Source organism: Bradysia coprophila, unplaced genomic scaffold (assembly GCF_014529535.1).
Source record: "Bradysia coprophila strain Holo2 unplaced genomic scaffold, BU_Bcop_v1 contig_151, whole genome shotgun sequence".
Taxonomy (NCBI): Eukaryota; Metazoa; Arthropoda; class Insecta; order Diptera; family Sciaridae; genus Bradysia; species Bradysia coprophila.
Genome location: NW_023503423.1, coordinates 4,441,205 through 4,729,562, shown reverse-complemented (window position 1 = coordinate 4,729,562; position 288,358 = coordinate 4,441,205). Strand labels below are relative to the sequence as shown.

Below are 288,358 nucleotides of genomic sequence, written 5' to 3'. Positions count from 1 at the left end.
AAGGACGCGTTCTGTGGCGTTGCAGATGAAGAGATCAATAAGAGAGAAGCACAAAGTTTATGGCATCAACGTCTTTGTCATTTGAATGTGTTCGACATGAAGAAGTTGATCTCTCAGAACATGGTTACTGGCATGGAGAAAATCAAAACGGACAGAGGTGAAAAGTTCTGTGAACCTTGCATAATGGACAAGGAGTCGAATCAACCGTTTTCAAAGAAGGAAGTCATTCGATCTGGTCGAGTGCTAGAACTTATTCACTCCGATGTGTATGGTCCAGTATCCGAAGCAGCATGGGACGGCTCAAGATATTTCGTCATATTCACGGACGATTACTCAAGAGCGTCGATGGTCTATTGCATGGAATCGAAAAACCAAGTTCTTGAAAAGTTTCAAGAATTCGTTGCGATGGCTGAGGCGTTACATTGCAAGCAGGTGAAACAATTGGATTGCAGCTCGATCACAAAACTGAAGGCTGACAATCGTGGCGAAGGGGAATATATATCGAACGAATTGAAGACGTTTTGCAAGAAACGTGGAATTCAAATTATTCAAACGTACGATCCGGAAACAAATGGCGTTGCAAAAATGCTTAACCGAACGTTAGCTGAAAAAGCACGGGCAATGCTGTTGGCCAGTAATTTGGGGAAGCATTTCTGGAATGAGGCTGTCATCACAGCGAACTACATAAAGAATCGAAGTCCAATCAATGCGTACGATGAACAATTCAAGAATAAAACACCGGTGGAAATTTGGTACAGGTCAAAACCGGACTTATCACACATCAAAGTATTTGGGTCAATTTGCTACAATTACGCATCGGCAGAGAAACGATCAAAGGCAACAAAGTGCATCATGCTTGGGTATGCATCGTCCAAATTCAGTTATCGTTTATGGGACATTGAAAACGATAGGCTAGTCATTGGTCGTCATATTACATTTAATGAGCGAGAAATTCAAGATCTTCCAAGTACTGTTGAGATAAGTGATTCAGAAATGGAAAACGACGGCAAAGAAATTGGGCGTAGCACCGAAGGTAATCATAATGCAAGCGTTGTAAACTTCCAACAGGAAGATGTGGAGGACAATCGCACACTGAGAAGGAATCGAAACCGACATCAACCTGATCGATATGTTGCATGGGCAACGAGACCGATACATTCATCGATGACTGCACAAGAGTACGTTCAGAAAGATTCGGTTTCAGTAGACAATGAAAATGATCGTAGTGACTGGTTCAAATGGAAAAGGGCGATGGAGTCGAACAATTCGCAAACACAAACGGAAGTAAAACGGTCTATGATGCATTCACCAACGAATATCGACAGTCCGGGCGAAAATCTAGTGGCGAGAAGCTTGCGTAGCACTCTCTTCACTAATCATCGAAACAATCTCTGCCTTAACAATTAATGGTCAAATGCGGATATCAAATTAAGAGGGGCTGTTGGTTTACTAATTTGATCATAGTATTCGTGTTAATGAATTAATGTAAAATTGATCAAAGGATTCACTCTGTACAAGTTCGTCATACAATAAAGACATCTTTTATAAAAGCTCCGCTTTCTCTATCCACAACTATTCCAAAACTAAGAAAATTTACTTCAGCAACAAATATCTTCTTGAGAAGAACTTCGCTCTTGTTCTTTTTAGTTAACCATTCTAACACACTCAAAATCTCAATATTGTTTTACAACTACAGTTACAGTCGTTTTATATCGTCGGTTGCACTCTTTTGTAATCTTATGAGTACTGGCTATTCGTACGCGGAAAGGACTGCTTATGGAAAAAACGAATATGATTTTCGCGCGGCACTGAGTTGTTGAGTTGTTAGCTTAATCGTCTTTAAATTTGCTTGATCGTCGCTACCAGTTTTCTTTTTCACCGTTTTTTAATTTCCGAAGTTTTTTTTCCGTCGAAGTCATTCTTTTGCTAACGATCATTTGCTATGCTTTAGAATGAAGTGGTTCAACATAAAGCAGTAGGATTTTGTCTGTTATCATCGTTTTAAGATTTTACTGTATTTGTTCTTTTAAATTTTTTTTTTTTTTATTATTGATTTTTGAAAATTTTAAGTGTACATGAGACATTGTTTTACAAATCAAAAATTTCTGTAAGTTTTTCATTTGTAGGGTGTGTTCCAAGAATGCTTGCTGCATTCCCACGTTGTATGGCTAATGAAATTCTATTGCATAGGAATTTCTTAGCTCGTATATCACCCGATTCTTCTATTAGCATTTTTCCGATTGTGTCAACGAAAGACTTTGTTTCTTTGCACCAAGGTCCTAGGGTTTCGACGGCCAAGCCAACGAAAATAAAATTTGCAGCCTTAATTTTTGTGTAGTGACTGTGCTTCCGGCTACATGCTAGTTCCGCCGCCGAGCCAGCTTTTTTCATTGAGGAATTTAAATATGTTGGCGCCAATGTGTCTACGCAGGTAACATCCCAGACCAAACGTTTTCCCTTTGACCAGGGAGATAGAGTTGTTCCATCTGGCCGTTTTCCGTCATCTCGTGATAGACCGATCGGTTCAAGAGTAGAACTACGATGTGCTGACGTTAGAGCTCGGTGATATGTGTGATTGAGGTCTAAATGACGAGGCCATGTGCCCTTTGCGTTTGGGCAACTAAGTCCATGAGTACCGCTTTCGTCGACCATCGATCCGCAGATGCATTTGTGTTTAGTGAAATGGTTGATACCGAGACGAAGAGCCACACAGATTTGAAAATCTTGATTACTTAAAGTTGTTCCGATGTTGTTTGATGGAATGACCTGCAGCCAACCTCCAGATTCTGGCTCTTGAAGCGCTTTAAAACGGGCAATGTCTTTTGAAGATTATAAAAGAATTTCATCGGAAACAATTCTTTCTAAATTAATTCTGTCCCATTCTTTCTGCATTGATCGATTTGATGGCATATTCTCGTTTATAGTGTTCCATTGTTCCAAAGATTCATTCCATAAGTGTAAAGTACTTTCGCAGTCCGTGTTTGATAATATGAGAGACGCGAGGTTACTTGTACCATGTAATGAACTTAGAAAAGCTGGAAGTGCTATATCGGATATTCTTCGGATACCCAGACCACCCACCATTCTTTTAAACAAATAAAAAAGCTTTAAAAAAAATAATTAGAACCTCCACCAATTACAAACCCAATCCTCCTAGTACACCGAATGGTGCAATCGAAAATTAATAATACCCAAAAAATCAAGAGTAAATTTCAATTTAATTACAGCTAAATTCAACCGCACTGTCAGTCTGACAGTGTCAGACAGGGCATATTTTATTCGGATTTATCGGTAGACAATTTTCAGTAATTTCACCAAATCAAATTCCACTGTCACTACGCCAGTCAGGAACCTGCAATCCAAGGATTAATCTTTAGAAAATCCAACCAGTTTTGAGTGGGTCGGGTTGGTTAGGCTCTACCTAAAATAAATTGATTTGGTCCGATATGGACTGGACTTTTGTTTTTAGGTATGGGTAGAAAAACGTATAACTGTTGAACAACTAGAATGTCCATTTGGTTAGGGTAGATTATTCTTGGACTACATTCAACATAGCCCAGTCCACCAAAATGAATTCGGTTTGGATTGGATATGATCGGGTACATAATTCATTTTCGGTTGGTTATTTTTGGACTGGATAGGATTGGTCTGTTCGGACCTAATTTAATAGGTTTTAATGTCACAATTTAAACTTATTAAGTCGATATTTTGCTTTATTTAAATAAATTGATTTCTAGAATACATGTGTGAAATTCAAAATTGAAAAAAAACCGTGGTGGCAGTCGGTTTTGAGTTCAATTTATATAGCCTTTACTGTGCAAACTCAAATTATATTACAGAAGATTGATTAGAACAATGCTATTGTATGGATACAGATTTCGTGCACATATGTGACACAAAGAAGAGCTGAAACTGGTTTTTTTGCTAATGATTGTGTGAGACCAATGTTAATGTGAATTTTGAATGTTTATTTGAATCTATAGATTTTGCGATAGCGATTTTTGCATGATGGTAATGTAATGTTATCGTTTGAAGTTATAGAACTGACCGATTGAGGTTTTTATATAAATTGGACTCTCAACTCCAGACATTTATTTATTTATTGAAATGTGTCTCTAACGAGTAAAAGCTCATTCAACACATTTTGCTTGAAAGATAAAATGTGTCTCTAACAAGTAAAAGCGCATACCTGGCTCTACAAACTAATACCATCCAGTTTAAACATAACCAACCGAAAATGAATTATATACCCGATCATATCCAATCCAAACCGAATTCATTTCGGTGGACTGGGCTATGTTAAATGAAGTCCAAGAATAATCTACCCTAACCAAATGGACATTCTAGTTGTTCAACCATTACACGTTTTTCTACCCATACCTAAAAACAAAAGTCCAGTCCATATTGGACTAAATCAATTCATTTTTGGTAGAACCTAACCAACCCAACCCACTCAGAACTGGTTGAATTTTTTAAGGTTTAATTAGTGGATTGCAGGTTCCTGACGCCAGTAGGTCCAGAAAAATCTCCAACACCGAAGAAATTACGTTTGGCGATCTAGTGAGTTAGTAAATTTTCGATTGATTTTCAATTGATGACATTTTTATTTTGCTTCACTTAACACTTTACAATGGTGCGACTAACATTATTACTATAAATCATCTTCAAGGACGTTTGAAATGGCATCCACGTTAAGAATAATTCGTACAAATGAGTGAATGAACAACGCATTTAACGAAGCTTAAGTGAGGTCACTTCTGAAAGTACCGCAAAGATGATCTATTGCGTAAGTGAAATCTTATTTCTACAATCAAATCGAACAGCAAAGTGATGTGCTGAGCTCAAGTTATATTTTACGTGCGACGGGGCCGCAAATGAGAGAATTTTTATTTTTTTCTCGGATTTTCGGCACGTTGCATGTAAAGTTGAATACATATGTAAAAGTACCTGTTTGGGACGGTCGATCTGAGGCATTTTCGCTTGTACCTCAAATGAAGTTAAATTTTCACAAATCAATCGTTCAAAACGTAAATAACTATGGTTTCTTGCAGAGCCTAATATTTGGGAATCATTTTTGAGAATTTTTGGGAATTTAGGGAATTTTTGGTATTTAGGGAATTTTTGGGAATTTATGGAATTTTTGGGAATTTATGGAATTTTTGGGAATTTAGGGAATTTTTGGGAATTTAGAGAATTTTTGGGAATTTTGAGAATTAATTCCCAAAAATTCCTTAAAATTCCCAAAAAATTTCTTTTCTTTGCATTTTTATAATTAAATGCTCGTAAAAGATCAGGAAAAGTTCAAAAACCTTTAAAAACTATGAACAAGCAAAGAAAAAAAATGGGATTTTTTTTGGAATTTTAGTGAACTTTTGAAAATTGGTTCCCAAATATTATGCTCTGAAGGATATAATTCTCGTCGATGTACTCGCACCAGCCAGGGCGTATACTCTACTTGTAGGTCTCTCCAAAGCCGACATTAGTACAACACCACAATAATTTAAGAGCAATCTACACTCCGACCCCCTATGAAATACATTTTTGATGATAACTTTTTATTCGAATTATTTTTGAAAAAAGTGGCCTCATCGTTTGGTGCCAGAGAACATATAAGGTTTCGATAGCCACTGGAATTGTCCAGATTGATGCGAAAAAACTCAAAACTCCTAAAATTTGTGTTTTTATGATATTTTTTTGGACTTTTGAGTTTTCTCGGCGTAGACTGCATCAATCTTGACAATAAACGGCGAGCCTTTGTCCATATTATTTTTATTTCAATGGACACATCAAAAACACACTGAAAATGTATATTGATATTGGAAAAGTGGAATTTGAAATTTTTAATTTCAGTTTAAAAAGCCGCTCCAATTTTCAAAAAATCACTCGCTTGAAAAAAAAAACAATTTCGTGACTTAACAAATTGGGATGTTTTATTTGTTGACAGTTTGTTTTAATTGTGATCACCGAGATAACCAAAAAACCAACACTAACAAACAAAATATTCCCATCAGCTGACAGATACCTAATATCCCATTTCGATTCTTTAGAGTTTCCGTACGTGAGTTCATCATGGCAGTGATTTTTTTAATTAATTTCTATAAAAAAATATAAAAAGTTTTTATAACAAAAATAAACTTTTATCAAAAAAGGCTCGCGGTTTATTCTGGTGGCTATCGAAACTTTATATGTTGTACCAAACGATGAAACCAATTTTTTCAAAAAATATTCTAATAAGAAGTTATCATCGAAAATGTTTTTCATAGAAGGTCGGAATGTAGATTGCTCTTAAAATAATTATTTTTGAGTTATAGCCGAAATAGTATTTTTCGTACCAAGACAGGAAATGACGATTTTTCAGCACCAGTCCTAAGTTTTCGGAGTTTCCTAAGGAAAATTAGGACGTGTGCTGAAAAAATCCATTTCCTGTCGAGGTACGAACAACGTTTTGTGCATCGGACAACTGAAATAGACAAAACACATCAATTTACTTGAAAACATAAACACTTCACATTCACCATATTAAATTTAATCAATCGTATAGTCATAGAAAAATTCATGTAATTCTTTTCCCGCACTATAAATCGTAAAGAAATGAAGTTTTTTCCCGCACGATATATGGTTCGGGAAAAACTGACATTTCTTAATGAAAAATCATGGCAAAATAGGTCGTATTTCAGTTGTCGAATGCACAAAAGCGTTTTCGGTACCCTCTGACATGCTTTCACCTTTGAACACTTTAAACGAAAATTTAAAAAAATGTTCTAAAAAAATGAAAGATACGATTCTCTAGAATTGAAGACGAATCTATCACTCATTAAAATCGGAGACCACTTGTTCCCCTATCACCATCACCTCCAGTTTTGGCGATATGCCGCTTAAGCTCATTTTACTGAATATATTATATTCAATATGTTCTGAAATATTTGTTGTTTTTTTGGGAATTTTAGGGAATTTTTGGGAATTTAGGGAATTTTTGGGAATTTTGGGAATTTAGAGAATTAATTCCCAAATATTAGGCTCTGGTTTCTTGTGCTTTAAAAAGGTTATTCATATTATATCATAATTACTAAGGTTCCATTTCAATAACAAACAATGGCTGAAACATTGAACTGAAGAGATCATTTTGTCAAAATCGCAGCTCTTGCCTTGGTTTTCTTTCGCGAAATTTTCGTTTTAAAATAAATTCTTTCAGCAATCCATGCACATGCACTCAATACAACACCTAAAGCGTACAACAAAAAAGGGTTTTCCATGTCGCTGATTGTAAGAGATTCAACAGTCGTTGAAATAATTGTGTGTTCTTTGGGCTTGATGCCAGTTAAGAGGCGCCTATTTTTTGCAATTAAATAGTTAGTTATTCCATGATCGACACATCTCTGTAAGACCATATTCATCCGATTCTCAACATACGAAAAGAAGTGAAGTCTGTAGGAGAGATACTCAAAACCTGTGGTTGAATCAAGTTTGTTGGAATGTATTTTTGTGGAACTAGAAACTGTTTACCGAATCGTTCAATAACATGCCAAACATCCTGGTCGCTGCCAAACAGAATTTTGAACTTTCCCTCGCGAATGACGTAAGCATTGCTCGTATTTCGATTAAAAATCATCTCACTTATCTCAAAGTCCATTTTGTACGTCACCTTGAGATTTTGAGGAATATTTTCGAAGAATTGACTGCAACAAAGTGGCGTTCAGCTCAAATCTTTTATTTGTTTGCGGCAAAATACTCACGTGACAGTCTCACTGTATCTTGGTGCCTGAACGTTCAGTCCTGACATTGCTAGTTCCTTCAAATTACTTATAGTCAAAATGTTCAGCTGCAAGGCGAACCCTTGAAACATCGATGACGACAGCAGCATTCCCGATAGCATTGTTCCCAAACAGAACCACCAAAGTAGTAAATTTTCGGCGGCAGTTGAAATGGTGGCGTTGAAGGAAATTCCCAAGGATAATCCAAATGTTTGAAGAAAGAGATCGACGACACTTTTGTCAGTTCTCATAATTTTATTGAAAATTAATCGTGCAACTGTTGCGGCTATTACTACTGGACCCCAAACGAGAACCATTGGTGATTTTAGTATTTGGTCGTATTCGGTTTTCGATTTGAATCTCTTCGGTACGACAATTAGAAAATTGTCCGTGTCATGCGGATAGAGGTACGTGTAGTCCTTGATGCGTAATGTATCCAAATAAAGATTATGTTTCATTTGCTGCGAATTCATGTCGATACCAGAAGGTTTGTATATCTTTCTGATTTAAGGAAAACAATGAAATTTAGGACTCTGCAAATACACAGTGTTTAAATAGCCTTGCTTACAGCAAATCATATACATCATAAGAATTAGGGACGGACCAATTGTATCTGTTTATTTGGGAAACATTAAAGTAGCGTTGTTCGGTGCAGTGCTCTGGTTCTGCAATTTTTTTTATTATTATTATTATCTGCAAAGTTTTTAGGCCCGTGCGAAGTAGATTTGCGTTCGAGTTTGTAACATGGCCTTAAGTGTCTTCTGCATTGTAAATCGAATTTTGCTAATTTTTGTTTTATTTGGAAAATAGTTCAATAGAATGTTATTAGGTCTTTGGACTAAGATCGTTACTCGGCCCCAAGTGTTTCGATTGAGTTTTTGGACGAACTATGGTCACGTACACCATAGGCTTCCCTCTCTGAGACTTTTGACAAAAAAGAAGTTGAAGCCGAAGTTAATTTCGGGGCCAAATTATTATTATTATTTTGATGATAATTTTGGACTCGCTTTTTTAGAAAAAGTAGAACCATTGGTATGTGTTAAAATGTGTTAGATTTCCGTAAACATTTTAATTTTTGTGGTGATGTCACAAAAATTGACACACATTCTGAGTTATCTTGGAGTTTTAGGTTACATTACCACAAAACATTAAAAATTTTGCTGAAAACCAACACCAAACGATGGCTCATCGAACGCAAAACACTGGAATCCCGAATTTCGCTCTCGACCATTCGAATAAATAACTGGTATTTCTAACCAAAACTAAAATAACTCCGCGAATGAAACAACTTCACATACAACAGACTCAGTTGGACAAGGAGAATGAACTCTGGATTCTGAAAATTCTCACTTACTGAAATGACCCTCGTATATGCTTCGATTAATCATGTATATGACAATATGCATCAATTTGAAATTTGGTGTCGCATTTAAATGCTTCAAAATCGTATCCATTATTAGTACATCGTGGCCGCCAATACTGTGCTCGTATTTTCCGTTAACCATTGCGGATGTCCTGACAAACCTTGGCGGCTCGGTTTGACCGTAGACTATGATATCGTTACCGTGTAGGTGGAGCAGGTTATCAGGAGAAAACATTTTACTGTCGCTATTGCACTGGTTATTGTCGACAGGTAATTTCCAAATACCTTCCTGAAGTCCATTTAACTTATATGTTTCTAGTCCTGTACCATGCCCACTAGTATTCCAGAATACAGTTGCTGCGTTAATATACTTTTTCTTTCGAATATATCCTCCGACCTTCATTAAAAAATCCATTGTTGGATATTTATTGATGACGTAAATTTGATTATCCAACTGGTTTAATTTGGTTGCGTAAAAAAATTTGAAAACGAGCTCCAACTCGTTGAGGTCGTCGAGAAAAAATACGAAAAAAATTTTCGTGAACAAATTGTCCATCAATAATGGATGTTGCAATGTGGAGTCATCGGACATATCAAATCTCATCCACGCATTCTCGGTGTCTATCATTAATTGTTGATGGACGATGTCCGCTATATCAGCTGTCGTATTTGAATGGATCAAGCAAACCGTATCAAACTGAGCTTTATCCAGAATGGATTCCAGACAAATTGTAAGATTTTGCATGGACGCAAACACCGGTAACATGTGATTCATCGTCGAGTCTGATAAATTTCCGTCGAAAACTGACCGCAGTCTGTATCGTTGAAAGGAAAATTGCGCTTCGAGATAATTGTTTCTGTGACAAATGCGACAAATGCGATGTGTCGTCCAATATATAATTTTCTTCTTAATTCTACGCTTTTAGTGGTGAACGTCCATAAATGTTATCGGAACATTACTTAAGCTATCTGAGATCTTCATTTTATGTTGGGTGTTTTTTTTAATTGAATGTGTCCGCCGCTGCGTCATGGGATGGTGTACTTTTTACATTACCTGTGACAGGCATCGAGCATCGTCACAAACCCATGTTCCTGATTTCTTGGCCGGAAGAATAATTAATCATTATCACGATAAAACGAACTTCGACGACTCAATAACGCAGTGTGTCAGCTGAGACTTCATATTAATATAAGATTTTGCACCTCTTGACAAAATTTTTATCGTGACGTGTGGGCATTCGCTGTAAATTATTTGTGTTGCGAATTGTATAAAAAGTAAAAACACTCAAGGGAAAAGTAAAATACTACAGTAAAAATGAACTCATGAAAATAGGGAGGCTCGAGTCACTGTTTGAATGGGTTGTGATTTTCGCCATTTTAAGAAGAAGAAGAATGACGTTTCAGGTCTATGACGCTCAGTAAATACACAATTTGTGAAACTATTTATGTTTCAGGCATGTAGTATACGTTGAATAAACGCTGTGACTATTCGCACGCGCGTGCGAATAGCCATTTCTTATTGCATTTGACTATTCGCACGCATTGAAATTTTTCTACCAAATCAAAATGATAGTTTTTTTAAATAAAACCTCAAACCAAGAAATTCCTTGGATTTAAATCTGTTGTAGAGATGGGAGGCGTTCAAAATTATCGATAATATCAATCGAAAGAAATTATCGATAATCGATTAATCATATCGTCAAAATATCGAAATTCGATAATTATCAAAATATCGATATTTTGATATTTATCTGAAAATTCATGATAATATACCGATATATCGGAATATATCGATAAATATCGGATTTTCGGACCGAAATATCGATATATCGAATTATCGATATCTTGATAATTATCAAAATATCAATAATTATCGATTATCGATATTTTTTTGATAATTTTCGATAAAAAAAGTCGATAATTATCGATTATCGATAATTGATAATTATCGATAATCATTTTCATTATCGTCCATGCCTAATCTGTTGTTTAAAAACAAACTCCTCCAGTTGCAACCGGATAATTGCACATACACATTTTCAACAGCTTTGAAACGAAGAGGAACTGATAGTAGTATGAGAGCGAAAACTGAATTCAACGAAAGAAAGAATATGATAAAAATGAGATGAAAGATCTAGGTTGGATTCTATATCACGGTTGGACTAACTCGAAGCTGCATAACTGGAGTCGTAGATCAGTGCGTTGTATAGAACTGAAGTTCTTTTAAGTATAAAAAAGTGGATGTAGTATCTTTTTACGCCTTATGAATTTATACACGTGTATTTATGGAATACTACCATTAAGAATAGGTAGAAAATATTTTTCGATCATAATGTGCAAAAACTCAACGTTGACACTTAACACAAAATAAAATCTTTCGAAATTATTCGACTGACACATTTCACGTGGTGCCATCTCAACAAACAAGTGCAAGTGTATCAAATTTACTTCAGGATTTCGAATTCTACTAAATAACGGAGGATCATGATTTATATCAGCAACAAATATCTTCTTGAGTAGAACTTCGCTCTTGTTCTTTTTTGTTAACCATTCTAACACACTCAAAATCTCAATATTGTTTTACAACTACAGTTACAGTCGTTTTATATCGTCGGTTGCACTCTTTTGTAATCTTATGAGTACTGGCTATTCGTACGCGGAAAGGACTGCTTATGGAAAAAACGAATATGATTTTCGCGCGGCGCAAAAATCATATTCGTTTTTTCCATAAGCAGTCCTTTCCGCGTACGAATAGCCAGTACTCGTTGTTTTGGCTTTTTGCACGCGAGTGCGAATAGTTAAATCCGATGTGAAATGGCTATTCGCACCCGCGTGCGAATAGTCTAAGACAGTGTGAAATGGCTATTCGCACGCGCGTACGAATAGCATCAGCCTTGAATAAATTGGTTTATCGAGTCTATATCTCAATTTCAATTAATCATTGAAGTGAAAAATCAAAAAGAAAATGTTGAAATTGGCGTTGGCGATCAGTTTCGACGGTCAAACCATGAACTTTCATCACAACCCATTATATCGAGCCTTAGTTTCGTAAAATTACGTCCTTGACATACCCTGAAAATGTCACCCAAATCCACTGAGTAATACGAAAGTTTCGAAAGGTTGGTGAAATTCATCAATTTCAAAATGTATGAAAATCCATTTCTCTATACAAATTTCCAAGTTTTGAAATTTAATATCTTGGCCAAATCTTAACCTTATGTGGCGTGTGATAGCTCGTTGAATTTGTATGGACGCCCAAATTACGAATAAAATAATTGGGGAATAGTAGGAGCGGAAAGGGAAAAGTCAAAAAAATCACCACGAAACGTCAGAAAACGAACCGCCTTTGACACGTCGAGTCACAATGGCAGTTGACAACTTACAAATAACATTCTGAAATTCCTCAAATAATTCCCTTGACTGAAAGTCATTGCGGTCTTACGAATGATAAACACTCTAAAATGTCAGCTATCACGCATGATAGTCAGCTATCACGCATGATAGTCAGCTATCACGCATGATAGTCAGCTATCACGCATGATAGTCAGCTATCACGCATGATAGTCAGCTATCACGCATGATAGTCAGCTATCACGCATGATAGTCAGCTATCACGCATGATAGTCAGCTATCACGCATGATAGTCAGCTATCACGCATGATAGTCAGCTATCACGGTTATAGTTGGCTATAGTCAGTGACAGTCAGGTGAAAGTCAGCTATCACACATGATAGTTTTCTAGCCATGACATAAAATATTTATAAAATTTTATGAACAACCAATTTCTGAATCGTTATTCAAATGTATGGAATGACATTAAAAAACAATCATACAGAAAACTTTAAAACTCCCACGAGTGTGAAGTTTGCGGCCAGAGCGAAGCGAGGGCCGTAATTCGCACGAGTCGTGCTATTTTTTTTTCATGATTAAATGTTTTGTGAATGTAGAAAGTACCGGGGGCTTCCTTTTTGTACATAAGTGTAAGGGAAGAACGTCTATCGTACTATTTTATATTGCACCAAAGTGAAAAGTCCTCTAATCGTTCCAAATTCGCATCTTTTACTTTTGTTTAACGTTAACAATAAGACTATAAAACTGAATAATAGACGACTTATACGAGTGGGACCTTTGCGGGCAGAGCGCAGCGAGGGCCGTAATTCACACGAGTCTTTGTCTATTTTTGTATTGTTGATTAAAAATCTGGCCGCAAATTTACAAGCAAATAGAGAACAGAAAAAGTGGTTTTCCAAAGAACTTGTACACAAGCGAATGTTTTATATCAGTTATTTGTGATGTTTCGGAAGATTAACAACGGAAAATAAAATGAAATTGATTAAAAATATATTGAAAAAATTGTCAGTCCTGACCCGCCCAAAAGGTGGGGCCTAGTATTATGATATCGTTTAAAACCAGTTCTGATATTTCTGCATTATTTAGAATTTAAGTTACCGAGAAAATTACCGAAATCTACCAAAAATGTACGAAAACTTACCGAAAATGATTTTCACCTCTACTTGCAAAACATAAAACAAAGGCAAACTTTCGAATGGTTTTCAATTGATAAAATTTCTTATTTTGCTTAACTTCACTCTTTACAATGGTGCGACTAACATTAATTCTATTGCGTAAGTAAAACTCAATAATAGCTATTTATCCAACTGACTAAAAAATGCTTTTAGGCACATATATGTAAATTTTCATTCGAGGCCATAGGCCGAGTGTGACAATACACATCGTATGCCTAAAAAACCATTTATGCAATTCAGTGATGATATTTGTAACTTACGCCGCATGTGTGCAACGTATGAACGTATTTTATCGCACTCGTGCGATGAAGGATTTGCAATGGGTTTTATCTCACTAGTGCTACAAAAGCAATGTGTTACTGACGTCATTATCTTCGGGATATATTTAATTTTCTTCATTGCGTTGTCCATTTCGTCAATGACTTGAGAAAAATCACATTTCTGCAATTCAATCAAACAGTAAACTCACAAGGAATGTTTGAAATATTCACTGAACTGAAGAGATCATTTTGTCAAAATCGCAGCTCCTGCCTTGAAGGCTCCATTGGTCTTTTTCGCGAAATTTTCGTTTTAAAATAACTTCTTTCAGCAATCCATGCAAATGCACTCAATACAACACCTAAAGCGTACAACAAAAATGGGTTTTCCATGTCACTGACTGTAAGGGATTCAACAGTCGTTGAAATAATTGTCTGTTCTTTGGGCTTGATGCCAGCTAAGAGGCGCCTATTTTTTGCAATCAAATAGTTGGTTATTCCATAATCGACACATCTCTGTACGACCATATTCATCCGATCCTCAATTGCCGAGAACAAGCGAAGTTTGTAGGAGAGATACTCAAAACCTATGGTTGAATCAAATTTCTTTTGAATCAAATTTTTTTTTTTTTTGTGAACTAGAAACTGTTTACCGAATCGTTCTATAACATGCCAAACATCCTGGTCGCTACCAAATAGAATGTTGAATTTGCCTTCGCGAATGACGTAAGCATTGCTCGTATTTTGATTAAAAATCATCTCACTTATCTCAAAGTCCAGTTTGTACGTCACCTTGAGATTTTGAGGAATATTTTCGAAGAAATGACTGTAACAAAGTGGCTGTTCAGCTAAAGTATTTTGTTTGTTTGCGGCAAAATACTCACGTGACAGCCTCACTGTATTTTGGTGCATGAACTTCTAGTCCTGACATTTGTAATTCCTTCCAATTCCTAATAGTCAATATGTTCAGCTGCAAGGCGAATCCTTGAAACATCGATGACGACAACAACATTCCCGATAGCATTGTTCCCAAACAGAACCACCAAAGTAGTAAATTTTCGGCGGCAGTTGACACAGTTGCTTTGAAGGACATTCCCAAGGACAATCCGAATGTTTGTAGAAAGAGATCGACGACACTTTTGTCAGTTCTCATAATTTTATTGAAAATTAATCGCGCAACTGTTGCTGCTATTACTACTGGACCCCAAACGAGAACAATTGGTGATTTCAGTATTTGGTCGTATTCGGTTTTCGATTTGAATCTCTTCGGTACGACAATTAGAAAATTGTCCGTGTCATGCGGGTAGAGGTACGCGTAGTGTTTGACGCGTAATGTATCCATAAAACGAGACAATTTTACTTGTTGCGTATTCATCTCGATAGCAGCCTCTTTATACACATTTCTGAGGAAAGTAGTCTTTGAAACACTTGAAACACGAACTTTATGCTACATAGTGAGTAAATACACTTTACTTACATCGTGGCATGTACGTCATAGGGATTGGGAACAGTCCATTTGTATCTGGTTATTTGGGAAACGTTGAAATATCGCTGTTCTGTGCAGTTGTCTGGCTCTGTAAAGAAAATGTAAATTGTATACCTTGTTTTTCAAATCAAAACTCATTAATTTTGACGAATAAAACTTCTTCACATTCAATAAAAACAGTCATTTGAAACAATTCTCACTTACTGAAACTACCCTCGTATGTGGGAGCATTGATCATGTATAAGATAATGTGCATCAGTTTGAAATTTGGTGTCGCATTTAAATGCTTAAAAATCTCAATCAATATTAGTACATCGTGGCCGCCAATACTATGCTCGTATTTTCCGTTAATCATTGCAGATGTCTTGACAATCCTAGGTGGTTCAGTTTGACCGTAGATTGTTATTATGGAACCGTGTAGGTTGAGCATTTTATCAGGAGAAAACATTTTGCTGTCGCTACTGCACTGGTTGGCGTCAACAGGTACTTTCCAAATACCTTTCTGAAATCCGTCGAACTTATATGCTTCTATTCCTGTACCATGCCCACTAGTATTCCAGAACACAGTTGCTACATTGTAAAGTCCTTTCAACCGAATTGACTGGCCGATTGCTCTTAGGTAATCTGTTGTGGGATATTTATTGACAACGAAAATTTGATTGTCCCTATGATCAAAATGAGTTGTCATGAAAAACATGAAAGCGTCATGCCACTCGATGTAGTCGTCGAGGAAAAATACGAAAAATATTTTCGCGAACAAATTGTCCACCAATAATGGATGTTGCAATGTGGACCGATCGGACATATCAAATCTCATCCACGCATACTCGGTGTCTATCATTAATTGTTGATGGACGATGTCCGCTATATCAGCTGTCGTATTTGAATTGACCAAGCCTACCGTATCAAACTGAGCTTTATCCAGAATGGATTCCAGACAAATTGTAAGATTTTGCATGGACACAAACACCGGTAACATGTGATTCATCATCGAGGCTGATAAATTTCTGTGAAAAACTGACCGCAGTCTGTATCGTTGAAAGGAAAATTGCGCTTCGAGATAATTGTTTCTGTGACAAATGCGACAAATGCGATGTGTCGTCCAATATATAATTTTCTTCTTAATTCTACGCTTTTAGTGGCGAACGTCCATAAATGTTATCGGAACGTTACTTAAGCTATCTTAGATCTTCATTTATCGTTGGGTGATTTTTTAATTGAATGTATACGCCGCTGCTATGTCATGTGTCATGGAATGGTGTGCAGCCATATATATATGGGGTGTACGTTACGTTTACATTGTATTATTCCCTTGACTGTAAGTCATGGGACTTATAACAGAAACGACACCGTACGTGACACGATCACTATGTACGGAAATGTGATTAAAAACGTTAAATGAAAGGTTCACAATAAACGGCAGATATAATAATGAAAAAAGCAGTTAAAAAATGAAAAAAAAAACAAATAATTTTGGAGGCAAAAAATTCAAAAAGGCAGTTATTAAAATGCAATCGCGGAGTTCAAATTGTGAAAAAAGGCAGTTATGGCCGTGTAAACTGCAGTATTGTTAACTGCCTTTTTATTTGTTTCTAACTGCCTTTTTGGAAAAGTGCTATCTGCCTTTTTGAATTTTTTATCTGCAATTTTGTATTTTTTGACTCAGCCCCTATTCTGGCTTTTTATTTATTTTAACTGCTTTTTTGTGAAAGTCGTATCTGCCCTTTTCAATTTATTGTCTATCATTTTATAAATCTTAACTCAACCACCTCTTCTGCTTTTTTATTGATTTTTAACTGAGTTTTTAAATTTATGATCTGTTATTTTGTATTTTTTAATTCAACCACATATGTATACCTTTTAGGGAATGCAATATCGGTATTAAAACCGGTATCAATACCGAACTTCCAATACCGCTCATGGTATCGCTAAGTTTGTAATGAAAAATGTGTACAACACATATAGGTAACCATAATTAAGTTCGATACGCAAACCAACTGAACGGTTGCGCATGTATAGATATTATATTGTGCAAATCTTTAAATTATTCTAAAACTAAAATCATTTTAGACGTAGAGTAAAGTCTTATTAAAACCATTTAGATTCTAAGACTTTTGAATATCAAAATTCAAAACATTTCTGTCGCAATCAGGGTTCCTTAACGTCATAACTTTATAGAAAAAGTTGTAGCGTTATCAGTTGAACTTTTTGTCTTAACGTTAAAAAATTCAACCACATGTAACGTTATAATGCTATTTCTAAGAATCAGTATTCTGAAACCGTAGCTTTTAAATATCATTACAGATACAAATAACGTTATAGATGTTCGTTACGGACGTAACTTTGCGAGCCGTAACTTTTAATTTTCGGTTCTGAAAAAACGTTGACCGTTTTTGTACCGTTACATCACGGAACAAAAAATAACGAAAATAACATTATGTCGGAACCTTGGTCGCAATGCCTAAAGCTGTGTTATGAAACAAATGCTCTCGAAAACTTCTGACGACCAAGACTTGTATGATTGAATCATTGGAAAAGTAAGAACCACTGAGAAGCAATGAAAGTATAAACCAGGTATGGTCTATTCATACAAACCGGAGGACATAGCGATTTCATATAAACAAAATCACCTCTCATGGGATGTGAGTTTCTTTATATGAAATCGCTATGTCCTCCGCTCCATACAAAGTTTGACATTCGACCATACATTGTGTTGACGTTCATTGCTGAGAAGTTCAATAACATGAACATTGCATACGAAATATGTTTTACATGTGAAACACATTTTCCATTTAAAAGACATTTTACAAGTGAAACTCGTTTTCCATGCGAAACATGTTTTCCACGTGAAACACATTTTCTATGCAAAAAATATCTTTTCATTGAAAATTTTTATTTTTTTAAATTTAAATGTTCAAATTTTGCAACGTATCGACGTTACCTTCTACTCTTTATATCCATGACGATGCAGCCCTTGCCTTCGGCGCGGGCAGCAAATTTCGCACAGGGCTGCATTTTTTACTTTCGCCCCTTGTCATTCAATGTACTATTTCAGCTAAATCTGTGACTTCTTTGAAGGCTGTAATTATGTCAACTCAATTCGACTGCACGTGGTGTGTCATTGTACATTGGGTTGAGGTGATACTTGACTTCCATCTAAACTCAATATGCATATACATACATCGAAGATTTCATGGGTGTATCTGGGAGAGTACAATTAATCAGAATGACTGCCTTTATAGAAAGTCTAGTAGAAAGTACTATCTGCTTTTTTGAATTTTTTGACTCAACCACCTATACTGTCTTTTTATTTATTTATTTTTGAAAAAGTGTCATCTCCTTTTTTGAATTTTATAACTGCCATTTTGTATTTTTTAACTCAACTGCCTATCTGCCTTTTTATTTATTCCCTTGACTGAAAGTCAGGGTCTTATGAAAGAAAATACCCTTAAATGTCCGTAACGCTAAGTTCACTTTGATATTTTGAAAATGTTCTACATTGGCAAAAAACGTTAAATACAGAAAACGTCCGTACACTTGTGGACTCGATAACTCGAGTAATTCTTTACCGATTTGCAAAATTTTGGTTTTATTCGACGGAGAATGAAAATCATGAGGTTAAGTTCGTAGATGGGCAATATTGGGATAATGAGATGGGAGTAATTCTCAAGAGAATTTTATTCCTTGTTACCGCGATAACTTGCCTAATTCTTATCAGATTTTCAAATTTGTTGTGTTATTCGACGATAACTTGAGTAATCTTTACCCGATTTTCAAATTTTTTGTTTTAATTGACAGAGAATGATATTGGAGTAGTGAGTTTGGAGTAATTGTAAACATAACTTGTTTACCACGACATTTTTGCAACGGATTTCCAGAAAATTTTCTTATCTGACGAGTAGTGAAATTCTGGATTTCTGGTCTAACAATTAAGAAGTACTTCCCAAAAGAGTTTTTGCTTGCTTGAGAAACCGATAGCTCGAGTAATTCTCAGAGGCTTCAAAAATCAATTTCGACCAGTAGCGTAATTCATGTGGTTAAACTCGAACATTGGAATTTAATTGGACTAGTAATCTGGGATATACGACAATTTTTGCGTGAAATCCGTATTCTTAAAAGAATTTTTTTCGTTCCTAAAATGTTTGAACGAGGGTGAACTTTGTGACCAGAGCGAAGCGAGGGCCGTAATTCACACGAGTTATATTTTTTCAAGAGGTAGGCAGGAAATACGCCAAATTATACTCAGACGCTTTTCCTTGTTTTCGTGATAACTTCAGTAATTTTTACCCGATTTTAAGTTCGTAGATGGATAATATTGGAGTAGTGAGGTTGGAGTATAATTGTAAACACAACTTGTTACCGCGACATTTTTGCAACGGATTTCCAGAAAAAAAAATTATTCGACGAGTAAGTGAATCTGGATTTCTGGTCGAACAATCTAGAAGTCTAGAACAATCTTGCTTGCTTGATAACACGATAACTCGAGTAATTCTCAGAGGCTTCGAAAATCGCAGATTTGAAAATATTAAGTGTTTTCGACCAGTATCGTAATTCATGTGGTTAAATTCGAACATTGGACTTTATTGGACTGGTAATCTGCCATATACGACAATTTTTGCGTTAAATCGCGTTCTTAAAAGAAATTTTTCGTTCCTAAAGTGTTTGCACGAGTGTGAATTTTGCCAGAGCCGTAATTCACATGAGTTTTTTTTTCAAGAGGTAAGCAAGAAATGCGCCACCTGTTCAGCGCTTTTAGTAGACTATATAGGAGACTCAACTTAGGAGTAAGACATCGCTCGCTGGACCTTCAACTCATAGCTCTTTTTGTTTCTTCAGGAAATTAAATAAATATGAGTAAAATGAAGCATGTGATGACTGCTGTTTTCTGAATAAAAGAGACATCACCTTTTCATGTGACTTTAATTTTGTGATCTCAAAAACACCACCTCATTTAAAAATGGTTAGAAAACTAAGGCTGGAATTATAGAAAAAAAATAGCCAGTCAAGGGGCCTGACCCACCCAAGAGGTGGGGCCTAGTTTTTAACTGCCTTTTTTATCTCCAGAATTATTTATTTAAAACTGCCCTGTGTGTATCTGCCTTTTTAATTCTTTTTAACTGCCTTTTTGAATTTTTTATTTCAACCTTTATATTAATTCTAAATGTAACACTTTTCAGCTCTTTGTTAGTATGATAATTTCAGTAAATCTCAATCGAGTTTCAAAAACTTTCAGAAGAAGCCGTTTCTACTCGTTGTTAAGAAAGGTGATAAATAGAGTAATTCTCAACCGGCTTAAAGAAATTCAAAGAAGGTGACACTTTTAACCGAGACGTGTCTTTCCTCTACGTAACTTTGTAGGTCTCCAGTCAAATCAGTGCTCCTGCCTGGTTAACTTTACTCTGTCGTGATTAAATCAATAAATAATTACTATTGATAAGTTCAGACAGTCAAGGGTTCTGACCCACCCAACAGGTGCGACCTAATATATTATACAAGAACAGCAATTCTTCCTAGGAAGAATATAATCTCCACAATTACGCCTCCACGATTGACAAAATCAACGATAGAAAACAGAAGACGCTGCCAGGATATTCATTTAGCGAATTATGCAAAAAAAAATTGTTCAAGCAGTGAAGCAAAAGCAAATTCTAAATATTTAATTAGGGATGGGAGACGTTCAAAATTATCGATAATATCGATCGAAAGAAATTATCGATAATTGATTAATCAAATCATTATCGATAATTTGATAATTATCGATAATTATCAAAATATCAATTTTCGATAACTATCAAAATATCGATTTTTTGATATTAATCGGAAAATTAAAGATGATTTAACAACATATCGAAATATATCGGGTTTTTATAAGAAAATATCGATGTATCGATATATCGATATTTTGATAATATATCAAAATACCAATTATTATCGATTATCGATATTTTTTTGATTCTATTAAAAAAATTATCGATTATCGATTATCAAAATCATTATCGCCCATCGCTACATTTAATTGTGTGTGAGAACCTTAAATTAATGGTTCCTATGTATTTTCGTACTTATTTTTCGTACCTCCTACTTAGCTTTGTTTAATTGTCAGTGTACACCCCTTGCCTGACTCAATCTGTGTAAAGATTTCAACATTTTCTTCCTAATCCGCTAACAATATTGTTTAGTCTTTGACCTTTTACTGCATTGAATTTTTTCGATGTTATAAGCAAAGCTTTTAAGTGATTCCGTAGTTCTCCCCACCAAATATCAACACAACTACTGTCACAAAAATAAATTTACCAAAAATCTAATTGACAGACATTTTGTTGATCAATTCCACCACATATAAATCGTAAATAAAATTCCATGAACAGACTTTCCATTGGATACGCTGGATACGCTTCACACGTCGTCCGTTTTTGCGTTCAATGAAAAATTCAACTTAGTCGAAATTCTTTCGAAAGACATTCATAAAAATTCTGATTTAAGACAAATTTTCCATATTAAGTGATAGAAGCTGCAAGCAATTTAAGTGTCATTCAGCTGATGGTAATCAGTTTGTGGCGCATACCCTTAATTGAAATAAAATGTTTAAGTAATGGCGCATATCATTTTATTGTTAACCACTGCAATAACGATAATAAGAATAGTCCAAAGTGTAATAGACTTTTCGTAGATCTGTTGATGTTGAACATATTTAGCTTAATACAATCCACACATTCCATTCTTTAGAAATTGTGAATGAACTGATCGCAGCTTGTTTAATGCTCATAGACCATAGATGGTGTACAATGGTCAAATTTTGTGTAAATTAGGATTGTTTGTCCATTTCTCTAGTGGTTTATTAGCCTTACGACCAGAAAACAAAACGTAAAAATCTCTGAAAACCTATGATAAATTTACCATCGCAATTTAATGTATTCATCATTAGTATGCAACATATATGGCTATGCATGTATATGTAGTGCCGTTGGCAATTTTATTAAATTTCATTCTGTAGCTTTTCCGACAAAAAACAACAACAACAAAAAAGAGAAATCGAAAGAGAACGAAAGCACAGAAAATATGGGTACGCTCATGGTAGTAAAATAAAATTACATTTTGTAGCCGGAGAGAGAATGAGTGGTAGCGCGCTCGCTCTTCTATTTGACAGCTGTCATCTAAATTACTTTCTTGGTTATTTTTGTTGTTTGAGATCGCGCAAATTTTACACAATCGGAAAATTCTTTGCATTTTCACCGTATCTTGAGTGAACCAGCTGAACTTTTCCACATCTGAGGAGCAGATATCGCTTGGAGCGACCATAAAAATTAAAATGCCAAACGACGATAGTGACGTTGATGATAATAACATGTCTGGCGCTGAATCACAACATTCGTCAGGTAGGATTTATGGATTTGGTTGATGTTTTTGACAATTTGGGACTGCCCGTCCCGATCTCCAGTAGTTTCGTGAATGTTTACCGTCTCCCGACCTCAGATTTAAGCTTCAGATGCATGTTTAATGTGCACGGCTAGCAATCTAATAACCGAAAAATTTGTTTATCCCAAAGGAGCGCCAGATCGTGACTCAAGCGAGGAAGATGCTGATGAGCCAGATTCCGACGATTCATCCGAAATGGATGAGAGTGAATGCGAGCGAAGACGAAGCTACTGTATAGACAATTTGGGTGAGTGGTCAGCGGGTTGCATTTCGTTGTCAAGAAAATATATTTTTCATCTCGGACTGGGTTTCCCTTTTCGTCCCCTTCATTTAGCTGATCTCGAAAAACAATTTCTAACATTGCGCGAACAACTGTACCTTGAGCGGATAAATCAAGTGGACACGGAAATAACGGAAATACGCAACGGCAAATCGAAAGAGTATTTGGGTCCGTTACAGCGCCTCGCTGATAATATGCACACCAGAATCGAAGTGGCTGGTGTCTTACGGCGACTGCGAATGGAAAATATTTTGCACAAATACGAATCGGAGGAGCAGGCAGCGAGACAAAACTATGATGTGAGTGTAACAGAACACCATCCCTCTGAAAGCACGATCGAGAAGGAACAGTTTTTGCTTTACATTTTCAGAGCGAAAAGCAACTGTCGAAGGATATGATCTACGATGAACTCATCGATAAAATACGTCGACTGGAAGAAGACCGTCACAACGTTGACATTTCGTGGGCCGATTGGGGTACGAGCACACGAACGTCGAAGGTGCGAGGACCCGGTCGGAAAAAAGCCGTTACAGTATCCGGACCGTATATCGTTTATATGCTAGCTGAGGAAGATATTTTGGAGGACTGGAAAATAATTAGAAAGGCACTGAAGAGATCTGGATCGACGTCTTGATGTTGGTTGTAAACAAGCATTGCGCTCATATTTTTCGAAATAAATTTTTTCATATTCGTGTACTGGTTGTGCAGTCCCTGCTGTCTTCCAAATTTACCATAAGCAGCTTCAAAAGGGGTCACGTTCGTTGGCAACACATCCAAGGGCAATTGCACCACAGAAATGAATCAAATTTTCATCAAAAACGTAATTTTATTCTAACCAATCGTAACACGTCCTAGCCACCCCATCACAATCCTTTTTTCATTACAAAATCTCTAACAATCGTGACATAGTCTCCCTTCATCCAGATCTGACCACTAAGTTCATTCACTCTGGTGGCGATTTTCTTACCGACTCGTGCCTCAATACATGCGCTCAGTTCACGCTCCAACATCCAAATGTCGCCCTGAATTTTTTGCAACTTGGTGATATGTCGCTGTCCACGGAAAAACTTCTCCAGATACACCGGTATCATGTGGTTCTTTGTCCGCCGCACGAAGTATGGATGGCTCCATTCAGTTTGTGGTTTCCATCCCGATGGATATTCCGGCTTGGGTTCAGGCTCTGGCACTAACGGTTTACGAAGGATTCGCTCAACGTATTTCCATTCGGGTGGATTTGTTAACACTTCAACTTCTGGATATTGATCGATCGGCTCGACTGGATGCGAACTTTGGAAGCTAGAGTAACGAATCGGTGGAGTGATGGCGATTGAACATGGCACCAGTGATTGCTGGAAGTAAATACATTTTTGTGAAGGATAACAGAGCAGCCAATACAATGTTCAATCGTTGCCAATGAACCGTTTTTGGTAGACACGCAAATCAATCAACTGAATCAACCGAAAAAAAAGTTCTCATTTGACCCATAACCACCACTGCTAATTCTGCCAGCAACACTTCTTTCAAATATTATCATTTACAATCAGTTTCCTGATGTAATATTTAGATCAACCCTGTCGCTGCAGTACAACCAAACCAAACCAAACATGAACAGACACCCATCCGTATGACACAGTCATTCTGTTTCATCGCAAATTTGCTTTTTACTCACCGGAATATTCGACACCAAGTATTTTCCATGTGCAGTTGCTGTCACATTGAAAGTTTTTCCGAAAATTGTAGAAAATCTACGCAAGGAACCACTCGCCATGTTTTTTTTTTGGTTTTTAAAGCGGCTCCATGACAGATAAACGAGTAATATGCTTTTGAGAGAGAGAAATTGAGAGAAGTACTACACAGAGTTACCGATCTATTACAGCGGCGTCGGTATAACTGCGACGGTGAGGTGTTTATTTTTCATAAAATGTTCCGAATAGAAAAACGGCTGTAATGGTAGAGTGCTATTATAAAGTGAATGGAAAAACGGGTGATTTATGTTGCAGTGCATTACGTTCAGAAAGGAAAGGATGTTAAAGGTCTTTAGCATCAGAAACTGTTTTGGTAGAAAATGAGTTCTTAAGAAAGGTATTGCCTATTTAGGCTAAACGAACCTAACTCAAACAGCAATGTGACTTTGATTTGAATTTAGTTATTTAGTCAATGAGGGAAGAAAGTTCGAAATTGCATTGCGAGGTGAAGCCACTCAACGTTTTTCACAACAACGGCTTCCGAAGTCTCGGCGCATCTGTTGTGAATAAGCTATTTATTCATTATTAGGAAATTGAAATAATCATTCTCATGACACGATCATAGGGTGTTGAGGAATTTCGCGCCGCGTTATTCACAATAACCCACAAAGTGACATTTTCCCTATACAAAATGTGTCATTCTGTCAATTATTGTGAATGATGTGGCGCGAAATTCCTAGCAGCCGATCATAGAATGAAGGAACTAAAGCTTAGTGTAACCTCTTGCGCGAACGAAAGGTTTACAATACAAAACAAATTTTCACTGGTCTAGTACCTTGAAGCTATAAAAAATGGCAGAACGCTCATTCATCTTTAGTCATTCCTACGCTTCGCTCAGTAGGTTTCCAGATTCAATTAGGAACTATCGAGTGAAGTTTTTCTTTATTTTGAAAATTTATTACAAAACGACCGGGTGAAGTTAAATTAAGAACTACGTTTAGAGTTCTGTGTCGCAATGTGAGGTCGTCGGTCCAGTGCCTAGATAAATGGTTACTTGTAAGAAAATAGAAAATTGCAACAATCGCTTCTGTTCTCTTAGTTGAACACAACGGTCTTCATGTGTGCGTGTGGTGCGAAAACAAAACACTCAAATTGTCAAAACATTTTTGAAAACAAAAACAAATAGACGCTTCTCGTAAGAAATATTCTATTTTCTCCTCACGGCGGAGAAAGTGTTGGTAGAAATTTATTTCTTGTCATTGTAGTAGATTTCTGTTTGTGTTTCCAGAAAGTAACACCAGATGTCTTTCTTCAAAATGGCTGACTGACATTGACACAAAAGAAAAATGTCTTTTTTCGTACCAACGCAGAAGAAGCTATTATTGTAGTGTAGTCGTTTCATTTTTGTAAAAGTGTAATTTGAAGAGAAAGCATTAGAATGAGACAGCTACACCAGTGAAACATTCGCCTTCTCAATAATATCCAATTAAATTTTTATTTTCTTAAAGTAAATAAAACGAATAGAAAAGGGTACCAGCGCGCACCCATCATCCTCCACGAAAGCACCGCTGAAAGCTTGCCATGCGTCACTGTACCAAGCCGACATTACGATCGTTTCACAGCACGACTAAAGGAAATTCAGAAGTGTAGAAATCACTTGTAGCCACGGACTCTGTCATGAGCATTGTTCAATTACATTATAGAAACAAAGTCAATTTTTTATTTTATTGAAAGTACGTGAAATTGATTAATTTGAAAATAGATGCATTGAGTAAATTGTGTTGTTCCACAACAAATTTTATGTTTTCGATTTTGTTGGAATTTTTAGAGCTCCTTAATCGCATAAAAAGTGATTTCAATTTGTCCAAAGTGTACCGTTTGCAGTGCTTTTTGCGACCGACGCATATGAAATTCGAGGTAGCGTTGACGGATGGTAAGTGTTTTTTTTTCATTTAATTTTTTTTTTGCTGTTTGTTTCTGTTGAGAAAAAGAGGAAAATCGGTTTGCGTGGAAATTCGAATTCAAATAATTTTCCTTTGAATACAAATTTTTGTTGTGTATGATTTGATCAACTGGTTTTTTCGGGGCCGGAAAAGTTCTTTTTCAAAAATAAATCGCGTTTGGTGAATGAGTTTCGATGGAATTATTATATACGTCAAACCTTTTCCAACTGAAGAGAGGAAAGCATTTTTCGTTTTAATATTGTAAATTTTCACAGAGCAACCGTACATTTTAACCATTTTGTTTTAAAGTCGATGGTGAATTTGTTGAATGAAAAAATTGAGTCGTATACGTCTTTCGGTTGTCGTTTTTTGTTTTGTTTTGTTTTTGTAAATAAATTTTTTCAGTTTTATGAAATGCATACTCACTTTCAGCATGTTTATGAAGACATGGGCAGGGACGAAGAGTAAGTTGTTAAAATTTTGTAATGGAAGTTTTTTTGTTGTTGTTTTAAATTGAAATTCGTTACGATGGAAAATGGTTCTTCAAGTTGGTGGCTGTGTGTTCGCTTGGAATTTCATTTTATATTCAAATTGTATTGTGTTTTATGCACATTATCCCATACTAACTGTTAGCAATGGTAATGTATAACAAACAACAGGTCATTTTCTGTTGCTTTGATGTTATTTTTCTTCTCTTCAACTCCCTGTGTTCAGCGTATATCGTTTGATTTTGCGTTCTGATATTTTGTTTATCGTAAAATTTATGTCAGTGGTCTATCATTCTAAGCCACGAAAGTTTCTTCGGTTTAATGAGGTATATGTTGTCTGTTGGAAACATATTCATCTGATTTTATTACTTCCATTTTTCGGAAAACAAACTGTGGGCTTTTCGCGGTTGAGTTAATTATATTTTAATGGAATCGGGACATTTTTCGGACGTAAAATTACATAATTGACGACACGTTTGTAACTAATTTGTCGTTCTACTTAATAGTTTTGTCTCGTTCGATGGTAAAATCGGTAAAATAAAACTTTTACGGTTATCTGACGTGGAATTTAATGAAATCAATTGCTGTTTCAATTGGTGTCAACTCCACTTATTTGTTACATTAAATTTTCAATCTCGTCCTTAAATTAATTAAAATCATCGATCGGCGATCCTTAATTTTTTTCCAATGAGGAATTCTTTTGAAAAACAGAATCTTGAAATCGGACGCATTTTCCATTGGACTTTTTTATATGTGCCTTAGATTGGTATTAGTCCCTAGAACCTGAAACCCTTTTTCAAAAAAAATTCTTTGAAGCTTGTGTGGCTGGTGGGAGGTGATCGAAAACTGAAAACATGGACTTTTCTTACAGAAATTTCTCCAGCTACACGAGCCGTACAGGGTCATGTGGGGTGTCATTAGAAAGGTAATTTCATGTACTTCCGGGGCAAATGGGGTCTTATTGGGTTTAAAATTCATCCACACTGAGACGTGTGCAGTTGAAGTTTTCAACCGAAAAATGACTGAAAACTCACACATTTCTTAGAGAAATTTCTCGAGTTACACGAAACGTTCACGGTCCGTATGACCTTTAATATGACACCCCACACGACCATGAACGTTTCGTGTAACTCGAAAAAATTTCTGTAAGAAAAGTGTGAGTTTTCAGTCTTTTTTCGGTTGAAAACTTCAACTGCACATATCTCAGTGTGGATGAATTTTAAACCCAATAAGACCCCACTTGCCCCGGAAGTACATGCAATTACCTTTCTAATGACACACAAGCTCCGAAGAATTTTTTTGAAAGTGGTTTTGGCTTCTGGGGTCGAATACCTCATTGGTCATAAAAAAGTCCAATGGAAAATGCGTCTGATTTCAAGATTCTGTTTTTCAAAAGAATCCCTCAATTTATAAAGCGATCAGCTATCCGATTTCATTGAGCCTTCGAGCCAGTCCATATTTCACTTGTCATTGTCTTGCCTTTGTTAAAGTACATAGTTCGCGAAAAACCCTTGCAAATGCTTGAGAAATAGACCGATGCAAAATGATGGAAAAGTGTTGACATAAAATGCATCAGTCATCTGTCAACTGTATTTTTCATGGTGTAAACCTGATGTAAACGCCTCACGAACTATGTACTAGCCTTAATCAGAATGAGCGAATTTTGTAAAAAAAAAAATCAAACTAGTCCATATGATCAGAGATATCAACCGGAAACCATCGATATATCATGTCTCCAAACAAAAAATGCATTGAACTTATATCTCCATTTTATACCTTCTGTCGACACAACGCTAATGACAAACTTAATCGAGTTAACAGTGGAGACTATTATGCCACTCAACGGCAGTCAATAGCAAACATTTCATTCATCCAACATATCTTAAAATTGTGGAATGCATTTCTCAATTCACAATCAATTCATTTGCGAATGTCATTTTCACCCTAACCCCTGTTTCTTGTCGTTTAATAAACATCCACGACAGAGTAAAGTTAACCAGGCAGGAGCGCTGATTTGACAAGGGACCTGAATAATCTAGTAGCCCAATATCTTTTGCAGTCTATTAGGTCCTTTATTTGACGTTTCGAAAATGAACCGCTCCTGCCTGAAACATCCCTTTAGTTTACATAAAAAGGGTGACAATGACTTCATGAGATAGATGTTTGCATGGTAGGACAAGGGACTGTTTGCAATTTCATGAACATTGCTTCCGGTAATATTCTTAAACTAGCACCAAACGTGAATGTTGAACAAACATAGTGAGAACACCTGAAAATTCGGTTGCGAGATAGCTCCAAAGTAATTAAAGTTGCACTAAGGGCTTCCGTGAAATCTGCTTCCAGAGATTTGTTTAATGATTTGTGTCATAAGTAGTCCAATCTTCCAGTTCACATCTACCTTTTGTTTCAACCCAATACTAAATTTATGCTTTTATTTTTCAAACACATTTATGCACTCAGTTCAGTTGTAAATATGTGGTGGTTTTCCTTCTGTCACAAAATGGTCAAACACACATTTCTGTTAGTGACTTGCCTCCATTCGGACTGACAGACTATAAGAACAAATTCTAATTCAGCATAAATTTTTCAAAAGAATCTGACTTTTCCCAAATAGATTTATTTCTTGATAATTTCACATTTTAAGTCTCTTCTTGTGGATTTCTTATGGACAACAAATCTTGCTAAATAAACGAACGAATAAGAATGTCCAATGTCTATTCGTCTTAGCAGATTTGTATGTCTGTAAATCTGTGTAGAAGAAAGATTTTTAATGATTACAACCATCAATGTCCGTCCTCTACAGACTTCTGAGACAAATGTCCAGAATTTGAGTCTTGTTGACTCATTTTCCTTTTCAATATTTTTTTTTGCACTTTCGGACACTCTTCTTTATCGAAGCTCCATTTTAACAGACATTCCCTACCTGACTCCCTTACAAAAACGAGCCATCAGAACAGTCGGAGCGTTTGCTGCGACTGAGCCCCGTACAAACCCGTATATCTATTGCGTACGTGACCCTAGTGCGTCTGTCACCCTACTTTGACCGTAAGCCTATGCGCCGGTTAAAGTAGTTAAAGTAAAATTATTATGTAATATGTACATCTTACAAATTGCGCATAGCGCAATTACGAAGCCCCGTACGACGTTCCTTTCAAATAAAACCAAAATTTCAAATAGCCCTAAAATTTTAATTTATTGAGTATAAATACACATGGGGCCTAGTATCGGCCTCAGTCCGAGGATCCAAATTTAATTTATTTTTCAACTACATTCTATTCGGCCTTTGATTACCTTCCAAATGAAACAAAAATTACGAAAAACGGATGAAATTTGCTCGAGTTATATGTAAAATACACATAGGGCCCTAGTAGTGGCCTTAGTCCAAGGACCCAAATTTAATTTTTTTTCAACAACATTCTATTCGGTGTTCGATTATCTTTCAAATGAAACAAAAATTACGAAAAACGGATGAAATTTACTCGAGTTGTATGTAAAATACGCATAGGGCCCTAGTAGCGGCCTTAGTCCGAGGACCCAAATTAAATTTTTTTCCACAACATTCTATTCGGAGTTCGATTACCTTCCAAATGAAACAAAAATTACGAAAAACGGATTAAATTTACTTGAGTTCTATGTAAAATACACATAGGGCCCTAGCAGCTTTTCACTTCTAAGGCCCTAACTCACGGTCCACTCACCCGATTTAAAAAAAACTTTTTTTTCCTGGATTGGTATTGACAATACCTATCATTTGCCTTGTCATTTACATTTCCATCGTTTATTTTGCCATAAATATCACCAAAAGACCTTAAATCACTTAGGTGGCCCTAACTCACGAAGGGCCGACCCGAATATGCCCATCTTCGAACTTAGCCTCACTATTTTGACTATCTTTCAGGGAAAAAAAAATTTTGAAATCGGATTTGATTTACTCAAGATATCGACGTGACAGACAGACGGACAGACGGCCCAAATTTTTATTGCGGATTCGTCATCTATGAACATAGGCAAACACTTTGCCCTTACCGTCTGCTTCGAATTCCATCAATTACACACGGCATCGTAATCCTATAAGCCCCTTCGTACTTCGTATGGAGCTAAAAAAATCCTCCTCAATATAAGTATGCCATTTATTGTCCATTCCACAGGCAAAGGTCACAACCACACGTGATATGTATAATATTTGTCAATGTAACGTGCATTACAGTGCTCACATTTTCTGATTGAGCGTAAGCATATGCCTTTTTCATCTTCATTCGAAAGTATAAATTTTAATCGATATTATCGTAAAATCGAGTTTTTATAAACACAACGTTTAAGGCACGACTCAAATGTTTATAGACAGACTGAGCCAAAGAACTTACTAAATAGCTATTTGAGTTCTTTGGACCAAGCACTGCTCTTGGTATGAAATTGTTATTTGTTAACATAGGGAAAAAAGTTGGAAATTTCATTTACATGGTGTTGCCACCCGAGAAAATTTAATTTCTAATTTTTTCCCCGTGACTAAGAGATAATTTTTCACAACAAAGCCATCCACAGTATGAGCTCAGCTGAAGCACAACAGGCCCGTCTGTTAGGTACAGCTTTAATCCCATCCACTTTTTTTCTATCTGCTCAGCTGAAATGACAAAGTATGACGATTTTCTCACTTGTGTTGTGATAATGAATACGCAAGGAACTGTTTAAAAACTGCTGAAAAGAGGAAGTGATTCGTTTCTATTCTGTTTGCAATTTCAACTAACAACAACGAACTCTGGCGTTTTCAACTTTCCCCAAACGATTTATTATTTGTTACTCGACTGAAACTCATTAGCCCCTCTCTGCAGTGTAGCGAATCTGAATGATCTGAATTGACTTTATCACATTTTGCACACATAACGTAAGTAAATTATAATTATCGCAACAAAAACTGCAGAAGTCAGTTTTTCAGCCGAAACGTTTATGACCTTAAGCGAAAAGTGGAGAAAGTAACAACTTGCCGCATTACTTTAAGTATAGTTTCCACTTAACTCTTTCTCTTTCCTAAAATAGAACAAAGGAACTGTCACGTAAACGAAGTAAAAAATTGAAATAAATTCAATTTCCACTCCGTTTGCGTGACAGTTCTTTTGTTCTATTTTACAACTGTCATGTAAACGGATGCTAAACGGAGTGCTCTTTTTAAGTGGAAACTATACTTAAAACTTACTCTAGCTACACATAGCAACGCAAAGAAGACTAATTCAAATTTTTCTTTTGTTCTGTTTTCAAACTTGACAGTATGACAAAACACAAATTTGAATTAGGTCTCTTTTGCGTTGGTATGTGCAGCTTATAGAGCCTATGTAACAATAGGGTTGGTCTGCTTTTAAAATTTAGATAACGTCATATTAGTCATCCCCTAAATGCAAAGACGATAACACTAACGCTAACTGGTGGACTGTCATCTAAAAAATAATTAAATTTTGATTTGACGGATCTTAACCAAACATAATAGTGTTGCGCATGGTCAGAGGACAATGGCAATAAGTGATTAGTTTTTCTATCGGACTTATATCTGATGAGCAATAAGACTTTGACAATTCTTTTTTTCTCATTGATTCTGTCACGATTTCTCCAGTCTTATCGCTCACCAGATATTATTAATTAACTACTTTACCGGAGTCCTGAGATCATGCGCTACACACTGGCAACTGGCACTATGTATGACCATTGAGCGTGCAGAGTTAAATTTTAATTGTAACAACATGGCGACGTAAACAAACCACTTTTTTACTTCACTATTTGAAGACGATTTATCGATTTAAAAATGATTATTTTTGATAAATACTGAGACCCAAACTAATTGACATCTTTCATTGACGAGTTATTTCTTATGTCTGGAAGGAAGTAACCTCAAAGTTAACTTTGATAGGATTGACTGAGCGACAAAAGTTAACGTCATGTCAGTGCATGAAATAGAATGTCTGTACGAGCCCCTGCGATAAAACAAACGTAATCGTCCTGATTAACAAATTGTTCTTAACATCAAAAACGATTTGCATTGTTGATGTTCAATTCAACAATTTCAAATGTTTGCGAGATAACTTAGTTCTGGAATGCATTTGCTTGAACTTGTGCCTATTGTCGATAGCTTTAAATCTCAACTGACCATCTAAAATCCAATGATAATGACTGTCATTGAATGGTCGCAAGATTAGAACTTAGAACCTTGATTAGTACTATAATGCAATATAATTTCGAGGGGGAAACCACTATTTTGTGATTAACATGGTTAATCAGTTAATCTGTAAATCAGAAACATAAGTTTTGTGAATTTAAAGGGTTAATCGGTGATTAACATTGATTAACCGCTATTTTTCACGTTTATTTGTAGTTTTGCGACGATTCCTCCGGTCAAATACTGGTTAATCACCAATTCGCCACCATGTTAATCACTGGTTAATCATGTTAATCATGTTAATCACATCAATAAAAAAGAGTGGTTTTCCCCTCGTATAATTTCATAGTAAAGTACGTCCAGCGACTATTTTTGGGGGGAAAAAAATCCAAATTTTATTTTCCACATTTTACCTAATTTTCAAGAAAAAATTCTTTGTGAAAAATGTGGAAAAAATTTGAGAAATAGTTTCCCAAAATTACGTGGAAATTTCACAGAGAAATTACGTCGTTTCGCATACAAAAATGACTCCAATTTCAAGGGATTGATCTTCAGTGTTTTGGAAAGATACTTCAGGGGTCAAAACTAGAACAAAACGTTGCTCAATCGATCAAACAAAAAAAAAACAAAAAAAATAGATTTCATGTCAAAAACATTCTGATTCAATCTTACCATTCTAACTCATTTCTTCGTTTTTTGTCGTTAAGTCTGAAACTTATTTTGTTTTTCGTCTAGTGTTTGATAAAAAAAAATCTTTTATTTCATTCGTTTTGACGCTCTTTTTTGCCCTTGTTGTAACTTCGACGTTTTCACTTTCAAAATTAGGTTTTTCTAACAAAAAATACCCCCAGGAATACCAATTTTCTTCCACAAGGTCCACCAATCCACTTTCATTCTTTGATTTTGAATAACTAGATTTTTCTAACATTATTTAGATAAAAATGTAAATTTTGCATTTATTTTATGTAAATCTGGAACGTCAAGCGCAAGTGAATTATATTTGTGGATTTCTAAGTTAGTTCTTTTTTTTTTTGGCTCAGCCGGTCAAGATTTCGTTTTTACATAGTGCCATTATGAATTTCACTAAAACTAAATGATCAGATCCTTAAGTATAAAGAAGTTTCCGAATCTAAATTTCGGTTTATGATGATTGGAGCATTGACTCAAACTATTGAGCAATAAATTGAGATATTTCAATTCATACCTTCGACGCTCGACAACCGTTCTGTGTTTGAAAAGCTCGTATTCTTGAGTATTGCCAAAGCACCAAGCAGGGTAATAGAAAAAAAAAGTAGGTAATTTTGGCAGTGTCAAATGTCATTTTTATTTTATAAGATTTTTACACTCTTAAAAATGCGGTAAGAGCCAAGATATGTTCGAAAAATAGGCACGAACGTTCTTTCAATGAAAATATGATCACTGAAATGTACATTATTTTAACAAATAATCTAACATCACGTTAGCAGTCTGCATACAAATAACTAAATTACGTAACTGAATGTAAATTCTTTAATAAAAGTTAAATGAAAACCCTTCGCAGTAACCACTTTTTCGTTTTCAAATTTGCCTCCAATGCGGCATCTCACGGCGACTCCTGTCTAATATAATGTAAATGGCAACTCGTACTAAAAACTACTCTATTTGACACCAAAAAATCTCTATTACCCTGCTAGGTGCTTTGGTATTGCAAAAAATTAAGTAAAAAAAGTTAATTTTGCAAGGTAATTCCGTTCGTTACATCTCTGCCAAATGAAACTTCAGAAAATTAGTGAATAGAAAAAGGTCAAGAGTCGTTTGAAAAGTCTTCCATAATTGTTGATTTGATATCCAGCTAACCTCTTATTTATTTAATGAATGTATTTTCCACAATGTAAACTCAGAAAAAATGGACAGTTGGCGCGAACACCCACTTTCGATCCTTCGCTATTCGGCAACGTAAAATTATTCTAAATTTTGATGTTATTGTAGGGATACATGGCGATATTCAATGTTTCAGTTATTATCTAATTTAATTTTATTACAAACAAAAATGATGGTTCTCTGTTACTTCTTCTGATCAACATCTTCTATTCGATACATTTTTATTTACTTTGACCTTCTGTTGCAGAAACAGGACTCTTTTTCGCTTATCTTTTCCATATTTTAAAGAAACATTTCTAAGCTACACAACATCGAATACTATTGTTCGTGAAACGGCTGTTTATTTCTGCAGTATTGTTCGTGATGCTGGTACCCACATCATTTGTCTACAAATTAGTAGCAATACCATTTGTGTCCTAAGGGAACTAGTGGTCCCTTCAATCGCGCAAGGTCATTTTTCGGTACTCAGCCACACTTATGAGTTTCACCAATCCACGTAACGTAACGTAGGACGTAGCATTTCTTATTTGTTACAGTAGCTACTGAGCGACTAAACGCAGTTCAGACGTCACATTCTTTCATGAAATTTGTGTGGAATTCCCCATTAAATACAAAAGTTACCAGTGGACTTGATACTAATTACCTTGTCGCATCTCATCAATTGTAAAACTACTTGTGTCTTTTATCGGATTATTATCGGTGTGTACAATACCAAGACACCTCATCTTTGCGATGAAAATATCGTTACAGACTAGGGGTTTTTAAAAAGTTCATCAGGAAACAAATATGTTCTCATTGGCAATGTACGTGTACGTAGCCGAAACCAAGGATCACGTAAATTCGAACAATTTCTTCCAAAAGACACCTAAAACTATCCAATCAAATTTAATTCGATGCTCCCAAACATTCATCATGAATAAAAACCGATTTCGGTGTCGATGCTAACGATTGAAATTCTTCTCCAATATTTATCTTCAATTACAATGTTGTTGATGACGTCTCAGCTGAATGAATGTTTTAAATGTTCGTTGAAATTAGTATAATCAAAAAAGACATCAAAAGCTATAATCAGGTTACCACTATTACCAGCATTGATATTATACATTTAAGGGAGTCCAAGTTCAACGAAGCAAAATAAACAAAGAACGAAAAAAAATGATGCCAAAATCATATTGGAAACAACGAAAAATGTGTCTGAAAACACCAATCGTCGATATGATTTTACTCATTAAAATGTACTTGAATCTATCTATCAGCAAAAAAAATCCTTTTCCAATTTTCAGAATTTATGCATCCGTTTCATGCTAAGCAAATATTTGTAATTCATAAAAAACAACCAATACAAAAAGAAATAGAAACTACGCCTTAAATACCACAAACGTCTCAGAGATAAGAATATATATATTGCTGATGAAACATATTCATTGTGTGCCATTCGCATACATTTTTAAACATATGGCGGCGTACGTATATATGTGAAAAAAAAATGATTTCGTAAGATTATTATAAGCTCTCACTACCTCTTCGGGTCTGTAATAATACTACCACCGAACTGACTGTGAATTTTCTCTAGCATCGAACGCGCTACGGCGATACACGGTAGAAACGACAAACTATGCCATATATCGTGTAGCAAAGCATGAAGATGAAGATGATTTTTTTTTTTCATTTCGAAATTTATAAAAGCAGCCACGTGAATGTTAAATATTTAATAAAAATAATAATATATAGTCGCTCGGTTGTTGTTCGCTGGTTGGGAGTACGGCAGTTAGACAGATTTACACTGATATTTTCGATCTGACTTTGTGCTTGAGTTTGCTTTAGATTTATTATTTAAAAGTTCATATCTATTTCTGATTTTGGCTGGAGAATGTTTAACGCAACAACAAAGTTAACTTGTGCTCACACAGAGACACAGTTACGTTGTGTTGATATTATATGCGTATGGGTAGGTTTGATTTTTAAATAGGCTAATCCGATCCAAGTACATCGGTCGACAGCAAATCCTTCGGAATTTCAAAATTCAAATTATTCAATCCATTCGATAAAATATCGTTTCGAAGTTTGTGCAATCGCACAAACGCCGAAAATAACTGAATTTTGAATATTCTTTTCTATTAGCTTTGCTCGAAGGATTTCACTCGAATTGTAATCAATTTTTTGCGCAGTTTACATTGTAGTTACACAAATTTTTGATTTTCATGTAGCTGAGCTGTATATGTGAAACGATTACGTAATTCAAACCCACATACACAACTCTAAATTTAAAATAAAATAAAAAAAAAATTGAATATATCGTTTCGTTTACCTACTGCTTCGTAGTACACATGAAAAGCTTTCAATGAAAACTTTTAAAACGTTCTTTGTGTGTTATTTTGTTATAATTTTAGTTACTTTGCAGCGTACGTTTATAGTTATATACGTGTGATATTACCATGTGCATGACATGAATATCATTCATACCGATGTGTGTTCGTACCGTTGGCCAAAATGTTTTTAATTTTTATTAGAAAGTTTTTTTAGAGTTTTTTCTTTGCTCTTTGCTCGTATTATTTACGTACAACCGTGCCAGAGTGTATTATGAGAATATAACTCATACAGTCACAATTTTGGCAAGCATAATTTTCAAGAGTTTTCGACGAGGTGTGAAATAGGCATCGATGAATTTCCTAAAGTAACCGAATGCAATGAGATGTGTAAACTTACGAAATTTGTTTGTTGGATTGTTTGATTGACCGTCACACAAGTCTGCAAGGATAGTGATGATTTGGGATTACATTTTGATAATGATTCGCTAGACTTGTTCGTGAACAATTAATATAGTGTTACTAGAGCATTGTATCAAGTACCGCTGTCGCCATGGCCTCATGAAAAACGATATATTTGCACTGCATATTATTGCAAAACGTCGAAATAAATATTTAACTTTCTCTCAGATCGAAACAGTGGTCAAATGTCCTATTTATTGTTTTGGAATTGATTTCCATTTTTGTCGTGTTTATGCTGTAACATTTGAAACCAATTTTTCCATTTTTAGAGCACTCAGGATTTTCTTTTATATGTCCATCATAATGTTTACGATTAAGATATTATTAGAATCATGTTGTCCCAACATAGTCCCTTTCCACAAGTCCGTGTTTTTCCTATACGGTGTGCCGTTGAAGTCATTTTTTTGTTATTCCCGAAGCACACATAGACAGAAAACGTCTCAAACGAGGGCAAACGCGTGTGGAAATTCACGCTATCCGCGGTATCCTGGATACCGGGAAGTTTTCAGAAAAATTCTTTAGATACTGGGAAATCGAAAAAATCTGGAAAAATATGTAGCGAAAAATCAAATTTACGATTTTAGATACCGGGAAATTTGACTCGGATACCGGGAAGAAAACAAAATTTCCACACGCGAGGGCAAACGTTCCTATAACTATTAAAATTCTTTGAACATCGCCGAGCCACATTAGTCTATTAATTATGATGAATTTGACTATGTCGTGCTCTTTGTGGTTGAATTTTCTTTGTCAATTGCCTTCCAAACACATTAAAAATAATTGCGGCTTGTCAACTTTACGTAAACAGTCGTTGAATATCTCCAAATAAATTTCTTAAAATCTAGCATTTAGTTTTGGATTTTTAGAAATTTATTTGGAGGCATTCCTCGACTATTTAAGTAAAGTCCCGGGTGCCGAAAGTTGGCAAGCCGCAATTAATTTCAATGTGTTAACTCATCCAAATATTGACTGAAGAATTTTCCATTCAAACACCCAAAGTGTCTGTTCATCTCGTTGTGTAAAGCTTTAGGTCTAATGTTGCGTTTGAGTGATTATGTCAAATTTCTTTTGGAAGACTGTTAGTGACTTGTGCTACCAAGTGATACCCTTTCAGGTACTCTCCGATGCTATTGGCGACAGTGTCGATGTGTTTTCCGTTTACCTCCACGAAGAATTCATCTTACTTCATCTTGAATAAGATGACAGAGTTCAGTTGTTGATTTTCTATTGACTAAGCCTTTTATAAACGGCATACGCGTCACTAACATAATATCTAAGTCTGTCACATCTTTTGTTTGATACCAAATCTTTTACTTCCTTTACTAATAATCATGGCCCTACGTTAGTGAAGGGCCGTGACGCAAGTCAGTTCACACCGAAAAATTTGAATAAAAAAATTCCGCAGGACTAAGGAACATATGTACGATTTTTTTTTTACTTTTCATCCTTTGCTCCGACTACCCCCAAGGTATTTTATTCGCCACTTTGTGACGCAAAATTTTTTCGGTAAAATTTTTGCTTTTCTTTTTCTTTTCACCCCCACTGATATCAGTTCTTTTGTAAGTGGATAAAAGGACTTGCGTCACACCTCCATTGTAAGTGGTTTTGGATTATTTTGCTATACAATAGAGGATGTTGGCCAGATATCATCGTTTTTTTTTGTTATCTTTATCAATAGGAGAGATGATGTTTCTTTAAAACTTATGTGGAACCAATTTTATCCCACGCTATATATGATGTTAATTCCTTACTTTAGAATTAAATTTAGCATGAATTTTGCCAGTTGCGGTTCATTGTATTAATCGTCACTACACCAAATATCAGCGATTGTAAATCCCTATCGGATGATAAAGTTTACGATTTGTTATTTATGACTTACCATCTCCATAAACTCAACTGTTCTGGTCAACATGAACAACAAACTATTATACACACACTCACGTCAAATAGCAAACCCTGTAGCACTAAATGGGAAACTCAAGGATGCAATTACGTTGCGACATTCATTTACATTTTCCATTTAACTTTCATTGTGTTTAGCCTACTTATAAAACCCAGTTATTAGTTACTTTTATTCAAATTAATTAGTTCGTATTTTCCACCCAATAATTTTAACTTTATAAGCTCACATTCAATTTCCTTCGAATTTGTTGAATGTATTTCGTTAACAAATTGTAAATATTGAATGCAGTGTTTAAGTTAAGCTATTGTTCGTCGGGTGCGTAGATGATCAAATTCACTAACATTAAATTAAGTGGAAAATCTGTTTGTAGGATAAAACCTTAAGATGTAAACAACTGGAGTAGTGTTCAATATTTCCTCTGTTCCATTGAAAGCTTTCGAGCAAACCAGGGCTTATTTTTAGAAGTTGATATCTTAAAAATTCAGTAAAATTCTAAGAACTTTCAATTCCCGAATTTCTGAATTTTCAAATTAAGGAATTTTTTTGAAGTTTTGAAGTTTTAGGAATTACATTCCTAAAAATAGGGCCTGCCAAACAGAGACAAAACGAAGTTTTTTTTTAAACGGAGCAACTCCAGCATTAGTCTTATTCGTTCATTGATTCCACGACTGTATACTTTGGGGAGGTCACGCTGATCGACATTTTATTAGATACGCGGGAACACACCTTTTCCATACAAATTCACCAAAATTGAATTTGTATGGCGTGGTGAATTTTTTGTATGAAACGTGGTGTATAACCCGCGTATCTGCATCTGCGTGACCTCCCCAAAGTATACAGCCTTGCATTGATTCAGGTCGAATTAACAGTTTTTATTCACCTCTTGGTGTTGGCCTTATTTATCCTGAAAGATGAAAATAAACGTTGTGATGAGTTTATTGGATGAAAGCAGTGTAATTCATCAATATCTCTACACTTTACTTGCAAATTGTTTGAGTCAATTTGTTGTTTGTTTCGATAAGCGATTTTACCAACATTTGATTACGCAATGCAACGGCCTAAAATTCTTAATCATTTTGTTTCGTATAACAATAACTCATGGAATGTAAAAAGTAATTCAGGTTTATAACGCGCTCACGAAATTGATCGGAACACATAAGAAATAAGCAAAGGTTTGCACATATGTTTGAATGTGTACAATTGAAAGTTTTTTCAAATCTTCAAAAGCCACACATATGCGACTAAGGTTGATTCTTCTATAGATACGAACTGCAATGTATCTACATTTGTTCAATTTTCAACCACCAGACGACTAAGTCATCAATTATGTGTGGTTGAATCGAATGCTAAGCATTCAGCACATCAACAACGAATCCGTGCCATTAATATGCAGTTCAAAAATACCATTTCTCATCAGGCCATGGTGACAGTGGTACTCGATACAATGCTCTAAGAACACTATACCGATTTGCGCACGAACAAGTCTAGTGAATCATAGTTGAAATGAAATTCCAAATCATCATCAAATTTTCTAACTCGTGGCCAGTCAGTGGTTTCTTTACCAAAAGCTACCACTTGACGCTATTAAGGGTAGTATTCATGCATTTTGTAGAAAATTTCTAAGTTGAGCTCTAGAGATTATTTTTGTAATCAATTCACGTATAGATCTCTACTAGTTGTATCTAAAACAATTTTATTTATTTTCTGATAAAATTTTTACAATCGGTGAAATCTAAATACGAATTAATTACGCAATTACTTAAAATGCAAATTTGCTATTCTGTACTTCAAATTGCTTGAAAAAATGTTTAATGCTATTTTAACCTTTCAAAGGCGGCGAGCAGATCTATTACTACATTTATTTCAGTATTAAGAAATACGCTTTTCAGATCTTTCACTTCAGTTTGGATGAATATGTTTTATAAGGCCTCATTAGTCATCTTCAATTTCAATAACTATCTATAGCCCAATAACCTGTGAGAAGTGAAAATGGCAATCTCCCTAAATAAAAGTATTAGAAAACTATTTTGAAATAAAGAGAAAGAAAGGCAGTAGTAGTACATTACGTCGTTGCTTGCAATAAGGTACACCAAAAACGTTTTTTTTCCTCGATTTTTTTTTGCATAAATTTGTTAAAAATCGCAAATAAAGATACCCGTGTCTCGTCGTTTGTCGATAAAACCTTAATTCGAAAACATTTTTCACTTTTTGAATTCCTAAAATATGTGATTTGCGCCATTTTCCACAGAAATTCCACATGCCTCTTTCGTCTTTTCACTCATTCACCCAAAGTTCAATGGATTTTTGTTTTGACTAATGTCAAATTTTTGTGTTTAGCTTCCTCAAATGAATTTGTAAATTTAGTCGCACAATTTTGAAGAATTTTTGATTGATTGATTGATCCATTTATTCATCATGAAATAATGCGGTTTACAAGAAAGAAAAATCTTAAACCTAAACAAGAAATTATTGGACTCCACTGTGCATAGCACCTTGAAGGAGTTCACAAAAGAAAATAAAAAAAAATTTAAATTAGAAAAATGTTTCCATTCAGGTAAACAAAATCTTTGACAAGTCTGGTGTAAAGCTAGCCTTATGTTGCTTAGTATATCCCAAATTATTTTAGGCGCTAATTTATAAAACGTCTGTTTCGCGGAAATGCTTTCATTTAGTTATATAAACGTTTCCGGTAAAATAAATTATTGTTGAAGCAATCATTATTACCTTACATTAGCATACCTTATTACGTACGTTATGTTACGTATCAGGTGTGGATAAAAGATTTCAGACAATTTGTAGCTCGAAAAGTAAAACTGTCCACCACAGATGGAAAGGAGCCCAATTACGAGAAAAATTCTGTAATTATGTCCAGTGGCATAAAAATGGCATTAGTGTTTCACTTCTTGATAGTGACGTTATTATTTCTTAGAGAAAGGGTGGCGACATTAGTCCCATATGAATTTTATGCTGTCCCATTTGTAGGATACGGCTGTACCCTCCTAATATATGTTCACTGTTCCACGATAAGTTTATCCTTTTTCAATCATTTTGTTCATTCCATGCGTTCTATTTGTTACACATCAATTTCGTCGCATCTTTTTCTATATTTCAAATGTTTTATTGTTTTTATTGTTTATCCGAAAAACATTTTGAGATACATTTTCACAGAACACTCTTCAGTTTTCATGCTTAAAATATCTATTGCATCGCTTTTTAGATTAGATTAGATTATTCATTTATTTAGCAAAAGCTATTAAAATCACTTTGCATCGCTTTTTCACACAAACTTACATAGAAACCACACAAAACGGCTCGACTTTGAGTTATTCCAACTGAATATGTTTAGCATTTAATGGGCCAGCTATAAAGCTTAGTGTGAAATTTTGAAAATACAAAAGAAAATACCAAAATCATGAAAAGGACAGCAATGTCTATTCTAGGCCAGTTACTATTTTTGGGAAGACATTTTTCCCTATCATTTTCCCATATTTTCCACATTTCCTTGAATTTTCCGTAATTTTTTCGAATTTTCCCGAAGAAAATTCAAGAAAATGAGGAAAATTGTTTTCCCGAAAATAGTCACTGCTAAAAACTAAACTTAATAGAAAATTATGTAAATTTTTGTGTATTACATTGCAGAGAATCGTAACCGTATCTCCAACGACCTGCTTGCATGCTTATATCGAAGTTTGTAAAATTTACAAGAGACCTATGCGGTGTTAGTTTGTGCAGGAGGAATTTTCGGGCAATTGCTGAAGTTGACAAAAAGTTAAATTTCATTTTCGTATTTCACAAAACAATTTGAATCACGACAGGTGCAGCTGAACTTAAATGTTGAGAGGTTTTGTAACTTGTCGTGTTCCCTTGAAATTGTTTATTAGTCTTTAGTGATAGCGAATTTTGGCAACGAAACTATTTAATCAGAAGTAGCTGATTGGACCAAACTCTGAACCCAAACGAAGTATGGGAAACTCGACTCTTTTCTTAGACACGAAAGTCGTGAAATAGTCGTGAAATTATCGTCCATTAGGGAATCCTTTGGGAAATCTGTGATAGACTTTTTTAACCAATTTAAGCTTGATAAGACCGAGCTTAAAAACGTGTCCGAGCTAATTTTGACAAAGACTATTCATATAATAGCTCAACATATTTACAGTTGAAAAATTTATATTTTTTTGTTGTTGTTTGACGACGATTTTCTATTGTTAAATTCGATTTGTTTTTAGTTTAAGAAATGTCTTAAGTGATAGATGGATACGCTGTGTATATGAGCAACCTTTGTTACAAGGGCAGCACCTTTATTATTTTAATAAATGTTTTCTTCTAGGGTTAACTTATGTAATACATTTCATTTCATGGAATTGGCAATGCCCAAACCAACTGTCTATTTTACTTCTGTGTAAGGATCGGAATCCGGTAATTTTAGATCAGAAAATAATGTTTTCAGCAGAGCTCTACAGTCTTCACTCGGCTCATATAAGCAACATTTTGAACGTTAAAAAAACGTAGTGACTATAGGAGAATGGAGTTTAGAAACTAAGGGAAACTAAATCTATTACAATTTAGTACTTTTCTTCGTAAAAAGACTGCTGTCACTGAATTATTTTTTCATGAACAAACTTCACTGCAGTGACATTTCATGGGAATGAATCAATGTGAAGTTGTTACACGAAAAAATAGTACAGTGAGAATGAAGTACTATAAAAAAATGTGGCGCCTCTACAGGCCAACCGACTAGGCGAATTCGCAGGCGCCTGCCAATAGCCAAATTATTATTAAAGATACTATTGGCACTGCCAATTTGGCAGGCGCCTGCCAATAGCATCTTCACCTTTTACACAGGCTATTGGCATGAGCCTGCCAATAGCATTTTTCCTTTCGCAAAGACTATTCGCAGGCGAAATGACGTGCCAAACGGATAAAACTTTTCATTAGGCTCTCAGTGGTGGAAAGATTCGAAAAATTCCGTTCCAAAAGAACAATTCTCGAAATCAGTTCATCGTAACTTTAGATGAATTCAAACTTTTTGTTCGAAATTATAACCATTGCTGAAGTTAACCCTAACTTTGGTCATTGTGCACAACAATACGAGTTTTAATTGAGTCTTACCTAACTCACTATGTTATGAATTTCAATATTAATAGTACATTACCTACCAGCTTATAGATCTTTTGTTTTGGGCAGTGGGAAGTTTATAGCCCGAGCCAAAGGGAAAGGCTTTGATCCCACAGGCCAAAATAAAAATCTGGAAGCAGTTAAGTAATAGTACTTCATTCCATATGGAGTGGGAAACTCGAGCGACAGCGAGAATCCCACTCCATATGAAATACAATGGTTTATTGCATGAGAGAAAACAAGACAAAAACATGTAGGGTGAATGACAGCTAGCGAGTAATTTCTGATTTAGAACCACTTTACCTCCCTAAAAACAGACAGGTAATGTCGACGTTACCTGTCTGTTTTTCTCACTAGCACACAGAGGGATTGTTTTGAAAAGCCGCCTACCAAAATCGGACCCATTTCGCCTGGGATTGATATATACATGGTTTGAAAGGTCTTTGCCAGTAGACCTCAAAACAGGCCTCACACGGTCTCTAGCCACACCTGGTTGCTGGTTGAACATCTCCGAAGTTGGAAAAATGGTGATTTTTATCCGAATTTTTTGGCCGTTATAACGATCGTCCCGGGCGAGAGTGGGCTCGTTGGAAAGCTGAGTTCAAGTAGTTTCGGGTCAAGCCTAGTTTAATTGGTACTGATGACGCTTAATGTGAACCTAACATGCTAGTTGTAACATACATTGTCTAAGCTTTCCGTTGATACCCCATTTGCAGTGCTGGTGATTGCCGACATAACAGAATTTTATGTTAGCACAACTGCTACTCGTAAAACTCGCCAGCAATCACCAGCACTGCAAATGGGGTATCAATGGAAAGCTTAGACAATGTATGTTACGACTAGCATGTTAGGTTCCCATTAAGCGTCATCAGTACCAGCCCAGACCTGTCTAAAGTTCACACAGATTTTGAAAATTTTTCTTGCAGATTTCTGCAAACATATATCAATGAATTAAATTAAACTAGGCATGACCCGAAACTACTTGAACTCAGCTTTCCAACGAGCCCACTCTTGCCCGGGACGATCGTTTATAACGGCCAAAAAATTCGGTTAAAAATCACCATTTTACCAACTTCGGAGATGTTCAACCAGCAACCAGGTGTGGCTAGAGACCGTGTGAGGCCTGTTTTGAGGTCTACTGGCAAAGACCTTTCAAACCATGTATATATTAATCCCAGGCGAAATGGGTCCAATTTTGGTAGGCGGCTTTTCAAAAGAATCCCTCACAACAACAGCAACAATTAAAAAAAAACCGTACGCCAACGCTTCAATCAAATTAAAATCTGAATTACGAATGTGAATTTCAATCAAACTAATGAACGAAATAATCGGTTTCGCATTTGATGAAAATGGGTTTTTGTACGACAAATCTCTCGTTTTTCAGATCACCATTTACTCTACATATAGCAACGCGAAGTAGATCTAATTTAAATGTTTCGTTTCGAAGAAGATGTTGCGACAAACGGTTTAAAATTCGTTCTTGGATGAACGGCAACGCACTGTCTCAGCTTCGGTGCTTGACAGTGCTTTGATAAAGGGCATTATGAAATTATTTTTAAAAATCATTTCCATCAAATCGTATTCGATTCCTTTGAGTACGACCCCTAACCCATCCATTTCATAAATTAAATAATGTTCGAAGTTGAATGGTTTGCATCGGAATCAATTTCATTGCGATTCAGTCAGACCAGACCAATCACGCGGCTACAACAACATTCCATTTTACACTTATAACATCAAGACATGATAACTTGGATAATTATGGTGTTACTGTCGGTTAAAGCACAGTGTCATCGGCAGCATTATGAATTCGTGAATCTAATCGACCGACTGAATGTTTTCTTTGACTTTGACCATAACATCGTTCTGGTCAACAACTCCATTGATCTCAGTAGCATCATCAGTATGCCAACCAACATGGATATTACTGAAAGGTTTAGACCTCAAACAGTCTTCAAAATTGACATGAACTCAATGGACGTCAGTACCGCGCATAAGCTTCCGATATTGAAATCGATGACCAGCAAAAACGCTTTTGTAATTGTTGCAGTAGAAGCGAAACGATTGATCTTAAACCGTAATATGCTGTTAGTGGAATACCTGTCGTCTATTCGATTGCAAAAACGGGATGTTAAATTTGGCTTATATTTCGTAGACAAGGTTACTGCAATCGACGCTATTAATGCTTTTCTTAACCTGTGTACGCATACGGACATTGAGAATATTTTTGTTGCATTTTACTCAGACGTTGAGACTGATACAATTTCGGAGCCTTCATTTAATGTTTTCCGTATCGCTCTTGAGCGCAATGTATATTCCAAAGATTTGATAAATCTGACGGGAAGTAACTCACTGAGTGACTATTTTGCTTGTGCAGCAACAAATCTGTCTAACTATGTTCCAATTCAATTGTTTGAAGTAATGTTTGATGTTTACCATTCTTCTAACGATAAAATTGAAGGAACTGTTAGAAAAAGCACATACGATACAATTGGCGGGACTTCTGATGGGCTGACATATAATTCTAGTGACACTGAGTTGGATGCCACATCAACTGACGAAGTAACAGTATATCCAATACGATTCACAAATTACATATTGTTGGTTCCTCATGCCCAGCCTTATTCAGGATTCGTGTCGTATTTAAAAAACACAACCTGGAAGCTTATCTTCACGCTTACTTTCATTGTAATCGCAGCAGCATCCGTTGTCTTAACATTCTCTCACTATTTGCAAACAAAAAACATTTTTCTTCTTCAAAGTGTTGTGGCCGTCATCAATCTATTGATAAATGATAATGGAGCTATCAGATATAGCAGGCTACGCCTTGCAGACGTTTACATCATTGTGCCACTAACCTTTGTCGGATTAATTGTGGTGAACGGAATTTGGTCAGTTTTTCAAAGTTATTTGACTGTGCCGATGTACCAGTTTCAAATCAGAACAATCGAGGACCTATGCAAATCAGGACTTTCCATTTTAACTCCATTTTCATACTGGCGGAATCGATTAATTGAAACATTAGAATATAAGACTCAATGTAATGGTTGGACCGACAAAGTATTTAGAACAGACTTTGAGAGCATAACGGAAGAACTTAACAAGTTCAACAACTCTGTAGCACTTTTAACATCATCTGTGGATGCACAATGGTATTTAGAGGCACAAAATAAATTGAATCTTAAAGCATTTAAAGCTTTAGCTGAAATACATCTGCCACAATCTCTTGTACAAGTGCATGCGTTCACAGGACACTATCTCCTCGAGACAATTAACGGCATACTTTACCGTTTGGAAAGTGCCGGATTAATCGATAAGTGGTTGGAAGACAAAGACCGAGCAGAGATCCAAAAAATATATAAAACCAGTCTCGATCTTCAATTTAAGAAATGGGGGGACGACGAAAGCAATGTGGGAGCGTTAACGATAATTTGGTATGGTTGCATTGCCAGCATAATTGTATTTATTTGCGAGATAATTTGGAACCAAATTGAATTGAAAATGGAAAAGTTAAGGCTGCACGAGACAAACATAGGTTGCAGATTCGTCAAATGGACACCTCCTCATGCATGGTCTAATTAAAAATAGAACGATCGTTCAATACCTTTTAAAGCACATTTTATAGGGTTTCGTTATATTTGCAGTTGTATGCAACACTGTGATACATGTGGTGCCTGCCTAATCATCCTGTGGCCTGGTGTGACAATGTTACGTCGACACCTAGATCCCAAACGAGCATTTATCGTTGAATTACATAAATATGAATGAATTTTCGTGCACAGTTTAACATAATATGTTTTACGTGTTTTGTTGCGAACATTTCATTTGGAATAAAATTGAATTGGACGAAATGAAACGATTGCGCAAAAGAATTTAATTCCATGCCTTTTCTGAGCTAAAAGTGGTTCTTTGGAAAGACCTTAGACATTCAAATTCAGTTCTAAGATCTAGGGCCGACGAAAATGAGGCTTACGGTACTTTCAGCCCAGATATAAACATGATCTACAGAGGGTCGGTGTTTTCAGATTTTGTCTTTGGATATTGCAAAGAGCCCGAAGAAAATTCTACTTAACAGATCTTAATGTATTTACTCATGATCGGTACGTGATTCGGTGATTCTGTGCATTGTCATTGTCCCACCAGATAATTCATCATCATAATTTTCTTGTCCTACTCCGTGGGGGAGCATAAGGCACCAACAAATTGCCTCCATCGCACACGGTTCAGCGCCAAAGCTTTCACTTCGCTTCAAGTCTTTCCTTGGTCCTTGGCTTGTTCGATAATTGTCCTTTTCCACGTAATCTTTGGACGACCCCTCTTCCTGTTTCCCTGTGGATTCCAATCTAGTGCAGCTTTCGCTATGCCTTCACTGGGTCTTCGTAGCGTGTGTCAGATCCAATTCCACTTTCTTCTCCTGATCATTAATGTTGATGATGCCACCAGATTATTGAACAACACAAAATGTTCGTTAAGATGTTCATTCTAAGCATTTTATGGATATCAACCAAAGCAATGACTATTCCATTTTGATTCAAAACTTATCACCTCAGTGAACCTTCTCTATCGTTTTTTGATTTTTTTCTGTCGTTTTGATTCAAAATGAAATTTATCACAGTAGCTAACTGTAACTTTGAAGGAGCAGGGTGAACACCTTCATAAATGCCAGATGTGATTAACCGCTTTTCTCCTAGATGACAGCTCGGAAGAGAAAATATATATTTTCTCCCCCGAACTGTCATTAGCCAATGCGTCGACAGCACGAATTTTCCTCATGGCCTCTGAGTGGAGAAAATAAGGATAATCACACCGCTCATATGAAAAATCTATAATTCACCACTTTTGGGCCTAAGAGTCGAATTTTCCATATTTAATTTGTGTTCGTACTTTGGCTTTTGTGTACCAATTCATCGACGTAAAATGAGTTTAAGAATCTGGGCGTAACGTTTGTGAAACTTGGGATTTTCTATTTTCATATTTCGAAACTCAACTCATCGAGCAATTTTATTTAAATTCTCTCAATTTTGAGCACGAATCGCAAATCTCCGTTTACAAAAAAGGTTTTCCGATTTCATTCCGGTTTTCCTCCGTCATCTACAATCAAAAATTGAACACTATTCAAATTTGGCACCGTTAGTACACAATTTTCTCTCAAAAGCTCATTTTGATTCACTTGCTTTTGTTTAATTCTCATGTCGATTCCTAAACGAAATGCAGTGCAGTACGACTGTACAAGTTCTACAAATTGTCTCGCAAATTTTGCAGTGTGTAGCCGATTTTCAATATGAGAGCGACACAATGTAGAATCCATTTTATATTACATTTTCCGTCATTTTCCGTCAGGAAGATTCACATCTCTTTCAATACAGGTCAATAAATACCAACATCATTCTACTCACGTTGACGTTGAGGAGGAATTCATTCAATTATTAAATTGACACTTTAATGTTCCTATTAGATTGGTATACTTTATGAACGGTCTCTGAGCTGGTATAGCTTGTTCTACGAATTATAACAAAGAAACAAGACGGTTCGTGCATAAATGTTAGCAATGCAATTCTCTAGATTGAAATAATGCATGAACGTGATCAACGTCATGTTCAAGACATGATGCAACTCGTCATCTACATATTCATATTCGATTGAATGATAGTCAATCTAAAACACCTTTTTTCTGGTGTACAATATCGCTAACACAATAATATGATGGGAATTGCGACATTCACTCTTCGCATTGATAATTTTTCCAGAAACTTTTCCTTCCCGTCTTTGTCATTATCATTGCTGCTTTCAATTTAATTAGGCTCTGAAATTCGAACTTTCAGTATAAAATCAATGCATTTAGAGTACAGACACGGATAAATTTGATATTCTTTGTTCGAAAATAAATTACTAACAACAAGTTAATGAATCCAAATTAAAGCACAAACCGAACGAACTCCGTTTACGAAAAAGTTCTCTCTTTTCACGACGATTTGCCGATTCAATTTTGTCACCATTTAGAACACAGTTTTCTCTCAAAAATTCATTTTGATTCATTGGCGTTTGATTAATTGTTATGTAAACGGATGAACCGATTCCTAAACGGAGTGTAGTGCGATCCATGGTTAAGAATGCTGAATAGTGAATGTAAATAGGAAATTCTATCAAAAAATTAAGATTATTTCGGCGATAGTGTTTCTTCATTCAGGATTGAAAGGACATTTTGAGACTGATGGCTTGATTTTACTATTAATCAATTCAATTCATGTCAGTGTTCATTTGAGTTCATTTTCAAATAGTGTATTCTACTCATTCCACTCAACAAAAAGTACTCCATGAGAGGGCAAACTGTCAAAGGAAAAATTTAAAAAATTCAATTTTGTCTTTCACACGGAGTACTTTTTTGGTAAGAGGAAACTAAGCATTAGTTCCATTATTTGACTTTTTAAAAATGAACCGCTGCCGCAAGGTTTTTTAATCTGCCGTTGTACAGGGACAAAAATTTGGTTTGTGAAACTTTTTTAAACTCAAAATTTGTTTGATGATAAAAAGCTGGAATTGCACATTCACCTTTTAGAAAATAGTACATCCGTTTGCACGACAACAAAACAAGAGCAAGCGAATCGAAAAGAAATTTTGAGAGTATTAATCATGTTCAATTCAACCTTTGTTTACTGGAGAGTTGTAGCGCAAGCAGAATGAAAACGGAGACAAAACATTATTCTCTAAATGGTGAATGTTATGTGTGAATCCAGCTTAGCATTCATTGCCAACATTTTAAACTCAAAATTTGTTTGATTGTCCAAAATTTGTCAAGAAATTGATCCTAGCCGTAAGTGCGCTAAAAATTCAAATATGAATATTTACTTAACGCAGTATTGAGTCGTCCTATTCTCATAAAATTAACTTTTCGTTTTATCTGTTCACTTCTTCTTTCACTCAATTTTTTTTTTGTATTTTGCCTTAAAAATTCTTAGTTTCGGCGTTTCCGGTTTGTAAATTTATTTCGCGCCCAAAAAATGTGAACTCTATACTGAGTATTAGGCGACCTACGGAAAATCAATCGGTTCATTTCGTTCGTTCCGTGCTCACTTCCAAATGGATTTTGTTTTCGTTAATGGCGGAACTGTCAAATCGTCCCAGTGAAACTTCAATGTCGTAAAAGTTTTTAGTCGAAAATTTGATTTCTTTTGTGTTGTAAATTTCAATTGTTGATTGTGTAGCTTGTATTTCAAGTATTGGCCAGACAATGTATAGTTCCGTGAGGGTTTATTAATCGTATAAAATGTGAATTGCGTTGATTAACTCACAGAATTTTTCGTGTTGAACTTCTGTTGAACAGTTTGTGAAGAAAATCATAGTCATAACGGAACCGGTATAATTAAACATTTTTTTCAGTAAGTACTCAATGGTCACCTTTCATTAAATACGAATTTTTTGAATAGCTGAAATATCGATGTAAACTTCTGGGTGTAGCGATGTAGAGTAGAGTCACGGCAGAGTAAAATAGAGCAGGAAGTACCGGTACATTGTATCAAAATGAACTAAAATGTACACTGACATAAATTGAATTAATTTTATTCGCAAAATACAAGGCTACCAGATAATTTAGGTTTCTGATCAAGCGCTCATTCACTTTACTCTACCATGGTAGAGTCATATTAGTCAAATTATTTTCTCGAAATTTCTTAAAATTTGCCCAAATTTTTCTTTTTCACAACTGTAGCCTTCCCACTAGGCGAAGTCAAATTGGCAAAACGTGTTCCGAAAATTGTTCATTTCTCTTATATCGATATAATTAATTGTGCAAATAAATTCCAAGAAGATAAGTATCAGGGGCGGATCCAGCTTTTGCTCTGACCCAGGCGGATAGAAGAGAAAAAAGACTCTGACCCAGGCGGTTTTTATTTTTAAACAAATTTTCAATGTAAAAATCATCTTCTGACCCCCGGCGACCGCCTTGACCGCACATAGGTGGATCTGCCCCTGATAAGTATTTACGGATTGTGGAAGGTTTTTCTGAAATTTTCAATAGTCTGGGCCCATTTTCACGAATTTTCTTCACAGAATTGTGAGAATTTGAGGATTTTCACACATTTTCTATGGATTCTTTTCAGTTGACAGATGGCTTTCAGGACGAATTAAAAATGAAAAAAACTTTCTTGAAACATTATTTAAAAAAAAAACTTAGTCCTTGGTGCTTAACACCTCTTGAAGTCAGTCCACTTATCCTTAGTTGTTTCCCATGATTTTACCAATGACCAGACAGAAAGTTTTGCAAAAATTTGTAATGAATTATTCGAACAAGTGACGTCCACATTACAGTTTTTTCCCTCTAAATTCTCGTTAGTTGTTTCTATTTGCTTGCTTATATGTTCACACAACATCATTTACGTCTTGTTTTCAAGTCACTATAATAATAGCCTAATGCTAATCATAAACTCATTAGCAACAGATTTCCATTTCTATTTTTTAACAAATCCTTTAAAGTCTACATGGTTAAAAGGTAATCATGTAAGTCATTAAAAAATCATAAAATTTATCGGAAAGGAGAAATTTCGAGCCTGAAACTAATTGCCAAAAATTGCATTTGACCGGAGATGATTTGTACAAATAAATCAAAATATTTATCGACCATGATTTCCAGTCTATTCTTTTGCGCGTAGAATGGAAATTGTTAAATTTGAACATGGACTTTTGCGCGTAGGATAAAATTCTAACATTAGCACTCGCATTCGGTTTTCCCCTTTAACATTTTTTTTAAATTCTTCAATCGAGATAAGGGCATACTTTATTGATAACATCGACAACCTTCAGTCATTCCAAAGTTGTCGTGTGCAGAAATTTTTGCTGAGGTTTCCTAATTTTCGGAATAAACAACGCCACAGGCAAAAATTCCGTTTTTTTCTGTGCTTGTCGGACAAATTGTTAATTTCGGAGTAATTTCGGAGTAATTTCGGAATAATTTCGGAGTAATTTCGGAGTAATGTCGGTTTGTAAATTTGTTTCGTTTTTTTTTTGGTTATTGATAATTAATAATAGAAATAATAGCCCCAGTAATAGTTATTTCTCCGGGCATTTACCAGCCGTCGCACACCCATCTTTCTTTCATTTACAAACTTTTTGGTGTTCAACCCACTACGTATCTGATTGAGATGATTGATTTTGGTAATTTCACTAGTTGTAGCCCGAATGAAGTCGTTTATATGCAAAATTGCCGTAAAAATCAACCGACCCAAACAGACTCGGGTATAATTTCACATGCAAAGGGAAGAAACCGCGAATTCTCTCTCACTGTCCAACGTGTCCGTTAAAATGAAATTGAATAACGACCTTTCAAACGGGATATTCTATAGAAAGTGCTGAATGTCCTCGAGGAATTAAAACATTTCTCGTTCGGATCAACGGGGAAAATTATGTTCATTTCCGAGACACTGCATCGTTTTAGTAAATATCAATTTAATGTGACGAAAGGAAATCAAATATTCATGGAACAGACGTTTGTAAAGAAAGATTTTTAAAGTTTTTTTGTTTTGTCAAGAAACTCTATTTTACTTTTCCAATTTCCAATATAAACTTTCCAACATTGCCCGACGACACAATTTACTCTTCGTAATATTGACTATCTCATTATATCAACCTGTTAACGGTAGTAAATATTTTCTTTCTTCCTTTTTACATACAAAAGGAACTTTACTTTCAAGCCGTTGTTGACAATGGGGTCAAATCAGAATTGAAAAAGTTACAGTGTAATATCCTCTGTAATTATCCCAATTTATTTTAAACTACAGGACTAGTTTAGAACTTTGAAATGTTATACCTTTAAATAAACCATTGTGATGATGTAACAAAGCAGCGGTAACGCAAAGTTTTATACTGCAAAATGTCACTAAAGATTCACCGATGATTTACCGTCGGTTCAGTGACGACTAAGCGTCGATTCATCAACAATTATTCGAGGAATCTTACCATGCGCAGCCATTCACACTGACCATTTTATTAAGGCGCTTTACATTGGCAATGTAAACATTTAGCCATGCATAACACCTTAAAATAGCTGCCTCTACTCATAAAATAATGAACAGTGCAAAAGTCATACTGACCATCTAGAAACGGGTACAGTGATCATTTATCAACAACCTTGGTGTCTTAGCACGAAATACTTTCACAATTTCAAGATTCAAGAATGAAAACGTTTGAAACCTGGTTTCGGTGTCGCTTCATTGAAAGATTTAATTTTGATGTTTGTACGTAATTCACAAGTAGCAGTTCTTAACATTTTAAAGTAGTAGAAGAAATTGCCTGTAATTATTAGAACAGTTTCCATTCCCGCAAAATGAAATTTAAATTAGATTTTTGTTAGATTGACAAACATTTGGGGATGAAAGGTCACATTAGGTTCTTGCGCAAGTCTACGCTGTTGATAACAGATGACAAAAAAAAACAAAACTGCAACTTGGAAATAGTTTCCGGTGAACGAATACGTCCACTAATTATCTTCGTATACCAGTTCTGTAAATTGTTCATAGGTTCTGTTATAAAAGGTAATTAACCAGTTTATCGATTGACACTTGTTTGTGCTTGCATCACATTACTCATTTTTCTGATCAAATTCGTTTGCTACCAATGCTGGCTACCAATTTATCGAGACTGGATTTCAAATTTAATTTACACTTCTCCATTTCTCCAATATATTCGGTTGTTTCATGTCAATTAAAAAACAAAAAACAGATAGAAAACCCTAACTACTATGAATACGCCACTATGAACCTAATAAGGATTCATTGTAATTGCAATTTTGCAAAACTAGGCAAATTTTATGAAGAACACCATAAAGCCGTTGTGGATTTTTGCAAAATTATTACCAAATATCAGGATTTAGAAACCAATTGGGTGAATACGAATCAAGGGTGTGACACTATTCACGCTATTCACATTTATTTTTTGTCGAAGTGTCTAGGGGGTGATACGAATAATGTCCGAAATTTATAGTGTAGGATGGAAGGGCCGAAGGAACATTTTCAAAAGAATGTTTACAATCAAAATATCATCGAGTACGCCTTCCGTTCATACTTAGTTATTTACGTATTTAATCCTAAACCATTTTGAAGATACTAAAAAGTGATTTATGATTTAGAAAAATTAGATTTTTGAGAGGAAAGCAAACCATTTTTTGATTGTAAACGCTTCTACGAAAATTGTTCTTACTTCCTACGGTAGTTAAAAAGAGAATCTAAATTCTTACTTCACGACAAAAACTGATGGAAACATACAACCGATCCTCCAGTAGACATTTAAAAATTTCTGTTCCTCAATTCAATCGAACTGCACAAATTTCTAACTGAAAATTAAATTCCAGAAAGTCGATTTCAATTGAAAACATTTCTTTTCGTGGCCTTGCTTTCCTGAAAATCATGTAATTAAACTGTTCATTTTCGTACTTATATTCATTTCAAAAATACTATGACTTCGATCATCGTTTTTATTAGTAAATGAATTGGTTACACACATTGCAACGTTATAGTGAATTTATTTCCTGCTTTTTTCCGTAACTTTTTGTATGTGTAATTGTGATACCAAGTGCTTTTCTGTCTAATTAGATTAAAGGTTTACATTGTCGTGTATTTATCTATATGCGGATTCCATTAATTTTTTTATGGCTGTGTCGTTTACATAACGTTGAACAAGATATCAAGTTCCACGTCAGCATACCGAGCAAAAAAAAGCTTTATAAAACATCGAAAGCTTACCAGACGTTCTCTTTGTTAATATCTTATACGAACAAAAAAACCTAAATAATTAAAACGAATAATTTCAATATTTTCATGGAACCAGCATACCCGAAGCTTTTTTCAATTATGTACCGCTCTTATGTGTATACACAACACGAATAATGCTCAACCACCATTAAAAACTGGTTTTCATTCTCGTGTCGTATAGAAATTTTTACCTCTACATTCGTTTTCTCGTTTCACTTAGATCATATTTATCATATATACCATTTTAGCCATATAGTTTTTGTAAAACATACCACAATAAAGCTATGAGAAGATTATTTTACAAAACTAAAAACTCTGACTGAGAACCCATCGAAACTGTGTGTATATAATGCTGCATATATATGTACATAGTGTATATGAGACGACTCCCGATGACACATACATACGAACAGGAAATTGTCGAAGTGAATATAATAAAAATAACACTGTGCTGTGTGTGCTGTAAAGCATTCATTCACGGCTCAAACAACCCATATTATAGACGCGTCAACAAAATTTTTTTTTTCTTCATACTTTATCGTCATATAATACACATTCACCACATATACGTTTGTCGTGTTCACTTTAGTCTACCATTTTTCAGTAAGTAGAAAATAATTTGTTGATTTCATTTTATTTCGAAAATAGATTTGAGGAATTTTTTTTTCGGTTGGTTAAAGGATTTTTCTCGAATTGAATGAAAAAGACTTTAGTCCTCTGCACGATCAAATTGTAGACACATAAGGTGCTGATATTCGTACCGTTTTATCTAATAAAAAGTTCAACGGATGGACGGGATATTTGTAGATTTTGTTTTGGATTTCGGATTTGATATTTTGTTACTTGGAGTCTCATATGAAATTTCACTGCGATCGTAGCACTGAATAACTCTTATGAGTTGAACAGAACTTTGGTTATTCTAATAACGGCATTTCGATAGTTTGTGGTTTTTCAACCGGAATTATCAAAAACGAAATCATTTTGAGGCTTTCAATTACGAATTTCTGGAAAAAATAAATTTTTGTTGAATTTTCCATTGTCGATCGTTTTTGGAACCATGTTCGATTTTAGCTAAAACATTTTGTCATTTTTATTGTAAATCATTTCTGGTATACGAGTATAGTTTTATATTATATTCTGTTATGTTTGTTGAGTATGTTACACACATTTCTATGCATAATCTGAGAGAAAACTCATTTCCAATCCGCTGGTGAAACTGATTCTGATTGTTAAGCGAAAAAAGTAACATCAAAACCGATCGGAATTGTATATACCAACAAACAGTACGCGAAACTGACGATCCATTTTGCGATTTCCATTTTAATTAAATTTTATGTTTTTCGATGTTTGGAATTTCTTCTATGGTCTATCGTTGGTATATTATATTTTATTTATTTATTTTTTGTACGTATAATATGAGCGGTTGTTACGTGTTGTGCGGAGCTTTTAGTGCATAAATTAACATTTGTGTGAGTGTAGTATTATTTTTATTGTTGTTCAACTGTACACGATTTGAGGCCGCCATTTTGTTGAACGAAACTGCAGTAAAAAAAAATTATTTTCTTTTCTTTTCGACTCTGGTAGACTTGATATGTGTCGCTCTGCGGATAATTTTCGATAAAATTTTCAAGTGTTGAAGATGACTAATTATTGTTGTCGTTCTTTTTTTCTTCTGCTTCATCGTTCTCTTCAAGTATTTATTAATGATATGTAAGTCTTGTTGTCTTGTGTAATTGATAAAGATATGAAAAAAAATTTTTTCTTCGTCTTCTGTATTTGTTCAAGCATTTAGTGCATAATTGGAATTTTTGTTTTGAGTTTATGACGATATTGTGTGACAGAGAGCGCACGAAAAGGAAGTCCTCCGAAAAATCGGTTCTTGGTAATATTATAAGAAGTTGTAGTATATTATTGTAACAAGTGAATTCATAATTTTCTTTCGTTGTTTTGCCTCGGTCTTTGTTCATTTTATTTCGATATACATTTTTTTCGTACTGTTTAAAGGCCGAAGAGAGCCAAACACGTTACATCTTGAAGGTGCATTATACTAGTTGTTTGGTATATTTTTTCCATTATAGAGAGAAGACATGTGATGCTTTTATAACATTGCATTATCATGAGGCCAATGCAGCTGTTATTTTTGCATTTCTTCAACCATTTTTGATTTTAATGGTATTGTGTATATGATGCGTGTGTTGTGTGTTAAAATAGGGGCTTTAGTTTGAGTTTTTCATGGTAACGGGATGGTTGGTTCGTACATTTTTTATTTTTATTATTCTTCGTTCGTTCATTCATTTCGGTTCATATGATGTACCTCAACAAAATTCGGATTCGGATTTACTGTGAGTTGTATTTTGTTATTGTAGGATATTGGGGATCGCTGGAATCGGAAAAGGAGAGAGTTGCATTATGCGTGTTGATTAATTGTGTTTTGTTGAATGCGAAATAGTATACGATGGGTGAATGGCGAATATCGGAAGGATAATATTATACCGTTTTTGTGTTTGTTGATTGTTCGGATTTTCATTTAAACGTTTGAAGAAATTCTGCATTTTCATTGATTGCTTAATTATTCTAAATGGTAAATTGGTTGTGGGGATAACTGAACATTAATGTACTAAAGCAGAGATTTTATCGCCTATTTTATGATGAAGATAAATTCAAGTAAATTTAATTTTACATTCACCACGGTTGTCTTTTAAATGAATCAAAATGAAGCAAATTAATCAAAACGGAATTAATGCTCGCGAAAAAGTTGCATTCCGAAAACATCAGTAAAATTAATGGCTCTGCCAAGATTGTTATCGTTCGCTAATCAAAGCATGACTTGCATATCGCTTCAAGAAAGTAGACTTTTATGAACACAAACTGAATTTTGTAGTCGCGACGATTTTAACCTGTCTGGCGTTCGTACGAACAGTTCACAATATTGAGCTACCCTATTCTAATAATTATCGATATGCTAACGACATATTTGTCGACCCAATCTCTAAATTATCTTCGTATTGTTTACATCATTCTCGAAAATTAATAACTTTGTATTGTACTCTGCCGCCTGCATTTTGAGAACGATGTTACAATAATGAATAATGGTATAGCTGGTTCAGTGAGTGATTTATTTCACATTAGTGTTAAACATCGATTAAACTACCCTTCTAGGGAGATTTGATTTCTTGTTTGTTTGACCTGGTTTGTTTCCCAAATTTTATTTTGAGATTTTTTCCCATTCTCAGAATTTCCATAAAAATTGTAAAATTGCATCCCCATCCAACATGTGACTTGGCTTATTGTCACGTGTCAGCAATGGGGATAAAAAACTTACTTTTATTTTGTCCCATATCAGGTGAAGTCAAATCTTGAATTTTATTTTCATTTTTATTGAATGTGATTTAAATATAATCCTAGCTGAGCCAGCAGCACCGGCGACACCGGCACCAACAATATACAAAATAATTTCCTTAGTGAAAAATGTGCGGCAATTCACCTCTCCATGCATTCGAGGTGTATCGTAAGACTTTCCGTTTTGTAAGGTGTAGGTGTATGAATGTTGAGAGATACGTGGGTTGTGTCATAAAACGAAACTCGTAATGTAGGTCTGGCGCAATGGAGTTTTGAAAATTTGGAGCTTTTCCAGTCGGTTTCGGTTGTTGATGTCTGTCGTCATTGAATTTTTTTGAATTGGGAACTGTGTTTCGGGATGCACTGTGTGTGGAATTAGTTTTGAAAGTTGTTGTTCTCACAGTACATTGAAATTATTTGTTGGAAAAGGAAACCGTTCAAAAATTGCTAAATTTTCAGTTGAGACTGCGATTTTTAGCGAAGACTTAACGGTTGTACGTGAAGTATTGCCACAAACCTCTCCAAAATTCCTTTCATCTCCCAACGTTCTGGTCCTTGTGCCATAGGTAGGCGAAACATTTTTTTGTTACATTTTGTTAAAGGGAGGTCATCGTATGTCTTCCTGCCGCATTTCGTATAAGGAACAGCTCAATTTGCACAAGGAAAATATTTTTTTTGCGGGACTGTGTGGAAATTGTGGGACGACAAAGGTTCTACGGTTGGCTAACTCATAGCTATTTTCATTTCTGATCAATAAATTTCGGCAAGATACCGTGAACATTCCTTCAAGAACAATCCTTGAAGTGGGAACAAATTTCAAATGATTTTCTGCTATTTCATTTAACTAGATTTCTCTGCTGCTGTTACAGACAGTAAACTGTAGACGGTGGAAATGTCCATGGGGGTATATCACAATCGAAACAAAGAAAATTTCAAATCAATCAACGAATTGAATGCAAAGTAATTCTTCTTCGTTTTTTGAATAATCATTTAACCGTTCGTACACTTAGCCAAGATAAGATAAAGATTAATTGATTCGATTTTTAAATGAATTCACATTCTTCAATGACTCGGTGCCTTCACGCAGACTATAGTAATTTTAGCACGGTGGATGTAAGGAGTTATCAGTGAATTTGTTTTAAAAAAAAAAACATTTCCCTTCCAACATCAAGGGGAATTTTGAGAATATATTTTTGATTAGTCACTAATGATCGTTCTAATGTTTTAAAATGCAACTTTACATTAGTTCACCTCATCGTAAATGTTTTATAAATATTAAAATGTGAGAAGACTACGAAGCCGAAAAGCTCTCCGCACTCATAAAATCAATAGACGACCATTTCACATGACCTAAAAACACTTTATGAATTTTATATATCTCCCATTAGCATTCAATGCCACCCCAGTAGCCCCATTTCATGCGATAGTGTGTGGAGTGGGCACGACACAAGCAAAACAAAATTTTCACTTTCGATATTTCGTTCCATTTGCAGATTTGCATCACAAAATTGACGCTATCGTTGCCGACCAGGGAAAATGTCAACACGGAAAACGAAAATGAATGCCGATTCACCGACTCCGAATTCAGGTAACGAATCTGCGCCGGCCACACCGAAAGGACGGAAGCGCCTGATACGCAACAAAGTCGAACGACCGGATGACAAAGATGAGGCTGTGAAAAAGACGGATAAAGTGGAAAACAATAAAACTGACACCAAGAAAGACGACAAGGCGGCAAAGGTGGAAAAGGAGACACCGACGAAGAAGCGTGGTCCAGCAAAGAACATATCAAAAGATGACCTGATCTTACTTAGCAAAACAGCGGATACGGATGCGGATAAGACAACCAAATCGATACTCGCTCGAGACACCCGACCGAAACGGAAATCAGCCAGTGCAATAATTCTGGCCAAAGCTGTTCAGAAAAAGAAAGCCTTATCACCGAAAACCGATCCGGTTAAGCGTGGCCGAAAGAGGCGCAACAGTACGGGACGGCTCGATGTGCTGCGAAAACAACCGGAGAGATTGCGAAAAGACGACCCCATTCGAAAGGGGCGATCCAGCACATTACTGAAATCACCCGATAAGCTCATCAAAGCCGGTAGGAAGAGATTGGGATTGACGGACAAGACTGACGAAAAACTGCCCAAGCGTATCAAAAAGGAGAAATTGGAGCCGTCATCCGATTCTGAATTATTGGCTGCATCGAGGCGTCGATCTGATTCCATATCAAAGTGCTCCGACATGACAGACATATCGAGTTTAATGGATGTACCGTTGAATATGTTACGCGACACCGAAGAATCGCTGAATTCCAATGAATCTCCGGACTGCATTGAAGACAAAGTGATTGATAGCGGCGGTGTTATTGATAGTCAAATCGACGTGAAGAACAAAGACTTGGACCAATTGGTGGCGCCGGTACTAAATGATAGCGGAATCGGTAATGACAGTTCACAAGCAACCAAAGTTGAATTTATTTCACCCCGTGCCGTTACGCCGGTTCTTAAAGACGATGCTAAAGACAGTCATATCGATGTGTTCAATTGTGATTTGGTGAGCGCGAAAGTTTTAACGGTGACGACACCGGAAGTTATTGCAAGTGAAGAGAAGGATAACAGTGAAAAATCGTCGTCATTAAGTCCGGTGTTGGAAAGTGAGGGCATATCGGAGATAAGTGTTAAGCAATTCTACGGGCAGCCAGACTTTTTGGAAAATAATTTGGGCATCGAAGAGGATCCCAAACTCGGAGAAATTGTTCAGGTCCATGAAAAAACGAAACTCGATACGGAAATTGTACAGGAAAATAAGGAAAATGCACCGGTCGAAGTGAACGAACCGCCGAAGGAAGCCACACCTGATCTCGATACGACAGTGGAAGAGAACGAAAATGCCGCCGAGGACTTGAAAAATGAAACCGAGACTGAAATGGAGGTAGAAGAAGACGATGCCGTAAAATTGAAAGTAACGACCAATGGTGTTCATGATATCGTGCCTAAGGAAGACAACGTTGTAGTGTCTGAAACCGAAGAAGCAGATAAGGCTGTAACACCGGAAGTAGTCGAAAAAGTTGGCAAATCGGAGGTGTCTGATAAAATGGAGGAGTCGGTTGAAATTGTTGAAGAGAAACTCAAAACTGATGATGAAATTGTGCCCGTAACAAATTCACCCAAACAAACAATAACGCGGGACGAGCCAATGATTGAGCCGGAAAATAAGGAAAATATTCTGAACAATTTCAAAGACTCAGCCGACGACAAGAAGAATGCCATCCCGATGAATGACGACAAATCGGATGTGCCAACGGCTCCCGAATCGCCCGAACGCTTAAAGCAAAAGGAGTCACACTTTCTGACACTGGGTTTGTTGACGCATAAGGCAGCGGTTGCGGCTAAAATTGAAAAGCAAAAGCAGCGAGAACAACTTCACTCAAACAGTAAGTCTTCGAAGTCCCAACGCGGATCTGACTACACAGGTACACTGAAAACCGTCATTAAACTTCATCGACCTACAGGGGGAGGAGACAAGAACGATAAGAAGAAATCGCGGCTGCCGTTGAAAATGACACTGCACAAGGGACGCGGTAAATCGGTCAACGATAAGGAAACCACATCGGCACACAACTCCGAAGACGACACATACTACACCATTCAGAATGAGGTATGACCGTGATTCATTGACATCCCGTGAATAGTTGTTCTCATAAAAATCTTCTTTTTTTTCTCTGTTACAGCAAGTGGACAATAGCCTCGACAAAACTCATGGTGCGCAAAGTAGAAAAACTCATAATCGAAACCATACAAGTGGTGTGTGATCCTAAAACACTGTCCCCTGTAGAGTAGTTTTTGATTTCTTTTCACATTCACGTCCCGTTTTCTTATCATCGTTGGTTTCGATGATTGAAATGACGACGTGCGTGTGAAAAGATGCGTCAACGCTAATATCCTATTTGACGAACTATTTTGTTTAAATCGACTAAATTTTCCAACTTCCGTAGACTTTGACTAAACAAATTAACCAAAACAATTTTTTGAGAGTTTAATCGCATGCATTGTATAAGGCTGTGCGGTCGGTCTGTGATTGGTTAGAACATTTTCGACTCGGAAAACAATTGTCGATTTTGTTTTGTTTTCGATTGAAAAAAAAAATGGTCTAGCACTTCCAGCATCTCACGGAGCAAGTGAATAAGATTTAAATTCAGGGAAGAAATGTGTGCAAAATTTGTCATTTTCAAAAGACAAAAATCCCGGAAACTCGATAGTGACCAGTAATGGACCATTCCTCTGTGCAACAATAACACTATGCAACACATATTTTGTACATAAAGTGTGTTGAATTGGTCTCGCTTCCTTGAGTACGAAACACGCATCCATTGGTTCCAGTGATGTATGTGGTTCCGCTGCAGCCGCTTCACCAAAAATGGGACAGTTATTGGTGCAGCAGGTATCTAGGGTGCCGTGTGTTCAAACAATCAAAGGTCGGCACCCTAGATACCTGCTGCACCAATGATTGTCCCATTCACACTACTTTCTTAATTAATTTTTTGTGTGAAGCAGCTGCAGCTATCCAACGTAATATACCTCCGTGCACGTTCCAAAAGTTTCAAATTGTTGCATAGTACATTTAGATCCAGTTAAGGTTTTCCGTAAATATCTTGACTCGGATAGAGATTTCAAAATGTCACTCTTCCCAATCAAACAGTCAGTGACTTTGAGCAATCGACAAAGCCTAAATTTCGTTTAGAGCAAGTCAAACATTTCGCTTTTTGAAATCACTATATTTGCACACGAATTAGGGTTTTTCCGTTTCAACTTCTTAATGAAAAAGTACAGCTCAATGAGCTGTCATGAACATATGGAATGAGGTTACGGCGACTGTTTACTTTAATTTGAGAGAAGTTCAGTTTTGTTTTCAGCTCTCTACAAGTCACATTCTCTCTCAGTAGTCACAAACGTCAAAATCTTTGGTTTTTTTTCCCTTCAAAAAACAATCGTTTGAATCAAATCAAATCACCTATGCTGGTAACAGTTTTAACGAAATCACAGCCCTGCCGTGTAACGCTTTTTTGCGCTTCGGTTTGACAAAGTCGATTAAAACGTTCGATTGTCAATTCACAATTTTAATTTCACAAACCATGGCCATATCGTCACATAACCATGAATTATGTTATGCAGAAGCCACCGTAGCATCGGAGCCGGCTGACGGTACCAAAGAAATCGAAAAGGCGTTGGTGATACCAGAGAAAGCATCTTCATTCCGCATACATCCCGATAAAATCTGTCAGGATCAGTGTTTCTATTGTGGCGGTCGATTTGGTCTGTTCGATACACCGTGTCATGTTGCTCAAATAAAATCGTTGGAACGGCAAAAGAAGATTTTGGACAGTAAGTTTCGCACACGTTTCCCGTCCGTCGAAATGATTTAAAATGCCCCTTCTCCTCCGTCCTCGTTTCAGATGAAGAGAAACTAACCGTCGACAATTGCCTATGTGACGCCTGCTTCCGGCACGTGGATAGACGGGCCAATTGTCCATCGTACAAGAAGCGGCTATCGGCAAATTCGTCAGCGGATTACAATAATTTCAACGATTCAACGGAAGAATCGCCCCGAACATCCGAAACCCACGGATCGCATAAGAGTCAGATGTGCAATGTGGCCGACTGCGAAGAAATTGGCAGTCATACGGTTCGCCGAAAGTGGTTCATGAAAATGAAACGGTCGATCAGTAAATTGTTGAATTTGAATCTGGAAGGACTGGCAGTGGGAACGTTGTCAATCTGTGATAATCACTACGATACCATTAGTCATCTGATGGTGTGCGCGCTGTGCAAACGAAAGCTGATGAGAAATCACATTTATTACGTGTCGCAGGTATGGAATGATTAACCGTCACACCGCATTGACACAACGGACTAATTTCTTGTTTTCATTCATTAGGAGGCAGCCCGTCTCGAAGAGCTATTGAAACAACAAGGAATTCCAGTTATGATCGGTACATCGCCTGTTGTGTGCAAGCTGTGCAGATACTATTCGAATCTGTTGCTGAAACCGCCAGAGGGAAAGAGTCAGAAGGCGATGTTCGCTAAAAATTACAGGAAAAGGTACGTCCGCAGCTGAAACGGTTTAGCTTTTCCGTTCTGAACACTAAACGACATTATCTGCAGGCTTCTTCAATTTAACAATGTGGAGGCTAGCGACGATGAAGCGGAAGCTGAAAACAAAACTCAATGCAACGACGAAATGACGCCGCAACAACAGCAACAACAAAAACAAAATCAATCGACCGGCAAACGTGGTCGACCGCCAAAGCGACCACGTCCATCTCAGGAGTCCGTTTCATCACCACCATCCAACATTTCCGAATCGGGCGACAAACCATCCAATCAATCTACCGGCCAAATTATGATGGACACCGACGTTATGGTTGATTATGACCCGCCAGCCATGTACACTATGGCGGCAATGATGCAAAATAAGATCAAGTCGAAGGGATTGTCGATGACCATTGAACCGAAACAGCCCAGCAAGGAAGACATATCACTGCTACGGGGAAATCCGAACATTTCAATGCGAGAACTGTTTCCCGGCGAAGAAGAAATGGGTCTGCAAGTGAATATTCCGTTTAATACCGGTGGTCAGCGCACGCCTGAAGGATGGACGAAAATTATGACTACCATTCAGTATGATGAGCCGACCAAGCATCTGTGGGAAGAACTGCAAAAGCCGTACGGCAATCAATCGAGCTTCTTGCGTCATCTGATTTTGCTGGAGAAATACTTCCGTAACGGTGACTTGGTGCTAACGCCTGGTGCTACATACAGTGCGGTCAATTATTCGGAATCGGTTCAGCAACGATTGCAGTCATTCGATAGCCGCTGCACATCGAACTACAGTCTGAATAACTTGTACAAAATGTCCAATTCGCCGATTTCCATATTTTCGACCACAAAAGCCAAGCCAAAACCAACAGCCACAGAAACTACCAGTCTACTAAAATACTCGTCCGAACAGCAGCGACAAGAAGCCCAATTGGCAAAGCAACGGAAAGTTCAGCAACAACAACAAATTCAACAGCAACAGCTGGCTAAAGCTCAAGCCGCTAAGCGTGAACAACTTTTGGCTAGTTCTCTGCGAACAACGAAACCAGAAGATCAGACCAAAACTCTGAAGCAAGGCGGCGTTCCACCTGAACTAATTTCCATCAATTCGACCAAACAAGCAACAGCTGCAACAGTCGCACCAAATTTGCAAGCTCAAACCCAACAACAACAGCAACAACAAACTCCGAACCACTCTAAGTCAACCAAGCAAAGTGAATCGAATTCATTGCTGATACCGTCAACGTCGTCATCCGGACAGAAAAAGTCGTCGAATACATCCAAAACGTCGTCGCAGGCCAACATCATTCGGTTGCCCGACATTCTGTCACCAGCCGAACGACTTGAAAGTAATAAGTGGAGACCCACACTAATGCCAGTATCAGCAGGACCACCAGCTTTAGACGGTCAGTTGTATCAAAGTGCCGATGGTCGAAAATTGCCCAATTTAGTTCAAGTTCAATCGGGTGGCAAACCGTACTTGATTTCCATTCACGACTACAATCGCATGTGCATCATGCGCCGTGAGCGATTGCTGCGTGAGCAAATGATAGAACGACAACAACAAGCTCAACAGAATATGGCCAATCAACAACAACAGGCCATGGCCAATCAGTCACTGCTCCAAAAAATGCAACAACACTCAACGGCCCAGCTGAATGCATCACAACAGCCATCCATTTCCATACATTCGACGCCGAAAACAATGACAATGACATCGAATGCGGAAGAGAATACCAACAAAATATCCATGTCAATCACTCAGATACCCAACAAAATTCTCGAACAAAACTCTGTGATCCCGTTGAACTCAAAATCCAGCACCCTCGACTCGCTGCTCAAGGTGCGCAAAACCAATTCGGCCTCGTTGCTGAAACCGAATCTACAGACGAGCACCGCAACGAAACCGTCTCATACCATTACCACCATGAATCAACAGAACGTAATATCCATCACATCCACACCGTCGATATCGGCCATACTGGGCGCGCAACCGATTAGTTTAGGCAATGCTGCGTCCATCCCATCAACGTCAAAATCACCGACAACATCATCATCGTCCGCTTTGGATGCGCTAATGAAAACCACTCAACAGGCGACACAAAGCAATATGTGGTCGTGGGCGGAAACGTTGAACAGTAACGGTAGTGTTGTCATTGACAATTCGGCGGCCACATTGTTGTCGAAAATTCCGAAATCATTGACCGTTATACCGCAACAGAAATCGCGATCGTCGAAGTCGTCGAGCGAGGATTGAAATTAGGTTTCGGTGTTGTTAGCGCTGAACAGTGTGTGGATCGTGTTGTGTAGGATTAAGTGTTAAGTGGAGAGCAATAACATAGAAAAATGGAAGACAAATTGGACAAATGTTAAGATGATAATTAGTTAAGACAAGAAAAAGAGGACTCAACAGACTAAAGAGAATGGATTGGTCACGCAAGATTTAGCGACGTAAGTTTTTTTTTCTAATTTTTCTTTTATTATTTATTGATAAATGTGAACCAAACACATTTTCACAACGATCAGTGGCAAAATAAGTTAATTTTACTTTAGTTTTACGAGTTAAATCTAGAGAGGACATTTGTGAGAAACAGCTTAAACCGAAGTTACGAAATAGCCTGTTCATATCTCCTTGCCTTCATTTATTGTTTCTGTTTTTACACAAACAAACAAACAAAAACTTCGAATAAAAACCATGTACAGTAAAATTCGTAAAGTATCATCTTTGTCGACGTGTGGAAGTGAAAACGGAAAAACAAAACCCAATCGCTCCGAACCAATCGAACATAGTGACAAGGAACGATTCCGAAAATGTAGGGTGTGAGCTCCATCAAGTTTTACGATTCTCCGACAAATTTCGTTAATACTTTGATCGATATGTTCCACATCCCGACCGGAACAGAAAGTCGACTGTGACTCCGTACATATGAAGGGTTATCGTACCCTTATTTCGACCAGTTCTTATGTAAAATGAAGGTGTTCGTGAGGGTGAGTTAATACCTGCCACCTCACATTTACCCTTTACATTTTGCCGGTTACTTGTCGACTTTAGGCACCCTGGAAATTAGTAAAGGAGTCGAGGAATACCTCCAATAAAAATCAAAAATTAAATTTTAGATTTTTTTAAATTTTTATTGGGGTCAACCCTCGACTCCTTTACTACTGTCCAGGGTGTCTAAAGTTCCAGCGTGCGCATTATTCTGCAATGTGTTTACAGAACAAGCGCCCGTATGTCGAATAACTTTAATGGAAATAGAGTGGTACAGTCAACAGAAACAGCTTAGAAATACTAGGAGGGATTCTTTTGAAAAACAGCCTACCGAAATCGGTCGCATTTTCTATTGGAATTTTTTATATGTGCCTAGAAAGGACTTCGACCCTAGAAGCCAAAACCACTTTCAAAAAAATTCTTCGAAGTTTGTGTGGCTGGTCAAAGGTGAGCAAAAACCGAAAAATTGCAATTTTCTTACAAAAAATGCTCCAGTTACACGAGCCGTACAGGGTCGTGTGGGGTGTCATTAGAAAGGTAATCACATGCACTATTGAGCCGAATAGGGTCTTATTGGGTTTAAAATTCATCCACACTGAAATATGTGCAGATAAAGTTTTTAACCGAAGACGTACACTGTTCTTACTGAAATTTCTCGAGGTACACAAAATGTACATGGTCGTGTGGGGTATCATTTGAAAGGTAATTTTATGTGCTTTTGAGCCAAATAGAGACTAATGTGGTTTGGATGCATCTATGATGAAATATGGACACTTAAACATTTCAACTTCTTTTTCATCGCATATGTATCCAAACCACATAAAACTCTATTTGGCTCAAAAGCTCATAAAATTACCTTTCAAATGATACCCCACACGACCATGTACATTTTGTGCACCTCGAGAAATGTGCAAGTTTTCTGTTGAAAACTTCAACTGCACAAATTTCAGTGTGGATGAATTTTAAACCCAACAAGACCCTATTCGGCTCAATAGTACATGTGATTACCTTTCTAATGACACCCCACACGACCCTGTACGGCTCGTGTAACTGGAGCAATTTTTGTAAGAAAATTGCAACTTTTCGGTTTTTGCTCACCTTTGACCAGCCACACAAACTTCGAAGAATTTTTTTGAAAGTGGTTTTGGCCACTAGGGTCGAAGTCGTTTCTAGGCACATATAAAAAATTCCAATAGAAAATGCGTCCGATTTCGGTAGGCTGTTTTTCAAAAGAATCCCTCTAGCGTTTTCGATTGGTTGTCTGCTTCTTCAATCCCCACAAGCATTGTCCAAATAAAAGTGCATATTGGTCCCAGTGTAGAAGACTTAGTGAATGCCACAGTGCGTGCGTTGGTTTCTATGCAAATCAAGGACTACAAAGTCTATGAAACACAAGTAAGGGTGGATTGAATTTGGTAGAAAGGAGAAACGTCTCTAACATAGTTTTCCCAGGTGTTCATCCATAAAAGTGGATGGTATGTCCATGCCTCATCAGTTAATATTTATTTTTGCAAGAGATGCTCATTTGTAGATGTGTTATATAAACTACATCGTTGCCTTTAGTAAACGTTTCGATGTTACTGTAGATAGGTCAAAACACGGTCAGGGTTAAATATCGGTTTGGATGATTTCAAAGAAATTATTTTCTTGAATTTCTCGAAGTTTTGCTTGGACACATTTACTTCTCAAGAAACAAAAATGCATGGAAAATCGACTGGATGACAAGAATGCAATTACTGTCTCGCTGATGGTACATTTTTTATTGAGACGTGTGGGAAGTTTGTATTTGGTGCCGAAGGCGAGAGATGCATCCCACAACGTCAAAACAAAAAATTTCCCAGCGAGACAGCAGACAAAACGGTAATGAGTCGTTTTCTGACCGGAAGACAATAAATTAATTTGCTAAGGGTAGTTGTAGGTCGAGTGGTAGACAATCGTCACAAATCTTCGTTAAGTTCAGTGAGTTCAACAACAACATACCTAAGACATTCGAGACCTGTCAGCCTGTTTTTGATTTGTGATTAGTAAAATATCCAATGGGGAAATCTACCTTCAGTACACCATCTTTTCCATGGAAACTATGGACTAATCGTTAAATGTTTCAGAGTATTGTTACACAAGAGACGAAAGTTATTCTTGAAAGTTTCGTTGAAATAGGTTTTATTGATGTAATCCAGCGCGAAGCATTACATCAGAATAGTGATTTTCAAATCATCAATTCAAGGTAAAGTCGGTTTAGACCAAAATACCTATTTTTTGTTGATAAATCGAGGGAGATAGTCGAACCACCTTTATCGATCGTATTCTTATTCGGACATCACCTTGTTGCTCTAATGTTCGATTCTTGCCTTAGCAGTCTATCTCTGCACTGCATTCTTATCACCAAGTGAAAAACTTGCTCCGTCTAATGTTCAACAAATGTCAGACGAATGGAAGCTGCTCAAATACTGTCATAAAACACCAGAAATTCCAGATGTTTCACACACAAAACAATTAACTGAAAAGAGATCTTTCGTTGGTCTCAATAACAGTTTCACATTTCCTTTTTCTGTTCCACTTCTTATGAATCCGTTTAAATACAATAAGAAAAACAATTATCTTTAAAGCCGTGTTATCTATAGTTTAGTGGTGAATGCAGGTTAAACAAATATTGTAATAATGGAACCTGAGTAACAAATAAAAACAAAAAAATTAAGGAAAGCTTGTGCCTTTTTCGAAAATAATGAAAATTCAACCAAAACTACTGCGATAGATCAAAATATTTACATATTTGATAAAGCCACTCCGTAACCGTTAACAATTGAAAAAAAAATTTATTTAAAAACATAAAGTGAATCCATGTAGAGTGTGTAGGGAGATAAAGAGATATATTTTTTCCGATGTCGTTGCTTAAACGAAAATGAATGAAAATTATGATAGATCTAGTGCCAGTGAGCTTTATCTTCCCTTAACGGGTTGCGGATGGAGATTGGTGGTATTTTGAAGTTCTTTTCAAAGAACGCTAGAACACCCCGTCCGATGGTGGTGATACTGCATATTCCAGCTAATACGAATCGCTGATATTGCAAATTGGTGTAGAAATGAGGTTATTGACGCCCAATGAAGAGTGCGAATGAAAAATAAATTTGTGTCGGAGAAAGTCTGACTAGACCACTCAAAAAATTCGTGAATTGGACCTGTCAAGCACTACCTTCCTTCCAACAATTTTTTTTTTCAACTGCATTCGTCATTGCTCTCCAGTATCTCCATTTTTGACACTAATTTCGAGTTTCTAGGATGTGAGTATTTTATGAGATATAATCAAGGGTTACCCTCGGTAGGACCCTTCCAGCGCTCAATGAGTTGTAGAACAAAAGTTTTTAATTTTAGTTAAATCTAACAATTTTTCATTATTCTCCATCTCCATCCGCGACTCCGATCAGGGACGACAAAGCCTGTGAAGCCTCTGAATCTATATAATAAACAGTTGAAACAAGCAAAAAAAAAAAAAAAATAACAAAAAACAGAGAAATATATTTTTAGAATGTCTTTAGATGATAAATGTATATCAATATTAGAACCGACTTATATATTATAAACGGACGTTTCATTTTTTGTAATATATGGAAATTTTATCAATTTAAAAATTTATTGGCATAGGTACGTTAGGTATATATATAAAAATAGAAGCTAAGGATGTCTTAATAAGGATTATTATTACTATAAACACACATACCTTACCCCAAAGATATAAGAGAAAATGGCAAAACAATTGAAGTTTATTTTATGATAAAAGAGATAAATTGATGAGGAAAATATAAAAGAAAATGAAATTAAGTAAGTTGATTAGTTCTAAGAGAATCGTATTTACACAAACAAAAAAGAGGAAAATGATAAAAAATGATTAAAAAAAAGTTAAAATAAAAAAAGCTCGAAAGTGTATTTTCAAGCATCAACAAAAAAATCTTAAATTATTCATTAAATTTATATTTTAATTGACTTAAAATTAATAACTTTTGCGACTTTACTTAAACTTGTATAAAAAATGTAATTTTATTTGCTTAATTTTATAGTTTTCATTTTAATCAGTTTTTCCTTTTTTTTCTATTATTATTTAGCAAAAAAAAAACAACAACTCAACGCATTATTATCTCTTTGATTAAAAAATTATTCATTAAAAACGCAAAAAAAAACTTATTGACGATTGTAAAAGAAAAATTTCTTTTCATTAAAATTTAACTTTTATTTTCGAAAAATTAACCACAGACTTTCATTTGAAAATGTACCCCGTCAAGACTTCAGGTGATTGGGGAACAAACGGGCTCCGATTTTGATGAGTGATAGCTCGTTGGATTCGTCTTTCAATTCTAGCAAACACGTATTGTTGTTGGCGGATGTTTGGAACGATTTGTTCGGTTCGATGTTGATAGTTGTCCAGTCGATAAATAAGTAAGCCGACACTTGTACGATGACCGTTTATTCAAGTTTTCAGTGCTACAAATTTCTGTACGAATGAGAATTAGGTTATGATCTTACAGCTAAAGCAAATCGTACCTACGTATGTATCTTGACTGGGTTTCTTACAACTCGTAGGTTCTAGCTCAAACAATATGTCCTTTGACGAATCTACAATATAAGGTACGGTTAGGCAACTCTACTGTGGCTTCAGTTACAAGCGAAGTTACCGAATAGTCAAACGAATGATTTTGACAAAGCGTTTTACGTCTAGGATGTGTTTGGGCGAAAATGACCGAATCTAAAGATAAATTTATATAACTTTAGGACCCAGGCACTCAGATATCACGGCTGCATCGTTCAATTATACTTACAAACTACGATTCGATGCAAAACTGAATTATTTCTACAATTCAAATAGTTCACGCGTGTTCGCATCGATCGGAAATTAAAGAGAAAAATTTGACATTTTGAATGGGAATGATGTTGGCTCAGATTCGTTGTGTTGTGAGATTGTGACCGTGATAAGCGCCAGCTAATTGTCGTTGCTGGCAGTAACACTCCCCCCCGCTAAGCTCTCGTGGGTGAGGGTCTTAGCTTCCGGTCCTTCGAGGTCGAGAACTGCCAGCTTGCTTACTGGTCGGTTGTAGATTCCGTTAGTTGTGCGAACGTTTACTCGTCGAATAAGCCCATCGGAGCCGGATCTTAGCGTTTCGATCACAACTCCTCGTTCCCATGTGTTACGGGGTGTATTTTCGTCCACGATGATGACTTGGTCGCCCAGTTCAATCGGCTTCACATTCTCGAACCATTTCGTACGTCGAGTGATCATCGGTAGATATTCCTTGACCCATTTGTTCCAAAATTCAAATTTGTAGTGTTGTTGGCGCGAGGGATTTTGATTCGAGTTTGTTGGTCGATGTGTGGCAAGAAATAAATGAGTGAGCAGTAGATACCATCTGTCCAGTTTTATTCGTAAAACATTTGTTCAGATAGCAGTCCTTACAGCTACAAATTTCTATCGAGTAAATTGTACACAAAGTTAGGTTACGTTTACAGGATCATGTAAACTACTTAAAACTTACGACTTGTATCTTGCTACACTTGACAACGTTAAACAATTCTATGGCGGCTTTACTCTTGCGGATGTAAAATAAAAAAGAAATATTTTATGTGAAAAGCGCTCAAAAGTAAAGACAGTCAGAGGGTTCCAAAAACAGTTTTTCGGCAATAACTCAAGAAAAAATAATTTTAAATTGTTGTAATGTTGTACGAAAGACCTACAGGTAGAGTATACGCACTGGCTGGTGCGAGTACATCCACGAGAGTTATGTCTAAAAATATAATGAATGTTCGGAGAGTCCGCCTTCCCTGCAGCTTCGATGTTCCACGGAAATGAGTATGGGGTGTTGTTGCTGGCCTCACCCACTATCGTTCCACATATAAATGAACCCAGTACTTTTGTGCTGAAGTCTTAAAAAAGTTGGTGCCAAAATGTAGATTTTTTCCTTCTTTCTGGGGGCCCAACTGCTGGAACAGCGGTTGGAACGGCGATTTGGCAGTCATTTTTTTATCGTCTACTATTCTTTTACCTTATCAATAGAATGTCGCGAATATATATGTCGTTAAAACAGATCCAATGTTAGTAATATCAAGAGAAAAATTATTAAATTTTTCTCGGAGGATTTTACTCAAATAAAGCACATGACTTCAGGACGCCGGAACCGAACAGTAACTAGTTTTTCAATCGGACCAATATTGGCTACGCGCCAGGAGTTTGGAAAACCGTTTGCTCCCACTTGATCATATCGTCTTTCCAAACTCCTGTCAAAAGAGCTACAAAAAGTCTAAAATGAAATATTTGGAGCTATTTCTTCCTTTACATCATGTAAAGTGGCAAAAAATGAGGACCTCGTGAACTAGTTCAGAATGGAGTGTTGAGCTGATCTTCATTTCGATGGCAACATCACTAAAGGGCATATCTCCGATATCTCAGAAACTATTGAACCGACTTTTGTAAACTTTTTTCCCCTGAAACGTGACCTGTGACCTTTATTCACCATTTTGTGAATTGTGTGTTTTTTTAACTTAGTCAATTAACTACTTTGCCTAGTCTTGTGAGTGAAAGCTACATTTTGGAAAAAAGGCTATTCGTCTGTCTTTGCACAATTACCATTGATGCTACAATAACATTGTGTCCACATTTTGAATGCTAGTGAATCCGATCTACGACGAATTATATTCCTGTTTTGATATTGAAAGTAGTTTGCACTAAACTCTCAAATTTATTACTTTTGTCCTTCGCTGGAATCCGGAATCTCTTAAATTTAAGACGATGCTTTTGAGTGGAGTCGTTCATGGCGTTCGCACAGGCTAACAGTTTATTGGACTGTCAAACACATGAAATCTGAATCACCGAATAATCAGCATATCATTGTGAATGCAATTACCGTCATTTTTTTAAAAAACCGGTAAACGGTATTACCGACATTTTCGAGCAAATTTACCGGTAAATTACCGGTAATATATATATTGCATACAAATCGGTCAATTGAGTCCAGTTATATAATGACAAAACCCGAAAGATTGCTCGGTCCATGAATCAGTTCGATGAATAAAACAAATTTGCAGAATGTTCATTGTTCACTCTGTGTAGCTCTACTTTTCTTCGACTTCCATTTCAGTATAGAACGAGTGACGAATCCTTATAAAGTTAGGGAATGAATTCTTGAGTCGCTAGCATCTCATGCCACAATAAAAATCTCACGCCAGGCACAAATCACAATTCGATGCTAAAACATTCAGTTATGGCTCTGTGTTCTAATTAGCTTTCTTGGACTGCATTTTATTGACGAATTGGACTGTAATTTATATCCATCTCGTAGACTTTACCATCAGCAGACGATATTTATTTTCCTAAAATGTGATTTTGAGTATAAATTCTTGAGGTTTCGATTATATTTACATAGTAGTAATGTTCATATAGTCCTACGGTAAAACCGGTTATGACAAATTTCCATTACCGGTAAACGGTAATCGTCATTACCGGTTTTTTCCCGATTTCTCATTACCGGTTGCATTCACTAATCATTATGCATGGTGTGGATGTGGATATGGACATTGCAGTTACAATACTTGAGAGGGTATCGGTCAAGAAGGATTTGTTTTGTTCAGATCCTGTGGAATCAGTAATATCCGAATTCGATGAAGTTTCACCAGGCATTAAGGTTGTGACCGACGATCTAGAGTAATAGTTACTTGGAGCACCTCTAATGAGAACGTCAACGTTAAAATTATTGAAGAAGAAGCGAATTCATTTAAAAACTTTGCTTGAACGTTTAAATAATCTAAAACATCACATCGCATATTACATACTAAAACATTGTCTGGCCATTCCGAAACTAACATACATTTTGCGTACGAGTTGTTGTTTCAATTTCGAAAATGAATTGCATGGAATGGACAGTGATATCAAATTATCGTTGGAAAGAATCATGAATTGTCGATTAGACGGCGAACAGTGGACATTGGCATGTCTGCCTGTGCATGCCGGCGGTCTTGGAATTAGGAAAATGTCAGATATCGCATTACCGTCTTTCTTAAGCTCCGTGAATTCAGTGACTGAGCTTGTCAACACGATGTTACCAACAACTTCAGATGAGTCAGTCATTGCCGATTATTCGGAAGCTCTAGCAAAATGGTCGTCGATTAATGAAAACGAAATTCCGGAAAACACGCACAGCCAGAAAGAATGGGATCTCAGAGTGGTAAATCGAATTGTTCAATCGCTGACATTGTCCAGTGACGAAGATAAGGCCCGTTACAATGTATCAACTGTCAAAGAATCAAATCTCTGGCTAACCGTCTTACCATCCAGACACGTGGGATCACTTCTTGACAACAACACATTCCGTATGGTAGTAGCTCTACGATTGGGATGTGACATTTGCTTACCGCATACATGCCGATGCGGACAAGAAGTAGATCGAAAAGGACTTCACGGACTTAGCTGCAAATTGAGTGCTGGAAGATTACCCTGTCACAGTGAAATGAACAACATTATTTGGAGATCACTCAAAACAGCAAACTTCCCTGCAAAATTGGAGCCGTCCGTATTCCGGTCAGATGGCAAACGCGCAGATGGAGTCACACTGGTCCCATGGAGCAATGGAAAAATGCTTTTATGGGATGCCACGATAAGAGACACAGTAGCACCATCTTATGTACATTTGTCTTCAAGAGGAGTAGGATATGTGGCAAGACGTGGTGCAGATGACAAATTCCGTAAGTACAACAGCATCATAGATGATTACATCTTTGTTCCATTCGCCTGCGAAACTTTGGGACCGTGGTGCAGTGAGGCCATTCAATTCGTGCAACAGCTAGGAGACATAATGAACCAGGTTACAGGCGAACCTCGTTCAAAATTGTATATGAAACAAAGAATTGGACTGGCAATTCAAAGAACGAATGCCGCTCGTGTCATGGGTACTTTCGAGAATTCTGCGAAATTAGATGAAATTTTTTACGTTTTAGCAGTCGAAGGAAATTAGTTTATTTTATGTAATTTTATTTCGAAAAAATATACGAAAAGAGTTATCATTTGGGAGTCATTTTTGACAAGTTTTCATTCAATGACCATATTGACAATATGACGCGTATAGTCTACAAGATCCTTGGATTTGTGTTTCGCTGTGGAAGATATTTCTCAAGCAGATCCTCAATAGCCCTCGGTCCTCGTCCTCGGTCCGCAGCCATCTCGAATACTGTTCAACCGTCTGGAATCCGTATTACGCAAACGCTATTGATCAAATTGAACGAGTCCAGAAAAAGTACACTAGGCTGTTCTATTACCGGTTCAATATGACCAATCCGCGACCACCCTACGACGAACGTCTAAGAATATTGAAAGATCATTAGAGACACGCCGATTAGAGACTGATGAGATTGTGCTCTACAAACTGCTGCGCCATCATATGGATTCCTCTTTGACTACTAAGATCTCATTTCACAGGCCCGTTTGAACTATGAGACGTGAACCAGTGTTTTATCGGCTATGACGAAAAACTACCAAAAAAATGCTCCGATTTATAGGATTCAACGCAATCACGATGTTCACTTCAACGCATTGTACCTTGGCCAGAATCATTTGCGTCGGTTTATAAAGCAAGTGAGAGGATCGTTTGAATGGCTGTTAAACAGGCGGCTGTTTCCCTGGACTTTTTAATCTCTCGATGGCATTTTCTACTTTCTATTCTATTTCTACTGTTTCATTGTGATAATTTCTTGTTCTTCTTCTTCTTCTTCTTTTTCAGCCTGTTTCTATCCACTGCTGGATGTAGGCCTCTCCAACTTCTTTCCATTTCGTACGATCCATTGCCATTTGCTGCCAGTTTGTACCTGCAATATTCTTAATTCCGTTTGTCCATCTCTCTGGTGGTCTACCTATAGCTCGTCTTTTATATGGTCGCCAGTTCATGATCTTTTTGGTCCAACGTTCGTCTGTCCTTCTTGCAATATGTCCCGCCCAGCTCCATTTCAGAGATGCTATTCTTTCCATGACATCAACGACCCTGGTTTGTTGTCGAATCCATTGATTCGTCATTCTGTCTCTGAGTGTTATTCTGAGCATACTCTGTTCCATGGCTCTTTGTGTCACTCTCAATTTATCTTCGGATGCTTTCGTTAAAGTTAACGTTTCCGCTCCATAAGTGAGCACTGGAAGGACACAAGTGTCGAAAACTTTGCGTTTCAGACTATTATTCATTTTGCTTTTGAAAATTAGTCTGAGTTTTCCGAACGCTGCCCATGCAAGACCAATCCTACGTCTTATTTCTGCAGTTTGGTTGTCCAGACCTAACTTCAGTTTATGTCCTAGATATACATAGCTGTCGACTCGTTCAATGACAGTGTCACCAATTTTGATTTCTCTATCGTCCCCGATGTTGGTCATGACTTTTGTTTTCGATAAGTTCATCTTGAGGCCAACTTTGCTCGCCTCTTCACTTAACTGTTGTAGCATAAGCTGAGCCTGACCTAGATTCGCTGCTATCGGTACAATGTCATCAGCGAAGCGGAGATTGCTCAGGTACTCTCCATTTATCTTTATTCCCATTTTACTCCAGTTTAACTTCCTAAAAATACTCTGCAGAATCGCCGTGAATAATTTCGGTGAAATGGTGTCACCCTGCCTTACACCTCGGCCAATTCTGAATTTCTCCGTGCTCTTATGAAGTTTTATACATGAAGTAGCATTTTTGTACACATATCGAATTGTGTTGGAGTACCTTGAGTCTACTCTACATTCGTCTAATGCGTCCAATATCGACCATGTTTCGACTGAATCGAAAGCTTTTTCGAAGTCTATGAATAGCAAGACTATGTCGATGTTGTATTCACGACACTTCTCAATAAGCGTTCTCATCACCTGCAAATGGTCGTTTGTGCTGAAACCAGATCTGAAAGCAGCTTGTTCAACAGGTTGGTAGAAGTCGAACTTGCTAGTGTTCCTTTTCGTAATGATTTTCAAAAACAACTTGTAGAGTGTTGACAATAGGCTTATGGGTCGGTAATTTTCCAGCTTTGTTATCTCTCCTTTTTTATGCAGCAATGTAATTACCGCATTTTCCCAGGCTTCTGGTACTTCTTCCCATTGGAGACATCGATTAAACAAAGCCGTGATTGCCTTTAATAATGAGTCTCCACCTAGTTTAATGGCTTCCACTGGAACACCATCTTCTCCGGGAGACTTTTTGTTATTCATCTCGGCTACTGCAGCTTTGACTTCATCAACAGTTATGTCGGGCATATCCTCCGATCCCACGTTTCTTATTATTGGTCTATCTTCGGTTTCTTGGTTGTAATTAATGTAGACTGATTTGTTATTGGACCGCGAGGTCTGTTAATTGGTCTCAAAACGTGAAAAACAAAAATAAAATAAAATAATAGTAAAACGACACAGTTCTGTTTTTTGGTCACCATATTTGTATTACTATTCCGCTAAAACAAGAAAAAAAATAATTTATCACACTTCACCTATATAGAGCTCTCTCTCACACTTCATCCGAAACGAACAATATTAGACAACGAAATTTATGGCTATGTCTTGGAATCGGATTCGCTTGGAACAGATTCAGCTACACTGGTCGGTGTATCGAAAGTTTGATTTTGTACTAAGTTCTTAAAAACCCCATTCTCAATTGCTATCAACTCCTCATATGGCCCGAATTCAGCGACACGTCCGCCATCCAACACACAAATATTTTGCGCATTCCGTATTGTACTCAGTCGGTGAGCGATCGTCAGAACTGTTCGTCCCTGAGACAGGTTTTCAATCGAATTTTGAACCAACGATTCGGATACTGCATCTAGGGCTGAGGTAGCTTCGTCGAGGATGAGAATTGATGGATTCTGTTTGATGGATTTGGAAAACAAATGTTTCATGAGAACCTCGAACTAAACGAGAAACATGAGATATTTACTCTGATCAGTGCTCTTGCTATTGCAACCCTCTGTTTCTGGCCACCACTCAACATCATGCCACGCTGGCCGACCATGGTTTCCAAGCCATTAGGTAATTGTTTTGCGAATTCATCAACGTGCGCTTCTCTGATGACACGCTGAAAATGCTCTTCGTTGATTTCCTCATCCGCATTCAATCCGTAGAGAATATTGTCACGAATTGTGCCGCTGAACAGAATCGGTTCCTGGTTAACCGCACCGATATGACTACGCAACCACGTTGGATTGAGTGTTTTGAGGTCCGTTCCATCCAGCGTTACTGATCCGGATTGTGGATCGTATAAACGTAAGAGAAGCGTGGCTATGGTTGTTTTGCCAGAACCACTTCGACCCACGATCTGGGGAAAGAAAACAGTTTTCGAATAGGAAACGACATTAGAAAGCTTACAGGATCTTACTGCCGTAACTGTGCGCGGTTGAAGTGTCAATGACATGTTATTTATAACGGGGTTGGTTGGTCTTGCTGGAAAACTGAATGTCACGTCCTTGAATTGAATTTTACCTGCGAAACCGAACATTCGATTAATGAAAGTAACCAAAAAATTCAATGAAATCATCGCACCGATGGGTCGCTCGGCAAATGTTACTCCACCTTCCACTGGTATTTCGTAACGACGATCGATAATCTCCCAGATACGGGTAGCAGCACCAACTCCTTTATTCATTTCGGTGTAGAAGTTTCCCAAACCACCCAACGACAATGCGGTGTAGCCCGAATAGAGAATGAATGAGGTAAGAGCGCCAATGGTAATACTGTTGTCTGTAACTAAGGATCCGCCGTAAAACAGCACTGATATGATGATGATGTTTCCCGTAAACCCTGTCTGGATATTAAAGCCAAATTAAGGCAAATGCTGACTGAATGAGTCCATTTATTTGAATCGCTAACCAATCCGTAAAAAGTAGCCCGTGCCAAAACGTCCTTATACCCCAGTTTTAGTGCGTCAACCAATTGACTATCGAACAGTTGATTCTCGTACTCCTCCTTGCAGAACATTTTCACCGTTTTGATGTTGTTCAGTCGTTCCTCGCCCGTTTTCATAATTTCCGCGTATTTGTCCAAAATCTGTCGGGTGATGTTTCGCACATATCGTCCGTACACAATGGCCAAACCGGCAACACAAGGCACTATTCCCATGCTCACCATTGCCAGCTCGGGCGACGTATAAACCATCATCGATGTACCAGCACAAATTGTTACAATCGACCGCAGACCGTCAGATAGATTTTGACTGAACGAATTGCCAATGATATAGGTGTCGTTGGACAATCGGTTAACCAATTCTCCGGTGCCTTTAAGGACAAGTGTGAAAGATATCAGATTTACAAACCTATTGCTATACCAATACCTTTAGTGTCGAACCAGCCGGCTTCCTGGTTTATCATTGTTCGATAGACCTTAGCACGGACTTCCTTTATTATGCGAAGGGCTGAAAGTATTAATGAGAACCAAGGTTGAGTATCACAAACATTAATGATTTACTGATGATGACAGAGATGACTTACCAGCACCATTCATCAGGTAAATGCGTCCAAAGTTAGCGAAACCGCCCACCACAAATATTCCAACCAAAATGGCACAGAACTCTTTCAGTTTCTCCTTAGCCACTTGCTCCGTAAATATTATGTCAAGAATTCTCCCGATCGAATATGGAACACCCATAGTGATGGAAGATGACACCAGCAGACATCCCATCGCAGCCAGAAACACCAATTTCTCTTTCCTAGCCAATAAGAGCAGTCGATAGAAATCGGATCCTTTGGGTCGAGCATTTTCTTTGGCAACTTGTTGAGCAGCATTTTTGATGTTTGTCGTCGTAAAGCGTTTCGTAATTAGTGTTACCAGCCGATGTTTCCCATGGAACAGGTTGGCTATTTTATTGATGGAATTGCGATTCAATTTGGTGGTTGTGTAAGTACGGTTCGGTTGCAAGAGATGCCTCGAAGAAGGATTCAGTGAAATTCCACGAATGCATGACATTAGTTGATGCACTCGTATTGATGGTTTGACTATCAGTAACATTGTACGCTAGTTTATCACTCTGATATCTTTAAACATCACTTATGAAAAACTGAATATTTGCAATTCAAATTGCATGAAATGGCAACACTTCTTCTTGGTGGTTATTTTCTGCAGATTTGTCATCAAAATGTCAAGATAAAGATTGTTATGACATTTTAAGGTTAAGAAAGAAAATGAAAAAGAGAGCGAGAGCGTTGAGCGAACTTTTACCGTTCCTGTGTGTGTGTGTGAGTGTTGATGGTAACCCGAGAGAAAATTGAGAATTTTGTGTTCTACTGTGACACACATTTTTACGATTTTTACTCAAAAAGCTTTCGGAAAACTCGATAGTTTAGCGGTTTTATTTCAAACGATTGGCGTGACAATCGATTCAACTGGGAAGGAAATTCAAAAATGGTACAAATGTGATCTGGAATCATACAGTGCTTCCACACTAGTGATCTTTCAATTGTAGTCTTAAGAGTAATATCGCGAAATCTTCGAACAACTTTGGGACAAGGGGTCACGGATATTATTGACTTATAGCTCATTCGATCGTTGAACTGTTGCGAGTAAAACGTGGTACTACGTTTGGTGTCATATATTTTGTTGTCGACGCTCGAGGTCATGAAGTAAGCGTCTGCCAAAAGGGGCCCAAACTCGTTTTCTCGCGATTAGTCGAGTAAAACAATTTTGGGAAAAAACTTTTTTATCTTCGTTAAAAGGTCTTGAAGACGCACATTTTGAGTATACACACCACCAGGTCCATGTTGACCTGTTGGTGATTTCAATAATTTTAGGTGAAAAAATAGGTGATTTTCCCAAGTCCCTGACCGGCTGCAGTGACATAAGTCCGAGACATGGTAAGTATGGTGAGAGAGCCTAGCCTCTGTAGTACCATAACATGTAAAAACAGCCTTAAATAAGTTTCACTGCAAAGGGTTGGAGCGACTTTAGCGGAAGTCCACCCCACGTCGACGAAATTTTATCCCTTTCTTTCGTTTGTTTTTCGCTTTTTTGAGGTTTTTTGTGCGGCTATTTATTATTTATTGCTGATTTTTTGCTGATAAGAGTGAGATTAAAATAAAGAATTTTTCGACGTATTCACGTGGTTCTTATACCCTTGGAACCCAAATTTCCATCTATTTGGACTATTTTCTATATAAAAGTGGGGTATGAAGCATTTTTGGAGTTTTTTGTGGCTATTCAATATTTATTTTCAGTAAAATTGTTATTTAAAGTAAAGTAAACTAAAGTAAAGAGTTGATTGATATATCCACGTTGGTTAAGTACACTTACTTCATGACCTCGAGCGTCGACAACAAAATAAAGTTCGCCTAACGTAGTACTACGTTTTACTCGCAAAAGTTCAACGAATCGAATGAGCTAGCTATAAGTCAATAATATCTGTGACCTCTTGTCCCAAAATATCTGATTTTGTTCGATGTTTTGGCGATCTCACTCTTAAAGAGGAAGAGAGTTCTTGGCTTCAACAGATTCGCCAACTGTGGGGGCACGATAATTTTTTCGTACTTCATCTAACCAAGAGTCAATGTTAATCTGTCTATCTGTTTTGGTCGATACTCTCCAAATTGAAATGTTAAAACTATCCTCTCAATTCATGGAAACGTGAATTCCACAAACTTTCCCATTTTCATCAATTAAAAGTCGAAAAGATTTTGAAGAAAATTTTCTTTATTAAAAAAATATTCTCGCACGACATACGAATGTCCTGCATATTCTCACAATGAGCAGCAATAACAAATTGATGCTGACCAGTTCACGCCAATTAAAAAGTCAACAATTACAAATACAACGCTTTCAATTGGCGTCGCAGAAGCTTTCCCGATGCATTTTTCGGTACACTATCCACAAACTGGATACCACCCTTCAGTTGCTTGTACTCGGATAATCGTTCGTTTACAAAGGCGTGCAATTCTTTTTCGGTAACATTTGTCTGTTTCTTTGGCACAATAAATGCTTTAGGTACCTCGCCATACATATCGTGTGGAATGCCAATAACGGCAGCTTCGTCAATATTTGGATGCTCGCGTAGCACCTCCTCCAATTCGGCTGGAGCTACTTGGAAACCCTTTACTTTGATCAGTTCTTTTAAACGGTCTTTAATGTAAAACAGGCCATTCGAATCGTACGCAGCCAAATCACCCGTTCGAAGCCAATTTCCTTTAACAATTGTCTCGCTGGTAGCTTCCGGATTGTTCAAATAGCCTTTCATCACCTGACATCCTCTAATCATCAGTTCACCAGTTTCGTCGATATCGCAACCAACGAAATTCGGGTCGTCTACTTTGATGATCTTCGCCTCTGTTGATGACGCAACAAATCCAACTGTTGCACGGTTTGTAATACCTTTTGGTGCTATAAGAGTCAGCGGGGAAGATTCCGTCATCCCGTAGCCTTGCATAAACTCTGTGTGAGGGGCTCTAATGGTAGCAATGTTAATGAAATCGGTTGGGACGGTTGTTGTGCAATCAAAACTCACTTTTTGTGGAATCGTTCAACGTCTGATGCACCGAGAGGAGCAGCTCCACTCATTATTGTACGAACATGTTCCAAGTGACGTTTCGCAGTCTTGTCGCTATTTGCCAGGAATAGAACGATTGGTGGAACCAAGTTCAAATAAGTTGCTTTGTGTTCGGCCAGAGTCGTTAGAAACCCTGCAGACGCATAATGTCTCGTTTGAAAATTCACAGTGGCTTCATTGGTATGATAAACACTAACCTTCTGGCTCGAATTTCGGAAGAGCCACAATTTTACATCCGAGTGCCAGTTTGGATATGAGAGACACCACCAGACCATAAATGTGAAAGAATGGTAGAACGCTGGGTAACACATCTTGGAAGTCATTGGTCGTCGGCAGCATTAATCTTTTATCGGGCAGTTTTGCGTCCAGCTGCTCACAGTTGCTAGTTATATTTAAGTGACTGAGCATGACGCCCTTATGGTTTCAGAGGTTAACAGAAAGGTTTGTATGAAAGTTAAGAGGATTATCTTACTTTCGGGAGGCCGGTTGTGCCACTAGAAAATGGCAATACAAAAGTATCGTCAATGTCGACTATCTGTTTATCGAGTGAGTTAAAGTCGACGTCTGTTAAAAGGGAATGTCGTTGATAATTGATCAATCCTCAAAGGCAAAAACACGACAGCTACATTACCTTTGGTACTCATAAGTTCGGTGAAATCTATCGCTCCATTCGGTATGCTTTCACCTAGTTTCGTTTTCACTGTTACAATACTGCAACGTAGCTTGGCCATTTCCTTAGCTGCCTCAACTGTACTATAAGTCTCGGATAATGTGAAGATTATTTTTGGTCTACTAGACACCAGTTGTCGTGATATTTCGGCTGTCGATAAAAAGTTTGAAAATTTACAATCGATTTTGAAGGAAAAATAAAAATTTCACAAATCATCACCGGCAGTGTAAATTGGATTTATTGTTGTGGTGGTGATACCAGCTTCGGATGCACCAAGTAAACAAATTGCATACTCTGGAACATTTGGTAGGCAGATGCCGACAACATCGCCCTGTTTCAGATTGAACTTTGTCTGCAAACGAACAGCTAGAGCTGCACAATGGTCTCGTAGCTTCGAGTAAGTATATTTCCTGCCGGTCACTCCGCAAGTCTGATGATATTTAAAAAAAAACGATTGAAATATGTATACCTAAGAGGTTTATAGTAATCGGCACTCACTATCGCGACTTTATTCTGCCATTTGCTCACATTCTTCCACACATACTGGTCGACTGTTAAGTCTGGTAATGTGATTGGCTCATAAATTGAGCTCAACACAAAGCCATCTTCGGGCGTATACGTTCGGAAACTATTTATGTTGGGATATGATGATATGGACCGGAAAAATGTACTCTTCAGTTGCGGTACTGCAGCTTTCGAGAGTTGTCGAATCATTGTCGTCGCTGAAAGAATCTGAAATTGCACAACGCGTTGTCTTTTGTAACTTTCTTCGATTGAATTATGCAAAGAAAAATTAGACAAGATTTCGCAGCTGTTTTTTGCTGATAAATCTAAAAATAAATGCAAAAATCTTCACATCAAACAAGAACAATCTTCGTATAGTGCTGATAACACAATCACATCTTATCAGTACGGTCGTGCATAACACGTTCACGGTGTACTGTCTTGTTGACTATAATTGAACACGAAATCGGTTTTTGGGGGAAACAAAAATTTATTCCTCGATTCTGCTGGACGCAACTTTATTGCTTAACCGGTTATGGTAACTTGGTGAACCTACTCCAAGAAATCATTAAAACATCCTTCGTGATCTAACCTAATTCAGCAAGCGATTTTTCATGTAAATTCGGATAAGGTTACTAGCCACTTCGTAGTTGTAATTGGTAAATAATTTGCTGATTTAGTAAATATCTTTAGGCAAAGCCGCTGGCACAGTAGTAGAACATTGTCAATGTCAAAGAAAGTAAGTTTTACTGTTGATCAACTCACTTCAAGCAAAAGTGATCATAGTCGACAGCTGCCAAATAGAGTACTATTTTGTAAGGCAGCTCTCAGAGAGCTGCCTTGATGGAAAAGTGTTTTTTTACAGTTTTGTGAAGTTTTATTAACCTATTTATAGTACCGCTTGTGCTTGAAGTCCGCTGAGTTATTTCATGACCTTGAAACAGTGTGGACAGCAACAACCAAAATTAGTAGATACCATTGGATGCTGCGAAAGTAATTCATTGCATTTCGTAACAATTTTGTTTTAAAATCAAATCCTCTCGCAAGAGAGGGATTCTTTTGAAAAACAGCCTATCCAAAGCACCTAGCAGGGTAATAGAGGTTTTTACACGTCGAATATAGTATTTTGATACCCAGAATTTTTTTGAAAGTGGTTTTGGCTTCTAGGGTCGAAGTCCTATCCAGGTACATATAAAAAATTCCAATGGAAGATGCGTCCGATTTCGGTAGGCTGTTTTTCAAAAGAATCCCTCAGAATGTTTTTGAGCAACAAACTTTGGTAACTGTCTTTTTCGGCAAGTGTGGAGCTTGTGCATCCGAGCCGATGGCGAGGTATACCATTACAATTGTCGAAGTTGCAGGAAGCAAATTTAATAAAAGACACACGACTGAGTTTGTGAGTATCACAAGGTTGTTTCATAAGAGAAAAGTGAAATTCGGAATGTTTTCTAATTTGGAAGTTGTTTGTAATTGATTCCACAAGAATTTCGTTTAAGAAATGAAAATCTCGATTTTTATTTTATGAATTTTTGTTAGGACGCGCTTGCAACAAGAATGAAATACCCAAATAAAAAAATCTAGATTTGCATTTCTGTGTAATCAAATTTTGTGAATCATTTGCGTGTTAAGCGCTTCTTGATACTTTGAGCAAATGAAGTAGCAGATTTAACGATTAGCCACTGTTTCTAGGAGATTCTACATTTAATCGATTTCCCGAATTTATGTTTTTGTCCTAGAACCAGTTCAATCCCCTTCTCCATTCTGTCTAAACTGGAAATCCTCATAGGCATGAGTCACTAATAAGAGCCAATATTTGTATTTATATGTGCGTAAAAAGACCCTGGCCATCAGCGCACAAACTTACAGCAATCACACTTTTAAATTGTAATTCCATTTCTAAAAACAAACAAAAAATTCAAACTGTTATCTGCTTACAGCTAGAACCAGCTCGGTGTTACGTAAGAACTTGTTTTTTTGTTAATTGATATTTCTCTCGAAATTAGTCTACTTAAGCGCATCGCGCTCATTACAGCCATTCGTTTTGTTTGTTCGAATCGTGAGACAGTTCATTCAGGGCATCTTACTAAGAAAATCAAATTAAAAATGTGGCTCAACGTTCTACTAATATCGTGTGCTACTATTACCGTTGTTCGAGGTAATTGTTCGCCTTGTGGACCAATGCCTAAGCATTACGAAGAATTGGGATGCGTTGGGAAATATATTGATGGACCTTGCTGTCCCGAAAGGTATATTAGCTCAACTTTCTTCTTCTTTGAATCAAAAACCCAATAACTTCTTGAGCATCAAAAACATCGCAGATTTGAGTGTCCCGATTTGTCTACATACGATACCAACGTTTGTCACCTCAACGGCAAAACCTATCAAAAAGGTGAAATTGTTTCGAGGGCTGATAGTCCACCGTGCAGAGAGGATTGTATATGTGCCGACAGGTTTGTTATACCAGAATTGATATGAGCAACAACAAGAATTTTAACAAATCTTTGGTATTACTTGTCGCAGTGGCAATGGTGATCTAAGATTCCTCTGCCCCATCAAAGAGTGTCCTGAAATGTTCCACGACCCCGATGTGGATTGTGTCCACAAATATTCCTTAGACAGCTGCTGTTCGGTGAACAAAATTTGTGGTAAGACTGGAAAATTGATTTCGACCGTCGAACAGGCTCGCTACAATCTATAAATTTCAGGTACGGGAATAGGAGACCTGCCACAATGTCGTTTCCGTGGAGAAACGTACAATTACGGTGAGAAATTTGTGCCCCAAAGCCCCTACGCAGCCTGTCACCATTGCATATGCGACGAGAATTTCGATAATTCAACGTCGATTGAGGAGAATAAAAATTGTAAAAAAGTGGAGTGTGGCCTCCAGTTACGCTATTTCGATGAGCTCAAAAGCGGTTGCGTTCCAATATATTTCAGAGATACGAAATGTTGTCCGATTGGTTTTCGATGCCGTGAGTGTTCATTTTCGACTGGAATTTTCAATGTTCGAACCATTTAACTAATTCCAGCTTCGGCAAACGACGTAATTTTACCGATCGAAGGATTGCCGGAAATTAGCTCCGTCAAAGAGAATTCCCTCTGTAAATTTGGTTCATTGATCATGCAGCGAGGACAAAGCATTGCAACAGATGAAAAATGCCTAGAATGTACTTGCAGGCATCCGCCCATGATTGAGTGTATCAGAGTAGAGGACTGTCTCTGAGTCAGTTGGTTTTAGTTTTCGATTGAAATACATTCGGATTGATTGGAAAGTTTAGTTTTCGATTTTTTAATTAGAAAGCTGCTAGAAAGTATTGTGGATTTGACGTTGATTTGGTAATCAAAATATTTGTACCTGGATTCGCTGGATTCATATCGTTCGTTGAAGATTTCCAGAACTTTTTGTTAGTTCTGGACAGCCGATAAAATTACATAAATTTTTGTCTAATTTGATGAATGAGGACGTACAAATGTTATCTACTTAATAACTGGCCTCGAAATACTAGATTTATATCACCATGTGGTGTACGAACGTTGTTACGAGTAAATGATTATTCTAGTACTTCAATTGTAATTACAATTGTATCAGTAATGAATCTAATCTGTGGTAATAGTATGTAACATCGTTAGCTGCGAAAGTAGTCCATTACAACAGTACGTGATAAATACGTGAGGTTGCGAGTATCACAAAGCTGTTTCCGAATTAATGAATTACTTAGAAGGAGCACCCAATTGGTTGCGCATGCGAAAGTTGACAATCACATAGGAAAAATGAAGCGAAAATATTCGTCAAGTAATGGATCATTTTCGAAGAGTGCAAATTGCTATGTAATAGTCAACTTTCACAAAGGACATGCAATAAAGCAACGCACATCAAGGAAATGTGCTTCGAGTGATAGCTGTCAAATAGGGTACTATTTTGTAGGAAAAATATTTACAGATTTTTCTACAGTGCCAAAATCTGTTCGGTAGACTGTCCCGTTTCAGTACTCTATTTAGTGTACCACCCATTTAGTGCGTTGAATAAAGGCTTATTTTTCGCTCAAAATTTTTATATTCAAAACCATAAATGTCATAAAATCGCCTACGTGTATCCAAGGTGCACCCAAAGAAGCCAAAATCAATAGGCTTTAGGTTCAAGGTTACATTTAGCCACAAGCCATCGATCCACTGAATGGGCTTTAGGACTTTTTCTGATTGGTATCGTCGATTATTTTTCGCATTGAGAGTGATATCGCCAAATCTTCAGGTGATTTTTTTAACTTTGGAAACAAGCGGTCTCCGATTTTAATGAGTGATAGCAATTCTTGGAAACACGTATCTTTCACTTTTTCTAAAAAAAATTGTTTTCTGTGAAAAGCGACATGTCTTCAGTCAGAGGGTACCAAAAACAGTTTTTCGACAATGACTCAAGAAAAAATTATTTTAAATTGTTGTAATGTTTTACGAACCTTGGAAAGAGTATACGCACTGCTTGGTGCGAGTACATCCACGAGAGTTATGACTAAAAATATAGTGAATGTTCGGAGAGACCGCCTTCTCTGCAGCTTCGATGTTCCACGAAACTGAGTATGGGGTGTTGTAGCTCTGACATGTCTTCACTTTTGAACGCTTTTCACAGAAAACCAATTTTTTTTTTTAGAAAAATTGAAAGATACGTGTTTCTCAGAATTGAAAGACGAATCCAACGAGCTATAACCCCTTTAAATTGGAGACCGCTTGTTCCCCAATCACCTGAAGATTTGGCGATATCACTCTTAATAGATCCAAAGTGACAATTTTTCGTGATACGAACAATCTCATCCTTTCACTACTTCTTGTTGCAGATCGTACCATTCATTTTGTGTTGCCTTTTTCAATTTCTGGCTTACGTTCATTGCATATCGGCACATTGTTTGAATGCTTAAACCGGCAATTGTAACATTTTTATCACCATACCATTATGTAGATAACGGCTATTCCATTTTCGGAGTATACGGTTAAATAACCTAAATGGCTTTATGGCTTCTAAATATAGTCCTTGACCCTTGATAACGAACACTGTGGTATACTTTGTCATTCATACTAACAATGTACTTTCCATCAATACAATTGTATTTTCTTCCATTCAACAGCGAAATAAAAAACCACAAAGCTACCATATACACACCATCAGAGTTGTCGTCGTATACATACTGACACAGAGCCAATATTGTAATCAAATTTATAAGAAAAAAAATCCAACGAACCAGAGTGTATAAATGCAGACGTAAGACGTAAAACTAATAAATATTGCTGTTTAATGTTTACCTTTTAACCGACCGGTTCATCGATATACGATTGTAGTAAACAAGCAACGAATCCACCTCATAGAGAGGTGTTTTGTTGTTCAATCATCTATGGCAGAAGTGGAGGTAGACAGAATATCGACTTGATTATTTCCTTATAAATGGTCGATTAACCCAGTCAAGGTCAATCAAATCTACCGGGGAAATGAATTTTCGATGTTGTTTAAATGTTGCAACGGTTATATTGACTATCAGGTATTAAACCAGCGCCACTATGAATATAACTGGCGATAGCTTCCTATCAATTGCATTTAAATTGAGAGATTTTGCCAATAAGTTCCAGGTGTGGTTTTTGAGAACGCAGTTGGTTTTTTGCTGTTGAAAGGCTTAACCGGTCTATGAAAATAACAATTACACGTAATTGTCACAATCGATCCAATTTTCCCCGAATAAGGAATCGACATCGACACTCGATTCACTGTTAAACGTGAACACTAGACGAGTTAAGTAAAACTGGTCGGTACGACGATACATTCTATAAAAATGAAAACATTTCGAAATAGCCTTGAAATAATTAGTTTTTCGGCGACAATTAAAATGGTTAGCGTCAAACAAAAAAAAAAATGAAAAATAGAAATGGTGCAATCAACCTTTACCTTTCTTCGTAAACAAAGTGACAATCAGACAAATTATCCAACGATAACAGAACGCGAAATCAAAGAACGTTTTTCAATTCAATAACCGACGTTTCTCCTATCAAGTTTGAAGATAAACTGAATTCAAAATACGAATTGTTTATGTTCACAGTCGTGGTGGATTATTCATTTTTATTCACATTGTATTTAATATGTAACATTGTAACATACAGACATACACGCAAGGCGAAAAGTTTCGTTTCGAATTCTTTTTTTTTTTCGTTGAGTATAGTTGATACGATGTGCATTCTTCTGTTTACATACAATTTTTTTTCTCCAGTTCAGTAACGCTTGGGGATTTGTGTGTGAGTAAACTTCGAATCTACAAGTTTTCATGTACACATCTCAATGTCAATGAATGAACCGTTCGTAGACTTATAATCAGATGCATTAGCAGTCCAAATTATAGAAGAGAGAAATGTAATTTACAAAATTAATGATTGTGTTCTACGGTTGTAATTGCTGGGTTATTTCAATGGGACAGAAAATTTGATGAAAATTGTAAATTTTAACATGTATGATTAGATTAGCCCAGGACTTACCAGAGCTTCACACTTTTTGAACAACGTCAACATCGTAAAATTGAAAGAGAAGGTCATTTTGTGGAACTGTTGGGCGAATTCGCGTGGTCAGTTAAGCTGGAAAATCTTTTTTTTTAACATTTTCTGCTGTCATTTAGTTACCACAGCAGTGCAGCATTAACCTGTCACAGACGGCAAGCATATTAACAGTTTTAATATTCAAACTATTACTTTCAGAAATCTTTTACTTCATTTGTTTTGAACATGATTTTTGCTATAAAAGACCTCATCAGTCAGAGATTGTCGTTTATTCTTGCTGTCTATGTCGATAACAGATGACAGCTGTCTGTAACAGGCTAAAGGTTCTTTTCAATGAAGTCAAAACAGAGTTGCTCTTTTCGTCACTGATTTATGAAAAAGTCGTTGCCTTTATTCAGAAAAACTTTGTATTTGAACATTGCTATTTAAGGCACCACGATATGCAACCTCTAGCCCCCTGTGATAAGTATACATCTAGTGCCTTTTATCATTTCGCTGTAGCGAAGTTCGTGACAACTTCAAGAACAAAGTACATTAGTTACGGGCGCAGATGCCGTATTTCGTAGAGTGCTTGTGGATATGTAATTTGAACTCACGATCTTTACCTTTCCGGGCGATGTTCTAACTTATAGGGCTTATGTATTCATGCATAGAATGTGTCACCAAAAAGATCAACCAGATCAATCAGATCGGAACTGCGTCACTATTTTTCCTGTCACTATTTTGCAAAGAACGTTTGATGAGAAAGCTGCTTAGTTTTTGATTTCTTTTTTTCTTCAATTCGTTTACTACAGGCTTCATGAAGTCTTCTCTTCTTCCTGTTTGTCTCACAATTATATAGATGAAGTGGTCGATTAATGACTAGGTCCAATCATCGAAATAAAAATCCTGTCTTCTTATATAAAAGTCTTTCGTGTATATTCAATTGTAAGGAAATAATGATAATCAAACCGGAACCAACCAGAAATACGTCAAAAATTTAACAGAAGATATCAAAAACCACAGCACGATTCAATACAAATCCTAATACCTAGACAACATCCTTGTTCTTATCGTGTAGCCCATTCTTCTTTCAATTGACGGCGCATAATTTTCCCCGTCGCATTTTTCGGTATTTGTTTGGTAAACGTAATTCCACCGTCTAAATGCTTGAAGGCGCTCACCTTCTGTGCAACATAATCTTGTAGCTCCTTTTCGCTCACTTGAACACCTTCTTTTGCAACAACATAACCGTGCGGCAGTTCACCATGCGTTTCGTGCGGAATTCCGATAACGGCGGCATCGACGACTTTCGGATGGTCGCGTAAAATCTCTTCCAATTCGGCTGGCGGCACTTGGAATCCCTTCACTTTGATGAGCTCCTTCAGTCGATCCGTTACATAAAAGTAGCCATCCTCATCGTAATGCCCCAAGTCTCCAGTTCGCAGCCAATTGTCTGCGATCAACGTTTCGTCGGTGGCTTGTTGGTTGTTCAAGTAGCCTTTCATGTTGTTCGGACCTTTAACCAAAACTTCACCATTTTCGTTCGGACCGAGTCCTTTGTATGTTGGATCATTTATGTCAACGATTTTTGCTTCTGTACCGGATACGGGTCCACCAACTGATGCAAAATTCTTACATCCTTTGACACTCATTAGAGTGGCCGGTGATGTTTCGGTGAGGCCATAACCTTGGATGAAATCGCATTGTGGTGCCCTGTGGAAGTGGAATAATTCTTTCGTGAGATAAAATTTGGAGTGATGGAGATTCAAAAAATGTTTCATTCAAAGGTTCCGACTCACAACTTTTTGATTTTCATTTTTTAGCCCAAACGCCGACAAGCACACTATACGAACAGAGCTTGACTACTTGCAAGTAATTTTGTTCTTATTTGTCGATTGTTTTTATAAAAACCACCCGTTTCCCATTTTTTGTCTATTAAGAGGCATGGTTACATAGCTGAAATTGTAGCCTAAATTTGTGCGTTTCGCATTTCAACTTCAGTGACTAAATTTGAATAAACCGATGACATTTCTCAGAGATGGTTGGACTGCCACCAACAAATCTATTTTTATTGAAAGCTACCACATTTGTGGTGGTTTTTGACGTCATACAGTTCCAAAACGCCCAAATATAGACTAATAATTTCAAGTTAGTATCCAAGCATCTTAACAACAGGTGTGATGTGCGTTGAGACCATCTTTCATCGGGATAAATCAATTGTAAAACATGAAAATGTTCACATTTTACACTTTGGTCACTGTGAATCTTATGAATGATTGACGAACACGCTTACATGGCATTGTATTGGTAGATATGTAACAATCAAATGTTTTTATCGCCGAATTAAATAATTGAATCCGAAGCAAAATAATTGTGAGATAAGCGACTATATCAGTACTATACCTTAGAAGTAAATAGCATTGCTATCTACGCTCAATACGATGTTGAATGGATCTCAATAAAACTTAAAAATGAAAGAACCGAAGCGATTAGATTGAGTTATCTTATTAACGGTATTAATCACAGATATCATCTTCGCCCTGGCTTCGTTATCTTTTCATTTCAGGCATAGTTAAGACGTTAAGAGTAATTCATTAAACGGAAAAATGTTTTGCTTGACTTGCCTGCGATACGCTGAATTTTACATTTTCTCAGATTTTTCTATGAGCAAACAACAGTTAATCGAAAGTTATTGAGCCACCCGCAAAGCAACGGACAGGTTGTAATGAACACTCACTTTTTTATAAGTCTTTCAACATCTGAGCTTCCAATTGGTGCTGCTCCCGACACGACCACTCTCACACTCTCCACATGCTTCGGAGTAATGCTAGGATGTCCGCCAAGGAACAATACTGCAACGAACACATTCGATCAATCAAAATTGGTTTTCACTCCTAGATCGACAGCACTCACTTATTGGTGGTACCAGATGTAAAATGGATCCCTTCTCCACTATCACCGCCTTCATAAACGTTTCCGGATGGAATTTCGGTAGAGAAATGATTTTTGTCCGCAACTTCAATTTCGACATCAAGCAAACGGTAAAGCCGTAAATGTGAAAGAAAGGCAACACTGCTGGGCAGACTGCCTGGAAGTCGCGCGTTGTTTCATCTATCAGTGGGGTGTCCGGCAACGGTACATGAAGCTGTTCGCAATTTATAACGATATTGTCGTGGCTTAGCATCACACCCTTTGAAGTGCCGGTGGTGCCAGACGAAAATGGTAAAATTGCGGTGTCACTGGGCAACACATCGTATTTGATTAAATCACCGAAATTAACGTCTGCAAGTGGATATAAACAGTGAAAGTTATGACCGTTTTCGTCGCTTAGAATAACAATTCGCTAGACACATAACGAGCATAATCATCAAAAATGTGTTGTTAAACACATTCTACACTGTACTCACACCAACCTTTTGTTCTAATGAGCTCGTAAAAATTAATGGCATCGGCTGGTAGTGACTGATCTTCAGTAGTCTTTATCGAAATGATTTTTATCGGTTTTTTCGTCTGTGCAATGGCTGTCTGAAGAACTGAATGTATCTCGGGAATACCAATTATTAATTTCGCACCACTGCTCAACAGTTGCTTGCAAATTTCATCTGAAATTAATGAAAATATTGTTCTGTCGGAGTCGCAATCGATGTCTACATTCACTCTTCAAAGTCGAGGTACAGAAGGAAAAAAATGTTCTCATCAATTACCGGATGTGTAAATGGGATTAACGGACGTAGCAACGATTCCAGCTTCAATTGTAGCCAGTGCAGCTATTGCAAATTCAGGTATATTCGGTAAACAAATCGCTAACACATCTCCCTGTTTCAGGCCGAATTGCGTTTGGAATCGTACGGCCAAAGCCGAGGTATGGTCTCGTAACTGTGCATACGTGTATTCCCTTCCGGTTTCGCCGCATTTCTGGAAAATATTGTGCAACAAATGGTTATTTGTTTACCAAGGGGAGGAAATAGGAAATGCAAACAATGGCAAAAGTTTACGGCCAGAGCGAAGCAAGTGCGGAACTTTGCTCGAGTTAGACTTTCTTATTTTGAATAACGATTTTGTTTCACCATTTTCAAAACCAAAACAATGTGACAGTACCAAAGAGCAAAACTCATTTTCATGCTAGCGATGCGAAAATCCTTATTTTGTCCACTATGAAGCGTTTGTGAAAATGCCATTTTGTTGTTATTCTCAGAGGCGGATTCAGCCGTATTGGGTGAGAAAATGATCATTTTGTCACCTAAAATAGCTGAATACGAAGCATGAAAAACGTTGTGCTCTCCCCGGGGAGAAATAGGAAATTAAACCATGAGAGAATTACGGCCCTCGCTTCGCTCTGGTCAATAACAAATAACTAGTTCAACCTATGGAAACAAGAGGTGAAAAAATCAACATTTTCCCACCTGAACTGTCAACAAAACGCCATCTTCTCACCGCATTTGAGTGGAGAAAATAATATTGCTCACGCCACACGGATGAAATAGTACATTGAATGACAAGGGGCGAAAGTAAAAAAATTCAACCGTGTGCGAGAGTTGATGCCCGCGCCGAAGGCAAGGGCCTCAATCGCACAGGTTGAATTTTTTTACTTTTGCCCCGAGTCGTTCATACTATTTTTTTTGATACCAACATCGAAAGTTGATACGTATCGCAAACAGCAGAACAAAATGTTGAAATATGAAGGCATTTAGCCACAAAATGCGGGGGTCCAGGGGGCGGCAGCCCCCTGGTATATAAAAAATTTAATTATTTAGCCATCACAACAACAACACACACAAAAATTAACAAATAACTAACAAATCATTCAGCAACAAAAAGTATCAACTTCGTATGTTAATTTCAATAAGCGCACTGGCGCACGCTTTATTTCAATTTTGATCGCAGTACACTTGTTGACAAGAGTCGACTATTACATTATGTAGTCGACTTTCGCATTATGTATATTGACTTTCGCTTTATGTATTCTTTCTTTCTCCCCGCTCAAACACATAACTTGCATTTTTTTACTTTCGCCCCGGATTTCGAGGGCGAAAGTATCAACTTTCGATGTTGGTATCAAAAAATAGTACATTGAATGACAAGGGGCGAAAGTAAAAAAATTCAACCGTGTGCGAGAGTTGGAGCCCGCGCCGAAGGCAAGGGCTCTAATCGCACAGGTTGAATTTTTTTACTTTTGGCCCGAGTCGTTCATACTATTTTTTTTGATACCAACATTGAAAATTGATACGTATCGCAAACATCGCAACAAAATGTTGAAATAAAAAGGCATTTAGCCAGAAAATGCGGGGGTCCAGGGGGCGGCAGCCCCCTGTTATATGAAAAATTTAATAATTTAGCCATCACAACAATAACACACACAAAAATTAAGATATAACTAACAAATCATTCAGTAACAAAAAGTATCAACTTTGTATGCTAATTTCAATAAGAACACTGGCGCACAGTGTTTTACAATTTTGATCAAAGTATTCTGCATAATATGAGCGGATTTTGTTGACAACTCGACTCATTTCTCTCATTTTCTGTGACGTCAGTCACTTTCGCTGTTCGTTCAGTTGCGTTCGCTCTTCGTTAAGTACTTTCTCCCCGTGGGATGCATTTTTTTACTTTCGCCCCTCATATGCGGGGCGAAAGTATCATTTTTCAATGTTGGTATCAAAAAATAGTACATTGAATGACAAGGGGCGAAAGTAAAAAAATTCAACCGTGTGCGAGAGTTGGAGCCCGCGCCGAAGGCAAGGGCTCTAATCGCCCAGGTTGAATTTTTTTACTTTTGTCCCGAGTCGTTCATACTATTTTTTTTGATACCAACATTGAAAATTGATACGTATCGCAAACATCGCAACAAAATGTTGAAATAAAAAGGCATTTAGCCAGAAAATGCGGGGGTCCAGGGGGCGGCAGCCCCCTGGTATATGAAAAATGTAATAATTTAGCCATCACAACAATAACACACACAAAAATTAAGATATAACTAACAAATCATTCAGTAACAAAAAGTATCAACTTTGTATGCTAATTTCAATAAGAACACTGGCGCACAGTGTTTTACAATTTTGATCAAAGTATTCTGCATAATATGAGCGGATTTTGTTGACAACTCGACTCATTTCTCTCATTTTCTGTGACGTCAGTCACTTTCGCTGTTCGTTCAGCTGCGTTCGCTCTTCGTTAAGTACTTTCTCCCCGTGGGATGCATTTTTTTACTTTCGCCCCTCATATGCGGGGCGAAAGTATCATTTTTCAATGTTGGTATCAAAAAAATGGTTTTAACACGGTAATCTTCGATGCAACCAGCGATAATTTCCTATCAGACTTAACTACCGGAAAATTTATATCGTGATAACAACAGAGTCAAAGCTTAAAATCATAAAATGGTGTACTTTGACCCTTACATCACAATACACAATTATCGAGATGGTAGTTCGAAACACCAATTAAACTGGTTACTGTAAACACAATTTCATTCCGATTAAATTAATAGACGTGCAGCATGAGCCAGTTATTATGGAATGCGAATTTCAATTGATGAAATGTACAGATTGGTTCGTTGACTTGCAAAGGATGTATTAGGAGATTCAATTTAGATGTTCAGTGTATCAATTAATGCGGTTATTGAGAAGTGAGTGTTCATCAGTATGTGTTATGGTCAATTTGCGATATAATTTTACCACATTCTCGAACTAAGAATAATTTTTTTTTGAAAATTCTCGAAATTGTCCAAAAATGTTCAAGAATTTTTAAGAGTTTAACTGACAAAATTCCCGAATATTTTACAAATTTTCGAAAGAAAATTCCTGGAAATAGAGCCTGGAGTCGCTCAAACCGTATCAGTGCTGTGCTGCTCAGCCCTACTTTCACTACATCCAATTTTTCTAGAATTCAATCAAGCACAAGAATTGATACTCACAATAGCACATTTGTCCTGAAATTTGTTCAAATCCTGCCAGATATACTGATCGATGGTCATATTCTGCATGCTTACATCGTTGAATGCACTCGTTCGTATGTATCCTTCTTCCGGCGAATACCGAAACGAATCCTTCATACTGTACGGTGCGATTGCCTCTTTATGTTTTTGTTGCGAAGCGCTGCATGAACTTATAAACCGATTTTGTATTATTCGACATCCACTGTTCAATGCGAGACGATTGGTTGCATTGCGGATCATGTTGGTTTTTTAATTGTCTTTGATTCGGGGTCACTTATTTTCGATTGTTTAAAGTTGGTTGCGCTTTAAAAAAGTAAAAAAGAATTTATTGAAATTTCAATACAATGAGAGGGTCAGTTACGTATATTATAGTTGAAGTGGTTTCAACTTTTTTAATTGTTTATCCTCGTCGTACAGACAACGACACTGACTAAATACAATGAAAATCTAAAAGCAAATCTTATCCACAGAAAGCAACTGATTGTCGCCGAAATGAACCGAATTGTATTTATCTAATCTATAAGTTCGAAGGCCTAACATTGGCTTATTTATAGACCCTTTTTATTGTATAGTCTCTATCATCGCAAAGAATTCTTCCCATGATTTATTTCTCGCTAATGAAATCGAACTACGTAAAATTGTGACAATAAATGGCATTTTATCGCCAAAAAACATACGTACAAACAACCACAATCATGGTTACAAGTGTTTCATATAGTGCTTACATATTGAATATACGAACAAAAATGAACTTTTGATTCTCAAGCTCAATTTTCAATTCGAATTAGAGTATCAATCAAAGCATCAATCATATTTCTGAACGATTTGCGTGCTCAAAAGTATCTGTTCCATAGAGGAAAAAAAATGGAAATGAAAAATCGGTTTGAGTTAACCCTCGATTTAACCTGCTGGTAAATTAGATCAAGTGAAATCGAGAATCGAGTGCCCAATTTTTATATTTTTCATTCTTCGCATCCCCAGCGACTGTAACAGCATTATTATTCGGTAAAACCATAAATATTTCGTCGAAAATTGATTTATTTACTGAGATGTGTCTGTTTGCCAATGTAACCCAATACCGTAATGAGATGGAAAGTGGCTGAAAACACAGTCAACATAGAAATGGATATGATGCTGTTGCGTGTATAGTCAATAGTAATCAACTTCACAAAAAGAACGACAAATATCCATGGGAAAATCGTCGAATGGCAAGGTCTTTGTGCGTGGTTGAATGGCATTGAGAAAGAAAAACTTGTTTAAACAGAAGGACATTTCATGGTAACACTCTGCCCGGTTTCGATATTTATATTTTTTTAATCTGCATCGAGATTTATGGAGATGTAGGCAGTAGATTGAATTTAGTGTAATCATGGCCCTATGTTAGTGAAGGGCCGTGACGCAAGTCTGTTCACACTAAAAATTTAAAAAAAAATCCGTATGACTGAGGAATCATGGGCCTGCTCTTCGCTCCTACTACTTCCCACTTATTTTATTCGTAATTTGGGCGTCCATACGAGTTCAACGAGCTATCGCACGCCAAATAAGGTTAAAAATTGGCCGAGATAATTAATTTCAAAACTTGGAAATTTGTATGAAGAAATTGATTTTGAAATTGATGAGTTTTATCCACCTTTGTCACTTTGTCTTTCTGTTACAACGAAACTTTTGAATTTACCGGTGGATTAAGCTGAAAATTTTAGGATATGTCAAGCACGTAATTCTAAGAAACTAATTTGAAGGAATTTTCATAAAAGCTTATAATTTCGGAGCTATGAGCGTGTTAAGCTATGGGACTTATAACTTAGAAAATGTGACAGACAGAAAGTTCCTTTGAAAGACAAATTGATAAAGTTTCACATTCTAGTAGACACTTGTTTCATGGCTGTCTCCAAAAATCGCTCATAAGAGCTATGAGCGTTGCAAGGACGATCTATGTCAGAAAATATGACAGATACAAAGTTCGTTTAAATGACAAATTTATAGAATTTCGTCGAATTTTCGATTTTCGTCAAATTTTTGAATTTCGGCTTTTTGAATTTCGTCAAATTTTTGATTTCCGTCAAATTTTCGAGTTTCGTCAAATTTTCGTATTGATCAAATGATCAAATTTCGTTAAATGAAAGCTGTAAGGTTCAGATCAAAGAGAAAGTTATAGAGAAGAATATTTCATTCAAACTGCACAAACTGCGACGAAATTCTAAAAAATTAGAACTTACAAACGAGCTTATATCGCTCAAAACCACTTATGACTTATAGTGGAATTGTGACGCAAGTCCTGTTATCCCAAAAGAACAAATATTGAACTGATATCGGTGTAGGTGACGCTTACAGATTCGACACGCAAAAAGATATGCGACACAAATGGCAGCTGATGACCCAAAAATTTTTGGAAAGAAAATTATAAAAAAAATTGCGTCAAAAAGTGGCAGATATTGAGGAAGGAAACTTTTTAGAATTGTGAAATATATTACTTTAAAGAATTGAATTCAAACGGAAAAAAACCAAATCATCTGCCACTCGACGCAATTTTTTTTTGTTAAAATTTTCATCCTACAGTCGAAGAAATTTAGTTTTCGGGTTTTCCAAAGGTATTAATCTTATTTAACCCACACTTTATCCCACAACAATGGAATCCACAAATTTAAATTTAGTTAACTCAGCGGTCGCAATGACGGCGCTGCAGTCACGATTTCAAAATGTGATATAGGGTGGATAAACTAAATGGTTTTGGTTACATTTTCTCTTGGTTTTTAATTATTACATCAGGCTTCTAAATTAAGAGTACCTTTATGCAATATAAACCGTTTGAGTTTGAAAAAAGATGTTTTGTATCAGTGAACGATATAGGAAAGCGTTCAGTACGTCTCAACATACAAAAGAACGTAAAATATAATTGTACATTTAGCCACCCTACGTCCGTCATCGCTTCTATTGTCTTCAAAAACATATTGTGTGCTTGTCATGATATGTATCAGACGTTTGTTTATTTATGTGTCTCATCTAAAATGCTGGCCAGCAAAATTTTGATCATTAAATTCAACGGCAAAATTGATCTAAATGTTAAAATAATTGTGAATAATAGTGAAGTTAATGTAGTTTTGTTTTCTCTTCATAAAGGAATTTGCATCAGTTCGATGTAAAGTGCGGAGCACCATTAGAAAAAAAAACTTGTCGCTGAAGAATGATCAAAAAGTTGCTGGACGCAGTAGCTACAATTAATGCTTTGCAGGATATAGAATAAAAATTATAGAAACACCAAGAGCCGTCCATTTGAAATCTTCACAATCATCATTTCAACTAAAGGCTTTTTTTAACGAAACGCAGATTCGGAACATTCTTTTTCGCCAAATTACAATTTGACATAGGAAATAAATTCAACTCTTTGTATAAGTGAAGCTCATGATTGAGCTCAATCATGAAAACAGAATCTGGTCAGGAATAAGATAAGAATATGAATATATGACGAACTTCAAAGTTCCTGATTTATAATCCTGAGATGCTTGCTCATGCAATTATGCGATTTACGATTTCCAAAGAATTTTAATATCAACTTTTAGACAAAATAACAATTTCCAAGTCTGTTTTCTATTTGATTTATTTGATGTATTTCCGACCTCGTTCTAGGGTAATAAAATTTTCTGTGGATTATTTGTAACTTAATGAAAATATTAAGATGGAAAACCTCAGAAACATTCACATAAAAATTATGCTTTCCTAACTAATGTTGAAATAGCCTTTTTGCACTCATTAGGAACTTAGGAAAATAACTACTGGGCAGTCGAGACGGTTTACTTGTAGCCCGAAATTATATTTTGGCTTCGTAGAACACAGATAAACACAAGAGAGAGGAAATTTATGATATGCAGTACATACTGTCCCGTACAATCTTTTTCTAAATAAAAGTTATAGTCAAATCGACAATATTGTATTATTTGGCGATTTGTCATATTTTGGAGTTTCTTCACACTTTGGCGATTTTTCTTGACAATTCATCATATTTAGTTGATTTGTTAAATCATCAAGAAAAGTCTCAGAAGTGTGAAGAAACGCCATAAAGACAAATTTTCAATTCTCTATGATCCTTGGAGTTTCTTTACTCTTTGGCGATATTTCTTGGTTTTTCTTCACATTATGGCGATTTTTCTTGTTGATTTAACACATCAACCATAATGATGAATTGCCAAGAAAAATCGATAGAGTGTGAAGAGAAAAATCGCCAGAGTGTGAGGAAACGCCAAAGTGTAAAAATACGTTTTTGAAATGTCTCTACATTATCTTTCGTAAAATGATAGTGTCCTCGGGATCTTTCGTGACAGTATGAATTCCTTAGGATCGAACAAGATGCCGTTACCTGACGTAAAATAAGAGTTTCCTTAGGATCGAACCAGGCAGCATTTCGTAACTTTTATAAAAGGATAGATTCACTAGCTTCGAACAAATAACGCCTTTTAGATAAATTTCGTAAAAGGATAAATTTCAAAGGATTTCTTTAATCACCACGAAGAATCGCCAAAGTGTGAAGAAACGCAACAAAGACAAATTTATCATTCTTTGTTTTTGCCGGCGTTTCTTCATCCCTTGCCAATTTTTTGTTTTTGGCGATTCTTCATGGGAATCATGATTAATGACGGCTAAGAGCTTTAGCGAAAACGAATGAGATGTTCCGATCCGAATCTGCGAGCGAACTTCCGTTTCGTTAAAAAAAACCTTTAGTTGAAATGATGATGATGAAGATTTCAAATGGACGGCTCTTGGTGTTTCTCTAATTTTGATTCTATATCCTGCAAAGCATTAGTTGAAGCTATTGCGTCCAGCAACTTTTTGATCATTCTTCAGCGACAAGTTTTTTTTCTAATGGTGCTCCGCACTTTACATCGAACTGATGCAAATTCCTTTATGAAGAGAAAACAAAACCACATTAACTTCACTATTATTCACAATTATTTTAACATTTAGATCAATTTGGCCGTTGAATTTAATGATCAAAATTTTGCTGGCCAGCATTTTAGATGAGACACATAAATAAACAAACGTCTGATACATATCATGACAAGCACACAATATGTTTTTGAAGACAATAGAAGCGATGACGGACATAGGGTGGCTAAATGTACAATTATATTTTACGTTCTTTTGTATGTTGAGACGCACTGAACGCTTTCCTATATCGTTCACTGATACAAAACATCTTTTTTCAAACTCAAACGGTTTATATTGCATAAATTTACTCTTAATTTAGAAGCCTAATATAATAATTAAAAACCAAGAGAAAATGTAGCTAAAACCAAAATTTAATTAGCCACCCTATATCACATTTTGAAATCGTGACTGCAGCGCCGTCATTGTGACCGTTGTGTTAACTAAATTTAAATTTGTGGATTCCATTGTTGTGGGATAAAGTGTGGGTTAAATAAGATTAATACCTTTCGAAAACCCGAAATCTAAATTTCCTCGACTGTAAAATTTTTCGGGTCAAATTTTTGATGATAAAAGTCTCGCGATTTTAGACGATTTGTAATCAGCCACGTTTAGCTTTTCGTTGTGCATATCGATGCTGCAGTTATCGAATCTAACTCTCTAAACAAATGAACTTCTGATTCAATCTGTTTGGTGATTAAACCATAAATACGTTCACTACTTCAGAATCGATATCAACAGGAGGCGGTTGACGCTACTACCTACGTCTCTGTTAGCAACGCACTTCAAGTAAAAGTGGTACTCTAAATAGGGTAGTGAAACTTGACAGTGCTACATACAAGATTTTACACTGTAAAAAGAGTGGGGATAAAATTTCTTGCAAATAGTACTCCATTTGGCAGGTGTCAATCGAAGCACTTTTGCTTGAACTGCGTTGCTGTTAGGCAATTGAGATAATTTTACACGGTATGACCTATTAGGCCTATTCTCAACCTTAGATAAAGTGACTTGGGGTAGATTCACAAATTATGCACGCTCTTCAGGGGGAGAATCTGTAAAAAGCGGAGGTTTAGAATTTTCTCTATTCATTTTGGCTAAATCAGGAAAGGAGTGGCTGAAATTCGTTATTTGTGAATGGCTCCTAAAGCTTGAGCACAGAACACAAACTTTGTACAAGTTCATTATTCATAAGAGACGGATGATGGGAATTCTAATAAGATCTCGAATTTGATTCGTAGCTATCAATCAGGTATCAAAGCACTACAAAAATTCGTCCAGTTAAACAACACCGCCAACCAGTTGCTTTTTTGGTTCTACTTTTAACTGGACGATACGTGGTTGAAATTGATTGTAAGTATTTTATCCAACAGGCCGATTACACTGTTTAACTGTTCGCTTTCAGTTGTCATTTTATTGTCAGGCATATGTTAAAACAAACACCAGACATTATTGTCAAAACTCTATGCGAGCATAAGCAAGATAAAAGATATCAAAAATATGAAAAAATAATGTAACGACAGACTCTGGTGCTGGTCGTATGTAGATTCACTGATCGTGTATATCGTATCACGTTTTATCGTTCTTTTTTTGCACTCAGATCCAAAGTCCAATCTTTTGTGTAAACCGTAGAGTAAATGAATATAAACTTCGAGCTTAATGTCACTGGCGAATGTTATTGATGAAAAAATGACAATACGATTAACGGAGAGTTCATCGATCGCTAGTGCGAAGGTCCTTCTTTAACGGAAAAGAATAGGAAAATGGTTCTCTGAGAGTGAAATGAACACACTTAGAATCGATGGAATGTTGATCACCGGTTGTTGTTTTGGTAGATACCTGATTGTTAACACACAGAGATGTTTCCCAATCACTTTCACATCTGTAACCGTATACACACAATATGTTGCGTGTTCTGTCAGTAAATACCTTTTTTTTATATTCGCACTTGCGTGTTCTATTTTAAATTCTATGCGGAAGTACTGAACCATGAAATGACAATTATTATTTCTCTCTCAACGAATATTGAAACGACTGTTTCCCATTCAGCGTATCATCAATTTCGTAAAAATCATACGTTGGAATGGAACAAATTTTTGAATCCAGCGAGTACATGTTTAAAACACACGAACATATTAGCATAGACAAATGGTAGATGAAGAAAAAAATGATTTCCGAAAAATTCTATAACCAAAGAATCGACCAATAATTCACACTATGAATGAAAAATGTAAACGAAAAACACTTTCGTGTAACAATACCTCAGGTAACAACAAAACGAATAGTCAATGTGTTTTCATAAAAACTCGTAAAATACAACAGCGTCGTATACCTCTTACACTGGCGACAACACAGTCTCGACTGAAAGCGCAATTTTTGTATTAAAATTTATATCCCCCATGCGACCAGCAGTTAAGTTAATTTTTTTTCTTTTTAGTTTTCATCTCAAATACACACAATTTTTAAGTTGCTCACAGTTCGTTCCAAGGTTCAACTTTATTTTATTGTGGGTTCATCATGCTACAATAAGAAATTCAATTTTTTATTTTCTTCTCAAAATGCATTTGATGCACATGTAGCATTCAGAGAACATACGGTTGATATTCAAAAGGAGAAAATGTAAAGATTGAGCCGGCAATTTTATATGAAAACAATTTCAATAAAATCCTACCGAGACGCAAGAGAGAGAATATTTTCTGTGTTTGTTTGATATTATAACTGATGTAAACTGAATGTTTCAATAGCTACATATAGCACATAGTCATGTGCAAATTTAAAAAGTGAATTGGTGTGCGTATTATGGATGGATGTACCAATGTAGATACTCACTTTTAACACACAGCTGCTAAAGCGATTAGATGTTAAACATAATGTTCTATTGAAAGGGTTGGAAGGGAATATAGACTAGACATGAATATAATAATAGGCATCGCAAGTTTCTATTTAATTGCTTATTATACGGAAATATTGATAAATATTTTAGCTTATTTCGAATGGTCTTAGGTGATAAAATGAAGGTATGGGTTGGCCAATGTTGGCTAATTGACTAGATGCATAATTCTAAAACTAATTTTAGTAAGTATTGCACGTGAAACGGATTTCAATCGATCCGGTAAACTCGTCAGAGTTTCGCAAATTCCATTTTTTCATACACCTAGAAAAACTAAGTTAGAAACACTTGTCCTTTTTAACGAATTCCCCATTGTCAATGTTTAAATATTACAATTAAGTTTCATTACAAAGCATTTCATTAAAACAATTAAAATAAACAAAAGAAAAAACTAAAAACTAAAGAAACAAGAACTGAATAAAAATTCTTCGTTAAATTATCATATCGTGTGCTCGAGTTAATTCCCGAAAAACATGAAAAAGAAAAAATAAACATTATGTCTATGAAAAAACAAAAATTAAAAATTTAAACTAGAGTAAATAAAAATCATCGCATTCCGCCTCTGTATCGATATAGAAATCTTCTGAAGCAAGTAATCTAGTAATCTAAAGACTTCTTCTCTCCGGAAGCCTTCTTCATCAGCTTTCCTAAACTCACGAGAAACGCTTCCGTTTCGGGGCCACAGCTACCCAAACTTTCGAACGCTATCGGTTTAAACAAGTGATTCTCTTTCAGACCGACATAATGATTATGTTTCCTACGCCCTGCTAGATCCGCGACAGCTCCAGCCTTAGTCGACGAAATAGACAAATAAGACTGAGCTAAAGTATCTCGAACTGTCACGTCCCATATCAGTGACTTTCCTCTGCTCCACGGAATTAATGTCATTCCGTCTGGCCTCTTCCCATCGTCTCTCGAAATCCCTGGTGGCTGCAAGACATTAGGGACACCGGCTGACGAAAAAGCATGCGAGAAGATGTTGTTAGCATCATCGTGCCCCGGAATCCATCCTTTACTATTCTTACAAGACAATCCATGACGACCGTATTCGTCTACTAGCTTTCCACAAACACAACGATGTTCTTCGCACACCTTGCAACCCAATCTAAGCGCTACGGATATTCTTGCCGCGTTATTGTCTAAAAGTAACCCCAGATTACTTGAAGGTATAACTTGCAACCACTTTGAAGACTCTTTTGTTGATGATGCAAGTAACCTAGCACGGTCCACTGGAGAACTAGAAGCCAATAACTCGTCAAAAACCTTTCGCACACCTATCAAGTCCCATTTCTTTTGAACACTTTTAGACTTTCCGCTCAATAAAGAGTATTCAGAAGGAAGACTCTGCAAAACTGACAAAACGTCACCGTTCAACACTTTCAAATCAAACTTGCTGAGGATATCATCCGACAACTTCGAAGACTGATGGACAGACGACAAATACGCCGGATAGGCCAAATCCGAGGATTTCCTAATCCCAAGACCACCGAAAGAAAGAGGAAGAGATGCCTGCTTCCAGGGAACCACTCCAAGTTTCGTGTTTGTAATAATCTCAAGCGTAGTACGAAACATCTCATTGTCAATGTCACTTTCTAAATCTAGTACTTTAAGTATGACCTAATATTTGGGGACGAATTCCAAAAAAATATCCTAACATTCTCAAAGACTCTTCAAACCTTCAAACATTTTAGTAAATGTTCACTGAGTTTCTCAAATATTTTACCATGACTTTGATGCCAATACATTTGATGTTTGTGGGTTGAATAAACAAAAAAAAACAATCGAATCAGATGAATGTTCCTAGGCTTGTTTTGTTGGCCAAACCTTACATTTGGTGAAGGTGAGTCATCTACTTCTCTGAGAATGTTATCAACAATAGATAGATAATTTTGTTTTGCGTCGGATCACAACATAGTTAACAACTCTGACTTAAGCGCTAGGAATTTGAAAATGTAAAATATAAATTAAACATTGAATCATCATATTCCTTCCTGTTGAAAAATTGTCCAAGTTGACGTATTTGTTGAGATCAACTGGTTACTTCAAACACAGAGACCTATTAAATTCAATTGACGATTACATTAAAACAACACTTGAAACGATATGTAACTCAAAGTTCAAATGCGACAAATGGGAAATAATTTCATTGTATGCGCGTTGTGGAGGCCTCAGCGTCAGAAAGTCTACAGAACTATATTTACCGCCATTCATCAGTTCGGTGCATTCAGTAATTAATCTCGTCACATCGATTGATCCACAATTATCAGATGAGACAATGATTGCTGATTAATGGCAATGGAAGATTGGTTTACACGTTTTAATTCTATTCCTCACATCATGTCGAGTCAACGTTCATGTTATAACATAGGCATATCAGAGAAAGTAGCCAATTTGTATTTCAATTCAGACAAGGACAACGCACGATATCTTGCGTCAGCGACGGTTGAGTCGAATTTCTGGTTGGCTACACTACCATCAAAACATTTAGGCATTCTGTTGGACAACAATACATTTTGAATATCGATAGCTTTACGTTTTGGTTTAGATATATGCTCGCGTCACAAATGTGTTTGTGGAGAGATGGTTTTCAAGGATGGATTACATGGGCTGAGTTGTTAGAAAAGTGTGGGACGAATACCATGTCATTCGGAGTTAAACAACACCATTCACTTGTCATTAAAATCATCAAATCCCGCAATGCGAGAGCCTCCAGACATGTTCAGAGACGATGGGAAAAGAGTTGATGGCATAACACTTATACCATGGAGCAAGTGACAAAATTTGGTATGGGATGCTACATGCTCTGATACTATGGCGCCGTCCTACATTCATCTTTCATGTAATGGACCTGGTAAAGTAGCGACAAAAGCTGCCGGCGTTAAATTGAACAAGTACAAAAAATTACTGGAACAAAATTACATAATACTACCGTTTGTAGTCGACGTTAGGCCCATGGTGTGCCGAAGCAATACAATTCATCAATACTTTAGGAAATTTGATCCAGGAACGAACTAGTGAAAACAGATCAAAAATGTACCTGAAACAGCGAATAGGTATTGCAATACAACGCACGGACGCTGTCAGAGTTATGGGAACTTTCGGTGAAGATCATAAAGGGTTGGATGAAATATTTTATATTTTACAAAGTATTCCAGAATAATGTTGTAAACGGAATTCAATTTTGAAATAGATAAGTTTTTTTTTGTTAGGCTTATAAAATTGGTAGATGCTAGTCGCCCGTACGGGCGAATAGCGTCAGTAGTAGAAGTAGACTATTCGTCCGTACGTGCGAATAGTTTTAGTATTATAGGCATACTAATCGACCGTACGGACGAATAGTCTCAGTATTATAAGAATGCTAATCGACCGTACGGGCAAACTGACACTATTTCTTTGAAAAACATTATACTTAAATAAAGTTGAATAAGCGAAATGATATATGTATCGCCACCGTTTACAATCATGATCGTCACCACAGCCAAAAAGTACGTGCCCAGAAGATATAGGAAGGAATTCAAATGAATGAGTTGGATTTTACTATATTTTTCGATCAAAGAGAAGTAACAGGCACATATAGCTTAAGAGAAATTTTAATAGGAAGGAATACATTCCGTGCTGGTGCTGGTGCGAAGAGAGCAACCGTCTGTACTGCTGCACAATGAGGTTAAGGAAAATTAAAGTCCCGGAGCAGCTAAGGAGCTTCTAAAATAATTGGATGAAACGAAGAAGAAAAAGTTGACTCAAACAGTTGAAAGCATGGACATGCAGATCGAGCAGAATAGCATGAGCTTTGATTCAAAAAACGAAAATGAAACCGAATAGAATCGCACGAAAATTGGTACAAACGTAAAAAGCTCCGCACGACAGAGATTTCCTGAACCGGATAACCAAAAAAAATCGTGATTTCCGAAAAAAGACACCAAAGAGTAGCGAAATCTCCAGATGTTTCTCCACAACGAGGCTCTAAATATCATGAAAAACGGACGAGCTAGTGGATCCGATTCGATCCACCCAGAATTTCTGAAGAATTCTGGACCCAGATGCAGAACATAGCTTGCAGGCTTCTTCACGAACATAATCAAGACGAACACCCCACCACGAGCGTTCAAAATAACAAAAGTAATGGCACTTCTAAAACCGAACAAGAACGAAGAAAAACCAGAAACGCTAAAATTAATGGAACGTGTCCTGTACAACCGAATGGAAATTGAAAAAATCCTGCTAGATGACCAAGGTGGTTTCCGTACCGGACATAGATGCGATGACCAGGTCCTTTCACTCACCAATTACATCGAAACTGTACACGCAAATTTCGCAAGTTTTTGTACGCCGATGACAAAGCATATGCGTTCCACCACAAAAAAATTCCACGAATTGAACAAAACATTGAACGAAGACATGGTAAATTACGTTTAATACTGCCGGAAGTGGAGATTAATTCCAAACGCATCGAAAACCGTCGCATCGGCCAATACCCTCCCTAGCAACCAAACTACAATTATTAAGGTGGTAGATACGTTTATGAATCACTGTTCGCTCGTGTTGTTGTTGTTGTGTTTAAGCCATATTAAAAATCAGCGTTTCTCAAACTTATTTTCCCCCCTAAGTCGATTTTTTGAGAGAGTTTGGATGCTAGAGAGAGTATTGCATCGGCCTTTCACCTGAACATCCGCGCAGACTCCTTAGAGCTAAGAATCTGGTTCAACGTCTCGTGTCTAAAACATGAATTCAATCCAGCCTATTTGGGAGTCACGCTCGACCGTTCGCTAACTTTGAAACAAGAAGAAAATCAGCACAAGAAAAAACTTGCTGAACAAATTAACCGGCACCACTTGGGGTGTATCCGCATCGTGCCAACAAACAATGAATACGATGAATACTGCTGCTCCTCGTGGATAAACAGCGCACACACACGAAAAGTAGACACACAACTCAACGAAGCCATTGAATCGTAACTGGTACGGTCGGATCCAAACTTCTGCCATGGCTCTACGCTCTCTGTGATAAAGCACCACCAGAAGTAATAAGGTAACACGTTTTTCTAGAGAATACCAAAAAGTCCTGTCGATTCCCAACATACTTCTCGGCTGTAATTCCGGAAACCGTCTATCGCCACTGCAACGCAAGCACACGAACACATCTTCGACACCAAACATTCATGGAAAGTGACATGGGAAGACTCTGGTATGCAAATAGTATTTTTCGTCTTCGCCTCGTTAGGACAAGCTTAAGACGTGTCCTGAAAAAATTCTGCTTTCGTCACAAGTCACGAATTACGTTTTCTGTGCCGTAAGGATCATAATGAGACGAAAAACAAAACAAAAACATTTCAACAATTTCAGCTTTTCTTAGCAATCACTTTTCGATCGTAGGTGCAGTGACGAAATACGTCGAATTATGATTCTAAGGCCCAGAAACTCACACTGGTGCAATTTAAACAGAATTCGTACGGGCGAATAGTCGTAGTATTATAAGAGTACTATTCATCCGTACGGGCGAATAGTGTCAGTATTATAAGAATATTACTCGCCCGTACGGGCGAATAGTCTTAGTATTATAAGAATACTATTCGCCCGTACGGACGAATAGTGTTAGTATTATAAGAATGCTATTCGCCCGTACGGGCGAATAGTCACTACGTATAAAATTCATTTCGCATAACTAGGCCCCATCTTTTGGATGGGTCAGATCCCTTGACTGACTGACTAATTTTCTCAAGAAGATTTTTGTAATCCGAGCAAAAAAAAATCACTCTAAAAGTTATATAAAAGTACAAGGGTATGCGTCCAGTAGCAAAGTTTAGCTTAGAGATTCTTATTCCCTTTACTTAAATACCACAGATTCTCAATCCACATAAAAAACTTCGTTCATATCACGTACTTCAAAATGGCTCATACGTATTTTCAGTACTTAAGAGGCATCGATGCTTTGCTGAAAAGTATACATTTGGGTGATTTTTAAATACTGTCTTTTGATGATATCTTTCCACCAGAATCATTTTTCAAGTATGTACGACTGCAATAACGACCACGAATTGTTAGCTTTCAATATAAAACAGATTAGGTTGTAGCAATACTCTCTCTAGCAACCAAACTCTCAATTCTCTGTGTCAAATTCATACCTTATTTCTTCGTATTTTACAAACACTATTCTACATTTTGACTAACTACGCTGTAATTTACATGTAAAGGCTACTTGATTCTTTTACCACCTTAATAAAAGTAGTTTGTTTGCTAGAGAGGGTATTGGTTGTAGCAGTTTGACCAACCATGAGAAAACTAAGCAGTTTATAAAAATTTCGTTACACTGCTCACTTTTTTTAGAGCTAGTAAATTTTTTTTTTTATAAAAACATGGAAGAATGAGACCATGTTTTGACACCTTTTATTGGTATGCTATAGTACAATGGTAACTTATATGTTAATTTATTACTATTGATGACAATTTTTCCAACTGTCTCTCTGTGAGAGACACCCAGCCGAACGTGTGCGAGTTTTTCCATTATATTGATTAATACTACAATTTTAGATAACCACCCATCTTAAGTTTTATTGTCTGCTAACAGACCCTGGAAAGGGGCGAATTTCTCGCTTACCTCTTAAATAAAAATGGAACTCGTGTGATTCGTCCAAACTTTAATTTTTTTCTTATCATCGATACCAAGATATTACACAAAATTTTGTTTGGAATAAACCCTAGAATATTATTCCAGTATATTCCATTAACGAACTTAACCCAAAAATTTCTTTTTTAGTATTTATAATTTTCTTTTGTGGAAAACCATTAAGAATTACTCAACTTAAATTCTTTTGGGAATATCTCTCAGATCCCCCGACCGTTATGTTATAGCCCATCTTTGAACTTATCCTCGGGAATGGAATTCCCCGTCTTTGGAAATCCGTTGAGAATTAGTCAAGTTATCGAGTTATCAAGGAGGTGTCGGGGAATCTCGCACACGCGATCATAGTATGCGTCCTTTTACGACATGTAACGAAAAGTCATGACTGTGCGAGATTCACCACTTAGAGGTGAATCTCGCACACCATGAATTTGTGTGGTGTGCGAGATTACCCTACCCCGAATCATCAAAGTGTGACAAACATTTTCTATATTTTTTAAGGTTTTTGGTCATACATTCATACATTTTCAATCATAGTAGTAAACATTGTGTGACAAACATTTTAGGGTGTTTATCATCCATAAGACCCATGACTTTCAGTCAAGGGAATAATAACGCACAGAACATTTAAAAAAAAACAAAGAACTAGGATAAAAAATCACAGAAGTTACAGCTAATTATCACAGCCAATCAAAGGATCGCTTTGCACTTCTCTTAAACCTGAAGCTCAGCAATAGTAGAGCAATAGAAGTAGTAGATTGAACTGCTACGCTTTTTCTTTGTGAAAGTTAAAGAAGTGTACAATTTTGAAACTCGCACTTCATACTAAATTACGAGAGGTAAATTTCGTATCGAATGTTTATTGCTAACTACATCATATTCTCTGCTTCTTTCGGACAGAGAGGCAAAACGAGTGCTAAATCATTTCGAATAAGGAAGACGGCTGAACTGTTTTTTTAAGACGAATCGACACAACGATAAATTGTAGCATAAATGTGTGCAAAAAAATTATATTTTTTCGATGATAACTTCGTGTTCTCGTCCTTTCTCGAAAAAGTGGGACCATCGTTTTGTGTTAAAATGTGTTGTCTTTGAGTAAAAATAATAAATGTTTTCGGTGATGCAACCTACTACGAGAAAACGTAATAGTTCACCTAAATTGACACCAATTCTGAGTTTCAAAGTAGCCGACTGTAAGTCATGCCTTTTTGAAATAAATGCAATCCCCAACAGCCTCCAGATATGTTCTATTTTAATGCTAGGAACAGTTCTACGAATATATCTATCACATTAAAGAAATTGAAGGATCATAATACTGGGCGGTTGCTTTTTATTGTGACATAATTCCTTCTAAAGGGTTTGCAAAAACCTTAGGCATATTCCCCAGTTCTTCAGTATCAATTGGTACAATTTGAAAACAAAACTACTGCCAAAAAATTAGATTCCCTCCATCCTAACATTAGCAATCGACAATTTTACACCCAGCTCCGCTTGACTAATCCCGCTCTACATTATCGACAATTTTAACCTCCCCGCAAAATACCACCACCACACCACCATACCGTTATGCAACTAGTGCGCGTGTCACATTGCGAAAGGAAATTCGACGACCATATAGACGGCTAGTCTACATTTGGGGCGCAGCAAGAGCAGTCAAATAATTTTGTGGTAAACGGAAATTACATTCATTTTAAGTGGTGTATGGAACGGTAGAAGAAAATAATGCAAATATAAATATCCTTGCACTATGCAAGCTAGATCGCCCGTAATCGGACTAAGCAAAAAAAAATTATTCATTCAAAAGGAAAAATGCATGTCAATGTATAGTGTGTTTGATTCGGTTACAATAATATCGCGAATAGTTCTAGTTCCTTTATTCTTTTGATGTTGTGGATGTGTGCTCAATATATAAAAAAGAGAAAAATTCCGTTCGGTGTTTGAAATGTAAGGAAAATCTTATGCAAAAGATATTTTAATTTTTGATTCGAATTTTCTTTTTTGTAACATTTAATGTGCTCTATATGTAATCATCCGTAAAACCATAGATGTATATCAACAAAATGTAAAATGTGAACATTTTTATACATACAGCAAAACACCTTATTACACTCACACATGTACTTGATGTTTGAAAAGAACCAAAAGGAAAAATCGTTAGACCACCCCCCCATATAATAAGGTTCTATGAAGCAACGTGTTATGCATGTTGGGAAAAAAATTGTGTTTTTCATTATTATGGTAAATGGTCGGCGGCCGTTACTTCTTTTTCCTTTTTTTTTATTCATACCGAAAGCTTTTCTCATATATCTGCCATGAGCTTGCGAAAGTTTAATTCGATTTGATTAAATGTGTGCAAAATTAGGCAACCTAACGTTACCAGTGTGTAATTACGGGATTTCTTTTAACCGTGTTCTGGTTTTGTTTTTATATATTATAATGTTGTGGTGTTGGTGTTTGTGTCTTAATAATATTGCTGCATTAGCGTGGCCGAACACTTCCGATTCGGATGTCGTTTTTTGGGACTCTTTCGTTAATTTTTTTTCTTCGTATAATTAGAAAAGAAACACCGGCAGGTAACGTACACAATACATAATACATAACACACCGTACTAAGATGAATTGTTCTGATTACAAAATTGATTTTCGGTCACAACCGAAAGTCACCAGTTCAGTTCAGAAGAATTTACCCAGTCACGAATAAACTCGATTAAACTCAAGTCATACGTTTGTATTCGACTAACGTTCTCGCGATGTTATCGGGAATGAGGTTGATTTTGAATTGATTTCTCTTTGTGTTTCGCCCAACCATAATCGACCGAACGAAAAACCCCACAACGTTGTCTATACGTTTTCAACCCTATGACCACATAGATCATAGCACACACAGAGCTATGTGATCCCTACAACGGGATTATCATATGAATGTACAAATGCATAAAACGCAATTTTATACGGCAAATGAAATCGAGTACCAAGAGAGAGAGGGAATTCCATTGTTTGGCTGTAAATAAATTCTCAACGTCTGAATGTCGTTTTCTTTTTTTATCCCCATTTTGTCATTCATTTCGGTATTACATGTAATCTCTGCTCGTCTGGGTTTTCTGGCATCATTGCGAACAAAATGTTTTGCATTTCAAAACAACGGGCTGCACTACAACAGTATAGCATCAGGGATAAACTTTTAAAGAGTTCAAAATTACCATTCGGAACGAAGAGATAATCTTGCGAAAAGTTAATTGAAAGTTTTGTATGCAGATGAGCTTTGGGATTCGTTTTCAAAAATTAAATCTCCGATGTGTGTATGCAGTAATGAATGTCGACGATTTCTAGCTTATGTATTCATCTACGAAAAAAAGGTACACGGACGCTGCATTATGGTTTTTAATAACAAAAGCTTATTAATCTTTCACAGACGGCAAGAATATCATGATGTTTTTGTGACTGTCGGGTCTATTACTTCATTAGATCTAAACATTTTCAAGTGATTGATTTCAAATCTTTCACACACTTTGTAAAGAGTTTTTTTTTTGCTATCTATAAGAATGTATTAGTCAGAGCTTGTCGTTTATTCCTGAACTTGTTGTCGATAACAGGATCCCCAACCTGCATATTTGTTGAACCTGTCAGTACTTTTGCATCTGCTAAGATTGGGGAATCAGTTTGTGAATTTATGGGAATTATTGGGGAATTTCGGGAATTAATACCACAACCTTAGGGCCTGTTTGATCAAGCTTTTTCAAAAGTTCCATGAAAATATTTTACTTCAATGATTTTGCTAATCATTTTGCGATATGGTTACATTCAGTCAGAACTTAAAACCGATATTTCTCGGAACAAGGGACATGGTTATCCCAATTTTATTGTTGCAGCTTTTCTTTTTATCTTAGACTTTCTTTTCGAAAATTTCAACTTTTCTGAGTCGTTCGATAGTTTAGTATCGAGCGCGCCGCTCTTTAACTGAATAACTGAAAGTCATCTTTATGTTCTTGGGATTTATCTATAACGTCACTTCCCTGAAGATTCTCAACGTCTGACATACAAACTACTAAATGCAATAAATCGTTGATTTTTGTGATGCTTCTGCTTCGGTAAAGCTTAAAATGTCGGTATCATCAAATGTGAATTTTCTTTAATGGAAAATCTTCAGCTGTGATGTTAGTGGTATTCAAACGAGTTTATCGCTTTACTGAAACTAAAAAGAGGGAAGAGAAAATTCCAGTTTCCTTTTATTTCAAGGTAAAACGAACGTTCTCCACCCACTTTAAATTTGTGCAAAATGATCTTACGTATTCCGAAAAGGAAAAACTTGTCGATTACGTTTTTCAACCACATTTTCTTTTGTGTTTTCATATCTCAAATATAACAAGCTATACGAGCACCTGCATATATTGCAATAGTTGTAGGTGATCAGATGGAAAATGTGCTAAAAAGTGTCGTTGTCATACTTTCGGTGAGAAGATACATGTTTTGTTTGGTCTGGTTTAAAATCATTGTATCCAAAAGTTTACGAAAGACGTTAATTTACTGAAACAAATGAGAATGATGTTGCACGATTAGTTGCAAGACTTTCGCAGATGAGTACATTCAACAAGAAATTGAACTGCTGAAAATATTAGCATAACGAAATCACGAACAACTTATCAGTTTACGATGATTGCGCATAACGAAAGATTCTGTAAAGCGTCAGTCATTAGAACAATGTAAAAAGTTTGATAAAAATATCAATTACGGGAACTGAATCTGCTCATTATATAACTACAGTCAGTCCTAAGCAGAAAAAATTTACTTTCTTATCCTAAATAGGATCAGCGGAAAAATCTCGTAAAAAACCATTCCTTCCAAGAGAACGGGAACCATTAAGTGTTCCATTATGTAAAGATGTACCTTGTGATTCCAGTTGATTATCCATTTAGAAACGGCAAAATTATCGCAGTACACTTATCAAATCTGATACTTCTTCCGTTTATAGTATTCAATGCAAATTCTTTTACTTCGTTTGTTTAACTATTTTTTTTTAACTAGAAACAACTTCATGAACTATCGTCTTCTGTAGTAATTACTTATTTTTGTCGTTGCTTCGATGGCAGATGGACAGTCGTTTCTGAAAGATAGATGGAAGCATCGATTGGTAAAAATGAGAATGAATTACATTTTGCAGTAAATGCTTACTACCGAAAGTGTGCGCCTTTTATACTCTACACACAACAGCACACTTAGATAAGATACCTCAAGTAGATAGCTTTGAACCAAGGTAAATATAGCGAGGAGGTAATGCCATTCAGACATAGTACATAAGCCTAGTTCATAAGTTCGATGCCAATGACATCTCTTTTTAAAATGGTTGACTATGATTTACTTGTATTTCACTAAAATATTTTCGCTATCTCACAACAGATGGCATTACCTCCTCACTATATTTACCTTGCTTGGAACCACGTTTTTGAACAAATAACCAACTTTTTTAATGTAGACAGAAAGCAACAGAATTGACAATGTCAATTTGACATTCTTAAGCCGAAATCAGATTTTTCAAGGATTTTCGTAGTGGTATTGCTATGTTATTGCGAAGCGAAATTCGTTCCATTTATGTTACCGACACTCTTCAATACCATAAGAGATTTGCTCAATGTTGCAACAAACTTTACAGTGAACGACATCTCAAATGTCTCACTGTCATTTTTTTCAGAGAATGTCATTGTGAATTTGCAATGACACAATAAAATTCTCAGAAAAATTTGACAGTGAGACATTTGAGATTAAATTATTGTCAGGGTAGTCGTTGGTTAACGTTTACGTATCGTTTTTTACCAATGAACACCAATCCATTTTGTGATGCCATGTAATGTCTGAACACCTTGTTGAGAATCTTATTTTTTAATGCTGAAGTTCCGTTCAAAAGATGTCAGTTACGGACAGGATGGCTCAGTGGTTACGTACAAGTCCTCCACCAAAATTATCCTAAAGTTCACTTAAAGCTTCATAATTTGGGTAGTTGCAGCGTGTTTGATAGCTGCAACGATGTACGCACACTGAATGACTCGTATGATGTAACCCGAACACGATGTGTGTTCAATGTCTAGCCTACATTTAGGCTTCCCTGATATGAGCACCTACGTAATCTATACGTAACTATTCGTAACTATACAAGATACTAAGTCTTGTTCAGATTTGTTAAACATCTGGTCATCTGGTGTTTGGGGTGATTAAAGTTCTTTTGTGTTTCAATTAACCTTTTAAAACCTACAAACGAAAATTCCTTAATGATCACCACTGATTGATGCTTCGAAATTTTGTTTAAAACTATTTCACGAGAATTTCATTCTGTTTTATTAGAACTTCACACTTTCATCGTAACACGTATACAAAACCACAATATTCTCAATTAAAGTCAAAGTTTCATGTGTTACATAGTCTACTCTAAAATATTGTCCGAAATTTCTATTACACTCCACATACCAATTTGAATGGTTACAGCTTTTGAACAGCATGACTCAACCGTGCGGAATTTCACATACGCTGAAATGTGTCTAATAAAATAGTTAACACATTCAGTCTTCCTCTTCAAGGTGTCAACTTGTCGTAATTGTATCGTCGACGGACAGATTATTCAAAAGGGATGACTATTGTGAACGTTCATTATTAGGATTTTATCATTTTACTCTCAAGAGCATCAGAAAAAAAGAACGGTGGTGGGTCCACCTTTCCAATTTGAAAATCAACATTCCCTGCTGCATCTTGCCACGACAATTTTTTCTGATATATAGCTGTTACTGTCTAGGCAAAATGGCCTAAAGTTCAAGAAAACCATCTGCAGTAAATGCTGTACTTATTTCAATATGGTCCACATACCGGATCTTGTGAATAGACGAGAGTTATGATTGCAATATAACTACAGACAGATGTTTGTGGGACACCATGGGAAAGATAAAGCTAAATTTAAAACAGATAGTACGATAATTTTCATGGGATTCAGGCGGTTTTTGACGGCCACGCAACAATGATATCTAGAAAAATTTAAACAAGAAATCCGGGCTTATCCGGGAAATCTTATAAGGAATTTTAAATTCGGAAAAATTCGGAATAAGCTCCTAAAAGTCGGGAAAAGCTGCTAAAAATTCTGTTTTTTTTTCGGAATATTTTCAGAATTATTCAGAACTTGGGGTCTTGGGGACTTAAAATTCCAAATGATAGACCCTGCAAAAAAAATGGTGTGAAAATTGATCTAAAATCGGAGCATTATAATTTGATCGATTCTATTCATTTTTAAATAATTGTAGTTTTCAAAAAAATCATTTCGAAAACATTACCCGCAGGTCCACCACGAGTAAACAGTTCTAATGCGTATGTGTAAGCTTTTATACTGTAATGTTTTCGAAATGATTTCTTTGAAAACTAAAATTATTTAAAAATGAACCGATCAAATTAAAATGCTTCGATTTTACCATAATGAGGCCTCTGGTAATCAAATATTTACTAATAGTTACTAATTTACTTCAGTTACGACACAAAATCTTTTTCATGCTAGCGATGCGAAAATCCTTATTCTGTCCACTGTGAAGCGTTGTGAAAATGGCGTTTTATTGTTACTCTGAAATGGCGGGTTCAGCCATATTGGGTGAGAAATAGTATGTTACATACCAAGGATCAAAAAGGTGTGTTTTAGACCCAGGTGGTCTAAAACACACCTTTTTGATCCGTGGTTTGTATACTATTTTTCTTCCTGGAGTACCAAAGTCACATTCCGAACAAAACATAACAACAAAACTGAACAACATACCGGTGCAAAAGCATTCCATATTAATGCCGAAAGTAATCCGTATGAATGCCTAAAGAAGTCCGTTCCGTGTGCATGTATTCTCACAAATGTCGAAAAATAAGCAATCTGTAGGAATGCCGAAAGACATCCGAATGAATGCCGAAAGCAGTCCGTATGAATGCTGAAAGCAATCCTTATGAATGCATTGTCACAAAACACTAAAAACATTACATTCGCGTACATACAACAACTTGACACATTTGGGAAAGAATAAAGATAGGATCGAAAATGACATAAGCGGGAATGAAAATTGAGAGAAAATAGTAGGGGAGAATGTTGCTCTTTCAATACTAAATTTGGTGAGTGAATGTGACGGTTTTGGTACTACAGGAAGAAAATGATCATTTACTCACCTAAAATGGCTGAACGCAAGCATGAAAAACGTTGTCGGGGAGAAATAGGAAATTCCTATTACAACAAATGACTTCACTAGTTTGATAGAGGATTTTTCTGCATTCAGTCATTTCAATTTACTTTTTCCTTCTACGAATCATGAATTTTCTAAAGCCATAAAATCGCTTGTTTTACTGTAAGAAAGAGCAGCCATTCAGGATTAATTCATTGAATAAATAAACAAAATGTCCGTTACCGTAAAAGAATCAGATTGGACGTGGAATTACAAACATAAATCCTAATTATTATTCAAAATCAATAAAATAACCTTGGGACATTCCATTCCACAGCCGTACATTTTCATTACACACAGTTACACAGTGTAACACCTTCCAATTTTCCTTCAAACGAATTTTCATACAATTCATGTGCAAAAGCAAATTACCCGAATATATGACTTTCCGTTCCAGTCTCTAACTTCAGCACATTAAATTATTAGCTCAACACAGCCAATAGCAAACGGGGAAATATATGGCACCACACACAGAAAAAAAAAGAATCACAGAAATCCAATCGTGAATTTTCATTTTTAAGTCATTTTGTTCCGCAATGGAAACCCAATATAACATTCAATATTAAGGGTAAAATTTAATGGAAAATATTTTCGCTCAATTGAGATGACTTTTCAGCGATATATCCATTACGTGAACTGAACATTTATATTCAATGTGGTTATACGAAGTCGTTGGCTTTTTGTGTGAAAATTAGTAAAGTGGTTCGGTTTGGTGGCAATATCAAGAAAAGAAAAAAAAAACATTTTCCTTCTGTCGATGGATAAATATAATATATTGACGTCAAGGTAACTCAACCGAATGCAAATTACACATCGGATAAGTTTCTTTTTGCTCTAATTTTAAATAAATCGATTCACAATTTAACACATCATTTTTGCGCTGATGTGAGTGTGTGTGTGTGTGCAGATCAATGAATGTACAAACCATTTGAATATCTCGTCTTTTACTTGCTACCCGCTTTATGGTCTAAGAATATATTTTCTTTTGGCCATAAACACATAGGGAACAAGAACACTTATTCGAGAGTTAGAAGCTTGATTTCCACACGCGTGGTTCAGCTCCGATCCAGATTCACATGCCGTTGGTTCTCTACAAGATAAAATGCCACCAAAAGTTTACAGAATTTGTTCTGTCCTTATACAGGATTTTGTTGACAGTATTCGTTCTAAGTTTCGAATCATTGATTGAAGAATCCCGTGTAGATTCAAGCCGTTGCGTTCTTAACCAGAACGTTTTTGCAAAGTGGATCACAATGGTTGCCCAATACTCATGGATTAACACATTAGAAACCCGCCCCAAACTAACGAGATGGCGAAGGTAAAGGTGCCAGAGCACCACTAATGACAATAGTCATTCAATCATCATTGTAATCGACCAATGGTACAAAACTTTATTTTACTTGGAAAAATACTAATTCCAGGGGTGGTGTTATCTAATATGCAGAACAAACACCAAAACAAACAAACAGAGCATAATTACTCTTCCCTTTCCCATGGATCGCCTGAAGCGAAAGTGGAGATAAAATGCTGTTTCGACCTCCGGATACAGTGGCCGTCAGAGGTTAGCGTGGTCTAACCATCTTCAGTCGTTTCCACTGGTCCGTTACACGAGACAGCAGTAAATATTCTGATTGAACTAGTAATTTGAAAATTTACAGTAAAAGTTCTGCCACCTTTCGATGGAAATTTCGAAATTTAGAATGTGTTTAGAGGTAGAAAAGACGAGAAGGAGACGATTGCTTCATGGATCGGCGAGTTATGATTCACTTCAGGCTATACTCTTCAATGAGTATATAGAAGAGAAACGGGCCAGACAGGTTTAGTCCCAAACACACCGACGTTGACGTTCATTGTAGCAAATTGCTTCACGAACTGTACAATCCAAACTAAAATAACGGACTGGAAGGTTGCGATGATATCTACTTAAACCGTTAAATCTCTCCATTGAAACTTCTCTTGGTATTATGAGATTTGATATATTTAATAAATGACAATATGTAAAGTAATCTGAATACCTGAATAACTCTAATCTAAAGATTGTTGGCATGCACATTGTACAGTATACAGTCTCGGTGTACGACTCCCTGTGGACTTGTTCTACTTATACTATCCTATCTCTATCATAAGTAGGCGTACGGCATACAGTTAAATATAGCCGTTCAAACACCCACCATTTCCTTCTTGACAGCACCTCTCTGAATATCATTTATACCGAGACATCATTGGTGAACTGAAAACCTTATCGTCACTGGTCTTCGATACGTTAAAGTAAAGAAAAAATCATGAAAATCGGTTAAAACTACCACATTCCTTGAGCCTTAACTTCCGATCCTGTTACCAAAAAATATCCTTCACGCATTAGGTATCTTTCATTAAACTGTTTTTGGTTCCATAGTTCCGCAGATGGTTCAGATGACTCACGGCTGGTAAAATACTGTCTTGGACGATATTTCGATATTTGCTCGTACCTTAGACAAGCGAATCATTATTATTGATCGTATGCAACGCACTCTATTTGGCAGCTGTCGTTAATAGCACTTTTGCTTGAAGTGCGTTGTCGTATGACAAAAAACTTACATTTTTCTTAACAAAATTCTTTTGAAAGTTATCAAAATTCACTCGTCTGGCTAAAAACGATAAAAACGTTTCAAAACGAAAATTTACAGAAAGTACTTTCACATTCAAATGTCAATGTCCAAATCACGAATCCAATCTATCGATTCGTTTGTCGCTTTATTGAGAGTATGCAGATCACCGTTGAATTTTCAAAGTGGGCAATCCTGCAAGATATGCTGCATCGATTGAATGACGTCATTTCTACAATCACAGTACGGAGAATCTTTGAATTTCCATCTGTACATTTGATCGCCTCCATGTCCTGAACGGAAGCGATTCAAAATTTTCCATTGTCTCCGTTCAAGATTGAAATCTTCCAGTTTTTCGTACGGGTTCTCGATTAGAAACTTGTTTGTGAACATCGGACTATCGTTCCAGAATTTTTTCCATTGTTCATGTACATTGTATTCCGCTGATCGAATTTCAATGTCGCTCCAAATCGGTGATCGTGATATAAGGCGTGGTGGTAAGCGAATCATGAGAGACCGATATTGGAACGATTTTGTTGTCTTTGAACTTAAGCACACAATTTCTTATTACCTTTCTGGGAAAATAGTATGCATTAAATCCAGCGTGTAAGAAGTTTGTATTTCGATCCGAAGGCGAAACAAAATCGAAGGTTTTAAAAAATAATTTCCCAACGATACCATAGTTTGTTTGCCAGCGGACAGAACATGAGCTAAACTGGTTTTCAGCGAGACGGTAATGCGTCGTCTTCTCAAACATAATTCGGGATAAAAAGTGACGTTTTCGTGTGATTGTCGACCTCAGTTTCGCCTCGGATCAACAAACTTCACAAGAAAACTGTACTTTTCAACTTTTTTCCCGTGTCATGTAAATAACTACTACTTGGCATGGAAATGGCCTCTTCTGTGTTTACCGACCTCGGCTCCCTTCTATCGGTAAACCGAACAGCATTTCTATCATTTGTCGCATTATTGATGAGTAATGTACAATTTTGGTGGATTTTTTATTTCAAGAAAAATATTTTGCTGTCGAAGTAGGTGGAACCAGCGGTTTATCCATCCTAATAGGACTTCCATCCTTTCATCCGAACTTTTCATTCAAAAATAAATAAATTCGCAAATTCCCTTCATTCATTAGATTTCCGCATTACTGCAAATTGCTGGCAAAATAGCAAAACAGCAACGTCGTTTTTCCATTCCACTTTTCAACTAACTAAAAATTTCATTTCCTATCGCTCAACTAACATTATTTTTCTCAAAACAATTTTGCTGAGCATTCATCGTTCCACAAAGAAACCGCCCCCATCCTCAAATAATTCGATAAAGGTAAACTGGTCGGTTGTCGTACGTGAACTTGAAATTAAAATTGTTCGATGTAATGTTGCTGTTTGCGAAATATTGATGGGACGGTAATATGGCAAATATGATGACAGACAGGAAATTGGATGAGCAATATGATGAATTTATGCTATGTAGGCAAGGTAATTGAGGAAAAGGAAACCATTATAACAACAAAGTTCTGTACCGAGCAACGGTAATACAATAATTTCAACAAAGTTACCCCGTTGCAGTGCTTAATCGAATTTTATGCGAAACCGTTCGACGTGTGCACACTTTCGTCGAACGAATTACATTCTTCGATACTCTGGGCCCATTGAAAGGTGCTGGTGTATACTAATCATTGTAGTTCATCTTCAAATTAATTGATGACACACCATCTGTCATTTATGATGTTTGATAAAGATGAGAAGGGTGTAGTCTACAGGGTATATGTATAAAGTGAATTTTGTTTGCTGTCACGTATATTGTTAGCAACTTATTCCGAATGCTGTTATAAGTTGTGAACGAGTTGAATTATTTATTAACGATACGGTGTGAGTGCCGAACGTCAATATTTCTTTCTCCATGGATTGAAATAAAAGTTAAAAAAAAGAAGAAGAAAAACTTTGCCGGAAGATAAAAGGGATGATGTACAAGTTGGAAAGAAACAGCAATGGGAATTGTCAGAAACTTTAGCAGTTAGAAAGGTATGACTGATGTGACGGAAAAATGTTGGCAAGGAAAGAAAAGCATGGGAAATATCGAGACAATGAAACTGTAATACGAATTTATTAGAATGAAACCTCGATAAAAATCCTCATCGCTTCTTACCATTCTTTCCACTTTCAGTTAATTAGATGAAGTAAAGTGTGTTCTGTCTTCCACACTACCAGTCGTTACGACTTCCCGCACAAAAGCTAAGTTGAAGATGATTAAATTAACGCAATAAACTAAAGGCGAATTTCACCAGAAAACACTCATTTACACTCTCTCGTTATTATCGAGTCAGTCATTTTCGTTCTAAACTGAAAGCGTATCTGTTGTAAGGAACGGTTGAACGGTTGGCTAAAAATAGAAAACATGAAACTCGATGAAACTGAATTTATGATTTTGGGGTAAAGTTTAAAGTTTCATGCCAGGAATGAAGTGGAGTTAGTGGTCGAAACGAAAATGTGTTTTTTTACTGTGGACTCCCTGTGTTTGTGATGACACGTTTTCAAGTTAATAAGTTTGTGTAGTAGCAGATTTTACTTCCTGCCGAGTTGTATTATGAACACACACGAAAATGTGGGATTGAAATCGTTTGGGATTAATATAGTGAGTTTAAACCTTCTCACGCTATTGTTTTTCCTAGGACCGAAAGTGGCTTATTACAGACCTAGAGAAAATTGGTTTAGGTTTCAAAGGCATCAAAAATGCATTGCAAAACTTGGTATAAAAATGAAAAGTCTCAGCCTCGCCTCGGATCGTAAAATTCACACAAATAAGACATTATTTGAAGTTGTTGCACTTTGTTTTGCTCTGTTGAGTAGTCTTTCTTACGTATATGGGTGACATGATGTAAACGGATACAAGGCGTCTGTGTTCCAGGCCCTATTTTAAGGAAATTAAATTTCCAAAAATTCCCAAATTTTTCCATCACTTTTCGTCATTTCATCTAAAAGCACAACAAATTGCATCGTAAATGTTGTTTTTACTGCCTTTTTACTTGTTTTTCATGTCTTTGAGCTTAACTGATTACTTCGGAATGAGATCTAACAAAACAAAATTTGGAAATTTGGAATTTTTTCTTCAACAAATGGTTCGGTGTCCATACGATATGGCGAGATACAAAATCCAGAGTTCCCACGGCTTAGGAAGGCTCTTAAAATTAGGAATTTTAGGAAATTTTAAAGGCAATTTTAGGAGTATTGTAGGATATTTGGAAGGTAATTTTAGGAGAATTTTAGGAGGAATTTTTTTAAATGTGGGAAAGGTTGTATAAGTAATTTCCGGAGGAATTTTTGCTCTGTTTCTCTGTTTCTCATACACTTCGTAAAATACTAAAAATGTTTAAGAAAATCGACAAAAAGTTATTTTTTTTTGTCAAAACATATTTTTCCTTATGTAGTTTAATAATTGAAACTTATGATTTCCTCTTTTCTGACGCCAGTCTCGACTAGCCAGCAACTGATACTCTATCAGGTTTTTCTTGTCGACTGAGCCTTTCGAATTAACAAGATTCACCATAATTTTGTTTCCATCATTTATCAGCTCTTGTGCACTAAAAAGTTTTTTTCTACTGGATCTGGAGAGATTTCTCGATATCGGAAAGTTTTTCTGACCTCGATTTTTTTTTGTGAAGATGCTTTATTGAGATTATCTTCCGCCTCTTTATTCTTAAGAAGTAGTACCTTCTCGACTTTGTGTTGTTCGAGAAAAGTAAAGTACATTGGAGCACATCTGGAAAATACGTCGATTCATTAGGAAGTGAGTGGCGTTTATATTATTCAATGTGTCCTTAAACGTTCGAAGTGACACGATAGTCGCATCTTCTAACAAAGAAGTTTTAGAAGATTTTATGAGATTTTAGGAGGATTTGGTCCATTTTATGAATTTTATGAATTTTAGGAGGAGTGGGAACTCTGAAAATCTTTTACTTCATTTTTTTAACATTCAACTGTATGTCGTCGATTCGTAGTTTTAGTCGTTAATACGAGGATTAGGAAGCCGTTTCTCAATTCCAAATTCCAAAACTGCTCAGTCTGATTTACTTTTATTAAAGACGCTGCTCAATTACTTGAATATTTTGAAACATTTTAACCATCATTTTCATCGACCTAATCTCATTCTCCAAACATTATAAAAAAATAATCAACTTTGAATGTGTACCATTGGATCACTGTTCCAACCAAAGTTTTCATACTGAGAAAGCTTTACGTATTATGCGGTATTCGCCAAATATGAATCATTTACATTCGTCAAAATGCGCACATTCGCTAATCAAATTTTCGAACATTATTTTCCTTAAGCAGCATTTCTACGTATAAAGAGGAGAGATCCAAAACTTTTTTTCTTTCCTCATGTTGCAAAAATGAAAATTATTTACATTTCCACTGGCAATTCTTCACTTACATAAGCCACTTGAGATGTTTACTCATACAATTTCTAACTTTATATAAGTCCTCTGGTGTGTGTACATTTGTTACGCTTCATCATATTCCCAAAATTACGTATCTACCATCATCGCCGAGAAAAAAAAGAAGTTTTTTTTTCTCGTTTCTTTTTTGTGGTTTTTTTCATCAAACTTAATACACCCATGCTGTAGGAATAAAGTCCTTGCTTAAACGTATTTGTATTACATACACCAGCTCTGTATAGAACAGAAATCCGTGGAGACATGCTTTATCATAGGAATTAGATTGAAACATCGCATAATATAAGTTATATGTAACGGAGAATCGAATATGAGCGAATTATTCAGAAGAAAATTTACTTTAAGAAGTTGAAGCTGTAAAGTTAAAAGACTTTTTCTTTTGTTGTACTAACTCCCATATATTGGGGAATTTATCTTTGTGTCATGTTCGAAAGCTAAGTCGTCGATATATCGTATCAGTCAAAAAACCCTTAAAGGGTAAGTGTGACACAAGTCCTTTATCTTACTTACAAAATTTAGATTTTTTTTTACAAAATTCTAGAGAGTCTGAATCTTAAAATTTAGGAACCAACTTTGGAACACCTCACTTATATCGGGAATAACCCAAATCCATAAAAAAAACCGATGGAAGTTAGGTAGTGCCAGAGAAATCATCTGTCATCCCAAAATTTAGGAACCAATCTTTGAACATCGAACTTATGTCGAAAATAACGCAAATCCATCAAAAAATCCTATGGAAGTTAGGAAGTTCCAGAGGAATCATCTGTCATCCCAAAATTTAGGAACCAATCTTTGAACATCGAAATTTTGTCGAAAATAACCCAAATCCATCAAAAAATCCTATGGAAGTTAGGAAGTTTCAGAGGAATCATTTAGGTAGTGCCCGAGGAATCAGTTGTCATCCCAAAATTTAGGAACCAACCTTGGAACACCCCATTCATGTCGAAATTAACCCAAATCCATCAAAAAATCCTATGGAAGTTAGGAAGTTCCAGAGGAATCATCTGTCATCCCAAAATTTAGGAACCAACCTAGTGGAAGTTTATACTTAATGATCCCAAGAATTTGCAACAAGAAACACAAACCAAAACAGCACACACCTTTCACCACATTACCATCCATATCATACACCAAAATATACAAAACACACCCACACACACACACATACAAATTTGTTTTTATATAGCATTTGTATGAATGCAAAGACTTTGGGGAGCTCCAGCTGCCAAGATATGGGTTTTTTCCAACTTTTGAAAATTCCTTTCTTATTTTTGGGCCATAACCGAAATTTCATGAAAAACGTTTAGGAGTTGCTAATTTTCATACAAACATCAATATTTCGAAGTTTAATATCTCGGCCAATTTTGAAGGTGCAGTAGCGTGTGATAGCTCGTTGAACTCGTATGGATTGCTAGATTGCAGGTATCCTAGTTTGGGGGCCGAGTGAGAAGTCAAAAAGTTGCTGTTAATATGCTCCACCGTCCACAAAAAAAATTTACAACTTTTTTGGTAGTAAACTTGCGTCACGCCCGCTTACTAACGTGCGGGCATGGTATGTTACAAACTTTTGTATCGGCAAATCATGTCAGAATTATGCATAAATCGACAGAAATTTTTATTTTCATACATTTTCGTTTAATTATGACGAGAAAGCTTTTACATCTTTGTAATCCGATATGTTTTCCTTGCGAATCGACGAGATCGGAAGACAACGTTATCGAATTGTTTATTCTGTTTCATTGAAATTATATACGCAAATTGGGACGTTATTTTCAGATATTCTCGCTCGTTGTACCTAATTTAACTTAACTGGTATGGATAACGATTTTTCCAGCGCAAACAGAATGAGGAAGAGGATTTTAATCATGTTATATCCAACATAATTGTTGTATGAAAGCTCATGGGGATTATGTAGACTGAAAAATTGAACATTTCATATTTTTGTACCGTTTTCATATAGCCGTGACAGTAACATAGTAACATAACATTACATCATCAGCGGATGTAGGTAGTTATCGTTTTAATTATATTTCGAAATGGTTTAAAAATGGTGGTTGGAAATGCACAAAAAAATTACGTCGACGTCCATTTTGCTAATTAACATTTCGTCAAAGTTCAGAGTTTATAGTAAAAAGGTCATCAATCCACAGAGATGTGCTGTGGTTGCATGGGTAGAATTGAGTATAGTGATGTTGCAAGAGTAAATTATTGATACACCTTCAACTAGAAACTGCTGCTGGAGGTTTTTATTTAACATTAAGCCTTGACAACGCACTAAACAATCATTTGTCAAAGGTCGAACAAGTAAAGCATTACACCGAAACTGTTAACGAACAGAGCATTTCGTTGCTCTTCCCTTTCTCATGATTCACGGTAAGTGAATAAAAGAGTTCTTGTTTTGATCTAAGGTACGTCTTTCGTGCCTTAACTAAGGTTTTTATGCATTGTACGGTAGTAGTCTAGTAGCTAAAATAGTTCATCACACAAGAAGTGAAAGACAAACTATTTGAATAACATCGACTTTCACAAGCGGCTAGTCATCTATTATTGGCAACGAGGACACAAAAATAATAGATGGAAGCTCTGGCTAATGGTTCTCTATAGCAAAAAATACAATGAAACTAATGAAGTAATAGAATTTATTCGTTTCTGTGTTCCTTTGGATTATATTAGGATCAGAATAACCGACTCGTCAAAATAAACATAATATTTATTCCGCTAGAAGCAAGTGATTAATCGTACGATATGCTTACGTATGTGTTTTGGAGGATTGATTTTAGGTAATTTCGCCAGTGCATAAGATCAAATGTCCAAGGCAGGTACGTAAGTAATGTTTCATGCATTTTCCGTGCGGGCATTTTGCGAAAATTCATTTTTTTAGACGTAAAACCAATCAACAAAAAAAACCGAATTGACAGTCCAGGGGACAAAACGTTTATTTTTAATCTCATTTTTATGCTGCACTGCACGGCACAGTGTTTTCACCCAAGAGAGACAAAATCATTCATTTACCTGACATGGGATAAAAAGTAAAAAAGTAGAGTTTTTGTGTGATCCGTGACGAGGCCGGGGTCAATAAACACACGAAAACGAGACCCTTTAACTTTGTACTGGATTTTTTGTACTGGAATTGACAACGAGTAAGAGAACTATGTCCTTTTCTCTACGCATTTAATTGACAAAAAAGCGAATTTTCTCAACGCACACAGGAAACCTCATTTTTTATTAGAAAATTGTCTTTTTCTCTTATAAAAATTACTGAAGTGACTCAGATGGTGCTAAAAAAAGTAGATTGATGTCTGACTGTCAAAACTGAACTGCAACATTATTATTACTTGCAGCACAGTTTCAGTGTCGTTTCCTTTTCTTGCAAAAGAACAGATACGACTTTTGTTAATGGCTGAAGTTATAAATCATGTAAATGCTTCAATTTATGCCCCCGTTTAAAATCAAAACTGTATACCAATGCAGTATACGGAATGTTACGAAAATTTAATGAACGTACATGCAATTATTCACTTCAGTCTTCTCAATCTTTCCATGCAATAATTTTGAACTGTCAAAATGTAAGCTTAAAGTACCGAGTTTTATCATAGTTTTATCCTTTCTGAAACTGGTAAAATTACAAAAGATTTTTCACGTCCATCCATCATGCCAGACATTTTATTTTTCATCGGAATTATATTTTCTTTTGTTCACACAATGAGATTATCTCTTCGCATTTCCATTACACTTCTCAGAAGTTCTTGTCTCATTTTCGCCCGAACAATATGACAATAATGCTCGTCAAAAAAATATTTCTGTTCCGTGAAAATTGTTGGTAAAGGTTTTCATTTACTTTTCAATCGTTTTTGCAACTCGTTCATACTTTATAGCCATTTCTATAATATGGAACGTGCAAGTGGAGAGGTATACGTATAAGAAAGGTTTAATCTAAGATGTTTTCTGCATTATTTAATGGATAAGGTTGGATGTTAAAGTTTTTAATTAGAAAAGTAAATTTACTTTAATCATTCCCTCCCGGACTGTGAAGGAAAATGTACAATAAAAATGTAACGACCCTTGACGCAGAATATAATATACGTGAAAAAGTTGTCGAGAAGTTTTTTTTCCATATAATTCTTTGTACTTTCCATTTGAACAAGCAACGAGACAAAGAAAGAAGAAAAAAATCGGTAAATGGGAGATGCTTAGATGTGACCGGCATTTGTTGTGTGCCATTGTTTAGCACGCAAATAACTCGGATGACAAAAAAATGTGATTGATGTTCGAAAGATGATTTCATTAGATATACCGAAATTCGAATTATTTGGAATTCCCGTCAGATGAGCGCTGCTCATTGAAAAATTAATTTAGAAAAGAAAATTATTTGAATGGGAGAGTCTTCTAACCTTACTGATTTCCAGTGAGAATCGATTTTATGAGTAATGGTTATTCGATCATAGCGGTGTCACATGTAGCCATATTCAGCTCCTGGGCCCTTCTAATTAAACGGCTTTTTCGACTTATGTTTTCCACGATTTCATGAAATGGTACAATCGGTAAATTTCACTGGAGTGCAGAATTTGCAACAGCTGGTGTTCATGCTATTATTTATGAGAGGAACGTTTTTGTTGGTTTATTCCTTCGCACTTGTGTGGGTGAGTGAACAAACGACTAAATCACTACTGATGTAAACAATGGCATGAACATCAGCAGGGGAAAGACCAACTGTTGGAAATTCTGAACTTTCTGAACTTCAGTTATACTTAGAAATCGACACGACCAGAAGAGAGATTACGGCATCAGTTATCTTTTCTCAATTCTACCTAGAGTACGGTCAAATAGTGAAACGTACTCTATCGGTAGAGTTGACATAAAACTGAGGAAAGAGAACTGATCCCTCTTCAGGAAGAAGAAAGCCAAAGGGAAATCAGTAAATGATTAGAGAACGGAAAATCAAGTGAACAGGAAAATTGAGTTGAAAACGGAAAACCACTTGCCCATGGTCTCTATGCAAATGCGGCACTGAGCCAGAAAGTTAATAATTTTCGGAAAAAGTGTAAAACAAAACAAAAATATTTCCTAATCACAAATTGAGAATCGTGCAAAAAACCTATTTCCTTCCCTTTGTTCGGTTTCTTCCATCAATTTTGCTAAATGATTTTTTCGGTGATACATTCACTCCCAAAGCGGGTAATTTTGTTAGACAATTTTTTTCTTCTCTTCACTCAAATACGAAAAGAACATTTTGCCCATCGCTATATCGATGATTTTGCCAAATGATGATTTGTGCACTTTGTACTTGTCGAAATTGATGAATGTGAGCTTTGATATTGACTTCTTTAAAGCAGAAGAGATTCTCTTTATATCAGTTTTGTGATTTATGTTTCGTTCCACTGTCGATATGGAGTTATACTTAGTGTAAATACTACGATTGTCAGACAGGAAGACGGGAAAAACAAGGGGACATAAATCAATGAAAGAACTCGAGGTCACAATTTGATCTATAAAACAGAATCGATTATTTTACCGACTACGATTTGCGGTACTGAAAATTTACTAAAAATTTGATTTTCAAAAACATTAGAAATGGCTAGACATTTGCCGCCAACCGCCAACAGCGACTGTTTGCTATTATATGGAATGACGGAAGACTAAACGTATCTAGTCATTCAAACCATACCAGTGACCATGGAGCTATTTTTAACTCGGTGCGTACATAACAGCACAAATTACCACTTCGTGTCCTACTCAAGAAAACCCTTCAGGGCTATTTATTCAGTCAGTTTCCAATTAAAATGATCCTAGTTATTGTTACGGATTCACGAACATAGCATCAATTGCCCCACATATACACAGAAATCTTAATAATGAATGGGCATCATTGTTCCGAGAAATTTCATTGGTTTGTTTACTCATAGAAGCATTTAGCATTTAGCCGCACTCTGATAAAGTTATTTACCATTATATCATCAACTTCCAAACGTCTTTAGTCGTCATGCATATGGAATACACTGGCTACAGATCTATAAGAGAGCTGATACAAATATATAACTCCCACGACGGAATGGATGCTAGTTAAATTAATATATTATGCGGAGTATGGGTTTTGCTTTGCATGACAATGCAAAATACACATTAAATGTTTAGTTAGTAAAACGGGTGCTTGTCCATACGACATGTAAGGGATGGATTCTGGTTTAGTAGTGTGTGGACGTTATGTATTTATCTGAACAAATACTCATGTTAAATGCAAACACTTCATTTCGAAACTTTTGCATGAATATTCTGGAAGAGCTTAAAACGGACAAATTTGAATGTTTTGTCAAACATTTTATAGTGAAAGGCATCTGAAATCGAATAGATTAACTCTCAACAAATTCACATGTTGAATTTTATCGGATGGAGATTTTTAAACCGATTTGAAAGCTTATGTGGCCTTTGTGCAGAGATTATGCATGTTGTATCGACTGGATGTATCGGTTGTTAGTTTGATTGGATGCTGGGAGAGTAATTGATTGTATGAGGAAAAACAAACTCTCAAGTTTCGATAACGAACTTTTGGACAAGGGTAGAGTTTGTATGTACGAGCCGAAGGTGAAGTATACAACTACACTTGTCGAACTAACTAACATTTGTGTTTGTAATGAATGACCTCATGCGAAATAAATGAATTCAAGTGATGTGCACCGAAAATATTCTTCAAGTAATGGATCATTTTCGCAGATAGGCAACTGCTATGTAATGATCAACTTTCGCATGCGGCAGTCAATAAATTGATTGTTTCTATGTAATTCATTGAGACTAATCAACTAAAGTGCGAAGAAATGATATATTCTCCATGATAACTTCGTATCCGAGTCCTTTCTGGAAAAAGTGAGAACATCATTTTGTGCCATGAAGTGTTGGCTTTGATAAATGATAAATGTTTGTGTTGATGTGGATTATTACGAGACAACTCAGAATTTGCGCCAATTTGCTATTTTTACTCAAAGCCAACAAAACGATTGTAATACCGTTTCCAGGAAGAAGGTGGATACAACGTTTACAATTTAGCGTTGTATTGATTTGTCTTAATTTGGAAACAACTTTGATAATCTCACAAGTGTGTTTTCTGAGCAACAAGCTTCAGTAACTGTATGCCGAAGAATAGGTATGCTGGGTATGCTACACCTATACTTGTCGAGAAATAGTTAACGAACAAGCTTCAGTAACTGGTTTTTCGACAAGAGTGTCGAATTTACACCTACACCTGTCGTAAACTCAAAAGCTCAAAAAACATACTTGTTGCGATTATCACAGGGCCTATTTTAGGGAATTAAATTACAGAAAATTCTCAAAAAATCTTGAGTTCTGATGTCTGTTAAAACCTATGAAATACTATGAGACGTCCTAATGTAATCGGCCTAGCTCAAAACATAGAAAACAACTTAAAACACCATAATAACAACGGACGCACAGTTTTAATTTTAGAGAAACCGAAAAACCGGTTAAAAATTGTAAATTTTCGGGAGTTTAATATCTTTAAAATAGTCACACGGAAGCTCATAGGTACGTTTTTTGAGAAACAAGCTTCGATAAATGTCTTCTCGACAAGTGCATTTGTAAACCTTGTCTTCGGCTCGAAGATACAAGCTTGGGAGTATGCTAACATCACAAAGTTGTTTCCGAATTAATGAATTAAGCAGCAGCATCCAATGTATTCTCGTTTATTGCCTGCCCCCATGCTAAAGTTGAATTCACATAAAATAAACCGAAATGGATCCTTTACGTATGGGTCAAACTAGTCTGTAATGGTCAACTTTCGCATGGGGCAGACAGGAAAGAAATGTTTGTTTTTCTTTTTTCACAGAATTATGCTAATTTGAACCAATTTTGGATTTATTTTTCAGATACGAAGCGTCACACCAAGCATCACAAAATAATGTGTCATTATCATCAAGCAATGGCGTCGATAAAATCAACTTTCAACTCTAAATAAATAAGTGAATCTGTTAAATAAAATTAAATAATTTAAAAAAAAATTGACCTAGTGCACTTAGTGTAGTTTAAATTTAGTGAATTAAAATTAGAAAACACAGCAAAATTAAATAAACAACCAAAAATGTTACATTTAATCGATTATTATTGTGCATATTATTCAAATCGCATCTAAAGAGAGTTATCCATAGCGACAAGAAGTAAACCACAAGAAAATAGTTTTTCCATCACCACATATAACATAGTTTAACCAGCAGTATGCCTGGCGGGCGAAGGGGCTTGGTTGCCCCGCAAAATACGTTTCTGGAGAATATCATTAGACGATCAAATTCACAGCGTAAGTCGAACCAAATTCTATTGAGTAAAATTTTATGTAAAATTGAAATCACAGGGAAAAGGAAAGCCATTTTGACAAAAGAAAATTTTGCTCTTTTATCTCTCGCTTTTATTGTTCTGAAAGTTTGTTTGTTCGAAATTTTTTTCCGTTTTGTTGTTTTACTTTATGAAATTTCCATTCGCTACTTTTCGCCGTTGAAATATTGTGTGACTGACGCAAAAGGAAATTTAGTTTGATGTTCACAAATTTAATATCCGCAGATAGCTTCCATTATGTCAAGGCTTTTGATTTTAGTTTCTCTTTTGAATGCAGTGTTTTTGATTGCAAAGTAGCTTTGTTGACTTTACTACCGTTTAATTTAATGCTGAACCTTTTTACGGCATTTACCTATGCAGGGTTTTTTTTTGAACCATGACTACATCGGTGTCTTCAGGTTAAGCACAGTAAAGTTTATAATAAAAAAAACTTTTCATGATGAAGAAAAAATATCAAAGGAACTTCCACATGGATGGGATCTAATTGAAAGTTAAAGTAGAATAAAAATGCAATTTATGGGTTTAGATCTGACAAGTCAAAAGTAATTGATTTTTCTTCTGCTGTTGATGTAATACTCAAGTCAAAAGTGCAAAAGTAGACTAGATAGAAAATCCTGTTTTTGAAACATTGCTGGCTGAAAATTATTCAATGAATGTTTCAGAGCACTGTGATGCTCAATAATCTGACCTTGACTGTTTTGTTAAAATTTCCAGATGCATCTAATATTCTAAAGTTTTTTGGTGTGTCACAGTGAGGTTGAATGGAGAGTTTTATTTAGGGATGTTGGAGAAAATTCGATTTTTTTGGACATAGTTAACCAGCTCGGAGCACTGATGAAGTATCAATCAATAATTATTTGTTCAACGAGGGAAGAAAAGTTGGAAATTGCTTTTACCAGGGTGTTGTTGAGAGCATAGCGAGGGCCACAAGTCACCCGAGAAAATGGAATTTTCACTTTTTTACCTAAGTAACCACAACGTTTTTCACAACAAAGGCTTCCCAAGTTTTAGAGGGGAAACATTTTTAATTTTCGTACGGAAAATGTACATTTTAATACGACATTGTGAAGTTAGCTGCGTTTGGTTTGTACACATTACTGTCATTACTTTCGTCAGCTGAGGAGATCATGGCCCTACGTTAGTGAAGGGCCGTGACGCAAGTCACGTAATTCTAAGACACTGATTTGAAGGTTTTTTTATAAAAGCTTATAATTTCGTAGCTACAAGCGTTTAAAGCTATTGAGCTATTGGACTTATAACTCGGAAAATATGGCAGATAGAAAGTTCGTTTAAAGGACAAAATTATAGAGTTTCAGATTTCAGTCGATACGTGTTTCATGGTTTTCCTAAAAAGTCGTCTATTTGGAAGCTATGATCGTTTTAAGTGCGAGCTATGTCAGCCATATCTCGGGATATTTGGTAGATGGAAAGTTCCTTTGAAAGACAAATTTATAGAATTTCGTCGAACTTTTGAATTTCGTCAAATTTTCGATTTTCGCCAAATTTTTGTATTTCGACAAATTTCATCAAATGAAAGCTGGAAGGTTCAGATCAAAGAGAAAGTTATAGAGTTTTGTAAGAAGAATATCTTCGTTCAAACTGCACAATATAATTGTCTATTGTCTGCGACGAAATTCTGAAAAACCACAACTTACAAACGAACTGATAATCACCCAAAACCACTTACAATGGAAGTGTGACTCAAGTCCTGCTACTTACAAAAGAACTGATATCGGTAGGGGTGACACTTACAGTGATACAGTCGAAGGCAGTCAATTTTCAGCATAAATTAGCTTCAGCTGTTTTTCAGCTGATCCATACAAACAATCAGCACCGTTTATACGTCTTTATACGGTTTTACCACTATCATGCGCGTGCGTGTAGCAGCTTCAACCGTATAAACAAGTATAAACCGTTTTGATTGTATGTGTGGATCAGCTGAAAAACAGCCGAAGCAAATTTATGCTGAAAATTGACTGCCTTTGACTGTATGACATTACAGGAGATAAAACCTTGTTCCTAACACGGGCACGGTAGTAAATGGGGGTTTTGCGCACACGATGTGTTGCCGAACTCGCTTCGCTCGTATCGGCAATCTCACATCTAGTGCGCAAAACAATCCCATTTACTACCTTATTATGAAAATTGGCCTTTGACTGTATATTTCACAAAAATTTTCCTTTCTCAATATCTGCCACTTTTTGACGCAATTTTTTTTTATAATTTTCTTTCTAAAATTTTTCGGGTCAAATTTTTGTTGATAAAACTTTCACGTACTTTCCACATCAGCTGCCATTTGTGACGCATATCTGCAGAAAATACACGAGCAATGTTGGGTTGCTGAGATTAACAATTATGCTGCGTTTTCCATTGTTTAACGTATGCTACAAATCGGCTTACAATGGAAAACGGAGCATAATAAATTGTCGGTTTCAGCCATTCAAGATTGACAGTGTGTTGTCGGCCTAATGGATTGATCCATCGATGTGTTTCGACTCATTATGTTACAAATGCCCGTGTTTCCTTATAAAATGTATTTCTGATTGAGGGATTATGTTGTGAAATGCGTACATTTCCAATTATAGCGATAAAATCAACATTGAAACGTTATTGACGACATCAATGACATCAATTTGATGTCACTTCGACAAGTTTGAAATAAAAGTTTTCAACAACCGAGTTAATGGATGATTTCAATGGAGTTTACAAACCGTTCTGTGTCGTGGGTATTCCATTCATCGACAATTCATAAATAAAATTGAAAAACAAACAACAATTAAGTGCACACTAAAAATAATAATTTTCTTCCGTACATACCATACACAGTGCTCGTGTGAAAATTTGCCATTACGTTGGTATTTGAATGTCGTGTGCCATTTTACAACATAATGTTCTAATGACTGCCAAATTAATGTCGGTTTAGAAAATATAATATTCATCATGGTCCGACAATAGGTTAACCGAAACATAATACACCACCCGAACATAACACCCCGGAAAACTGACATGGTTTTTAGGTTCGGTTATTAATCATTAAAATGCATGAATGAACTTCGTGTTTCTATTTCTCACTCTTTCACGCTTCTCGTCCTGTACGGCCACCATATACTATACTTTCACCTGCGTCAGAATATGTCCGTTTTATTAGATAATGTTTGTCAACCTTTTTAAATATTAACGCGATTAATGGTAAAGTGGAATTGTGGTATTTTAACCAGAACATCGAACCTCAAACAATGACTCTAATCTCGCTAGCGACGAACGCCGCTAAGCATGGAGACACGAATTTTTATCATTTATTAATGGATTCAACCATCCGATTTCCAGTCCACGACCTTCTTTAACCTATTAATTATTTGGAAAGCGTTTGGACAATTGTATTGTAATCATTACCAGGCAATGGTTACATTGCAAAGCACAAAACCAACCTCTCTGCATTTAAATATGTAAATTGGCGGTGAATTATAATTGCAAATGAGCGAAAATGACGCATGAAACGCGTGTCATTTGGCTTTACTATTGGTTGGAAGCTTTTGAAGTTTTAATCGTTCTCTTGTGGTGTTTAATGGTTGGCGTGCGATAAATATTACATGTTAATTATAGTACAACAAATGGCTGCAATGGTACATGTATGGAGATCGAACCATTTGAGGTTGTCGTTAAATAGTAATGCCATTAAATTTGTAGTAATGAGTATCACATTTCATACTGAAATCCTTTGACAATAAACTGAAATACGAATTGAATGTATGTTTGAATGGCTTTTCAAAGAAAACCTCAACAGTGGCAACCAAGTTTCCCATATAGATGATTGGGTTTCGTGATAAGGTACACATTGCAGCGATTCGTAGGCCTTTTCTCACACAACAAAACTGTTTGGAACGACCATCATCCCTTTCAGGTATATATATAACTAATCGATGGTAAAAGATCCCCAACTGGTACATCATATTCAAATCGAGGTTAAGGTTTGCATACGATAATAATGTGCCCTTCCAAACCGAATTTATTGAAAATAATATTTTCCACAAAACGTCTTCCGAGAAAGGACGACCACTTAAATATGCACACCGCACAAAAACCTCCACCTTATCTCGTTTCGCACACTCCATTCATTTGCCTATTTTAACATAGATTAATAAACCATTGCCACAACAGTGGTGTGAGGGTACTTGATTGAGAGTTTTCATACTTGTAAAGTACTTTCATCGTTTACAATTTACGTTATATTTGCATAGCCACGTTATGCTAAAAAAAGTACAACAACTTGAAGTACGGAAGGAAAAAAATTACATTTAGAAGTTACACGAAGAAGCCGCAAAAAATTATGCACCCAACAGCAACACCCGCGCTGTTCTATCTACCCGGTTAAGGATGGAGAGTGGATGTCAGGTATAACTGAAAGTTTAGACACACAGGCGAAAAAAATAAATTTGCGGATGTTAAAAGCTTGAGGCAGTATACAATTTTGCAGTTGTACGAGAACCACAAGAAATGCTTTATGTTTGGTTGCTTTTTGAATTATGGGAAAAATAAAATATGTTCGCCGCGGCCACATTCTTATTCAGAAATAATTTCAGTGCAAAAAAAAAGAAACTGTGGGCAACAGTCGAGTTATTTAGGTATAGATTGAGCAGATGTAATTGTGAACAAAAAGTCGACCGATAAATTATGCGAGTTGAAAGCTGACCCGAAGCACAGACGTTTTTATGGCCAACCCATTTCACATTTTATTTCGGCTTTGGGTCGTTCATAAATTACGGAACGCAAGAGGAAGAGGAGAGATTGCGTGACGTTCCATACATTCAAAAAAAAGAAATATTTTTATATATTTTGCGTGACCGGGTCAAGGGGCAGGGATTCTGAAAATCTTGAAAAATGCAGTTTTTGGAATTTTTAGGATTTTAATTTCCGAAAATAGGCCCTGTAGGAGGGTTCTCGAAAATCCTTATTTTTGCTTTACGTAATTTATGAACGACCCCTTTCCTTGAGTTTCTTGAATACGGTGTCTACTCATCCCCAGCTTTAATAAGTGAATGGTGTCATTGAGATTTTGGGTTCGATTGAAATCAAATGAAGTTCTCTGGCTAAAATTTCCGTTAAAAGGCCCGTCATTGGGAAATGACAGGACAGTTTCTCGAAAATGTATCGAAAATTTTATCACAAAAATTCACCGAAAAAATTCAAAGAAACTCACCTCTTATGGTTTTAATTGTTTTCGGGCATAGTCTCTTTAGGTCGCCAAGGCATATTTGAACACTAAACATTTTTTACTCGATGCAAAAACAAAAAGTTTTTTTTTGTTTTGTCGCGACAAAAACACAGAAAATATTTCGACACAACTGTGACACTCCGCTACTAAACATTTTTTACTCGATGCAAAAACAAAAAGTTTTTTTTTGTTTTGTCGCGACAAAAACACAGAAAATATTTCGACACAACTGTGACACTCCGCTACTATAAGTACTAGAATGAATGTTTGCTGTGTTCACTTCGGCGGTAAAATATTTTCATTCAAAAAAGTGTCGGACATATTATAAAAATCATGAAACAGTTGACAAAGGGTAGCGTATACATTTAATAATGCTCATCGACCATTTTTTAAAGCTTTATGAGAGCTCAGCGGACATTCTTTCAACGATGGGAAAACATTTATTAAAAATGTAGCCTCTCGTAAGACTGTGCTGAGCGTAAATAAATGTTCGTTCCTCTTTAGTAAGCTAAGAAGACTTCGCGAAGTCTAATTATGCCACCTCTTTGAATAAAAATAGCGGAGAATTATTAGAGCTCAGCGGAGGTTTGTTAAAGCTCAGCGAAGAATTATTGAACCTCAGCCGATATTTTTGTTCGAAGAGGTGGCATAATAAGACTCATCGAAGTCTTGTTAGCTTACTAAAGAAGTGGGAGAGGTTACAATTTTAATAAATATCTACACGGAAAATCCCAATATGCGTGTGAGATCTATAAGTGGACTTAGCACCCCCATTTTTTGGCATATAGCTGTGTAATGCATATTGCGAAGACTGTAGTTAAAATAGCTGTGTAACTTATATTATAGCTGTGAGACGCGTTTCAAATCTATCTCGAGAAATAAAATTTTTTCCTAAACTTTCATGAATTTGCGGTCACCCATCCAAGTACTAACCGCGCCCATTGATGCTTAACCTGAGAATCCGACCGTCACCTATGATGCTGTTGTGCTAATTTTGCTTGTGCTTTAACACGTCATTATTTCGAAGCGTTGTTACCGCAATATAAATTCTGCATCTATATTATAAGGCACACAGCCTAATTCAAGTCTGTAGTATTCATATTTAGCATTTTTACTTTAGTGAGTTGTCATTGGAGCATTGTTTCAGGTTCTGAAAGAAAGTGAATTGAGACTGCCTGCGTGAAGAATCGCCTATTCAATTGTTTTCTGTGAAATTCCTAGTTTGACATTTGGGAGCAGTTACTTGGCTTAATTCGTTTCTAATGCATGAGATTTCTGATATATACGGATATATACTTTCATTCGTCTGTGTTTCCACGGATTTTGACTATTGAAGAGGTATTTCTATAACCTGACAATCAAGCTTTATTAAAATCAGCCAAGCTATTTTACGATTTTTCTTTATCTGTTAACATTGAGTCCGACCAAGCGTCAGTACGAATCACAACTTGAATGCATGGTCCCATACATTTTCTGATATGCAGCACACAGCTATATTTTTCATACGTCAAATATGCGTTACACAGCTATGATATAGAGTACACACAGCCACAATATGCAAATCCTAGCTATAACATGTGTTGTCGATGCATAATGTAGCTCTGTAATCTATAATATAGTTGTGTAACTCACATTGCAGGTAAATAACCAACATTAATAGGATATGCGTTCAGTAGCTATATTTTTATAAGTCTTGCAGCTATATTATAAGAACTGCAGCCACATTATAAGTTACACAGCCTTTAACGAAATCCACGAATTTTCCGTGTACCATCGTTGAAGTGTCGGACACTTTTTTGTATGAAAATATTTTACCGCCGAAGTGAACACAGCAAACATTCATTCTAGCACTTATAGTAGCGGAGTGTCACAGTTGTGTCGAAATATTTTCTGCGTTTTTGTCGCGACAAAACAGAAAAAACTTTGTATTTGCATCGAGTAAAAAGTGTTTAGAGTTCAAATATGCCTTGGCGACCTAAAGAGACTATGTCCGAATACAATGGAAAGCATAAGAGGTGAGTTTCTTTGAATTTTTCGGTAAATTTTTGTGATAAAATTTTCCATACATTTTCGGGAAACTGTCCTGTCATTTCCCAATGACGGGTCTTGAGTCTGTCCGCTCATTGCCCTACATATAAACGAACACTGATTGTATTGGTTGTATGTACCACACAAACTGATACGGTCATTTTTCTTTGTTGCCCAACATGCAACCACCGCCTGTCATGCCATAAAAAGAAGAAGATTTTTTTCCCTTCAATCTCTCACATCAACCACACTAAAATCCTAAAACCCTAAAAATGTAAGCGTCAAATTGAACCATAATAATCCCATTCAGGACATTGATCTTGCACAAAACCTAATTCAATCCACATAAAAGTTCTCATGACGGCACCATTCCGTACACACATCTTTATTATCGATATCCACACAGCGAAAAATTCTTTTCCTTTTTTTCCCCCGTACGTTTACTTTATGGTCTTCCAAATAGTTTTATCAAAAATCGATATGTGGAACCTTTTTTCGTACTGGCACTCCCCGTTTTCGAAATGGTTATTTATGGGCAGCGGATGTACGGATGTAATAAAAATATATGTCACAAGACATGGAATATTATAATCGTTCGGGCTCCATTGTACAGTACATTTTGCGATGTGCTCGGTAATGTTGCGTTGTAGAGATTACGCTTCTCGATTTTCCACATATTTGCATCACAAACGAAAGATTTTAACTCAACGACAGCCCAAACACAATGTCGACGACTATTTTATTATAAGATATTGCTAACAATGTTATCTCCATTATACTAAATCTGCCTAATGTTCGAATTTCCTAATTCTTTTTAAATCGCTTCCTTTCCTTCAGTCTCTGTTTCTTGATTATCAATAGGGTGGCACAATTTTCTGAATTATCTTCGATCCGGATCGCTAATTCTCGCAACAGATATTCTTTCGTAGAGAAGGACTTAGTTAATTCTAACCGCATCCGAAGAAGAGCTTAAGCAACGTTGAAGCCAGCTTTCGAGGGTCTTCGAGAGTAACATGACTATATAATGGTTGGCAGATTGTTATTTTGATTTTGACTTGTGTGATTGTATAATTCGCCCTCAGCTCGAGTTCTAACGCCACACTTGTCAAAATAATGATTTTCGAACCAGTAGAGAAGTAAATGGACAGGAAAACATTCGTTCGGTACATTTATCGAGCTTTTATAATTACTACTCAAATTGAGTCACCCTAATTAACAATTGGCTGTAATTTGTGCGAAAAATCACTTAAGATTTATTATTGAGCGTCGTTGTCGTTGAAATACCAAGAAAATTAAATTTATTTAAAAATAAGACCGACGATAAGACGGAAGGAAAAGACTCGTGCAACCAATTAAAAATCTAAACCAAGTGAGAAAGCCTATGAAATTAATTACCATAAATCCTTGTATACATAAATCCATTACTTAATTAGCATAGATGGAAAATGGAAAATAGGAAAGATTGTTTTGAGACCTTCACTGTATAAGACTTGTGCAGTTGTTGAATTGAGTAGACAAATTAAAAAAAAAAAAACTTGTTGTTTGATTTCACTTGAAGGAAAATAGATCCAATTAGGAAAGTTAGAAAATTTATTGTTCCAAAAACAGCTCACAGAAAAATGGAATCAAGTTAAAAGGCAAGTTTGTCAAGTTGTTGAAAGAATAAATTTGCTGCAGCATTTGAGAAATGGAAAAATTAAATTTTCTTTTGTCAGTGTGAGATGGACACCGATTTGAGGAATTAAACGTTTGAAATAAGTTTGGGTGGAACGTATTAGCTTGGTATTAGAGATAAGCCGGTTACCCGAACCTGGTTTAAAAATCGCCTGACTAGAAATTTACCGGACTTTTGGGTTATAAGGTTTCACAAATTTTATTCGGGTTGGGTACTGGGTAAATTTCTGATCTATTTAATATGAATTAGGAAAACTGTTCGGAAAGTAGTTTTTCTGAGAATATATTAGTCCTACAATGCATTATAATTTCAGTATCTTCCTGTATTTTCAAAGTAGTTCAGTATATCTTTCAGCTGATCAGGTCACAAAGACTGGACTGTTATAGAGGTTAATCTTTACATGTTCGTTAAATCGGAAGTCACCTATTACCGTACCCATGAAGATTTTCACTTTAATAGTAGATTTAGGTCTTGTTTCGTTAGTTTTATTTCAACTGGTGGGAAGTTTGCTACCTGCGCCGAAGGCAAATATGTTAATAATCACTAGTCTGGACACCAATGTCGACAATCACGTTACTACATAAGTTATTTTATAGTGTGTACGTGCTTTGTTTTTCACTCAAAATTATTCAACTAGAATGTACAATCGAAAATTATTCTTTATTTTGTTGTCTCGTTTTCGCTTACACAATAAAATATCTCGCTTCGCTCGAGTGCGAAAACTTTGCGCTTAATCTAATCGGCTATTTACATGGTCTCTGCTGTGATCTACAATTACTGTACCCCCAAAACAAAACATTTTTATTTTCATATGCCATGCCCTCATTGCCAACTGAATGAATAATGAATGAGCTGAAATTTAGGCTTAAAAGTATTTTTTATTAAAAATTAATTGGCTTCAGTTTTACTCTATATTAATTAACAATATCAAAAAATTCGAACAATATCAATTAAACGGCACTGGGACGCATCAATTTTTATTCGCTATTATCCTGAATGTGAATGAAAGTTATAATTTCAATTCAATAACAAACATTCATTTGTTTATTGGTTGTGCTTCGGATCGCTGAATGGATTGCTGACTAATGGTATTTAATTTTCAAATGTTTGCATTCACCGATCATTTCTACCATTACCATTATGTCACGGTACATTGGTACATTACATTGATTGTGCTTTTATAAATGTAGGTAGCATTCATACGTACACGATAATAAAACAGTTGCTTTTGTGATAATTTAAACTTTGATTTTTATATTGTCATAACTTCTAGCAGTGAATTAAAGTTCTATTCGAGCCGTAATACGTATGTGCGAAACTTTTTACAACGTTCTGTTCATTCAGCACAACTTTTTCCAACGTCATAATAAAAAGCTTTAACAGTGACGGTTTTACATGTTGTCGTAATCGTAAATTGTACAATTTAAAGTTAATGTTTGACACTAAAAGTATAAAACTCCGGGAAAGTATTTTTCCTCTTTTTCTTGCACGTGTCTGTTCTTGCATAATATACACACATATATCGTACGTATTATACCGTACAACTATCCCAGAAAGACCTACGCTATTGACTTTATTTTTCGAATGCTATTGAGTTTTTTGCTTACGTCACAAGCTTATCTCGAACGTGTTTATACATCTGACCAGAATACACATAAAATATCCCACATAGCAGGAGCGTATATCTATTCGCTTACATAATACATGTTACACAGTGTCCTTTTCGTCCCCATATATGACCAACTGTGCACACCACACAGTATCAACGCCAATAAAGGGAACGTCACAAAACAAAATTTCTATTACCAAAAATTCCATAAATTTATTACCAAGCAAATTCGCAGCAGAATACTTGCTTTTTTATGGCCCGAGATCATCAAATGAATTTAATATTTTTTTTTGATACCGAAATTTTGCTATCCAGAGACAAATGAAAATAAAAAAAAAGTTTTTTTGGGTATTTGAGTTAGACCGAAACAATTTCGGTGATATTTTGATACATTCCTTTCTTTCGGTTAATTATGATGGTAACAGCAAAATATTATAATTTAAAAAGGAAAAAGAAGCGCTGGTCTGGGATGTGCGAAAGAATTTTGTTGGTTCGTTTCGTTTAAAAAGTTACTGGCTCTTGGTTTTATTTCATTTTTTGTAAATTAGATTTTTATGTACTTTGTACGTTTCATTTTATCACGGTACAGTAAGTATACGTACTAACATAAAAAATACGAGTAACTCGGACGTATAGTACGTATAGTACGGGTCGCCATGGTATAAAATAGTTTGCTTGATGATCAAATTGATTTTACTGCCTGACCTATGCGAAAATTGAACATTACATAGCACACAGTGTGCCCCATGCGAAAATGATCGATTGCATGTGGAATATTTTTCGTGAGATTCGACTTTCTCGTGCAGAGTTCGGGCACAACGTTATTTTCTTCTTCACTGATGTAACATTACGAAAACGTATAAAATGTAAAGTTACCATCAGAACTAAAAATTTAAAGTTATCGTCCGTAACGGTACGGAGAATGTACAACACCGGTAATGTTGTTTGTACAAATAACTGAATAGAATACTTTAAAGAGGTGGTAACGTTCTTGTAACTCTAAGAATTGTAACGAAAAGACAAAAAAAGACCGAAGGTGAAAAGACAGTTACCGAAGGTTGCTGCTCAAAAACACACTTAGGAGTTGGTTTTTATCAGAAAATTGATACCTAATGTAATGAAGCATCCGATATAACTTCTATAATGAAACTGGATATTTAACTCATTCGTTCAGTATATTATACAATATTCTACTACGAAAATGGGATTCAAATTTTCCTTGAAAGACCACTACTAGAATTTGTTTATTTTTTACGTTTTTTCAGTTAAATTGACTTCTAGCCGGTTCATGTTTATGGGGGAAACTGATTGAACTAGACTGCCATTTATTACTTCATCACTGTTAATCTTTAATGTCTGGTGTAATGTCTTCATTATGCATGCCTTCCTTGAGATGTTGAACCGGACTATATGAACGACACTTCATGAAGATTATTGCAAAAAGGAACAGTCCCACTTCCCAGTCACGTTTTTAATTTAGGTCACAGCTATCAAATTGTTTCATTATTCATATCCGCCATAAAATCCATATAATGAGATTAATTTCTTTAAATTTAAATGAATAAATTAGAGTGACGGGACCTTGGACCGACTGAAATAATTATCTGAACGATGCAATGGAAAGTTATCATTGTTTCCTCTTTACGGAATCAATATTTTCCCAATTATTTTTTCGGTGCTTTTCGCGGTTCACCAAAATACATTGGAATCCGACTCCATGCGAATCGATGTACCTACATACAGTTTTGTACATTCTTTTATCAAATTCACAGAAACATTTTTTTTGGTAAATTTCATGGGAAGGAGTGGGGTGATGCATTAGAGATAGTTGAAAATGTGATAGAAAGAGAGGCAAATAGTAGTCGCACGCGGCATACTTTATAAATGGTGTCTGAAGGACATTTGCACAAGAGTCAGGAGTGGGACAAAAATTCCCAGAAAATGTTGTACGTCCCCGAAGTATTTAAACCAGATTTAGCTGCAGTTAATGTCATTCAAAGTGTTTAAGTTTGCTTCAATTGTTACACCAGCTGACTCACAGAAACACATTGCTTAATCAGTCGCCAAATCTCAATTTCACACATTCACTCGTTTCAGCTGTTTTGTCATTGTTAACAATAGCGAAATGTGTGAATGGGCTTCATGGGCTTCACGCACGCAGTTGGTAGTAAAAACCTAAAAACACACATAAGCAATGTTGGCGACCAGCTGGTAAGAGACTTCTGAAGCTAAGTTAAAGACAAATTTGGATGAAACTGGTTGTATGTGATTAGTCATTTTAAGCTATTGTCGTCACCTCTTCAGTTCATTACACCTGAGATATCCATCGATATACTTATTTGCTTCAAGTCATTTTCAATTAATCATCGCGCTGTACTACAGAAAATTGTTAGCTTCATTGAACTCTCACAAAAAAAAAGTAATTTATTTTAGCAGACGAATGGGTTCATGTACTTCGGTCAGTATATTTCATACAACTTTTCCGCAGAACACAAGTTTGTCGAACGGAAAACGTAAGGCCGATGCTATTCGGCACCGGTGTCAAATAGCATGCACTGTGTTGTGTGGCTATTTGACACCGGATGCGAATAGCCAATCAACACAGTGCATGCTATTTGACACCGGTGTCGAATAGCCAGACAACACAGTGCGTGCTATTTGCATCCGGTGTCGATTAGCCACACAACACAGTAGATGCTAATTGACACTAGTGTCGATTAGCCAGACAACACAGCTGATGCTATTCGACACCCACCTTTGGGAGCCAGAAATAAATTTCGCGCGCGCGAAATTTATTTCTGGCTCCCAAAGGTGGGTGTCGAATAGCATCAGCTGTGTTGTCTGGCTAATCTAGACTATATATTTTGTTTTCTAAAAAAATCACAGGTTAACTAGAAACGAAAACTTTATTTGTTTAATAAGTGCTTTTCCCTAGCTGTAGATAAAGTATTTGAGTTTTTTTAACACTTCGCAAAGTTCATCAAACCACCATTTTTGATTTCTCTCACTTTTTCAGATGCATATCTTCGCATTGCATTTTTGAAATTGTGATAAAAAGATATCTAAATCACATTGGCGTCAAATTTTAACATTTCTAGCGTAACTTTATAGGAGAGACCTAATCATTAAGAACAGATACAGTATAGCTTCTAATTTTAACAGACTTTACTCATTAAATTATTTTTAATATAAGATCAGAAACACAAGCATATGGGATCCTAGTTTTAGACCACATACTTTTAAGGAATAAAAATTTAAACCTGACAAGAATTTATGTGATTTTGGGTCATGAACGATCAAGAAGGCTGCATTATAATACACATTGCAATGTGATGTAACGCGTTGAATGAAATCGAGTAGTCAATGCTTAGTATATACGCTTCAACAATACGTTCGGTATAATTGTGTGACTCTATACAAGGCTGTATACTTTGGGGAGGTCACGCAGACCGCCATTTTATTAGATATGCGGGAACACACCTTTTCCATACAAACAAATTCACCAAAATTAAATTTGTATGGCGTAGTGAATTTTTTGTATAAAACGTGGTGTGTAACCCGCGTATCTGCATCTGCGTGACCTCCCCAAAGTATACAGCCTTGACTCTATAGCCGTTTATAAAAATTTAGCCTTCGTTGAAGGTAATAGATTCTTTAGCGTGCGAAAAAAAGTTGGTATCGCACTGCGTGCGAAAAAAAAGTTCATATTGCACTGTGTCCGGGAATACAGTGAAATAAGTACCTTCAAAACGACATTAAATGGATGCATGGAAAGGTGATGATTATGGACCGGAATTGCGAAAAAAATTTTAAATTCTTAGAATTCGTTATTTTGTTGGAACTGTAAGACTGATATGCATTGAAAATAATAAATGTTGGGAATTACGGGTTGAGCCTGGCATTGAAGATGTTTTGGTATGTTTCATTATTTCACTGATGATTTGGATCTGGTTGTGAATTTATAATTTCGGAAATCGTAAACCGTATTGGAATGAAATTAAATTTGAAAAGAAAAATTTGGTTCACGGGTGGGGACCGAACCCACAACCTTCAACTTGCCGGGCTGATGCTCTATCCATTGGGCCACCGTGGACATCTTCTTTTCAACTCTAATTTTGAACCGTTCTTTCAAATGCTACGTCACAGCTCATATCGTGTGTTGCACACAAGCTGATCAATTGTCGAACTTTTCTACAACACACACATACTCAACATGTAACGCTGTCGCTTTCCGTACATACGAACATTTACTGTCTCCCGGCAAGTTGAAGGTTGTGGGTTCGGTCCCCACCCGTGAACCAAATTTTTCTTTTCAAATTTAATTTCATTCCAATACGGTTTACGATTTCTGATAATTATTGTACCAGTTCTAGTTACTTTAACTAACCATTAGTCAAAATTATAATTTCGCTATATTTCGATCCAGGTTTAGAACAATCATCAGACGGGGAACCAATATGATTTCGCTATTTCTTGAGTGCAAAATTGTTTTATTCTTTGATTTTTAATTTTCAGTTTTCTCTATACACTGAGAATATTTTTTACAATTGTCGGAAACTCCAATTAGAAATTCAGAATGTAATTATTTGAAAAGAGAACAACAACAACGGATCTCCAACGTTCAGAGCACCAACAATTTTTAGCTAATATGTCAATTTATCATCGTTACTAATATCGACCCCTCTTGACCTTCTTACACGAAATACCAACATTGCGGAAACCACAACCTATTGACATCAATATTTGAATTTCACATTTAATAGTAATTTTAACCATTGCGTATATTTAAAACCAAACAAATGAGTGCGTCTGGTGTCAATTAGCATGTACTGTGTTGTTGGGCTATTCGACACCGGTGTCAAATAGCATACACTGTGTTGTGTGGCTATTCGACACCGGTGTCAAATAGCATGCCCTGTGTTGTATGGCTATTCGACACCGGTGTCAAATAGCATGCACTGTGTTGTGTGGCTATTCGACACTGGTGTCGAATAGTCACTCCGAAAACGTAAACAGCACAACGTTTAAAGGTTTATCTATAAATAACATTTGGCCTTTTCTTGGTCGGCAAAATACGTTCAAAGTTTTTCAGATGTTTTTCTTTATTTATTATTGAATTTTCACTTTTCCTTGTTGAAATTATTTTCAAAACATTTGGTTTTCGTTTTTCATTCCAAGATTTAAATAAAAAATCTCGTCTAATGCATAAATGTTATTCTTTGACCCTTTTTTCTGTCGAGTGAGTGAGTAGCAAAAACCACCCTTTCGAAAATAGTATAAACCTTATCCACTATAGTCCATACACAAAAAAAATATGATGATATACATCCGAGCCGTATCATTTATGAGGGATCGCAACTCAACCGTATGAGAAAGAAAAACCATATGCCCCGAACATGTCATTTTATAAATCCACACAACCCGACTATTGATGCTTGGTCTTATACATTTTCCGTAAAATTGTCGGACCGAAGAGGTGAGCATTAAAGTTGCCGATTCTTCGGCACCTTTGGATTGATTTTTTTTGTGTGAATAAAATCGATCGAATTTCATTGAATGAAAGAAAATATTTCATTTGGATATGGGACGGTGTATATTGTGTCAAAATTACTACAGACAATGTAAGTGAAACACGGGTTGGATAAAAAAAATAACCGAAAGAGCATCTAAAATTCAGTAGATCACGTCCACTCAAACATGTTGATTGTATGGTATGCTGGCAACTTTCACATTAGTTACAAACTTTTCATTTTCAAACCGCACACACAACATTGCTGAATTTATTCTAATTAGTTTGCAGGGGGTGCTGTTTGTATACCAGAGAATTTTGTTATCACCCTTGACATGAACAGATGCAGCACAAACATTATTTAGCCGCTCCACAAAGTGTTAAATGACGGGCTTGTCTTATTTGAAATTTAAATTTCATCCAGCTGACCTAAATTTGAATGGACTCGTTGCATTTTAATGTTTTATCACAAAATGTAGCAAAAAACGGTTTTTTTTAGTGAAAATTGCGCAGGTTTTTCTACACTTGACGAATTTGCACCAACGTCAATGACACATAATGTTAGTTCAGATTGTTAAACTGTTGTTAGGAGGAAGGAAAACCACGCTGGATATTAATGCAACTTAAGTACTCAAATTTTCTTACAAGAAATGGGATGGTAAATTGACAATTAAGCTGCACAGATGAGCATAAGCAGGGCCTTCTCTTAAGAAATGATTTCAAGATATTCAAGAAATTTTAAGAAAATCGAGAAAATTTCTCAAAAGAAGACCCTGCTGTAGAGGGCGTCACTTTTCTATGAAAGATCAAATATCATCTCATTTTTCCATATATATTCCTGACGCATCGTGATCTTTGCTGACGGTGTCGCCAATAGCCATTCCCTCCCAAGAGGAAAGTCTTCCCCTCCTTCGTAAAGAAAAACGTCATTTACTACATTCGGGAAATAATTATGTTATCTCGTACCCCGATGAGCAAAAGCACCTCGCGCTGAATCCCTCTGTCACTTTTACTCTCTGGATACGAAATATCAAATTCCATCCCTAGTATCGTAATGTACTATTACCAGCAGGGGCTATTTAGTTGAATTATTAGCGAATTTTGGCGAATTTGGCGAATTTGACGAATTTTGGCGAATTTTGACGAATTTTGGCGAACTTTGACGAATTTTTGCGAATTTTTGTGAATTTATACATGATTTTAAGAAATTTCAAAGAATCGTAGAACTTAGTTACATATTTTTGGCCAAGACATTCTAAAAATCTATTTTTAACCGGGAAGCCATGAAGGTTTTTTTTTGGCCAAACGATGAAAAATGTCCTAATTTTGTGAATTTTACATATATTTGTGAATTTGGTAGATTCTTGCATATTTTTGTTATGCTATATCACAAAACTAGCAAAATATTCCAAAAAACATAAATTTGGAAGAAAATTTTCAAAATTTGAATTTTTTAATTTGGGAGAATTTTGGCGAATTTCGACGAATTTCGGCGAATTTTGGCGAATTTCGGCAAATTAATTCGACTAAATAGCCCCTGATTACCAGTAGGCCATGCGAAACTTCTACACTCAATTTCATTTGACTCGGACTTCCGATCCAACGTGTTAACCTTTAATTGAAATAGTTGGGATGGTGAGATGTAATCGAATTGTGGTTTTTATATTTGTTGTAGGTTTGTTTGATTGAGGTTTGAGGTTTGATTGAAGTCAGATAGACAGCTTATGACCAAATAGTCCGGGTTCTTATGTAATTCCGCGCGCTGGAGATTCTAACGAAATTTTGACCACGGAATATTGTAGAGGGGGTCCAAGTTACCTAACAATTTTTTTTTTGGTTCTCGAACCGGTCGAATCGGTAAAAAACCGGTTTTAGTGTAAAACTAAAAACATCAATATCTCCGGTAAAAATCAATATTTTTTTATGCGATCAATTTTATTTGAAAAACTGATCCATTGCTGACATTTTGTGGAATAATTTTTTTTTGGGATCTCAAAGTTGTCGAGCTATCTGGGATGTCCTAAAATGTGACACTAAAAAACCGCTAACTTTGACAATCACTGCGGCCTGTAAATCCTAACTGATTCTATTGATCAGAGGTGTTTTGGAAAGCTGGAGACTAACTCTTTCAGATCTAGCTGGCCGATCTGGGTGCATGAATTCTAGGATATGGGGGTAGGATGAGCACTGAAAATTAGTGCAACGTTAGGAACTGACCTGTTCTCACCTCAAAGAAGCTAGAAGTCCAGTTGGAAATGAAGAAAAATAGACGGAAGTGATGTGGGTGCATGAATTTTAGGATGTGGGGAGGGAGGATGAGCACTAAAAAGTAGTGCAACGTTAGGAATTGACCTATTCTCAACTCAAAGAAGCTATAAATTCAGTTGGGAATGAAGAAAAATGGAGGAAAGTCCTTAAATCATCAATTTCTAGTGTTGGGAGCGTTACGGATCTCTCAAGATTACAGGAAACTCAAGCCACTACGTAGGAAATCTCTAAGAATAACTTGTTAGTCGTTTTGAGTATAAAATAGGGAAAACTAAGCCAAGGCACTTCATAAAATCAATAATATTGGTATGAAAAAAATGCGGTTATAGCTATGCCCGGTTCCCAGACCCATATCTACACTTCCTATGGTACGTGTATGCTCGGCCAGCTAGATCTGAAAGAGTTAGTCTCCAGCTTTCCAAAACACCTCTGATCATTAAAATCAGTTAGGATTTACAGGCCGCAGTGATTGTCAAAGTTAGCGGTTTTTTAGTGTCACATTTTAGGACATCCCAGATAGCTCGGGCAGCTTTGAGATCCCAAAAAAAATTTGTTCCACGAAATGTCGGCAATGGATCAGTTTTTCAAATAAAATTGATCGCATAAAAAAATATTGATTTTTAACGGAGATATTGATGTTTTTAGCTTTACACTAAAACCGGTTTTTTACCGATTCGACCGGTTCGGGAACCCCCAAAAAATTTTTTTGTTAGGTAACTTGGACCCGCTCTACAATATCCCTTGGTCGAAATTCTACCAAACTCTCTAGCGCGCTAGAAGGTTTTTTTCGACATAAGAACCTGGACTAAAAGCCTTAAATTGCGATTCTCCACATGAGTTAGAAAGCGAAAACAATTCCAGACCGGAGTCATGAGTAGCACTTTTCTTACATAAAAGTTCCAGATACTTTTCCCAATCCAAATTTACTGCCACCATTTTCTTCAATCAAGAATCTTGATCTTTCGATAACACATTTGCTCATCCCAGAATGAACTTGTTACAAAAAAAAAATGCCAGCATGTAAAACATACCCATAACATGGGGATGTATAAATAATGTATGGATATTATCTGTGTACAGCATGTTTTCGGCTTCTCCTCTTTTTTTTCGTTGTTAAATTCTTACTTCTTCGGTTCAGTATCATTATAAATGACAGAATGATGAGCTTCTTCTATTATATTTTGTATTGATATTGATGATGTTGAAGCAGTCAGAAAGTTTTCAAATACCATTAAAAAGTTACGTAAAAGATATCTATAATATAAAGGCTTACACTGGCTAATGCGATTATATTCGATGTATAAGATGACATTTTATCGGAATATAAATTAACCTAGGTCAATTTCGGAATGGATTTAACTTGATTAAATGACGAATTTCGGAACAGCGTTTCAGTTCAGTTTTTTTTTTTGATAAAAAACGAAAGTCGATCGATTCTAGAAAATAAATTTTCTATATTTCGCCTCCTATATATATTGGGATATCCGTTTGGTATATTAGTTATAGTTATGCGATGTTTTATATCTACCGTTCGCACTTACATAATGCAATCAAATTGTATTCAATAAAATCGAAAATCCATCGGTATCAATCGAAAAACGAATACTTAATCGAAACGGACTTTCATTTTATTAGGATTGATGTGTTGAATAATTCATCAAATATATCTTCAATGCCGTTAATATCAACGAAATGATATCAAATTACCATAACGGTAGACAATTCACATATTGAAGACGTAAATGTTTTATAAAACCATACAGAGGACACCTATAGTATACAAATAAATACGTACCTTAAGCTTCCTTATTATATAGGCATATTTTGTGATGCCCTATTGTGATACGTTTAACCCAAAAACCTTTTAGTCTCTACTTTCATAAATAATTTCTTGTTGTAAATCTTAATGGTAAACGTGACGCAATAATATGTCTACGATTACACGATTAATAACGATTACACGCTGATGACACATTGATGTATACTATCCCTCCCAAGGAGGTGCTCTTTGGATATTATTTACTGTTCTACTGATGATTTTGTCAACCAATCTTCTTCTTTTCAAGTCTATATTGTGTCCACTACTAGCTGGACAACATGCCTAACGTGAATATCGGTTAGCACGCCTTCAGGATTTTGTCTGGTACTAATTATATCTGCGCCTAAAGTTAGACTCAGACATTTGTTCACAAAGTTATGAATGGGTCGCGCCATTCATGTCATTCTTCTGTGTAAGATTCGTAGAGAGCACCAAATACCCAAATTACCTAGATTATGAAGCTTGCGCTGAACGCTACCACTGAGCCTACCCTTACCGCCCCAGATTACTTCGAGTTACGGTTAAAGGCATGTGCCATAACATTACACTAGTACTCGATTCGAAAAACATTCGCTCTACAACTTTCAATTGCGAGCGCAAGTAAATTGTTTATTGAAAAAGGCATGTCGTAAAACGAATCCCTTTTTACTGCACCTCTGTTGTAACTAATAAACCTTGATCTCATATCACACGTCATTCAATTCCAACGCTTTCATAATAAGTGCAGCCGTCGCTCCAAATGAATCAAAAACTTTGTCCTGGTTTTAATTAACAACGTCCCGATTATTCTATCATACTTAAGCAGTTCGCTCGTTTTAAGTTTTGCGATTAATGTCATATTGTTTGATAAATAGAAGCAGTAAAAGGTATTTATTGCATAAAAGCACAACAAGCTTTAAGGGAGATTTTCATTCCAACAAGTTTATTCGATGCAGCGCACACACACTGTGGGTGCAGATACCGTACAAGTTATTCTATATAATACATTTAGAATTTATAAATGGGTGATCCCATTCGATCCTACTTTACACACAAAATATATTTTCTATAAAAGTTCAGAAAAGTATGAGAATTTAAACAACAATTTATACAGAGTTGAGAGAAATTTATAAATGTTGGTGGAAATGTTTCTTCGCAATAACGAATGCTTTATAGAGCTAGTTTGTGAACGAGTAGCGAAAATAAAAAAAGTTTTGTTTTTGAATAATCTAAAGATAAAATTTCAATTTCATTCATGATTCACGAAGACTAACGTCATGAATGTCGTAGGGGATTGTCCATAAAAGACAGCCGTATTTTTTCTTTGGAAACCTAAACGGGCATCGTTCTTTGGATTGTCTAACTCGCAGTTCTCTCTTTGAAAAATATTTTTTGTTATGCAAGATGCCTTCAAGGCTGAATTTTTGCATGCCAATGTAGTGGAAAAGTGGACGAAAAGTCTGAGCATATTTCGAATTTCAGCTCCAATCCTTTTCGTCGTTAGCAGCCAGCAACCACATGAATATTGAAAAATATACACACACAAAAAACAGATTTGTTTTCATCACAGTTAAACGACCATAAAATATACACCCACTATCGCTTAGTCGACTGGAATTCTGAATATACAATTCTAACATTTTATCTATTGACGGCTGGTGGGCCTTTTCAACAGAATTTATTTATTTGCATTTCGTGGAGAAGTTAAATCTCAAAACCGCTGAAACGAAGACTATACGAAGCGAACACAATATTTACATATTTCTGCCATATAAATTGACAAGGGTTAACATATGGTTATTGTACATTTCGATGTTTATGGCACTAAACACTGTTCGGTCATATAATGTACAATACTTTTGTGGTCAAATATTTGCTTGGGCTTCGGATTATCAGATATTCATTATTTTGTGTTGTTTCCGAATTTTATTTATAATGGTTGGTCTATACATACATTGTACATAATGACGCTTACACAGTATTATACATGGTCGGACAATATTCTTTATAAATATTTTCCGAACTTTATGGTTTAGGTTAAATGATTGAGAAAGGTTATGGTATTTCCTATACGCTTCATTTAAATGTACAGTTACTTTACCAAGAGTAAACACAGAGTGGTTGCATAACGTTGTGGTTTTACTCGATCCAGCGAGTGCTTTTTGTCGAAAAATGTATATTGAAAATTAAGCCTCGGTTTTACTAATTCTCTGAACACGATTTTCATCATAGAAATTCAAAATTTCAAAATTTAAAGTCGACTTCTAGTGGTCTGAGCGTAATGATATCTTATAGACTGATACGCAAAGGGATTATACTTAAGTAGATGTGTTCGTCATTCGTTACCACATGATTAATGATTTTGGTAATCATTCAGAAACTTTCTCGTATTGACGTGACACTAATTTTGACTAAATGAGCCAATTGGGACTAAATGGATTAATTAGGACTGAATGGGTCAATTGGGACTAAATGGGTTTTTGGGACTAAATTGGATAATTAGGACTGAATGGGATAATTGGTAGGACAGGGACTAAATGATATAGGATTAAATGGGATTAGCCAATCTTGGGGTGCCGCAGTTCACTTTATTCCATTTAATTCCACATCAAGTCCCATTTAGTAGAAAAAGTGCCTAGTGTTTTGGTATATACAACGAGCAGAAACTGGTCCTCGACCAGGTCTAATTATATGTGCAATTGAAGGCTATTGTGCCCGCATGTTAGTAAGCGGGCGTGACGCAAGTCCACTACCAAAAATGTTTAACCGAAAAACTTTTGAGAACGGCGGAGCATATTTACAGCAACTTTTTGACTTCTCCCACTTAACTCCAACGACCCCTAAACTAGGATATCTGGAATCTAGGAATCCATACGAGTTCAACGAGCTATCACACGTTACTGCAGCCGTAACATTGTTGTAAAATTTTCTTTCACAAATTTTTTGAGTCAATTTTTTGTTGATAAAATTTTGGGTACGACGCACAATGCGTCACCCTCAGCGATATCAGTTATTTTGTAAGTACGATAAAGGACTTGCGTCACATTTACCCTTTAAGGGTTTTTTGACTGATAATTGTTTACTAAAAGTCATATCACATTCTCTTGATTGCCAAGGCGTTTGAGTCAATTTCGCATGACCCCAAGTGGACCTGTTCCCAGCATCTCGACATGTAATTCTTATCCTAACGTTAACATTGACCATGATTGAATTCGTTTCCGAAAATATTTCCCTCTCGAGCTCGAGTGGAATAGCATTTATGTTAAATTAAATACAAACAAACCAGCATAAGTACTTACTTAAGCATTTATTTTATTGCTTGCATGTTTTTTCGTCGTCGCAAGAGATATAAATAATAAAGCGTTAGTGGACCACTACCAATTTGATACCGTTACTTACATGTTTGCTCTAATTTCGGAAGAAACGAATTATGGCACCAGTTCCATAAAACATAAAATGCTAAGAGCATTCAGACATACCAGTGTAATATGTATGTATATGTATATAAAGGCACACACACATACCACATAAATACTTTACTGCTTTTAATTCTCGAAGATAATTTTTGGTGTGTCTACAAAACATAGAAAATGTTATGTTGGTGTATACTTACAACACAAACTACACAAGTCTCGACACAAGCATTTACAACAACGGTACAAGGCAGCACAGAAAGCTTTAATTTTCGTAAAAGCATCATTTTCACATTCTTTACTTTATGCTGGCAACATTAATTTCAAATTGTGTACATAAACGTCGTACATTAACCCTTTAAGTGCCGCCGTTAGTGTCGTATAGAAATTAATATTATAATATAAGTTTCCATACCACACACAACTCCACTATTGATATTACCGTAGGCCTCTATATATTTGTGCTCTGGTACTAACTGTGTCCCACATCGCGTAAATCGTAATATGGTTTGTTGTACATTTATGTACTACGAATATAATGTGCGATTGGTTCATCCATAAACAATATTATGAATGTGTGTCATTTGGATTATTATATGTGCAAAAATTGTCTGTGTTAATGTAATATGTAGAGCTCGGTGATCAATGGAAATAATAGACAATGGTTGTTGTTGTATAACTATGTTTCTGCTGTATATTTTAAACAACAATAAGACTCTCGTGAACGAACAGTGTTCTCATTCATTACAAATTAATTTTGCATTAATAACGCATCACTTATATGCATCATTACAATTTATGATACGGTGCGCCGCGCGGCGGTTGTACACTTCTTATAAATATAATGCTATGAAATGGAAGCATTATTTTCCTCTTCACTAAATTATGCATAGTTGATATATGTGTCTAATTGACTGCATACAGTTGAAGCACCGTTTTCTTTTTCGTAGCGTTTGGGTCTGCTTGCGGTTCAAGACCTATTCAAAACTAAAAAGCTTACCGAGCTGCAACTATAAATAATGTGTGAAGATGCCATTATGTTCGTTTAATTTTGTTACACTTTTTCCTTCATAGTTAAATAGAAAATGCTCACTTGAAAAAGGGGAATTTTTGTTTTTTAATTTTAAAACATTTCTTCTGCATGCTGAAGAATACAGAATTTGAAGGAAGCATTCATTCGCAATGAACGGAATTGCTGCACAATTTGAAAGAAACGTTATCGTCGCAAGCTACAATGTAATTATGTACAAGAATTTTAGACAAAACATTTCGACAATAATGCAGTTTATTTTCATGCAAATACCAGTTATACAGATACTTTACGGATTTACTGGGTGGGGGCTATTGACATACGAACACATAGCGCTGAAAACACGAATAATGGGAAAATAGCTATTTTCATAATAAGGCAGTAAAAGGGAATGTTTTGCGCACTAGATGTGAGATTGCCGATACGAGCGAAGCGAGTTCAGCAATACATTGTGTGCGCTAAACCACACACGATGCGGTTGAATGAATTTTAACTGAGCATTTCGATGCACTTTTTATATTTTTGGATATTATTAGTCAGCTCGGAGCCCTGAACAAGGTTCCACAAAATTTTTAGCCCCGTACGAAGTACTGGGGGCTTATAAGATTAATATGCCGTTTGTAAAATGTTGAATTGGAAGCAGACGGTAAGGGCAAAGCATTTGTCTATGTTCATAGATAACGAATCCGCAATAAAAAAAATGTCCGTCTGTCCGTCTGTCCGTGACCCCTATAGCTAGAGTAAATCACCTTTTTTCAAAATTCTTTTTTTCCCCGATTGGTATCGACAAAAGTAAGGTCAAGTTCGAAAATGAGCATGGTAGGGTCGGCCCTTCCAGAGCTAGGGTCCTATAGGTGTTTTTCAGTCTTTCAACGATATCTACAGAAATAGCTGCTTGTGATATATCAAATGAAAGGTATTGACGAGTAGAACAAAGTTGCTGAACATTTTTTTTGGGTAAGATGCAACGCGGGCTTGTTGGGAGGGCTCAAAGGTCGTTACTCGGCCCTAAGTGTTTTTTGCACATAAATCGAGTAAATTTCATCCGATTTTGCAAGATTTAGTTTTTTATGGAAGGTAATTGAATACCGAAAAGAACGTGTCGAAAAAAGTTTCAAATTTGGGCCCTTCGACTAAGGCCGCTACTCGGCCCTAAGTGTTTTTTGCACATAAATCGAGTAAATCTCATCCGATTTTGCTAGTTTTTGTTTCATTTGAGAGATAATTGAATGCCGAATAGAATGATGACGAAAAAAGTTTCAAATTTGGTCCCTTGGACTAAGGCCGCTACTCGGCCCTAAGTGTTTTTTGCACATAAATCGAGTAAATCTCATCCGATTTTGCTAGTTTTTGTTTCATTTGAGAGATAGTTGAATGCCGAATAGAATGATGGCGAAAAAAGTTTCAAATTTGGTCCCTTGGACTAAGGCCGCTACTCGGCCCTAAGTGTTTTTTGCACATGAATCGAGTAAATCTCATCCGATTTTGCTAATTTTTGTTTTATTTGAGACGTAATTGAATACCCAATGGAAAGTTGGCAAAAAATTTTGGGTTTCTAAAATAATGTCGTAAATTGTTTTTTTTTTTTAGAGGTACTTCGTACGGGCTTTCGTAATTGCGCAATGCGCAATTTTAAAAATGAATACTTTCAGTAAATTTGACCATGCATTTTGGTAACAGACGCATTAGAGGGTTGTAGACGTATTAGGGTTCCGGGCGTATTACGGCTACGGACGTATTATGGTTACGGACGAAATAGGATTACGGGTCGTACGGGGCTAAGTCGCAGCAAACGCTCCGACTGTTCTGATGCCTCGTTTTATTTTCATCAGTACCGTCGTAGACATTTAACCCATCCTGTTTACAGAGAGAGTGGTGGTAAACTGGTTGTGGTTTCAATCGATACTTCAATCGAACATTTCATGTGAAGGGTTGCCAAAGGTGATTTTCCATCATTCGCGAGGCGTGTGTCTACTCAAGTCATGATTCTATACAGTACATCCCGTATCCAGACCCAGGAGCTTACTGAGAAGTATAGCGTCGAATATATTGCGACGTGTAAAAATCAGTGATTAGATGGTTTTGTTGAGAAGAATTTATTAGATGGGCCTACATAAATGATCTAATAACCAAATCAAATTGAGCATGAGTGCTTCCAAGTTCTCCAAAAATATTCCCCATCTATACTGTGTATTATCCCCAATCAGACATCAACGAATCTCAACAGATTTAAATGTACAAAATATATAGCCAAAACTTCGTCGAACTGTTGTTGAAAATAATTAAATTATTACGTTCATGAAAACTGATATGGGAAAAGGGTCCGCTGATCACCGCACATACAATATTCAAAATATTTCCACGCCGCACAGATAATAACCAAAATTGATATCTCGATGGAATGAATTTAATTTATAAGCAAAATTTTGTGGCTTCGTCAGCTTTCTATAAAGTCTATGCGGTTTACTGGAACATTACTGCTTATTGTGTATAGTCTTTCATATTTTATTCTTCCTTCAACACTCCTGCGAACCATTTCTGATATATTAAGACGATGTCTGAGGTTTTGTGATAAATTGCACTAAATATGGGAGAAATTTTGGGATCTCGTTTCTTAATCGATGTAAATATTTCACTCCGGTCACATACATCATTTTTCCCACCAGCAGTGTTTCCTTGTTGTTCGCTAATATTTCACTCGGACACAAATGATATCTCGCTACAACTTTTCCACGTTGAAAAATACGGTTAGTTATACACGAGAGTGTATGTACGGTTACAGCTACATTATCCGTAAAGTTTATGTGTGTTCTGTGCTCCACGTAACGACTCACAAAAGCTAAACGAATTTAGCAAAATAATGTGCTTGCGTAAGTGGGTGTAGTTTACGTCTAATTTAGACAAATTCTCTCCCGTTGGAAATACTGAACATAAAACCGAACTTTGACTTTTAATAGTCGCAATTTTTGTGTGTGAAAAACTGGTTTAAGTGTTAGTCTCTGCCATTGTAATGTATCTCAACACCCTTTGCCGTTTAAATAAAGTAAAAAACCTTTCACGATATTTCCGAAAAGTGGTATCGTTTTGTTGAACAAATGTGGGTTGATTATCTTATGGTGGATGAAAGGAATGACTCGAACTTTTCGAAAATCTCAATTGTCATCATTGTTACGTAATAATATCCGGAGTCGTCTAACATAAGGAAATACACCGGGTTTCCAGTTTCATACATAGAACAATCTATGGTCTCATTGCGTTCGACTGTAATAATGTATATATCATTAGCTCCACTCAACTCGAACTATAAAACGTGTTACACAATTTTAATGGTGACACGTGTTCATATGTTTTTTGCTTGAGCTCATTCGAGATGACTTTTGACGTAATTACGGGGTTTACGAAAGTAAATGTAATAAAATGGTTCTTCACGTTCACTTATGTTATTTACGTGGTTAAGAATGTTTCCACTTTTTCGCGTAATTTGTCGAGAAGATAGTTGTGGAAATCAGTGCCGGACTGGCTACCAAAAGACGCTCCTATAGAATGTAGGAAAAAGCGCCTAAAATGAAGAAAAGGCGTCAAAAAGCTTTATTGAAAGGCGACACAATACAGCGAATTCAATAAAATTACTAAAGACGCGCTTGTGATTTTCCAAGTCGCCTCATGTGGCCAGAGTTCGGACCTGGTTGAAATACAATTTTTGATATTTTTACAAGAGGCAAAATTGTCGAAGTAGATGTGGAATAAAAATTGGGAAATAGATTCATCAATCGTTGGGTCTAGGGCTTCATAATGAAAGCAACTGAAATTGGAGGCGTTGGAGAAGCAGATGTCGAATGAAAATATTTTTGACTGCATATCTGGCGCCATCTTTCCATCTCTAAAATCTAAATATGCCTTAACAAGCCATGAAGGGTTCGATCATTACTATCCCAGTTTCGTTATAAAAGATAAGGGTAGGTCACTTATGAGTTGAGCGCAAAGGCGGTGGCACCCATGAGTTGCAACGTTATCTGTGGCACGACCTAGGTTTAAGAAAGTTTTTTTGACAATTTCAAACTTACCTAAAAACATAGCTAATGGCGACCCGTACGAAACACCTATTCATATCAAGCTGTTTCGGCCTCAGGTTACAGTAATGGCCCTAGGTCAGCGTGGTCTGACCATCATCAGTTGCTTGTTACTGCACCTTTTAGCAAGACAGCGGGCATATGATCGTTTGTGAACTGGTAAAACGTCATACCTGAATTTCTTTGACTTATTAGTCACAACAAGTACAATTATTGGAAATGAAAACTCTTCATTTCTTTTACTTCATTCTCTACTGAAAAGCTATTCGCCCTTTAAAATCACTTACATTATCTTTCTTTGCCTTGTTAGCATATACAAATAAATTGCTGGAGGCAATATAGACAGCCCCGCACGAACAGCTATATACCGCTATATTTACCTATATTTCACTGGAAATAAACATTCCACAAATGAATTTGCTATTATATAGCTCTACATGCCTGTATATTGCTCAATATAGCTGTATATAGATATTTATAGAAGTCCACATATGGGATTCCTAAAACCCCCCACACATAACCAATTACTTCTCTGTTAACAGAAACTCTCTAAGTACCATTTTTCCCAAGATATATCACTTTTAATAAAATCCAATATGGCAGCCGGCAGCCATTTTGTTAAGCGACCTGAAATAGTACTGACGCTTTACATTCGTTAATACCTTTCAAACAAAAAAAAATCATGAAATTCGGTCAAAATTTACTCGAGATATTGACAAAATACTCCACGTTCACTGTACGGCCGAGTAGCCAGATAAGAGCTCACTCCAAGAGACCTAGCTCACGCTCCGGAGAACATAATTTCATAAACTTTTTTTTCCTGATTGGTACAGTCAATACCTATCCAATAAAGCTAAAACAGACGAAATATGTTCAAATGTGGCCGACCTACAAGAAAAACTGCTTGCCGCCCTGTGCCTGTTTCACACCAAGGGGTCTAACTCACGAGTCGGTCATCCGATTTCCATAAATTTTTTTTTTTAGTCGATCGGTATTGTAAATACCTTTTATTTGACGTATCACTTACAAGTGTAACGTTTAATTGTCTGGAGATATCGTCGAAAAACCGTAAAGCACTTATTGGGCCACAGCTCGAGAGGGGTCGATCCAAAATCACTCATCTTCGAACTTAGCCTGTCTTTTGACATTACCAAACGGAAAAAAAAAAAATCAAAATCGGATGCGTTTTACTCAAGTTATCGTGCAGACGGACAGACGGACATTTTTTTTTTCACTGATTCGGCATCTCTAGACAACCACAATAGGTCTCCCCTTACTCAGGGAGTCCAATTCGACGTGTTACAAACGTATGCGTAAAAATATTTTATTTCCTGCTCCTTGCGAAAGTTGACAATTACATAGCAGTTTGCCCCAGCGAGAGTGATCCATTACATGAAGAATGTTTTTGGTACATTTTAAGTGAATTCCTTTCGAATATTTGAGACTGACATTTCTCACCTGAAAAATGGTCAATTGTTACAGAGTGCCAGCAAATTACATTGCAATTTTAATCTCAAACAAATCCTGAAAATTTCACATTTTTATGGGGATAGGAATCTAATTGCACCTTCAATCATTTGTTGTCCAGAATAATTTACATTTTTCTACCGATAAATAACCATTATACTCCTAAAGTAGATCAAACATGCAGAGCCATTATTTTCCTACCTATCAGCAATGCCCGCAGCAGGTAATAAATACATATTTGCCACTACTTTCAAAAGAATGCTAAGATGGTCTTTGCACATAAAGTGTTTTTACCAAAAGCTATATTCATTAAGCTTTAATTTGACCTAAGACATGTACGACTCAGATAAATGTATTATATATGCGACGACATATTAGATAGTCATTGATATAAAGAGCTTCCTACGTACACATAAATGGTACGATATAGCTCTGTAGTACGGTACTGAAGTGTATTTGATGATACACCAAGTATGTTTAATAAACATGAATCTATTCTAAGCATCTTTGTACTCATACCCTCATCTTGTGCCGATCTGTATATTAAAATAGTATACAACAATGTGCCTCCATTGTACATAACGGTCTCTTTTATTCGTTCTCACCGGGGAGATAGTGTAATGATTATGTAGCTGGCTTACACGTTCAGTTTATACTCAAATTCAAGAGTATGACTAACAAATTAATAGGCTCCACACCTCTCCACTTAATTCAAGAGGGAATATTTGCATGACGAACTTTGGAATTACTAATTTATTATTTGGAAAGGCTTCGTCGAAGACTCGGTGCTGAGAAAATAATTTTGTTTTTTGGTAAAATGTAAATTTATTTATGACTGTTTTTTGGGTCATGAATGCTATGTTATAAATGATATGTTGGCCAGCCAGTCAGGAACAGAGGAATTAAATTAAAAAAAAAGAAGAAATCGGAAATGTTGAATTGACATTTTAGAAATGGAAACAGAATTTTTGATTTCAAAATAATTTGAAATTAAGACGACACATCAGTGTCATTCCAATTTCATTTTATGTTAATGTCATTAAAAATGCTAACCTTAAGGATAAAATATGCCAAGTGCACATAAATAAGAAGCAACGAAAGCGAAAAGAAAGAAGATTTTCAATTTATTATTTATTACTCCGATTTCTCAGTTTTCCTGGAAAATTTTTCCAGTATTTTTCATGAATAAGATTTAAATTCTTTTTAGACCCGTACGAAGTACTGGGGTCTTATAGGTTTACGCATACGTTTGTAACACGTCGAATTGGACTCCCTGAGTAAGGGGAAACCTATTGTGGTTGTATAGAGATGCCAAATCCGCGAAAAAAAAAATGTCCGTCCGTCTGTCCGTCCGTCTGTCTGTGGGTTCTCTAACTTGAGTAAAACGCATCCGATTTTAAAAATTCTTTTTTTCCTCGTTTGGTAATGTCAAAAGACAGGCTAAGTTCGAAGATGGGTGATTTCGGATCGACCTCTCCGGAGCTGGGGCCCAATAAGTGCCTAAGTGTTTTTCGACGATATCTCCAGACATTTAAGCACTACACTTGTCAGTGATACGTCAAATAAAAGGTACTTACAATACCGATCGACAAAAAAAAAGTTTATGGAAATCGGATGACCGACTCGTGAGTTAGACCCCTTGGTGTGAAACAGGCACAGGGCGGCAAGCAGTTTTTGCTTGTAGGTCGGCCACATTTGAACATATTTCGTCTGTTTTAGCTTTATTAGATAGGTATTGACCGTACCAATCAGGGAAAAAAAGTTCATGAAATTATGTTCTCCGGAGCGTGAGCTAGGTCTCTTGAAGTGAGCTCTTATCTGGCTACTCGGAAGTTCAGTGAACGTGGTGTATTTTGACAATATCTCGAGTAAATTTTGACCGAATTTCATGATTTTTTTTTTGTTTGAAAGGTATTAACGAATGTAAAGCGTCGGTACTATTTCCGGTCTCCTAACAAAATGGCTGCCGGCGGCCATATTGGATTTTAGTAAAATAGAAATATCTTGGGAAAATTGATACTTAGAGAGTTTCTGTTAACATGGAAATAATTTGTTATGTGTGTGGGGTTTCAGGGATTCCATATATGGACATCTATATATATCTATATTCACCTATATTGAGCTATATACAGGCATATAGAGCTATATAATAGCATATTTATCTGTGAAATGTTTATTTATAGTGAAATATAGTTAAATATAGCGGTATATAGCTGTTTAAATAGGAATTTATGAAATTTGTCTTCGTACGGGGCTGTCTATATTGCCTCCGGCAATTTAGTTGTATATGATAACAAGGCAAAGAGTGGATAATGTAAGTGATTTTAAAGGCTTTTGACACGAATAGGTGTTTCGTACGGGTCGGCGTTAGCTATGTTTTTTTTAAATCTCAGGTCGAAAGCATTTCATCAAGATTATTATTTTCCAAAAAAAAGACGTTTGTACAGTGAGTGCATTAACATTTCAGTAAAAACGTGATAAACGAAAAGAACTAGCCGACCATCTGTAGGTTTACTTTTGTTCCGTGGGTAGAAATTTTTTTATTTTATGTAATCTGTATTATGTTAATGGGTTTTCTACAAAAAAAATCGCTTCCGATCTAGCAGAGTGTTTGTCATTTATAAACAAATCGCAAAATAAGAGAAAAATTTTGGTGTCAATCCAACTTCCACCTGAGCTCCTTAAATGCATATGTGGTCTAAACCTGGGCCAAATTATAAACGAACGTCGAAAAATGTAGTGGGAGAATGTTGTTGTTCTCTGGCTTTCTCAAAGATATTGCCTAACGCAACGATTAAACTGTGATTTTAAGTTAGAAGAGTTCTCAGAGCCTAATGTCTCTAGTAACCGGCATCCTACGCTTTAAAAATCCTTCTATTTTAGGAGTTTTAGGAGGTTTTTAGTCTTAGGTCTTAGGAGATTTTTAGGAGCTTTCGTCATAAATTCATCATTGTAGGATGCTGATAACCCCAAATTTTTTGTATAAAGCTCATATTTTTCCTTTTACAGTGGCTATTTCTAAGAAGTCTCTGTTACTTGTAACATCTTTCGATTTCCTACGTGCAAAGTAAAGGATACAGGATCGGAAGTGGATCTATCAAGAAAAATTCTAGGCTCACCCAAAGTTACCAAAAAACTCTCAATTTTGGACATAAGACCACTGTCGCCATGGCCTGATGAGAAATGGTATTCTTGAACTGCATATTAATGCAAAACGTCGAATCGCCTTACAGACAGAGGATATGGAAAAGACGAGAAAGTTGGATTGTCTGGTTTGAGATGTTTGTCTCGTCATACATATTATATTATAATTTGATCGAGCTATCGTCGCTGTACTCACCGAAAATGTTTAGAACCAAAGGCTCTATACCAGGCAAGAGTTGACCGAGGTATAGAGCCTTTGTTAGAACTAAATAAGACCAATGAAACTACAAACATACATACTTTCATTGAACAAAATGAATTGTTAATTTGAAAATGAGTGAGACTCTTCCAAATTGTTTTTCAAAGAAAATTATGTCCCAAAAATCATGTGTATCGGCAGTATCTGAATCCAGGATCAACCAACACTAAAATTAAACTGAATTTTCAAAAACATTTGCTTTATTGTGGTCGAAAAATGAAAAGCGCCGAAGGAGAAATGTTTAAGTTATTTTACTCATCCATTGACTGGGTTGATCTTGATCCTGATTTATGGAAATTTATTGAGATTTTCGACCTTCTCATTTTAGGAGTTTTAGGAGATTTACAAGGTTTTAGGAGGATTTGTGAAATTTTAGGAATTTTAGGAGGTGTGTGAGGCCTGTAGTAAGAATATCCTGGACACGACAACCCTAAAAAAATCTTTTTGCATCCGGAGTCTACGACAGGAGTATTACAAGTTTCAATCAGGGCATCTCTTCTAAGAGGAAAAAGCCTGTAAAGTGGACGTCTAAAGACTGTGAAAGGCATTAATCAGTTTTCACAATTTGTACTTTAACTCAATTAGTTGGAGCATCGTTGCGGTAAGGTAAAAATTAAGTGTTCGTGTTGAACGAAGTTGTTTTTTAACTCAAAATGTTCACTTAACGTTACCAATCGAAATGTCGAAATCTAGCCTTTAGCAGATATCTGTCTAAAACTGAGGATATGTTGATATCAGATCGGAAAAGTTTTTGGTCCTATGTGAAATCGCGCAAAAAAATTGTAGGCTATCCTTCCATGATGCGTAGACGTGATAAGAAGTCTTCTACTCCTATCGGAACGTGCGCTTTTCGCTGAGTTCTTTGAAAGTGCCTACGTCGTTGACAACGAAAATGAATCGGACGTGTCTCGTAAGTTTTACACCATTGATAAACGTTGTTGATGTTGGATCGATTTGTTCTACTGCTGATGGTGTCTTGATACCAGCAAAGATGAAGGGTCTGATAACATCGCACCCATTCTTTTAAAGAATTGTATTCTCCTCTCCTCCGTATTTTTACCTCGTACATTTGATGTAAATTGTAGTTTTTAGACATTTTACATGCTACTGCTACATGCGTTCGAAAACCGTACTTTTCTTCTCTCAAGCACTACTTTCGACGCACTGAACCACTCAACATGTAAAATATACATGTAAGGTCGCTGACCATGATGTGTGGTATTGTGACAATTTTTAACTTTGTACGTCGTTTTCTTGAAATCCTTTGACATCCAGGAGTAATGGCTAACTTTATTGTGAAGATTCAATATTTAAAAAATTTCTTTAATTAAGTTTAATATTTTAATTGGATCGAGATTTGTGTTATGGTGTCCGTGATTTGCGGTATTTCATATGAAATTCAATAGAGACCGATATTTGGAGGTATCTAAAGCGTCATACAAATTATACCGCAAATCAAAGTCCAAGAGAATCGTGATTTGCGGTATAATTTGTTTTACATGTAAATTTACATAAGCAAATCATGAACATGATCAGGTTTTCGCATCCGCGAATCATGGTCAGCGACCTTACATGTAAAATATACTACATAATTGGAGATAGTAAAATGAAAAGTCTCTTTTTCGTATGTTTGGCTGTACCAGGATCAACACGTTTCACACGAAAGCTCTACTTTTCATCCTTTTATTCCTTGTCATGTAAAATACTATTTCACGACCTCGTCGTTATGATCTTACACACATTTTAATGGATGCGGTTGTGGGAACAATGGCAACGAGTTGCACTGTCGCTGATTAGATGACGAGCCCGCATAACGAATTAGTTGGTCTTGTGGCCAGAAAATGTGTTCATTTGTGTTATTCGTATACAGAGACATAAATTTAGATTAACAACGTCAATGGTGCCATAAAAAAAATGTAATGGACCGTTATTGTCGAAGTCTCTGTTTTTCCGCCATGCGAAAAAAACGAATGAAAAGCTTTAATATAAACCGGGGAAAAATCATCACTGTTACGTCAAAACCTCAACTAACAAAAAAGAATTCCGAGAGTCAGTATAAATTCTCATTATGGCGTACATTGTTCGGTACGTATGCAATATAAGTCACCACACCCTAAAATCCCGTTCGAGAAGAAAAAAAAACAGGCAAACGAATCACTACATGCATGTTTAATGAAGTTTTTTTTCGTATAGGATGCTCTAGAACATAAAACCTTCTACTTTTTCCACACAGCTAAATTTAAAAATTTAGAAAAAAAAAACGAAGTAAAAAAGAAGAGCAAAATCATGAAACATGTAAAACTTAATTAATTTTCCCTTTTTTTTCTCGTTCCAGCGGATAGTTCCTTTTTATTGGCAAACGCTCAAATTGTTGATTTTCCGATTGTTTACTGCAATGAATCGTTCTGCAAAATTAGCGGCTATAATCGTGCTGAAGTTATGCAAAAATCGAGCAGGTGAGTGGAGAACATAACATTCTGATCAATCATTTAAAGTTTAGCATTTATGTGTGTATCAGGCGAAACTTATCATAGTCTCTTCTCTCTCACGGTGGGGCTGAACGAACTTTAAGTAAAAGTGTAAGTTAACATCCCGGGTTTTTTCATAAGAGAGTTAGGGGGGGGATGTGCTATTCAAGTCAACAAGTTTTAGCAAAATCTCCTGAGCTGTTTCTGCCAGCCAGGGCTTGTAAAACACTGAGGACTTAAGACTGACATTGGAATTGATAGAGGAACCTCGATGCAAAACTCTTTCATCAATATTTTTTGTACAGGATCAAGCATGGCGTATTTGGTATCATTGTATTGGTGAGACCCCAGACTATCACATTAGCAAGCCATTGATATGCAATAATCCTATCAGAAAGGTGTAGAAGCGGCCAAAGTTTGCCGAAGGTAGCCTAAAAGTACAAATTCTGAAAACGTAACAGAGAACTTCGATTCGAAAAAAATTGTTTTGCTATTCGAAAGGGTTTGCAAAACTAGTCTGGGATTACCGTTTAGAGGCTTCCTCACTTCGTAAGGGAGATATCATTCTTTCAACATGCTGAAATTTTGACTTTCAGCTGCTATTGCTCTATTAAGAAAATGTCGAGAGCAATAATTCGTACACTGCAAGTCTTAGAATTTGGCCCTCTGTCAATTCCAATGTCAGTCTTAAGTCCTCAGTGTTTCACAAGCCCTGGCTCACGCTGATACTGGTTCTCAGAAACAGCTCAGGGGATTTTGCTAAAACTTGTTTACTTGAATAGCACTTCCCTGCTCCAACTCACCTATAAAAAAACCCGGGATGTTAACACATTCAAAATAATTGCGGCTTGTCAACTTTCGGCACCCTGGACTTTACTTAAATAGTCGTCGAATATCTCCAAATAAATTTCTAAAAATCTAGAATTTAGTTTTGGATTTTTAGAAATTTATTTGGAGGCATTCCTCGACTATTTAAGTAAAGTCCAGGGTGCCGAAAGTTGGCACTCCGAAATTAATTTCAATCTGTCTTACACTTTTACTTAAAGTTCGACCAACCCCACCGTGATATATATTGGTTCACTCTATACAGTGCTATAAAATCTAATGGTTTCGGTGTGAATAATTGAACTTAATCAACGTGTAACACTTCAAAAGATAGAAGATGTGATGTTGAAATTGGATTGAGGTTATTTATAGTGCATATACAATGTATATTATACATATTAATTGAAAATAAGATTTGAATTTTGAATACACATTCAGCGCATAAAGTGGTTCATGGATGATATGGCTGGAAGGTTTTCAGAATTCCACTGATCCCTCTGCATATACTGTTATCGTATATGTAAAAGCATATATATAGTCAGAACAGACAGCCAATTATGATGAAAAAGGTAATTTCACGTGAAAATTCAAAATGAAAATTGATTTGCATTCCAAACGCGAATTGAATCATTCGTAACAATTTGCTAGAATTGATTTGTTGAATTTTATCTTGTTTGCATAATTGGATGGAATAATGGTCGTTGGTACAAACATAGCTTGAATAACAGACGTAATTAGGATCAAAGTGTTTTTTCTATTACAAATAATAACCGCAATGGGAGCTGTTTCGTTTGCCGAGTAGTCTAAAACCTTTTGAGACAGAGGTCACGTAATCACGAGTTTTGTACGAGATATGTACAGCAAAGTATCCCGTTAAAAGGTCGAAATTTAATGAAGTTCCGTGGCCAGGACCTGCAAATTCATGAAAAGAAAAAGTTTTTTTTACGAAATGGACGACAGGAAAAGGACTCATTATATCATTGCCATTATTGTCATTGTCATTGCACGCTCTAATGTGCTAACAACAGTCTTCTCGTTATTTCCATAGAATCCAAACTATTTCTTGTTTTGATGAATTGTTCAGCCGATTAAAATTTTTATGAATTTACAATAAAGAGATGCCTTGAGGTCGGTCCAATGTTTAGGTTTCATCAACCTTTTTGTGAGAGAAAAGTCCTCAGAAATTTAAACAAAAACAAAATTAAATTAATAGCCAACCGTGCGAGTCACCTCGCTTCGGGCTTAGTTATCAGGTTTTAGAAGAATGTGGGTTTTATTGTCATTTATACAATATTGCGGTTGGTTTTCGGAATGACGTTGAACGAACTATGCCTGCCATTTATATCTACTTTATAGTAGTTGCATGATGAAAACCGAAACGAATTTTTCGAATTTCTCGAAAACATTTCTCATTCTCACATTATATCAATGAATTCATCTGAGAAGTTTTAGAGTTGGCTGTTAGCATGATGGTTATTATACTGCGAAATGTTGAAATTTTCTTGGACTTACGGGCGTTTCAAAATCTCAACATTTACATGAACGACGTAGAAACAAAGCCCACAAAAATGGAACTGCGAAAGATTATATTTTTCGATTTCGATAATGATGTGTAGTGATTTACCATTTATAATATGGTGCTTAACAACACACCGTTTATACCTTTGTCATTCACATCTTCTATAGTTTATTGCTAGCTCCGTTGTAGCATAACATCCTATTATTGTAAATTTTACAAAACTTTTAGTTTTGTTGCAATTTAGTAGTGACTATTCGCTCGAGCGTGTCCTCTAAGCACTTATCTCCCGCGTGGGCCATTTATGTCCCACACACTATTCGTCTGCGCTGAATAGTTATTTATGACATCGAGGGGCAAGTTCTTTATTAGGCTCTAGATGTGTAATTGTGACTCGAGACCGCAGGTAGAGAGTCACAATACACATCGTAAGTATATAAAGTTGGCAAATTTTTTACTTTATGATGCTGAGTGAAAAGTGTTTTTATGCCTTAGGATCATAATTCGACGTTTTTGTCACTGCACCGACGATCGAAATGGTTATTTGTGTACCTGTTTTGGACAATTGATTTTAGGCAATTTCGCGGATTGTAGGCCGAACGAAGTGAGGCTTACAAGCGAAAGTGCCTTGAATCAACCGTCCCAAACAGGTGCACATGTTTTCATGCAGAGGGCCGGAAACCCGAGAAAATTCGAAAAATTGCCCTCATTTTCGGCCCCGAAGCATTAAAAATTCAATTTTCAGTACTTCTCATAGTGACGTATTTGCGGCCGTGAAAGTAACTTTCTCAGACGCTCTCTCCGGCCGATAATGGGATTTCATATATATTTTTTTGGGCACAATCGAGTGTGTATGGTAGTTGATGAAATTAATGTAGAGTTTGTAGAGTGTTATCTTTGTTTATGTTGCTGTGGTTTCGTCTCATTATGATCCTTAAGGCACAAAGAGCGTAGTTCGTAACTGGCGCATGCTATTGGCACTTGGGTGCGAATAGTCTATATGAAGGCTATTGTCACTTGGGTGCAAATAGTCTATACGAAGGCTGTTAGCACTGAAGTGTAATTAGTTTATGTGACAGTTTGTCTGTAATGTCAAAGTTTGTGGATGTAGTTTATGTTAATAACCTTCCCCGAAGTGCCAATAGCCTTCGTTTAGACTATTCGCACCCAAGTGCCAAGAGCCTTCGTATAGACTATTCGCACTCAGGTGCCAATAGCCTTCTTTTAGACTATTCGCACTCAAGTGCCAACAGCCTTCATATAGACTATTCGCACCCAAGTGCCAACAGCCACTTCGAAAATACAACTTTTCATCACTCGTGACGAAAAATACTATTTTCAAATTATCTAAAAGTTGAAGGCTATCATTCCCATGTTGAAGAAACATATTGAACCACACGTTCGTGGACTACTGTGGAAACTTACATTGGAAATGCAATTTACCATCTGTCACTTGTTGCATAAACAGTTGCATTTAATAAATTTAAATTTCTCTCCATTTAATTGTTGGAAGTTGGAACATCATTTACGTTCATTTAATTGAAATGCCACTGATACGTTCTGCAAACACAATTTAAAATTTATTTTCGTTCCGAAAGTTACAAAACCGAGAATCCAAGCTCCGAAGCGACCTGCTGATTTTATTATTCTCTAAATACGAACTTATCCACCACGAATAATGGCTACATTTTGTTCTAATTTTTATTACACAGATGCGGTTTTATGTACGGTGAACTAACCGATAAAGAAACTGTGTCACGACTGGAGTATTCATTGGAGAATCAACAACAGGATCAATTCGAGGTGCTTCTATATAAGAAAAACAGTAAGTTTATGATTGCTTTTCGTTTATAAAATACACCCCAAAGTGTAACCGAAGTCTTTTAACCCAACCAACGACATATAATAGTCTGTATACGGACTACAAGTTGAAATGTTTCAAAAAGTATCCACATTCTTGTCGTTTGTTCGCTCTTTCTCTGTTGTTATTTCATTATTTGAGCAAACACACACAACACACTGAACATTGTAACGAAAATATGTTGGAAATGACAGAGTAAATATTTTGCGAATTATATTTTCGGTTACAATGTTCGTTTTCTGGGTAAAATATATTTTGTTTTCAATGTCATACAATCAGCTTTGCGCTGGGCGCTGGAGCCATCATATGATATTGAAATGTATATAAGCAATTTTATAGCATGCACCGTATAGCAGGAGCTCACATATCGATTCGAACACATTATATTGTAACCTCTACACGTCTCTACAATTCTATAAAAACCAGATCGTGTGCCGGTTTGCATGGAAGTTTATACTTTCTTAGGCACGCACCCCGTTTCACCTTTGACTGAATTTTCGATTTCACTTAACCTGGTTTTTTTTTGGTATTTCAATCTTTTGGTGTTAATACAGTTTCATTAAAACTAATACCTATATACCCACTAAGGACTGCATGCCGAAGATCCGGGTAACGTTATAGAGTTTCAATATATCCTGGCCAACTCCCAGAATTCCTCACACCCCCCTTGTTCAACAAATTATCCTTTCTTTGCGCACATTGTTTCGCAATCAATGCGAAATGTTTAATTAGATTTCACTAACGAATCGTGGCTGGAGAATAAAATCAGAAGAAGATGTTTCTTGGTACGTTCATTCGAAACCTTCACACGGAATGATAAATCTAATGTACACAGTACACACAAGCATCGGCGGCAAACGTTCATGACTAAAATACTAACGAATGACGCCATCATCGTCATCATCATCGGTGTGTTTAGGTGAAATATGTTGCTCAACTGGAATATAAACCATAAAGATATGAGGAAGTTATAAGTACATGAACACTGTCAGGACAAATCTGTTTTAATGCTGAAAGATGAAATGTTGTTTGGTGAAGATATTAACGCTTTCAGAGCGTTATTATTACGAGATTGTTCTTGAAAAATAAACGAAACGAAAATTGCCCAAGGACTGGGTATTATAACTGTTCGAATGTTTTATGTATAGGATTAAATAGGTACAATCGTATATACTGCTTTTACTTCGGCTGTCATGTCGTGGCTATATCCGTTGGTTATCTATTCCCTTTCATAAAGCAATACATCTCATCGGTCGAAAAAAGTGTGATAAATAAATCCGACTTACGATGTTAATCTTTGGAAAATGTTCTGATATTTCATTGCAATTTTCTCCCAATCAAAATAAACGGAACACGGTGAAGGTTTCAAGTTCTTAAAACACTATTACATCACTCGTGACAGATTCAAATTCAGGTCTGTCCAATTTTTTGTATGTGAAAATTTTCGGTTTTGATTCCAGTTAACAGAAGGATTCCAATAGAGTATTTAGTGAGTTAACTATTTGCGCACTCGGAAAGACTTAAATTATATTACTTAAATAGCCTCAATACGAACAACACACACTCTACGGATAATAGCGGCAGAGTCAAAATTACCCAAAATTATATCGGCTAAATTTGAAGTTTTTGGACAAAATGATGTATGGACGACTTGTACATTATCAAAAATAAGGGGCACCTTCCATACATCACTTTTCGATTGGACCACAGGTACCACCCGGAACCACCTGGAACCACTTGCAAAAATGAAGCAAAACTTCGACTCTGCCGCTATTATCCGTAGAGTGTGTGTTGTTCGTATTGAGGCTATTTAATATTACTATATTAAAGCATGAAATACAGTTCAACCACTCTGTTAAGGACGTTTGTTGGTTGATACTATCGCGTGACAAATTTCAATCAACGGAGAGGTAAAATTTCACTGCGATTCTTACGTGGATTTGATCGATGACAGTAGTTTAGGATCATTCATAAATTACGTAACACTTCTTCAGTGGTCACGGTTGGTTTGAAACGAGATTAAATAGGGAACGCCGACCACCAATATTTTTTTTTTCATATTATTAATCAGTGATGGACAAGAACGAACATCACACAGGAAAAAATCAGAACACGGCCGGGAGAGTAGCGGTTAGTTCTGACTTATATTGGGATCGGTAGCGGAACTAGTATGACTTTTTATTTAAAAAAAAATCACATTGGGACACCTGGTTGGGCAGCTGTAGCCCTAAGTAGTCGAAAAATATGGGCGATATCTTCGAAAACAAGCAAAAGCAACCGTGGAAGTTTCGGATTGTTGATATGGACAGAGGGTTACAAGCCATATCCACCACTAGCAACTGATTTTTTAGATGTTGGCTCTAATGGCCAATTTTTGACCATATTTTTTTGCCACTGTCGGCGAACGTTGATAACTGTTGGAACACTTCCAACGTAATTTTTTTTTAAATCAAAATATGTACAGTTGTTTGGCCCTAAGCTTAAACTTTGTAACGACACCAAACATGATACGCATCGGTCGCGACGCGTACACTTTTTGTAAGATCGCTCTACGACGAAATTTACAAACGAATCTTAAATTTCGAAGTTGTAACTCAGCTACTTTGTGTCCTTTGTTCTTGAATGATTTTTTCGTGTTAATAGGCAACAGTTGAGTGTCGAAGAAGACAAATATGACTAATTTTGGTGTAGGTGTCACTCTTGGGCTTATGCGGGAATTCTGGTTTCTTCTAAAATTCAATAATTCTAAAGGTCGGCGTTCCCTATTTAATCTAATGTCAAACCAACCGTGTGGTGTCATCAAAATTAAGACCTAAATAAAAAGAGAAATACGCGGCCGGTGTGCAACACAATTTCATGCAACTCAGCATCATAATGTGCAAAATTTGCAAACTTTAGATGTATCTGTCGACGCATACGGCCTCGTTGCATAGTTACACATCTATAGAGCCTATCAACGTCCTTTGCACTCGATGTCATAAATAACCATTACCGCACTCGATGTGTTGTCTACTTGGCCTCCGCGACGTGTTGAAAATCTAGAGTGACAAAATACCTTCAGAAATAACCATTACCAACAGTGCGATCGAAGTAATGCTTAAATATATTTTCCATATATTTCAGCACTAGTACGCAAAAGCGACTTTAGTTAAAATGAGAATCCCACTGCTTTATACTTAAAATCCATAGCTCCTGCCTTATACCTTTGTTCACATCTTAAAATTAGCTATTAGAAACGTCTGCGGTGGCAATATATATATTGGATTTAAACATTTAAAACCCGCTCGGTTTTAAATACTTTTTGATCGGAAACCGGACGAGTTTTAAATAATACGGGATGTGCACTTAGAATATTTTATTCAATTACCGGTTGCACAAAACGTAATATAAGCAAAAATTCGTTCAACTGCAAATCGTTTAGTGACTATTATCCAAAAATACCATTCGTTTTCGTTCGCTCATTATGGTTTTGGTATAAATTTTCATCGAATTAATATGTTTTGCGGGTGATATTATAATGAAAAATGTTTTTCTCTTTCTCGTTATAATAAACAGGAAAATATCATTTATCACCCTTCGATCTAAAAAAAAAAATTGTATCGAATATCGATAGCGTTTCGTCCCTGTTAAACGAAAATGGTATACAATAGCAGCAGTTGTTTGCGAATGGGGTGGTATGGTGGTGAAGTCGAGTTTTTATTATAGTATCTATTGCTCGAACCGTACAAAAAATGATGAAGCAAGTGATCTACGGCAACGAGTGGAAGTTGCGACGTGCTACACGATCCGTGTTTATATTTACATCCATGAACGGAACACTTGAATACTGATAGAATACTAGGCATTCAATATCGGAGACTTCTTTTACTGTCGAGAAAACTATAAACACAGGCACCAACACACAACTGTATTATATAGTTAAAGTTACCTGTTTTTCCACCGGATCGAATTTTTTTTTTTTTTTTTTATTTTTTAACAGAAGCACTCAGTGGAGGGAATAATGTTTCTGTTAAAATAAATTTTAATTCAGCAGAGTTCCACAACTTCAAAATCAATATGAACGTCACATGGTGCTATTGACTCGGTCGTGTTTTAAGGCTCGTAAGACCACAATGAATCTATTGTACAATTTTAAGTATAAAAACGTTGAAACTTTACGCTTACTGTAATGGACAGAATACGATTTAGACTCATTTAGACTCAAACATTAGAGACATTTTTAAAGCCTAAAAGCCTTTTACAACCAATAAGAAATTCAGTCTGGACCATCATCTTAACATATGACCTCCGAACCATGCCTACTAAAGAAAGTTTGTTTGTCAAATTGATATCTCGCCTGAATGTAGGCTTGGTATATGCACACAAATTATCAATTCCACCAATCAGTAAGTTACCAAACAAACACACTACAACTACCCAAATGTGAAGCTTGAGAACTTTAGGACGCTACCAGCGCATCGAACATGGATCATTTTACACCACCAAAAACATTTATTATCTTTACTGAAAGCCAACCCATTTTAACACAAAACTATGATTCGTCGTAAGATGAAACCATCTTAATGCTCTTTACAGCTTTCATGGCTTTTTAATCTGAACTCGAAAAATGTAAGGCTTTCAAAACTAGCGTTGTTTTTACGCGTAAAGACAGATGTAAAAAAACTTTGTCACTTTTCAAGGCAGGACCACAAGAGCAATTTTGTGTTGGTGCGATCTTTTCCACTGTAATCCGATATTCATCACAGACTAAAATGGAAAATGCAGCATACCCGGGTGAAAATTAAAGTCTCAAAAGTTCGAAAAACGTAGTCTCACGTCTCAAAAGACAATAGATTTGAGATCGTGAGACTACGTTTTTCGAACTTTTGAGACCTTCATTTTCACCTGGGTATCGATCCCATAAACGCAAAATTTTAAGGTTACAAAGTGTTTTGTAGTATGAGTATATGTGGTGGATCAGTTAAAATTCTGCGGATCGTGTTCATACTAAATTCTTCGCGTAGAAGAATATTTTTTTGAGAAGAAGTGTCGGACTAAATTTTCTTTAGAGAAATATAGAGCAAACTAATCCTTCGCGGAAGAAATAGTTGGAATTTGTACGAAAATTGCTTATCCATCACCTTAATTTTTCTGTGTTTAAGAACCGAGGGAGACTTAACTCTATAAATTGCCCATTCCACTCAACAAAAAGTACTCCGTGAGAGAGCCGTGAGAGAGCAAGTTGTCAAATAAACAAAGGAAAAATGGAAACAAAAATCAATTTTGTCTCTCACACGGAGTACTTTTTTCGGTAAGAGGAAACTAAGCATTAAATTTATAAGTTGATCACGATCAGTTGAAGCAAGATTTGTTCGTTGCTTTTCTCTTTAAATTTCTCTTTATTTTTCTCTTTAATCTCCTTCTGAGACTTTGAATTTAACAATCTAATAACAACAACTTGTACGAAAATTAACGGTTATAATATGTAATTATGAATTAGGGTAGTGGCCTGTAAATTAATCGAAATAAACAAACAAACACGTGTAAGAAGCAACAGTTTATTCATGAAAAAATGTCAGTGATGTCAGGAAAAATGCAGAGAAACCAAGCCGCTAAATTTTCATTTTTAAATCACCGATCATGATGTGCATGTTGATAAAAGTTGGAATTTTTTTATACGGGTACACCATTGCATGTAGCTGTAGTCAAAGGAAATTCAAATCGCTCCTGTTTTCGTTTGATTGACATGTAACATTGAAACTTTCATTGTCCCTACACTGCATATCAACGTTACCGTTTACCTATGGCCGTTGTGAGTCTAAACTCTAAACGAACGTTAGTATACGGATCGGTATAAAACACGCAAATTTATTCAATAGTTACCGTACTTATGGATACTCGTATTACAGCAATTTCCTACTCACTCGTTGAATAAACAAAATGCGAAACATACAAGTGCATAGCTATGTTATTTATGTTGAACAAATTTTTTTTTATTCAGTCAGATAAAGGGTGGTTGTACACGATTGTGTATAATATATCAAATGTTGTTACGGCTATAGTCTAGTCTTCAAGTGAAACAAATTTCATTTTCCTTTTTTTTTGCTTATGGGTTCTTCTACATGATGGAAATGAATATATTTCCTCAAATCCCACATTATTGCACTATTTACATGAAAGACAATGTTTTTGTTTACATGGCATTGTGTATATTGGTGTGTACACAACGGAGATGTTGTAATTTTGTGCTACATTTGGTTCGGAGGCTCATCTGTGTCATTTTCCATGAATGTATTGCATTATATCTTTGAGGCGGAACGCAATGAATTCTACGTTTACCCTCACAGATCGATTCACATTCGACATGTTATACCAATGACGCTGAAGAGCACACATGTATAAATGCCATATTATTCAACTACAGTCGATTTAAGTTTCAAACGTATCCTTTCGAGCGAACATATTATGGTAGATTTATAGGTCATGTGTTTGGCTGCAGAAATAAAAGCGAAATAAAAACGAAATAAATCTTCTTGCATTTTCCGGTTTTATTTCAAATTTAATTTGAAATTTAATGAGCCTGTGCATACTGTTTGATGTTGTAGGACCGAAGTCATCATTTCAGTCTGCAGTGCAGAAATGGTTAGTTATCTGTTTTACCCAACGACGATAAAAATATTCAATGAACTCTGGATGGCAGGCGAATAAGGGAATAAGTTCTCCAACCAACTATCGCTAGCTTTTAAGACATCAAATCTACAGATTCGATTAAATTGTCTAACATTTGCAACTGGTCAAATTCAGGTCATGCAAAATTATCCCAATTCACGCTGTAAGTGCGACTTCCATTTTAAAACATACCGGATAGTAAGTCATTTTAACGCTTACCTTTTGACATTTATTATATGACGTCAACGTTATTTTGTACAACTGTCAGTTGAAAATATTTAAATTTTAATTTTTGGCGCACTTATGATGTGAGATGTTTTTACAAAACACTGACAGAGAGTCAAGCCAACTTCACGCCGTCCTGGAAGGCTGAACCCAAACTTGACCCGTGTACAGAAAATTTCCAGAACTATTAACTCTTTTCGGTTTAACTTTATATTTCTTCTGTTAAGTTGATAAAAACAGACATTTGTTTTCAAATAATCATTCCCACTGGGTTCATCCATTCTTTTCGAGATAGGTCTGTGTGAAACTTGACATCTTAACTGGCACAAAATACATTGACCACGATCTTGTGTCAGCACTTTCTTCGTGAAACTTGGCACTTTTACTGGTTACAATTATTTTCCGCTGCGTGTTGCATCCTTCGATGCTAATAGGCAATATTGCTATATTTTCCAAGATGAAAATCATTGGTCGTTCGAATTTTGATCATGAGCCTTTTGAAGGCCGCGAGGACTGAGGATAGGCCCAGTGTGTTTTTCAGTGGTCACGCGTTGTAGAAAATCCATATTGGTGTTGAAAGGAAGGTAGTAGAACGAGATGAAGATTGCAATTGAAAAATATAATTTTTGTTGGATGGTCGGGTCGGGTAAAATGACAAGTCAACTGCAGAAAAGAATTAATATTCCTCAGGCCATGACATGGGACTCATACCGCTATAATTTTTGCTGGTGCTCCATCAGACGTAGTATAGCAGGAGAAAATTTTCTTTGTCTTTCCCAATGTTATTGCCCTTCTCAGCAAGTTATATTTCCCCTTCAAAACAAACGATACACACATATCGATTATCCAACGTTTCTCCACCAAAAAATTGCATGTCATTCGCAAATATTACACTAAGAAGTTGTAGACAAAGGCACAGACAGGTACAAATTACTTATCATCGCATTCAATTGATTTTCCAAAAGAGGGTTATAATACCCTGGATTCAGTTAGATATTAATTGTGTCAATTATTTACATCGTATATGGTATAGCAGTGCTAATTGCACACATGTTCGGGAAATATAAGTCAAATAATTTGTAGAGCTCCGATCCGGTGATTATCAAACAAATTACCTCTATAAATACGAAGAAATTAGTTGAGTGTATCGGTTCTTGTATTTAATTTGACACACACTAGGCGACATAGCTGACTCGTTTTCCACGTTTGTGATATTTCGGTACTATTGCGTTTGTTGATCTGTTTTTGAGGGGATATACCGGACGATATGTCTCTGACTATATAAGCCAGATTTATCGATTTTTTCCATTAGTGAAACGGTTCAAAGAAACGATTCTTCGTCGTTATGGTCAGCTCCACCATCTTCAAATCTGCAAACATTATCGTTCCTGTGTTGGAACAGAGTAACTGTAAACTGAATAAAATTCAATCGCAAATTAATTTCAAAGTGTGCTTCCGTACGATCGAAAAGCACGGTTTGCGCGTGAACTGTGATCATTGAGAAGTTTTCTGAACGAAGATTAATGGAGATGCAGTAAAACTCTAAAAGTATACCCTTCAAAGACTTGTTAACACTAAAACCGCCGTATTAAGCAAAAACATCGCATGTATTTTCGCATTAGCTTTTAAAAGCTTTAAAAATTTTTTTTGAGGTTCGAGCTTCTTTTGATTTCTAATGGAATGTTTCACTTTTTGAATGGAATCTAAAAGAAGCTCAAAGCTCACAGAAGCTTTCGAAAGCTCTTAAAAGCTAATTCGAGAAGACATGCGATGTTTTGGTTAACACGGCAAAAAATTGTGACAACAACAATTTTCACATCGTTAACTTTCTAAAAATGAAATGCGCTGTTCTGATGACTCCTGGCTACTGATCCACAAACCCAATTTTCAAAGCCCATAGAATTTCTGATTGGTCTTCATTTTACTTTTTTCCCGCACCTCAGTCGACCTAACTTAGTTCATCGTTCGTGAACTCCACTTCAGGTGGTTTAGTGTATTATACAGCGAGGTTCCGGGTAATCTGATAATTTGCTACACCAGAAATTTACCAAGCTAGAAAATTAAATTCTTAGAAATTCCCAACTTTTTCCATCACCGTCTACAAAGACAAAATATTGAAACCAACACTCTTTGGAGATTTTTTTATTCGACGGATTTGCATGATACGATAAGCAAAAAGCATGGCTTAATTCAAGGAATTTATTACTGAAAAAGTCAATAAAAGAAGAAGCAAATTTAAATAAATTTGAAATGTTCGGGAAATTTACTTCATGTAATCACCAATCAATGCACACGAATTTCGTAAGAAGTTTTTGTTGCTACAAAATAAAGTTTCATTCATAATATCTACACTGTGCGTCTATTCTATATTATCGATATGTAGGTAGACTCAATCCGGAACAAATTTTTTCGGTTTTTGTTTCTGTATACGGCGTGGGTGGGAATCGGTAAGAAATGCCATGATAATAAACAAGAACATTATGAAAATTTATGGCTGTTTATACATTTCGAATATCAACCGTAAACCAGACAGTAAAAATCCCTCGGTTAGATTACCCCGAACTATAAAACAAATTTGTTTTTCGTACTTCAAAAGCTATCTTGGAAAAAGTTTATTTTTAACCAATGCTATGGTAGTAATAGATTCGGTTATGAAATTTTAGCTAATGACGCCAAATATGTGCGTGATTAAAAAAAGTTTGATCAAAGAAATGCGTAAGTTTTTCTTTGTAAATAGATAATAATGGACTTAATGAGATATTCATACGACGAACATGTTAAATCATATAACACATATTTGCATTAGTCCCTGTCTCAAACAAATTTTCATTAAATCGCATTTCGCTTTTCCGACAAAATTTTTTACGTAAAAATGGGAATTATAAATAACGGCAAATATGTCGTGCGAAGTTGTCATTTTCCATTTTCTTGATTTTATTTTGATATAGCTGTTAGCCTGGCACTGTTAATAAATTTCTGAATTTTCAGTTTCAGTTTCAGTTTCTGCTGGTTAGGAAAACATTTATTTAACAAAAATTATGCGGAGTCCAAGGGTGAAGTGAATAGTCATTAACTGGAAACGATAGCGACCATAAAAAGAAAGATTTTGTTTAGAGACTAATTAAATTCTGTTTGGATCCAACTAAAGCTCAAATGAAATTTCTAGTACAATTCTTGTAAAATTCGACATAAAACTGCTAATGCCAAAGCTGAATCCGTACGGTAATGGCAAATGCCGACGATAAAGGCAAGATTAATGAGTTAGTCGACGCCATGTTGCTTTTAAGTTTAACATCTGTGAGGCCGCCAATATCAGACACTTTTCCAGCTCTGAATATATCAGCAATCGCTGTTTCAAATTTAAAAATTAATTCATTGTCATAATTCTAAGGTTCATTAGAAATTTCTCTAAGAAAAGTGTGAGTTTTCAGTCTTTTTTCGGTTGAAAACTTCAACTGTACATATCTCAGGGTGGATGAATTTTAAACCCAATAAGACCCTATTTGCCCCGGAAGTACATGCAATTACCTCTCTAATAACACCCCACACGACCCTGTACGGCTCGTGCAACTGGAGAAATTTTTGTAAGAAAAGTGCATGTTCTCTGTATTTGATGACGTCTTACCAGCCACACAAGCTTCGAAGAATTTTTCTAAAAATGGTTTTGCTTTTGGGATCGAATACCTTACTGGGCACATATGAAAAATTCCAATAGAAAAGGCTTCCGAATTCGGTCTTCTGTTTTTCAGAAGAATCCCTCGGTATTATTATTGTTCGGATATATTGTCGTCGTATATGGCCTGTTCTACGGCTCTCATATCGAATTCTTTACGCACCGTATCTTCCCATATGAAACACGGCCGACCCACTTTGGTAAATGTTGTTGAATGAATTTTTGCTTGTATTTTGCAGCATTGGGTTATTTTCACAGCAGTTTCCTTTTTAATCTATGACTTTCCATCTTCCATCAGAAGATGGCATTTATCTGTTAAATTATTCGAAAACTCGTTCAACTAGTCACGGTGCGGTTGAATGAATTTTAACTGATCATTTCGATGCACTTTTGATATTTTTGGATATTGTTAGTCAGCTCGGAGCCCTGAACAAGATTCAACAAAAATTTTTGATTTTCATCCGTACCGTCGGTGACATTGGTGCATAGCCCATTCTGCCTACAGAGAGAGTGGTAAAAACTGATTGTGGTTTCAATCGATAGTGCCTGAAATTCTAATAACAATTTTTTAAAAATTTGGTACCCTAAGTGCAAGTGAATCCGGCAGAGACACGGTAAAGTTAAAAAAAACGTGATTTTCAAACAGTCATAGAGGCGTGGATGCTTTAGTGATGAAGCTAATAAATTGTTCTAGCAGTAGAGCAATATTTCCTCTACCAATGACCAAAAAAGTATTTTTGGAGACCACCTACGTAGAGGCCGACAGTAGCTCAACGTTTTTCCCTCATATTTGGTAAAATTTGCAGGTTTCAGAGGCACCTGAAACACACTTATTAAATTTTTTTAAAAATTATATTGGTTAATTCTGAAATGCTTGAAGTCTCAGCTGTTCATCGACACCACACATGCAATGACTCATGTCAACAGTGCCAATGTGTTGGGTGAATAAGTGAAATGTGTCCTTCTACAGCGAAATTTTGTGCATTCCCAATTTCCAATTCTGGGTCTTTTTACTTATTTTCTTGTTATCTGACACTTCATTTCATAATATAATTGAACACTGCCCTGTGCTGTCCTGTGCAAATCGTTTATTTTTATCGACATTATCGATAACAGATGAGAACAGCCGTTTTAGTAAATGGTGTAATCTAAAACATGTGAAAAGCTATGAAAAGTGAAAATTTAAATTGTGATACCACACCACAGTCATGTACATGTACAAATGCTGAGCAATAAATTTACATTTAATATTCGAATAGAGATGTAAACAGACGTAATTTAGGTGCATATATTGTAAATACGTGATGATTACATGAGTACATGGCCTAATATTAGACAAAGTTTCACAGATGTGAAACTCTATCGAGTAACGGGAATAATTTCAGTTTCCAACCAGTTCCATAACAGATCCCGATCTCATCAGCCACCCCGCACTAAACCATTGTTCAGGTGTTTATCGGCAACACAGCCATGCCAATGTGCCAAAATAAATATCACGCAAACAATTTTTACATACAGAGTTAATGACCCGTACTCTATTTATATAAATATGAAAGAGAAAAAAAAGGTTTACCCTTGAACTCTCCTTGTGACCGACTAGACAATTTCTGCAAAAACATATACAGCTCAACCAAACGTATTACAACACATCTCATGACACTTATTTTTGTATTTGATTTTTCCTGAGGAAAGAACGACACACATATCTATATAGTGAAACCCGAGGCTTTATTCGCCACAGATTTTATATGGTTACGATATAGAATGCTTTTGCACAGAATGATGAAATACACATAAATACAAGAAAGATATTTATCTGTTATTTTTGAAAGTGTTGCTGATGCATTCGGTTGTGTTATCGTAAAGAAAGCGAAACCGATAGAAAAGCTGATGCTTCTCACACAATATTATAAAAATGGGATTTTGCATTTTCCTTTGAGAGCTGTGTTAAAACTAGAAATGAATTGTGGTGTGTACCTTTGGGAGTAGATCAATGCCATGTTTTTGAAAACGAATCATTGGAAAGATTTGGAGCTTTAAGGCTTAGGAAATGCATTTGTTGTTTTGAACTCTTTTTTCAGCATTGTATAGGCGCTTAGCCTTTAGGGGAATTTTAGGGGAATTCCGTTCATTTTATTTATACTGAGTATATCACGTATATTCTGAGTATATCTAGGATAAGTCACATGTGTTTGACAACTGCCACATTTGGAAAAATGAAATTTTTTACGCGATGGATTTCGATCAAACAACATGCCAGTGTGTAGCTTGTGATCTCAGGAGTCTGGCAAGGTAATTAGTTTTTCAATCGGACTAATATCGGCTGAGCGATAAGACTATGGAATCATGTGCCAATCACATACAAAAACAAACATTTTCCAAAGTCTTATCGCTCAGCCGATATTAGACCAATTTAAAAACTAATTATCTTGCCAGACTCCTGAGATCACAAGCTACACACTGGTATGTTGTTTGATCGAAATCCATTGCGTAAAAAATTTCATTTTTCCAAATGTGACAGTTGTCAAACACATGCGACTTATACTCGATGTACGGAATATACGAAGCCATACTCGTTATACTGGATATACTCAGAATATACGCGATGTACTCAGTATAAATAAAATGAACGGAATTCCCCTGTTGAAAAAGCTACTTAAGGATATCAGATTATTTATCGTGTTTGCATTTAGCGATGCACTATACCTATGGTGTCGATGTTTACGACAGAATAATTTACCGATTTTTACTCAAAAGATTTTCCTGTAAATCTTTTCTGCACTTTATTGAAGCTAAGCTGATGTTAGTCTGGAGATAATCTGAAATGAGACGAAGCGTCGGTATAAAACACGAAATGACGTCATACACTCCGTTTTAATCGTTGTAAAAAAAATAATCTCTCTTTCCATTATTGTAACGTAAAAGGTACACCTGTAAAAATTTTGTCCAGCTCAGCTGTAGTCGTTATACGAATGTACTGTACAAATTCGCGACAAGTACATTATGTTAACGTAGCAGTAATATTTACAGTACAGCTGTATCAATGTACAGTTGGGCGAACATTGGTTGTCTCATCGAAAAATAAAAGTTGTACAGAAAATATTATTCAGAGTTCATAAATTTTCATCTTTAAACTATTTAGTACGTTTATTTACGTTAACTTATTTAAAAAAAAAAAAAAAACTGCCGTCCGTGCGATTCGAACTCGGGACCTCCGACACTCCAGTCCACCACCTTACCCATGTCCCAACTCAGTACTTGTGTTTGGAAGACATTATGGGAAAGCTATCTTATAACATCGTACGTCTCCACTGTACTGTCTTGCTGAATGTTCAGTTGATCAGTATTGTGAAATTGAACTTTAAAAGTTCTCGTATTTTAATACTGTTGTGTGGTAATGTAATTTCCAAATGTTCAAGAAGGAAGTTTTTTTTCTGTAAATTATTTGTTAGGAAATTGTAAGACTTAAGTCTTCTTCTCCTATTCTATAATTCTAAGAATACATATTTTGAAAGAAAAAGTTAAGTTTCCGGCAGATGGGCTTTTGTCACATATTATTTAGACACCCAACAGTCTGACAGAAGCTTATTAAAATTAAGGGTAGCAACATAGTCAATTTTACTAATACGTCATTACTGTCTCGCTCAAAAGCGGTTAAAACGCAACTAGTACTACACATGTGTACGTCAAATTTGTTATCCTTTGTTTGCAGACTTCAGTTTTTTCATTTCATGATTTTGTATGCGAATGAAAACTAAAAGTGAGAAATTTTTCTTAGTAAAAGCTGTTTATTCATTTTTTGAGCAAACTGTTTGAAAATGTGTTAAGAATCGATTGCGTGGATTTACTTAATCAGTGCCTTTTTCTCACAAGCATCGAGGCTGAGTTCTTTCGCCGGCTACATTTATGACAAAATTCGTGGAATAACGTGTGCTCCTTAAGTGCTAACTTTCGAACAGAAGAGAAAGATTGATATTTACGAATGTCAAAAAATAGGTTTATAGTGTAACAAAATCATTTACCAAGTCATTTATTAAAAAAAATTCTTGAGCCTTCATTATTCAAATACGTTATTATTCAAAACTTGAATTTCTGAATTTAGTAGGGGGCATTTCGTCAAAAAAAGTGATTTGCCTTCCTATGGATTTTACAAAAAATGTTTTGATGGGATTATTTTGAGTATTATTAGTAGTCAAAAAGACACTAATTAGAAAAATTCAAGGTCAACAAGGTTTTTTTTAACAAACAAAATTTCACCCGCCAATATAAAATCAGCGGTACAATATAAACACTTCATTTCTTCCATTATTTTCAACGGAGATTGTGTATAAAATAAAAAATTAATTAAACAATACGACATTTACGTGGAATCATCATCGAAAATTAAACTTTCGCGTACTTTGTTAACGTAGGTACTAGATTCGAAAAAACGATTCTTCTTCTTCTTCTACATATACGTCGGTTCTTTATTCGTATGTACAAATGCACGCATGAATGAAGAACCGACGTATAGAAGAAGAAGAAGAAGAATCGTCATTAAGTGCATCTTGTACTTACGTTAACAAAGCTCGCGAACGTTCATATTTCGGATTCCACGTAAGTGTCGCGTTATTTAATTAATTTTATATTTTATATACAATCTCTGTTGAAAATCATGGAATGTCGCCGAAGAAACGGATTGTTTATATTGTACAGCCGATTTTATATTGGCGGTCGAAATTTTGTTTGTTAAAAAAACCTTGTTGATCCGCGACCTAAAAAATTTCTAATTAGTGTTTTTTTGACTACTAATAATAATACTCAAAATAATCCCATCAAAACATTTTCGCTAATAATTTAGGATGGCTAGACACCAAATGCCCCTCTACTAATTACAAATAGTTCCTGAATTGTCTCGAAAGTTCGTGCAGTGTTTAGTCTCATTTAACATTATGGAAGTTTTCACGACCACTACATTCAAACTGGCATTCATTCAGCTATAGTGTACATTGTCCATCTGAATGGTACTTTGAATATGTCACAAATCATGTACTGCTCTGCTGTACAAATTCGGGACAAGTACATTTGTTAACGTAGCAGTATATTTGTTAACGTAACAGAACAGTAGTACATCTTAGCTGTACATAGTACTGTCATTACGTTCAAAATTCAGCAATTACGTACAATATACAGATATGCTGAAAACTAATGTTCAGCTGTGTAGTAAAAAGAACTGCACGGGTACCATATCCAAATATTTTTTTTATAGGTGATAAGTGGAGTGCGGATTAAGCTTTAAGTTTTACTCACCGTTTACGCTACAACAGAGAGAAGTTTTCATTGTTTTTTTTTTAAGCGGCGAGTCTCCCTTTACAAAAAAGCTTAGAGCATGGATCGCACTACACTCCGTTTAGGAATCGGTTCATCCGTTTACATGACAAAAAACTCAGCAAAAAGCAGTGAACCAAAATGAATTTTTCGAGTAAAAACTGGGTACTAAACGGTGATAAAATTGAAGCACAAAACGAACTTCGTTTACGAGACAACGATATGGAACCGTTTTCATTGTTACTTTGAGAACGGCGACCACGTGACTGCGAATCGGCCTTTAAGCAACAGTTTAATATTTTTTCATGTGTGTGGCGCGAAAGTTCTAATTTTTTTCCACTCAACTGCAGTGATTAGATGGAGAGTTGACGATTCAGTGGAGAAAATGTTTGTTTTGTCACCGTGAAAAAAGAGAACATTAGGAAAATAAACATCTACTCTCCTAAATTGTCGAATTCACTCAAATGACTAGAATCATCACTTTTCCGTTGACTTGTTTACATCGCGAAAAACTAGAAAAATCAAAAAAACGTTTCTCTTGTTGAACTTTTTAATTTTCTCTCCACGGCAAACAAATAACCGAAATTCTTCTCCACTCCCCATGACGTAAAGTTGCTTCTTTTTGGTGTTTATAAAAAATTCTCCAAACCCTGTGACTTCAATATTAACAATGAAGCGCAATGACATTAAAAGGTTATCGCATGCCAAGCCTAAGACTGTCTTTTCAGAAAAAATAGAAAGTTTTTCAAACTTAACTGAACTCCGAAGGAATCGTCTTGTGTCGCATTTTTTTACATTCAGACACATCTCTATAACAATGCATATATACCGATTGATATGGTTCTTTGTTACATCACAATTTTTTTGAAATTGGTTTGATTTAAATTTAAATGTGCGTCACGTTTCTTGAATTTCGTATACAAAAAAAATCGAAATAATCTCGGATTTTCTTCAAAAACTTTATTTTCGTTTTGCGAGAAATAATGTACCGAGAGTTTTGTGTGTAGGTTATAACCATTGTTGCCCTACGGTAACATTCCGAATATATTGAACATAATACAGTCGACAGTGTGTACTATATTATACACATACGTAGAACAGTGCAAAATGAAATGTTCCGTTTCGAGTATAAAATTGTATATTGCTTTTTACTTCAATATTTTTATGCAAAATTTGTTTACAGAAATCGATTTAAAGTTGCAAATTGCACACCCCTTAGGATAGGATAGAGAACTCACAGTAAAATGGTAAACTAGTTTCTGGAGTGAACAACATGTCAAAAAAAAAAATCCATCGATTCCACGTTCATCACAGATTGCATTACTGATATTGACGGATGAGAAAAGTCCTGCGGGATATTGGGTCAACAATTAGGTCAACTTACCGCACTTATTACCGGTTTTCCCTTTGATCGTTTTAATGAATGGCAGTGAAACTTTTCTCATTTAAATTCAACGAACTTATGGTCAGTCAATTTTAAACTATAAATTGTTTATGTTGGGAAAGTATAATAACATCGGATGCACGGGTATCAATTTTCGTCATGGTAAATATTAATCAAAGGAAAACCTTTCAAATAAAATCAATGAATAAATAATAAATGGGTCAATATTGTAGATGGAAGAAGAAATTTATAGTTAGCAAGTGATTTGTGTGGTCAATGACCACCGGCCATTATTGGTCGTAAGCGAAACTGGTGTGATAAAAATGACAATTTTACAAAGAAAAGGTAATCAAAGATTCGATAATTGGCCGAATTATCCAAGGTGTTAACTTTGGGGAGGTAATGTGATTATTTTCATTTTCGTAGGGTTTCCCAAGTAAAATACTTTGTGCATCCGACAACTGAAATACGACCTATTTTGCCATGATTTTTCATTAAGAAATGTCAGTTTTTCCCGAACTATATATCGTGCGAGAAAAAACTTCATTTCTTTACGATTTATAGTGCGGGAAAAGAATTAGATGCATTTTTCTATGACTATACGATTGATTAAATTTAATATGGTGAATGTGAAGTGTGTATGTTTTCAAGTAAATTGATGTGTTTTGTCTATTTCAGTTGTCCGATGTACAAAACGTTGTTCGTACCTCGACAGGAAATGGATTTTTTCAGCACACGTCCTACTTAGGACTGGTGCTGAAAAAATCGTCATTTCCTGGCTTGGTACGAAAAATACTATTACGTAATTCTTTGGAGATTGTTATTCTGCCACGATAGATTATACAAGGATGTATACTTTGGGGAGGTCACGCAGATACAGATACGCGGGTTACACACCACAGTTGATGATAAAATGGCCGATTTCATACAAAAATTCACCTACTCTGATGATTCTCGTCGTCTTGATGATGTGGTGAATTTTTTGTATATGTAAAGTCATCAGAAGTGGTGGGTTCCCGCGTATCTAATAAAATGGCGGTCTGCGTGACCTCCCCAAAGTATACAGCCTTGAGACTATAGCCCTTGCCTTCGGCTCAGGCTACAAACTTCCTCTCTGCAAAATAAAATCTCCAAGCAAGGACGTAATATACTATTTTTAGTGAACTCTCAGCACGTCACTCCTAGGGATATCAGTTATTTTGTGATTAAAGACAATATTTTGCGAATAATGCGAATGATTTGTGGAGCGGAGCTGCCGTTTTCGCTCTGTAAATTATTGTGAATTTTTTTTTTTTTTAAAGAACAGAAATAACATTAAATGTTAACACATGTCAGCCCTTTAGAGACGCCTTGCCATTCTGTAAATTTCTTGTCTATAACGTAAGCGATAGTCTCTGACTGTCTTATATAACAAAATGTGCGAAATGTTTGTTAAAACTAATGGATTAATAGATGTTGAATCAAATAATTGAAGTGATTTAGATTTCCTATCCTCTCTTTCTGACTTTGATGCGGACGAACCTTTAATATTCAGTCTTTCCTCAATGCTGAATTGGAACAATTGTGTTACTATGATTTACGTTTACGTTGTAAAAGAACCGTAAATTTACAGTGTAGCAGGTGCGGGGTTGTTTATATTTTGTAGATTTGCAGATTCAATAAACTGGTGAAATGCGTGCCGTCTGTTTTATAAGATTAAATTCCTATAAATCGAGTGAGCTATTCGTATCGAGAAAATGATACCATCAAATGATCATCTCTGAAAATCGACCAAAATTCTTTTTTCTTTTTTTATGACCGAAATGAAATAATCCGAAAGAAGCAATTTTATGCCAGCAGCAATTTTAATATTGGCTTCAGCCTAACGGAAAAAAAACCATTCAAGCGTCAATATCCCTATCCAGACGCTAATTTTATTGTTTCCGTTGAAGAAATACATAGATGTGACGAGCAGAAATTCAATCGGATTTCAAAGAACCGCCCCGCACAGAGAAAACACAATTCATCGATTTACGACATTTGAGACATTCATTCTTTGAGAAAAATACGTTTTTTTTGGGTACGAATGAAATTGATATTGTGGATGTGGACGTTATATTCCTCTGACAGAAGACGATGGAAAAATTTGCCTTCGCTTCAAAAGCCAATATATCAGCAGATCTTTTAACTTCATTTCGAATTTCCCAAACCGATATTTATCTGATACACTGGATCCACTTATATTATGGAACCGTATGCCATGCTAATAAAATGCAACAAACATTATTTCAACATCAAAGGTAAAGCAGCCACATTGATTGTTAGTTTACTCTCTCTCTGGCAAAATATGCATAGTTTACTGAAACTCCTCTCAATGCAAAGTGCATTCCTCCCGTTTTTCTGCAGAAAAATATTTACCATCAAATATTCAGGGCTTGTATGTTTGCTTGCGGCTATATTTGCAAATTTTGTCTATGAGAGGCAAAAAGTGTTATGCAAACAAGCGCATCATATCCGAACTTGTTACTGTGTCAGCATGTCACAAATTTATTTTACTTTTTCAACTAGCAAAATTGAATTTGTTGGTTTTTCGTCCTTACAACTTGTAAATCTCAACAGCCAGATAGTGAGTGGATATTGCTGCCAGTTGTTTTCAGTCGCACAGAGTCAGCAACAAATTTATTTCAAAACTGGAAATTTCGAAATGGGAAATTGAATTCTGGATGAGTGCATTAAACGCCTCGAACAGTTTGCCTTCACGGTTGTTGCGTAAAACTGATAAAAAGTTTGAAATTTGTTTTGATTGGTGTCAAATCCATGCTGTAGTTTCATTCGATGTCGGCAAATTGAAATTGCAATAATTTAAGCGAAATGTGAGATCTGAGAGATGGTTCTGTCGCTAATTAATTGAAAGCGACACAATATTTTAACAGCTGCTTTGAGCATTGAGTGAGGGAGCGTTGCATTTCGGCACACCATACAATTTGGGATGCGCCAATTTCATCACTAAGTGAATTTTGCAAATTGCCGAATTCACCCTGCTGGGGTGAAATTGGCACATGGTTGTATGAGGAAATTATTTCGAATAGTGACCAACAGCAATCAATGGAGAATTACGGGAATTTTTACTTAGACCAACACAGTTACGTTTGCACCCAATGTCGAAAATCTCTCGAGGTGTTGATCTCCCATTATTTGTTCGATATCCGCTTTCTGTTCTATTTAAGTTCTTTGCGTAAAACGACGAATGGAATCCATTTTATGCAATTCCGGAACGGAATTAAACTGTTTCTTGCCTGTTTTTAATAAAGAAGATTATTGCACGTAGTTTTAGAGTGTGAACAAACCTTTATCGCACTAGTGCGAGTACCTGAGAGACTTTAGTGTAATGCAAATGTTAACGCAAAGACATTAAAAACATCTGCCACCTCTCAACAGGCAGTGGCAAAAATATTCTCAGTGTATGAAGACTTGTCTTTACTTTATTCACCGACATGTTTAGCGAATCATAAAGAAATTGAACAAATTTTTACGTAGAAAATTTGCATACAATTTCATTTTGATCATGATTCGCCTAACATATCCGTGTATAAAGTGAAGACTAGTCTCCTTACATTGGCAATATTTTTGCCACTGCCTGTTGAGACATGGCAGATGTCAACTGACTTTGTTGTTGTTAACTATGCATTGCACTGAAGTCTCTCAGGATTGCAACAGTGGCCGGGCAATACGGTGTTTGTTTGATAAGATATGTTTCCGTGTTTTGGCATAGAAACACAGTTCATTCCGTCCTGAAATTGCGTGTTGTATGCAACACGAATCATATGCTGGTTTATTGAATGCTAAATTTCCCCAAATTCTTTAGATGGTAACATATTGTGGCCGTTTATAACCACTCCTTCCCCCTGTTCAATTGCGTCCGCTTTTGACGAACTAGCCTTAACCCCTTTAAGTGGATGTCGTTTCAAAATTCCTGCAGTAGATCAAATTGAAATGATTTTTTGTGCGCTGTAGAGCCCTTATATTACCAAACCAAAATAACTGGAGCTCATAAAGACTTAGCCTAAGGTCCTTTGGTGAGTTTCAACTTTCAAATTTTTGAAGAGCTTTACAGTTCAGAGAAACTTTGGTTCGCGAAGCTTTCAAAAGTTTTTTTTTGGGCTTAACACAATAGAGAAATTTTGTATCTCGGAAATTTTTGCATTCTCAGACTACGATTGAAGGTCTCGGTATAGACAAAATTCTTTATTTTTTCCATAAACTTGGTTATCATTGGTAATGCTCTTCATTGACAGAACATAAAAAATAAATTTTAAATCAAAATCAAATCGTTCGATTTATTACATCAACAAGTTGCCAAAAGCAAGCAAAAAGAAGAAAAAAATCAAAAAAGAAAATTTCTCAGAAAGAAAATAAATTAAAAAAGAAAAAGAAAATATTTTAAACTGAATCATGTACTGCAATAACATCCGGTCGGTAGTTTGTTTTTAACCGAGACAGTAACTGTTTTGCCAATTTTTTCTCCAGACAAATAACCAACGGACTTCTGGCTGAACTGTGTTTCGATCTGATCGCTCGTAGTTTCGCGTACAAAGCGGTCGAAAATCTACCTCTTCTGAACGAAATGTGTAACTTCGACAGATTTCGAGCTGATTCAAGGGCTATTGTTATCAGCTGTTCGTCAATTTGAAAGAAGTCCAGATAGCACTCCGTTAGATATTGTGCTTTTGTCAGAAGTTCCTTGTTAAATTTCTGAGCCCTATCGTCAAATGATGTGAATAGTTGGATGCATTTCAAACTACTAAAACTTTGCAAGAATTTGAAGTCATAGGCACTGTTGTTTCGATTGGAAGGCGCTTTCGAAAAGCAGGTTAGCAGTTTTTCAACGGTGTTCTTCTGTGCGAGGACATTCAAACCTGCAATGGTCACTCCAGGAATCGATAATTCTTTCAAATTGTTAAACTTGGCAAGGTGACTATAGTCGGGCATTCGGAACAGAAATTCGCTGTCGTATTTGTCACTGTCGTTGATGAAACCTTCGTTTGGATAATAATGAAAAGCTGCCAAATCTGGCATACTCTCAGCGACCAATTCGTACACGAAATTTGACGAATGCGATCTATTTGTGTCCATGCCACGCAACGACGAGTTACTCCACGTCAGCGATTGCAAATTCGGTTTTCCACGCACAAACGACAGAAATGCATCGGGAACACGTATGTTACAACCGTCCAGGGATAGTTCCTTCAAATTATCCATGTGTTGCAGATAAAACAATCGTCCCGATAGCTTCAGATTATGCAGCTGAAGTGAACTGATGTTGACCGCATTCGATACAATGCGCTCGACGAAGTTATTCACGTCCGGATTGTAGTCGCAGTTGGATTCGAAATAATTGATGCAATCGTCGGATGAATACTGATCCGTTTCGGCAATTTTTAGCGAATCGATGCCACGAAAGAACGGAAGCGATGCATACAGAAAACGTTTCTTGATGGTAGTCCCACTGCAGTACTGCAAAGTCAAATGCTTTATGGTGTCCATCGAACAGTGAGTCGATATCAGTCGCAAAATTTCATCAAATTTTGAAAATTTCCGTTCTTTGTATTGAATATCCTTCTCGGCTATGTCCAATTTGGTCATGTTCGAGCCGAATATTCTAAAAACATCCAAAATGTTACAGCTATCAGCCAGTTCGCTGAACTTAACGGTACGCCCTCTGACAGCGTTTTGTACGATTTGAATTTCCAGTTTATCACTTGCTATGCACATATTATACAGGTCGGCGAAGCTACAATAATCGCACACATTCCGTAGACAATCACCATTCAACGCAAATATATCGATTGGATTTGCATTAGCTCGGCCATTGGTCTTTAATGGTATGGAAACAGATGTGGATAGCAATGGTTCTATGGATTCCGTAGGATCGGCCGAACATTTCTATTTAAGAATTTCTATCAAAATTTCTCAGTACTTCCGTTTAGAGTAAATCGATTTTCTACCTTTCGCTTCGTAGCCGGGCTATCCATTTCGATTGTCTCGGCGATCTAGTGTATGCTTTCGTAATTATTACTTCAAGATCAAGTGGCTTCAGGCTCGGAATATTGAACGTGTATTTGAAACGAGTTCAGGTTTTTAATAAATCTAGATTTGTGATGCCGATGCCTACTGACACGCTCACTGCAATTGTAAGTCGATGATGACTTGTTCAGTGGGTTACACCACTTCATGTAAGTTAGAATCTTTCTAAAATTAGTTCCTCTTTTACAGCTTTTAAGAGTAGTTTTAGGTGTCTTTGGGGTAGCGAAGATGTAATGAGCCTAGCTCAATATCCTCTCATCATTATTTGAGTCCATTCACATTACATTACGATCTATTTGAATGATAACGAAAATCTGTGAAATTATTCAATTCTTCCTCAATCAATTCATATAAATCGGTTGGCAACCGAATCGAATTTGTCACCACCAGCAATTTGCAATCAATGAAAGTGAACAACAGTTTGCTTGAAGAATGGTCGAACAAATATGCAGCATGTACAGCGCTTACAAACTCAGTTAAACTGTCGACAGTCATATTCCACCATTATCGACATTAACCTGTCACATACGGCTATTCATCTGTTCGTTATATAGTAAAATGTATGTTAAAACAATTGAAGTACAAAATTTGAAATCGACAGATTAAAAATAACTTGATCGATGGAAGTAATAGACCCGATAGCCAGATGTTTGCCGTCTGTAACAGGTTAATATATTTAATTCTATACCCACATTTCACATACAGACGTAAACTCTGTAATCGACAGCGAGGGAACAAAATTGAACGATGAGCGCTGTAGTTTGGCATAGCAATATCGATTATTAAGACTAATGGATTATATAGATATCATATCAATACTTAGGTTGAAAATAGTTATATCAAAAAAAGTAAACGAAGTCAATGGTCAATGGTCAATAACATTACTAACAATTATACTGGTAGCATCACGGACTGTGAAAGGATCAGCTTCCAACGAAATGCATATTTTCGAATTTTTAATTGCATTAAAAAGCCAATTCGTAGCATTTAGACTGACGAACCAAAGTAATTAATTCTGTTTAAATATCGCAATTATGCATATTTGATTCGGGAAGCGGATGGTTCGGCATTAAAATTTAATTTTAAGCTGATTGTTGGTTGATTAGTGATTTAATGGTTACATTGATTACCTTTCAGTTGGTGTATTTTATAGAGTTAGTATGGGTAGTCCCATACCAAGTGTTAGAAGCTAAAGGGTTGTATATGTGTGCTGTGAGTAACTGATGGGTGTAACAGAGAGAAACAGAAAGCTTTTTCCTATCCAGATTCCAGTTCCACTATAAAATCTATTACTTCATTTAATCTATTTTCAAATCTTTTACTTCCTTTAGATGGATCATGGCCGTACGTTAGTGAAAGGGCGTGACGGAAGTCCGTTCACACTAAAAAAGTTGGAAAAAAAATTCCGTAGGACTGAGTAATATATGCACGACTTTTTTGACTTTTCCTTCTGTTACAACGAAATTTTCAGGGTATGTCAAGGACGGTCAAAGACGTAATTCTAAGAAAGGAATTTTTATAAAAAATTATAATTTCGGAGCTATGAGCGTTTTAAGCTATTGAGCTATGGTATCTATAACTAGGAAAATATGGCAAACAGAAAGTTCGTTTAAAAGACAATTTTATAGAGTTTAACATCCTAGTCGACACAGTCCTAAAAAGTCGTCTATTTGGGAGCTATGAGCGTTTTAAGTGCGAGCTATGTCAGCCATATCTCGGGATATTTGGTAAATAGAAAGTTCCTTTGAAAGACAAATTTATAGAATTTCGTCAAATTTTCGATTTATTTTTAAATTTTTAAATTTCCTCATGGAAGCTGGAAGGTTCTGATCAAAAAGAAAGTTGTAGAGATTTGTAAGGAGAATATTTCATTCAAACTGCACAGTATATTGTCTGCGACGAAATTCTGAAAAATCACAACTTACAACGAGCTGATATCGCCCAAAACCACTTACAGTGGAAGTGTGACGTTATCAAAACAGAGTCCTATTAAACGAAAAAAAATTGCGTCAAAAAGTAGCAGATGATTCGACTTTCTTCCGTTTGAATTCCATTCTTCTTTTACAATTTTAAGCCACTTGTGACGCAATTTTTTTTGTCATAATTTTCTTTCTAAAAATTTTCGGGTAAAATTTTTGTAGATAAAACTTTTGCGTACTTTCCTCATCAGCTGCTATTTGTGACGCATATCTTTTTGCGTGTCGAATCTGTTAGCGTCACCAACACCGATATCAGTTCTTTTGTAAGTGGATAACAGGACCTGCGTCACACTTCAAGTGGTTTTGGGCGATGACAAATCCATAATAAATAGTCCAAGTCCATCAGTAGTTGTTCATAAAATTTGAGTAAATCGATCCTACGAAATTTTGGAAATTGTTTTTTCTTCATACCTAGGACCCGAAAAGTGCGACTTCGTCCAATATGAACGAATCTTTCGGAAACTTCTCACATGCTAAAAAAGACTTTTAGTTCTAGGTACTAGAAATGTACTATTCTGAAACCCAGTCGAAAACTATAAATTATTGTGTAAGTGACGGTAAAATAAAGATTTTCTAAATGGTGGGGACTTGAACTCAGTTCGATGAACTTTGATTGTGTTCCAAAATCAGTTTCCCCACTCTTTTTCAAAGTTGGGATTTTACCGATTTTTTCGGATTTATGGATTTGTCAAAGTCTAAAGTTGATTCAAAGGATCCAAAAAATTTTCAATGTCTTCAAAAATAAATTTTTTAAAATAAATCCCAATAAATCTAGAAGAGTGAGGGACCCTCAAGGACTATTGGCAGCTGTCGACTATGAAGTGCGTTACTGTAACAGAAACTGACCATTTCGTGTAGCAGAAATTCAGTTTGTGTTTGAGTTTTAGAATGAGCTGCATTTCGTACGGACGTTCAATGTATGATGGTTAAAAGCAAATTACCGCAAATCCCACGCAAGGTTTTTTGTTTTGCGAAATTTTCAACGGGCAAATTTATAGATTCATAATGCTCTCAAGTATTTATTCAGATTTCAGATTTTACCAGTAATTTTGCGCCACTAATACAGTAGTTTTATACGTCAATTGTGCTTTTCGAATTCTATAAATATCACATAAAATTCATAAATCCGCATAATGCCCATTAAATTCTATTCAAACATTGTGCTCACTAAATAAGATTATTTCTAAGCCTCTCTCTCCACAACCAAAATGCCACTAATTCTCCCTGAATATATGTGCCCGATGGACGACGACTGACAATATTTTCGTTTTAAAATTAATTAATTTTTTTTAAATTTCTTTTCCAGAAACTCCATTATGGCTCCTGCTTCAGGTGGCACCAATCCGAAACGAACGAGACTTAGTTGTGTTATTTCTATTAACATTTCGTGATATTACCGCACTTAAGCAACCAATTGACACTGAGGACACTAAAGGAGGTATGTGCCATCCGAACTTATTGGCAAATTTGAAAGAAATTTTGTTTTTTTACTAATCAACTCATCAACATCATCAGGATTATCAAAATTTGCAAAACTTGCCCGATCCGTCACACGTAGTCGTCAATTTAGCGCTCACCTACCTACACTGAAAGATCCAACCAAACAATCCAATTTAGCAACGGTATATAAATAAACATTAAAGCCACCGCAATCAATTTACAACTTTCGATCTGAAAAATATTTTTACCATTTCAAATTTGCTCCAAATTTTATTCGCAGATGATGTCCTTAAGTGCCGACATTATGCCACAATATCGACAAGAAGCACCAAAAACTCCCCCACACATTCTTCTGCATTACTGTGCATTTAAAGCAATTTGGGATTGGGTGATATTATGCTTAACTTTTTATACTGCTATTATGGTAAGTTTTAACGATGGTGCTCGTTCTATCCGTGCTACTGTATAATATACCCTTCAGAATGTTCAACCGAAGTATTGTTATAAGAGAATATCATACACGACAACGTTTTGATTTTGTTTGGACATTTGTGTCAGTTTTAAATGTCTTTGAGGGGGGAATTGACTTCCGTCGATTGGCATCGGTGTGTGGTGCAACAAAATGGGAATATAATGTCCGGTTATATAGTCAAGGGGAGGTTTGCTGACTGCGAGTTTTATAAACAAGAATTGATTTTTAATATTTTAAACTGAATGCAGAAAGGGCAGAAATGGTTCACAGTATATTTATGTTTCGATTCCTGTGACAGACAATTCCACATGCAATTTTTCTGGCGATATATCGCATCGGCCATAGCACTGAACGAAGCACTAGAACAGTTTTTTTAACGGTTACCATCTCTAATATGATCTGCCACAAAATAAACAACATTTTTTGAACCGTCACAAGTTATTAGCTATTAGTTTTCCGAACGCTGCCCATCCAAGACCAATCCTTCTTTTGACCTCTGCTGTCTGATTGTCTTGACCTAGTTTTAACTTGTGGCCAAGATACATCTTTCGATGACGGTGTCTCCAATTTTGATGTCCCTGTCATCATCGATGTTTGTCATGATTTTTGTCTTCGATAAGTTCATTTTGAGACCAACTTTTCTCGATTCTTCGTTCTGCTGTTGTAACATGACTTGTGTTTGGTCCTGGTCCAGATCCGTTGCTATCAAAACAATATCATCTGCGGATCGTAGATGACTCAAGTATTTTCCGTTAATGTTTATTCCCATCTGACTCCAATCCAATTTTTTTAAAACACTTTCTAAAGTTGATGTAAACAATTTCGATGAGATTGTGTCTCCTTGTCTTACCGATTTTGAACTTAGCCGTGTTCTCATGTAACTTTATGCATGACGTAGCATTTCCATACACATACGAGACTGATGTTTATGAAACCGAGCCATTGGGCGAGCAGAACCGAGTTTTAACCTTGAACCTTCCCTATAGGGAAACTCTTCATTGAGTAAAATAACTTACGTGATCGTATTGAACTTTATATTTTGACTTTTGTCCCTGCAGTCCTCATACTGAGCAAAATAAAAATATTCAAATAATAACGTAATATACTTTTGTTAACCATCCCACGCGGAAAGTTGACATTACATGCATATGTGCCCCCATGGAAACTGTTTTTTGCATGAATGTTCGACATTCTCATAGAAATACAGCTACATGTAATGACAATTTTCCGTACTGAGCAGAAAAAAACAGCATAAATTGGATGCTGGAAGTAATTCATTCATTCGGGACAATTTATGAGATTCCCGAACTCAATTTGGAAACAGTTTTTTCGACTCGGGTCGAACTCTAAAATTTTCGAAAAAACAGTTTCCAAACCTCTTTGCTTAAATACATACTCCTGAGTTCGACTCACATCACAAAATTGATCCCTCATGTAATGAATTACTTCCGGTGCATTCAATGTAATGTACTATTCTATTAGTTCATTTAATCAGCAATTAGAATTAACAAACTATGCTGGTCAGTGACTATAAACTTAATTCAATAGAAAAACGTTTTCATTCTCTTTCAGGTACCATATAATGTAGCTTTTAAGAATAAGACCTCAGAAGATGTTCAATTACTCGTAGTTGACTCTATCGTAGATGTAATATTTTTCATAGATATTGGTAAGCATCATTCATTATACAATAGAATGCATTATAATACCACTTGCATTTGTGAGTGGCTTTTTAACGGGCTGAGAGTCCCAAACCATTTATCATTTCCATTTTGCAGTATTAAATTTTCACACAACTTTTGTTGGTGCGGGCGGTGAAGTGGTGAGTGACCCGAAAGTAATTCGTGTCAACTATCTAAAATCCTGGTTTATTATTGATTTGCTCAGCTGTTTGCCTTACGATGTTTTCAATGCTTTCGACCACGACGACGATGTAATGAAAATGCAATTCAATCATCCACTTTCAGCGAGTCGAATTAATGTGTTTTTCCTTTCTCTCCATTTTCTTTTTTCTGGCTCCTTCCTGCCAAAAGGGAATTGGTTCATTATTCAGTGCACTTAAAGTAGTACGATTACTAAGACTTGGACGTGTCGTTCGTAAATTGGATCGATACTTAGAATATGGTGCTGCTATGTTAATTCTATTACTTTGTTTTTATATGCTTGTTGCTCATTGGCTGGCATGCATTTGGTATTCGATCGGTCGCAGTGATGCTGATAATGGAGTTAAATTTAACCACATTTGTGTAATCGAAAATTTTACCAATAAAAAAATCGTTTCGCGTTTTTCTGTTCCATTTAGTTCCAAGTCAGTTGGTTGTGGAAATTGGCTAATCTTACACAAACACCGTACGGCTATGTGAAGCATAATGAAACAACTGAATATACAGAACTTACATACGGGCCGTCTAGATCAACAATGTACATTACGGCGCTGTATTTCACCATGACATGCATGACTTCCGTAAGTGTTCATAATTTCTACAATTCGTTCAACATCGAAAGTGTGAATGAACAAAAGAAAATTGAAGGAAATGTCTCCAAAGTTAAAGCTCCCTTCCAATATAAGAATGTTCGTAACTAAACTCTACATTTTGTTAAACTTAACCTTTTGCTACATCTATTGTGCTGAACGAAGTGACAAAATTTAACTGTCCTACAAGAAGCCATGGAAAATGTCTCGTAAAATGTAAAATATTTCTTTCACTGCTCTTTTACTACCACTCACATTTATTGACCAGAAAAGCACTGTACATACGGAGGTTCCAAATTTTTATTTTGACGAGTGGGAATACAGCCCTCCACTTCGGGTCGTTTCATAATGTTCCCACTCGCCAAAATTTGAAACCTCTGACGTAATGTACTGTTCTCATATAAAAATACGTTAACTGCTGCCTGTAACTTTACAAGCAACATAAAGTTACCCGGAGTAAAATTACCTGTCTCAGGTAATATTCTAAAAGGCTTTTTGGCATTGTTTCACTGAGATAGAATGCATTGTTAAATGCATTTCGCCTTCACATTTTATTCGAAACTGTTAGTTGTGAGACGAAAATACGAACAGACAGAACAACTGCGGCAGATGGTGCAATTTGATAATCATCCATCAAAACAAAAGTTTTACTCAAGAAAATTGAAATGGCAAATTCAAACGAAACCGTACACTAAACAATGCTATACGAGTTCCGGTTCCACTTTTCATACTGTTTCGAAAGTTTATAATTTCATTTCATCATTAATCATTAGGTGTAACTAATGTCGAAACTAAAGCAATAATAGTTCTGCGAAACAAGCGAAACACTTCCAGACAGCTCTGACTTTTGATTTTGGAAATTTCAGGACGAGAGCTATACATGATGAACAGATGAACTTGTCAATTGTAATAAATTGGCTCGTGCTGCAAAAATCCACTTAGCTTCTGTTAGACATCATGTGAGTAAAACTCTCCGGCACCCAAGACTGCCCAAGACTCCTTCATCCGTCACAAATCTGTAACTACCTGAAATTTCCCCCTTGTTTCTGCTCTGAGTGTAGTATTACCGTCTTCGTTTTCAAGAGTTTATGTCTTTTTCGCAATTCCGGTCCATAATCATCACCTTTCCATGCATCCATTTAATGTCGTTTTGAAGGTATTTATTTCACTGTATTTCTGGACACAGTGCGATATCAAATTTTTTTCGCACGCTAAAGAACCTATTACCTTCAACGAAGGCTAAATTTTTATAAATAAAAATCTTGCATTGACCAGTAATCGAACCCCCGACACCAAATGGTTTTTGAACACATAGCAGCGACTATAGCCATTCGGCTATAGAGTCACACAATTATACCGAACGTATTGTTGAAGCGTATATACTAAGCATTGACTACTCGATTTCATTCAACGCGTCTCTTTACATCACATTGCAATGTGTATTATAATGCAGACTTCTTGATCGTTCAAATGAATTTCTGTACACACAAGAATTTTGGAACAAAATGTAGGACATGTTTTGCATTGGAAAGGTGATTATGGCCCGAAATTGCGAAAAACGTTGTATCTACCACGGTAGATATGCCGGTATTTTTTTGCACACGACGTCTTGTCGACCTCGGCTTCGCCTCGGGTCGACAATCGACATCTAGTGTGAAAAAATACCTTCATACCTTGGTAGATAAATAACTATTATGTTTCGGAGTTTGAAAATAGGTAGATGCTATTGGCACACGGGTGCATATCGTCGCCAGTATGATTGTAAATGCTAAATAAATATTTCCAGCTGGGTGCAAATAGACGTAGACTGTATAGATGCTATTTACACCCAGATTAAAATACTCGCAGTATCAACGCACTAACATTACATTTTGTAAAAAGAAAAATGGAATAGAGTCGGATCCGACACCTTTACGATACTTTTTCTAAAATATTCAATAAAACAGAATCGAATAACACTCATCGACAATAATACTGCGCTCGGGTGCTAATAGCATCTACAATAATACTGTGGCTATTTGCACTCGGGTGCCAATAGTCACTTCGTTGAAAATGAAACAATGAAGTCATTATGCCATTCATTTCATTTCTAGGTTGGATTCGGAAATGTTGCTGCCGAAACCGACAATGAGAGAGTATTCACCATTTGCATGATGATTATTGCAGGTCCGCCTAGAAATTAGTTGCTTTTGTTTTCATTAAATTTTTAATTTCAAAAAACTTTTTTTTGTTTTTCTTTCTGTTCATCTAATTTCAACAAAATTGATTACAAAAAAAAAAAAAACAAAACAAAAACAATCAACACTCAACAGCCCTCCTCTACGCCACCATTTTCGGTCACGTTACCACCATCATCCAACAAATGACCTCAGCCACTGCCAAATATCATGATATGTTGAACAATGTCCGTGAGTTTATGAAATTGCATGAAGTGCCAAAAGCCCTCAGCGAGCGTGTAATGGATTATGTGGTCAGTACATGGGCTATGACAAAGGGCTTGGATACGGAAAAGGTGGTAATCACTTTTCTAACTCTTAAACTAAAAGAATGAAAATGACTCGGATTACCAATTCGTTTAGGTACTAAATTATTGTCCAAAAGATATGAAAGCAGACATCTGTGTTCATTTGAATCGTAAAGTGTTTAACGAGCATCCAGCTTTTCGTTTAGCTTCCGATGGTTGCCTACGTGCATTGGCAATGGAATTTATTATGTCTCATTCGGCGCCAGGTGATTTACTCTATCACACCGGCGAAAGTATAGACAGTTTGTGTTTTATTGTTACGGGAAGTTTAGAAGTAATTCAGGACGATGAAGTGGTTGCGATACTAGGTACTTTTCGCATAGCTTTGTTTATTGTGTTACAGATTAAACTCATTGGAAATAATACCTTCCAGGTAAGGGAGACGTTTTCGGAGACCAATTTTGGAAAGATTCGGCTGTGGGTCAAAGCGCCGCTAATGTTAGAGCATTAACTTATTGTGATCTGCACGCTATAAAACGTGACAAATTACTCGAAGTTTTAGATTTTTATCAGGCTTTTGCTAATAGCTTCGCTAGGAATTTAGTCCTGACGTATAATCTCAGGCATCGCCTTATTTTTCGAAAAGTAGCTGATGTTAAACGAGAGAAAGAATTAGCTGAACGAAGAAAAAATGGTAAGTGCTGCTGGTGCATGAATCCAATTATCGTTTGTTATTCTATGTTGCTATACCGACACAGAACCACAATTGGCCGCCAATCAGGATCACTTGGTTCGAAAAATATTTTCAAAGTTTCGACGTAACCCGCCAACAGGACCACGAGAAGGACAAACACAAAGTGACGTGGAAAAGGGTGACAACGAACCTGAACGTGGAAAAGTGAGTCCAGTGCTGCTTTCATTCAAATGGTCTTACTACGTCCAGTGAATTTCAATCATGTCAATGTTATTCTAGCTGCCAGCAAAGTTAACGCTAACGGAAGACACACGTATTATGTCATCTGTACCATCACCTTCTCCGTCTCCATCACCATCATCCGGACCACCATCTGCACGAAGCACACGTGCAAGCAAATGGGGCCGTTTACTCGGAAGTTCAAGTGTTGATTCGGCAAGTGATACCAGCACTAAAGTGGCTGTGTCTAGAAGTTTGAGTGCACGTGAAAGTTTACGAGAAAGTGCTCAAGGTCGACAAGGTAGTACGTCCAGCAGTAACGGCGGTCAAGGCAACAAGGTAAAGTTAATCCAAATGTTCCAAACCGTAAATCTAACCGATTTTCCCGTGTTTCAGGTGTTTCCGAAAGCTGCAAAATTATCGCCTGGTCCAGCGTCACTAGCTCGACAAGACACTATTGATGAGAGTGGTGAAGGAGACCAGTTATCCGCAACAGGTGTGCTTCCACGAGAAGGTAGACAAAGCTTACAAATCGACAGACCACCACTAGAACGCCAGCCAACCGAACGCGATCGTCTTTTAGATCCGGCATCCATACAGCGAGAGCGAGAACGCATCGAACGAAATCTATCAATGGAACGAGAACGTCAAATCGAAATGGCATCGTCCCGGGCAACCACATCCGACACATATGACACAGGGCTTCGTGAACAGCCCATAACACTGGCACAGCGAGACCTAATAGCAACCGTTTTAGACATGAAAGTGGATGTTCGTTTAGAAATGCAACGAATGTCTCAACGAATGGGCCGGGTTGAAGATCTCCTATCGGAATTAATCAAACGAGTGTCAATGGACTCATCAGGTCAAAGTACGCCAGCTGACGAGACTATTCAAAATATAACAACGGCTGTAACGACACCAACATCATCAGTTAGTCAGACAACTCCAACTGCGACGGCCACAGCAGCAGTGGCTGGGACTAGCTCGGGAGGCAATGGACTGGGACCGATTCTGCTCCGAAAGCGACGCTCAAAGAGCAGGAAGGCACCAGCGCCTCCCAAGACTAGTCCAGAACAGACACGACTGCTGGAGGCCGATCTACCGTCAACATCCACAGCTAGAAAACGTGAATTTCTCTAGCCAAGGATTTTGTTTCGCCATCAAACAGACAATAGTAGCAGTGAGCAATAGAACGTTTTTGGTTGACATTTTCTTTTTCCGCAAAATTGGCGTTGACCTTACATTAACTGATTGGTTTTGTTATAGTTAATCGGAAGAAAGTCATTGTATCGATGGCGCTAAGATTTTATCGTTTAGCTTCGAAAAATATTAAGCGTGATATTATAGGAATTGGTTAGAAAACAGACGTGTAGGTCGGTAGGTATTCAATTTAGTAGTTTCGGAAGACTAGCAGCGAAATAGGAACCTAGTTTTGAGTTACGATTTATCGGAAATGAAGCAGTCGTGTTTGAAGGTTTGACTTGATGACCATACGTTTCCTTAGTTACCGTCTGAATGCTATTCACTTCTATCCTCTCTATCCCACAAACTCGGTGAACATTTTCTAAGGTCTCTTACTCAAAGCTGAAAAGAATTCGGAAAGGAAAACTTCCATGACATGCGATTGTAGGATAAGACAACGGATAGCAATTATTCTGGATATATCAAGTTATAAAAATGAAGTTGATTTAATAAAGTAGTTTTATGCTAATGACCGCTACAGTATTGCAATGGAAGATTTTTGCGATTCAAACGAAATTATTAAAACCAAAAATGAATCAAAATTGCATTTTTGGAATGACATTGTCCATTATTTAAATTAATTACCTTGAATAGATACCGCCCCTAAATTACTTCCTTTTTTTTAAATAAAAACGAAATTGAGCAATAAAATTACTTAAGAGTTTAAATGAAAAACAAAAAAATTCTATTTATCTTCTTGTAAAATATGTTCTGAACAAAGAAAGAAAGAAAAATTTATCAAATCGCCTTATACAAATGTGTACATAAATTACCAGAATCAGATCTTAGTGAAATGCTCGAAAACTAAAAAAAGACGATTGTTGGCTACTTAATAGAGGATTTACGCACTCTGCTTTTAAATAATTCCGGCAAAAAATGCAATAAAAGTCAAAGAAATCTAAAATTAATGAGTCGATCGTGACGTATCTGACTCCATCGAAGGACATGAGAGCTCTGTATGAGAAAATGAACAGTGAGCCAGAGGGGACAATTGCCAAATTTCAGTTGCTGCAAAAACGGCGGCTGAAGGTTAAAAGTTGACGGATCGCCGCTGAAAGTATTGGTCGGCTAACTCGACGGTTCAAGTCTTTTTCATTGTAAAAATCCTACGGTAAACGTCTGTGAAAATTTGACTTGAAATTGCTTCAGCTGTTCTTCAGCTGGCGCACTCATGCAAACAAAACTGTCTTTCGCCGATTTTCTAATACTATTTCACTCGTACAAAGACATATAAATATTTGGTAATTTACTTTGCTGTCCAATGAAACCAATTTTCTGCCGATATACCCAAGTGAAAATACCAATGAAAGACATATAAACATTTTGGATTGTATGAGTTCGCCAGCTGAAAAACAGCTGCAGCAAATTCAGGACTAAATTTTACTGACGTCTACTGTAACAATTATTCTTTATCCAACTTGTGCCATTGTTGAAAGTTTTTTTTTTCGAAAGGTTTAATTGCTGCCTACAAAACGAAAAATTAAATTTGGTCCAGGTTTATGTATGACAATTATGTGTGGTTATTACACTTGTAAAAGCCAAGGCTGTATACTTTGGGGAGGTCACGCAGATGCAGATACGCGGGTTACACACCACGTTTCATACAAAAAAAATCACCACGCCATGCAAATTCAATTTTGGTGAATTTGTTTGTATGGAAAAGGTGTGTTCCCGCGTATCTAATAAAATGGCGATCTGCGTGACCTTCCCAAAGTATACAGCCTTGGTAAAAGCAGTGTTTCCTGATGCAGATTTCGACATAAGTTTGGTTAACATTGACTGTATTTTTGAAAATTCTCATTCTTGATAAAGTTTACGTCGATAAAATTGTTTGTTTTTGTTGAACAATCACTACGAGTCTCGTGGTACGACATGAGTTTTCCAACTATTAATTCAATTCAATTGTGAAGTATTTGTGGGAATTTTAGTTGTAAAATTTTAAAAATTCCAAAAAATCCTAAAAATTCGGAAAATTCCTAAAAATGTCGGAAAAAAATTCACAATTTTTTCGGAACGTTTCGGAGTTTAGGAAATAAAATTCCTAAAAATAATCCCTGTAAGTAAGCAATCAATTATTTCAAAATTTTTACTTGAATTTCAATTATTTTTCGGTTATGGTTCGTTAGCTTTTGAAAAACCCACCTAAGCTCTCTATCAATATTATACAAACTCGAAATAGCGCGAACAGCGGACCTTTGTTTTGATTAAACTTAAACGCTGTCAGAATTTTAAATATGGCTTAGCTGCCCCAGATGCGACCGTCGATCTTCTTTCGGTTGTCCTCTCTGCAACAAACGACCACACCCAGTTTAAAGAATAAAAAACCTTCCCGCTAAGGAGGCATTTAATAATAATAATAATCGACATTTATTTAGCAATAGCTATTAAAAATCACAATTTACATAAATACATTCATATCGAGACATCACATCAATAATCAAAAATTTTCTTTCACAAATTGTCTCAACTTATTCTTAAATGTCAGTTCACATTTCGTACTTTTCAAATCACCCGGCAAAGCATTATATTGCATCAGTCCCCTATTGAACACTGAGTTCCAACTTTTAACACTTCTCGAGTACTTCACCCTAAAGTCGTTCCTTGATCTTGTCGGATACGTGTGAATGTCGCAGTTGTACGTCACCATTTCACTGAGATATCGCGGTAGCTGACCATTTTTAAGTTTGCGTATGAATTTCATCGTTGTTTCGTTGACCCTTTGCCTGACGCTCAATAAATCCAGTGCCTCCAACATACTCTCGATAGGTGTCAGTTTTTTGCAACGTAGTATCGCCCGCATTGCTCTGTTCTGTAGTTTCTGCATACGGTCGAATGATGAACTGTTGCTCAGATAAAGAATCGATGCGCAATAGTCGAAGTGTGGCGCAATTACCGACTTGTAAATGCTTATTCTTGCACCAATGGTCAAATTCCTAGCCAATCTAGACAGCACACCAACTTTCTTGGCCACTTTCTTGCAGACGTAATCTATGTTGGATTTGAAACTCAACTTTTCGTCTAGCATTACACCCAGGTATTTAAATTCGCGTTCAATTCCCAACACTTCTCCGTCCATCCATATCGAGTTTAACGGCGCTTTCATCGATGAGCTTCCGAGTACCATCACTTTTGTTTTACTGACATTGAGCTTTAACTTATTCAGCTTCAACCACTGGCTTATCCTCTCTAGCTCGCTGTTCATTTGATTTCGCATTGCGTCAATATCATTTCCGTGCAGGTAAATTAAGGTGTCATCAGCAAACAAGTTTATGAATGCACTTTGTAATTGGCTTGGCATATCATTAATATATAGCACGAACAGAATAGCGCCCAAAACGGATCCTTGAGGCACTCCGAGGTTATTTGAAATTCGATCTGAAGTGTATCCATTCACTTTAGTCTGTTGACTTCTTCCCTCCAGATACCCGGCGAACCAATTGATCACACTTTCCGAACAGCCCAGCTTTCTCAACTTTTCCAGCAGCCTTTTCCGGTCTATTGTCTCGAACGCTCTTTTTAAGTCGAGAAACACCGCTAAAATTGTTTCGCCTCGCTCACCAATTTCTTTCCACTTCGCCAATACAAGGTTAAGCGCCGTTTCACAAGAGTGATGTATTCTGTACCCTGACTGATACCACGATAGCAATTCATTCTCTATTATGTATTCCACCAGTTGATTTTTCACTACAGTTTCGATCAATTTTTCCAGTGTAGGCAGCATGTTTACCGGACGGAATTCTTCAGCACGTTTCGGTCTAACAGTTTTCGGTACAGGCACGACGGTTGTGATTTTCCAATCCTGTTCCAATTTGCCAATTTTCCAATTTGCAATAAAAAAAAATGTAAAAAGTAGTAAACTTAAGAAGTTACCTCTATTTCTAAATAAAAAAAGAAGGAATTTGTAAGTGGAGAAAGCAAAACTTACAAAAACTTAAAAGAAATGAATTTTTAAATAAATTGTGTAAATAATTAACTGCTCGTTTTGTTGAAATTCTGTTAGATTTAAAATAAAGAAATAAAAACCAGAAGGAAAAGAAACTATTTGTTACCGAAATTATCTTATTATTAATTAAAATGATGTAGAAAAAGAAGAAACCGCATTAAGTATTGTCCGAAATCGATTAATTAGATAAACAAAGACATAGCAAAATTAAATTAAATTTTAAATTCGAACGCCTCGTTAAACATTCTTTTAAAAAAGAATATATTTAATTGTAATTAACCACCGTCGTCGTCGCGATATGGCGATATTGTTTCTCGTGCAAAATGCTTTAAGCAATCGTATACCCGCAGTGGTGTAAACAAATTCTGCACAGGACTTCAACGCATAGTAAAGGCAAAATTCCTAATTGGAGAACTTTAATAACAGGGCTTATTTTAGAGAATTTTAATTCTGAAAATTCCGAAAAGTTCCGAAAATATTTCTGAATGTTTTTTTCAGAAGTTTATCTAAATTTTTCAGAGCTTTTAGAAATTAAGTCCTCTAAAATAAGCTTCCCGCTTTACTACGGACTAGGAAATTTGAATGAAACAATCGTAAATCCGAAAATCATTTACATTTTCATGACACTGGTACTGAAACCTGACTTGACCTGAACCTGAAATTTCTGAACTTCAATCTCTGCCCTGAAACCTGATTCGACCTGAGTTAAAATAACCTGACCTGACCTGACATCAGGTTAACTGATAAATTTAACTACGGTCAGGTCAAACTTAAATTAGGTCAGGTTCAGGTCACGTTCAGATTATTTGAAGAATAGCAAGCCTGACCTGACCTTTTCCGAGCTTAATCCTTAAATCATTTTTCGGTTAGAGCTTGGAAATCATTTTTTTTTTAAATAATCATACAGTCGTCGGCGACTTTGCAATAAATGACGAATTTTGTTTCAGCTGATCCACTCAAACAAACAGATATGGTTTTACGTCTTCAAACGGTTTTGCCATTAGAGAACGTCAGATTTCTTTGACGCTAAATGCCACACACTGGCGCTAACGCTAAATCTGTACGATAACGGCAAATGCCTACAATAAAGGCATCATTAATGAGTTAGGTGACGCCATGTTGCTTTTAACCGTGGATTTACATAGCAACGTAAAAGTGACAGATGCAATGTTTTTTAAATACTGCAACCCGAAATTTCATTCATAAAATTAAAATTATGAATGAAATTTCGAGTTGCCGTATGAGAAAATTTTTGCATCTGTCACTTTTACGTTGCTATGTAAATCCACAGTAAGTTTAACATCTGTGAGGCCGCCAGATATAGAATTATGGCGATGAATTAATTTTTAAATTTCAAACAGCGATTGATGATATATTCAGAGATGAAAAAGTACCTTATATTGGCGGCCTCACAGATGTTAAATTTAAAAGCAACATGGCAACATGTAAAGCATTTATACTTTTTCGCGACAAGATTTTCTTAAATATTTTTTATATGATGAAAGTTTTACCTATTTATAAATGAAGATGATAAAAGAATTTAAACATTCGTTGAAATATGGTTTCATTTACAAAAAACCAAAATAAAAGAAAAACTAACGAACAACAACGAACATCTTGTTTGTTCGATTGATTTTTTTTACGGAAAAAGAAAGAAAATTTTCTTCCACTTTCAAGCTATAGACCCCTCAATTTCAAGTTTTCCTTCCAAATGTTTTTCTAATTAAATTTTTGTTAAATAGAAATCTCGCGTCGTAAAAGGAAGGAGAAATCGATGTCATTGTACACTTAACGCGCTAACAAATAGAAATTATTTATCACTTAAAGAAAACGATTTATTTAATGCAAATTTTAGTTACGAAAAATTGTTAATAAAAGAAATCATTAAAAGAAACGGCCGTTTTTTTCAAACATAAATTGAATCTTGATCACTAGATATTTGCTTCAGCTTTGCAATCAGTACCAGCTTAGCTCACAAAATTCTAATTATATTATTACCTTCCAGCCGAACGCAACGAGAAGCTCTTCAACATCGACCCAAAAATGAGCGACAAAACTAACCAAATAGTAGAGGTCCTTCTAGAACAAAAGTCATAAAAATAGTTCACTTTATAGTAGAATGGTGCACTTTGGACCAGTGATTAATATTGGACGCCTGAGTCCAAAAAGATTAACACCCCCCAAAAAACCCCACCACTCTCAACCCATCACCAAAGATTTTAGTGTAAGAGTCACTTCAATGAATTCTTGTGAAGCGTCTGTCAATGCTAGTCTGTCAATATGGGGCTTAAACGAAAGGTTCATACTTTTTTTATATGACCAAACGCTTTTCAATTTCTCCATTTTCCTCATCAATTTTCCGAGTTGTCCATGAAAATCTATGAAATCTCACATATGAAGGGTAGTGAAACGTTAAAAAAAACTTTTTGTGCCTACATCCTTCTGCAATATGGTTATCCAATGACTTCTTCGCTAATTTGACGAAAAAGAGTTAAATAATGTGTCATAGACTAGGAGATACGCTCAGTTTTCTACCACCGGAAAATTTCATTGAAATACTTTTTTTTACATAGAACTGATTAAATATACGAGCTATGTCATTGAATTTGCGAGATTATCATAGGAGACTTTACTGACGCATTTATTGAACTATAGGAGAAGCCCATACAGCATTAACATCAGATCACCCACCACCCACTCTTCCACTATTGAACAAATTGTAGAAAAATTTTAAAATAGAAAGCAGACTATTTTTGAACTTACAAATTTACACTGTAAATGTTTGGAATATTGCCTGCAATACCGTTTTCAAGGGGACATAGTGGAAATAATTAAGAGTAAGTACGTAAAATAAGACATCTTCAAATGAATATATTGTTGTGCAATTACGCTGAAAAAATGGTGCAGAGGCAGTTTCTGTCTACGTAGTAAAAATGATTCAAATGTCCCAAATTCAGCAATTCTTCACTCACATTCCACATTATGTGGTTTAATTATTTGGATATCTTTTATGAATCAATATCGATCATTTTTGATCGATGCGCACAGATCTTGTGATCCTTTGTACTATCCTGTCATCATAAAAATTTTGTATCCGTTGGACATTGGATAGTGAGATTATAGGAAGAGTATTTTATCAAAAGCAGTTAAGTCCACCATTCTCTTAACTCTTCTAAAGTACCCATTCCGCTCAACAAAAAGTACTCCGTGAGAGAGCCGTGAGAGAGCAAGCTGTCAAATAAACAAAGGAAAAATTGAAAAAATTCAATTTTGTGTTTCACACGGAGTAGTTTTTTGGTAAGAGGAAACAAAGCATAACGTTGGAAGAGGAAATATAGTTGTCTCTTTTTGTCTCATGACTTAAGAATTAAGAATTTTTTAAATAAAATATTTTATCAGAAAAATTTTACAAAAAATTGTGTCGCAAGTGGTCCAAGCAGTGCTGCACTGGCAATAAATTTACTGGGAGTTCTGGCGATTACCAATGGGCCTTTTGCATGAGTCGGGCGAAGACCCAAATAGGCTTTTTAAGATTTTCACATATTCGCAATGATTTATCTGTAAATTTTAAATTCCATATTATAGAACGGAAAACGAAAACATAATGACAGTTCAGAGGGTAAAAATTGTTTTTTTCTCCCGACAAGGGAGACAGGAGAAGAAAAATGTCAACAAAATACCGTTTTGTGAAGACACACCTGTATAATTGCAGAGAAGTGAAAATGAATGCTTTTCCAACGAATGTCGATTGTTGTACAACTAGGAAATATTGTGTCTAGTCTACTCTTCGTACGATTCCGTCTGCTAAAAGTGGGAAGTCTGTAAAACACGTCCAGATTAAGAGAGGTCGACTAAACCGGACAATTATTGTTAAAGGTTTAGGGGAAACATGGGTATAGGAGAGAGCGTCGTCAAAAACTGCCAAAAAGTACGAACGCGTTTTACGGACAGCCCCTTAAATGAAGTATTTTATCGGTAATTTGTGAATTTATTTGTTGTTGAATGGAATAATGATTGAAAATTAGTTAATTTCAATTTGATTTTAAAATGGCTAGTTAATGACAAGTTAAATTTTGATCAGAGCTTATGCTACAACAGTTAAGTGAAGAGGCGAGCAAAGTTGGCCTCAAGATGAACTTATCGAAAACAAAAGTCATGACCAACATCGGGGACGAAAGAGAAATCAAAATTGGTGACACTGTCATTGAACGAGTCGACAGCTATGTATATCTAGGACATAAACTGAAGTTAGGTCTGGACAACCAAACTGCAGAAATAAGACGTAGGATTGGTCTTGCATGGGCAGCGTTCGGAAAACTCAGACTAATTTTCAAAAGCAAAATGAATAATAGTCTGAAACGCAAAGTTTTCGACACTTGTGTCCTTCCAGTGCTCACTTATGGAGCGGAAACGTTAACTTTAACAAAAGCATCCGAAGATAAATTGAGAGTGACACAAAGAGCCATGGAACGGAGTATGCTTGGAATAACACTCAGAGACAGAATGACGAATCAATGGATTCGACAACAAACCAGGGTCGTTGATGTCATGGAAAGAATAGCATCTCTGAAATGGAGCTGGGCGGGACATATTGCAAGAAGGACAGACGAACGTTGGACCAAAAAGATCATGAACTGGCGACCATATAAAAGACGAGCTATAGGTAGACCACCAGAGAGATGGACAAACGGAATTAAGAATATTGCAGGTACAAACTGGCAGCAAATGGCAATGGATCGTACGAAATGGAAAGAAGTTGGAGAGGCCTACATCCAGCAGTGGATAGAAACAGGCTGAAAAAGAAGAAGAAGAAGAAGGAAATTCAAGTATTTTTTCTAATAAATGCAACTGTTTCGAGTTCGACCGCAATATTTTGTTGGCGGCCACAAACGTGCGGGCATGAACAACAATAAATTAATAAAATGTAACTGTTCTGCGGAATAGTACGGTACGAATTAAAAATGAATATTATTTCAATCAATATTTCACAACTGTATTATGCAACTCGAATCCAGTCCAGAGTCGTCCATAGACTGTTGAGGGGACCCGATGACTCACAGCTAATTATGCGGAATGTGATTACATTTGGTTCCCAAATTTAAATCATCTACTAACCTGAGAAGTTCAGGTCAGATCTACCGTCCTGATCTGACCTGCTTTGAAATTTTGTTATCTTGCTGCCAGAAAACGACTCATTACCGTGTCAACAAAAAACAGTTTTTCGCATTTCGAGCGCTACAGCAAAAAATGACAAAGCGAGACAGTAATGAACTGATGTCCAGTGTAAAATTGATTTTATTCCTAAAAAATCATGTAACCTGACAACCTGTCGTGTCAGGTTATTTCATTTCCGGTCGAATCACGTTCCAATTTAATTAAGGTCAGGTCAAAAATATAAATTCCAGTTCCGGACAACTCAGGTTTCAGGTTGATCGGACCTGGAGTCGTAGTCCATAAATCGATGATAAGAAAAGCAAAAGAGAATCGACCCCATCTCAATTCGGCCCTGATAGAAAATTAAACTTGGCGCATCATGACGGTGATATGGTTGAAACTATTTTTAAACTTGACTACATAACGTGGTGAAATATCGTCTCCTTCTCTTTAATTGTTTCTTGTGTAACTTACCAGTACTTTGCTGCATACTAATTGTCCTCGTTCATTAGAAAGTTTACGTGAATGACAACGATGAGTAAGAAACTGATCTCACAGCACGTTTTGAAACTGGAAAACTCTGAAAAAGAATTTCTTTTTAAAGCGAGTCAAATGTGGGCTACATTGAAATCTAAACTTCGAAATGCACTGAACCGACAGCGTCAATTCGAAGTTGTCTTAGTGAAACCAGTTAACCCCTGCACAAATACTGGCGACAAAAACTACATCGAGTCCGAACATCTGAAGATGTTTCGAGCTATTTGGAGCTTGATCGATTCGATGGCATTTCTGGCTGGTGTTAGTGTAACCAGAGATGAGAGTATCAATACAAGAATGGCATTAGCAGCACTGGTGGTTTTGGTCACCTACCTGTTGCTTTTTTATACACAGTTTGTCGTTTGGCCCAGCGTTCCATTGTTGCTGGAAGTGTGCTGCATATACGGTGTATTGATACCGGTATGTTTGACTTCGTTATCAACAATTTTACACGATCTACTCATGTGAAACATTTCAATGAAACTTAAGAGTCATATCGCAAAGACTTCAGGCGATTGGGGAACAAGCGGTCTCCGATTTTAATGAGTGATAGCTCGGTGGATTAGTCTTTCAATTCTAGGAAACACGTATCTTTCACTTTTTCTATAAAAAAATTGTTTTCTATGAAAGCGTTTAAAAGTAAAGACATGTCGAGGGTACCGAAAACAGTTTTTCGGCAACAACTCAAGAAATTTTTTTTTTTAAATTGTTGTAATGTTGTACGAATGTCGGCCTTGGAAAGACCTACAGGTAGAGTATACGCACTGCTTGGTGCGAGTACATCCACGAGAGTTATGACTAAAAACATAGTAAATGTTCGGAGAGTCCGGATTCTCTGCAGCTTCGTTGTTCCACGGAACTGAGTATGGGGTGTTGTAGCTGGCGTCACCCACTATCGTTGCACATATAAATGAGCCCAGTACTTTTGTACTTTTTTTAGAAAACTCATTAAAATAGGAGACCGCTTGTTCCCAAAGTTAAAAAAAATCGCCTGAAGATTTGGCGATATGACTCTTAATCCATCCACCCAAAATAATATTTGTATATTATACAAAATTGCAGGGCTCCTTGAAGTTCCACCTAATTTTGCGCAATGTGACACGACTTACTCCGATGCATGATTTTTTTGAGAACATTCTCATCGGCAATCCAATTGGCCGTCGAGCGGATGATCTTGTCAGGGAAATGAACGATGCCTACAATAAAGTCAAGATTTTTGTGATCGTATCTGTTCTCTGTTTCGCAATATTTGTACTGCACCCATTGCAAGCGTTCGTTACCGAGGGTCGGCTGATACCAATTATGCGCATCGAATTGCCTTTTGTGGATCAAACAGAAATGAGAGGATATCTTATCGGAGTGGCCTTAATGTCGTTTATAGGCTTTCTCGGTGTCGTTGGGAACGTAGCTTTCGATGTGACGGTATTGACCCTTTTAATGGAATTCAAATCGTTGGTAACGCTGTTGGCGCACGATTTGGATGATTATCATGAATTTTCAAAGGAAGTGGAAACTCACTCAACACAATACCAGGACAGTTTTCTAAAGAACATTTGCAAGAAATACAACGACATTGACAGGCAATACAAGAAGATGTTTGTGTTGAATTGATTTTTAAATTGTGGATACGTTTTCAGGTACCTGCGATGCTTTCAAAGCACGTTCGGTAATATTACGTATCATTCCATTTGCGCATTGTATGGTTCGTTAATTTGCGCAGTTTATGCCACATTGACCGTAAGTATGTGCTAATGAGTTTGAGTGAAGTTTATTATGAAAGAAATCGGGTCTAATCCGCGTTGCTCTCTCAAATGCTCAATTATATGGCATAAAGCTTAATCCGCTCTTCATTCCGCTTACTCACGGTTTAGGCTACAACCATGGAATCAAAGAGCAGTTTTATTTTATTTTTTAAGGTGGATGCTATTTGTGCGAATAATCATTTTATAATGATTTGGCTATGGCTATTCGCATTCGCACAATATACACGCATCTTCCTTTTAATTTTGTAAAAGGATAAATTCAGTTGGATCAAACCAAACACCGTCCTTATACAATTTGTGGAAGGGAGAATTCAGTTATATCAAGCCAAACCCCTTTCTTATACAATTTGCAAATTGTACAGAGGGATTCTTCTGATAAACAGAAACCCAATAAAACCCTATTTGCCCGGAAGTACATGCCTTTCAAATGACACCCCACACGACCCTGTACGGCTCGTGTAACTGGAGAAACTTTTGTAAGAAAAGTGCAAGTTTTCGGTTTTTGATCACCTCTCGCTCGCCACACAAGCTTCGAAGAATTTTTTTGAAAGTGGTTTTGACTTCTGGGGTCGAGTACCTTACTGGGCACATATAAAAAATCCAAATGCGTCCGATTTCGGTCTTCTGTTTTTCAGAAGAATCCCTCACATGTAAATGGGTGCTAATTTGAAAATAATCAGTCAATACCTGTCTGAGCTATTCTTGAGATAAGCTGGGAAAACATTCTACAATCCGCCCTTCTCTTACGGCCCACAAACCATCAGTTGGAATTGTAGCGAAAGCATAAACGGAGCGGAAGAAATTTTTATTAAAAAATTCCTTTCTCTTATTGATTCAGAATGGTTGGATATCTGGTTATGGATTTTGTCTCTTTTGCTTTATTCAACTGTACGTCCAATGTATTTTGGGAACATTTGTGCATATTCAAGTGAGTAATTTTCTAATTTTGAATTTCCATTTAGACGGAAGGTGAAATTTACCAAACGAAGCTCCCGAAAATTTTCCGATTAATCCAAAAAAAGAAGATTCTTCCAAATTTTACTAATGCCAGGTATTTTCGTTGATTAACAAAATTTCCATTAGAACGACAGAATGAGTCAAGCGTTTTATTTGACACCGTGGCATGAGTATCCCATCAGGGTGCAAAAAATCTTTTTGTTACTAATACATGCATCGACGTTCAACGCAGTCAAATTGCGAATCGGACCATATGCACTTCTTGACGTGCAAACTGGATTAATGGTAAGTATACGGCGGTGTACTAACTTACTGAATTTATCAGCCTGGAACAATAATTTCCCACTTATCCCTCTAGAGCATTTTTGTTTATCTCGGTATATGTTCTCGGCAGATAAAAAAGTGTATGCACTTCTTGCCAAAATTGTTATCTTGACGTGTGGTCATTACGATTCTCGCCTTCGGCTCGACCAGCAATGCCCACACGTCTCGATAACAATTTTGGCAAGATCTGCTTATTCTTATATTATCATTGGGTGTCGAGAGAATTATATAATCCGATAATTACATTCATTCTAAACTGCTTTAGCACATGAGACATTTTATTTCCTACATTTTTACACAACTTTTCAAAGAAAATATTTTTTCCCATTACTCGTTAGAGGAACGGGTCAGAAAAAAAATGTTTTGTAAAACTATGGGAATCTAGTAAAATTCGTTTTTTTACGGGCTGCATCATTGTGAGCAGCCTTTTTTTTCGCATATTTAAATAAAGAAAAAAAAAATCAGGAAAACGTTGAAAAAGGTTTCAAAAAAAAATTGTCCCTGAGTCGGACTAGGATCCGAACCTGACTTTGAACCGGATCCGAATTAGGATTTCAAGTTCGACCTGAATCTGAATTTCCAATTTCGGATTCGAATTAAAACCCAAACCTGGTATGGTTCGACCTTAACTCAATTTTTCAACTTCTAAACTGAATCGGTTTAGACCAATCATTACTCTAAGACAAAACCAGAATACATTGACAGAAAGAAATTATGTTTTTGACCGATTAAGGACATGCATGGTCTGAAATTTTCATTAGGTTGCACAATTTTTTTTTGGCTCTTAAATTATAGCTTCAACAAATCGTCCAGAGCTCAAGGCTTTTTCAAGTTTTCCCCAGTGCGGTCCTGGATGAAAATGCGTTTTTCTCTCACTATATTTTCCATGCAATTCCATGCTACCCTAAAGTAAAATCAATTTTAGAAAAACAATAAGGGTCCGAGGTTATCATTTACTAAGTTGAACGTTTTTCAATGATTTCAGATAACAAAAAGTATCTTCTCGTACTATACTGCCATTAGTAGTCTAACTTAACGAGAAAATGACGGACGAGCAAATCAATTTTATGTAGTTCCTTCACTAAACAGAAATAAAAAAAATAATTACTGCTTGTTGCTAGGGCAATGATGACGATGATGTATTTAAAGGACAAATCGTATTTGAATGGTAGACAAATTACCAATAAATTATTTACATCGAAAAACCAGTGTTCTGTGGAACTGAACGTTGCAAATTATTAATTTTTTATGAATTTCATTTTAAAAAAAATTATTTTTCAATCAATCAATGGACTTAATTATGCATCACGAATCCAGAGCCATTCCTACATCGTTGAGCGGTCTCGGTGGCTCGTATTTAGTAATGTATTTAAGGGAACCATGCTCTTCACATTCAGGTAGTATTACCAACTCAAATCCAGAGCCATTCCAACATCGTTGATTTTTTTCACGTTCGCGGTGAGGTTGAGTTTATTGAGTTGAATCATATCATATCAACTGATCAAAATAACTGATATCAATGAGGGTGACGCATTCTACGCCTGGACAGCTGGGGCGTCAATTAAGGTCAGGTCAAAAATAGAAATTCAAGTTTCGGTCAACTCAAGTTCTAGGTTCAGGTTGATCGGACCTGCAGTCGTAGTCCTCAAGTCGATGATAAGAAAAGCAAAAGAATTCAGAGAATCGACCCCATCTCAATTCGGCCCTGATAGAAAATGTAACGTGGCGCATCATGACGACGGTATGGTTGAAAATGTTTTTAATCTTTACCATGTTCCGTGGTGAAATATCGTCTGCAAAATTTTCTCTTTCCTTTTTTGTGTAATCTACCAGTACATATAATTAGTCCTCGTTCCTTAGAGAGTTTGCGTGAATTACAAGAATGAGTAAGAAACGCAAACTGATCTGACTGCACGTTTTGAAACTGAAAAACTCTGAAAAAGAATTTCTTTTTAAAGCGAGTCAAATGTGGGCTACATTGAAATCGAAACTTCGAAATGCACTGAACCGACAGCGTCAATTCGAAGTTGTCTTAGTGAAACCAGTTAACCCGAACACAAATACTGGCGACAAAAACTACATCGAGTCCGAACATCTGAAGATTTTCCGAACTATTTGGAGCTTGATCGATATGATGGCATATCTGGTTGGTGTTAGTGCAATCAGAGATGAGAATATCAATGCAAGAATGTTATTAGCAGCACTGTTGATTTTTGTCACCCACCTGTTGCTTCTTTATACAAAGTTTGTCGTTTGGCCCAGCGTTCCATTGGTGCTGGAAGTGTTCTGCATATATGGTGTATTGACACCGGTATGTGTGGTCTCGATAATCTACAATTTTACATGATCTACTCATGTGAAACATTTCAATGAAACTTAACTTAAATATACCAAATTGCAGGCCACGTTGAAGTTCAAATTGATTTTGCGCGATATAAAACGAGTTATTCCGATGAATCTTTTTTTCGAGAACATTCTCATCGGCAATCCAATTGGCCGTCGATCGGATGACCTTGACAGGGAAATGAACGATGCCTACAATAAAGTCAAGATTTTTCTAGTCGTATCTGTTCTCTGTTTCGCAGTATTTGTACTGCACCCAATACATGCCTACATTACCGACGGTCGGCTGATACCGGCTATGCGCATCGAATTTCCTTTTGTGGATCAAACAGAAATGGGAGGATATCTATTCGGAGTGGCCTATATGATGGTGATAGGTATTCTCGGTGTAGTTGGGAATGTAGCTTTCGATGTGGCGGTATTGACATTTTTATTGGAATTCAAATCGTTGGTAACGCTGTTGGCGCATGATTTGGATGATTATCATGAATTTTCAAAGGAAATGGAAACTCACTCAACACAATACAAGGACAGTTATCTAAAGAACATTTGCAAGAAATACGACGACATTGACAGGCAATTCAAGAAGCTGTTTGTGTGTTGAATTGATTTTTAAATTGTGGATAATTTTTCAGGTACCTGCGATACTTTCAAAGCACGTTCGGTAATATTATTTATCATTCCATTTGCATATTGTATGGTTCGTTAATTTGCGCGGTTTATGCCACATTACATGTAAGTACTTGCTAATTATAGTTTGAGTGAAGTTTATTATGAAAGAAGTTGACTTGAGTGTAAGCGATGGTGAAGTAAGATTTTTGCGTGTCGCAAACCACGATCATTTATACTTCAGTCAACTGCATATAGTATTCTAATCTAAGAGTGGTGTCGGGGAATCTCGCGCCGTGCGAGATTCCTACTCTAGAGTGGTAATTTCGCGCCCATACATTTTTTGAATCTTCAGTTTTTTTGCCAATGTGTGGTTGGAAGTCAGCGCGAATTATGGAATTTGGGGCGAATTTGATTTGAAAAGTTGGAAATGGGTGCGAACTCGATTTAGAGCATTTTTGGAAAACCGAAAGTTGGAAATGGGTGCGAACTTGATTTAGAGCATTTTTGGAAATGTTAACAAAAACCGATTGAATTTTCCTTTTACGAAATCTTCACAAAGACTGAGTGAATTTTCCTTTAACGAAATGTTAACAAAGACTGAGTGAATTTTCCTTTTACGAAATCTTCACAAAGACTGAGGGAATTTTCCTTTAACGAAATGTTAACAAAGACTGAGGCAATTTTCCTTTTACGAACTGTTAACAAAGACTGAGGCAATTTTCCTTTTACGAACTGTTAACAAAGACTGAGGCAATTTATTTCCAACTTTCAGTTCCTTTGAAAATGCTCTAAATCGAATTCCCACCCATTTCCAACTTTCAGTTTTTCCAAAACTGCTCTAAATCGAGTTCGCACCCATTTCCAATTTTTTAATTTACCTAAAACCATCATAAATAGAATTCGCGCCGAATTTTATAGTTCGCGCTGACTTCCAACAACACATGTTCAAAAGTACTGCAGATCAAAAAAATGTATGGGCGCGAAATTACCACTCTAGAGTAGGAATTTCGCGCGGCGCGAGATTCCTTTTTTCACCATATAAATGTAGTAATCTCGCGCCCATACGGCGCGAGATTCCTAGCAACCCATGTTTATTGGTATGTGTGTTTGCCCCAGGCGTCCCACTAAATTTTGCCTTGTCCGAAATTCGGACATTTCGGACAATTCATAAAAATTTCGGACATTTTCTGTAAAAATTTCGGACATTTTTTTTCTAATTTTCACTAAAGTTACGTTAAGTGAAACATACTAGACATCAAAATCTGAAGTGAAAGCATTTTTGCTCATGTTGTCTACAGCTGGGCTTGAACTAGCAACCTCTGGTTTATAAATCCAGCGCCTATCCAACTCGACCAACGAGACGAGCAAAAATGAAGTCATTTCAGATGTTTATGTGTCTCGTTGGTCGAGTTGGATAGGCGCTGGATTTATAAACCAGAGGTTGCTAGTTCAAGCCCAGCTGTAGACAACATGAGCAAAAATGCTTTCACTTCAGATTTTGATGTCTAGTATGTTTCACTTAATGTAAATTAAAAATTTGTTGGTTTCACACCAGAGTTCATAGGAACTCATAATTCTGTACTAAAGTTACGCATTAGAAAAAGTCTGTAAGTCATTTAAGTCCATTCCACCAACAAATTCTAAGGCTTTATATGGGATGAGAGAGATGAGATTTTTTAAAGTATACTTTGACATGACCTGTAGCTGTACAGATCATAAACCTGAATAGAGGGCTTTTAACCTTCACGAAAAGATAGTGTTAAAGATGTAGGTTAACTAATGCATGTCGCGGAAGAATAATATCTGACATGTTTCTGAGGTAAGGGTTTGTAATAGTTCCCATATAAACGTCAAACAAACGAAAATCTAGATTTGGTATTTTAGTATAAAAATTCAGAAAACAGAAATCCAGATCTTCATTTGTCAAACGAAATTCTTGTGAATTCAATTACAAACCACAACTCCCGAATCAGAAACATGTCGTATTTCAACCTTGCGAGACTGTATGTTTAAATAAAACCAGGTTGAATACGGGTCAGGCTTCTTTCCGTTCCTCAAATTTTGGACAAATGCTGAGAAATACATTTTCCTCGCATAGAATAATTTCCTCAAATATGTGGTTTTTAGTCAATGCACTTCCTTCGTCGACCTACATCATTTGCATGTATTTCATCGAAGGATGGAAGAAATAATGATCACATAAAATACGCATAGGGCCTTAGTAGCGGCCTTAGTCCGAGGACCCAAATTTAATTTTTTTTTCAACAACATAGGGCCCTAGTTCCTTCTAAATGAAACAAAAATTACGAAAAACGGATTAAATTTACTTGAGTTCTATGTAAAATACACATAGGGCCCTAGTAGCTTTTCACCTCTAAAGCCCTAACTCACGGTCCACTCACCCGATTTAAAAAAAACTTTTCCTGGATTGGTATTGACAATACCTATCATTTGCCGTGTTATTTACATTTCCATCGTTTATTTTGCCATAAATATCACCAAAAGACCTTAAATCACTTAGGTGGCCCTAACTCACGAAGGGCCGACCCGAATATGCCCATCTTCGAACTTAGCCTCACTATTTTGACTATCTTTCAGGGAAAAAAAAATTTTTGAAATCGGATTTGATTTACTCAAGATATCGACGTGACAGACAGACGGACAGACGGACCAAATTTTTATTGCGGATTCGTCATCTATGAACATAGGCAAACACTTTGCCCGTACCGTCTGCTTCGAATTCCATCAATTACACACGGCATCGTAATCCTATAAGCCCCTTCGTACTTCGTACGTCACAGGATCTTTTTTGAAAGTTTGACGTTGCGACAACTCTAGCGATGTTATAGATTTTTTTTAACAAACATTTTATTTAACCGGATTTTCCCGTTCACAAAACTTTAAAAACTTTAACAAGTTCGTAGGATTTCCATCCCGTTTAAGATTGTGACAATCACAAAATTATTGGAGATTCGTTCAGTTTATTCCGTCACGAATATTTAGGCTGACATTTTTTTTTCGATTCAGTTTTTATACAGTTTGTTCATTTCATTTTTACAGAGTTTCTAAAGATTGTCGATATGTCAGAGTTTTTAATGTACCCAGTCAATTAAGTTCTTCCCAAATTGCGCAATATTTGAATTCGCGATAGAAATTTTAAATTTTGCGCCAAAAATTCATAATTTGGGAAGAACTTAATTGACTAGGTACATTTAAAACTCTGACATATCTAAAACTGTGTAAAAATGAAATGAACAAACTGTAATAGCTTTTCATCCAAGATCTCAGCTCAACTCAATTCCTAACTTTCTTCTCGCCGTAAAGGCGTTTTGTTGGTTCTGTAACGTAAAGGAGTTTAGTTTGTCCCTACAGAACTCATCTTTTTACGAAATTAATACCAATTTTCATTGTACACAAAAAGTGTTTTAACACGCCGAGCGATCCGGCCCATTGCCCCGGAGCGCAGCGGAGGGCCGCAATGCGAGCCGGGCGCCGGAACGGTGTCGGTAACTTAGGTGTTAATTTTTTTTCTCTCGCATCGTCTAATAATTAGTCTGTGTAATTTTTGTTATATAAAATTAAAATTTACAAAACCAAATTATAGACGGATTTGCTCTTTTACACAATGTAGTAAAGATCCTTTTACGAAATGTAGCGGAAACGCTAAAATTGCTCGACCTCACCGGTTTCGCCCTTTTACGAAATGTAGCGAAGACTCTGATAGATCGACCTTACGGCATTTGTCCCTTTACATAATGTAGCGAGGCTAATCGCTCCACCTCATTAGATTTTTCCTTTAACAAAATGTAGCGGGAACTCTAAAATAACTCGACCTCACCGATTTTTCCCTTTTACGAAATGTAGCGACCTTACCGGATTTGCCCTTTTACGAAATGTAGCGGGAACGCTAAAAAAGCTCGCTCTCATTGGATTTGTTCTTAAACAAAATGTAATGGGAACGCTTATAGCTCGACCTCACCCTTTCATGAAATGAAGCGAGAACGCTAAAAGTTTGACCTCACCGGATTTGCCCTTTTACAAAATGTAGCGGGAACGCTTCTAGATCGACCTCACCGGACTTTCCTCTTACAAAATGAAGCGGAAACGGTAATAGCTCGACCTCATTGGATTTGCTCTTAAACGAAATGTAATGGGAACGCTTAAAATGTTCAACCTCACCGGTTCTGCCCTTTTACGAAATATTTCGAAGGCTCTGCTCTAAGACAAGGCAAGATTTGACTTTTAACAAAATGCAGCGGGAACGCTAAAATAGTTCGCCCTCAACGGATTTGTTCTTTTTCCAAATGTAGCGAAGACTTTAATTAGTCCAATTAAATGACCTTGAAGAATTTTCTCTTTCTTACAAAAAATTCAGTTTCTATAGAGGAGGAGGAGGAATCTAACAAAAGCGTATGCTTCATACATTTTGTCGTACACAGGGGGAGAGGGTCTGATAATCATAATTTTTTGAGCGTGCATTTCTTATCTACATTTCTTTAACGAGCACTTCTACCGCAGATTTGGCCACAAAGTTACAAATGTAACAATCGCAATTCCTGAATGAAATCTAGAGTGATGGTTAAGGTGTGAACGGTTGTGGACGCCAAAAAAAACTAGTTCTGTATTAATATTGAGCGTTGCTTCATTTCGAATTTCGAAGCGTATTAAATATGATTTTCTTGTTATAAAGAATGCATTAAATGATAATGCTACGCGCGTATGCATTAATTGGTATTGCTATGCGCTGAACGAACAATGCTGTACGGTCAACAAATGTAAACAACGATTTTTGTATGTTGTTTTATTCGGAATGTGACTTTGGCACTGCAGGATGAAAAGTAGTATATACATACCACGGATCAAAAAGGTGTGTTTTAGACCCAGGTGGTGAAAACGTCCAAGGATGGAGCGACGCGAAGCGAAAGCACACCTTTTTGATCCTTGGTATGTAACATACTATTTCGAGAATATTTAATTTATTTTTCCGCGTTGCCATTCTCTTTTTTATGGATATAACACTTCCTTTTCCATGAAATCACTTTTTTTTGGGATATCATAAACATCTTTTGGTGATATCAGACTCTTCTTTTGAGGGATTTTTTGAAAGTTGACCAGGTTCCTTCGGAACTATTTTCTTGCGACGCTTTGTTTACATCTGGGCATGTAAAGCACTTAGCCCAAATATTCGAAAACCGCAGTCGTTCAATTTTAATATTCTTTTATTGGCTGGGGAACTTCCCCCAAAAGTCGAAAAAGGTTGTTTTTTGTCCGTAATTTACTGCCGCTACAGCCTATGGACATGCATGTGTTTGTGCTCATTGGATAGGTATTGTTCAGGAGAACTTCAAAAGGTGATGTCTCGCACCTGGCGAAAATTTCCATAAGAACGACAGAATTAGTCAAGCGTGGCATGAGTATCCCATCAGAGTGCAACTGACTTTTATCAAGATCTGAATTTCCAATCGCGGATTCGACCTGAACCTGAAATGGTTCTACCTGAATTCAGTTTTTCAACATCGTTTTCGACCTAAACTGAGTCGGTTTAACCTGTCACAGACGGAAAGCATATTAAAAGTTTTACTATTCAATCTATTACTTCATTTTATCGACGATTTACGAAGATTGATTTCAGAAATCATTTACTTCATTTGTTTTGAACATGAATTTTGCTATAAGACCTCATCAGTCAGAGCTTGTCGTTTATTCTGGCTGTCGTTGTCGATAACAGATGACAGCCATCTGTAACAGGTTAACTAAACCAAATTCATGTGACCTGAAAATTTTCAGACGGAAAACCGCAATTCACGCCGTAAGTGCGGTCCAAATTCAAAATGGAAAGTGCGGAGGTCTTTCTAACGTAGCGTCATATTCATACAATGAAGCGTTGAAATGTATTTTTCGGTTCACTTTTTCATCGAATCGTTCACTTAAAATTCAAATTTTAAGCACACTTACGGCGTGAATACCGCATATTGACAGAAAGAAATTATGTTTTTGACCGACTAGGCATATGGTGCAGAATTTTCATTAAGATGTCGAAAGGCGGGCCAATTAATGTACAATATTTGAGCACAATTTCATTAGGGATCTTAAATAGATCATTGTCAATGTCGTTTGAGCTGTCAAATAAGTTGTCATTTTCACAAAGCTAACCTCAAATCGAACAAAAGAAGTATTGGATAGTGAGACGCCGCACAAATTTTCATACATTTCAAGGGGCAGCTCTGTGAACGAAACATCTTTTGAGGTTAGCTTTGTGAAATTGACAACTCATTTGACACTTTTTGAGAGTGTCCAGAGTTCAAGGCTTTTTCAAGTTTTCCACAGTGCGGTCCTGGATTAAAATACTCTTTTCTCTCACTGTATTTTCCACGCAATTCATACTTTTCACTCTAAACCTAAAAGTTTTTTTTTTAATAAATCCGTTTATTATCATCCCTTATACGTGCGTGGTAAAAGTAAAATCAATTTTAGAAGAACAATGAGGATCCAAGGTCATCATTTATTAAGTTGAACGTTTTTCAATGATTTCAAATGACAAAAAGTATCTTCTCGTACTATACTGCCATTAGTAGTCTAACTTAACGAGAAAATGGCGAACGAGCCAATCAATTTTATGTAGTTCCTTCACTAAACAGAAATAAAAAAAATAATTACTGCTTGTTGCTAGGGCAATGATGACGATGATGTATTTAAAGGACAAATCGTATTTGAATGGTAGACTAAATTATTTACATCGAAAACCAGTGTTCTGTGGAACTGAACGTTGCAAATTATAAATTTTTTATGAATTTCATTTGAAAAAAAATTATTATTTTTCAATCAATCAATTGACTTAATTATGCATCACGAATCCAGAGCCATTCCTACAGTCAAAAAACCCTTAAGGGTGAAAGTGACGCGATGTCTACTTTTAAAATAACTGATATCAATGAGAGTGACGCATTTTGCGCCTCTACGTAAAAGTTTTATCAACAAAAAATTGACTCATACAATTTTACCAAAAAATTGCGTCAAAATTGGCAGATGGTTGAAGAAACTACTGCTAGGAAAATCGTTAAAATAGGGAAAAAACGTCGTGAAAGATGAAATTTAAACGGAAGAAATCCGAATCATCTACCATTTTGTCAAATCTCAACCTACTTTAACGTGTGACATTTTGTTGAACTCGTATGAATGCCTAGATTTTAAACATTCGTCAAACATATAACTTCAGGTTCCGATCAACTCAGGTTTCAGGTTGATCGGACCTGGAGTCGTAGTCCATAAGTCGATGATAATAAAAGCAAAAGATAATCGACCCCGTCTCGATTCGGCACTGATAGAAAATTAAACTTAGCGCATCATGACGATGGTATGGTTGAACATATTTCCGTGGTGAAATATCGTCTCCTTCTCTTTAATTGTTTCTTGTGTAACTTAACAGTACTTTGCTGCATACTAATTGTCCTCGTTCATTAGAAAGTTTACGTGAATGACAAGGATAAGTAAGAAACGAAAATTGATATTTCGCAGCTCGTTTTGAAACTGAAAAACTCTGAAAAAGAATTTCTTTTTAAAGCGAGTCAAATGTGGGCTACATTGAAATCTAAACTTCGAAATGCACTGAACCGACAGCGTCGATTCGAAGTTGTCTTAGTGAAACCAGTCAACCCGAACACAAATACTGGCGACAAAAACTACATCGAGTTCGAACATGTGAAGATTTTCCGAACTATTTGGAGCTTGATCAATACGATGGCATTTCTGGTTGGTGTTAGTTCAACCAGAGATGAGAATATCAATGCAAGAATGGTATTAGCAGCACTGTTGGTAGTTGTCATCTACCTGTTGCTTTTTTATACAAAGTTTGTCGTTTGGCCCAGCGTTCCATTGTTGCTGGAAGTGTTCTGCCTGTACGGTGTATTGACACCGGTATGTGTGGTCTTGTAATCTACAATTTTACATGATCTACTGATGTGAAACATTTCAATGAAACTTAACTCATCCAAAATATACCAAATTGCAGGCCATGTTGAAGTTCATATTGATTTTGCGTAATGTAAAACGAATTATTCCGATGCATGATTTTTTTGAGAACATTCTCATCAGTCACACAACTGTACGTCGATCGGATGATCTTGTCAGGGAAATGAACGATGCCTACACTAAAGTCAAGATTTTTGTAGTCATATCTGTTCTGTGCTTCGCAGTATTTGTACTGTGCCCAGTGCATGGCTACATTACCGACGGTCGGCTGATACCAATTATGCGCATCGAATTGCCTTTTGTGGATCAAACAGAAACGAGAGGATATCTTATCGGAGTGGCCTTTATGTCGTTGATAGGTTTTATCGGTGTTGTCGGGAGCGTTGCCTTCGATTTGGTGGTATTGACCCTTTTAATGGAATTGAAATCGTTGGTAACGCTGTTGGTGCACGATTTGGATGAATTTTCAAAGGAACGGGAAACACGCTCAACACAGTACCAGGACAGTTTTCTAAAAAATATTTGCAAGAAATACAACGACATTCACAGGCAATTTATAAGGAGGAGGCTAGTGTTGGACTGATTTTTAAATTGTGGATAAGTTTTCAGGTACCTGCGATGTTTTCAAAGCACGTTCGGTAATATTACGTATCATTCCATTTGCGTATTGTATGGTTCGTTAATTTGCGCGGTTTATGCCACATTGACCGTAAGTATGTGCTAATGAGTTTGAGTGAAGTTTATAATGAAAGAAATCGGGTCTAATCCGCGTAGCTCCCTCAAATGCTCAACTATACGGGATAAAGCTTAATCCGCACCTAACGCCGTTTACTCACGGCTTAGGCATAGGCATTAGGCTACAATAATGGAATCAGAGATCAATTTTGTTTGATTTCTTTAAGGTGGATTAGATGCTATCTGCCACAGCAGCACCAAATGATGTAGCAGGGCTGTGTATTCGCACATTCTGCGAATAATCATTTTACTAGGTCCCACCGTTTGGGCGGGTCAGGTTCCTTGACTGACAATTTTTTCAATATATTTTTGACCATTTTCATTGTTGAACTTCCGAAGCATCACTGATACAAATGCCTACATTTAATATATCGATTACTCTAAACATGACAACGAAATTTGACAGAAAAAGTTCTTCAAATAAACCTTCGAAGACCGAATGATCTTTGAGTTCTCATTTTTCTTATAAATTTGCAGCAAGATTTTCAATCAACCACAAATCATAAATAAAATGCGACTCGTGTGAATTACTTCCCACTCGTATGAGCTATCTATTATTCTGTTTGTTTGCCATTTTGTCAAATTTAATCAGAGTAGATGCGAAGTTTTACAAATGTGGAACAATGAGAGATGAACTTGCCGAACTTACAGTTTTGTACAAAAAGGAAGTCCCCCGGTATTTTACAAAACCGTCACTCGTGAATAAAATGTGGATGGTAATAAACGACCGATAAATTAATTTTTTTTTTCATTTCTTCACTTTTGTCGATTTAGAAAACGACAAAAGTGAGGAATTGACAAAACGTCTTTAAGTTACATTTTGTAAAAGGATGAATTCCCTAGGAACGAACAGAACGCCTTCTCATTACATTTTGTAGAAGTATGAATTCCCTTGGAACGAACAAAACGCCTTCTCGTTACATTTTGTAAAAGGATGAATTCGCTAGGAACGACCCGCCTTTGCTTTATATTTCCAAAATCGACAAAGGCTGAAGGAAAGACATTTTTTTTTTACTTTTTACTGATTTACTGAAGAGGTGCCAGCGACATGTACCACATTTCTATCGGTATTTTATTATTTTTTATCGGTAAAATTGAATTTTTCTATTGGTCGAATATAATATCCCATAAAATTATTACGACTCGTGAGAATTACGGCCCTCGCTTCGCTCTGGCCGCAACCTTCACACTCGTATGGGAGTTGTAACATATTTTGTTTGATTGTTGGAATAATGAATTTAAAAAAAATATTCAGAAATTTGTTGAGAATGACTTATATCTTATATTGCCTACAAAGAATGATGGTTACATTTAGCGTTTTTCATAAAATTTCCTACATTTTTCAATCATAGTGTGCTTATGACATTTTTCTGCCGTAAGACCTTGAGTAAAAAAAAAACATCTTTCTTTGGCATTCAATTTGTTAGTCAACTATCAAATTTGATAGTCAACTATCAAATTGTTAGCAGTTCACTAACAAGAGATGTTTACCGGTTAGAGGCTGGACATGTAGTGCCGAAATTTTTCTTTCTACTTGTTTCATGCACATTATCGAAAACATACTGATACGATTTACACACACTACGCAACAAAATCAAATTTCATCAAAGTAATCTTTTTCGATTGAGGCTACAATCAACAGTGTAAAATCCTGTTTTTCTGGGATAGCTTGAAGATCCTTCGTCCCACATAGCCCATCTTCGAACTTAGCCTCGGTATTTTACTTCCACAAATTTAAAAAAAAGATTCATCCAAATAGGTTAAAAATTACTCAAGTTATCGTGCCCTCAACGAAAAACTGTTACCCACATTTAACGTTTTTCATAGCATTTCATACATTTTCAATCACAGTGAACCTTTTTGTTACCCACATTTTTCGGTATTTTCTGGTGTAAGACCCTGACTTTCAGTCAAGGGAATAATACTTTGGCTACTATAATCACTTTATATAATACATAGCCAAGCAGATTGTGCGAAGAGCCAAAGTATGATAAAGGGACAATTCGTATACAATACAATATATGAATAGTTTCTCCTTGGCTATTCGTACATTCTGAAGAAACATATTTTCGTCAATGTCGAACAAAGCGTTTATATTTGGCATTTCGTCAATGGATAAATTCAGTTGGATTAAACCAAACACCGTCCTTATAGAATCTGTAGAAGGGAGAATTCAGTTAGGCCGAACCATACACCGTCCTTATACAATTTGTAAATGGATGTTAGTTATTTTGAAAATAATCAGTCAATTCAGGTATTTTCTGGCCTATTCTTGGCATTAGCTGGGAAAACATCATGGCCCTACGTTAGTGAAGGGCCGTGACGCAAGTCCGTTCACACTGAAAATTTTGATTCGGCTTTCTTCCGTTTGAATTCCATTTTTTAAAGCAATATACTTCACAATTTTAAAAATTTTCCTTCCTCAACATCTGCCACTTTTTGACGCAAACTTTTTTATTATTATTTTCTTCCTAAAATTTTTCTGGTAAGATTTTTGTTGATAAAACTTTCGCGTACTTTCCTCATCAGCTGTCATTTGTGACGCATACCTTTTTGCGTGTCGAATCTGTAAGCGTCACCTACACCGATTGGAAATTCAGCGCTTCTCTTACGGTCCACAGACCATCAGTTGGAATTGTAGCGAAAGCTTAAACGGAACGGAAGAAAATTTTATTAAAAAATTCCTTTCTCTTATTGATTCAGAATGGTTGGATATCTGGTTATGGATTTTGTCTCTTTTGCTTTATCCAACTGTACGTCCAATGTATTTTGGGAACATTTGTGCACATTCAAGTGAGTAATTTTGTAGTTTTGAATTTCCATTTCCACAGAAAGTGGATGGAATTTACCAAAAAAAAAATTCATGAAAATTTTCCGAACAATCCACTGAAGCCAATAAAGCTTCTTCCATGCTCTACTAATAGTACTTGTGCTTGAATAACATTGCCAAGTATTGATTAACAAAAAATAATCAAAATTTCCTTTAGATCGACAGAATGAGTCAAGCGTTTTATTTGACACCGTGGCACGAGTATCCCGTCAGAGTGCAAAAAATCTTTTTGTTGCTAATACATGCATCGACGTTCAATGCGGTCAAATTGCGAATCGGACCATTTGCACCACTTGACGTGCAAACTGGAGTAGTGGTAAGAATACGGCGTTGGACTAACTCAAGCTCGCTAAAACTGATTTTATCATTGGGTGTCTACGGAATTGTAAAATAAAATCCCAACTTATTAGCACGTGAGACATTTTTTTCCTACATTTTTCCAAATTTGCAAAAAAAAAACATTTTTTGTGAAACCCCGGTGAAAAAAAAAACGTATTTGAGACCCTTTTTGAGACCGAAACTTTTGTATGGCCGTGAGACTACGTATTTCGAGCCTTTGAGAATATTTGAGACCGAGAATTTATCGAAATAGTTCATCGGAGTTCATCCAAAATTCATGAGACGTCTCTCTTTAGACTCATTTGAGGATGTTCTAGTCTGACTGAGTGGTCTGGTTTCGGATTTCCTAGACGTAGTGAGACTGACTGAGTGGTCTGCTTTCGGATTTGCTAGACGTAGTGAGACTGGATGAGTGGTCTGCTTTCGGATTTGCTAGACGTAGTGAGACTGGATGAGTGGTCTGGTTTCGGATTTGCTAGACGTAGTGAGACTGGATGAGTGGTCTGGCTTCGGATTTGCTAGACGTAGTGAGACTGGATGAGTGGTCTGGTTTCGGATTTGCTAGACGTAGTGAGACTGGATGAGTGGTCTGGCTTCGGATTTGCTAGACGTAGTGAGACTGACTGAGTGGTCTCATTTTGGATTTGTTAGACCTTGTGAGACTGGATGAGTGGTCTCCTTTTGGGTTTGTTAGACGTTGTGAGAATGGATGAGTGGTCTCATTTTGGATTTGTTAGACCTTGTGAGACTGGATGAGGATAAATGAGTGTCATAAAAAAAAAACTTTTTCAGACTTCTAATTTTTGAGTTTTTTCTAGACCGTTTGAGACTTCTCTTTTTTCAGTTTTTTCTAGACCGTTTGAGACTTTTCATATTTGATTTCTTTTTAGAACTTTTTTCTTCGTTCGTTATTTATCGGAAGATTTTTTTTGTACTTCTATGTTGAGTTCACAGATGGCCACTACCCTTTACTTTTTTTATAATTCGCTAGACCAAACTGACTGAAATTGTAGAATCGTTAGTAATATTTGAATTTTTTTATTTTACCTTTTTTTATTTGTAATGTTTTTTCCGGTCACCCATCCAAGTACTAACCGCGACGAATGATGCTTAACTTTCAATTTGGACGGCCGTCGACGTTCACGTGCTGCTAAATCAGATATATCTATTTGGAGTTCTAATTTTGAACCGTTGTTACAATTTCCGAGGTCGGATGAGCAGTCTCATTGGCAGGCGGCTTGAGACCGAGTGAGTGGTCTTTTTTGAAGAAAATAATTTCTTCAATTACTGAGACCGGTTCAGTGGTCTCATTTGAAGAAAATATTTTCTTCGATATCTGAGACCGAGTGAGTGGTCTTTTTGGAAGAAAATATTTTCTTCAATTACTGAGACCGGTTGAGTGGTCTCATTTGAAGAAAATATTTTCTTTGATATCTGAGACCGGTAGAGTGGTCTCATTTGAAGAAATCATTTTTTCGATTTCTGAGACCGGTTTAGTGGTCTCATTTGAAGAAATAATTTTTTCGATTTCTGAGACCGGTTCAGTGGTCTCATTTGAAGAAAATATTATCTTCGATTACTGAGACCGGTTCAGTGGTCTCATTTGAAGAAAATATTTTCTTTGATATCTGAGACCGGTTGAGTGGTCTCATTTGAAGAAATAATTTTTTCGATTTCTGAGACCGGTTCAGTGGTCTCATTTGAAGAAAATATTATCTTCGATTACTGAGACCGGTTCAGTGGTCTCATTTGAAGAAAATATTTTCTTTGATATCTGAGACCGGTTGAGTGGTTGCATTTGAAGAAAATATTTTCTTTGATATCTGAGACCGGTTGAGTGGTCTCATTTGAAGAAAATATTTTCTTCGATATCTGAGACCGATTGAAACGTCTCTTTTGCAGAAAATATTTTCTTGCATTATGGATACTGTCTACACCCTCAAGATCAACAACACCAAAAAGAAATGAAACTCATTATAATGAACAGTGTGATATGAAAAACTAAAACAGCTGAAATTGAATTTTCGATGGAAAATGTAATACCGCTCGGTTGCCAGAGCCTTTATGTTTTAAATCTCTAAACCATCCCAACACAATCATTAAATCTGGTACATACTTTTTTCAAAATCCAAAATCTATCACTTGAATATTTTCGTCATTTATGTTTCGCTATATAAGTAGAGAGCTGAGACACAAACACATTTATTTCATCAATTGAAATTTCCCGTCAAACTCCGATTTGAGAAACTGTTGCGTTTTGTCATTTGTTTCCGAGCTAATACCGCTCCTTCAATCTTTTATTGTGTAAACCCAAACGCAAATATTTTTTCAAATTTTCAAGAAACGAGCGACAAAGATCCTGAATAGAAATTGTTACCTCTTTGTCTCTTACCTTTGGTGTACATTTGCATGAATCTTTTTTGACGCAAAAAACGTGTACCTTTAGTGTACATTCGCATTTATCTTTTTTCGTTTTGTTGACGCAAAAAACGTCATTTTCGTACCTTTAGTGTACATTCGCATTTATCTTTTTTCATTTTGTTGACGCAAAAAGCGTCGTTTTCATACTTTTTTCGTTGTTTTGACCAATTCAATTTCCTTTGTTAATAAAACGTTTGATTTAATTTAAAACAGTTGTCTCACTGGATCTGCAGAACGAACCAAAAGAACGCAAAACCTCAACTATTCGGTTGCATTTATTTTTAAAATTAGCATTTTCTTCGAAAGAGACCACTCGACCGGTCTCAAAGAATTGAAAAAATATTTTCTTCCAAAGAGACCACTCGACCGGTCTCAAAGAATTGAAAAAATATTTTCTTCAAAAGAGACCACTCGACCGGTCTCAAAGAATTGAAAAATATTTTCTTCAAAAGAGACCACTCGACCGGTCTCAAAGAATTGCCAAAAATATTTTCTTCAAAAGAGACCACTCGACCGGTCTCAAAGAATTGCCAAAAATATTTTCTTCAACAGAGACCACTCGACCGGTCTCAAAGCATTGAAAAAATATTTTCTTCAAAAGAGACCACTCGACCGGTCTCAAAGAATTGAAAAAATATTTTCTTCAAAAGAGAACACTCAACCGGTCTCAGAAATCGGAAAAATTATTTCTTCAAATGAGACCACTCAACCGGTCTCAGATATCAAAGAAAATATTTTCTTCAAATGAGACCACTCAACCGGTCTCAGATATCAAAGAAAATATTTTCTTCAAATGAGACCACTCAACCGGTCTCAGATATCAAAGAAAATATTTTCTTCAAATGAGACCACTCAACCGGTCTCAGTAATTGAAGAAAATATTTTCTTCCAAAAAGACCACTCACTCGGTCTCAGATATCGAAGAAAATATTTTCTTCAAACAAGACCACTCAACCGGTCTCAGATATCAAAGAAAATATTTTCTTCAAACAAGACCACTCAACCGGTCTCAGTAATTGAAGAAAATATTTTCTTCCAAAAAGACCACTCACTCGGTCTCAGATATCGAAGAAAATATTTTCTTCAAACAAGACCACTCAACCGGTCTCAGATATCGAAGAAAATATTTTCTTCAAACGAGACCACTCATCCAGTTTCGCACAGTTCACCAATAAATGTTAGCAAAGAGACTACTTGTTCCGTCTCAAGCGATCTGGACATATAACTGCAACGAGACCACTCATCCAGTCTCGCACAGTTCACCAATAAATGTTAGCAAAGAGACTACTTGTTTCGTCTCAAGCGATCTGAGTATATTACTGCAACGAGACGACTCATCCAGTCTCGCACAGTCTGGCGAAATAATATTCGAAAAGAGACTACTCGTTTGGTCTACGGTATTCTCATTTGTTCATCCGAAATGATTTTAGCAAAAACAAAAATATTTTGAGACCTAATTGAGAATTCCAGCAATTTTGAGACTGGAATTAGACCGTTGAGAATACGTATTTCATGGTCTCGTGAGACCGATATTTTCACTGGGGAACTATGGGAAAATCTAGGAAAATTCAAAATGTTTTCCCAAAAATAGTCTTTGCTACTGGGGCCCGAACTGGACTTTTAGCCGGACCTGAATTAGAATTTCAAGTAAGATCTGAATCTGACCTAAACCTGAATTTCCAATTTCGGATTCGACCTAATCCTGACCTGAACCTGAACTCAATTTTTCAACTTCGGATTAGACCTAAATGAAATCGGTTTAACTAAATCGAATTCATGAGACTTGAAAATTTTCAGACGGAAAACCGCAATACAGATATTGACAGAAAGAAATTATGTTTTTGACCAGGACAGCTGCCTTGTTTTGACCGACAAAGGACATGGTATGTAATTTTCATTAAGATATAGAAAGGCGGAATAACTACGGTACAAAATTTGAGCACAATTTCATTAGGGCTCTTAAATTATAGCTTCAACAAATCGTCCAGAGTTCAAAGGCTTTTTCAAGTTTTCCCCAGTGCGGTCCTGGATTAAAATGCTCTTTTCTCTCACTGTAATTGCCACGCAATTCATACTTTTCACTCTGCACCTAAAGTAAAATCAATTTTAGAAGAACAATAAGGGTCCGAGGTTATTAATTTATCTGCTAGTGCGAAAACAGATAGGTAAATGGCTCCATTACCTATCTGTTTTTAGGGAGGCAAAGTGGGTTTTCGCACACGCAGCTAAAATATAGTAACGGCTATAAACTTACCACTGGCAAAAAAAAATCGGAAGCAGGTAGGTAATGTACTAAAGATGAACGTTTTTCATTGATTTCAGATAACAAAAAGTATCTTCTCGTACTATACTGCGATTAGTAGTCTCACTTAATGGGAAAATGATGAATGAGCAAATCAATTAAATCAATTTTATGTAGATCCTTCACTAAACGGAAATAAAGAAATATTTACACACAAATGAACTTAATTGCTTCTTTGCTGCTTGAGGAGTGACGATTTTGTATTAAAAGAACAAATGGCATTTGAATAGTAGACAAATTACCCATAAATTATCATTAACATGGACGCAAAGTAAAACCTGTGTTCTGTGGAAATGAATGTTGCAAATTTAGTATTTTCTTATGAATTTCATGAAAAGTATATTTCAATCAGTCAATTACCTCAATTATGCAACACTTGTGAATGGCTATATAGTACTCCTAGTAATAACACTCATATGTCACACATCAAACAGCCTCCAAATTTTAATACATATCGGCGTATTTGCTTGCACGTATGATGAGTGATGAGTTTAACTAACACTGTCTAACATTACACTTTGGATTTCACTATTAGCACGCGTGCGAATAGCCATTCCACACTAATGTGAAATGGCTATTCGCACGCGCGTTCGAATAGTCTTCTACAGTGTGTAATGGCTATTCGCACTCGCGTGCAATAACAGTTGAAAGTCAAAATTTCCCCATTTTCGAAGAGTGATATATCCTTGACAGAGTCACCGAGCCAGCCAATTAAGATTGGTTCTAGACACAGTTAATAAGCGCTATCGAATGGCGACAAAAAATTTTTGAAAGTGGTCTTTATTTGACACCGTGGCATGAGTATCCCGTCAAAGTGCAAAAAATCTTTTTGTTGCCAATACATGCATCGACGTTCAATGCAGTCAAATTGCGAATCGGACCATACGCACCACTTGACGTGCAAACTGGATTAATGGTAAGAATACGGCGGGATAACAACTTACTAACGTAAGCTCTATCTCCGTAAAACTGAATTTATCAGCCTGGTACAATAATTTCCCACTTATCCCTCTGGAGCATTTTTGTTTATGTTCTCGGCAGATAAAAAAGTGTATGCACTTCTTGCCAAAATTGTTATCTTGACGTGTGGTCATTACGATTCTCGCCTTCGGCTCGACCAGCAATGCCCACACGTCTCGATAACAATTTTGGCAAGATCTGCTTATTCCTATATTATCATTGGGTGTCGAGAGAATTATATGACCCGATAATTACATTCATTCTAAACTGCTTTAGCACATGAGACATTTTATTTCCTACATTTTTAAACATCTTTTCAAAAAAAAATATTTTTTCCCGTTACTCGTTAGAGGAACGGGTCAGAAAAAAAATGTTTTGTAAAACTATGGGAATCTAGGGAAATTCAGGAAAACGTTCAAAAAGGTTTTCAAAAAAAAAATTGTCCCTGAGTCGGACTAGGATCCGAACCTGACTTTGAACCGGACCCGAATTAGGATTTCAAGTTCGACCTGAATCTGAATTTCCAATTTCGGATTCGAATTAAAACCCAAACCTGGTATGGTTCGACCTAAACTCAATTTTTCAACTTCGGTTTCGAGCTAAACTGAATCGGTTTAGACCAATCATTACTCTAAGACAAAACCAGAATACATTGACAGAAAGAAATTATGTTTTTGACCGACTAAGGACATGCATGGTCTGGAATTTTCATTAGGATGCTCAATTTTTTTTGGGCTCTTAAATTATAGCTTCAACAAATCGTCCAGAGCTCAAGGCTTTTTCAAGTTTTCCCCAGTGCGGTCCTGAATGAAAATGCTCTTTTCTCTCACTGTATTTTCCATGCAATTCCATGCTACCCTAAAGTAAAATCAATTTTAGAAAAACAATAAGGGTCCAAGGTCATCATTTATTAAGTAAAACGTTTTTCAATGATTTCAAATAACAAAAAGTATCTTCTCGTACTATACTGCCATTAGTAGTCTAACTTAACGAGAAAATGACGGACGAGCAAATCAATTTTATGTAGAGCTTTCACTAAACGGAAATAAAGAAATATTCACGCAAAAAATAACTTAATTACTGCTTGGTTGCTAGGGCAATGATGACGAAGATGTATTTAAAGGACAAATCGTATTTGAATGGTAGACTAAATTATTTACATCGAAAACCAGTGTTCTGTGGAACTGAACGTTGCAAATTATTAATTTTTTATGAATTTCATTTAAAAAAATTTTATTTTTCAATCAATCAATTGACTTAATTATGCATCACCAATCCAGAGCCATTCCTACAGTCAAAAAACCCTTAAGGGTGAAAGTGACGCGAGTGTCTACTTTTAAAATAACTGATATCAATGAGGGTGACCCATTCTACGCCTGGACAGCTGGGGCGTCAATTAAGGTCAGGTCAAAAATAGAAATTGAAGTTTCGGTCAACTCAGGTCCCGGGTTCAGGTTGATCGGACCTGGAGTCGTAGTCCATAAGTCGATGATAAGAAAAGCAAAAGAATTCAGAGAATCGACCCCATCTCAATTCGGCCCTGATAGAAAATGAAACGTGGCGCATCATGACGATGGTATGGTTGAAAATATTTTTAATCTTTACCATGTTCCGTGGTGAAATATCGTCTGCAAAATTTTCTCTTTCCTTTTTTGTGTAATCTACCAGTACTTTGCTGCATACTAATTGTCCTCGTTCATTAGAAAGTTTACGTGAATGACAAGTATGAGTAAGAAACGAAAACTGATCTCACAGCACGTTTTGAAACTGGAAAACTCTGAAAATGAATTCTCTTTTTAAAGCGAGTCAAATGTGGGCTACATTGAAATCTAAATTTCGAAATGCACTGAACCGACAGCGTCAATTCGAAGTTGTCTTAGTGAAACCAGTTAACCCGAACACAAATACTGGCGACAAAAACTACATCGAGCCCGAACATCTGAAGAATTTCCGAGCTATTTGGAGCTTGATCGATAAGATGGCATATATGGTTGGTGTTAGTGCAATCAGAGATGAGAATATCAATGCAAGAATGGTAATAGCAGCACTGTTGATTTTTGTCACCCACCTGTTGCTTCTTTATACAAAGATTTTCGTTTGGCCCAGTATTCCATTGGAGCTGGAAGTGTTCTGCATATATGGTGTATTGACACCGGTATGTGTGGTCTCGATAATCTACAATTTTACATGATCTACTCATGTGAAACATTTCAATGAAACTTAACTCATCCAAAATATACCAAATTGCAGGCCACGTTGAAGTTCAAATTGATTTTGCGCGATATAAAACGAGCTATTCCGATGAATCTTTTTTTCGAGAACATTCTCATCGGCAATCCAATTGGCCGTCGATCGGATGACCTTGACAGGGAAATGAACGATGCCTACAATAAAGTCAAGATTTTTGTAATCGCATCTGTGCTCTTGTTCGCAGTATTTGTACTGCACCCAATACATGCCTACATTACCGACGGTCGGCTGATACCGGCTATGCGCATCGAATTGCCTTTGGTGGATCAAACAGAAATGGGAGGATATCTATTCGGAGTGGCCTATATGATGTTGATAGGTATTCTCGGTGTATTTGGGAATGTAGCTTTCGATGTAGCGGTATTGACCCTTTTAATGGAATTCAAATCGTTGATAACGCTGTTGGAGCACGATTTGGATGAATATCATGAATTTTCAAAGGAAGTGGAAACTCACTCAACACAATACAAGGACAGTTATCTAAAGAACATTTGCAAGAAATACAACGACATTGACAGGCAATTCAAGATGCTGTTTGTGTTGAATTGATTTTTAAATTGTGGATAAGTTTTCAGGTACCTGCGATGCTTTGAAAGCACGTTCGGTAATATTATGTATCATTCCATTTGCATATTGTATGGTTCGTTAATTTGCGCGGTTTATGCCACATTACATGTAAGTACTTGCTAATTATAGTTTGAGTGAAGTTTATTATATAAGAAGTTGACTTGAGTGTAAGCGATGGTGAAGTAAGATTTTTGCGTGTCGCAAACCACGATCATTTATACTTCAGTCAACTGCATATAGTATTCTAATCTAAGAGTTATTAAACATAGAGAGGAAATTTCGAACAAAATTACGTAAAATACGTGGTCCCAACATATGAAATAGAGAAATGTTTATTGGGATGTGTGTATGCCCTCTTAATTAAGAGGGCAAGTTGAACTATCAAAAGCGAAATAGCGTCAGCGTATACATGTATTGGTGTAAAATTATACGAAATGTGTATCTTATACAAACTGATGCTGGGACCACATTTCGTCGTACAAATTTCCTCTCTAAGTTATAATTACTCTAAGATTCTAATACACTATTTGCAGTCGACTGCAAATCGCCCTCTAATAGACTTCTTTTTCCTGACTATAAATTTCTTTTTCATACCTAGGACCCGAAAAGTGCGACTTCGTCGCACTTTTTATCCGTCTAAGATGAAAAATACTATTCGTACCACGGACTAAAAGTCTTTTTTAGCGTATTCGATTCCAAACTTCTCACACGCTAAAAAAGACTTTTAGTCCTAGGTACGAAATGTACTATTTCTTCCTGTAGTACCAAAACCGTCACATTCACTCACCAAATTTAGTACCGAAAGAGCAACATTCTCCCCTACTATTTTCTCTCAATTTTCATTCCCGCTTATGTCATTTTCGATCCTATCTTTATTCTTTCCCAAATGTGTCAAGTTGTTGTATGTACGCGAATGTAATGTTTTTAGTGTTTTGTGACAATGCATTCATAAGGATTGCTTTCAGCATTCATACGGACTGCTTTCGGCATTCATTCGGATGTCTTTCGGCATTCCTACAGATTGCTTATTTTTCGACATTTGTGAGAATACATGCACACGGAACGGACTTCTTTAGGCATTCATACGGATTACTTTCGACATTAATATGGAATGCTTTTGCACCGGTATGTTGTTCAGTTTTGTTGTTATGTTTTGTTCGGAATGTGACTTTGGTACTCCAGGAAGAAAAATAGTATACAAACCACGGATCAAAAAGGTGTGTTTTAGACCCAGGTGGTGAAAACGTCCAAGGATGGAGCGACGCGAAGCGAAAGCACACCTTTTTGATCCTTGGTATGTAACATACTATTTCGAGAATATCGAATTTACTTTTCCGCATTGCCATTCTCTTTTTTATGGATATAACACTTCCTTTTCCATGAAATCACTTTTTTTTGGGATATCATAAACATCTTTTGGTGATATCAGACTCTTCTTTTGATGGATTTTTTTGAAAGTTGACCAGTTGACCCTCGGAACTATTTTCTAGCGACGCTTCGTTTACATGCCCAGGCAGCACTTGGCCCAAATAGTTGAAAATAATATTCTTTTATTGACTGGAGAACTTCACCCAAAAGTGCTTTGCTTCGAAAAAGGTTGTTTTTTGTCCGTAATTTACTGCCGCTACAGGCTATGGACATACATGTGTTTGAGCTCATTGGATAGGTATTGTTCAAGAGATACGAAGCAAGCACAAATATGTTACATGTACTGTACCATTGTTCGAAAATAACAAAAATACCGTTTCAGTCGAGGGCCGGAAATTTCCATTAGAACGACAGAATTAGTCAAGCGAGGCATCAGTATCCCATCAGAGTGCAACTGACTTTTAGCCTTATCTGAATTTCCAATCTCGGATTCGACCTGAACCTGAAATGGTTCTACCTGAATTCAGTTTTTCAACATCGGTTTCGACCTAAACTGAGTCGGTTTAACTAAACCGAATTCATGTGACCTGAAAATTTTCAGACGGAAACCGCACCGCATACTGACAGAAAGAAATTATGTTTTTGACCGACTAGGGACATGGTGTAGAATTTTCATTAAGATGTCGAAAGGCGAAATAACTACGGTACAAAATTTGAGCACAATTTCATTAGGGCTCTTAAATTATAGCTTCAACAAATCGTTCAGAGTTCAAGGCTTTTTCAAGTTTTCCACAGTCCTGGATTAAAATACTCTTTGCTCTCACTGTATTTTCCATGGAATTCCATGCTACCCTAAAGTAAAATCAATTTTTGAAAAACAATAAAGGTCCAAGGTCATCATTTATTAAGTAGAACGTTTTTCAATGATTTCAAATGACAAAAAGTATCTTCTCGTACTATACTGCCATTAGTAGTCTAACTTAACGAGAAAATGGCGAACGAGCCAATCAATTTTATGTAGTTCCTTCACTAAATAGAAATAAAAAAAATAATTACTGCTTGGTTGCTAGGGCAATGATGACGATGATGTATTTAAAGGACAAATCGTATTTGAATGGTAGACAAATTACCAATAAATTATTTACATCGAAAAACCAGTGTTCTGTGGAACTGAACGTTGCAAATTATTAATTTTTTATGAATTTCATTTTAAAAAAAATTATTTTTCAATCAATCAATTGACTTAATTATGCATCACGAATCCAGAGCCATTCCTACATCGTTGAGCGGTTGAGTTTAATGAGTTTGAGTGAAGTTTATAATGAAAGAATTCGGGTATAATCCGCGTAGCTCTCTCAAATGCTCAACTATACGGCATAAAGCTTAATCCGCACCTAACGTCGTTTACTCACTGTTTAGGCATAGGCATTAGGCTACAATAATGGAATCAGAGATCAATTTTGTTTTATTTCTTTAAGGTGGATTGCTATCTGCCACAGCAGCACCAAATGCTGTGTATTCGCACATTCTGCGAATAATCATTTTATAATACTTTAGCTACTATAATCACTTTATATAATACATAGCCAAGCAGATTGTGCGAAGAGCCAAAGTATGATAAAGGGACAATTCGTACAATGTATGAATAGTTTCTCCTTGGCTATTCGTACATTCTGAAGAAACATATTTTCGTCAATGTCGAACAAAGCGTTTATATTTGGCATTTCGTCAATGGATAAATTCAGTTGGATTAAACCAAACACCGTCCTTATAGACGATTTTCGATGTTTGCTCAACTTGTGTAAGAGATCTTTGGAAATATCAAACTAATCTTAAATGCATTTATGTAGCGTTGTAGTAGTAGTAGATTCGAAGGATCATATTTCGTTCTAACATCAGTATCTACTACTTCGAAAAATGACGTTTTTAACATGATTTTTTTTTTCTAATAGACCTCTGGAACTATTACTTCGGTAATAATCAATCATTGTCGTTTTTACCCATTCTAACTCTAACAGACAGATTTAATCAAATTTGAGGAAGTTTATTGTACTTTATGGTGGTTCAAAGTTGACAGACCCCCAATTTTATATAGAAAATGTACATTTTTTCACTTCGACTGCACCGATTTTTTCAAAATAAGTTGATTTTGTTTGTTTCAGTCTATTTCAGCCTCTACAAGGCTTTCCAAAGCTTTTTTCAAAAAAAAATATATGAAAATTTCAAAGAAGCCTGACAGACCCATTCAATCTATTGTGCGGTACTCAAAAGTATTCGGAAAAGAAAAAGTAATGATGCAGTTTGACTAGTTTTGGCAAGCTACACATGCCATTAGGTGTGGATTTTCAAGTTGTTAAAATCGACCCACCCTAGTCCACAGACCATCAGTTGGAATTGTAGCGAAAGCTTAAACGGAACGGAAGAAAATTTTATTAAAAAATTCCTTTCTTTTATTGATTCAGAATGGTTGGATATCTGGTTATCCAGTTTGCCACTTTTTCTTTATTCAACTGTACGTCCAATGTATTTTGGGAACATTTGTGGATATTCAAGTGAGTAATTTTGTAGTTTTGAATTTCCATTTCCACAGAAAGTGGATGGAATTTACCAAAAAAAAATTCATGAAAATTTTCCGAACAATCCACTGAAGCCAATAAAGCTTCTTCCATGCTCTACTAATAGAAAATGTACTTGAATCACATTGCCAAGTATTGATTAACAAAAAATAATCAAAATTTCCTTTAGATCGACAGAATGAGTCAAGCGTTTTATTTGACACCGTGGAACGAGTATCCCGTCAGAGTGCAAAAAATCTTTTTGTTGCTAATACATGCATCGTCGTTCAATGCGGTCAAATTGCGAATCGGACCATTTGCACCACTTGACGTGCAAACTGGAGTAGTGGTAAGAATACGGCGTTGGACTAACTCAAGCTCGCTAAAACTGATTTTATCATTGGGTGTCTAGGGAATTGTAAAATAAAATCCCAACTTATTAGCACATGAGACATTTTTTTCCTACATTTTTCCAAATTTGCAAAAAAAAACATTTTTTGTGAAACTATGGGAAAATCTAGGAAAATTCAAAATGGTTTCCCAAAAATAGTCTTTGCTACTGGGGCCCGAACTGGACTTTTAGCCGGACCTGAATTAGAATTTCAAGTAAGATCTGAATCTGACCTAAACCTGAATTTCCAATTTCGGATTCGACCTAATCCTGACCTGAACCTGAACTCAATTTTTCAACTTCGGATTAGACCTAAATGAAATCGGTTTAACTAAATCGAATTCATGAGACTTGAAAATTTTCAGATGGAAAACCGCAATACAGATATTGACAGAAAGAAATTATGTTTTTGACCAGGACAGCTGCCTTGTTTTGACCGACAAAGGACATGGTATGTAATTTTCATTAAGATATCGAAAGGCGGAATAACTACGGTACAAAATTTGAGCACAATTTCATTAGGGCTCTTAAATTATAGCTTCAACAAATCGTCCAGAGTTCAAAGGCTTTTTCAAGTTTTCCCCAGTGCGGTCCTGGATTAAAATGCTCTTTTCTCTCACTGTAATTTCCACGCAATTCATACTTTTCACTATCCACCTAAAGTAAAATCAATTTTAGAAGAACAATAAGGGTCCGAGGTTATTAATTTATCTGCTAGTGCGAAAACAGATAGGTAAATGGCTCCATTACCTATCCGTTTTTAGGGAGGCAAAGTGGGTTTTCGCACACGCAGATAAAATATAGTAACGGCTATAAACTTACCACTGGCAAAAAGAAAAAATTGGAAGCAGGTAGGTAATGTACTAAAGATGAACGTTTTTCATTGATTTCAGATAACAAAAAGTATCTTCTCGTACTATACTGCGATTAGTAGTCTCACTTAATGAGCAAATCAATTAAATCAATTTTATGTAGATCCTTCACTAAACGGAAATAAAGAAATATTTACACACAAATGACCTTAATTGTTTCTTGGCTGCTTGAGGAGTGACGATTTTGTATTAAAAGAACAAATGGCATTTGAATAGTAGACAAATTACCCATAAATTATCATTAACATGGACGCAAAGTAAAACCTGTGTTCTGTGGAAATGAATGTTGCAAATTTAGTATTTTCTTATGAATTTCATGAAAAGTATATTTCAATCAGTCAATTAGCTCAATTATGCAAACTTGTGCATGGCTATAGTACTCCTAGTAATAACACTCATATGTCACACATCAAACAGCCTCGGCGTATTTGCTTGCACGTATGATGAGTGATGAGTTTAACTAACACTGTCTAACATTACACTTTGGATTTCACTATTAGCACGCGCGTGCGAATAGCCATTCCCCACTAATGTGAAATGGCTATTCGCACGCGCGTTCGAATAGTCTTCTACAGTGTGTAATGGCGATTCGCACGCGCGTGCAATAACAGTTGAAAGTCAAAATTTCCCAATTACCTTGACAAACTGACCGAGCCAGTCAATTAAGATTGGTTCTAGACACAGTTAATAAGCTCTTTCGAATGGCGACAAAAAAATTTTGAAAGTGGTCTTTTATGGTACATTTTCAGAGAAGTTACTTTTCCGCTACCCTCGGTGAAATTTGGCCACCTCTGTACCTCACTGGCAGCTTTATTTTAAACTAATTTGTCGCGAATATTGTAGCCTGAAGACTACACTTTACAACGATACCAAACATGCCATAATTGATTCGCATCAAGTACTGTTGATGATTCAGTTTTTCAATCGAAGTCACTCTACTCGAAAATCTGGAGAACTCAAAAACGAAATTGGTAAATTTAATGCTTTTTTAGGCACTAGATGTGTAGATTGTCACTCAAAGCTGTAGGCCGAGTGTGACAATACACATAGTGTGCCTAAAAAAGCATTTATCATCGAGTTGTATACAACGCTTTTCGCAAAAAGGGCATCGAAAAGTGCGAATAATGAGGAAGATATTTAATTGTTGTTTCCCCCTTGCTTTATCTCCATTTTAATATTTTCGATATCTCCAATTTCCAATTTAATATTATAGTATGACTGTTGTTTAGTCGTACGGTTGCATGTGTCATTCCGCTTGCCTTGCAACTTTTGAATTTTTTGATATCGCATGTTGTTTGTGGTGAAAAAGTAAACTAAATTTTTTTCCGAAAAATGGAAAACCGATTTTCCGGCCGGAAATAAATGAAAAAAATTTAAAGTCAAATATCTCCTGAAGAAATGAGTCTTTTTCAATGATATTTTTTTTCTAAAGGTCATCCTATGCCGACATTTTGTGGAAGAACTTTTCTTTGTGAGTCCAGACGGCGTTGGTATCGGTACTTTCCCAAAAAGTTTCCAGGAAAATTCCTCACTTTGTGGACTGATAACTTGGCGAACTCTTAGTCCATGAGTAAAAGTGATTTGGAAACTCTTTCGAAAGCTGCCTGGCGGAGCTTGAACCGATTTGTGGTTCCCAAGATATATGCCAGGTTTCCCACCTACCTCCAAATTTAAGTTTTCGTTAAATTTGTTACATTTTTCCTTTGTATCATTGTGACAATTTAAAAATAAGAACTCGACATTTTTAAAGATCAATTACGTAGGCATCATCTGTCACACCGGTAATTGATAAGTATTTCTTCCTGGTTCTAGAACTCAGAGATTCAACGAACTTCCATCCGAGTTTTTGCTCTATTTCATAAAAAAATCGTCCTAATGGAGATCGTCAGAGGTCAGTTCCTATGTGTTGGGCATTTTTCACCCCATTAATCGATACCTACATCCGAGTACGAGACATGCGCTATCATGGGAAGCACCACAGCCCTGCTGTGGAAGCATTGATTATTATTAACAAATTGATCAGGAAAAGCTGATATCAATAACAATGAAATATTCATTTGGCGAAATTCGAAATTTATTTTAAATTTTCATTCGCGAAGGCTAAATTTGTATTTATGGAATCAGAATCATATCAACAATAAATTAATAAAATCGAATGAAACTGTTCTGCGGAAATGTACGAATTAAAAATGAATATTTTTTCAATCAATATCTCACAACTGTATTATGCAACTCTAATCCAGACCAGAGTCATCCATAGAATGTTGCCTCACAGGAAGATGCGGGAAAAGGCAATAAAAACGCATAAGATTCTATTCAGTACAATTAGGCCGTGTGTCACCGCACATCCTTTAAAAGAATTAAAAAATTCTCAAATAAGTTGACATTTTTAGTCCGAACATTTCTGACAACAAACTTGATGTAAGCCTACACGCCAACTTTTCCAATTTTCAACAAACTAATCCTCGCCGAGTTAATACTGCAAAATACGAATACGACACACAATTTGTGACTTGGACTTTGCCAAACAAAAACAAATTGACAATATAATAGCATTTCAGTTGATCGCTAACAAAAATCGAATACACACAACATTGTCCTACAAGTTCACCACACTAATTTTAACTGAAAGCCAGACTTCCACTTCCAAGGTCTTTAGGCAATATATACCTTGCGCTTTGCGTATTTGTGGGGAACATGCAAAAGTTCATCACAGTAGGCTATTGAACCCACTAAAATCTAATTTTAAATCGCTAGAATAATTCCATAAATCTAAATGTGATACTAAGAAACCACGTGTTTCAATAAGTCCTGGGAGCGATCCTGAAGACATGGACCTAATCTTTTTGGGCTGAACGGCGTACTTTCGTTCACTTTTCCAAGCCCTCTCAAGAAATATCACTAAATAACTAAAGAAATCCAACATTACATCTACATTACACATTACATTACACATTGCACATTACATTACATTACATTGTAATGTAATGTAATGTAATGTAGCGTTACAAACTGCATCTTTGATTTCTGAAGCCAATCGGCGAGATAAAATTTTTTGGTTTGCGAACTTTTAAAGTACTCACAAAAGTTCACCAAAGTGCGCTGCTGAACCCAGAAGAAGTTGGGTATTAGTAGCTAGATTCGCTCACTGAACCTTGCAATATTACGTAATATTACGTAATATTGCAAGGTTCAGGGAGCGAATCTAGACAGTCGGGCTTAACTTTTTCTGGGTTCAGCAGCGCACTTTGGTGAACTTTTGTGAGTACTTTAAAAGTTCGCAAACCAAAAAATTTTATCTCGCCGATTGGCTTCAGAAATCAAAGATGCAGTTTGTAACGCTACATTACATTACATTACATTACAATGTAATGTAATGTAATGTGCAATGTGTAATGTAATGTGTAATGTAGATGTAATGTTGGATTTCTTTAGTTATTTAGTGATATTTCTTGAGAGGGCTTGGAAAAGTGAACGAAAGTACGCCGTTCAGCCCAAAAAGATTAGGTCCATGTCTTCAGGATCGCTCCCAGGACTTATTGAAACACGTGGTTTCTTAGTATCACATTTAGATTTATGGAATTATTCTAGCGATTTAAAATTAGATTTTAGTGGGTTCAATAGCCTACTGTGATGAACTTTTGCATGTTCCCCACAAATACGCAAAGCGCAAGGTATATATTGCCTAAAGACCTTGGAAGTGGAAGTCTGGCTTTCAGTTAAAATTAGTGTGGTGAACTTGTAGGACAATGTTGTGTGTATTCGATTTTTGTTAGCGATCAACTGAAATGCTATTATATTGTCAATTTGTTTTTGTTTGGCAAAGTCCAAGTCACAAATTGTGTGTCGTATTCGTATTTTGCAGTATTAACTCGGCGAGGATTAGTTTGTTGAAAATTGGAAAAGTTGGCGTGTAGGCTTACATCAAGTTTGTTGTCAGAAATGTTCGGACTAAAAATGTCAACTTATTTGAGAATTTTTTAATTCTTTTAAAGGATGTGCGGTGACACACGGCCTAATTGTACTGAATAGAATCTTATGCGTTTTTATTGCCTTTTCCCGCATCTTCCAGCTAATCATCCGGAATGTAATCACATTTACTCACCAAACTTAAATCATCTGACCTGAGAAATCATAGCCTGATCTTACCAAGACTAAAATCATCAGAAGTGGTGTGTTCCCGCGTATCTAATAAAATGGCGATCTGCGGGTCCTCCCCAAAGTATACAGCCTTGGAACTTACCTGGTTAATTGTTGACCTGACCTGACATGAGTTAAATTTGAAATTTTGTCCAGTGTAAAATTGAAATATTTATTCATCCTAAAAAATCAAGTAAACTGACAACCTGTCAGGCTATTTTATTTCCGGTCGAATCAGGTTCCTGGTCAATTTGGGTTAAATAAAAGATTCAGATTTCAGATTGATCTGACTTGTTCCAAGTCGTAGTCCAAGTCCATAGGTCGGTGATCATCATCTTGTCCTACTCCGCGGGGAGCATAGGACACCAAGAAATTGTCGCCAGCGAACACGATTCTGCGCCAAGACTTGGACTTCATTCCAGGTTTTCCCTTGGTTGCTGGCTTCTTCAACGATCGTCCTGTTCCACGTAATTTTTGGTCGTCCTCTCTTGGTCGGTGATAAGAAAAGCAAAAGAATTCAGAGAACCGACCCCATCTCAATTCGGCCCTGATAGAAAATGAAACGTGGCGCATCATGACGATGGTATGGTTGAAAATGTTTTTAATCTTTACCATGTTCCGTGGTGAAATATCGTCTGCAAAATTGTCTCTTTCCTTTTTTGTGTAATCTACCAGTACTTTGCTACACATAATTAGTCCTCGTTCCTTAGAGAGTTTGCGTGAATTACAAGGATGAGTAAGAAACGAAAACTGATCTGACTGCACGTTTTGAAACTAAAAAACTCTGAAAAAGAATTTCTTTTTAAAGCGAGTCAAATGTGGGCTACATTGAAATCTAAACTTCGAAATGCACTGAACCGACAGCGTCAATTCGAAGTTGTCTTAGTGAAACCAGTTAACCCGAACACAAATACTGGCGACATCGAAGCCAAACATCTAAAGATGTTCCGAGCTATTTGGAGCTTAATTGATTCGATGGCATTTCTGGTTGGTGTTAGTGCAATCAGAGATGAGAATATCAATGCAAGAATGGCATTAGCAGCACTGTTGATTTCTGTCACCTACCCGATTCTTTTTTATACAAAGTTTGTCGTTTGGCCCAGCGTTCCATTGTTGCTGGAAGTGATCTGTATATACGGTGTATTGATACCGGTATGTATGGTCCTGATCCCCTAACTGATACATTTCAATGAGATTTAATTCATGCACCAAACCTAATTGCAGAGCACCTTGAAGTTCAAATTGATTTTGCGCAATGTGAAACGACTTACTCCGATGCATGATTTTTTTGAGAACATTCTCATCGGCAATCCAATTGGCCATCGATCGGATGACCTTGTCAGGGAAATGAACGATGCCTACAATAAAGTCAAGATTTTTGTAGTCATATCTGTTCCCTGTTTCGCAGTGTTTGTGCTGTACCCAGTGCAAGTGTTCGTTACCGAGGGTCGGCTGATACCAATTATGCGCGTCGAATTGCCTTTTGTGGATCAAACAGAAATGAGAGGTTACCTAATCGGAGTGGCCTTTATGTCGTTGTTAGGCTTTCTCGGTGTAGTTGGGAATGTAGCTTTCGATCTGGTGGTGTTGACCTTTTTAATGGAATTCAGATCGTTGGTAACGCTGTTGGCGCACGATCTGGATGATTATCATGAATTTTCAAAGGAAATGGAAACTCACTCAACACAATACAAGGACAGTTTTCTAAAGAACATTTGCAAGAAATACAACGACATTCACAGGCAATACAAGAAGATGTTTGTGTTGAATTGATTTGAATTGATTGTGGATAAGTTTTCAGGTACCTGCGATGCTTTCAAAGCACGTTCGGTAATATTACGTATCATTCCATTTGCGTATTGTATGGTTCGTTAATTTGCGCAGTTTATGCCACATGGAACGTAAGTATGAGAATGAGTGAAATTATTATAATTTTTATGCGACTTCTTCTTCTTTTTTCATCAAGTTCCACATTGTTACATTGCGAGCGAGCAATTTATTGACGGAAGTGTGAGAACTTAAGAAAAATCGAGCATGTGAATTTCTAGCTATCGAAATTGAGTTGAGTGTATGTAAGAAATCGGGAATAATCCGCTCAAACCTCTCAAATGATCGATTATACGACATAATGGTTAATCCGCACTTCACTCTGTTTACTCACAGTTTGGAGAGCAGTTTTATTCAATTTTTTTTAAATGAATTGAAGTGCAGAATAATGCTTAGTTTCCTCTTACCAAAAGAGTACTCCGTGTGAGAGATAAAATTTAATTTTTTCAATTTTTCCGTTGTTTATTTGACAGCTCGCTCTCTCACGGCTCTCTCACGGAGTACTTTTTGTTGAGTGGAATGGACACTTAAGTACGAATCGCACAGTCTCCGTTTTACCTCCGTGTCCTTGACAGTTGACATTTAAAACAATTCAGAACATGTTAGATCCATTTTTTGAACTGTCAACTGTCATGTACACCTTACAATTTAGTTTCCACTCAACAAAAAGAACTCCGTGAGCGAGGAAGCTCAAGTAAACAAATCAAAAAAAAAGTCTCTCACACGAAGGGCTTTTTTGGTAAGTGGAAATCAAGCACTTGGTCGCCGTTTTCAAAATAACAATAAAAACTGTTCTCTCTTACCATTGTTATAGCGTAAACGGTGAGTAAACGGAGTGTAGCGCGTTCTGTGCGTAAGCTCAATCGTCTACTCAATGTTTGCAGAAAATGAAAACTGCCCTATCTTTCTCACGTAAACGATGAGTGAAGTGCAGATTTTCAACAAAAAAAAAATTTGAAAATCAACCCACAGACCATCAGACAACGGCAACGGAAAGTTAATATTTTTATAAATAAATTCCTTTCTCTTATTGATTCAGAATGGTTGGATATCTGGTTACGGATTTTGTCTCTTTTGCTTTATCCAACTGTACGTCCAATGTATTTTGGGAACGTTTGTGCATATTCAAGTGAGTAATTTTGTAATTTTGAATTTCCATTTCCACGGAAAGTGGATGGAATTTACCAAACGAAAACTTTATGAAAATTATAAAATAATCCAATGAAGCCAAAAAAGCTTCTTCTATAATATACTAATATAAAATGTCCCTGAATAACGTTGCAAGCAGAGGCAGTGAAATTTCAGCATGAATTTGCATCAGCTGATCCAAACATTAAATCAAAACTATTAATACTTATTTATACAGTTGAAGCTGCTATATGCACCCACATGGTAGTGGTAAAACCGTGTAAATAGTTCTGATTGGATGTGTGGATCAGCAGAAAAACAGCTGAAGAATCACAGCATCTGACTGTATTTTCATTTGTTAAAAAAATATCTAAATTTTCATTAGAACGACAGAATGAGCCAAGCATTTTACTTGACACCGTGGTATGAGTATCCCATCAGAGTGCAAAAAATCTTTTTGTTGCTGATACATGCATCGACGTTCAATGCAGTCAAATTACGAATCGGACCATATGCACCCCTTGACGTGCAAACTGGATTAATGGTAAGAATACGCAAGCTCGCTAAAACTGATTTTATCATTGGGTGTCGAGAGAATTATTAAAGCCGACAATTTCAATCCCATTCTAAACTAAACTTATTAGACCTGCTTTAGCACATGAGACATTTTAATTCCTACATTTTTCCACATTTTCAAAAAAAAAAACATTTCTCGGGAAAATGGGAAAATGTAGGAAAATTGAAGAATACGTACGTGACTTTGAGCCTATGACCTGAATTAGGAGTTCGACCTGAATCTGACCGAAACCAGAATTTCGGATTCGACCTAAACTTGACCTGAAACGGTTCAACCTGAACTCATCGGATTCGACCAAAACCTGAAATGATTCGACCCGAAACTGACATTAGCCAAAATTTTCCATTTTCGGACTAAGTAAAAATTTACGCAAAATTCCATGAAGCTGTTAAATTATAGCTTCAACAAATCATCCAGAGCTCAAGGCTTTTGGAAGTTTTTCCCCGTCGGGTCCTGGATTAAAATTCCCTTTTTCACTGTAATACCCATCACGCTGTTTGTAATTTTCACTATCTTAAGTCACCTAAAGTAAAATCAATTTTAGAAGGTATGAGAACAATAAGGGTCCGAGAGGCTACAGAGGTTACTACTAAGTTGAATGTTTTTCAATGATTTCAGATAACAAAAAGTATCTTCTCGTACTATACTGCGATTAGTAGTCTAACTTAACGAGAAAATGACGAACAAGCAAATCAATTTTATGTAGAGCTTTCAATAATCGCAAATAAAGAAATATTCACACAAAAGATGACTTAGTCGCTTCTTGGCTGCTTGAGCAGTGACGATTTTGGATTCAAATAACAAATCGTATTCGAATATAAGACAAATGACCAATAAATTATTTACATCGAAGCAAAGTAAAACCTGTGTTCTGTGGAACTGAACGTTGCTAATTATTAATTATATTTCAATCAATCAATTGACTTAATTATGCAACACGAATCCAGAGCCATTCCTACATCGTTGAGGAGTTTCGGTGGCTTGTATTTTAACATGTATTTAAGGGAACCATGCTCTTCACATTCAGGTAGTATTACCAATTGTTATATCAACAATTAATTTACTTATTCAGAAGGTTTGATTCCTGAGCAATGGAGATGACAACAAAGTGAGCAGCAAAATAGAAGGCTGGTGTAAAACATTTATTTTGAGTAATAAATCATCGACTTGTGCAGAACCGAGCCATCTAGTCGATTGGCTCTCGTTAATCCGTTCTTTTTCGGATGGCTCGATGACACAAAACGCAACTTCTTGGTCCTTATTCTTTGTTCATACAGAACTGCCTGCTGTTTTTAAATGTTATGCTTTTTCTGAATTTATATTTTTGTAATAAATCTTGTCCTTTTTATCGTGTATTGTAAAAAGAGATAGCCATTGATGAAATAAATAAATATTTTCAAGAAAACATAAGAGGTCATGCCCCAAGTACGCGTGCAAAAAATGCTGAATTTCATATATGGTACGACTGAAATCTTAACGAAAGAAATGTAGAGCCTATTCTGATACTATAAGCCTCCAATAGTCATTTTCATGCTTCGGGCCAAAAATGAGGGTAATTTTTGATTTTTTTCTCGAGTTTTCGTCCCTTTGCATGAAAACTCACATGTGCACCTGTTTGGGACGGTTGATTTAAGGCACTTTCGCTTGTAAGCCTCACTTCGTTCGGCCTACAATCCGCGAAATTGCCTAAAATCAATCGTCCAAAACAGGTACACAAACTCACATGTGCACCTGTTTGGGACGGTTGATTTAAGGCACTTTCGCTTGTACACCTCACTTCGTTCGGCCTACAATCCGCGAAATTGCCTTAAATCAATCGTCCAAAACAGGTACACAAATGACTATTTCGATGTTACCGCTAAGATCAGTGCTTTTTTGGAATGGCAATTGATATCTTCAATTGATATAGAGCAGTTGCCGAAGTCGTTCGTCTACGTATGTCTTGCCCAGTGAAAGCGTAAGAAAGTCAAAAAAGAAAAATATCAAAGAATCGATCGTGTTCCAATTCGGCTCTGACGGTAGAAAACCATAAGAACCTTGGTTAAAATGAAACGGATTTATTTGAAATAATTACGAAAAAAGGCTGCTCACAACGGATTGGTTTCGTTTGTGTATCGTAATAGTAGTCAACTTCAATAAGTCGTCTTTTATAAAAGGGTTTAAGCGTGAATGGTAAGGCTGAGTAAGAAACGGAATGGTTATTTGGATCACAAGGGACGAAAGTAAAAAAATTCAACCGTGTGCGAAGTTTGCAGCCCGTGGCCGAAGGAAAAATTTATAAATTATTGGCAACGTTCTTTTCTATCACAACAATCACAGTGATCACAACGACACCAGACGGAACACATGTTGTTGCTGTCATTTACTTTTTCATGCTTCGGGGCCGAAAATGAGGGCAATTTTTCGAATTTTCTCGGGTTTCCGACCCTCTGCATGAAAACTTACATGTGCACCTGTTTGGGACGGTTGATTTAAGGCACTTTCGCTTGTAAGCCTCACTTCGTTCGGCCTACAATCCGCGAAATTGCCTAAAATCAATCGTCCAAAACAGGTACACAAATAACCAATTCGCATCCTCGTTTGAAGGGCGAAAGTACTTTCGCTCCTCTGTTGGGAGGCGAAAGTATTTTCGCACCTCTTGTGATGTCGTGGCTAACTGAGAGTTGAATTTTTATACTTTCGCATCTCATTCGGGAAGCGAAAATTACAACTTTCGTAGTTGGTGTAATGAAAACTGATTTCGCTGCTCGTTTTGAAATATTGAAATAGTCATTTTCATGTGTCGGGGCCGAAAATGAGGGAGTTTCGATATTTTTCTCAGGTTTTCGACCCCTTACATGAAAAATTTTTTGAGTATCTGTTTTGGACGATTGATTTTAGGCACTTTCGCATGTAGCCCTCACTTCGTTCGGGCCACAACAAGCGAAATTGCCTAAAAACAATCGTCCAAAACAGATACACAAATAACTATTTCATGCTTCGGGGCCGAAAATGAGGGCAATTTTTCGAATTTTCTCGGGTTTCCGGCCCTCTGCATGAAAACTCACATGTGCACCTGTTTGGGACGGTTGATTTAAGGCACTTTCGCTTGTAAGCCTCACTTCGTTCGGCCTACAATCCGCGAAATTGCCTAAAATCAATCGTCCAAAACAGGTACACAAAATACTGAAAATGAACTTCCATTTAAAGCCAATCAAATGTGGGCTATATGGAAATCGAAACTTTGGAATGCATTGGACCGACAACGTCAGTCGCATGTTGTCTTAGTCAAACCAATCAATCTTAATGCAGACAAGGACGATAAAGTCTTCATCGAAGCCAAACATTTGAAAGTGTACCGAACTATTTGGACGTGGATCGATTTGATGGCATTTGTTGTGGGTCTGAGTGCATTCAGAGAAGCGAAAATCAATGCAAGAATGGTATACACAGCATCGATGATTTGCTTCGCCTTTGTTTGTCTTTTCTACACAATAGTTGTCATTTGGCCCAGTATTCCATTGTTGCTGGAAGTGATCTGTATATACGGTGTATTGATACCGGTATGTATGGTATGATCTGTATGATGATCTGTACTACAGTGAAACATTTTAACGACAGTTAATCAATTCACGTAAAATACACCCGATTGCAGGGAACGTTGAAGTTCATATTGATTTTGAGGGACATGAAACAAGTGGTCCCGATGTATAGATTTTTCGAAAATATTCTCATCAGCCACACAACTGGACGTCGATCCGATGATCTTGTCAGGGAAATGAACGATGCATACAATAAAGTCAAGATTTTTGTAGTCGTATCTGTTCTCTGTTTCGCAGTATTTGTACTGTACCCAATACATGCCTACATTACCGAGGGTCAGCTGATACCAATTATGCGCATCGAATTCCCTTTTGTAGATCAAACAGTCATAAAAGGTTATCTAATCGGACAGGCCTTTATGTTGCTGTTCGGTGTTCTCGGGCTAGTCGGTAGCGTTGCATTCGATCTGGCGGTATTGACATTTTTATTGGAATTCAAATCGTTGGTAACGCTGTTGGTGCACGATTTGGATGATTATGAAGAATTTTCAAAGGAAAATGAAACTTACTCGACACAATACAAGGACAGTTTTCTAAAGAACATTTGCAGAAAGTACAACGACATTCACAGGCAATTTATCCGGAGGAGGCTAGTCTTGGGCTGATTTCTGAATTTTAGATATTTTTCAGATACCTGCGATGCTTTCAAAGAATGTTTGCCGACATTACGTATCATTCAATTTGCGCATTGTATGGTTCATTGATTTGTTCGGTCTATGCTGCATTAAATGTAAGTATGTACTGAAAGTCAAAATACGGAAATTGATTCGATTTAAATTGTTAAATAAAATTAGAATTGTAAATTAAAGGGCAAATGATAGGTATTGTCGATGCCATAAGTGCGCGCCTGGGAATTTGAATTTTAAGTGAACGAATGAGGAAAAAGTGAACCGAAAAATAAATTTTAACGCTGCGTTAGATAGACCTTGGCACGGTTCCATTTTGAATTTGTAGCGCGATTTTACAGCGTGAATTTAGGAGAGAAAAAACGTCTCTTGCTACGTGGATGGTGGATGTACAGATCATCGCTTGGAATTTTAGCTTAAACGACGCAGAAGCAATTTTTTATTACAAAATCCTTTCTCTTATTGCTTCAGAATGGTTGGATATCTGGTTATGGATTTTGTCTCTTTTGCTTTGTTCAACTGTACGTTCAATGTATTTTGGGAACATTTGTGCATATTCAAGTGAGTAATTTTGGAATTCACCAAACGAAAAGTTTATGAAAATTATCCTGATAATCCAACGAAGCAATACCCTCTCTAGCAACCAAACTGCGTTTTGACGCAGTCAAAATAATTCCTTATTTTGACAGATGTGACAATGACTATTTTTGTAATAGAGTTGCCGTGCCGCGTTTTCTTTTTTAAGCAATATCGACGTCACACTAAACAGACAGATTTCGAAATTGATTTCATTTTCATGTTCGAACCAGACCAGAGAGCCGAGGAAAAATAGTTGGCGGCGACTGTGCCTAGCCGCTGGTAAAAAAGTCGGCTGGCGGCGGATGTAGTAGTGTAGTTTACATTTTCTTACATTTTTTTTTTTTAACAAAAGCTGAAGTATTAAAGACTACAATGTGAAAGTTTTTTTGTTTGGGTGGGTCTCAAACACGAAAGTCTGAATTTGTCAGGTGGTACCCTCTCAAGTGGTTCTCCTTGATGAAAAAATAAGTTTTTTTTATTCTATGGTAACCCTCTTGGAGTCGATTTAAGGTTGCCGAAGTTCGTCGAAGCGTAAATTCGCGAGTCGCGACATGAAACTACTCTAAGCCACGCACATATCGACATAGGAATGATAGTTCTTTGAAAATACTTTTGAGTGGAGTAGACTAAAAGTGAAATTCTATTGGCTATCTTTCCTGCTAATTTTCAGTCCTCTGTCGATGTGTTAGGTTGCGTGGATCACATTCGGTAGCGCTTCAAGTAGTGTTCAAAAAAACAATATTCTACACTTTGACGAATTTCCGGCCAATCTGAAAAAGGATTATATCATTTAGGGTCAAGAAAAAAATTTAAAAAAAATTATAAAGTTGAAAAACAGATATTTTTCCCTTTACGAAATTTTTCAATTTTATACCTTTTTTTTATTTTTTTCTGTCCTAAAATAGAATCCATTTAAAAAGGTTGTTATAAATTTTAATTCAGAAAATTTAATTAATCGTCAAATAACATATATCAGACGCCGAGTCAGCCGACCTAAGGCACTGGCGGCGGCTAGCCGCATTCAGCCGACCAAAAACACCGGCGGCGGCGGCGGGCACTTTAGCCGTCAGCCGCCGCTTTCGGCCGGCTGAAAATCGGCAGCTCTCTGGTCTGGTTCGAACACCGAATATTTTCAACACACAAAAGGACATCGCTGCTCCTTGAGCGGCTCCAAACACCATTTTAGTTTAAAATGGGTAAAATTTTCTATGACAGTATACACTTACACTACACTTTAATTAATTAACCACATTAATTTTCCTAGTTTGGTTGCTAGAGAGAGTATTGAATGAAGCCAAAAATCCTTTTTCCATGCTCTACTAATATAAAATGTCCTTAAATAACATTGCCAAGTATTTCGACTGATTAAAAAAAAATTATCCAAATTTCTATTAGAACGACAGAATGAGTCAAGCATTTTATTTGATACCGTGGTATGAGTATCCCATCAGAGTGCAAAAAATCTTTTTGTTACTAATACATGCATCGACGTTCAATGCAGTCAAATTGCGAATCGGACCATATGCACCCCTTGACGTGCAAACTGGATTAATGGTAAGTATACGGCGATGTACTAACGCAAGCTCGCTAAAACTGATTTTATCATTGGGTGTCTAAAGAATTATTAAAGCCAATTCTAAAGTCATTCCGACCCCACTGCTTTAGAACATGGGACATTTGCTACATTTTTACAAATAAAAAAAACAATACTTTTTAGGAAACTAAACTCAAGAAAATGTGGAAAAATTTCTTCCTAGAAATAGTTTCTGAGTCAGACGAGGACTCGAACCTAACTTTGTTACCTGAATCTAGTTCTACCTAAATCTAGTTCTACCTAAATAATACCTAAACCTGAATTTTAAATTTCGGATTCGACCTAGACCTGATCAGTCAAAAAATCCTTAAAGCGTAAATGTGACGCAAGTCCTTTATCTTACTTACGAAATAACTGATATCGCTGTGGGTCGTACGCAAAAGTATCAACAAAAAATTGACCCAAAAAATTTGTGAAAGAAAATTTTACAAAAAGAAATTTGCGTCACAAGTGGCAGATGATTCGGTTTTCTTCCGTTTAAATTCTTTCATAACATTTATTAACCATTTTCCAAACAATAGGTTTCTCAACATCTGCCACTTGTGACGCAAATTTCTTTTTGTAGAATTTTCTTTCAAAAAATTTTTGTGTCAATTTTTTGTTGATGAAACTTTTGCGTACACGGAAAGAACTGACGTTATAGATTTGTATGGAGAAAATCAATTACGATTTAATGAAAAATCGATCTATAACGATGTATTTAATTTCGTAATTTAGTAATGGATGTGTTATTGATTTTCGGGGAAAATCAATAACGCGTAATAGTTTCGTTATAGATTTCTATAACGCGTTATAGATTTTTTTATAGATATCTATAACGATCGTGATGAAAAAACGATCTATAACGCGTAATGATTACATTTATAGATTTCATAATGTTACGTCGTAATCGATTACGTAATATTAAAATGTAATTGATTTTATTTATAATTTATTAAAACGTAAGCATTTTTATTACATGCGTAATCGATTACGTAATATATTACAATGTAATAGTTGTGAATAAATAATTTTATTATAATTAATATTTTAAAAATATTTCATTATTTCGTTATGGATTTTTTGTTAATTATAGTAGATTTGAATTGTGCTGCCATGTAAGTGATTAGGAATGAGAGAAATTTAATATTAATATTGTTACATTTTATTATATAATTACAATTTAATACTTAACGTAATTGGTCACCCTTCTAAGTACTGACTTTGACACTTGTTGCTTAACTTCACAATCGGACCGCCAACGACTCTACGCATGTTGCTATTGACGATATATATTTATTGTTCTTATTTCGAACCGTTGTTACAATCGACTCGTAATTGAATTCGTTATAGATTTCGTAATAATGGTAAAAATATATGTTTTCATTGGCAAAATTACTCGTTTCAATTGCGCTATCGACGTAGTTTAGTTTTATTTATTATTTGGAAGGTATCTTGACTAAAAAAAAAAGAAATTTTGATAATAAAAAAAATGTCGGTGAGCAGGTTTAGTCGGGAATCGATTACATCGTAATGAAAATAATAATTACGTTGTTATGGGGTTTCTGGAAAATTGATCTTTATGTGGAAAATCGATCGTTTCCATGACGGTATCGACGCTGCTATCAAAAGATATTATCGAAAAACGTATCTTTTTGCACATAAATGTAGGCTATAAATTTGCGAAGGGGTGATTCCTCTTAACGGAGTGCGAAATTTGAGAGCGCTCCAACACTAACGATTACCTAAAGATTACCGTTTCCACCCAACAAAAAATATCGTGTGCAATATCAGTATGCAGTACCTCAGTATTTTAGTCTGGAATTGATCGTCTTTGAAAGTAGCAAATAAAGTAGATTGAAACAAATCGTAATTAGTAATAATTACGAAATCTGTAACGAATAATATATTTTATTACTCAAACAAATCGTAATTCGTAATCATTACATAATTAGTCAAGTATTACTCGTTATAGATTTCGTATTTTTCGTAATTTTCGTAATTATTACGTAATTTTGCCTATTAAAAATCTATTACGACCATTACGATGATTACGATTCGATTACGATTCGATTATTAGTAATTTAATAGATTAAATTACGATTAAATCGTTATAGATTTTTAATTTTCGACTATTACGCAATCTATAACTCTAATCTATAACGCCAGTTTTTTCCGTGTACGGCTACATAACGGCACACAATGCGTCACCCTCAGCGATATCAGTTATTTTGTAAGTAAGATAAAGAAATTGCGTCACATTTACCCTTTAAGGGTTTTTTGACCACTTTTGTAAGTATGTCATTTCGACAACATCAAAAAACCTAATGGAAATTAAAGAATTCTAGAGAAATCTGTCTGAATCTTAAAATCTAGAAATCAAACTTGGAACACCTCACTTATATCGAAAACAACCCAAATCCATCAAAATAACAGATGGAAGTTAGGAAATGCCAGAGGAATCATCTGTCATCCCAAACTTTAGGAACCAGCCTGGTGGAAGTAAAACTTAATAATCCACAGTTTCCAACAAGAAACACATACCCAAACAACACACACCTTTCACCACATGACCATCCATATCATGCACCAAAATATACAACAAACACATACACAAAACGGCTTTTACATGGAGTTTGTATGGAGGGAGACTTTGGGGAGCTCCAGCTCCCAAGAGATGGATTTTTTACAACCTTTGAAAATTCCATTCTTCGGGCCATTATTAGCCTATAACCAAAATTTCAGGAAAATCTATAGAAACGTTTAGGAGTTGCTGGATCCACTTTTCCATAGGAACTAATTAACTAGCTAACTAACGTGCATTATCTGAAAATTCGAGATTTTGCTTATTTTCGTACAAACATCAATATTTCGAGGTTCAATATCTCGGCCAATTTTGAAGCTGCAGTAACGTGTGACAGCTCGTTGAACTCGTATGGTTTCCTAGATTTCAGATATTCTGGGTACCAAATGAAAGTACAATGGCAACTGCCAATACCCTCTCGTTTGTTTGCTAGAGAGGGTATTGCAACAGCTCTCTGCACTTGCCATATTGACGGAAAGAAATTATGGTTTTGACCGACTAAGGATAGAATTTTCATTAAGCTGTCTAAAAGCGAACTAACTAAAGTACGACGCAAAATTCCATAAGCGCTCTAAAATCATAGCATCAACAAAACACTTATTGTTCATCAAAAATATAATTTCAGCTTTTTCAAGTTTTCCCCGATGCGGTCCTGGTTTAAAATGCCCTAATAATTCAATAACTCTCATAAATTTCCACTTGTACCTTTCACTATCTTATGTCACCTAAAGTAAAATCAATTTTAGAAGGTATGAGAACAATAAGGGTCCGAGAGGCTACAGAGGCTATTACTGAGTTAAACGTTTTTCAATGATTTCAGATAACAAAAAGTATCTTCTCGTACTATACTGCGATTAGTAGTCTAACTTAACGAGAAAATGACGGACGAGCAAATCAATTTTATGTAGTTCCTTCACTAAATAGAAATAAAGAAATATTCACACAAAATAAATGATGGAATTTGTTTATGTCTTAGAGTAATTATACCTAGAGAGGAAATTACGAACAGAATTACGTAAAATTTGTGGTCCCGACATGAAATACGTAATATTTGATTGTGTGAGTTTTTCCCTGCTAAATTGGTGGGCAAATTAGCGCAAAAAATTTGAATGTGCCTACTAGAAGGATTCCTTTTTTTATAATTTGAGAACGTTTAACATTCCACCGATATGAACTGATATCAACAAACACAACGGAAGAAATAGAAATTGACCCGTGTTGTTTTATGCAGCAAATTAGTTGTGCAATCATTTGTTCAGTTAATTGGAAAATTTTCTCCAGCCAATATCGGGCTTTTGTCTCATTTGATGGAAAATTACAAATCAACAAACAGATGCAACTCGAGCAATTTTTTATTATGCGCTTATAATGAACAGGTATTGCCCTTGACTCCATCCCGTAATGAATCACATTTGCACTATATTTAATTAAAAACAATTATTATTGCGAATGATTTTAAACAAAATTCCAAAATAGTGGTACGCGATTTGGAAAATATAAAACTGACAACTATCAAAATTTTCAACTCCTACATGTGTTAGTAGCTCTACGTAAAATTGTACGAAATGTGAATCTTATACAAACTGATGTCGGGACCACATTTTATCGTACGAAATACCTCTCTACGTATAATTACTCTAAGGTTTATGTACTGTCCTTTTGACAAGAGGATCGCCACGGTTCAGCAGGGGGTTTTGAACATTTGTTTTTTACACGTTGGCACACGTGCTCTTGTCAGATTCAAGATTCTTTTTACGAAGGTTACGCTGATTATACTTTGTGAAAAAGGCCAATAACTTGCAAATATGTCACATCTTGGACAGAATTTGACACTGCAATATCTGCAACATGAAAAAACTAAATGTTCGAAACCCCCTGAAACCCTGTGCTTCCACCTACGTAATATACACAAACTAGGTGAGCCAATCTTAATTTATAGTAGATTACATAGGTTTGTTACAAGGCCATATGAATTGTCAAATTTCATCCATATAACCATAACCTCAATTATATCTCAGTGTAAATCGCGTAGGCGACGTTGCTCGATTTGTATGAAATATCACGTAAGCGACGTTGCTATGGATGAAATTGTCGTTGTTCGGGTTGTCAAAGTTCGTGTTTACAGTTACTTGGAACAAACCTATTGGATGCTGCGGAGGTAGTTCATTACATGAGGGATCAATTTTGTGATACGAGCCGAACTCACAAGTGTGGTTTTAAGCAACAAGCTTTGGAACGGTTATTTTGACAAGTGTAGAGTTTGCATATTCGAGCCGAAGGCGAGGTATGCAACTTCACGAGTCAAAATAACCGTTTCCAAAGCGAGTTGCTTAAAACCACACGAGTGAGTTCGTGAGTTCACAAAATTGATTCCGAGTGTAATGAACTACCAAGCAGCATCCAATATATGCTGTTTTATTGCCTATCCACCCGGAATATTGTTGTTACGAGTACATTTTCCCACCCAAGGACCTGACAGTTCAAAACCAAAAGTGTTCCAGTAGACAACTGGCAGATTCTTGAATATCAAAAGATGATTCTAAATTAATGTATAATTTCACAACATTTATGTCGCGCTATTTCATTCACTGCCAGACTAATAATAAACATAAAAAATACCGATAGCACAAAACCAACAAAACAAATCTATTGTGTTGCATTGAAATGTTTATAAACGAATCTAGTCTGCTCATGAAATCGGCTCACACTTCTTCATAACATTAATCCCGAAAGCATCACTGGCAACACTACTATTTTGATGACATGTTGACAAACTACTTCGACTGTTTTGTTTTTGTGAAGTGCCAGATTCATATTTTGCGTAATATTTGTCAATTTTGGTGGTGTTACAATACATTTTGCTGTGAAGTAAAGTGAATACATGATAATAAAGACAAAAGGGTTGATTGTTTTTGAAAATAAGTGAAAAATGAAAAAATTAAAATTGTTTGGCCATAGGTGTTCGTCGAAACTGAATAAATTGAAATTATGGCTATAGACAAAATGACCGTCACTTATTTTTTTTTTTTTGAAAGTTTTGAATGAATTTGCTTAGATTGGTGTGCAATTAATTCAAGTGACAAAGTTTGTCATATTAAAACTAAAATAACATCGCGAGTATTGTTTCTCAGTGCTAAAGAATATTTCATGTGATACATTTTTGCTGATAAGTAATGAAATTCTGCTGGTGTGTAACGAAAATCTCCTGATATGTAATGAATTTTCATATGAATATTCCTTCACTTGTGATGTAATGAAAAAGTTCCCACATGTAACGACCGCTTTCCGCTGGTGGGAAATGTACGTGTAACAACAATATTCCGGGTGGATAGGCAATAAAATAACTTAGTTGCTTCTTGGCTGCTTGAGCAGTGACGATTTTGGATTCAAAGAACAAATCGTATTCGAATATTAGACAAATATGTTAAAAATAAATTAGTCATGGAAGCAAAGTAATCTGTGTTCTGTGGAAATGAACGTTGCAAATTTAATAATTTTTTTATATTATCAATTTCATTGAAAAAATATATTTTTCAATCAATCAATTTACTTGATTATGCAACACGAATCCAGAGCCATTCCTACATCGTTAAGGGGTCTCGGTGGCTTGTATTTAACATGTATTTAAGAGCGTACAAGGGTTTAGCTTCGGACAAAAACCAAATACTATAGCGTCTTTTAATTGAAATATAATTCGTATTTTGTCTTTAATAACAATAGAAAATCGAACATCGAAGACACCCATCATAGAAAATAGTGAAAGCAGAATGGCCGCCGTGATAGAAACAAAATTGTTTTTGGTTAATGTCTTAACAATAAGAGCTAATTTCAAAAAATTGAAAACATAATTTCGTAATTCGTGACACAAGAAACGGTTTCGATATAGCAACTTATGTGATTATTCTCGATGCACTGCCGAAAAAATGTACCTAAAGTGGAGAAAAATGTTGCCTTGCAGAAGTGTTTTAGTTGTGAAAAATATTCGTGAAAATGAAACAATATTCACGCCGTAAGTGCAGTCGAAATTCAAAATGGAAAGTGCGGATGTCTTTCTAACGTAGCGTCATTTTCATACAATGAAGCGTTGAAATGTACTTTTGGGTTCTCTTTTTCATCAAGGCTCAAATTAACCGTTCGTCCATTTTTTGTTGTGTTCCATCTCTTGCATCCTAAGAATTATGTTCCTAAATATGCTCTATTTTTCGCGCAATTTTGGTTCTGGTCCTAAGCTAAACCCTTGTACGCTCGGAACATGCTCTACACATTCAGGTAGTATTATCAATAGATCTCTTCAGTTGGCGAAACTAGTGACAGTACCTAGTTCACTTTGACTATTTTTTAAATTTTAAATTTCTGAGGAATCGACATCCAATTTTAACATTTTTTGGAACAATTTAGTGATTTTACTTTGCTCAACTTCAAATATAAACATTTCCTGGTTACTTCAAATCGTTCAATAAACTTTTTAGTCAGAATTTCCAGTTTATTTGTTTTCTTAACCATGAATTCAAAAACTACCCTGCTTCGCGAAGTTTGCTGCGTTTAACACAAAGACTACTAGATATAAGAAGTCAAAACAAGCGCTCCTGCCTGGTTTACTTTACTCTGCCGTGGTAGAACACAAAGAAAAAAGGTGTGAATTTGACACATAGAGCTGAGAGTTTGTTTGCTAGAGAGAGTATTGGTGAAGCCTATTCTGACACTATGGGCCTCCAAATATTTTCTATGTTACTGCTAGGATCAGTGCTTTGGAATGGATTATATTGCCAGTTGCCGAAGTCCTCTATTTATATTTTGTCCAATGAAAGCGAAAGAAGAAAAGTATGCAAAGAATCGATTGTGTTCCAATTCGGCTCTGACTGTAGAAAACCTTGGTTAAAGCCTAGAGACCTTGGTTAAAATGAAACGTATCCCTAGACGGATTTATTTGAAATAATTACGGAAAAAAGACTGCTCACAACGGATTGGTTTCGTTTGTGTATCGTAATAGTAGTCAACTTATAAGTCGTCTTTTATAAAAGGGTTTATGCGTGAATGGTTAGGCTGAGTAAGAAACGAAAACTGATTTCGCAGCTCGTTTTGAAATATTGAAAAATACTGAAAATGAACTTCCATTTAAAGCGAATAAAATGTGGGCTACATGGAAATCGAAACTTCGGAATGCATTGGACCGACAACGTCAGTCGCATGTTGTCTTCGTAAAGCCAATCAATTCTAATGGAGACAAGGACGATAAAGACTTCATCGAAGCCAAACATTTGAAATTGTACCGAACTATTTGGACGTGGATCGATTCGATGGCATTTGTAGTGGGTGTCAGTGCATTAAGAGAAGCGAAAATCAATGCAAGAATGGTATTCACAGCAACGATGATTTGCTTCTCCTTCGCTTCTCGTTTTTACACAATGGTTGTCATTTGGCCCAACGTTCCATTGTTGCTGGAAGTGATCTGTATATACGGTGTATTGATACCGGTATGTATGGTATGATCTGTATGATCTGTACTACGATGAAACATTTTAACGAAAATTAGTCAATGCACCCAAAATATACCCGATTGCAGGGCACGTTGAAGTTTATATTGGTTTTGAGGGACATGAAACAAGTGGTCCCGATGAATAGATTTTTCGAGAACATTCTCATCAGCCATTCAAGTGGACGTCGATCGGATGATCTTGTCAAAGAAATGAACGATGCATTCAATACAGTCAAGATTTTTATAGTCGTATCTGTTCTCTGTTTCGCAGTATTTGTACTGTACCCAATACATGCCTACGTTACCAAGGGTCAGCTGGTACCAATTATGCGCATTGAATTCCCTTTTGTGGATCAAACAGTCATGAAAGGTTATCTATTCGGACAGGCCTTTATGTTGACGTTCGGTGTTCTCGGGCTAGTCGGTAGCGTTGCCTTCGATGTGGCGGTAGTGACCCTTTTAATGGAATTCAAATCGTTGGTAACGCTGTTGGTGCACGATTTGGATGATTATCATGAAATGGAAACTCACACAACACAATACAAGAACAGTTTTCTAAAGAACATTTGCAGGAAGTACAACGACATTCACAGGCAATTTATCTGGAGGAGGCTAGTATTGGACTGATTTCTGAATTTTAGATATTTTTCAGATACATTCGATGCCTTCAAAGATTGTTTGCCGCCATTACGTTTTATTCAATTTGCGCATTGTATGTTTCATTGATTTGTTCGGTCTATGCTGCATTAAATGTAAGTATGTACTGAAAGTCATACGGTATTGTTAAATAAAATTAGAAGTAAAAATTGAAGGGCAAATGAAAGGTATTGTCGATGCCGTAAGTCACTTACTGTAAGTGCGCGCCTCGAAATTTGAATTTTAAGAGAACTTTCTTATATGAAAATGGGACGATTCAACGCAGTGTTATACAGACCTTGGCACGTTACATTTTGAATTTGTAGCGCACTTACAGCGTGAATTCAGTTGGAATTTTAGCGAAAGCAATATTTTTTTAGAATTCTTTTCTCTTATTGATTCAGAATGGTTGGATATCTGGTTATGGATTTTGTCTCTTTTGCTTTATTCAACTTTACGTCCAATGTATTTTGGGAACATTTGTGGATATTCAAGTGAGTAATTTTGGAATTCACCAAACGAAAAGTTTCCAAATATAATCCGAACAATCAAATGAAACCAAAAAAGCTTTTATGTCACTCAACATCATAATATGCAAAAATTTCAAACTTTAGATGCCTCTGTGGCATAAAATGCAATGAAAGTCTAGAACAGGTATGGTCGATCGGCGAATTCGTCTTAAACGCACTCACATTTTATGTCAAAATAATATGAAAATGAGTACGAAAATCAAATTTTTATGTCCTCCGGGCGGACAATAGACCATACCTGTTTTACACTTTCATTGATAAAATGTTGTCTGCAACTCGATGCAAAGTACTTTATTAGGCTCACGGTGTGTATAAATGACAAATGGCCTGCGGCCTCTTTTCATAATTACATATCTAGAGCCTAATAAAGTACTTTATACAACCGAGTGATAAATGCTTTTTTATGTGTGACAATACACATCGTGTGCCTAAAAAGTATTTATCACTCAGTTGTATAAAGTACTTCATTAGGTCTAGTTGTGTAATTATGAAAAGAGGCCGCAGGCCATGTGTCATTTATACACATCGTTAGCCTGATAAAGTACTTTGCAGCTAGTTGTATACAACGTTTTTCGCAATAAAGGCACCGGAAAGTCCTACTTTTCGTTACTAAAGTCAGAAGCAGTGAGACTTCAGCATGAATTTGCTTCATCTGATCCAAACATACACGCACGCGCGTGGTACTGATAAAATATCGTATAAAGCAACGCATTTCAAGCATGAGTTGAAATCTTAATGTGGTACTTTCACTTGGCTCCAAAAAATTCATTTCAATCAAAATAGTAGTCTATTTGGCAGCTGACGACTATGATCACCTTTGCTTGATGTGCGCTGTAAAAAGACGTAAAACAGCTTTGATTGTTTGTGTGGATCAGCTGCAAAACATCTGACGCAAATTCATACTGATATTTCACTGCCTCTGACTGAATTTTTAATGATTAACAATTTTTTATGAAAATTTCCATTAGAACGACAGAATGAGTGAAGCGTTGTATTTGACGCCATGGCATGAGTATCCCATCGCAGTGCAAAAAATCTTTTTATTGCTAATACATGCATCGATGTTCAATTCAGTCAAATTTCAGATCGGACCTATTGCACCACTTGATGTGCAAACTGGATTAATGGTAAGAATACTACGTTGCAGATACGTTTGCTAAATATTGACATGGAACGGAGGTCATTTCATTTATTTTCACAATAATAAAACATAACAAGTGACCTCCAGTTTGCTATAGCTAAAGAGGAACGTTTTCTTATTGTTTCAGATAACAAAAAGTATTTTCTCGTATTATACTGCGATTAGTAGTCTAACATAAAATGAACGACCAAAACGTAAGAGTAATTTTTCTTAGAGAGGAAATTTGTACGACGAAATGTGGTCCTAACATTAGATTAGTTTGTATAAGGTACACATTTCGTATAATTTTACACCAATACATGTATGCGTTGACGCGTTTGATAGTTCAATTTGCCCTCTTAATTAAGAGGACAAACACACACCAATAAACATTTCGTATTTCGGGACCACATATGTTTCGCTGTTATTGCTTTTTTGTAAATTAATTTGTAGAGCTTTCACTGAACGGAAATAAAGATTTATTCACAATAACGTAAATGATTCTTGGTATTATATTGACCACTTTCAAAACGAGCTGTCAGAACAGTCGGAGCGTTTGCTGCGACTGAGCCCCGTACAAACCCGTACATCTATTGCGTACGTGACCCTAGTTCGTCCGTCGCCCTACTCTTAGCCTAAACCTACTGCGCCCGTAAACGTCGGTAAAGTAAAATTCTTATGAAATGTGTACGTCTTAAAAATTGCGCATAGCGCAATTACGAAGCCCCGTACGACGTTCCTTTTAAATGTAACACAAATTTCGAATTGACCTAAAATTTTAATTTATTGAGTATAAATACACATAGGGCATAGTATCGGCCTCAGTCCGAGGACCCAAATTTATTTATTTTTTTCAACTACATTCTATTCGGTGTTCGATTACCTTCCAAATGAAACAAAAAATACGAAAAACGGATGAAATTTGCTCGAGTTATATGTAAAATACACATAGGGCCCTAGTAGCGACCTTAGTCCAAGGACCCAAACTTATTTTTTTTTCAACAACATTCTATTCGGTGTTCGATTATCTTTCAAATGAAACAAAAATTACGAAAAACGGATGAAATTTACTCGAGTTGTATGTAAAATACACATAGGGCCCTAGCAGCGGCCTTAGTCCGAGGACCCAAATTTAATTTTTTTTTCAACAACATTCTATTCGGCCTTTGATTACCTTCCAAATGACACAAAAATTACGAAAAACGAATGAAATTTACTCGAGTTCAGTGTAAAATACACATAGGGCCCTAGTAGTGGCCTTAGTCCAAGGACCCAAATTTAATTTTTTTTCAACAACATTCTATTCGGCCTTTGATTACCTTCCAAATGAAACAAAAATTACGAAAAACGGATGAAATTTGCTCGAGCTATATGTAAAATACACATAGGGCCCTAGTAGTGGCCTTAGTCCAAGGACCCAAATTTGATTTTTTTTTCAACAACATTCTATTCGGCCTTTGATTACCTTCCAAATGAAACAAAAATTACGAAAAACGGATGAAATTTGCTCGAGCTATATGTAAAATACACATAGGGCCCTAGTAGCGGCCTTAGTCCAAGGACCCAAATTTAATTTTTTTTTCAACAACATTCTATTCGGTGTTCGATTATCTTTCAAATGAAACAAAAATTACGAAAAACGGATGAAATTTACACGAGTTGTATGTAAAATACGCATAGGGCCCTAGTAGCGGCCTTAGTCCGAGGACCCAAATTTAATTTTTTTTCAACAACATTCTATTCGGCTTTTGATTACCTTCCAAATGACACAAAAATTACGAAAAACGAATGAAATTTACTTGAGTTCTATGTAAAATACACATAGGGCCCTAGTAGATTTTCACTTCTAAGGCCCTAACTCACGGTCCACTCACCCGATTTTAAAAAACTTTTTTTTCCTGGATTGGTATTGACAATACCTATCATTTGCCGTGTCATTTACATTTCCTTCGTTTATTTTGCCATAAATATCACCAAAAGACCTTAAATCACTTAGGTGGCCCTAACTCACGAAGGGCCGACCCGAATATGCCCATCTTCGAACTTAGCCTCACTATTTTGACTATCTTTCAGGAAAAAAAAAAAAATTTGAAATCGGATTTGATTTACTCAAGATATCGACGTGACGGACAGACGGACAGACGGACAGACGGACAGACGGACAGACGGACAGACGGACAGACGGACAGACGGACAGACGGACAGACGGACAGACGGACAGACGGCCCAAATTTTTATTGCGGATTCGTTATCTATGAACATAGGCAAACACTTTGCCCTTACCGTCTGCTTCGAATTCCATCAATTACACACGGCATCGTAATCCTATAAGCCCCTTCGTACTTCGTACGGGGCTAAAAATTCTTCGAAGCTTGTGTGGCTGGTGAAAGGTGAGCAAAAACCGGGTCGTGTGCCGAATAGGGACTTATTGGTTTTAAAAATCATCCACACTGAAATATGTGCAGTTAAAGTTTTCAACCGAAGACCTGCACTGTACTTACAGAAATTTCTCGATGTACACAAAACGTACATGGTCCTGTGGGGTATCATTTGAAAGGTACTTTTATGTGCTTTTAGGCCAAAGAGACTTATGGGGTTTGGATGCATATGCGATAAAATATGAGCACTTAAACATTTGAAACTGAAAAACTCTGAAAAAGAATTTCTTTTTAAAGCGAATCAAATATGGGCTTTATTGAAATCTAAACTTCGGAATGCACTGAGCCGACAGCGTCAATTCCAAGTTATCTTAGTGAAACCAGTCAACTCGAGCACAAATACTGGCGACATCGAAGACAAACATCTGAAGATGTTCCGAGCTATTTGGAGCTTGATCGATTCAATGGCATTTCTGGTTGGTGTTAATGCAATCAGAGAAGAGAATATCAATGCAAGAATGGCATTAGCAGCACTGTTGCTTTTTGTCACCTACACGGAAAAAACTGGCGTTATAGATTAGAGTTATAGATTGCGTAATAGTCGAAAATTAAAAATCTATAACGATTTAATCGTAATTTAATCTATTAAATTACTAATAATCGAATCGTAATCGAATCGTAATCATCGTAATGGTCGTAATAGATTTTTAATAGGCAAAATTACGTAATAATTACGAAAATTACGAAAAATACGAAATCTATAACGAGTAATACTTGACTAATTATGTAATGATTACGAATTACGATTTGTTTGAGTAATAAAATATATTATTCGTTATAGATTTCAACTTTAAGAATGATCTTACGACTCTTTCTATTCCTTGAAACATAAGAACGACAGGCATGTATATTGCAGCTTCACAACCACCTTTAGTGTTGAATCCGATTTGTTTCGGCCTTAAATACTCTCCGACTTTCACATCACCACAAGCAATTTTAGCCGTTATCCTTCGAAAAGTTGAGCCAATGGCGATTGGTCGTAAGCCGCCGTCTTTCTTTGTCAAAGCGCATAATCTTGCTCCGTATACTATTCTGCAAATACTTAGCAAAACTTTTCCACTCAACATTAAATTTATGTTGAGTCTAGTGAAGCAGTGGACGTGCAAATCTCGTTATTTGACATTGAAAGTGTGATTCAGAAACTAAAGTGGAAGAGTGGAGCTGGACCAGATGAAATTAAACCTCTCGTCATTAAAACCGATATTAAGAATTACAGAGTCGTCGCAATTCAACCAATCACGATGAAAATCCATGAAATGGCAGTGAAAAATAAACTCAGTGAAGTCGTTCAACCTCATTTATCCGAAGCGCAACATGGATTCAGGAGTAAACGATCGGTCGTCACGAATTTATTGAATCTATCGATATTGGCATATGATGCGTTTGGAGACCGTTGTCAGTTGGATTTAGTATCGGGATATTTCAAGGTGGCATTCGATTCAGTTTGGATTCGAAGGTTGATGTTGAAGTTTGCAAAGTTTGACATCGGCAAAAAATCAGCGAAATGGTTGTGTCAGTATTTCAAGGGACGGTCAAATTACGTACAGATTGGAGAGGACAAATCTAGAATTTATGAGTCTCCATCGGGAGTGCCACCCGGAAGTTCGCTTGGTCCGTTGGCGTTTACTGTATTCATTAACGATATTGTGGACGTTATCATACATGTAAGGCCGTTGATGTTTGCAGACGAAATCAAATTAGCTGAAGGTATCCGACGTGAAAATGTTGCAAATCGATGTCGACAATGTGCTGAAATGGTGTCATGAAAACCGTTTATACTTCAACCCCGAAAAGTGCTACGTTTTCAGCATTTATCGAGTCAAGATCTTGAAATGTTGATTGATAGATGGTTTCATTTGGGTCAACACTGTGAGCTGACAGCAAGAAAGTGCAGGCAAATTGTTGGATGCATAAAACACTACTAAAATGGCAACTTCACAATCGACACACAACGAACATTGTATTTGGCATACGATCGAGATTGGAATATGCATCGGTAATCTGGAACCCGTCATCGGAAGTCTACAAGGACGATATCGAATCGATTCAAAAGCAGTTTGTCATCTATCTGCTAGATAGTCGCAAAAATGCTACTTCGTTCAGATGCATGGTGCCATACGACGATCGAATCAAACAGGTTGGGCTTCAAAATCTTGAGTTGAGGAGGAAATTGGCGGACATAATGATGTCATACGACATATTCAAAGGACAGTTTGATCTCGTTAAAGTTTGTGTACAGTGAGAGTGAATATGATCTGAGACGTTCGACCTTGAAATTGTTAAAGGAACCGAGGTACGGTACGAACTATCTTTCGAATCAACCAGTTGCACGTTTGATAAAACTGATTAAGAGTGATATCGCCAAAACTTGAACCAATTTTGGTGAAAATGAATACCATGGTTCGGCGATCCGGGCAAGCTATAGCTCGTTTGAATCGTCTTTCAATTCTGAGAAATAGGGATCTTTTACTTTTTCTGTTAGTTTCCCATTTTCGGAGTGAACACGTGAAAGTAATAGCATGTCAATGGGTCGTGAAAACAGTTTTTCGGTGATAGCTCGAGATAGAAATCTTTCTAAAATGTGAAATGTTGTAGGAATATAGGCCTCTAGCAGACCTTCAAAACGAGTATAATCATCGGTAAGGACAGCCACCCGTTCTGGACTTATGACCCAAAATATGGTGAATGTTTGGACAGTGCTGCTGGCTTCCAACAGAACTTTTCCGCGGAACTGACTATAGGGTGTTGCAGCTGGACTTACCCTCTTTTGTTCCACGTATAATACACCCCAGAAAAATTGTGTTGCAAGCCACAAAGTTAGTCGAAGTAAAATGTCGCTCCAATAGACCCATATTTTTCAGTGTTTTCAACTTGTTTTTGGTGTTCAAACAGGCTGGAGCGATAGGAATGAAATAAACTAAATCAAAATTACATGTTCAGCTCGAAATTGTGCTGAACCGTGCGATCATTGTCCTTGAAAATGTTGCTTTCTTCTTACTTCGTAGTAGGTGGAAAACATCATTTATTTGACTTCATAAAAATATCAGGAACTCAATTGCTTTCACCGAATATGGGCTTATTGTAAAGCAGAGATGCGCATCGTTCATTTGCAGTCAATAAATGGTCACCCAAGATGTAATTTGTACTTCACAAGAGGTCACGACCGTTCCCAGCTATGGAAAATGTATAAAAAATCGAGTTTTTTTACAAAAATATTTTTTCTGTGGAGATTTTAACTGCTTTTAGTTAAGGTCTTAAGCTATGTATTCTTAAAACAATTGTCATCACCTATCAATTTTTCAGCCAGTATTTGGCGGTGTAATAAATTTCATTCATTCATTCATTCATTTGCCTTACACCTGAAACAATGGCAACTGCCAATACCCTCTCGTTCGTTTGCAACAGCTCTCTGCACCTGCCTTAATGACGGAAAGAAATTATGGTTTTGACCGACTAACGATAGAATTCCATAAGCGCTCTAACACTTATTGTTCATCAAAAATATAACTTCAGCTTTTTCAAGTTTTCTCCGATGCGGTCCTGGTTTAAAATGCCTTAATAATTCAATAACTCTCATAAATTTCCACTTGTACCTTTCACTATCTTACGTCACCTAAAGTAAAATCAATTTTAGAAGGTATGAGAACAATAAGGGTCCCCGAGAGGCTACAGAGGTTATTACTGAGTTAAACGTTTTTCAATGATTTCAGATAACAAAAAGTATCTTCTCGTACTATACTGCGATTAGTAGTCTAACTTAACGAGAAAATGACGAACAAGCAAATCAATTTTATGTAGAGCTTTCAATAATCGCAAATAAAGAAATATTCACGCAAAAAAAAACTTTGTCGCTTCTTGGCTGCTTGAGCAGTGACGATTTTGTATTCACAGAATAAATCGTATTCGAATATTAGACAAATATTACCAATAAATTATCATTAACATGGATTCCATGTCATGGAAGCAAAGTAACCTGTGTTCTGTGGAAATGAAGGTTGCAAATTTAATAATTTTTTTATATTACGAATTTCATTAAAACAAATTATTTTTCAATCAATCAATTGACTTAATTATGCAACACGAATCCATTCCTACATCGTTGAGGGGTCTCGGCGGCTTGTATTTAAACATGCATTTAAGGGAACATGCTCTTCACATTCAGGTAGTATTACCAGAAGATCTCGTCAGTTGGCGAAACTAATGACTATTTTGTGTGCTAACTACTTGTAGCTAGCCGCACAAAGGCGAAATATTTTTTAAATTCCTGAGAAATCAACATCCAATTTTAACATTTTTTGGAACAATTTAGTGATTTTACTTTGCTTAACTTTAAATACTAGGTCCCATCTTTTGGATGGGTCAGATCCCTTGACTGACTGACTAATTTTCTCAAGAAGATTTTTGTAATCCGAGCAAAAAAAAATCACTCTAAAAGTTATATAAAAGTACATGCGTCCAGTAGCAAAGTTTAGCTCAGAGATTCTTATTCCCTTTACTTGAATACCACAGATTCTCAATCCACATAAAAAACTTCGTTCATATCACGTACTTCAAAATGGCTCATACGTATTTTCAGTACTTAAGAGGCATCGATGCTTTGCTGAAAAGTATACATTTGGGTGATTTTTAAATACTGTCTTTTGATGATATCTTTCCACCAGAATCATTTTTCAAGTATGTACGACTGCAATAACGACCACGAATTGTTAGCTTTCAATATAAAACAGATTAGGTTGTAGCAATACTCTCTCTAGCAACCAAACTCTCAATTCTCTATGTCAAATTCACACCTTATTTCTTTGTATTTTACAAACACTATTCTACATTTTGACTAACTAAGCTGTAATTTACATGTAAAGGCTACTTGATTCTTTTACCACCTTAATAAAAGTAGTTTGTTTGCTAGAGAGGGTATTGGTTGTAGCAGTTTGACCAACCATGAGAAAACTAAGCAGTTTATGAAAATTTCGTTACACTGCTCACATTTTTTAGAGCTGGTAAAGTTTTTTTTTATAAAAACATGGAAGAATGAGACCATGTTTTGACACCTTTTATTGGTATGCTATAGTACAATGGTAACTTATACGTTAATTTATTGCTATTGATGACAATTTTTCCAACTGTCTCAACTGTCTCACCCAGCCTCTTAAGTTTTATTGTCGCCCTGGAAAGGTACGAATTTCTCGCTTACCTCTTAAATAAAAATGGAACTCGTGTGATTACGGCCCTCGCTTCGCTCTGGCCGCAAAGTTCACACTCGTCCAAACTTTAATTTTTTTCTTATCATCGATACCAAGATATTACACATTTTTTTTTTTTTTTTGAATAAATCCTAGAATTTTATTCCAGTATATTCCATTAACGAACTTAACCCAAAAATTTCTTTTTTAGTATTTATAATTTTCTTTTGTGGAAAACCATTAAGAATTACTCAACTTAAATTCTTTTGGGAATATCTCTCAGATCCCCCGACCGTTATGTTATAGCCCATCTTTGAACTTAGCCTCGGGAATGTAATTCCCCGTCTAATAAAAAAAGTTTTTGAAATCCGTTGAGGATTACGTGAAGTTATCGTGTTATCTAGGAACGAGACAAAAATTCTTTTGTGAATATCTCTAAGATCACCCGTCCGTTATGACCTATCTTCGAACTTAACCTCAGCAATTTAATTCGCTGTCGATTAAAAAAAAAAACATTTTGGAAATCCATCGAAAACAACTCGAGTTATCGTGCAATCAAGCGACAAGACAAGAATTCTTTTGGGAATATCTCTAAGATCACCCGTCTGTTATAGTCCATCTTCGAACTTAGCCTCAGGAATTCAATTCCCCGTAGATTAAAACAAAGTTTTTGGAAATCCGTTGAGAATTACTTAAGTTATCGTGTTATCAAGAAACAAGACAAAAATTCTTTTGGGAATATCTCTAAGATCAACCGTCCGTTACGACCCATCTTCGAACTTAACCTGAGGAATTTAATTCGCTGTCGATTATAAAAAGTTTTTGGAAATATTTCGAACACTACTCGAGTTATCGTGGAATCAAGCGACAAGACAAAAATTCTTTTGGGAAGATCTCTGAGATCACCCATCCGTTACGACCCATCTTCGAACTTAACCTGAGGAATTTAATTCCCCGTGAAATAAAAAAAAGTTTTTGGAAATCCGTTGAAAACTACTCGAGTTATCGTGTTATCAAGGGACGAGACAAGAATTCTTTTGGGAATATCTCTAAGATCACACGACCGTCATAGCCCATCTTCGAACTTAACCTCAGGAATTCAATTCCCCGTCGATTAAAAAAAAGTTTTTGGAAATCCGTTGAGAATTAGTCAAGTTATCGTGTTATCAAGGAATCATCAAAGTGTGACAAACATTTTCTATATTTAAGGTTTTTGGTCATACATTCATGCATTTTCAATCATAGTAGTAAACATTGTGTGACAAACATTTTAGGGTGTTTATCATCCATAAGACCCATGACTTTCAGTCAAGGGAATAAACATTTTCTGATTACTTCAAATTGTTCAATAAACTTTTTAGTCAGAATTTCCAGTTTATTTGTTTTCTTAACAATGAATTCACCCGTTTCAGATAAAAATGTATGCGACGCCCTAATTTGTGAATGGCATAGCACTTCTAGCAAACACTCCTATGTCACACATCAAACATCTTCCAAATGTTGATACAAATATCTGCATGTGTGGTGTGTTTTAACTGACAAGAAGAAAATACGACTACTGTTTTAAAGAAAGAAGTGTGAAGCCAACACTCTCCCTAGCAAACCAACTACTTTTTTTAAGGAAGTGAAAGAATCAATTAGCCTTTGGAATTTACATGTTGGTTACAGTGTAGTCAGTCAAAATGTAGAATGGTGTTTGTAGAATCACGGCAGAGTAAAATAAACCTGACATGAGCGGTTCATACTTGAAACGTCAAATACAATGACATAAATAAATAAACAGACAACTTGCATGGTCTTCTGGTAATATTTTATTCGGGTTTCAAAACCCTGAAATACACAATCTTACACATCTCTTAAGTGAATTAGTATTTTAAATCAGCAATTTAAATTTTCCTAATTCATCTAAGTCATCATTCTCATTTGCGAGTAGTTGTTTACGTTCGAATAAGTGTTTGTTAATATTTTCGTTTTTTTATATTGGTACGTAAATAGACGAACAACTAATGACGTAAGCGCAGCTTTGCGAGTGTGTTAGTGTATGTATTACATATGCACGACCGCACTAGGCTGAGTCATACTTTCCTCTGAAATTAATGTTCTTCATTAATTTAAAAAAAACCTAAAGAATATTTTGATAAGGTGTAGTGGTAAATTATGCTTAATTTAACATCAAATTTCATTTAAAAATGGTTCGATGTGATTTCACGATTATGCAACATGTCTATTAAAAAATTTTACTCGCAAAACACAAAGATATAACAAGTATCTAGTCAAAACAAGCGCTCCTCCCTGGTTTACTTTACTCTGCCGTGGTAGAACACAAAGAAACAAGGTGTGAATTTGACACATAGAGCTGAGAGTTTGTTTGCTAGAGAGAGTATTGGTGAAGCCTATTCTGACACTATGGGCCTCCAAATATTTTCTATGTTACTGCTAGGATCAGTGCTTTGGAATGGA

The 288,358-nt window shown here is 36.3% G+C and overlaps 11 protein-coding genes and 4 long non-coding RNA genes across 29 annotated transcripts; 9 read left to right on the top strand and 6 right to left on the bottom strand.

Moving 5' to 3' along the window:
* Positions 1-14,204: 14,204 nt before the first annotated feature.
* Positions 14,205-14,833, bottom strand: LOC119074733. Its single transcript, XR_005087236.1, has 3 exons — positions 14,782-14,833; positions 14,551-14,723; positions 14,205-14,484 (listed from the first exon to the last, which is right to left on the bottom strand). It is a non-coding gene; the product is annotated as an uncharacterized LOC119074733 (long non-coding RNA).
* A 7,695-nt stretch (positions 14,834-22,528) lies between these two features.
* LOC119074677 (breast cancer metastasis-suppressor 1-like protein) lies at positions 22,529-23,775 on the top strand. The gene is made up of 4 exons (XM_037180961.1): positions 22,529-22,759; positions 22,930-23,046; positions 23,134-23,378; positions 23,450-23,775. Exons 1-4 carry the CDS (start codon positions 22,693-22,695, stop codon positions 23,711-23,713), a joined length of 693 nt encoding a protein of 230 aa, XP_037036856.1. The 5' UTR covers positions 22,529-22,692; the 3' UTR covers positions 23,714-23,775.
* Positions 23,776-23,885: 110 nt separating this feature from the next.
* LOC119074688 (probable 39S ribosomal protein L49, mitochondrial) lies at positions 23,886-24,909 on the bottom strand. The gene is made up of 2 exons (XM_037180972.1): positions 24,749-24,909; positions 23,886-24,428 (listed from the first exon to the last, which is right to left on the bottom strand). Exons 1-2 carry the CDS (start codon positions 24,845-24,847, stop codon positions 23,943-23,945), a joined length of 585 nt encoding a protein of 194 aa, XP_037036867.1. The 5' UTR covers positions 24,848-24,909; the 3' UTR covers positions 23,886-23,942.
* A 1,495-nt stretch (positions 24,910-26,404) lies between these two features.
* LOC119074551 lies at positions 26,405-68,866 on the top strand. Of its 4 annotated transcripts, XM_037180731.1 has the most exons (8): positions 26,405-26,697; positions 61,554-63,496; positions 63,575-63,720; positions 63,794-63,866; positions 65,235-65,444; positions 65,516-65,931; positions 65,998-66,161; positions 66,225-68,866. In XM_037180731.1, exons 2-8 carry the CDS (start codon positions 61,597-61,599, stop codon positions 68,413-68,415), a joined length of 5,100 nt encoding a protein of 1,699 aa, XP_037036626.1. In that variant the 5' UTR covers positions 26,405-26,697; positions 61,554-61,596; the 3' UTR covers positions 68,416-68,866. The 4 variants fall into 4 exon arrangements, with proteins under 4 accessions (XP_037036626.1, XP_037036625.1, XP_037036621.1 ...); XM_037180730.1 differs by having other exon boundaries at positions 61,554-63,720; positions 63,794-63,824; XM_037180726.1 differs by having other exon boundaries at positions 61,554-63,720.
* An 11,679-nt stretch (positions 68,867-80,545) lies between these two features.
* Positions 80,546-83,290, bottom strand: LOC119074576 (ATP-binding cassette sub-family B member 10, mitochondrial). The gene is made up of 7 exons (XM_037180806.1): positions 82,609-83,290; positions 82,452-82,532; positions 81,992-82,395; positions 81,665-81,926; positions 81,501-81,604; positions 81,063-81,440; positions 80,546-80,991 (listed from the first exon to the last, which is right to left on the bottom strand). Exons 1-7 carry the CDS (start codon positions 83,123-83,125, stop codon positions 80,680-80,682), a joined length of 2,058 nt encoding a protein of 685 aa, XP_037036701.1. The 5' UTR covers positions 83,126-83,290; the 3' UTR covers positions 80,546-80,679.
* Positions 83,291-84,779: 1,489 nt separating this feature from the next.
* On the bottom strand, positions 84,780-92,861 carry LOC119074590 (4-coumarate--CoA ligase 1-like). Of its 2 annotated transcripts, none has more exons than XM_037180829.1 (8): positions 92,747-92,861; positions 86,818-87,051; positions 86,539-86,749; positions 86,281-86,469; positions 86,122-86,213; positions 85,847-86,063; positions 85,608-85,782; positions 84,780-85,548 (listed from the first exon to the last, which is right to left on the bottom strand). In XM_037180829.1, the coding sequence occupies exons 2-8, from the start codon at positions 87,031-87,033 to the stop codon at positions 84,909-84,911; spliced, it is 1,740 nt and encodes a 579-aa protein (XP_037036724.1). In that variant the 5' UTR covers positions 87,034-87,051; positions 92,747-92,861; the 3' UTR covers positions 84,780-84,908. The 2 variants fall into 2 exon arrangements, with proteins under 2 accessions (XP_037036724.1, XP_037036725.1); XM_037180830.1 differs by having other exon boundaries at positions 86,818-87,041.
* On the top strand, positions 88,807-90,095 carry LOC119074656. The gene is made up of 5 exons (XM_037180935.1): positions 88,807-89,069; positions 89,142-89,273; positions 89,344-89,468; positions 89,529-89,795; positions 89,853-90,095. Exons 1-5 carry the CDS (start codon positions 88,927-88,929, stop codon positions 90,044-90,046), a joined length of 861 nt encoding a protein of 286 aa, XP_037036830.1. The 5' UTR covers positions 88,807-88,926; the 3' UTR covers positions 90,047-90,095.
* A 1,398-nt stretch (positions 92,862-94,259) lies between the features above and the next one.
* LOC119074597 (probable 4-coumarate--CoA ligase 1) lies at positions 94,260-107,591 on the bottom strand. Of its 3 annotated transcripts, XM_037180841.1 has the most exons (8): positions 107,434-107,535; positions 107,012-107,154; positions 100,238-100,561; positions 97,032-97,242; positions 96,741-96,929; positions 96,241-96,609; positions 96,065-96,179; positions 94,260-95,040 (listed from the first exon to the last, which is right to left on the bottom strand). In XM_037180841.1, exons 3-8 carry the CDS (start codon positions 100,496-100,498, stop codon positions 94,395-94,397), a joined length of 1,791 nt encoding a protein of 596 aa, XP_037036736.1. In that variant the 5' UTR covers positions 100,499-100,561; positions 107,012-107,154; positions 107,434-107,535; the 3' UTR covers positions 94,260-94,394. The 3 variants fall into 3 exon arrangements, with proteins under 3 accessions (XP_037036736.1, XP_037036735.1, XP_037036737.1); XM_037180840.1 differs by lacking the exon at positions 107,012-107,154 and having other exon boundaries at positions 107,434-107,591; XM_037180842.1 differs by lacking the exons at positions 107,012-107,154; positions 107,434-107,535 and adding an exon at positions 100,620-100,731.
* Positions 107,592-116,324: 8,733 nt separating this feature from the next.
* LOC119074563 (potassium voltage-gated channel protein eag) lies at positions 116,325-213,368 on the top strand. 2 transcript variants are annotated; one of them, XM_037180782.1, is made up of 18 exons: positions 116,325-116,624; positions 137,815-138,239; positions 174,092-174,212; positions 178,278-178,390; positions 205,012-205,143; positions 205,221-205,327; positions 205,426-205,569; positions 207,190-207,286; positions 207,396-207,550; positions 207,651-207,842; positions 207,920-208,081; positions 210,184-210,256; positions 210,403-210,602; positions 210,670-210,922; positions 210,988-211,248; positions 211,313-211,452; positions 211,528-211,806; positions 211,864-213,368. In XM_037180782.1, exons 2-18 carry the CDS (start codon positions 138,161-138,163, stop codon positions 212,608-212,610), a joined length of 3,255 nt encoding a protein of 1,084 aa, XP_037036677.1. In that variant the 5' UTR covers positions 116,325-116,624; positions 137,815-138,160; the 3' UTR covers positions 212,611-213,368. The 2 variants fall into 2 exon arrangements, with proteins under 2 accessions (XP_037036677.1, XP_037036676.1); XM_037180781.1 differs by having other exon boundaries at positions 210,403-210,605.
* Positions 139,748-139,928, top strand: LOC119074723. The gene is made up of 2 exons (XR_005087226.1): positions 139,748-139,782; positions 139,834-139,928. It is a non-coding gene; the product is annotated as an uncharacterized LOC119074723 (long non-coding RNA).
* Positions 199,894-201,840, bottom strand: LOC119074605. Its single transcript, XM_037180862.1, has 2 exons — positions 201,648-201,840; positions 199,894-201,585 (listed from the first exon to the last, which is right to left on the bottom strand). The coding sequence occupies exons 1-2, from the start codon at positions 201,672-201,674 to the stop codon at positions 200,083-200,085; spliced, it is 1,530 nt and encodes a 509-aa protein (XP_037036757.1). The 5' UTR covers positions 201,675-201,840; the 3' UTR covers positions 199,894-200,082.
* Positions 213,369-222,343: 8,975 nt separating the features above from the next.
* On the top strand, positions 222,344-246,979 carry LOC119074982. Its single transcript, XM_037181385.1, has 9 exons — positions 222,344-222,347; positions 222,414-222,766; positions 223,409-223,873; positions 236,810-236,862; positions 236,923-237,022; positions 239,752-239,841; positions 240,036-240,120; positions 245,783-245,856; positions 246,840-246,979. Exons 1-9 carry the CDS (start codon positions 222,344-222,346, stop codon positions 246,888-246,890), a joined length of 1,275 nt encoding a protein of 424 aa, XP_037037280.1. The 3' UTR covers positions 246,891-246,979.
* Positions 223,944-225,355, top strand: LOC119074715. The gene is made up of 3 exons (XR_005087219.1): positions 223,944-224,083; positions 224,948-225,037; positions 225,193-225,355. It is a non-coding gene; the product is annotated as an uncharacterized LOC119074715 (long non-coding RNA).
* Positions 246,980-247,517: 538 nt separating the features above from the next.
* LOC119074632 (putative odorant receptor 83c) lies at positions 247,518-284,565 on the top strand. 8 transcript variants are annotated; one of them, XM_037180900.1, is made up of 9 exons: positions 247,611-247,629; positions 247,703-247,824; positions 258,965-259,195; positions 265,210-265,727; positions 265,787-265,886; positions 266,254-266,343; positions 267,757-267,915; positions 271,339-271,416; positions 284,531-284,565. In XM_037180900.1, the coding sequence occupies exons 1-8, from the start codon at positions 247,617-247,619 to the stop codon at positions 271,387-271,389; spliced, it is 1,284 nt and encodes a 427-aa protein (XP_037036795.1). In that variant the 5' UTR covers positions 247,611-247,616; the 3' UTR covers positions 271,390-271,416; positions 284,531-284,565. The 8 variants fall into 8 exon arrangements, 5 of the variants coding, with proteins under 5 accessions (XP_037036798.1, XP_037036795.1, XP_037036797.1 ...); XM_037180902.1 differs by lacking the exons at positions 247,611-247,629; positions 247,703-247,824; positions 258,965-259,195 and adding exons at positions 258,660-258,779; positions 264,765-265,117; XM_037180899.1 differs by lacking the exons at positions 247,611-247,629; positions 247,703-247,824; positions 258,965-259,195 and adding exons at positions 258,660-258,779; positions 264,765-265,126.
* Positions 276,558-278,168, top strand: LOC119074730. The gene is made up of 3 exons (XR_005087233.1): positions 276,558-276,746; positions 277,035-277,124; positions 278,129-278,168. It is a non-coding gene; the product is annotated as an uncharacterized LOC119074730 (long non-coding RNA).
* Positions 284,566-288,358: the final 3,793 nt, after the last annotated feature.

What these genes read in the sequence shown, in the direction of transcription:
- LOC119074677 (XM_037180961.1), top strand. Translation starts at nt 22,693, where the DNA reads ATGCCAAACGACGATAGTGACGTTGATGATAATAACATGTCTGGCGCT. An exon ending in TGAATCACAACATTCGTCAG is followed by an intron (nt 22,760 to 22,929) that starts GTAGGATTTATG and finishes TTTATCCCAAAG; the next exon opens with GAGCGCCAGATCGTGACTCA. An exon ending in CTACTGTATAGACAATTTGG is followed by an intron (nt 23,047 to 23,133) that starts GTGAGTGGTCAG and finishes CCCTTCATTTAG; the next exon opens with CTGATCTCGAAAAACAATTT.
- LOC119074688 (XM_037180972.1), bottom strand. Translation starts at nt 24,847, where the DNA reads ATGGCGAGTGGTTCCTTGCGTAGATTTTCTACAATTTTCGGAAAAACT. An exon ending in ACTTGGTGTCGAATATTCCG is followed by an intron (nt 24,429 to 24,748) that starts GTGAGTAAAAAG and finishes ATTTACTTCCAG; the next exon opens with CAATCACTGGTGCCATGTTC.
- LOC119074551 (XM_037180726.1), top strand. Translation starts at nt 61,597, where the DNA reads ATGTCAACACGGAAAACGAAAATGAATGCCGATTCACCGACTCCGAAT. An exon ending in ACTACACCATTCAGAATGAG is followed by an intron (nt 63,721 to 63,793) that starts GTATGACCGTGA and finishes TCTCTGTTACAG; the next exon opens with CAAGTGGACAATAGCCTCGA. An exon ending in GCAAAAGAAGATTTTGGACA is followed by an intron (nt 65,445 to 65,515) that starts GTAAGTTTCGCA and finishes TCCTCGTTTCAG; the next exon opens with ATGAAGAGAAACTAACCGTC.
- LOC119074576 (XM_037180806.1), bottom strand. Translation starts at nt 83,125, where the DNA reads ATGTTACTGATAGTCAAACCATCAATACGAGTGCATCAACTAATGTCA. An exon ending in ATTTGCCGAGCGACCCATCG is followed by an intron (nt 81,605 to 81,664) that starts GTGCGATGATTT and finishes TCGGTTTCGCAG; the next exon opens with GTAAAATTCAATTCAAGGAC. An exon ending in TAGCAAGAGCACTGATCAGA is followed by an intron (nt 80,992 to 81,062) that starts GTAAATATCTCA and finishes TCCATCAAACAG; the next exon opens with AATCCATCAATTCTCATCCT.
- LOC119074590 (XM_037180829.1), bottom strand. Translation starts at nt 87,033, where the DNA reads ATGATTCGACAACTCTCGAAAGCTGCAGTACCGCAACTGAAGAGTACA. An exon ending in AAATCCAATTTACACTGCCG is followed by an intron (nt 86,470 to 86,538) that starts GTGATGATTTGT and finishes TTTTATCGACAG; the next exon opens with CCGAAATATCACGACAACTG. An exon ending in GTTGAACGATTCCACAAAAA is followed by an intron (nt 85,549 to 85,607) that starts GTGAGTTTTGAT and finishes TGCTACCATTAG; the next exon opens with AGCCCCTCACACAGAGTTTA.
- LOC119074656 (XM_037180935.1), top strand. Translation starts at nt 88,927, where the DNA reads ATGTGGCTCAACGTTCTACTAATATCGTGTGCTACTATTACCGTTGTT. An exon ending in GGACCTTGCTGTCCCGAAAG is followed by an intron (nt 89,070 to 89,141) that starts GTATATTAGCTC and finishes AAAACATCGCAG; the next exon opens with ATTTGAGTGTCCCGATTTGT. An exon ending in GATTGTATATGTGCCGACAG is followed by an intron (nt 89,274 to 89,343) that starts GTTTGTTATACC and finishes TACTTGTCGCAG; the next exon opens with TGGCAATGGTGATCTAAGAT.
- LOC119074597 (XM_037180840.1), bottom strand. Translation starts at nt 100,498, where the DNA reads ATGATCCGCAATGCAACCAATCGTCTCGCATTGAACAGTGGATGTCGA. An exon ending in TTCAGGACAAATGTGCTATT is followed by an intron (nt 97,243 to 100,237) that starts GTGAGTATCAAT and finishes AATATTTTCCAG; the next exon opens with AAATGCGGCGAAACCGGAAG. An exon ending in ACATCTGGTACCACCAATAA is followed by an intron (nt 96,180 to 96,240) that starts GTGAGTGCTGTC and finishes TGTTCGTTGCAG; the next exon opens with TATTGTTCCTTGGCGGACAT.
- LOC119074563 (XM_037180781.1), top strand. Translation starts at nt 138,161, where the DNA reads ATGCCTGGCGGGCGAAGGGGCTTGGTTGCCCCGCAAAATACGTTTCTG. An exon ending in GTTATGCAAAAATCGAGCAG is followed by an intron (nt 174,213 to 178,277) that starts GTGAGTGGAGAA and finishes TTTATTACACAG; the next exon opens with ATGCGGTTTTATGTACGGTG. An exon ending in GCTTGGATACGGAAAAGGTG is followed by an intron (nt 210,606 to 210,669) that starts GTAATCACTTTT and finishes CAATTCGTTTAG; the next exon opens with GTACTAAATTATTGTCCAAA.
- LOC119074605 (XM_037180862.1), bottom strand. Translation starts at nt 201,674, where the DNA reads ATGGATAGCCCGGCTACGAAGCGAAAG. An exon ending in GCCCGGCTACGAAGCGAAAG is followed by an intron (nt 201,586 to 201,647) that starts GTAGAAAATCGA and finishes ATTCTTAAATAG; the next exon opens with AAATGTTCGGCCGATCCTAC.
- LOC119074982 (XM_037181385.1), top strand. An exon ending in TATACGGTGTATTGATACCG is followed by an intron (nt 222,767 to 223,408) that starts GTATGTTTGACT and finishes ACAAAATTGCAG; the next exon opens with GGCTCCTTGAAGTTCCACCT. An exon ending in CGGTTTATGCCACATTGACC is followed by an intron (nt 237,023 to 239,751) that starts GTAAGTATGTGC and finishes TTATTGATTCAG; the next exon opens with AATGGTTGGATATCTGGTTA.
- LOC119074632 (XM_037180900.1), top strand. An exon ending in ATACTGGCGACAAAAACTAC is followed by an intron (nt 247,825 to 258,964) that starts ATCGAGCCCGAA and finishes AATACTGGCGAC; the next exon opens with ATCGAAGCCAAACATCTAAA. An exon ending in GAACATTTGTGCATATTCAA is followed by an intron (nt 266,344 to 267,756) that starts GTGAGTAATTTT and finishes AATTTCTATTAG; the next exon opens with AACGACAGAATGAGTCAAGC.